The sequence below is a fragment of the Strix uralensis genome, chromosome 4, assembly GCF_047716275.1.
Source record: "Strix uralensis isolate ZFMK-TIS-50842 chromosome 4, bStrUra1, whole genome shotgun sequence".
In the NCBI taxonomy this organism is placed as follows: Eukaryota; Metazoa; Chordata; class Aves; order Strigiformes; family Strigidae; genus Strix; species Strix uralensis.
This window is the reverse complement of record NC_133975.1, coordinates 115,780,841-116,038,352: the sequence shown is the minus strand read 5'-3', so window position 1 is coordinate 116,038,352 and position 257,512 is coordinate 115,780,841. Positions and strand designations below refer to the sequence as shown.

The 257,512-nt window shown below is 40.1% G+C and overlaps 5 protein-coding genes across 20 annotated transcripts; 2 read left to right on the top strand and 3 right to left on the bottom strand.

The window, feature by feature from the left end:
- Positions 1 to 24,870: 24,870 nt before the first annotated feature.
- On the bottom strand, positions 24,871 to 139,513 carry UNC79 (unc-79 homolog, NALCN channel complex subunit). 9 transcript variants are annotated; one of them, XM_074868660.1, is made up of 52 exons: positions 139,382 to 139,513; positions 133,704 to 133,824; positions 127,621 to 127,925; positions 124,044 to 124,214; positions 120,999 to 121,091; positions 119,664 to 119,719; positions 118,891 to 119,020; positions 117,272 to 117,336; positions 115,383 to 115,471; positions 114,186 to 114,226; positions 112,888 to 112,916; positions 111,630 to 111,859; positions 111,136 to 111,307; positions 108,595 to 108,825; positions 106,485 to 106,675; positions 105,454 to 105,577; positions 104,120 to 104,260; positions 102,527 to 102,748; positions 101,707 to 101,934; positions 100,170 to 100,311; positions 99,680 to 99,759; positions 99,443 to 99,591; positions 98,282 to 98,439; positions 97,745 to 97,926; positions 96,251 to 96,452; positions 94,429 to 94,608; positions 93,318 to 93,383; positions 88,113 to 88,399; positions 84,306 to 84,488; positions 83,318 to 83,480; positions 80,280 to 80,432; positions 77,603 to 78,826; positions 75,165 to 75,272; positions 71,437 to 71,553; positions 69,408 to 69,491; positions 66,925 to 67,027; positions 65,000 to 65,140; positions 60,963 to 61,001; positions 59,889 to 60,001; positions 59,717 to 59,802; positions 58,560 to 58,733; positions 56,690 to 56,758; positions 55,991 to 56,101; positions 50,235 to 50,339; positions 45,132 to 45,209; positions 42,467 to 42,556; positions 37,350 to 37,525; positions 35,528 to 35,714; positions 33,917 to 34,114; positions 31,644 to 31,721; positions 27,013 to 27,054; positions 24,871 to 26,300 (listed from the first exon to the last, which is right to left on the bottom strand). In XM_074868660.1, the coding sequence occupies exons 1-52, from the start codon at positions 139,401 to 139,403 to the stop codon at positions 26,100 to 26,102; spliced, it is 8,130 nt and encodes a 2,709-aa protein (XP_074724761.1). In that variant the 5' UTR covers positions 139,404 to 139,513; the 3' UTR covers positions 24,871 to 26,099. The 9 variants fall into 9 exon arrangements, with proteins under 9 accessions (XP_074724761.1, XP_074724764.1, XP_074724762.1 ...); XM_074868663.1 differs by having other exon boundaries at positions 77,603 to 78,670; XM_074868661.1 differs by having other exon boundaries at positions 80,280 to 80,429.
- A 31,033-nt stretch (positions 139,514 to 170,546) lies between these two features.
- Positions 170,547 to 221,975, top strand: BTBD7 (BTB domain containing 7). Of its 5 annotated transcripts, none has more exons than XM_074868650.1 (13): positions 170,547 to 170,589; positions 186,933 to 187,165; positions 189,324 to 189,509; positions 194,605 to 195,684; positions 207,174 to 207,382; positions 208,704 to 208,779; positions 211,372 to 211,532; positions 211,831 to 211,974; positions 212,210 to 212,323; positions 213,844 to 214,033; positions 218,048 to 218,226; positions 218,914 to 219,342; positions 220,798 to 221,975. In XM_074868650.1, the coding sequence occupies exons 3-13, from the start codon at positions 189,428 to 189,430 to the stop codon at positions 221,611 to 221,613; spliced, it is 3,480 nt and encodes a 1,159-aa protein (XP_074724751.1). In that variant the 5' UTR covers positions 170,547 to 170,589; positions 186,933 to 187,165; positions 189,324 to 189,427; the 3' UTR covers positions 221,614 to 221,975. The 5 variants fall into 5 exon arrangements, 4 of the variants coding, with proteins under 4 accessions (XP_074724751.1, XP_074724754.1, XP_074724755.1 ...); XM_074868652.1 differs by lacking the exon at positions 170,547 to 170,589 and adding an exon at positions 182,329 to 182,489; XM_074868653.1 differs by lacking the exon at positions 186,933 to 187,165.
- Positions 221,976 to 227,115: 5,140 nt separating this feature from the next.
- UBR7 (ubiquitin protein ligase E3 component n-recognin 7) lies at positions 227,116 to 238,617 on the bottom strand. The gene is made up of 11 exons (XM_074868648.1): positions 238,374 to 238,617; positions 238,124 to 238,257; positions 237,243 to 237,303; positions 235,582 to 235,677; positions 234,414 to 234,467; positions 233,142 to 233,247; positions 231,509 to 231,693; positions 230,821 to 230,952; positions 230,256 to 230,418; positions 229,318 to 229,379; positions 227,116 to 228,519 (listed from the first exon to the last, which is right to left on the bottom strand). Exons 1-11 carry the CDS (start codon positions 238,539 to 238,541, stop codon positions 228,427 to 228,429), a joined length of 1,254 nt encoding a protein of 417 aa, XP_074724749.1. The 5' UTR covers positions 238,542 to 238,617; the 3' UTR covers positions 227,116 to 228,426.
- Positions 238,618 to 238,654: 37 nt separating this feature from the next.
- Positions 238,655 to 239,567, top strand: GON7 (GON7 subunit of KEOPS complex). Its single transcript, XM_074868649.1, has 2 exons — positions 238,655 to 238,927; positions 239,050 to 239,567. Exons 1-2 carry the CDS (start codon positions 238,729 to 238,731, stop codon positions 239,178 to 239,180), a joined length of 330 nt encoding a protein of 109 aa, XP_074724750.1. The 5' UTR covers positions 238,655 to 238,728; the 3' UTR covers positions 239,181 to 239,567.
- Positions 239,568 to 245,556: 5,989 nt separating this feature from the next.
- Positions 245,557 to 254,068, bottom strand: LYSET (lysosomal enzyme trafficking factor). 4 transcript variants are annotated; one of them, XM_074868647.1, is made up of 2 exons: positions 253,967 to 254,068; positions 245,557 to 247,696 (listed from the first exon to the last, which is right to left on the bottom strand). In XM_074868647.1, exon 2 carries the CDS (start codon positions 247,678 to 247,680, stop codon positions 247,285 to 247,287), a length of 396 nt encoding a protein of 131 aa, XP_074724748.1. In that variant the 5' UTR covers positions 247,681 to 247,696; positions 253,967 to 254,068; the 3' UTR covers positions 245,557 to 247,284. The 4 variants fall into 4 exon arrangements, with proteins under 4 accessions (XP_074724748.1, XP_074724746.1, XP_074724747.1 ...); XM_074868645.1 differs by lacking the exon at positions 253,967 to 254,068 and adding an exon at positions 249,764 to 253,960; XM_074868646.1 differs by lacking the exon at positions 253,967 to 254,068 and adding an exon at positions 248,900 to 249,755.
- Between the last annotated feature and the right edge of the window lie 3,444 nt (positions 254,069 to 257,512).

Below are 257,512 nucleotides of genomic sequence, written 5' to 3'. Positions count from 1 at the left end.
TTCAAGTGTGAACAGTTTGTGCTGCAATTTTCCATGCTGACTGTCTGCTGCAAGCTGACCTTTGTATTTGTCTATGAGTTGCAGAAGAACAATTCCGTTGTTTCCAAGAATGATATTTGGAGAAAAGATATTAAAACCCAACAGTAACTTCTGACTAGTTTATTGAGAAACTCTAATTCCTCAAATCGTTGGAGAAGGGATTGAATTTGACAAGCAGAGCAATGCTTTTATTGCCAGTTACAAGCCTCTGGAAACTCATGGTTTCCCTTCTTTACAGGCCACTTGAACTAGACAAGTAAATCCTCTGAAAAGTCTGTCTGCAGTGAGGTTGCTCCATCTCTGACATTCCTACTAAAATTAAGACACTGAATTCCAGTCAGTTCTTGTCCAAGAATTAATCAATTCAGTATCTGTGAATATAGTCAAGGGTAGAACTGAACAAAAGCATTTCAACTAATTTGTTTTGAAAACTATAGTATTGAAGGATCAAAACTATTTGCAAATTCAGTTCAAAATTAGCAGTGAGTTTTACTCAAAATATTTGCAATAGTTAGAAATCTAGATGCTCTCATCTTTGGATATCTTTTGGTAGAAACAGACCTTAGCAGAATAGAAAAACCACTTAGCAAAAATAGTCTCAACAAAGAAGAATCTTCCTACTCACTGTGTTAGTGGGAATGAAGGATATTTTCAACATCAACTTGAAACAGGTGATGCTTATCATACGTGGAGGTAGAGACCCTCAGTATGAGAAATCCCTCAGACGAATCTGCTCCACCCTCCTCTTCCCTGATACCTTCGGCAGTGCTTAGACAAAGCTACAATTCGAAGCTATTCAGACATGTAGGCACACCAACACACACACACACAGATAATACACAACCTGTCTAGTAAGCAGCAACTATTTGCAATTTTCCCTGACAATACTGCATAAACTGTTTCAGGGCATCTTTTGAAGCAAGCTCTTCTCCCTGCCCCACTCACTAAGGCAAAACTGTTATAATCTTATTCTCCTTTGATAAATGACAGGAGGGAAATCGAGTGGGAGGTATCTCTGTGTTTATACTTTTTCATAACTTTTTTAAGTACTGATGGTGCACATCTGACGTTTCTGATGCTTTATGGGGATGGAGGAATGTACCTGAATGAAAAAGAAATTTACAGATTCAGCAGCTATGCTTGTTTTTTTTCTCATGCCTCATGCAATATGAACCCAGGTCTCCAAATTCAGGTTTTTGGCTGCATTTGAGCAACTCATCATTTTCAGATTATGATCTTTCTGACCCACAGCTGTATTCAAGAAGGTTGTCCAGGAAGAAAAAAATTGCAAAGTTAGCAAGCAGTTCCCAGGCTGAGGCATCCAACTGTATGGTACCCACAAGGTCGCCTGCCAGCTTCACTGGCCCTACTAAAAGCAGTAGAACTACTCTATAGCAATAAGCATGGGAAAAATAATTTTATTTTACTAATTGTAATTTCATGTAGGAATTGTGTTGTTAAGATACCACAGAAGATGGAGCCAAGCCCTTTTAGAATTAAAATTTCCATTTCTGAACCAAAAAAAAAATAGTCTTCTCTGAAATGCTATTTACTGTACAAACAGGAAACTGATTCACCATAAATTTGAGGGATTCTCTAAATTCAGCGTACCCTCTAAAAGCTTTAACTGACCAAGATGAGTCTTGTGATGAAATCCCATTTGGTATTTCTACTGTGCTGGCTGCTCTCTAAACGTGGTGAGAGACATTCTCTGCCCAGCGCTGTGTAATCTGAACAGGCTCAACTTCTGCTGTCAGGATCTTGAGGGATATCAATAATATTGCGGTTTCATTCGTCATATGGGAGAAGAGATTTATTCTCAACACCTATGATTTATGATGCCTGACTTATGGAGCCACTGAATACCTGAGGCAGGATTCCTCTCACCTAGTTTTAATCAAATGAAAAATATGGTGTTTACTATATATAAATTATCCAGAGTTTTGTCGTCAGTGAAGAAAGATGGCACCTCCAGATGGCAACCCATCTTACCCTGAAATAAGTACCTATGCCTGGGGAGCTGAACAGCCCCAGCCTGTTTGGTTGTGCAGGGCCAACTGCTGTAACCTGGGACATGGCTCCCAGGGCCTGAATTTATTGACAGTGAGAGGGCAGATGCTGCTGCATGCAGGAATTTAAGCAGGGGGTTATCATCCAGTCCGATGATGTCAGACACCCATCCTAGTGGGAAATAATGCAAAATTAAGTAATAATAATAATCAATAATCAGAGTAGGAACAGTTCATCCAAAACTGGACATATTCATACAAACTTGCACAATGAACTTGTGCATCCAACCTCATTCTGGAAAACACAGTGGGTTAATTAATACAAAACAGGACTTTAGAAAATTTGAAGAAGAACACTGTGTGTGTGTGTGTATGTGCATGTATGTATGCACATGTATGCAATTTAGTTCAGCCTGAGTAGAAAAATATTATTCTGAAAATAATAATTCTTAGGCAGACAATGCCTTTGAGGTCATTTGCACAATCTGGTCAGGCATCTGCTGAATGGGACAACTGAAAAGCCTGGAGTGCATCCTCCTTTCTCCCGGTTAGCAGCAGCACACACAGCGCAAGGCTTCCACAGCAACTGTGGGGTCATGGCAGCTTGGAGGCTCAGCTTCCCTCTCTGGAGACAGAAACCCAAACTGGGACCTTGTGGACGTCTGGAAAGTACACAGGAGAGGAGCCCAGGGTCCCAGCCCAGCTTTCTGGCAAGGCCATCTCTCCAGCATTCAACTGAACATGGAAATGCAGGCTACAAACATATTAAAACATGAAGCCCCCGCCTCCCCACAACCCATTTTCTTTTTTAGGTTAAGAAAAACTGCAGCAGCCATAGGACAATTCCTTCAAATCTGTTTTTCCTCCTGGTTTTGAGCAGTTTCTTATATCAGGGTAAGTTTCCTCAGGCGTGTAAGTGAGGAAGTAAACGCCCTCTGAACTGGCTCCCCTCTAGGGCAAGAGGCTGCATCATCTGTCCAAGCTGGCTGGTCACACGCTGCTGACAAGCATGACCGGAGGTGCCCGAAAAGCCAACTCATCCCTTCTGATGGCTGCAGTCTGTCACCGTCGCCTGAATTCAGCACGCATTGCACAGACGTGCCCTTTCTCCAAGGGAACCAAGCAGCTGAAAGCAACGTGACACTCCATCAGCTTAGGAAAACTTAAAAACAATCAGCACTGAGTTTGTCTATGGGTTTTCAAGGATTTTCTCACTTGACTTACATTTAATCAGCAGAAATGAGAAAAAAAAGAAAAACTAAAAAAAAAGAGAATAAAAAATATAGCAGCTACCAACCCACCTTTCCCAAATATTTCAAGCTCTCAGGCCCCATTTACTCTAGGAAAATACACCTTTATTCCAGGAATGTACCTGGTGATGTTATTTGTAGCATGAACAGAATTTTTTAAAACAGCCGTTTCACAAATGTTTTTCAAACCTGGCAACTGCTCTCCTGTTTACACAAACAACTTGTCTATTCAGGGCAAGATCTACTTCGGAACAATTTCTCTTGGTCAGATTATGCATCAGTACCTGTAGAGTTTGCCTGGCAAACAATCATAATATAAAATATTGCTTGACCTGTATTAATTTTCAACTGCAGCTAAATTAAGACAATGACCTGTAAATAATATGTATGAATGAGATCACCAGCTGAAGCTGCAAACCCTTGATGATAGATTGGAGAAGGGGATCCCAGCTGCCAAAGTTACAGAAAGTACAATGCCCAGTGGATGATCCTGGCTGCTAACAATTAAGGATCTGCTGATGCTGTCAGATCTGAAGAACTGAGGAGGGGAAGCAGAGTTGTGTGGTTAATGTTTTTTATAGGGCTGTGCGCTAGGTGTACTGATTTCATGGGCTCCCATGGACTTGGCTCTTGTAGAATCTGGCTGCTGGTGGGTTCATGTTCAGGCTTTCAAGACCAAAGAGAGTGTTGCTACATTTTGTGCAGCGTTCTGGGGCTTGAAGTACATAAGAGGATGTTTGTTGAAACTGAAGCATAAAAGATTTGTCTGAAATTTCCTTTTGCATAAAGGAACGCATTTTAAAATGACACTGAAGCAAAAACATTTATTCCATATTATGTTCTGCACATTTTATTCCATACTTAATATGCCAGGACACAGACTAAGGAGATGAACAGGTGATGAGATTCTTATTTGCAGGAGAGGGGAAAAAAACCCTTCAGTAACGAAGACAGAATTCACCCAGATATCATATGATAGTGATAAATAAACTAGTATAAATTACACATGACATTTGTATGCTGAAGAATAACCTACATTCAACATTTGTTGTGATGATTCACACAACTGATGATTGACCCAAAAAATGCTACGTAAGTGCTCAGTGTTATTAATAATAATCATTATTCAGAGAATTCCCAGACGGATTAATTCAACTTCCTTTCTGCAACAGCTCTGGTCTCCTTTTATTCAGCATGCTCATTTTATTCCCTTCTAATTAAATGTGATTTTCTCAGCAGATGTCTTTATTTTTTTATTCAAATATTTGACTCAGCAGAGCTGAGCAATGGGCATCCCATCCTGCTCACTGACTTACCGCTCCAGCTCTGCCTCGCAGCTTCATGCGCTGCGTGCAGCCATCCTCAGAGAAAGTCACAGCTCTGGAAATGCAGTGAAGGGAAAAGCTGTCACATTTTGATGAGGCCCACAGTGCAGATCATGTCATCCTCTCGGGATTGATGTCAAATGATAATCACAAGGCCTGCCTGTGCATTCTTGATACAACTTTTAGGGATTCAATCTTACTGGTACAATAAATGAAACAGGCTACTGGGTCCTTGAAACTATTCTGGAAAAGGAAGGTGTTGGGTTTTTCCTGGTTCTTCATTGCCATGACTCAAAATAACTCAACAAAAAGACAGATTTTTAGCTAAAAGAGCTACATTTTCAGTCCAAATTTAAAACTCCCCCATCTGCTACTATAAATGTAACTGTACCCCGATGGACACCACCTGCATCCACAAACCACTTGTGGAGACCACTCGGTGGCTCAGGAAGCATCACCAGCTGAATGGAAACTCAATTTACAGAATTAGGGACTGTGTCAGGAGCTTTTCCCCATGACCCCTGGCAGGCTAGAAGGACCTGTTTGAGGCTGTGCAGATGCACTCCCCTGTACCTGCCTGGTGGCACAAGATGATGTCAGGCTGATGGGATGCAGGTACCCAGATGCTTATCTCCAGATACAGCACTGCAGCTCATACAAGCATTTGCTGCTTTTTTGCTGGTTGCCTACCTGGATCTCATATAGAGGGCTGCATTTATTTATTTATTTATTTATTTATTTATTTATTTATTTATTTATTTTTAAGGATAAATTCTTTCTGGATTTAGCTTGTATTTTAAAGCTTTGGACAAAGGAAGAATCAATGCCTCGGTTTCTCCCTGGACGATGTGAGTGAAAGAGGCAACAGGCAAATCAATTCATGCTGAGTTTGCATTAGCTTTCACGGCTCACAGAGAGTACGGTTGGTCTCTCTCTTAGCCAGCATCAGTTAATATGGTCTCAAAGTTGAGGTAAACAAAGGCAACTAATTTGGAGACTAATTTTGCAGGGCCTGCAAAGAGAATTTGCTGGAGTAAGGAGAATTTTTTTCCAGTGCCCTGGGGAACCAGAGATAATTATTTCCATATGCACCCATCATCTCCCTGAAGGCAAATGTGACTCCTCAGACAGAGCCCCTTCAACTCCCCAATGGGGACATGTACCCTACATTTACTAGCAGTGGGTGATGTAGGAAAAGATAAACTAAGCAAAAAGGTCATTTGTCTGTTCCCATTTCCCAATCATTAAGTTCAAATGATGGAAGTAATAGAACTGACACCACTCTTCAAAATTTTGTTCTCTTTCATTTTCTCTTTTCTCTCTTTTGTTCAGTATTTTTAATTATTTACTGGTTGATTCTGTTTTCGTAAGTGAGGCTTTTTTTCCCCATTACATTTTTTTTCAAAACCTCCTAGATACTACCATGATTTATAGCAATTTTTTTTTGTTCACAAAAAACAAGGTACTGAAAGAAAGAACTGTCTTATGGGTAACTTACCAATTTTTGATAAAGAGTCACCCAAGAACAGAAATAATGCACAGTCTTGCCCAGCTAATGATTGCATGCTGCAAGCTATCCCTTGCAAAGGATTACACTATTTCATGCAAAATATGGCAGCTGCCATAAATCTGCTCCATTCATACAAATAAGCTGAGATCTTTGCCTGGTAAATAGTCATGTAGTCCCACTAGAGACAAGGAACTTCAGCTTTGTCAAAAACAAATACCCATCCCCTTTGCTCCCTTCACCAAACTGCCAGAAGAAAAAGCACTCCCATTGTGAGACAATATCTGCCTTATTCCCTCTCCCCATCTGTGATGACTGTGGTTGCTCCCGCACAGCACTATGCCCTCCACCAGAAGCTCAAGGATGGCTTCCAGCCTCCCAGAGCTTTTCATTACCTTATCTCCATTATTTAGACAAACACAGAACACTTCTCCAGACAGGTTGCAGGGCGCCAGTTTATCTGCACTATTATAATAATGGGCCTTTATCCACAGTATCCAGCCTCTCCTTAAAAATCAATCACTGCCCAATCAATGTTCTGTAAATAAGGGGATCTCCATGCCCTCCTCTTTGAGCCCTCTCTGCTGTGTTTCACTGCTTGCTTCTTGTTTTGCTTTTCTGACATCACCTGGCCACTTGCCGTCTTAATGTTTATTGTTAAATAACCACTTTGAAGAACATTCACCATCTGTTTAATGAGACCTGTGTCACACATTCAAAGCAGTTTAGCTTTAATGTATTTACCTAGCAGTTCAGGGGCAAAGGGTAGCCGAGGTGTCCTGAAGCTGTGATGTGTTAATGATTACTGTTATCTTTGTCTCTGTACTGCCCATGAAATCTTACTATGGTCAGGATGTCCCAGGGCTAAGCATGATACCATGTAATTACACGGAAAGAGGAAGCCCATAGCATTTATTTTATCCTGGGAATTATATGAAGCTATCTTGTAGCAAGCTAGTCAAGCGATACAGAGCTTTTTGGGTGACATACTTCTTTTACATGTTTTTTTGAGGATCACTTATTTCTTTTAATTTTCCAGAGAAAGACAAAGCTGTATATTTTCCTTATGCTCTGACTTCCTATAATGTTACAAATTATAGGAGGGCTTCTCAGAAACATAATTCCATAAATGCAGTCATATGTGCAAATAGCATTTCAAATGCCTTATTCTAGGGGCTCTACCTGTGGTGCTTAGGACAAGATATGCTTTTACACTATCTAGAAGCCTTGGCAAGAAGAATAGAACAATGTCCTTCAAAAATGTGGCAGGACACCATGTTTCACTTAAAATGGATATGGATGCTAAGATATACAAATCTAATATAGATAGTGAAATAAGATAGAATGTGGCTTCCTTTTGAGCCAAAAGCAGGAAAAAGGACTCACAAGAGTCAGTCCCAATTTTCTGACTTGTCTGTTGGAATAGAAGTTCCATTCATTGCAATAGGATAATTATCTTCTTTTGGCTCCATGTGTGAATTTCCATCCAACTACAGACTCTGCCTCAACACAGATGGGCCTATCAAGAGAGAGGTCCAGTTATGCTGGGCACTGTGCATACACATAACAAGAGATCGTCTCCAAAGAACTGAAGAGATAGCAAAAACTAGGAGAAAGTGAGAAATTTTACTTCGGTCTGAAAATGGGAAAATTGTGGGACACAGTGACCTGCACAAAAAAGAAAGCTCACAAGGAATAGTCCAAAAAGCCCGCACTTCTTGGGATGCCTGTAGCATCCAGTGAATTGGAGAGTCCTCAGCAAGAGTCCATGAAGCTGCTTGTGTGTTCGGAGCCTAACCATGTCATCATGGCCCGAAACCTCCAGTAACCACCTTTGGTGACAGCCTCAGTTTGAGCCACAATGACCCATATTCTGTCACTGTCTGTGGTGGAAATTACTGCCTTTTTATGCTGCTTTTTCCTCAGCATCTTTTCTTTTGGAAGAAAGGCATTTTTCTTTCAATAGAGAAAGCAGTTCAAAGGCAGGATATCTTTCCCTAACTTTCCTAAAAAGAAAAAGGAGGCTATATATACTGGCATTTTCTTGTAACCACTTTAAACATCTGCAGATCCTCACAACTTGCTTCTCCAAACCAGTTAGGACTGGAAGATTTCTATTTTTCTTTTTAGCTAGGGGATAAAGTTCATAAAATAAAAGGAACATGCCTCAGAGCAGCATTTCAAACAGAAAATTATCTACCCTGAAGATGTGAAAACCCACTTTGCTATATTTATCAGTTTTATAGCAGAGAAAGGTCGAAATGTGTATTTATCCAGCAAAATCAGCAAAGCCTCTTAGGCTTCCACTGTCCCAACTGGTATAAAACTAAAATTTAATCATGGTTTATTGTTGGCAGGGCTTAGCTTTTTGCTGTATATGAAAATGTTCTATAGAAGGTTTGGGGTATTAAGACAACACAGTGTCAGAAAAATCAGATTAAAATTAGCAGTCCACAAATGTGGAATTAAAAAACCAAACAACAGCAACAACAACAAAAAAAAAAGGGGGGGGGGGGGGAGGGGAAATTATGCAGAACCACTTCTACTCTAGAGAGAGCCAAATCCATTAAGCTAATTAGTTAAGCAGCTGATGTTCTGCCCTAACATTTTTTCTTCATTTAGGATCTTTCATTCTTCATGCAAGATCCCTCATTATTTCTTATCTAAACAAACCCCAATATACAGGCATTCATCTACAAACAGTTTGCTGATAAGATTTTTCCTCTAAACAGTCACAACATGAAATTTGAAGTGTGACCTATGTGACCTATTATATACATTTTATTTTCTCTTTTCTTGTGAACCAATGACCCGACTTTATAAACAACTTCCTTTATGTTTCCTTTTAAGATTTTTATCTTTAAAAATCAACAGGGAGATGGATGACAGGACACTTTAATGTAAATCCCTGTTCTGTCACATACTTCTTGTAAGACACAGACACGAAAAGCCAGATCCTCAGAAAACACCTGACAGAGCAATCCAAAAGGCAAGGCTTTTGAGTGCCTCTTCAGCTGCTGCCTGGCTGGAGAGGGGCTTAAATTCACAAGCTGCTGGGGTTCCTGCCAGTAGAGTAGCTCTGTTCTGGGCACACACATGATTCCACACATCTAAGCAGCACTGAGTGCTAAAACTCATCAAGAATCACAAGATTCTGGCTCTACAGCCTGGAGTTAGGGCATTGGCCAGAGGCAGGAAGGGGTCGTAATCAGTGCCCTGATCCAGTCAATATTGTGCAAGGTGGGGAGAGAGGAGAGGAAAGAAAAGAAAGAAATCACTGCCCAACAATGCGAGGAAATGCCACAGACTGGAGGTCAGAGCCAGATTCAAAGCTCAGTATAAATCATATCAGCAAAACAGCTGCTTTATCTGCCAGAGATGTGGGAAATGGAAACATTACATCTCCCCATGACCCACCATGGTGGCTGTACTGCATGCAAGTACAACTGAAACGAGGTAGGTGTTTAGCTAAAATGAGCTAGGTGTTTAAATATAGTTTTCACAGATGCTAACTGTGCCCCAAGGAAGGCAGATACCTCCAGTCATTTTCAGTTTGTGGGCTCCTGTGGAAAGCCTCCTCTAAGAACATCAAACACAAAGATTACTGAAGGTATATACAAGCTTGCTTGTCTTCTTCAGCTTCCCAGAAAGTATTCTGTAGGCTCCTAGGGGCCCAGTGAGTTGAAAAGCATTAAGTTAGAGACTGAAGACATGTCTGTGCTCCGAGTGCAGCTCTATACAGAAGTACCTTAGCTAATGCTGAGTATTCACTCACATCACATCAATGAAAGTAAACACCTCCATTTTCATGACAGAATACAAGTGGACATGCAGAGGAGCTTACATGCCTTGACTCTATTCCCTTGCCATAGCTCATTCATGCTTCTGGTTTTTGTATAAATATTCATGTGTTACAATAGTACATCCATTATCCCTCTTCTCTATGCCGTATACAGAGCCACCAGTGAAGCCAATGGATACTGACCCACTTTATACAACACCAAGGAGACAAATAGATGTCCTTTGGGATGGCTCTTCTGCACCACACTTGTAGAGCAGCAAGCAAGCAAGCAAGGCAGACCCACGCTGAGCACCGGACTCACACACCGTCATCCCATGAAGAGGGAGAAGAATGCTGAGGAGTGGGGCAGGACAGCAGACTGCAGCAGGGTGGCACCATCTCCATCCCTGAGACCATCACCGTGCCAGACCTTAAAAGGCTTTGCTGTCTCTTCAATACATTTCTGCTCCTTCCCTCCCCTGGGGAAGTTTCTGAGATTAAAAGCTTAAAAAGTCTTCTAGTCATGGCAGGAAAAGTCGATGCATTTCATAGGGTCCCTTTAGCCTCTCCATCAGGATCATAGGGGAGGATACTGCTGACATCCAGTCCAAAGCTTCCCCTAGGTGAAGTGCAAAGTTTCCCAGCAAAGTTTCTGGGATGGGTAATTAAATTGTTCCAGCATCAGCTCGCATGCCACCTAAGGCTGGCATGGAGGGGATTTAGCAGGAAACCAGGAGGATGACAGGGAGCAGGTCATTCAAGTCCAGAGAGTTTGTTTTCTTATGCTTTAACTGCTCTGTCATGCTCTATACAAAATTAATGACCAAGCTTGACTTTTAACAACTTAATTTTCTGAGTGTGTTTTGGCATTGATCAAGAAGTTGCCTGTTTTGGACTTTAAGTGATTGTCTCTGAATTGTTACTCTATATACATGCCTGCAAGTGAGGCACCCTGTGACATTTTTGCAAAGCTAATAGGTTCCTGCCACTGAAGTTTAATAAATGTTACTCCTCTGCCATGCAAGGCCTGAGCTTGTTCTGCTGAGGAGAAGAAGGGTAGAAGTTGAATTTGAGGAGAAAACATTTTCTGCAGAATCAGAATTTGATATAAACCTTAACTCTTGAATATTTCTTACTAAAACACCACATCAAAACTAAGAAAATGAACACATATTCTACTTTTGTAAGCAGCAATATTTTTTTTAAAAAAAAATTAATTTACTTACATGTCTGCTGGAAAATACAGACTGGATTGCCTTTATGGGCCAGATTCTGCCATTCCTCCTACTGTGAACCCACTCTATTGCCAACCCAAAGTTGAGTTATCATTGCTGATAATTTTAAAAGGATAGCACTGGATTTTGGTCTGGTATTTAGAAAGTTTCCTCTTTTCAGTCTTTTCCAGTGTTTGATGACTAAATTTCAAACCTTTGAAGGAGTGAAGAAGTTTGGATTTTTAGCAGAATTTTGCCCTACCAGCAAATCCTGCCCCACGAGCGGGACTGCACACACTGCTCCCCTAGGGGAAGATGGGTTACAGTTCCCTTGTGCAGAAGCAACAATTTAATGTACCCTTCTTGCATCACAGGTAGATGTCCTACATATACCAAGGAGCTACTTCAGCAATATAAATTCCCCTAAAGAGATCAGAGGTGTACTGTGTCATGTGTGCCCATTGGTAGCTCGGAGTCCAGAACTTTAGTGATACAAAGCACTGAAGGGATCAGACATTCAGAAAATTACAAGCCATCTCGCTAGAGAAAATACAAACTATTCCAACAGTCTGTTATGTTATTGCTCATCTCTTCCTCCTTCTGCCTTTTTATTGCTAAGACTTTCTTTCCCAGTTTTCTGCTTTGTTTAAATTTAAGAACATCTCTTTGCTTCTTAACAAGAAGAAATATTTAATCCCAGAAATGTTTACGGGTCACTGACAATGATGCACAATTTGTGTTTTGCTCATTAAGGACTTCCCACCCAAACTTTGGCTCTTCCCTGTCTATTGCTTCAATTAATCTTCCATTTGGCATTTGGCTGACTATTAACACTAACAAAATGTTGGTATGAAAACATATCAAGTTGCCATTCTTAGGCTCTAGTCAGTCTTTCTGGCACAAAGTACAGTCAGATTCAATCTGCACTTTAAGTTCACTTCTAAATTTCAAAACAATGCAATCTGTAAAAGTTCAATAAATTAAACTCTTTTTGCTTCATCTGGTATGTGAGCTAATCTACTTTTTCATTTAATTTTGATATGCCCTCAAAGCCAGGTATCACATCCAGAAAAAGTTGCATCTGAAATGTTTGTTGAGTGGGTAATTTCTCTTCTACGAGTACTGGAATCCACCAAGAATTGTTAAACAAACTTTTGATTTGGCTTTATTTGTTTTGCTTACATTCCAGATTCCATGTAGAATTTCCTCCACTGGCCCATTGAGACCCCACAGCTACCTCAGATCTCCATCTATTGGGCCCTTCAAATTCCTTTTGAACCTGTTCATCATCTATTGTGCACAGAAGATATTTATGCAGAGACACTGGGGGTGGGCAAGTTCCTTTTACATGTCTCAGAAGGCTTCACAAATATAAACCTCATTTTCATAAAAGTGCTTTGAGGGAGGTCAGTCTTACCTCCCTTGCAGTATGATGAAGGAACAGAGACACAGATGCTTTGTCTAAGACTGGTCCCACTCTGGGACTGAGAGGACAGAAGCCAGACTTCTCTTCTGCACCTCCAGTCCCAGGGCATTCCTGTACAGGCTCATTTGGTTGCTGACAATTATTCAAGTCAATGTAATCACTGTATCTCACTTAATGAATACCACAGAATAAACAAAGTTTTTTTCCTGTATATGTATTACATAGCAGACCTATACAAGTCCCAGATTTAGTTTGCCTCAAAAAGCTCAAAACAGTTGTTTCAATGCTTCAGGGACAACTTAAACGTGTGCATGCTGGAATTGAATTCAGTATCAAAGTATATACATTGGAAAATATAACTCTCTGTGATGGCAAAGGAGATCAAATAATTTGAGGACAAATAAATTTAATTATGTAAATATTATTTCTTTTATTCCAAATGTTTTATTCCTAAGCATTAATTTAGAGGGGATTTTAGCTTGACTAATCCAATAAAGAGCAATGACTTGGAATAAAAACAGCAACAATTACTCCAAGTCCTCTGCTTTCTCTTGTAGCAAGCAGCCTACCACCATTAGCTTTTAAGATTTCAGACCCATCCTTTCCATCTCACCCACTGCTGACATTTCCCAAATGAACTGCCTCCATGGATAGCAGTGTTTCAGCAGTCGTTCTCTCCTGCCACAGGATGTCCTACAGCTGTCTTATCCAGCAAACCTAATCAACCTGCTGGGGAGAGCTGAATTATTACCCGTGTAAAACTGATTGAAATTAGTGATTCCCTCCACTTAATCCCAGTGTGAGAAAATGAGACTTTGCATATATAAATACCAAGTTATCTCAAGCAAGTATGGAACAATAATGACCTGAAATACCTGCGTTGTTCTGTTAGTACTGCAGGAATTACTGGAATACATGGTAAACCAGTTGAATGCTGATTCCAAGTCAGTTTCAGATTGTCATCCTGGGTATAGCTTTGTATATTAATGAGTCATAATGATTACAAGTTATTAAGTTTCTTAGGGAAGATTTCAAGGCTCTACACCAAATCATTTGCTTTTGATAGGAAGAAGTGTTAAATAAGCCTTTGCAGATCTGCCCAAGAGCCTTTTTGTGTCTTTGTGACCACAACTGATGCTGAAAGAAGAACCTCCAGGGATAAAGGCATCACAGATTCCCAGGCTTGGAGACGGCACCCATGATCAAGAATAGAGTAGAATAGAATAGAATAGAATAGAATAGAATAGAATAGAATAGAATAGAATAGAATAGAATAGAATAGAATAGAATAGAATAGAATAGAATAGAATAGAATAGAATAGAATAGAATAATTTCAGTTGGAAGGGACCTATAATGATTATCTAGTCCAACTACCTGACCACTTCAGGGCTGATCACAGTTAAATCATGTTTGCCATGACAAAAGAAAAAGTCCTGTGGAAGCCAAGGAAGACTGCCAGCCTTCAGAACAAGTCCAACACCACCATATCAGTCAGGTAAGGAAACTGCCCAGCCTGTTTGAATGAACAACTCAGATCCGTGGGAGAGAGGGGACTCCACCAAAAGTACCACTTAGACTAAAATTGTTCTGCTGGAGCAGTATTACTGCTGGCCATAGGTGCCTTGATATATAGGTGCCCACTATCAGTAAAGCTTACTTCCCTTCCCACATTATGCAATAAATGAGCCCACACCAGCACAGCTAAGACATGGCTCGCTGTTGCAGACAGGCAAGCCTGCGTGTGGCCCCAGGATGGGAGATCATGGTCCCAGCCAGTGTCCTGATAGCTACAGGGATGCTGCTCTTTACAAGAGCCAAGTCCTCTGAAAGTACTGTGTATGTTCGGTAGGTTTTTTTTTCTTTTTTAAATCATAAAGACCTTGCTTTATCACCATGGGTTCATTCTCAGAGTATACTCCTCCTTATGGTTTCTAGCCCCTGTAGGCCAGATGGTGAAAGTCTGCTCCTGAGAGGGTTTTCTGAACCATGAAACTGGTGGAGGACCATACTCCAATCACCCTATTTGCTCCAAGCAGTGCCTTATATCACAGGAGACTGCAATGAAGCCATTAGGTCTACTGGAGGAGAAAAGAGGTATTTAAAGTAGATCTAGCACCAGAACTGGACTGAAGTGGAATTTTCCATTTTATGCATATGAAAGATTAGGCTGTGACTGCACCACACTGCTACAGAATTAGCCATGTATCCAATTATGACTCTTCTCCCTTCAGCCTTATAAAGCTCCCTTTCTGAATTCGCAGTCAGCAATAGGCAGTCAGTGTTTATCTAAAATGCTTATAATGCTTCCCTCTCCCTTGTGCTCCTTGTCAGTTTGTCCTTAGATTGCAAGAAAATATATTGTTTATCCACTCTGGAAGCATTTCCCAGACGTCTAGGGAAGACCTTCACACATACCAAGTGCTGCTTTTAATGAGTAAGGCTTTTAACTTTCATAACTATGGTGTCACTATCAGAAGTGATATTTGCTGCATGCTGTGGTTTAAAGGTAAAAAAAACCAAACACAACAACAGAAAACACTAACAAGAGTGTCAGCTCAGCACACGGGCTCTCACTTTCCTGGGCTATTGCAGAGCATAAGCCCTCTGAAGGTTACTTCTCTGCCAGTTTCAAATATTGACCTTGATGTCCTGTCCCTTAAAATATTCTTTAAAATCCATCATCTGCAAACTAAGTTTAAGTCAGAAAACCTAATTAGTAACAGAGACAATGAATAACAAGCTTAAGGGGAGGGAGGAGAGAACCTCTTGCAGGTGGCCAGCTCTTAGCTGAATAATTCTCTGTGCAATGGTCATGCTTCAAAAATTTAATTCTCTGTAATTTCATTTAGGATGGGGAAAACAAAACAAAATGAGCAAAGTGATATAGGATTTCATTTATATTCTGACAGGTACATTCATCTAAAGTTTACCTATAATAGCTGCAGTTACTGTACCTTTCTGCCAAAACATTTAATGGTGTGAAACAAGTGGCAATAAAAAAAAAAAAATACAGGACCTACTTGGCATTGCTGTTTGTTATTTTTATTCCAAAAAAAGAAGTCTCCCTACTGTCAGGCTGATTGTATTAATCTGAGATTCCTATGGTCCTCCAGACTTGATTGCTTTTTGATTCTTGCTTAGTAGAAGTGGCGATAAAGAAGCTAAAATCATAATTCTTATTTAGAAGGCAAATAGGAGACCACTTCACTTCTGTGATGAGTGGCACATTTTGTTGCTTTAATTAAAAAGTTGTTCTGAGAAGCTTAACTGCTTCTGCAGTATTCGCAGCACAAAAAGGATGGTATTTACAGAGACACTTTGGGGATCACCCTGGCAATTTTTCTGAGCTATGTTGATGTTGTTGCTTAAGCATACTAAGGCACAGAGGCAGTCATTGAATTTGAAATATTTTTTTTATCTTGAAAAAAAAATCAATCCTCTCAACGACGGAAATATATTTTCCTTTATATAGTTCTTAAAGTGCTATCCATCTCCATTAAGGCTCCTAAAGGGAGATTTTCAGCAACAGAACACCCTCTGTAAACAAAACAGACTTAAGTATCAAACAGTAATTGAAGGCCTTTAGCCCAGAACTGCAATGATTTTCAAGTGCTTGCTCCCTTTGAGATGAATTCCCAGAAGCCTCTAAGGGTCAAGGTTTTTATTCCCTGCACATGAGACAAAAAAAGAGCATCACTGTACAACCATGAGCTACCATTCTTTTCTGGAGACAGCAATGGCTGATGGATTCATCAGTGTATTATGCAATCCTCCAAGCTAGCCAGACTCCCTTGAGACTCAGTTTTCACTTTTAAAAAATCAATACACTTCACTGGTACTTTCAGCTTTTCATATGACAACAGCATTGAGAATTAATGTTTTACTGAGATTAATAACTGGACTAAAGAGGGCATGTAAGATTTGAGTCCACCTCAGAATCATGTGAGAGCTCAAGTAAGACACTGTTGGCTTAGAGATAGTAAGTTAAATCACATCTAGGTTTTTTATTCGATAATGCTGGGATCCTTCATGTTGTCTGTGACTATAAGATCAACTATTCCTTTTGCCTTGGAATCATGACAAAGGTCTCTGCTAGCTTTAGATCTAAGCTCAACCCAAATTACACAGATGTATTTGAGGTGCCTGCTATGTTTCCCTCTGCTCTAGGTACCAGCAGAAATATCTGTCTCATGTCAAACAGTAAAATTAACTGCAAGGGATGTAAATGTCCCAACTTCCAAGGTTCATTTCCTAATCTCTGAAACTATCGTTTACTAGAGAAATGAGTGGTGAGTTAACCTTTTTCTCACCAAATATTTTGCTACAGGTCAGAGTTGTCCAAACCTACAGTTTTCACCTGCTGAGACACTGAAAAGGGAAGGAAAAAGCCCAGCCCCACTCAGCTCTTCCAGTGGGACCCTCAAGTCCATCTCCTTAAAAAAAAATGTCAGTAAAAGGTCTGAGATGGTCAGTAAAAGGTTCTGTCTGCAGATGGCACCTGAGAAGAGGGTACAACTGGAGCAACTTCATTTACTCAAATTACCTAACAAGGGAGATAATTGCTTTGTTAAAGTTATGCCCTTAGGGCTAGCAAAAGTCAATACACAGCATGTACAGGCCTTCCTTGAACAAAGCAGCTCATGCTTTCCAAAAGAGGACTTCAAATTTGAAAGCTTGTTGCATCCTTGTTACCAAACAGGGGCCCAGCTCTCCAACAATCCACCCAGCACCTTCAGAAGGGATCCAGATGCCCCTGTTCTGTCAGGCATGTTCGCTCGTTGGTGTCCAGCAATGCCTCCAGCTCTCCCCCCTATCTTTGCAAGGATATTGGTGGTGACTAATGCTAGGTAAATGGGGTCCTCCTGTGAGGGGTCTGAGCACTGACTGCTACAGAGGTAACAAGGATTGGGTTCGGGCTGCCTAGAAGTACAGTAGAGCCTGTGCCTAAGATATACTTTGGTCTCAGGCCCTGTAGTCAGCTTGGGCACAACTCAGACATGTGCTACTGCTCTGTCCTGCTCAGGATATGCCACCTCCGAGGCCATGCCCCTTGGCCATGGTAAGGATAGGGAGTCAATGCCTGTGATATGAGGCAATGCCCTTCTAGTTATGAACTGAGATCAAACTTGAGGGATTTCCCAGCACCTTCAGATGCTCGCTGCCCCTGTGCTGATTACATTATCTATGTTGCTTATCTCTAGCTTTTGCATTGTAAGTCTCTTGTAACACCTCAACTGAACCCTCGCATGTGTGTGCTTTTAAATATCCCCCACTGCTATCAATTCCCTGAAAACTAACCTCTGGCTAAAATTTAAGACCCAGCTTCCTCAGTAAAATACCAGCTGGAAAAGTTGGTCAAGGGAAGCCTCAGAGTGGCACAGGTCTACTTGCACATCCCAAAGCACGTTAAGTGGCTTCTCCCACTCACACCTGGAACAGGGCAGGAAAAGCTTCTCCTTGGGTCTTCAGGTCTCTAAGGCCATGCTCTGTGCATTCATGAAGAGGTAAGGGAGATCAAACCCCCTTTTGCTTTGCTGAGTGGTGAGGGAGTAGAATTATGTCACAGTTGGGGCTGGTCCATCAATGGAGGCCTTAAGAGGGACTGGTTATTTGCTCCCCTCTGCTTTATACATCCTAGCTAGCACACACTCACTATGAAGCTCAGGAAAGATGCCACAGTACATAAGAAAACACTCCTGAGCTGGGGCCAAGCAGAGCCTTGAAATGCTGCTGTGGATTTAACTTCCTAGCCATGTCAGTCTGCTCCACTTTGTTACACTTGAGGCAACTTTATTAAATTCGCTACTTCTGATACTCTCACTTGAAGCAAAGCATTTTCAGCAGACCTAATGTTTGATCTCAGCCTCACAACTGGGGAAAACTAGGAGCTGGTTTATGATTCAAAAGGACAGAACAATAATCCGCTGAGGCTACTTCTCCTGTATGTGGATGGGTGAGTAGGATGAATAATTGGACAATGCAGATCAGTTAAGTCTAATTCAGTTAATAGAATTAATTTGCAAATTAGTGCACATTAGGTGAATCAGCTACAATTCATTTTGACAGAAATGTTAAAAAATATTAATGTAGTTACAGTGAAACAGAGATAAATATTGCTGCTGAAAAGGTTACAAAGAAGTGAAAGTTTTCATCTGTAAAGTCTAGGGATGCATATGTTTGTATGGATGCATGAGTTTCTTAAAATCAGCAGGATGTATATTTTCTTCCTGGCTTGTACAACTTTTATCACTCTGACAACTCTCAACGGATCTTAAATAATCATTAGAGACAGACTGAGAAAGTTCTGACTGGGATCCAGGCACAGATGTTGTTGGGACCAATATAGGTGTTTGGTGCAAGGAAAAGGAAAGAAATGGTTTTAAATTTGAGACCTGGCCTAAGAAAATCAGTTGGCAAAACAGTCTGGCCCTCTCACACTCTTCCCAGGAAAGCCTGTAACCATGTTGGGGCTATTGTTAACAAGAGACACACACTTAGAGCAGATGAGCATCTGATACTTGAGCCAGCTTGGTGTCTTCAGGGTAGTGATCACAGGAGGAAAATACCAGTAATACTATTTCATATGTTACTGAAAGGCTGAAAAATGCTTTGGTCAGGTACAGTTAATAGGATCTCCTGAGCAAAAGTAGAGCTGCAGCTCCTGAAGCACCAAGATGATTTAGGAAGATGCTGAGCTCTGAGGTATGTGTGATCAGAGCAAATTGACAAGACAAGATGAACACAGGAGAACAAATGTGCCATCCTGCCCATGACAAAGAAGAAAACCTCCATTGTTGGCTTGATTGTGCAATGATGGCAGAACCTGATGTTGAATAACATATCCGGAGGAAGAAGACCAAATCATGGCTGCATCAGTTTAGCAGTTTAAACTGACACCTCCCTGGAAGTGATTAACACCAGAAACACATGTTGCTGTGGTGTTCGGTTGCTTCACAGTATCAATTCTTGTTTCTTCGCAGCTATAAATATGGGGTTTGGTCCTTAACAGGTATAAATCGTGCCTCTCTGTAGATTTCAGTACGTCTCACAGTTTGTACTTTCTTTAGATCTCACTAATGAACACCATGCACACAGGATTTCCTCAGTAGGGCAAAATAGGTTAACAGTTTTAATGAATTAATTATTTCTTTTAATGATGGTCCTTTATATTCTGTTTCACTGACACTTTCCTACATGGCACGGATTCACAGGTTTAGAAAAGCTTTTGTAGAGAACTTCACTGTAATCAATTTAACTTCACATGAAAGCCATGGAGCTGCCAGAAAAGCTAACTTGCCTAAAGAAACTATTACCTATAAAATTTTTATTCTGTGGGTAAAACTTCACAGGCATGCCATCGTACCTTTTTGAAAGGATTTTAAATAGTAAAACAGCCGTAACAGTTATGTTGCCCAGCTAGCATTATGTCATGTCTATCAAGCTTAGAGCCTCCCGGCTCACAGTCATGGCTTGTCAGGTTTGATGGGGAGCTGGCTAAACGCAATGTCAGAGTAGGTGACCTGGGGCAGTGCACAGAAGGCTGCTCACCAGTCTGCCAGCAGCCCTGTGGTATCTTATCAAATCCAGAAAAACACTGGAAAGTAATTCATGATGTAGATTTCCAGTGATTGAGTCATGGGTTCTGCTTTTCCATGTTAATGCTTTGTAACTATGAATGAGAAACCAGACTCCCTTCCCAAGTCCTGCCAGCTGTTCATAACCTCCTGCTCCTTGCACACAAGTTACAGTACACAAACCACACATAGCGATAGCTGCAAGCCCCCCAGTTCCCAGCTGCAGGATTTAGGCACCCCAGCAGCTCACCAGGCTGGCCAGGCCTCATCATCACATGGCCTTCTGTTATCCGAGCCAAGGCATTTCCAGTGGTGGCCCCTGACTCCCCACCAGCAGGCCCTGGGGAGGCCTATGCCAAGGCTCTGCCTGATCCCTTTGCAGCTGGAGAGGCATCAGGACACCTTCCCCTCCAATTGCTATTCGCACTGCCGTCCCTTGATGCTCAGCCTCCAGCTGAAATTGTGCTTAGCAGGGAGAGACAGAAGTGGATGGAGTAATTCAGAGTTATAAATCAACAGACAAATGCAGAGCCCTTCCTTTCAGATTTGCATCAAGCCTAGCAGTGTGTCAATTTTAAGCCAACTATAACGCTGTTGCCTCCGCCTGATTTTAGTCAGACTGCTAAAACAAAGACCCACATTGTTGACTAAACAGCCCTCGTGTGGTCAAGATTCAGATCCTGATGAAAGAACATAGACTTCTGCCCTGCTGAAGAGTCACATTAAGGTGCAACAAGAGAAAGAGTGGATGAAACTGCCCCAGAGCTGTGTGCAGCTGGGGGAACAGCACAGGAACCTTTGCTGCAGAGCTGTTTTCCAGGACACACTAGCAAAGACTAAACAGCCCTGGGCTCTGGTAATCTTCACCCAGTTTGAAAGGAGGCTGTGCAGGCCAGAGGTCAGAGAGATCTTCAGGCTCAGAACGTTTGTCAGTCCTAGAGCACATCAACTCTTGTCGTAGCATGAAAAACAGAGCCAGAAAACCAACTGTGTTTTTAGAGCCTTTGACCTGCCACGGCTCTAACAAGACGTTACAGAAATGTTACATATAAGATAAGGCACGTGTGTAGATAGTAACTGATGTGCTGCAAAAGCCTTTTGTTTGTGTGATCCTGCGTGCAGCTCAGACAGCGGCTTCCTCCGTAGGCAGCAGGAGCGCACTCCGAGGTGCCCAGTGTAGCTGTAACCTCGCTTTCAGGACACCGAGTTATGTAATCCAGCGGTACGACACACGAGCCGGTGTGGGGTTTTCACTGTCACTTCAGCAAAAGTGCCCCGTGATGTTGAAACTTTCACAGTTCAGTGCATAGTAAATTGATTCTTTGACTAGGTCAGGCCTGGTAACAGGCATTGATTTAAGCAGCTTACTACAACAGATGACTAAAAGCTGTTCCTAAACGGCAGCTCTGTATGATCAGACATAGGATGGATTCTGTTCCTGGTGACCCATCGCCAGAGACACAGCCATGCTGGGAGCGTGGCCGAGCAGGAAGATTGGCCACTGCTATTTGGTAGCCTTTTCAGAGAACACCGAACGTTGTTTACTTCCTAATCTTCCTACAAGAATATGAAGAGTTCCTGCTCTGGGCTATTTCAGAGAGATAATGTGAGTGACTCACTTGAGTTGTATATTGACCTCAGGCACTGTAAAGATATATTTTACAGTGCTTTTAAAAACAATTATTGCAGATTTCTGTACTTCTGAAGATGCCTAGAGTGCACTTAGAGATTTTTCATGGGGTGTTAAACCACACACACCTGGCCAAGCCCCATGTTATTTGTTATTATTAGTCAACACATCTGTAATCATCGGTCACACCATCCTCCAGGCTGTATTCTCCACGCTAAAGCAGCTTCTCAATTCATATTTACAGTATTGCCTGTGTATAACAGCTCTGTAAGAATTGTATTAATTATAATCAGTGACAGATCCATACTAAACCCTATGTTCAGACATGGAAGTAGATTCTCTGATGAGCTCATATCTCTAAACCCTGAGCTGAAACCAGATCTAAATTCCCACAAAGTCTTTAAAGTGTTTAGTTATGGACCTGGATTCAGCAGGTCTGGTTTTGGCTTGTGTTTAATAACTACCCACCACTAAATTTGTATTCTTTTTGTGTTTTGCCAGTCTGAATACCAGATGCTTTGAAGCACAGATTTTGCTAGGCAGGGAAAGAGCTGCCTACATTCATTATCTACTGAGTGAGATACCTGATCATGGCTTCTACTTTCTAGAAGTGACTTTTAAAGACAAACTTTCTCAGGCTCCGCTCTTCCCTGTAAATCACCTCTCTTCATCCTTTAAGTTTCCACAATCACCATTATACCCATCTGAGTTCACCCACCTCACACCCAAGGGCCTCATATTTCCGCCCTGTCCTTGCCTTTCAGTTGTCTTTCAGATTCACCAGGTCACAGCAGATCAAAATACAAAAATCTCTCCTACATGTCCCATTTTCAGGGGCCCAACACCACTTCCATATCACTAGGGTGCCCCCATACTCCACAATAAGTGAAACGGGGCCCTATTTCTGTGGTTACCCATCAAAGTTATCATCTGTATTGCAGACACAAGCATGAAGGAGACAGAGTCCAGGAAAAGGAGTCAGTCCCACTGAAAACACAGTCCACTGCTTTTTTTTGCCTGAAGGCCAAAGTTCCAACTGCCTACTGCTTAGTTTTGAACTGCACCCCGTGAGAGAGTGACGGACAGGTTCAATGAACAAAGGGCCTGAGGTGATGTGAAAGGATCACAAAATCAACAAAATGGAGCTCAACCAGGATCACCACCAGCATTTTGTATGTGAGCAAGGAAGTGCCCTACAGGGCACCATTATGGAAAAATCCCCAAAACCCTTTCCGGGAAATCAACATGCTGGGGGCCTCTCTGAAGTGCCTGTACATTAATGCATACAGTATGGGGAATAAGCATGATGAGTTAGAGATCTGCGTGCAGCTGCAGGGCTACAGTCTCACTGGGATCAGTGAGATGGTGCCCACGACTGCAGTGTTGCAACAGAGGGATACAGGCTCTTTAGCAAGGATAGGCTGGGAAGAGAAGGAGAGGGAATGCACGGAGATCTTCCTGGGGATAGATGAGGAGTCAAGTGAGAGCACATGGGTAAGGATTAGAGACAAGACAGGTAGGGGTGACATTGTAGTGGGTGTCTTCTATAGGCCACTTTACCAGAAAGATGAAGCAGATGAGGCCCTCTACAGCCAGATAGGAGCATCCTCACATTCACAGGTCCTTGTCCTCATGGAGGACTTCAACCACCTCATTATCTACAGGGGGGAGAGCACCACAGTGCATAAGCAATCCAGGAGGTTCCTGGAGTGCATTGATGACAATTTCCTCACCTAAGTGATAGAAGAGCCAATGAGGAGAGGTGCTCTGCTGGACCTCATATTCACTAACAATGAGGGCCTTGTTGGGGATGTGAAGATCAAAGGCAGCCCTGGCTGCAGTGACCATGAGATGGTGGAGTTCAGGATCCTGAGAAGAAGGAGGGTAAAAAGCAGCCTCACAACCCTAGACCTCACAAGAGCAGACTTTGGCATCTTCAAATATCTGCTCAGAAGAGTCCCATGGGATAAGGCCCTGGAGGAAAGAAGGACCCAAGAAAGCTGGTTCAAGGATCACCTCCTCCAAGCTCAAGAGCAGTCCATCCCAATGAGTTGAAAATCAGGCAGAAAAGCCAGGAGACCTGTGTGGATGAACAAGGAGTTCCTGGCCAAGCTCAAACACAAAAAGGAAGCATACAGAGAGTAGAATCAAGGATGGGTATCTTGGGAGGAATACAGAGACATTTTCCAATCATCCAGGGATGATGTTAGGAAAGCTAAAGCCCAGGAGGATTTGAACCTGACAAGGAATGTCAAAGACAAGAAGGGCTTCTGTAAGTATATAGGTGCTTGAGCAGGGGCCTTGGATCAGATGACCTCCAGAGGTCTTTCCAACCTCAATCATTCTGTGATTCTATAATGACTATTAGCTGATTAGTAAGTGACAAGAGAGGGGAAAAAAGAAGGGATGGGAACATGTATAATCATTTCTGTATCACTTTGTCCTTTCTTCCCTATAGCCAGTCAAAAGCTGGATAAAGAAAATGCAGTTTCCCTCTCTTACGACTATGGAAATTTGGGAAGCCCTCCCTTATCAATGCATGTAAGTCTGTGCAATCTCCATTCAACATGACAAAAATCAGTGCCTGAAACACTGAGAAATTATCATCTTGTGCTTCTCTTAATAATTTTCACATCAAGACACAGTCATCTTCCAGAAACTCCAAAACTCTGCTTAGTCAGATGCAAGTCACTCACCTCAAACAAACACAAGGAAAACTAGTTACAATTAAATAGCTTATGATGAATCCTAGATTTTCTTTTGGATAGACCGGTCCATTTTAAGCTTAGACTCTATTAATGTGTGAATCTGAGAAAGAAGGAAAGTCAAATCAGTTTCTCTCCACTGAAAACACAGAGAGGTGCATCTTTTAAGCAAGCTAGCAAATGCTTTACTGGATTTTGGTTGGTTGGTTAGTTAGTTTTTTGGGTTTGGGGTTGTTTTGTTAAAGCATAATGGTACTTTAATGGCGTATCTGCAAACAATTTCAACTTCCTCTTTGGTAAATGCACTGAGGAAAGACTGACCCTCCACAACAACTGAAATGTACTCAGGCAGTTCTTTATGCCTTTCCACTTCCATGCAATCAGTGAAGAAAAATGTTGATTCTGGGAGTGGTAATAAAGACTAGGAATTTAATAGCTTTCTAATACAGAACTGAAAGTCTGTTTGCTATTCTTCTAATCAGTGCATTACAGGAATAAATACAGAAAATACAATTGTGACTGCACAGATTTAAGTACTAATTACAAGAGGTGGTAAACCATGGTGCTCTCAAGATTTTATGTAAAATCCACTGAATTAATTTAGTCTCCTTAGATTGCAATGGGCTTTGGCTGAGTCCCTTAATTATATTAAAATCCATCTGTTATTAAACATCATGTTTAATACAACAGTATGCAAATGCTGTGATTTGTAAATATCATTATGCAAAAGTTCAGGTCCTCTTGAAGTCTGCAACATAATTTCTGTAGACATCAAGAAGAATAGGTCTGGGATATCCATTTTTAATTGCATTGTATACAAGTAGTGGCAGAAGAATACAATACAGTAGTCACAAAATTAAAGAGGCTTCTATGAAACCTACAAAGAAGAGCAGCACAGAATCAATGAAGTAAAAGCAGTATTTCAAAAAATAATAAATCAGACTTGGCAGTTTTGGAAAACAGTACTGAAGAAAAAGACAAATTAATTGGCACAGTTTAACAACCTAATTTCTAAGTGCACTTTATAATAACGCTCCTTACAAGCTGCTGTTTTCCCAGAAGATGATGACAAAAAGCCTCATTAGAACATCACTGTTTTATAGTGACAGGTTTTATTGCATTGCCAGCTGTGAATTTAAAAAAAAAAAAAAAGGACACCCCCCCCAAACTCCTATAAAGGTTCCTAAAAACCCTGTTTTCTTTTGTTATCATCAAAAAATAGCAACATAGCACTTCCATATGTTTGTGAATATCCAGAATTCTATTTTTAAAAAAAATAGAAGTTAAAGAAAAGTGCTTTTTGTCTTAGCTTCAAAAATAATGTAAAGAAACATTTAAGAACAAGATATTTCAGTGGTCAGAGAGATATGTACAATGTTATAGATTTAAATCCAATCCTGCAAATACATGTTCATGGATGCAGACTTGAGAACCTGTTGATCCTGAGTAAGTCTAATTAAAGACTGGCAGGAGCAGGTTCTTATCGTCACCCATTATAAGCTTTTCCAGAATCTGTCCTAGGCTAGAAAGTATAGATACAGTATATACTCTGTATACTGATTTATACAAAAGGTCTTTTACAGCTCTAACCCTGTTATTGCTAGGCTAAAAATGAACATTTCAAACAAATTACATGAATCATAAAGGATAAAATTGAGATGCAGCTTCTGACGACTGAATTTCCACTTGAGCCATTTTAAATTGGGTACACTGTAGCCACTTGCGAAGCACAGATGAGCTATTGTTCATTTGTCCTGACCCCTGTAACATCCTTAGGCTGTGATGGTTGACATTGCTCTGGATGGCTTGGAGGCGTAGCTGGAGTCCAGCAGATAAGTGCTGTTGAAATAATGGAAAACTTTCAATTTCTTTCCTTTAATACATACATTAATACAACACTGTGAAAGGTCCCAGTTGTTGGCCAGGGAAAGTTCCTCCACTGCCCCAATGTCACCTTTCTTCCACATCCTGCACTGTATTGCCATGAAAGGCAAATGTGCTTATAGAGACAACTCCATACTGAGACCAACTCCAACACTTCTATTCTCATCACCAAAATTCTCTTGACTGGCAAACCACATTGATCCATTTTGGTCTCTCCTACAAACAGGACCAGCTGGAACAGTTTTACCAAAGCAAGCAGGCCCACAGTATCTGCTATAGAACCCAAATCCACCTCCTGAGTCAAGAATTCCAATCCTGATTTATCAGGGGACTCTCAAGCCAAAAACACCAAGAAAATCACAGCTCAGGGAACAACCAATCTCAGTAAACATGGAACAAAGGCCCTGCTGCAGAACCTGGTTAGAGGAAAGCATTTCAGAAGAGAAAGGGAGTGCAGTGCTGATTACAGGACAAGTATCTTAGCTGATGATGCTCTGTGTATGCTCACACTTGAGACCTTCAGTGCTGAGCCACCCAGTGCACCTGGATATGCCACAATGATCTGTTTTCAGAGAGTTTAGAGACCACACCTAGTGATCTTATTTCCAGAGTTCATAGAAATGTATATCACTAAGAATAAAAGGATAATGTACTAGAAACAACTTACCTTTAGATTTGACTGTATCATTGGCAACCACATTGGGATGAGCTGTAAGAGAGGTGTATCTTGTTATTACACAAGTGACTGTAAATATGTTCCAGTTACAGTGCGGCAGAGAAGGGTATATCTAACGTATTTAGCTGTCTGAATGGACATAGCCTGAACCACAAATCTGAAAATGTGGCTATTTTTAAATGATGCATGTGTTTTGGGGCAGGTAACTCCCAGAGGTAAAAACAACAGCTTCCCTTGTTTGTAGCTTGATGAACCACCAGTAGCAATTACTGATGTCCTGTTTAAGGCAATGATGACAGTACAGAATAAAAACTTGTTAAAGGAAATCACTTCTTTTTTCCTTGTGAGGGTGTTTCTGAATGTGCAGGTGAGCAATACTGGAATAAATACAGTAAACATTCTGCATGGCAAGGTATACATCAAGAACTGAAAAAAACATGCAGCAGAAGTTCCTAATAATAGGCAGATATTTAAATGTTAACCAGCATTTTATAAGCCACTAGTCACATTAGTGTTTCACTGCAGAATGTGACCTGCAGGCCTGGAAGCACAGGTGAAAACTATCCAGACCAACAAGGCAAGGAGGTCTGCAAATCTGTCACCCATGATTGAATTGATATGTATTTCAGTCTCCTGCTCTTCAGAGGACTTTTATTTCTGAGTAAGTATAACATGACAAGCTTACGGAAGACAGAGAGGCACTTCTAGCAAAAGTATTCATGTTCTCCAATACTAATTTAACCACTGAGGTTATTGTTCTAAAATGTTCCTCCAAATGGCATTAAAATTTGCAATTTGCCAATTATGCTACCGGGAGCTGCAAGTTAAAACTAATCACTATTGACAACATTAGATAAACTGCTGTTTCCCTTGTGCAAGGTACCGTAATTGTTTCAATTTCAGTGCTGTTTTGCTGGAGAATCATGTGCAGCTCTGTCAGGACTGATTACTTAAGTCTACCACATGAAGAACCATATTCAAACCTCAGCATTTACAGATAGATGAATGCCAAAACAGCTGGAATGAAGCCAGATACGGCAGATGTGCGAATTCTGTACATCCTTCTATGGGCTCTCACACTTGCTTAATAAGATCTAATGACCACAAGTGTTTTTTGGAGAGAAGGGAACAGGTAAGCATACTGAGAAGCCATGCTCCATGCCCCACTGCCATCAACAAACTGTCTCTGAGAATTTCATCCAGCATTAATGAAGTTCCTATGGAGATAGCCAGTGATGACAGGACTGGTGTCAGAAGTATGGCAAGCAAGGAGGGAAGCTAGGCAGAAAACTCAGGGTACCCTTCTCACTGGACAGCTTTTACAGTCAGCTGAGAGAATCAAGCACTTTCCACATCCAGTTCATCTTGTCCCAAAGCAGGTATCTAAAATAGATCAAGATGAATCATGTCCAAAAATACCTGTTTATCCCAACTGACTATAAAGGGCACTCACAGAAACTAGCTCATATTTATATCTACTCTGTAGAGGTCTAAGGCTAGATACAGATCATTGTCCTCCAGCACCACTTCTGTCTTCCAGGGTCTGGACACATTTAGGGAAATGAAACATTCTGCTGCAGGCACAAGCATGTAAACCCTCTACTTCTACAGTTGCCAGTTAGATAAATGAGACAAGAATACATTTTTATTGAAGCACTTGAGTTTTATTACCTAATCCCCAATGAGCCTTTTCTTCACAAAGAAAGAATACATAAAGCTAGTTAGAAAGAACAGCTGGAAGAACAGACTGCTGTCAGACACTCTCAATTTTTTGGAGTTTATATTTTCAACAAAATTATGTTGATTCCAGTGTAAGTTTTGATGGAAGCCAGGCTGGAGAACAGGTTGATCACTGTGCTTTTCTGGCTCTCCAACTCTACCGCATGCCCAGTTCTCTAGAAGTCTACCCAGCAGCTGTTGGAGCTGCCTAAAATACCTGGGTCTCTGGGAAAGATGTTGTGGTTTGCTAAGCTGCTCCCTTCTCTACTGTAGGCTCCCAGATTCCTCAGACATACATCTGATGGTCAGACAGAGAGCTGTGATCAGCAAGGAGCTGGTCTCCATCATCAGTGGCTGCCCTGGGATGGCTAGTTTCCCAGTTCCTTTGACACAGAAAGACAAGACGAAAGCTGAACACTTTCATTTCAGTCCTCCTAAAGCAGAATGCTTCCCCTCAGAGGAAGATATAATGAATTAAATATATATGTAGGTATTTGTGCATCTGACTTACAAAGAAAAATAAATATGTAATGGTTGAAACGTTTTCACAGGAAAGAAACTTTGTTTGCCTCACCAGATTGGTAAAGATAGTCTAACATCAGATCCAAAAAATATCTTCTGAGAATACAGGGAATAGCTCAAAGACTATAGGAAGCAATCAAGACATGTCTCAGTGCTATCAGTGTGAGTTTAATTTAATAGCAAAGGCCAACACAGTACCAGAAGGAGGAAATCTCACAGCACCAACACAAGGAGGAGATGAAGGAGTGCTTATCTCAGGCATAAAGGAAGCTTTTCCTTCAATGAAGGAGAGCTGAATTGTTTATGTCTTTTCTTTCTCTCTTGTTTTAGGACATTTTTGCTCTCACTTGTTATACAGAAAATGGCCATCGAAGATAGCTATCCCATAAACTGCCTGGCATCGTGTGACATGCACCACCTTCTCACTGTGGTGCATTAAAAATATGTGTGTGTTGAACTGTGCAATGACTTCACTAAAAAATGAAGTTTTTGGAGCACCTGATTCCTTTGGTGCAATAAAAGACACTGCAGTAAATACAATTATATGAATGATAAATGCTCAGGATTTATCAGTGCTACTGTGCTCAGTTTCAAGAGGAAGTAATTGGGAATTATTAATTCTGCTGAACGAATCTCTATCAGAGTGTTAAGAATGTTCTGTTTTAAAAAAACCTCTCTCACTACACTATATGTCCTTTCCTTCAGTAAAAATTAAACCTTGTTTGAAAGCCTTATATTTAAAATAAAATTTAAAAAAAGCTAGATAAAATTATTTCATCATCAAAGGCAGGGCAATAAAAGATTGTCTAGAATAAAACAAGCTACCCAAAAACTGCCCAGTCAACTAATATTCAAAGAATTTTCATCCTGGCAGAGTTCTGAAGTAGCAGTAACAAAGTTCAAATCTTCTTCACAGCCAAGGAAGAAGAGACAGTCTCAAAGTTGGTCTTTTTTTTAAATTATAGAGATGCCACTCATTCAATTGGTTCCTGTGTGAATAAGTTTTAGTTCTGCTTCTCTGAAAGACTTCAAACTTACAGTAAGTCTCTCCTCACATCATGACACTTACTTTTCAGATCTACAATATAATATATAAATAAATATTTTGACAATTAGTTATTATTAGTTAGTGTATTTTGACAATTAGTTTTGAAAATAATTAGGAACATGGGACTAAGAATCCTATAATCTATTATGTACGTATATTGTTCCTGCAGAATTTCACTAAGGTGGGGCTAAGTAAAGAGGATTTGGTCACCCAGATTCTTCTCTTCCATCTCCAATCCACTGAACATGAAATAAACCTTAGCTCTGAATTTCACAGGTTTATGAGTTGATTTTACAGTAACAATGTCCTTACAGCTTTAAAGACATTCTTCATCCTTGTCAAAATTCTGGACATCCTGGACTGACTGAAAGAGAAGCCCCTATGTCTCAGGGGGACAGCCATGATCACTTTAACATCCCATAGTGACAGAGTTCCTGTAGTGAATCAAGTCATTACTGACTATAAATCTGTATTTTCACAATGAGTGTGAATACTTTCATGCCAACTGACATCAAGACCTTAAATTTTAGCTACTTTATTTTCAATTCCTGCTTGACCATAAAAGACTGGAGTAAAACAGAAGTCAGAAGTTTACTTTATGGCAACAGAAGAATTCTGCAGAATAATGCAATGGGAAGTATGTAAAGAAGGCTAGTAAAATTGGTTTATGCTTGTGAGACTACCCCAATCCTTTGAAAACCTGTTCTGAAAATGCTGTGGTGACCCATAGGACCCCGATTTCCAAAAAAATAATTTTACATGAATGAAGCATGCAGAATTTGATTCTCTAACCAAAGAATGCCCTACACATCCTAGGGGAACAAGATTCACTATCAAATAATATTTGACTAAGTTAGACATGTAGGCATATAATAACAAGAAAACCACTGTGGCACAGTTTTTGTAATCAACCTAAAAGAATGTGAGGTTCAGAACAGTGAGGTGATCTGCAAAGCACCTATGATGATTAAAAGATACAGAATGGCTGAAAATTCAGATGGTACCTAGAGGTTCTCCAAGTCAGTGACACCAGTTGAGTCTATTAGAGGAATAACACCATTGCAACAATGGAAGGGGAAAGTAGATCAGAAGTTAATTTAAAAAAAAAAAATCAGGAGAAATTTCATTTGAGATTATGTTCTGGTCTTACTTCTTATCAGAGATTTTATTTTTTGTTATGCTCTACTAGGTTTTACTTCTGCATTAGCATCTAAACCTCAGCTTCTTCCACTTTCTTATGTTGAGTGGGAAGGAAAGCAGAAAACAGTGAGTGTAGAACTCACAATAGACAGTCAACATCATTAACTAAATATTCATGGTATGGTATGCCTACCTTTACAAAGATAGTAGAGTTGCATTCCTGTAAAGCCTCCATTAAACTAATCACATGCAGGCACACCATTTCCACCATCTTGAAAAAAAATAAAAGCATAAAACCAAATTAGTGTCCAGCATAACAGTGTTGTAAACTAAGCCAACAGTGTCTAAAAAGAATCTTCCTATATTTGCTTGGCAGTTACACTGAATCACTAGATGTGCATTTATTAATCGCTGACATATAAGATTAAATATTACACAAGCACATAAGGGACATTTTCTTTATTTAGTTTTCCCCGATGAGGCAACACCTGTCTGTTAAATATTTCAAAGCGCTTGATGTATTTTAATTCATACCACACATCAAAACAAGTCGCCTTCAGCTTTGTTCTCTTCAGACATCATAAATCCTTTTACATGACTTTGCTGTGTAGTTCTCATCAATCAGTGTGCCAGAAATTGATATTTTTATTTACTGAATCTTTGAAAATTAACATACTCACAAAAACCATCTTTTTTTCCCCCATCAAAAGACAATTTATTGTTCTGAACTGGCAGCTAGCCCATAATTCTTCCATTTTGTACCATGAATTATGACAGATGCAAATATCAGTTATTTGGTAGTAGACAACACTTTATGGTTTATATTGTGTAAATTCATAGGTACAAGACAAATACCCTGAGCCAGCAGTATTTACAGTGCCTGTCTGAACTATGTGTAAATTCCCCTCGATAATAATAAACTTAGCTTTTATGTGGTGCTTTTCATCTTCAAAGCGCTTTACAAACACTAACTAATTAACCTCACAACAACCCTGTGAGACAGACAAGTATTATTATCTACATTTCACAGAGCAAGAGCTGAGGCTGAGAGTTTAATAACTTGCACTAAAGCCACATAATGAGATACTTTCAGAATAAGGATTGGAACTTGGGTCTTCCAGGTCATATTCTTGTCCTAAGGCTTGACAAGAGCCTTTGTGTCTGACTAAACAACTGGCTTTAGAAGCGTTATGCACATTTCCGGTTTATTCAAATGGAACTTCAGAACTACTGTTCCCAACAGTGGCTTGTCAGCCACAGAGACCTCAATAGATGTCAGAGGCTAAAATATCATTTGAAGACAGCTTTAGCTGGTCCTTGCCTGATATGGACAAGACACAAGGGAATAGTAACTGGTTCAAAGGCACTCAAGTGCAGCCCATGCAATTGCAATTGAAAGGGCGAGTGTCGATACCTGCCTGGGGTGGAAGATGTTTCACACAGAGAAATGGGAATGACATAAAATAATTTCCATATGGATATCAGGTCTTCATTTGAAAAAGAAAAAACCCCAAACAAACAAAGAATGAAAAATCCCAAACCTTAAGAGCACCTGACTTAGAAGACTGGGCCATGTATAAAGAAATCTTTCTCATTCAAAGCTAATACCAGGTTCTCCAGAGCAGGGCTACTAGTTACCATCTCAGTTAAAGTTAAAAAGTTTTGACAAGTCATGACAGACTTGTCATGACTTTCTGGAAAGTGGGAAACACAATACATCTTGCCCATCAGAAACAAGCTCTCAACCCTAAGCCTGCAGGCCCAGAGAACCATTAGTCAATGGGAAGCAAAGGTAGCACCTATGAAAAGGCTGCTGGAACCCCTCTCCGTTCTTACTGTACAAAACTGCCCCAACAGCAGTGAGTAGTTGAAGTAAATAAATGCTTAGAAGTTATTTCCAAAAAATGGTCTGGACAATTTCTGGAAAAGTAAACATTTCCCTTTCAAACCTTATCTCTAGATATACCTCCTTCAAGTCAGTCATTACTCAAAAATGTTTCCAGAGATATTTATGTAGCTTATTTCTGATGAGTAACCAATGGGTTATGAGTCAAGTGTCAGCATTTGTGTAGTTTTTTGCCATCACATGGTAAAAACTATTCAGGTAGATATTCACAAAATTATCCTAAAACATTTAGTTGCTCCAGTAAGGCAGAATCAGATGAAACAACAGGATCACTGTGAAGAGCAGGAAGATATATAACATGAGACCTGATGCAGAGAGCCCTTAATCCAACAAACAGCAGCTCTAGCTCTTCATTCTGTTTCAGGCAGATCCTCCTACATCCTGTTTCAAGCCCACTGAGAGGTTAAACCACTACTGATTAGCTTTCCCTTTAATTTCTCAAAAGCATCAAAGTTGCTTTATGATGTTATTCATAGTCCGATGTATTCCACTGAAACTAAAACAAAGCCAAGCTCTCTGAGTTTAATCTGTACTAAATCTGTACACAGCACTTGACTCACCACTTTGTTATGTGCCATTAGCTGTAGGATGCTAGGTGTCACTCGGCTCCAGAACTCCAGGGCTGTAAGGATTGCTGTAAAGCTAAATTCATTTTGATTCTGGACTGTCGGAGCTACTGCTGTTTGTTCACAATACACTGTCCAGAGCTGAGCAAATATAAATGCATGGAAGAGGGAACACATGTGCAGAACAGATGTCTGTAGAAACAGAAAATAGAGGAAAATATTTATTTAAGTAAGTGTAATGGATACAGTGCAGAGGCTTTCAAAGCACTCTTCTGTCATGCATCCTACTGTGCAGTCTTGCCCCTCACTTTCCATGTTTCTCTCCCATTAGGAACCAGTAAGTCAAGTACGCTTCATAACATCTTCACCATGTTTAAAAACTAGTTTTGTATTTACAGACTAAAAACTGCATTTACAAACACACACTCCCATGCAATCTTAGTGTATGTCATGAAGGTCAGTCCCTTTAAAGAGAAGATTAGTTTTGCAGAACAGCTACTTGAGACTAGTTCTGAGATGTCCTTGATGGAAAAACTCCACTGCAATCTGTAGAAGGCCTGGAGGCTCTGGCACATATGACTCCATTTCAAAAATGCTGCTGGGGTAGGTTATTCAGATTCTGATCACCTGAAAGGAAGGCTACCATAGAAAATACATCATCTTACATCTGTTCTGTGAATCTGTCAACCACTTCTACCTTGCTGGGACAGAACTGCTCACAGTCAAAGAAAGTAAGTTTTGAAAAGCTATCAGAGAATTCATTTTGCATACTCAAGCATGGCTCTGTGCTAATACGTGTTATATATCACAGTGTCTGAGCCTCCAGGAGTGCTGGACATTAACTACTTCATTACAAGAAAGATGCTTCTGGTCAGAGACATTTTCTCAGTTTGCAAGTGCAACAGTGATTCATTCTCTGTGACAGTGTGACTACACCAAACATTGCAATGGTTGCTTGGTAACTGAAAGAGGTATTTGAAAGAGCAAAGAAAGGCCAAAGAAATGAATGGGAAGCACCTGTGTCTTGGCCGGGTGAGGGGAAAGAAAGGGGGATTTTACGTACAAGATAAATGTGTGATCATTCTGCTTCTGTTGCTAATAAAATCGTGGTTGGTGTCAAAGACTGCTGCTATATCTGTGTTAAACTACTATCACAAATGGCTTATGATTTGCAATAACTCTACTTGTCCAGAGCACCTTGAGAAAAAAAGTTGTGCTTGAATCATCGCTGTTTGTAATTAACTTTTGATCATAACGTTATTTATAGGTTATCCAATTCTACTACACAACTAGAATAAGTAATTTTGAGAGATTTGCTACAGAGATGGCCATTGCTAAAGCTTCAATTTGGAATTCAGTTTTTCCTTCCTCACTCCTGTGCTGAGATATTTTGAAATAGTTGAATCTCAAAGTTAATTGTGATTTCATCACCAGTTTTCTATGCATTAAGAGGCACCTACACAAGAAAAACTACAGAGATTATTTTCCCCAGCTCCCAGATTTTAATAAGGTTTTACCCCTCCTTTTTTCTTACAAAGAAATAAATGTTCGCAATAATAAGGCCAATATATAACACACCTCCACTTAAAGCACAGAATCCCTTACCTTTGATTGCTCTGGAAACCCAATCAGAATAACAATAAGATGGTCAGCAATTTGTGAACCCGCATCCAGTGGAATAGGCATGCAAGATGATGAAGAATTTGGACAGACAACATTGTGTGTCAGAGACCCCAGAAGTAGCCAGGACAGCAAACGAATGTGTGAGACACATTCTATGAACTCTTTGGGCCTGTCAAGAAAGAGCGGATTTTACAATGATGCTAAATTTTCTGGTTTTCCCCAAAATATGGAGTCTCCTTATGCACACTAGGCAGATGCAGTCTCAATGTGCTGGAGGCACAGATCATTGGTACAGCTTATGGGAAGACTAGAACCACACAGAACTTAGTGGACTTGATGTACTGTTAACAAGTCCAACAGAACATATTTGGTGGGTCCGAGAAACAGTCTCCATAAAAGGCTGAAACATTCACAGGTTCACTGGTTGCATACACAGTGATTTTTTTTACATGGAAATCATCAGATGGGAAGGGTTGCCCAAGTGGAAATGATCCTCTCAGCTCCCCTGGACAGCCCATGGGTAACAGGGTGATGACAGGAAATTCTTCACTCCACAGCAAGCTCCAAGGCAGGCACCATGCCTTACTTCCACTTCTCCAATGGTAAAGTGGAGTTAATTTCTCTTTTCCTTAGCCCCTCCCTGGACATTTGAACTGCATATTTCTGAGGGCACTTTTTTGTGACAGTTAAGTATTCATCTACCATCTAGTGTAATGTCTAATTGTAAAGTAATGTGCTTATATAATTTAAAAAGCAGTAACACTTTTCTGGTGTCATTTTGTCTGTCCCCTTGCTGCTACCAAAATCAGATTATATACTCATTTGAATTCCTAGGCACAGGAAAAAAATAATTGTTTATTTGATCAATAAATCAGTACTTACTAGGCCACTCTCACTACTGTTTTTAATTTCTGATTTGATGTCATTGTCAAGAACTCCTAGCAGCAAAGGGGCATTCCATCAATTTTTTTTTTTAATAGACTGATATGATGCTCTTCCTAAGGAATTCACTACCTTCAACTCAGAACACATAGTCCTTTTTTCACATGTAAGAAATTGAAGTGCAAGGAGGTAACAACTCCATTTCCAAAATAAGATATGCTCTCCATTAAAGTACATGCAGATGTATCTACAGGACTAGAGCCTAAGCAGCTTAGTCCCCAGAATCCTGGGGCACATAGTCTGGGACAAAGCTGGGACAAGAATACAGGCTTGTTGAAACACAGTCTACACTCAAAACATCTCATTTGTTGTCACTGTAAGACAAGGGACAGCATCTCCTTGTTGAAGACAGAACTCTGCAGATTAGGATTTCTCACAGTGAAAACGGATAAAAAAACATGTCTTGAAGGTCAGGACTTCCCTCATCTAATTAACCAGATGTAGTCAGTATTTTTATTATCAATACATTTACAGTTCTCGCTCATTTCTATACCATAATTTCAAAGGACATTTCTCATTGTATTCTCTATAACTCCCAACATATTTTCTATAATTCTAGGACTGATCAAGTACCTGTGTGCTTTTCACTGTCTGTATCTAGATTGAGAATCAAGTTAATTTCCAGGGTAACTCCAGTCAAGCAAATGGAGTTAACTCCACTGTTCCTTTGGCACGTACTTTAAATATTGCATTGATGAACTCCTCAGTTAAGGATCAGGGAGCTACTGACCAGCTGTCTCAATGACCCACAGCCACCATTCCCTACTGTAGGTCTTATCTATAGAATCCGGCAATAAACACAGAATTCCATGAATATTTCTAACTCATTTTAGGATTCCTTTTTGTGCAAAAGCATTCTCACCCTTGTTGCATCGCAGAAGGAGGATGGTAAAGCCAAGGCAAATACCGGATCACAGCTTTGTTGTCTCTGTGGTTTCCCCGTGTGATTTCCATAGCAGCAATCTGAGCTAAACCAACTTTCAGATGTCCACCAAATGTGTCTTCATGCAGTGGCTGAGAACAAGTCTTCATGTGACTCTGCAAGGCAAAGATCTGATTTCCTACCCAAAAAGAATATGTCACTTGAATTAAGTTCTTCCAAGCAATAGCGTATTCTATTTCATTTCCCTTCAATTCCTTTCTCAGGGTCTCTAACAGTGTCTACAAAACTACAGAACAAAACTCAGAAATAGATTTTTAAAAATTCTCCAGTCCCTATATTAATAACAGCTTTATGATGCAGATCTTTCCACAGAGGGCCACACTGTCAAGAGCCCCCTCAAAATATGAATTGTGCAAAATGTACAGGCACCTTTTGTATCAGCAAACTCAACAGTCGATGAATACAAACTAATGGTTGCATGTCCAGACAGCTTCAGTGAAGATGAAAGAATCTAACCATTTAAAAAGATAGCATCTGGGCAGGAAATGCCTTCCCTATGCAATATTCCATTTATATGTACAGAAATAAGCTGTCATTCATTCACCAGCAATATGACTATGTTGCACTACTCAGCTGCTACAAATGGCTTCAAGCCCTGGAAATAAAATGGCTAGACGTTTTACCAACAAACATGCAAATATTTCTGCCTGAAAAGATAATTTATTATCCTGCTTTGTCAGCTCTCAGGAATGTTTCATTGGTGCTTCCTGAGATACTTCCATATTTCTAATTAACCTAACCTAGCATTACCTTCTGTTACTAGACTAACAGAACACATGCTGAGTGCATTTGCTTGCTTAAAGGAGAGCCATATGCTTTGCACAAGAAAATCCAGGTCATCAGTTATTAAATTATTATAACAGGATAAAAATCAGTGGACCAGTAATATTTTATAACAGATAAGTATCTGACCCCAGCAACTTAACACTCTCCAAAATCACTTTTTGAAGTCTCTTTCAAGGAAAAAAAAAAAAATACCAGCATGAATATTTAATGACGTTGTTATAGAACCAGGTAAAAAGGATAGAGAGGTGTGCAGCCAGATACATTATGCTTCTTCAAAAATGGTGGAATTTTCTACATAAAATCTTGCTGAGCTTTACTGATTAAAATGTTATCCCAAAGAGAAAAATATTAAACTGAACAAAAACAACAAACTGGGATGTGATTATCATGAGAATTAACATTTATACCTTTTTTATAATGCAGTAGTTGCTAATATGCAGGACTGAAAATAATTAACCTCTTTCAAAGAAACTATTCTCAGACATGCAAAATAAGACATTGGAAATGAATAAACAACTTTAACTATCTCTGTTCACTGAATTTCTACAGAGAGTAGAAATTTCAAAATCTGAAAACCAAGATTAAACTTTTGCTGTTGGGATTGTTACTGGCCATTTAAATCATATAGTATTCTTTGTGTTAGTTTGGTAGCCCAGATGCTGTTGATACTCATAGTAAGAAATTGTACAACTGGATAATTTTAGGACTTACTTCCTAGGAACACCTCTGTTCATAAAACCCAAGCAGCATAAGTAAATGTATTAAATGAGCTTACAAGAATTTCAGTCTAGATGTTGTGAATTTGTTTAAAGTTCTTTCTATTTATAAACAGAAATGTTTACAAATATTTTCCCAACTATGTTGGAACCACAGAATAAGTTTATCTGGTCTGGTTAAATAAGAACTGGCTTTTCATTTTCCAAAGACAGCCAGAGCTTATTCTTTACAACACATAAAACTATGGTCATATTTGACTCTCCTATTACATTAATCTTGTTCTCAGATTCCTGTATTACATGGCTAAATCAAAGCAGCATGAAATTTTAGCCCATTTGGTTCTGATTTAGTTTTAAACAGTCAGACTACACATTTGGGAAGCTTCTTGTCTAATTTCAAAACATAAAAGTGAAGAACTGTGTAAAGTTTTAGTTCATGTCCTATCTATATCCATGTAGGAAAAAAAAATAGTCCTACTGAGCATAAGAAATTATCATCTTATCAGACTTAAACATTGTAAGAGCATTTCTAAAAATCAGACTACAAGGGAGAAGGAGTAGAAGAAAAGAATGCAAATGGCAGAGCTTTCTACAGAAACATTTTACATGGGAGGGAGGATACCTGCAATTATTTATATATACATTTTCCCCGTTCCTGTTTCAGATAAGTTTATGTTTTTCTGTGGAACTGGCAAACCAGATGCATCTCACCCTCATTTATGATTCATTTGCCTACCTATTCTGAAAGTAGTTCTGAACTGTAAGAGAAACGGGTGAATAACATTAAAGAATCGAGTGGGAAGACAATCCAATTCAGCTGAAAATTGTTAATTAATTTACGCTTCGAAGTAAATTTCTACTCCAGCACAAAAGGCTGCTTCCTTTATTAGAGTATTTTTTTAAAACTCAATGGGATTCAAGACATATGGCCAACAGGGTAAGACCTTAACAAAAGCGGTATTTTGTCCAGTTGTCCCAGTTTCGGCTGGGATAGAGTTAATTTTCTTCCTAGTAGCAGGTATGGTGCTGTGTTTTGGATTTAGTTGAGAATAATGTTGATAACACACTGATGTTTTAGTTGTTGCTAAGTAGTGCTTACCCAAAGTTCAGGATTTTTCAGTTTCCCGTGCTCTGCCAGTGAGGAGGTACACAAGAAGCCGGGAGGGAGCGTGGCCAGGACAGCTGATCTGAACTAGCCAAAGGGATTTTCTCTACCATAGAATGTCATGCTCAGTATATAAACCAGGGGGAGTGGGCTGGGAGGGGCAGATCACTGCTCAGGCATCTGTCAGCAGGTGTTGAGCATTGTGTATCACTTCTCTTGTTTTATTTCTCACTCTTTTTGTTGTATTCCTTTTCATTATTATTATTGTTGTTGTTATTAAATTTTATTTTATTTTCATTCTCAAACTGTTCTTATCTCAACCCCCAAGTTTTACTTTTTTTTCAATTCTCTGCCCCATCCTACTGGGAGGGGGGAGGAGTGAGCAAGCAGCTGTGTGGTGCTTTGTTGCTGGCTGGGGTTAAATCACAACACCAGTAAAACAAGGTCACTGCAAGTTTCAAAAGATGTGAGTTTCAGCTTAGCTGAGATTCTTCTTCCTTTGTGGTAAGTATTATTAACTTGCAATAACATGTTCCCTCTGAGGCATGAGGTGGAATGGAGGGGGCAGGGGGACAGTGAGCAAGTGAATGTGCGAGAAACTAGTAGAGTAAAAGTTCTCACTTCATTGCTTCATAAACAAACTCCAGTATCGGAATCCACTACAGGTTATCATTTATTCTGTCTTGCCTGCCACAGAATGCTTGCATGAACTTGTAGCATGAAACACTCCAGTGCATTTCCAGTAACTTTCAGCAGGGACTGGTACAGTAGTAGAGAGGCCCTTTCAGGGAAACATTGTACTGATTTATCAGGAAAACAGACCATCAACACCCTTTATTAGCAGATGCACTCTGTGTTATAGAAGCACAGTGGCTCTTGAGGTTAGATGCAAGACCTTGGTCAAAGAACTTCCCTAGAAGACCACATGCACCAAAGCGCAGGCATGTAAACAATGGAAATATGATTCATACCAGTCAGAACAGGACAGCACTGTATCTGTCAACTGAGCTTTAGATCACATAAAAGCAGATTGGCAGCCACTTGACTGTGACCCATGATGAAATGACCTCTTTCAGTTGATGAACTTCCCTTTGGATCACCAAGTCGTTGGTGTACAAGGACTAAAATTCTACTGTCAGATTTCAGAATTGGCTGTATCTTTGACGGCACAGACTCTCCTCCATACCTGTAACAGTCCCTCTGCTGCACTCCCACACCATTCATTTGTCTTGCCAGCTTTGCAGAAGTTAGAAGCATCAAAGCCTAGTCACACCTCTGCCTCCATTTTATGTGCTGAAGGAAATCCACCCTTGTGCCGGGTACCAGTATATAGCTCAAAAGACTACGCTCTAACTTTGCTTCACACTGAGAAGTGACAGATGGTTCCACTATAACACAGGTATTTTCCCTCCACAAAAAGGAGGATTTTAATAACCAAAGTTTCACCTCCAGCTCAGTGCTCACTTAGTACTCAGCTACAATAAAACTACCTAAAGGGACAGTGTTATGCTAAATAGAATAAATATTGCCCCCTCCACAGCATTACAACTGGCTATTAGTGATATATTAGCTGAAATATTACATTCTTTATTTAAGCTATTAACAATAAATGCTACTTTGCTAGCAAATGAAACAGCTACACTTCTATTATTTCCTATTAAACAGCAGCAATGTTACTTAACCTAGTTCTTTTCTAAAACATCTTAAAGAATTTTCATTTTGTAGGAAATTTAATAGATACTGGCTTCCCCCATGAAACAGAAATTCCAGGTTTTGACCAGCTAATTATTGCTAGGATGTTTTCATGAAATTAATTCCTAAATAAAATATTTAATGTTGACAGAGTATTTTCCTATGACTCCTACAGAAACCAAAAAGCAGTTTGGACTGCAGAGGTAACAACTACTTAGTTTTCCCCACCTCAACAGAATATAATCTGACAATAAAAACAACAGTATCCATAAGAAAAAAGACCCTTTTTTTTTTTTTTTAGGTCAATTAACTGCATTTTAATAACCTCTGAACTTCCAATTAACTTAAGTGTCTGTTTGCATATATGAGAGACACAGGATTCCTCCAGAAGAGTGTAATGAGTTATACAGGCAAGGAGTTTTGTGCTTCCATGGGTTATATTGAACATGACTACTTCTCACAGTGATTTTGGTATGATGTTAGCTTATCATCAACATTTCAGAAAAATCAAACCTGCATTTTTATTGTGTGCACACGATATTTGAATCTGCCTCCACTTCAATACTGCACAAGCTACCAATCCCCCAGAAGCATCTAATCTATAACACTACTAACATTTTTTAAAAAGAAAGAAATAAACCTGTCAGTCATCCTCCAAGACTTCCAACCATTTCTTCCAGGCAGGTTCATTACAAAAAACCACATATACATTAGATCAATGTATACCCAGAACCAACCTTTAATTTGGTTAAGGTATGCATATCTGCAATGAAATCCAGCACTTCCCCAACATACTGCCTCATGCATTCCATTGCTGCTGTTCCACACTAGAACATAAAAGAAATAAGTTTAAGTACCAGGTTTTGAATACGTTCATGTTTTTGTCTTTGTTTCTTGTTCACCAGAACACAATTTGTCTATCTCAAAATCTTTATTTTACTTTTGAGTTAGATTACTTTAATTAGGAATGGGTATTCTTTGATGGTTTTCTTCTCACTGTAATATGCCCTCTTATCTGATGATAGTATAAAAAGATAGCCCAGTCACTGTAGTTTCTTCATGTATCATAAAATACTCTTATCTGTGACAGCAATAAAAGATTAACTGATGAAACTTTCCCTGTCATGTCATCCTGAAATTTACAGTGGTCCAGAAGCAAAGTCTTAAAAAGTCAATGAGAGTTTAACAACTCAGTTCTTCAAGCAGCTGAGCATTTCTGCAAGTGGAACCAATCAGCTACAGTCCCAGAAAACAAAATTCAGTCACAAGCACAGATGCTCTTATATGCACATTAATCATAATGGAAAAACAGTTTAAATGACTGGCTTTGGGTTTTTTATATGTAAACATCACTAAAATGGACACCACTGAAATTTAACTGTTAGGGTTTTTTTCTTTTTTTTAAACTAACAAATGTTTTTGGGATATTAGTGAAGCAAAATCATTCAAAATACAGCATTCTAATGGCACTTAAGCTAACTGCAATTTTCAAAAGGGGAGGCAAGGCTAAGTGAATATAAAGGCGAAGTGAAATCCTTCACAAACTGCTCCAGTTTGACCATAAAGGTGTAAGCATTGAGAAGCAACCTGTGCCAGAGCAAGAATGACCTCAAAGGCAAAACAAAAGGACTCAGTGTGGTGCTTGCTGTATTCTCACAGTACAAATTTTCATAATCCTTTTCCCAGAACACAATGAGAAATGCGAATCTGGCCTTCGGCTACTACAAGATGTGCCCAAGGTGCGCAAAGCAGTCAATGGAACAAAGCTGTCAGGTTAAATAAAGGCTTCAAACAGACCAAAGAACCCGGGAGAGAAGCTTTCAGAAGGCAGTAGAACTGACCCACTAGGTATCATATAAACTTCCATTTACATGTTAATAGTCTGAGGTGAAGATAATGCTAGCTGAGTTCAAGGGGAACTATGCCTCATCCTTCGGGGCCAAGTAAAAGCAATGCTTAACTTTTGAGGCTAAATGATGAAATTATCAAATTAGGTATCTTTCTGAAGTAGCCAGAAACTACTGTCTCTAAAGTCATAGGCTCAGGGCAAAACATTGCAGTAAAATTTACAGTGGAAAACTACTCTTCTTTGAGCTCTATTTAATTACCTACACTTGGAAGGTATCTATTTAAATACCTACACTTGGAAGCTGATTACCCTATCTGAGTATACAAATGAACCAGATTTAGTTTTGATCACAGAATTATTAAGCCATAATTGAGTTTTAGTGGCTGAAATTTGAGAAACTGCTAGCATTCTATATTTAAAGAACTGACCTGGGCACTTCTTATTTTTGTGTGTTAATATCAATCTGCACAGTGTTGAACTATGCCACCTTCTGGCTTTTCAAATGCTATGCCTGTCAGTTCCCTTGACAGAACAACGAACAGTAAAACAAGGTCAGCGGCAGCCCTGCCAGCATATTCTCCATCCAGTTTATGTGGACTAAGGATTCCACATGGGTTCTAAAATACTGAGTAATAGAATTATAAAAGAAACTATACTCAGACCTCTGAAAATAATGCTCGGTTACAAAAGACTTCTCTCCAACCATCTATTCTGTTTCATTCAAGCAGCAGGCAGCCTGACTCTATGATTTCTTCTCAAATGATCACTTTCCATCATACCTCGCAACACCAACATTAGTCTATCTATTTAAAACAAGTAAAAAATTAAAATATTCTGTTGGGAGGAAAGGTTTTACTGAAGATTTGCTTTTTAAAAAAGTCACTCACTTCAGAAGATATACAGAAAAGATCCTATTAGGTCACCCCTAAAGCTGACAGAGACACACATACAGGGAAACAATTTTTCCTCAGCTTGTGAAGCAGACCTGGGCTAACACTCACCCATCTGTTTGGGTACTCAGTCACATGTGCTATGGAACAAGCCAAGACCTCCAGTTGTGTTACTTCCTCGCATGTTCATCAGGTGCATATTCAGCACCCAGGCAGTTATGAGTACTGCTAAATTAGCTACACTCAACAGCAGGATATAGATGAATGTCTCCTACGTTACCAGAAAAATACCATTAACTCCCTTCTTTAACCGGATAATCTTTTGTGAGAATGGAGGCAATGGCTTGTAGCTTTCCTCCCTGCTACCGTTTTTTGAGACATTCAGCTGGTCTGTTCCCCACATGTTGTCATCTTGAGCGCAGGCTCCAGCTAAAGTCAGTTACATGACATGATTATCAGTGAAAGTAAGGGAAACAACATCAAGTTCAGAACTTTTCCAACATTAATAAAAAGGAAACAGCATCTCAATCTCTGCCTGCAATACACCTTACCAACCAGAAGAGAAATGAAAAGGAAAGAACATTAAAATGAAGTAAAACGAGCTGAATAAGATACATTTTTTAAAAACCAAAACTAAGAGATTGAGTTTGATTCAGTACTTACTCCAGGCATAGAGGCAATCATCTGTTTATGCAAGATTGTTGACTCAGCTAGTTTTGTTCCAGCATCTGCACAAACAAACTAAGAAGAAATTAAAGTTATTTTTTAATTATTTTTGGAGAAACCTGAAGACACTAATATGTTATTCATGACTTTATTAAAATCAGTTCAGATCTCTTCTTGCTTTTATTCAAGATAATTTGCCTTTAGAGCTCTCTCTCTTTATAAACAATCTAGTTAACTCACCATTATAAATGAGCTAATTTTAGTGAAAAAAAATCTGACTTTAGTGTGCTTAATTAACACATATATGCTGTGTAGAAGTAATTTGAAGAATATTATATAATAAATCAGACCTCCTTCATGAGCAAAAATATGTATCTTTGCTATTCCTATATCACATGTTCCTCTTTCATTATAGAGTAAAACATGATAGAGAATGATAAGGCAACATGCCATGTCCTTCACTGTGATACTACAATACTTTCACTGAAATTCTACAATGATTAATTATATGAACAATTTTGAAGTTGAGAACATATTGGTATGGTGTGGTATAACTTCTGCATAATACAGGCCACGGCACTACAAAAATACAAGCTGTTTCTGAGAGAAGGTCACTATAATTCTGTTATAGTAGAATATCTCTAAATGCTTTTGTTATGCTTTTATTTTCCTTGTCTTTTTTTTTGCTTCTTTTTATTTTCAAATCTCTTGACCCAAAATCTCTGATGTCCACATCATTCATACAGTAAACCTGCTAATACTGTTATTTAATCATTATAAGCTTCAATAAGGCATTGGACACCCTGCAGATGATTTGCTTATTCCTAAAACTTGTCCTAATACTGTATTTGCACTTGAGCAATTTCTGTCCATAGTGATGCAATGTAACTTTCTAAGAAAGAACAAACAGAAAAGAATTGTCAAACTAAGGTCTAAGCCTTAATTTTCTTTCTTGAAAATTAATACTGTGGTACCTTCACAAACTGAGACAGATATTGACTACACAATTACAGTGTCTGATGCATGTGTGGTAGTAGTACTCTCAATGAACGGTCACTCTTCTTGAAAATATTTCCAAATAACCTTTACAGACTTAGAATTTACTCTTACATTTTCACAAGCTTTACCTTTCAATGACAGATTTAATCTAAACTCAGAGTGACTACCAAGACTTGGAAACTATGTAATCTATGTCTTGACAAAGAGTCTGTTCTTCGAGATAAATACCAGAAAAACATACCTAAGTTTAGAATAATAATCTAATCAGGTATCCTCAGACATAGGCCTGGCTCCAGTTGATGACTCTCCTAGTTAGAATTTATTTTACACCAGAATAAGCCAAATGGAAATAAAACAGGAATCTAACTCATATTTCAGTTGAGAGATGGCCTGGTGCTCTAATGGCCACAGCTCTAATAATTACATGAGAAGCAAAAGAAAGCCTTAGGGTTATAGGCTGTATCAATTCCGTAAAGACAGTTGAGTCTTAGTTCATGCAATCATGACACTCCACTTCTCTTTTAAAAGAAGGACCATTAATGGACTTAGGCAAACAGATGACAGATTTTCTCTTAAGGCACCCTATATCAGAAAGAGCAATGCTGACACTGGGTTCTCTGGACAACAGACACATTGTTGTCCTGTGTGAAGGATTTCTCGGTGAGCCATTTGTGTGTAGATTAGGGTTCCCCTGTACTACATCAGCTGCAAAAAAGGACCATAATTCTCTGAAGAATCTGGCTGAGTATATTTAGCATCCAACAGTGAGGTTCAGTGCACTGCTACAGACATTGTACAGTACTCAGCATATAAGTCAACAAAAAACCCTTGCCAAAGACAAATGCCATTTCTTTTAGACAGTATTTTAAGAACAGTAAGAAGCAGCAGCCAAAGCAATCTCTACTGGCCTCCTGTAAGCTTTCTATACCTTTTGCACAGAGGAGTTTGTATTAAGTAACAGATATTAACTTATATGTGAAAAACTGCTGACAAACTCCATTCCATTTCTAATGAATAATTAGGCCTTGTTTAGCTTATCTTTCTCATCATCACTGCCAGCTCCAAGGATCCTTCCTAAAGTTGCAATGCAGTCAAAAGAGGATGGGGAAACCAAACTCAAAATGAAAAACTTCTTACACTTCCAGTCCAATTCACTGTCATTTATGTTGTCTTCCTCTACAAATACTGTAATACATTAAGATGTCACTGGCAAGAGATTTAATGCCAGCCATATGCAAAGCAAAAAGGAAAGAAAAATACCCCCCCACTACAAATATATGAGAAATGGGCAAATAATTGCCATGCCTCTTACTGGCATTGTCTGCTGAGATACAGCTGCAGAATGTCTAAATGGGAATGTCTGCTGACTATAGTGAATTATCTATATACCATAATCTATCTATATTATACCTCCATTCATAATCAGTGTTTTTAAATATATATTCTTCTAAACATATTATATGTAACTTTAAATCCTTCCATTCAGTAATTAGTAGATCAGATCTTCACAGAAACATAAAGTGGAACCAGTAGATATACAGTGATTTACATTAGCTGAAGGTCCAGCCCAAAATAAGAGTCACCTAAACAAAACAGATCAGATACACTGAACCTTAGAGCCTGACTCAACAAGCAAATCCTAATGAGACACTAATATAATTTAAAGTCAATGGAAATCCTGAATATGTGTGCTGGTGAGATGTGAGAGGGAGAAAAGTACTGGGAAACAAAATGCTGGGTGAAGAAGCAGTTCCTATGGAAACCCATGGAACAGCAGCATGTACATGATGGCTTTCATTTGCTAGGACAAATCAAGGAGACAGACTTTATGTACCCTTTATCATGCAGGACACCTATCCAATGATTGGGGTGATCTGGTTAAAATTCTCATTCTTTGTAAAGTGGGATAAAGTTAACTCTCATTTTAGCACTGATGTCACCAGTGACACTGATGGCACCATGTAATTTGGACAAATGTGGGTGTCAAGTGTACATTTCTCGGAATTCCTTTGTTAGTCAGCCCACGACTGATCTATCATTAAAGTGCTCCTAGCTCCTTTGTTATCTTGAACATTTTGATTGAATCTCCGTATTCTGTGTGCACTGTCTGTATAGAATCTTGAATACAGGCTAACATGTCCATGGGGACATGACTGTCTTGGAAATTAAAACCACTTACATTTGGTGCTGTGTTAACCCTGCTACAGCTTTATGGATTCAAAACCATACAATCTGAATTAATATTGTAGTGGCTTTGTGTGGTGAAGAGGTGAACCAATCCCTTCATTCTATTAACGGTACCAAAGAAAATTAAAATAATCAATCAGATACATATGTGGGTTTATTAGTAGGTTTCTTAAATTACAAAAGTGCTTAAGATGGGCTTAGTGGTTACTATGGTATTTAAATTCAAGAGGCTGTTGAATGATTCAGACCACATACTACCAAGGGCTGCCAATTTGCACAGTCAATGGGAGAAGTAGTCATCATGCCTCCAGTAGGCATCTATGGCAGATGGTCTGAATACAACTCCTATTCTTTACCACTGACTGCATAAAAACAGAAGCTGGCTGCTTTGGATAGCAGGAAATATGAATCACTTCATCAGCCTCTGAAAGAGAGACATCATAAAAGACATTTATATCCACATTAGGTGCTGTTGTGTAAGGTATGAATACATCCCAAAGTGAATACAGCATATGGGAACTGTGCTGGGAGGAAAACCCAGGCAATTATCATTTTATCTTCATGAGATAAAGATAATATAAGAGAGAGTTTTGCTTACTGTGTCTATCAGGCGATTGACTCAATCTGAGAGACAAGTGTTTACCAGTTAAATCCCACTTAAATCCCACTGGCAAAACTGATGTGTCATGTTTGCATTCTCAAATGAGGAATCCAGATTGACTAGACTGTGGGACAGTCACCTATGGGGTAGCCATAGGGCTGAGCTATACAATGGAGCAATGCAGAAAAATTGCTTTATTCTGTAATAGAGGAAAAGTCAGTTCAAGTCAACAAACACCGTGCGGTATCAAGCTACATCACTGCACCCGTAAGATAGAGAGAGGTTGGTGGTTATTTGATTGTCCTGGCTGGGACTGAAAAAAGAAGCTTGAGCTTTAAAAAAAAAAAAAAAAAAAGGCACATTTCTGCTTTTTAAATCAAAATGGATTAAAAAAAATAACCTTTACCATTAAAAGAAAAAAAACCCAAGTGTCATTCTTCCCTGCACCAAATTCTTCCCCTAACACTGATGGCATAATAATTGTTTTCAGAGTTATCCTAACTGCTATATAATTTCACTTGTCAGTATTATTTCTCTGTCAACTGGCAACCACTTATTTACCATGAGTAATGTACCAGTACTCAAAAGGAAGTGAGCCCATAGTAAGCTGTATGAAGCTTTGACCCCATAATGGGAGGGGAAAGAGTGAATGGAGCTGTGATGCTGGGAGCATTATGAATGATCTACGTAGCAAACATCTTGCTTGAACCTTACAAAGTGGTGTTGTGGTTGTCCCCTATCATTTAAAGTTACTGAATGCATATAACGGTTAGCTCATTGTAAACAATGAGAGCCCACTACCTGTGATTAAAATTGATGGACTTCAGTAAATTGTTTTTGCAGGACAGGCTTGTGGTGCCAAACAGTGCCACTTGGCATTTTGCAGGCAGAAAGATTTTTCACAAGTTTGCATCCTACTTCCTCAGATTTTTCTATGAAAAAGATAGCTTGACTCCTACCTCAGCAATTCACAGAATGAAAGGAACAGAAATATTGTCTATGTATTCTTTGCTGGAAAAATCCATGTTAAAAGAGAATGGCCTTCAGGGACTGGAGACAGCTTACTGCCTGCCTGAACAGACAGAAACTGAGTTTTGGTCCTCATCAACTAGCACCCCTGCCTACACAAACCGCTCACTGGTTTTGGGGCTATGATATGACAAGGCAACAATTGGGTCAGCTGCCCCACTGGGACACGGTATGAAGCTCAATGAACTCGATCCTTATGGGTTCCTTCCAACTCAAGATACATTCTATGATCCTCAATACATCAGCAATGATCAGTATGAGAATTACATGAGAATCTCCTGTACCTGCACCAACAGCAGCAGATTCATGTCTGGTAAGGGTGACTTTAACTTGAGTGCCTGCAGTAACTCCAATATGACACTGCGCGTCAAGTAGAATTTGTCTCTTTCCTACAACAGAAAAACATAGAATTATGAATGTCCTGAAATTCACTGATATCCACTAGTAAACCATAAAGATACTTTTTATCTATGTTTGAGAATAAAAAAGTTACAAAAGTGGACTGGTTTCTTCTGTCTTACAAAAAAGCAGACATCATTCATCATTTACGTAATTCTACAGACTCCTTTGACGTTGTATCAGGCACTATATCCAAGATTTTAATATTTCACATGTGAAATACAGATATATTTTATAAACCATTTTTAAGGCCCAGGCATGCAGCGTAGTTTTCACTAAGCAGTACCATATAAAGAGAAAAGCAATAAGGATTGACACAGGAGGACAAAACTGGCAATAGTATTTAGCATTATTCTTTCACTGAACCTGCCAGAAATGGTCTACATTTTTACCACACATTTTTTCTGTTGTCATTCTCCTTAAAATAAGGATGCCTGCGCTAAGGCAGCTTGAACATCTATTTTCATTCATTAGACTAGCAGTACTTTTCCACTTATACAATAAAAACCATCTTGGCTACAGCTGCTACAACAGAAACATTTTAAAACATAGGGGAAAAATCAGCCAATGGAGATTGGAACACTAAGAACAGAGTTGTAATGCTGAGACAGCAAGGAGGTACAAGAGATAAGATGAGCCTGTTATACATCTCACTTTGACATTCTCTGACTTTAGACAATAAGATAAAAATGTGAAACAAGTCTATAACCTGCTACTGACCAGAGCAACTCAAGAATTTTGATCAGCGGGAAGACTTAAACTGAGCTCTCTTTCAAATGACCATTAGAGATGAAATAATGTTGTCTAATAAAGAGAACATATCCTAAGTGTGCTTAAGATTTAAAGCCTAGTATCTTCCATCTTGTAAATCTCATGCTCTTGCCTGCTTACTTAAGTTAAATGTGTGGAAATTTTTACACAATCAGGGCTTCAGTTCCTCTGTGACATCTGTAAAATGGGATAATGTTTGCCTCTTCCTAAGAGAGGTCTTGTGAGGTTTAGTTAGTAAGGGTCAGTTTGAAGGCCACCTTCAGCTGCACACAGTAGCAAGTGCTGCTTAAAGGGAAGGAGTTGGAGGAGATGAATAGCTGAAAGTGAGAGGAGCTTTGGTTGCAGCAGACCAAGAAGCCAGTCACCGGCGTTCCTCTTCAAAGAGCTGATGTCACCACATTGTACCTACGTAGCATACTGCCAAACAGAGCTTACAGCAACAGTGCGTGTCTCCCACAGTACCCACATACCTTTAAATGAAAACAGATTTTAAATATCAGCCCCTGATTTGGGAGAAGGTGCCAAAACAACAGAATGGTATGTCTTTCATGGACATTATGATGCCAGACTGTGAATCAAGAGACCTTACTTCAAGCTCCTGGTTTGATCTTCAGTTACATGGAGTGTGCAGACAGATAACACATTTAGCTGATGGAACGGGCCCCAGACTGCAGTCGTTCTTGTCTGACTACATTGCTGCAGTCTAGGCAGCTAAACTCACAGGAAGTTAACACTCAAAAATTAAAAAAGAAAAAAATTTCTAAAAATTTTTTAAAAAATCATTTCCTTACGGGAACAGCAAACACTGGACCAGTTCAGCTGTATTATGAAACCATTACTTGAGGGGACAAGTACTCAGAAGTCACACATCCCACATATATGAATGGTGCCCTGGTAAGAATAATATACGAATATCCAAGAGAGGTCAGACCAGAACAAATGTCCTCGGTAACTTTCCTCCAACAAGGCCATAAGCAGATACAAAAGGAAGAATAAAAACAAGGCAAATGCCACTACTACCCTCCTAGTCATCAACTGTTTTCAGCTCAGGGAACTTCCGAGCTCAGTGCAGTTTCTATATAACTCATAACTCTCAGTGGATTTACACTGACTTCTTGGACTCATGTCTACTTTTAGCATACCCAGTACTTGGCAAGAAGTCACACACTGTTCAAGAACCACTTCCCTTTACTTGCTTTGACACTAGTTACTACAAACTTAGTATGTTCTTGTTTTTGTACTGGAAAGGCATGAAATTACCCATCCCTGTCTGGGTCACTTGTGACCTTACAGACCTCTTTCACATTCCCATCTGTTGTTGCTTTTTCAGATTGAAGAGCCCTAACTCAGTTGCTCTATATGTGGAACTCATCCTACTGTTTGATCATTCTTGTTACCATTATTTGAACTTTCTCCAATTCTACTATATTCTGACTGGGAATGGGGAACCAAAATGGTGCACAATAGTCAAGGTGCAAATAGACTCTGATTACTCACTAGAATTCACCATCAAAAGTGACCCTTCCCACCATCATACGCCTTCACAGTCTCTTGAGACACATACATAATGCAGTGCCATGCTCAGAGAGCTGACAATTACATCCCCCGAAACACTGGAAAGAAGTTCCTCTCACTAACCCAGTACAGTAGCTGGCACATACCATAAAACAAGAGAGGTAAAATTCTTTCAAAAGCATTCAGCTATTTTATAAACACCTATGCTACACAGGATATAACTGGGCCATAATAAATTGCTTTGTCAGAACACTGGGAGGATGCATAGGCTTCATGAATCTCAGCCTTCCTTGGCTCTAAGGATAATACAACACTGAGCTACCTCTTTCTCAAAGAAGTCTCCTATTTCAGCCTAAATGCTTAATGTTTGTTAAGCACATGCAACGCAGAGAGATGAAGCAAAATCAAACAAATGTTTTTTGACATGTGACCTCTTGCTTCCTGCACTGTAAATCGGGAGTGATGACACTGAAGTCAATAGCCCAGAACACCCTTCTTATCAAAGTCTACTTATTCCTATCATTCTGCTGGTGACAAATATGTATAAACACAGTTTATACATACTTTAAAAACTTTATATTCTGCCACAGAGCCATAAATGGGTATTAGTTCCATGAGAATAACGTCCCAGGAGTCACATGTGTAAATCTGCTACCAAAGAGTCAAGAATACAACCCCTTTAGCCTTTGTTCAGCCAAATTAACCCTCCCAAATGTCTATGTGTCCATATAAAAAACAACTCTTGCAGCCTTCAAACTGTGACTTTCCAGAAGTCTATGCGTAGAATGGGAAACCACTGAAGTTTGTTTCTAGCACTATCTCAGAGCCCAAACTTAGTAATAAGAATAGTAAATTTGGTTCTTTAATGGAGTGGCATGCTATCCTCCAAGTAAGCCAGTATAAAGCAAAATTCTTTACTTTATCTCTGTTGCTACTACAGTGATTACAAATACTAAAGATTGGCCACTTCAATATTCTTTTAAAAAATTCAATAGCAAAATCATGTCATGTCCAATTCAGTGGCATTCTGCATTTACTTAATAAGGGTCAACAGAATGCTAGCAAAAGGCTAACTTTAGGTTCAATCTTCAGCAGCTGTAAGACATAGGAAAGCCAAAAAGTGTTCATTTAGGACCTTGAGATACTTGAAAGGAAAACTAAAGAAGATTACAATCCACAGAAGGGATGCTACTCTCAACTGAGAGTTCCAAAGGCACTGAAAAAAATCAAATTGCTGACCCGCAACAGAAACTCAAGAGAAGGAAATATCAAATTAGCGTGAGTCTTCAGGCTCCAAGACAAAAGAAACCGAGATATTCCTGCCACAGGGCATTAGGAAAATGTTGGGAGATAAAAAAAGATTCAGAGTGGTCGTACAGCACTGACCTCTACAAAGCACATGTCAGAGTGGCTTGGTCTTTGAAAAGACAAGAATCCTACACAGCTTAGCTGAAAGTTAGCGTTTTGTTCCAGCCAGCACATTCAAAGTTGCAAAACAAGTAATTAAATCTGAATAGCTTCAATGTTCACAAATTATATTCCTTCTGGAATTCACTTCTACGTGGTATTCTATGACAAACACTCTTACTTGGCTAAAGTGACTTCCACTGTAGAGAAACACAGACATCACAGCTGATTCGTTTTCTTTTCTAACAGCAATCATTAATTTGATATTTATAATGCAAAACCATGGTAAATTTTCAGAAATAACAAAGATAATGTAGCATGGAGTTCCACTAAATTAAGCATTTTGTGGCTGTAAATTGCAGGAGACCATTCATTAACGATTCCATTTCTGGGTCACCAGGTTGCATTAAACTAAATCAAGGAGGAGATTTTATCAAGCACTATAATCCAGCTTCCTGTGTGCAATTAAGTATTCAATATATTAATAGAACATCGAACCAGGAAGCATGCAAGAAACACATAGGGTTTTTTAATACCATGGTTTTAATAAAATTTTTGTGAAATAACCGAAACTGTGGAGCATGAGGAGTGAAACATTTCCTGTATTTCATAATTTGCTTTAGCAGGCATACATGAAATAGACCACAAACGCAAGAGGATTGTCTTTTCTTCAGTTTTAAATGGGGCTTTTTTTGGTTCAGTGAAAAAAACCCACTGTTGGACTTTAACTTAACATTTTTCTCATTTTGCCTTGCCCAAAGCCTTAACTATAGATCTAACTCAAGTTACTTCCAAAAGGGGGACAGTCTCTTCTGTATTCAGGATTTTTTCTTTTATAAACGCTTTTCTTTCAAATGAGACAAAAAGTAAGTATTTGCTTGTTGTAATTAAATATACTGTTAGTTTCTTTTAATGCTTCAAACCATTACATCTGGTAAAAGTTTTCTTATTTTCTTGTGGTGCAGTTTTCCCGTGAAACTGTCACTGCTTTTATCATTTCTTTTTCACTGTTTGTCCAGTGATATTTTAAGTCTTACCAAGACTGAAGAAATGCATGTCCAGTTGTACATTATCAATATAAAAAATCATGTAGCTACTTATGAGAGAATGTTTCCTGAGGATTAATTACTGTTTTGACAAACATCGGGGATGGAAAACTTGGTGGCTGAAGCAACATTTTTGCTCAGCACCTTAATAATCTACATAATGGAGCATATAGGGCCTTAGTAAAAGGTTTGATTGTTTTTTGTAGATTTTGTTGGTGTTCAACTTCTCACCAATAGCTACAAAAATGAACTTGAGTAATAACTGAGTGTTATTTGTACATCATAGCTTTCATCCGGGAATCTTAAAAACTTTTTAAAGGTGCAAACATACCGCTCTCTTTTCTGCACAGCTTATAGCCATGCACACCAAAGTGAGATACCTGATACAGAATGAAACAGGATTTAAGGTGGGAAGCTCCTAACCTGGGATTTAAGCCGGGAAGAATCCACCACTTTACTTAGCTATCTGTTGCCTCCCCTCACAGCTGTGTTCTCAAAAGGCACTACCAGGAATATTTAAGTTTTTACTGCACAAATTGGCTGAACTTGTGCACTAGGAAAAATATGACTGTACAGACATTTGAAGTCATGCATGAATACCAGGTATCATCTCTACAACAGAAAAAAATTTCCAAGTCATGAAATCACACCAAAATACTTTTCATAGCAATATTTTCAACAGGTTCCCCTTATCTGTGTCTATACTGTGAATGTGAAACTCATTATTATTAAAAGGCACTGAATCATGATCGCTACTTGATTAGCCAAACTACATTCAAACTGTTGTCATGTCTGAAACTTGACACTGATTTCATCTTTACTTACAAATGTACTACTTGAGGGAAGTAAGATTTTGTCCTATTTTCACTGGTCCCTAAAGGAAGATATAGTCTCATTATTACCTTAGTGAAGGCTCGGTAGCACAAACCACACAATTCCACCAGGTAGGCCAGAGTGAAGACAGCATTCTGAATTACAAAGCTTAGTAATTTTGAAAAAGGCTCCAGAAGACTCTGCAATGACATGATTTAGAGAAATCAGTAACTTGTTGCCCAGCAAAACAAAATGCATTTCAACTCTGAAACACCTGAATCGAATAGCATTACCTTTGGCTCAGAGGCCATCTTGCTGGGATTTACACTGTTTCAGCCAAATGGCTATTCTGTCTACCATTTGTCTTCATGTTTGTATGAGACATTAGAAGCAAAAAATTAGAAAATAATTTCACCTCTGACACAGTACTTTTAAGAGATTCTGTAGTGTTTATGCTGAAAACCTCACTGACCTCAGTGGAATTGCACTGCAGAACTTCCAAGGAAGTTCATTATTATCTTTTTTTTTATTTTTAAAGAAAAAAAAGAGGAGTGGGATGGGGGAAGAGAACATCAGATCTATGTTCACATCCACACAAGAATGTAATCCCACCCACACTTTACTGTAACCTAGATTCCAAAGCTCTTCTCATTCTCCAAAGAGTATTGGACTGCACAATTTTATGCTTATATATAATACTTTCCTAGCTAGAGGCTAAGAACACATTCATAGAATAGAGCAGGCTGGTTAAACCTGAGGCAACAGAGTTTTATCTTCTTGGAACTTACCCTGGTGGCACTAGTGGTAGGTATCTTCAACAAGCAAATCATGATTCTTAAACTAGAATCTAAAGAACACTGTGAACACATTTGAAGGCAGGAAATGAAAAAAAAAAAACAGGAAAAAAAAAACAAACAGAGTTAGTACCTTTCTGTGCACATGTCTTGCTTTTAGTGGTAGCAGCTATGAACAAGTTATAGGTGAAAATGATTCCTAATGATTAATATTTACTTACCTTGCCTAAACTGGCTTATTCCCAAACACAAAATTATACCCCTTCAATGGTAACATACCACAGCATGGGCCTTGAGACGGTAAAATTTCACTAAAGGGCTAGTTTAGAAAAGTTAACTATGTTGCTTTTAAGACAAAAATTTCCTAGAAATATATTTGCACTGTAATAAAAATGGATTGGGGATAAAAAAAATAAAAGAGTGGAGTAGCAGGAGATACACACCATCTACCTCATTTTATATTTCTGTGGTTGCCCTGGGCTATGACATTCTCGCCCACACTCCAAGACAGGGCTGTAACTCACACCCCATAACATCAGAATGCACCCTGGCAAAAGCTGTTCCAGGTGCCTCCTGGTGTTTTTCCATATGGTGTGATCGATTTTTCTTCTGAGTAAATCACACAGGTTGCAGCACTGAATGGAACTTTTCAGGGTCTATACATTGTCTTGCCTCGTCCCTGCTGCAAACATCTATAACAGAAAAGAGTCATTTATGACCCTAAAGGAAGGAACAGGAAATGGAAAGTTCAGGAGCAAGCAATTATTTTACTTGCATCACTAATGATACCTCCCATGAATAAAAGGAAAATCAGAGTAAACACTCCATCTAACTGTTTTGTGAATAGCAGATATGCAGTTGGAACTATTGAGATCCAGTTCATTTCTTTTTATGTATTTCAGATAGACAAGATGCAACAGATTGCAGTGGCTAGTACACGAAGGGAATGGTTACTGCCTTGTTTGGCTTAGTAAGTGCTGCAGGATAGTGCCTCAATTTACCAAAATCTAAAGAGGTTTCAAGATCTGACTATTGCATAATAGTGTCAAGGAATTTAATATCATTCATGTAATTTGGTGGTGACACCCTATTTAAAAGACAATGTTATAAGTCACAGAGTTAGATTTTGGATCCCTCAGCTCATACTGAGCAACACTGCTTTGCACAGAAGAAATTACCACTGGGCTCATTCATGCCATAGGAAATGAAGTCAGAATAAGGGCATCAGAATTCCATGCTTACTAGAAAGACTCAGAAAAGTTTTTATTGTGTTTACTGAGAAGATCTCTAGAAATATACACTCTAGGAGATAAGATCGCTCTGTACATCTTCTGAGCACTCAGAAATCAGAGCCCAAAGCTTCTACATTCAGTTTCTGCGACTATATTCTGATTACAGCCAGAACTACAACCTGGTCAGCCAAACAGGCTGGCTTTACTTCCCAGTAGTCTCAGTTCTCTCTGCCTGTCTGACTATTATGTACTTTCAGCAAATTAATTAGGTACTGCTGGTCTTCTTGAAAGTTTTTGGGCTTTTTAACAGTTAAAACCAGATGGATTTTTATTGCCAAAATGCTGATTCTCTCAAATGCAGTATTCTAATCTGACAAAGACAGGGCATGGAAAATGTAAAGGAAAAACGCCAACAGAGTGAAGAGTACTCTGGTCAGAGTTGTTATTGTTACCCACAGAAAATATAATTAAAGGGGTGGATCAGACATACAATAAATCCAGTCCTCAGGAAACATTAATTGAATCATTAGAAAATATTCACAACAACCCGCTCTGATTTCTCATCCACAACTTTCCTACTGTTATGGTACACCCTGAGCAATGGCAGTATAGCTCGTTTCAGATGTCCATACCTTGAGTGGCAAAACACAAGGGAGTTTAGTAAGGAAGGTCTGAAACTGATTACTAATTGTGGTCCAGAGGTTGCTGGGTGAATCCATCGGCAAGGCTTCCATAAAGGTAGCAATATTTTCCAAACAGCGTAGCATTGCACCCCCTGCTGGTAAATTCTTTTTGTTGTTTAAACCCTGGGAAACAAAACGAGAACTGTAAATAAATGTACACATGCAGAAATGGTCCCTTAAACAGTATTTGGAAATGCTGAGGTTAATTTGTTCAGACCAAATACTACTTACCTCTTCTCTAATTCTAATGATAAAATGTTGTGCAGGGAATTTGAACCGTGTACGCGACAGTTAAGTCTCGTTCAGTTCTAAAGTAATGACCCAAAGATTTTGAGCCAAACTGTTATAAGCAGGGTCCTAACTCATAACCTGCTTAGACTAGCATGGCAGGAAAAAAAAGCAGATCTCAGTGGATTGTCCATGTTTTCCTCTGGGCAGCTTTAAACAAGATAGGTTCATTAATGTCCAGTAGACCATGTATGCTTTTTTGGCTTGTGTACTAGGGTTGGGTCTAGAAAGACATAAGCAGTTTTAAAGTGATGTCAAAATCTTTGTATGAAGCAACCACCATGTTCTTGGAAGAGCAGGATACATGCAGGTGACCAGTGCCAGTGGGAGGACAAAAGTTATGGTAGAAACAAGCCAAGTGCATAGGAGGCAGTCAGTGAAAGGCAGGCAGTAAATCTTTGGACTAATTAGAGAAACTGCCATCAGATACAGGGGAGAGGGAGAAATGAGATGTATGAACAGAAATGTTCCTGAAAATGAGAAACAGTGCTGGGGGAAGGGATGGCCCACACTACCAGTGTGTAGGACAGCTCCAGGAGCTGCTCTGAGAAAAAAAAACAAACAAACAACAAAACAACAACAACAAAAAACCCAAAACAAAAACAAACAAACCAAAAACCCCACCTATCAGTGAGAGCAAGACCCAGAAGGAAAATGGTGAGGACAGGCTAATCCTGCTTCCAAGGACTACAAAAGGAAAATTCACATTGCTTTTGGTGATGCAAGTCTGAACTTTTAATGAATGAGGAGAAATGATCCAATATGCCTGACAATGTTAATAAAACTAGCACCTTTAACAGAGCCAATTGCCAACATACCTCTAACAGCTGGCTCAGAGCAGCGATGGAACTCAGCTCACTGAAGTCCATAAGAGATGTGGCCAAGGTCCGTAAAAAACTTCCATCTGAAATTTGAATGACATTTTTGCACTGGCTGTCCATACAGAGGTAACTGAGAGGGTCAGAAATGCACTCAGGTACCACACATTACCTTTAATATTGCTCTGGAAGAGCTGGGGAAAAATGCCATTGGGAGCCAGCTGATGGAACACACAACGGAGGAACTGCTTGGCCACACCTGCAGCATTTCCAGGGATCATCATGCTGAAATGAAGGGAAGAAAAAGGAAGAAGAAAGAAATTGCATTGCAGATGAAACCATTCTCAAAGGTGACTACATGGAGAAAATAAAGATGATCCTATTCTTTTTCATTTTGGAAGTGTTCATTTATGAGTGAGACAGTCAAAACCAGAACTGTCTTGATCCCAAAAAACAGTTCAGCATGTTGATTTTATTATTTCAGCTCGACTATGTAGGTATGTGTACTTAACTTTTTCAGCTCTAAAGTATTTAAGTCTCAAAAAATAGTTGCATTTTTCCTGATTCTCCAACATAGTTTTACTTGTGAGTCATCTGATTTTGAAGTATAATCCCTCTCTCACCTATTGTATTTCAGTGATACAGGATGAGGTTCTTTTTACCATAAAACACATGAACAACAGGTAAACACACACATTATAATACTGATTTGCCTCTTGTAGTTTCCTTCAAGAGATTAATTACTTCTTAATCACTCATAAAATTAATGGTTTCATTTAAAAAGCTGAAGTATTTACTCATAAACTGCATCTTAACATGTTTTACAGCTTCTCAAAATAAATTTATCCTATTCAGCATCTGATTTACATAATGAGACATCACTACCAGGGGTTCTCCATGGCCAAGGATGATTCACTCAATTGAATGTATGAAGATAGTTTATCAAGACAAATACTGAGCACAAAACAAGCTCGATAAAGCTGCAGTGAAATTGCAGAAACAGAAGGCATCTTTAAATTATGTCTGAATCTGAGTTTTTTCAAGTTCAATACATATGAATATGGGTTCCTGTTCATCTTCAGAACACGAGATATTTGAAACAAGTGGGAAAGGACCGGTTTTTCCTCTTACTCACAAACCTTACAGAAATTTTTAAAAAGTTAAATTTAGTTGATTTTCAGGCCAGGGAGGATGATGTTTTAGATTAATTGTTTCATTTTGGCCAAGGTATCCTTTGCTACCATACCTTTCTGCTTGATTAGAAAAACTGGTACTTGATGCCAACCTAGAATAAAAATTTAAAAAAAAAAAGTGAAGCTCATATGCTTTTTTTATGTTTCATTTTTAAGTAAGCCAATAAAGTATCATTTTGTTTTAAAAAATAAACAAGAATTTTAAAGAACATTTAAAATGTCATCAGAAAGGTCTTCTGAGGAGCACATAAATTCAGTCAAATCATGTTTGCACAACATATACACTCTATTCAGTCTTGCAGTCTCACAAATACTTAAGAGCTCTAAAGACAAATATACTTGCCTCCCTGTACTAGCATGAAGATAATGAAATAGAGCTATTGCCTTACATGCACATCATGGATAATTACTAACCTAGAGGGATTTGGAGAAAAAAAAGATTGCCAGAAGCTGCCTACTGACTGAATTGTTTCTGATTAACACGGCAACATAGACTAAGCCAAAATTCTCTACTTGGCAGCCTGAAGTGAGGCTTCTAGTTCCAGATTTTGGCACCTAAATAACTGGCTTAATTTCAGAAAGACTAAGTACCTATGAGCTCTTAAAAAGTCAGATGAGAACCCATGGGAAATGGGATCTCAAAAATCAGGTCATTTATTTTAGTTCCTAAATATAGACTTTAAAGCCAAATACGGGCATTCAGTGATGAAAATACTGAACACAATTTTAAAGCAAAATCATGCACTTCAATTTCCAGGACATGTATACACACAGAATCAGGGCATATAATATCAAAGCAACACACCTTTAATACAAAAAGTCACTAAAAAGCAGTTATAAAGATGGACACTGGAAGCATCTCTTACATGCGAAATACCATGCAATTTTTACTTTCATCTGCTGCACATTAGTATTTCAGTTGGTGTAAATTGATAGGTATAAACAGAAAGTTCACAGAGCTATGTTAATTTACATCTGCTGATGATCTGGCCTTCAGTGTTTATCTTTGATTCACAATCCTTTTAGGCTGGATTTAGCTGTTGCTCAATCCTCTGTCAGACTCTGTTCTGAAGGCAGTTTCTTCTCTAGTCACCACTGCAAAACCCAAAAAGGACCCTACGGCAGCTCAGTTGAATGTATCAGTGTAAACCAAAATGGATAGTGATTTTCATTAACGAAGCATGACAAACTGGGGATGCAGCATACTTTCAACAGTGCAATAATCTCAGGATGCATGATGCAGGGGACTGAAGATTATATTCTCTTCAACTGTCCCAGCATAAATCAGAAAGACTCATTAGAGTCCCTGACTCCACTGTTGTTAAGAGGAGTCCACACTAAATTACAACACATTAATTCTGGTCTGCAAAGGTAATTCTGGGTGAAAACAGGTCTGAAGCTACCTTCAAGCAATACAGACCTTGATTCTGGAATAACTGTAGCACCAGCTTACATTAAAGCACACGAGGATTTCTGGAGAACGCAGTGAGACTAATCACATGCCCAATGGACATTACACTTATTTTCAAACATCTACTAAAGCATAGAAATACAAAAGCATAAAATATTTATTCTAAAACAAATCAAAGTTCTATGCAAAGTTTTCCTCTCCTTTTGAATGCAATAATGCAAGTGTGGTTTTTATGATAAACAAAACATTCGGTTTCTAACTTTGGAAAAACTTCCTGAGACATGAACTACACTAAATACTTGGGAACATCTGAAAAACTTTTTAAAATTTACAGCTTGCATGCATTTATCATTACTACTCTAAATATTTTGTTGCACAAAGGCCATGAACCCCCATCTTTACCTCCACTTTGCAGACCACAAAGCAGAACAGTAAATGGCCAGTAGACAGTAAATGGATGTGTTCAAATTTGTACATGTTAAGAACATAAGTTAAGCTTTTCAAAGCTCCTCACTAACTCAAGAGCCTAAATGCCACTTTCAAACAGGGCTTTGATGCTTGGAAAGCTAAACCTCACTGGAAATCAATTAAATAAGAACCAACAAGTCAAAAATCTGATTCGAGAACTAGAGCAAAATTTAAGTGCATGCCATAGTCTTAGAAACATACCAATCTCTAACTGTCAGTAATTTGAATGCAGAACTTTTTATCTTCTGAAATTCCCAATAAATGCCTATCTGTATCTGTGGGTACCCAAATAACTTTTGAAAATCTTTCTGTGTATTGTTTAAGTATTCTGAAAGAACCTAGATTTCCTAAATCCTTGTTTCCTCTTCTAAGCATGAAAGTCATAGTTCTTTTTCTAAGAATAGAGTAAGTCTAATTCATTCTCACTTCTGCTGTCAGATGAGTATTTGGAGGTAATGATACAGCACTGCCTGATGAAAGACAGTGACTTAGGTTATACATGAGGCACCTGAATGCCCCTCTGCTTGTATATGCTACTTACTTTGCATCTATTCAAAATAATTCCCTTGTGGGAAGCCTCTTACTGGACTTAGGATTTGTCAGAAATGTCAGCCAGTAGGAATAACACAGGACATTTCACAGGAATATCCCATGCTGCATGTCATCTGTTGCTCTAAAACAATCAGCTGTCTCACTCCAAAGACTCAGCATTTCTTCTTCAAAGCACAGAAAAAGGTAGCCCACTCGGCCCTCATCCCTTGATAATTTATCTTCCAAATGATTCACTCTCTGTGGCTGTAGTACTGCTGTATTTACAAGAATCACAAAGAATGGATGGCATCTGTCTAAATTAGAAACTTTGCCTCCATCAGAGTTCATGAACAGTGACAGCAGGGAACTGCAGCCTTGCAATTAATGGAAATGGAGGACTTGAATAGCTTCTGTGTTTAAATGGAATTGGGAGGTAGTGGAGAGAAAGGGCTGTGAAGACCTGTGCCCCTGAAGAAGTCACAGTCAAGCAATTTTTACTTCAGTCACAGAAAAGAACATAGAAATGTAGAGCTGTGCATCATTTCTGCACTTCTAGTGCTGCTCAGAAGTTTATTCTGAAACACCCCCTACGCATCCCTCCCACCTGTTAGGCAGGAAGTTGTGGAAGTGGCCGAGGCAGGAACAACAAGTAATACAATAGTAATGGTGCACTTCAATTATCCCATGCACACTGGGTAAAAGTCACAACAGAAAAATAATAGACAGCAAATGTTTAAGACCTTACCAGAGACAATCTCATACAGCAGCTGGTTAGGAAGCCTTCATAAGGAGATGCAACTCTTTAGTCTTAATTAGCATACAAAATATGGCTGAAGAGCCTGAAGAGATTCAGGTATGCTAATGAATGATCATACCTAGGAGTCAACAGTCCTCCAGGAGCGACAATATGCAGAAAAGCTGACCACATTTGTGCACTGCTTCTAAAGCAGGAACTACATAGAAGTGAAAAATTCTGTCAAAGCAGCAAGAGGGGTAGCCAAGCACAGAAGCTGTTTAAGAACATTACATTGGAAGCACAAGGGCCAAGGTACCCCATCTGTTAAGAAAGACTTCAAGAGAGCAGAAGAAAGGAAAGGGGAGGGAGGTTATTAGAAAGAAGAAAGCTTCTTTCAAAAAGCTGAAGTCACATCTCAAATTACAGCAGAAAAGAGCATAAATTCTGACAAATCCAATGTAAAAACTACAAGAAGGCAGGCCAAAAAATAGTTCAAGGAGCAACTAGTAGAAGAAATAAAAACTAACAATAAATTTTTCTTCAAGTAGAACAGGATCAAGAAGCACAACAATTGCTGCATCAATTGCTGTTCAGGTAATAAACAGGGCACTCAAGGAAGATAACAGTACTGCAGAAAAACTGAATTAATTCTTTACATCACTGCTTACAGTGGGACAAGCTGGGGAGATTCCCAAGCTGGAATCTCCTTTTGGAAGGTAAAAGGGGAGGACATCAAAGTTGCTGCCCAAAATTGAAGTGACAGTGTGGAAGAAGTTACATAAGAAATTGATAAAATGATGAGTAACAAAGAAGCAGACAGAACCAGATGTTATCCACCTAAGAGTTCTAAAATATATAACTTCATATAGTGAAGTTTATGTAAATCCAATTCCAGGCACAAAATTCTTTCAATCATATGAGAGAGAAGAAAGTCCTGAATTTACCTTCCTACAGACTGCATGATGTCCAACAGCAGAGGAGCAGCCAAGTCTGGACTAAGGTGAATGAAGGTTGAGAGCACAACTATGGCCAAGCCTAGGGTTTCTTCATCATATTCTTCAAGAATAGCCCCACAGTCATGGCACCTGCAAACAGTTTTAAAAAATGATATTAACAAATTTAAAACAAAGTATTACTACATATACATACATGTGTAATTACATCTTTTTAAAGTACTATTATTTAGTACACACTATTCAAAATTTATGTAGAAAGATAACATAATTGTGATCTTTCTATAATTAATAACAGTCCATGGCTTTCAAAAATTAATAAAGCTTCTCACGGGTTGCACTGACTGTTTCTTCACTGACAAATGAAAGAGGGCCACAGGGCAGGCCTTGCTTTGGGTTCTTCATTGCTAATTGTTAGCCATTCCCCTCAATGGATTGGACTGCTTCAGTTTGCACTATTCAAGAGAAATCTGCAGCAGTGAAGACTAGTCCTCAGCAATGTGAACACCAGCCAGTTCATGCAACTTGGGCTCAGGCAAGGGCTCAAGTCCCTGGCACTCTTCTATTTAGCAGCACAGACACAAACAATGACACTCATAGATGATCTTAAAGAGATGGAACAATTTCACATTGTCCTTCTTGTCAGCCATGAATTATGAATAACAAATTAGACAGTTAGGAAACAATGATCTGATTGGTTCCCACCGCAGTTATAGCTGTTAAGAAAGAAATGAAAGGACCTCTCAGGGGCACAGAACCTTAGATTTCAGAAAAGTCTCCTTTCCCAGGGCAGATTTGCTGCTGAGTCACTTATGCTTCCTGAAATGCTCAAAGACAACTGATGAAGTTCTGAAAGGGCTCCGTAAGGTCTAATTATAAAGGGGATGTCAGATTTAGGAGAGATGAGACAGGCTTTCACAACCTACAAAAAAGGCAAACCAATGTGGGAAACTGGCTTATCTCAGCCCAGTAGGAAGGCTTGCTTAATTTGATTGATCAGTTGCTAATGACTCCAACAGATTATGATATTTTAATTTAATGGAATTGTATGGGCAATTTTCTTGTCTTTGTTACTGAACAGAAATAAAATGTGCCAACAAAGTCATGGAAGTCAAGCTCACCTGGTCTGTATGTTTACAGGTGGTGCTAGAGGCTTGGTGAAATGGCCAAAGGACGTCCAAGAGATAAGCCTAACTTTTGGGATGCTTCACTTTGTCACACAATAAGGTCCACTTCCAGTCACAGCCTGCCAATGACACTATCTTTCTCCGGTGATCATGACGGCTTGTCTGTCTACTGGACTGAGCGCAGGAGCATAGGCAAGAACTTCTGGTTTCTCTTTCCCAATTTTTGACTAAATCAATGCATGGCTCCCTGCTAACTGCTTTACTTCTCCATTAAATGAGTACACTTAAGTTTAACACTTCCTTCAGAGGCATTTTAACCAACCAATTAAGGTTTGCAAAAGCTTTTGGGATCAGTGACTATCAGTATTAAAAATGCTATATTGATTACACATGATTACACATCAACAGTTACCTATTTCAACAGAAACCCAAAGCTCTTGTAAAAACAGCTTTTTGTTTTTTCCAAAGGCAAAAGTGATTTCTGATACATCATGAGGAACCCTTGATTTAAAACAGGATGGAAAGTGCTTCCCCCACCCTCCATGCACACACAATAGCCTGAGTCATCACTTCACCTGTGCAAACTCACACAGGTCCTACTTAATTAAAAGCACATCTTGCTGGCAGTGTTTAGAAAATGTTTACCTTGAAGTAAAAAAAATAATTAAAAAGCTTAGCACAGAGATAAATGATAGAATGGACTTTATATTTCCATAAAGTATATCTATACTTCACTTGACCTATTTGAAGTTCAACTAGTTCTTTGAAAGGAATGGAAAAAGAACTTACTTGTCAGTCATCACAATGGGCTGGTCATCAGCAAATTCTTCTGGTGCAGGTACAAACATACTGACTATACTGGGTGCTGACAGCAAGCTAGATTTTGTGGCACCTTAAGACAATTAGGGGAAAAAAAAAAAAAGGAAAGAAACTCAGTAAACAGAAATGCAAACTGCTTGAAGAGCAGACTTCTAAAGAAGAGCCATAATGGTTTTACTGTACATGGAAGCAAGAAATAAAGTGTGTCTACAAAAGGATATATAGCACATTCCTTGCTTCTGCCAGATTATGACAATTACCTAGAACTATCAATGTAAAAAAAAAAAAACACCCAAAACTTAAAAAAATCTTTGGTAAAAAGATAACAAAGAACAAAAATTCCAGGAAGGCAGATGTAATTGTGTCTACTCAGTTTTCACGGAGAGAGGATGATTCTACAGTTGCTATGAGACTGGACACCAGAATACTTGCAGTTTTCCCCCATATTTCTTGGGAATTACCTTCCCATAGTTCTTGGTGACATGAAGAACAAAGTAAGTTCTTATGTCTCAACACCAGGTCATCAAACTATTCATATCATCCGTAACAAGAGGCATAGGAGAGAAATCAGGAAAGGACAGCTAGAAGAAAGAATTCATAAGGAGTTGAGAAACACTAAGAACATTAGAGGGCTGATGATTAGAAATGCTTTCTGTTGAAAGCCTTCACAAGCATCTTTATTGTCCAAAGCTGAGGTGTTCAGCTGGAGGCACAGCCACTGTGATCATGACAACATATGGAGTTCCCTTTGCCTTTGGTACTTTTTGTGCACCTAATTTCTGACAGATGCTTGTTTCAATAGGAAAGGTTATGTATAATGGAAGATTCAAACTCTTGGCTTCTCTGAGTTCTGTTTTCCCAAATTACAGCAATACAGGGCAGTCTGACAGTCTAACGTCTCTCCAGGATGGTGGTTTTCCTAGCTTAGTCACTTTGTTTTCATTAAGCAGACAACAGCAAATGCAGAAAAAAAAAAAACCATACAGGAGAGCAACTCTCCAGCTAGTCTGGTTAAAAAAACCTCAAGAAGAATAATAACTCATTCATGAGCCATCAGAAAATTGGATCAAAGCTACTGTGATGTACGAGCTATGTCATTCATCTGAGATGTCTTGTGATGATCATTCAAATAGCTGTTTTGTTCTCCAGGTTACTAAGACAGAGAGAGATATTCGATTCTTAAAGAAAACTATCTCTTTTGGTTGCCACATGTAGCTGACAGGATAGAGACAGCATTGCTCCTGTTGCCATACAGTTCAGCTCCAATAACGACTCCAGGGACCTCAGCAGGTAGACACCATCGTTACGTATACAAGCTGTCCCCAAGGGCATGTCATTCTAAAGACCAATTTATGAGAAGGTCATTTTGTGAATCAATTTTCATAAGAGTACCAATGCCCTTTTGCTGCCAATTCAACCACAGATTAAGTAATCCACTATTGACTTTCCTGCTGGTTGCTTCAATCTTCAGATTTAATGTTAACATTAGCCTGTTCTGATAATATTCAACTATGGAAACAGGGGGAAGCTTCTCCATCTGAGCTAGGTTCAGATGGAATTTCTGATGAGATAATCCCAGTTACTGCAGGAAAAGCAAATTTAATATCAGCTCTCAGGCAAAATAATCTAAGAAGCTCCCCCAGTTTCTGAACTCAAAATATGTGGAGTGATGAGGGCTTGTTTCACAAGAATAAGACAGGTTTTAAACAATCATTTTACTAAGTATGGAAGGAAATATTTCTTTTATATACAGAGTTCCGTACTTCATAATTGTCCCCTGAGATCTTGTTTTATATGAGCAAACACTCCAAAAGTCCAGAATACTCTTCAGTAATGTAGGACACCATCCAGAATGCAAGAAATAGGAGTAGATTTTCACATATTTCTAGCCAGTTTTTTCTCCCCCTCACAAATGAATAAAGGTTCCTCTACCATGACTTTGGAAGTTTCACTGTCATGTTCTCTAGACGCAAGTCCCATTGCAGCACACAAATGCTAAAAGCTGTCATAATGCAGGTTACAGTGTTAGAATAAGACTTAACTACTCAAAATAAAAATGTCCTCTCTTGTGCACAGAACAGTACGAAAAAAACTCATGATTTAGGCAGAGAAGTAGGTCACTGCCCCACTGCAAGGCTGTAAGAAAGTCTGGATGTATTTCAGCTGTGAGGGAGGAGAGTTCATAAAGAAATGAGATTCAACCACACTCTGCATACTTCCAGGTTGACAGCCAAAACACGTACTAGCAGAAAGCAAGTACTTTCTTATCAGTTGTCCCTGTCTTGAATGAAATGTCTTGTCTAATGGCTTTCCAATAACCTATATTCTGCAGGACAGCTGAGGGCTTTAATGTAGCTGAACAGGACAAAAAAATCAGCACCATTTGGTACTAACCAAAAAACCTTCCTGGCAGACTTAGCAGAGAGATCAGGTCAAATGGACACTGAACTAACCTCTGATTCTTAGTGGTGGTCCCTCCAAGTCGGGGTTTAGGCAAACAGGGACATTGCACAGCCGCTTTCCATGCTGTATCTGCTCTGTGAATAAATACAGAACTTCAGTCTCCAGAACTATGAATCCAGCACCACAAGTCTTAAACAGTTAAAACAAGAGAAAGACAAATACAACAGCCTCTGAAAAAACAAAGAAAAGACTTAATTTTTTAAGGGGGGGGAAGATTTTAAAAGTCCACAAAGGAAAAAGAACACAGATAACCTAATACCAAAGGAGACATTATAGAAAAGTAAGTGGTCATTAAACAAGAAAGGAAATGCTAGTCATATAGATTCAAGAGGATATGGAATATATGAGTCACAAAAAGAGAAAGACAGTGTTCAGAAATACCAGAAATTTGTGCTGACAGAAGCTAGACAAAATTATTTTATTTTGTAGATAGCAAGCTTGGGAAAAGAGTGGTTTGAAATAAGAAATGAAAGAGACACGTGCTACCTACCAATGTTAAAAAAAAAAAAAAAAAAAATTAAGCATGCATGAACCAAGCCCGCATCATATACTTATGTGAGATAAGACTATTTCCTAATTGTTATAGCTGAGTATAATAAGTCTTAAAATTGTGGTGTGACATTGAAACAACAGTCACCCTAAGCATTTGTCCTAAAAAGAAAACCAACCTGTTTTCTGTCCAAATAATAGCTTGACTTTCAAGCTAGTGGTCGAAAAAGAGACTGAGAGATGCAAAGCTTTCTGGAAAATAACATTTTACTTTGTAGCACATGCTTGGAGGGCTTTAGCTGGAATGAATGTTGTAGGGAAAAGTTATAGGTGTTCTGAAGAAAGCTAGTGGACTTGGAACAAGATTAACAAGACAGAATTCCTAAGTGGTTTTGAGTACTGACTTGTTCCTCCTTGAATACAGGCTAACCACTTCTTGCAGAATGAAAGCAATAACTTTTGAATCTCTAACCCCCTGCCTGAGAAACTAGGTGATACCAGCTAAGCCAGTTCAATAAACAAACTAACTTAACTGCTGATAGGACAAATACATCCCCATTGTTATCACTGACAAATTCTGACATTTATGATTTAAGGATCTCATGCTGAGCATGCTACTCAGCAGACTGGAGTAGGAAGGATAATCCTGAACTATATACCATACCTTTAGCCATTCTTCAGCTACAAGATTTAGTATGATGGAACCTGACACTGAAGACTGAATTAAGCAAAAATTTTAACTCAGCTGACCAGAACTGGTGGCAAGACAATCATTCAGCATGCTAAGTTCCATGTAACATTTTAAGCATTCCTTTCTCTGGAAGCATCTGGATCTGCTGATAAATTCCTAAGAAGCACAATTCCGTGATGTCAGTAACATCAATATAGGCAATAAAATACCTAGCATTTATGATAAGCCAGAATGAATTCATTGATTAGTGATGCCTGCTCTGAATTTGGTCATAACAGAAAATCTTTTATAAAAGAAAAAAAATAAATAAAACACTTGAGTAATGAGGAAATTATGTGCTTAATTCAGTTTTCATCACTTCGCATTCATAGAGAAATAACAGGTCAGTAAGTGAACAGAAACCAGGTGTTCAGCATGAGCTGGCAGAAACTTCTCTAAAGAAAAATCAAACTAGTTGTTATAAGGCACAACTCCTTGGTGTACCAACACCATTGTAAACATACATGCAAATAAATTATTCCATGCACCAGGGATGAAAGTCCTATACCTAACGAAACCAACAGCGGTACTTCCAGTTCATTCAATGAGGCCAGGAAATAATCCAAGTAATATGCAAAATTGTAGGGACATCACTGTACCAGAAGGACTACCTCCCAAATATGTAACTATTCCAATTCATACCAGGTACGAATCTGGTAGTCAGTACAAAGTTTCACTTTAGACTTGAGATTGATTACTTATGTGCAATGGTAGAATAGAAATACTCACTTTTTTAACGGATTGATACAGAAAGTAATTGGTTTAGGAAATAGAAATAAAGAACAATAAATGCAGCTCACCAGTATCCCAAGTGCTGATATTGTGGGGAGCACTAGACTGGTGTTCCAGCTGCCTCTTCATTAGCTGGTTCATTGTCAGAGCTCCCAAAGAGCCTCTTTTCATTTGTCTGAACTGAGCTGCAAGTCAGAAATGCAAAAGGATTTTAGGGGCTCAGACAACATGTAGAACTACTCTTATTTACTGATCTTACAAGCCAGCATGAGATAAATACTGAAAGGAAAATGACTGTTTGCTCTAAGCATCTTGATCAAATCAATATGCACTTTTCACACAACTACACAGGGTACAATTCTGGCCCCAGTGACATCAGTCATAAGTGACTTGGATTCAGGATCTCATCCACTATGTCAGCTGTCAGTGTCTTTTTGTCTCTAAATATCATGGAAGTTTTTCAAAACACTTGGTATCTGTGAAGTGTAAGGTACTACCCCAAAATTCCCATGCTGACAGGTGATAAATGTATACTTGAATCTCACTCATATACAATGTACCAAGGAAAGAAACTCTGTCTCCTCCCAGCAAAGTATAGAGGACTGCTCTGTTCACGCTCACCACAAGAAAACAAATTTATTGACTGTGTACCATCAGCACCCTTCATGGATGACACAACCTGAACAGGGCTCCTAAATACCCACCACTCAGGCATAACACCTGCACATTCTTCTGAAGTGTGAAGCCAGCATGCCTTTTGTAACTTCACTGCCATTCTTCTTACAAGGAGCTATCAAGCAACAAGCATTTGATTTCTCCTCATCCGACTATTTACAATACTTCTTTAAATGCATATTACTGTTTGCTCTAAGAGATGTGTCTCACTGGATAATGCTCCCACACAAAAAAAACCACCAAACAAAACCAAAAACCAATTGTAGATTTAAAATTTAAGACTTTTTTGGTCATGTATTTTCTCACTGCTTAAATGGAGGAAGAAACAGATCACATACAACTCCCAATTTTCTTACTTTTTCCTCCATTGATAAGAAAATTCAAACTGAACAAGTATAATACATTCGCTTTGACAGTTGAGTCTGAGCAATATATTTCCATCACTGAAACCAAAATTACTCAGTGTGAAGACAGAGTTTTAAGACCCTGCCTTAAAGACATGTGAGACTGCTGACATGAATCTCCATGCAGAAAAGCTTTTAAAATGTTGCCTTAAGTATAAAAACAAGTGCTTTCCTCAACAGGGCCTTAAGCAAGGGGAACAAAGCAAAATCTCCTCCTAATGATTATTTTAATCTGCAACCTCATTCAACATCATTAAAAAGATTATTAACATAAATACCAGGTAGTTCCATTCTAAAATTACAAACAGTACCCAGCTAAGCTCTGAAAATAAACCCGGCATTTCACATTATTAATGGTGATGAAGAAGTACAGACAAGGGATAAACTACAACTATCAGAAAGCTCTGAGGGTTTGAGTGCCTTCTCCTAAACTTGCTCTACTCAGTTTCTACCTGAGAGTTTCAAATTCAGAGCAAGCAGAGTACTCCTTAAGAAAACAAATACAGGCCCTGAGAAATAATAAACACAATGATAACTTCAGTGGGAATCTGCACACAAATTATTTTATTAGGTGAAGTACTTTAAGTTTTCCCTCATTATATCCTTTCAGTGTATCAGAGTGCATTTAAACTCTATTTCTGGTCCAAGTACAAACCTCTCCAGCATTGCTGGCAAAGCAGTCCTTGTATAACGGAACTTCTGGAACTGAACCAGACCAAGAGACCATTCCATGTTTCACTTCTAAAAGTTATTTTGCAGCTGCCTTTCACAGCAGATTAGGAGAAAAATAGAATTTCCATCCTTTCCAGGGCAAGGATTTTAAATAGATGCTTTATCACTTTATCAAGCATAGAATTTCCTGATGAAAGAACAGCAATTAATGTTAGAACTGACAAGACTGCTTGGAGTGCAGATGACTGTCAAAATATAGAAAATTATCTCTTTGAATTTTCTTCACAGCTTTAATTAAAAAAATTTCATGCATATTTCACATTATCAGGCTATTGTTGAGCAGGTTTGGATTTCCAGGGTTATTTACCTGATTTCTCAAGGACAGTCATGATTTCAGATATTGATAAGTTAAGAAAAAAAAGTCAAAAAAAACAACCCAGAGAGCTGCCAGTCTTTGAACAGTGCTGGAGCCAGGCTGATTGCTGTTGACCAGCACATGACTTTTCATGTCATGACTGACTAGTGGCATAGGGAGGGAAGTTTTCCTTGATCAGGTTTTCTACAAGAAACCTAACAATCATGAGATGATTAGTAACCTTCATACAGTGGCTGGTGAGCCTTTCATACGTTAGCTAGCAACCTGGTCAATCGTCTCCCCGTTGCTGTGGAATTCTCTGCTCAAGAAGAGAAGTCCAAAGGCAAAATCTGCCTATCAAGTTAATGATGTATGCTTTCTGCAGCCTGGCACTGGCTGTACAAGTAATGTAATCTATTTGTGTTACAGAAGTGCCTTGTGCTCAGAGTTCTGATCAGGGCTTATTACGCAAAGCACTGAAAAGACTCATAGTAGAAGGTTAAAAATATTTCAGTCTAAGTGGACAAGAGACAATGGAAGCATTCGTGTCCCTTTTTGCAGTTGGAAACTGAGACACACAGAAACAGGAAATAAATATTTACAAAGGAACGTAGGCTCAATATCATACAGATACTATTCCCAATTTCATATATTGGAATTTACAGGAATACCTAGGACTCAGTGAAACCAGAGAGATAGTTCTTAACTAGCACCTCTTTAGCTGCTCTAGTAAATAACATTTGTATCATTAGGTGGCCAACAAATGTACTCTGACTACAAGATGCACATGACATGAGATGCTTGTGGTAAAACCGGAGAGGAAACCTCTAATTTGGAGTACTCATCTAGCATGTCTAAAATAACATTTTCCTTTAATAGGCCAGACACCCCTTCCAATCAAATCAGCAGATGCTGAATTTCAGAAATTAAAGCTTTTCTGCAGCAAACTGAAATTGCAGTTCAGCAAGACAGTTGAGCTGATCTATCAGCTCACTGGTATCAGCACAGGTCATCATTTCCCCTCTCTTTTCTACTAGTCAGAGTCTTGCCCCATCAACCTTTGGATGTGTTACTTAACATTACCTAGATGGACGAGCCATTTTGGATGTTGTCAGTGCTCTACGATGCTTCCATCTTTCAATGTTACCTACATCTGCTCTGTTAAGCCATGTGTCCAAGTCTACTTAAACCAATCCAGTTCACTTTCCATTGAAATGGGTATGGGGGTCTCTGATAAACAGTTACTGCATTTCAGCAAGCAGCTGAGGAAGTGGCACTTCAAGAAATTTTACAAAAACTGCAAGATATTTTTTTCCTAAGGTACAGCAAGAAATGTACTAAAGACCCTAGTAACAGCCCTGTGGAGCTCTCACTCTGTGCACTGGCAGCTGACAATGCTTTCTCTCACTGGAAAATAAACATTCAGCTCTCGTGAAATACTGTCTTTAGCTGCTACCTAGTCTAATTCAAGAAAACCACATTTGTCAAATTTGCCATGTCACAACAGAAAATCTTGCTAAAATCCTGCTGACCATCAGAGATTTAACAGATCTAATGATATCCAACATTTCCTGTGTTGTACTTTCAAGAATCAATGAAACTCAGAGGAAGGCATTTACCATACACAATATGCATCTGACACACAAATACTGCAACTCAGATTTAATCCTCAAACCAGAGCTAAACTCACTTGATATGGAAGAGTGACTACTTGTCTCCGGGACACCTGCTTCAAGGGTTGGTGCAGATGATGACTCTCTTGGCATTTCCAGTGTTGAAAGTCCTTTGGCAGCAGGATCTGCATGTGAAAATTGTGCTTAAACTCTCAGTATTTAGAATCAATTAATATTTTCCATCCACTTTCTCCCTGGATGCCTTTTTCACATCTTTTCAGTCATCCATTCACCCACCATGTGGCATTCCCAGCAGTTTTAAAAGGACTCTCTGTATGTGTCATAAGAATTTTTAAGGCACGGGGATCTACTGCTTAATATCACTTTTTAACAGAGATTTCTACCTATGCTTTTTAGAGCTCAGAACTGATAACCGCACATAGAGTTTGATTTTGATCCCACTCAGAGTGATTATCAGAATCACCAACATGGAAATAAGAGAGGTACCACTGATGTAAAGCTACTTTAAGTGACAGCTTAGCATCTTTTAAAAACCTTATCTCCAACATGTTATCACAGTTTTCATTCAAAAGGCTGCTGATCTAGCAGTTGATCCTAAAGATTCAAAGAGTTTAAGATTCTATCATTAAAAGAAAAATAAGCCATTAAAAGTAATGTTTTTATTTTATGATAACTGATACTGTCAGAATAAAGCAAAGTTGATGGCTGCTTTCAACACATCCTATAAATATTAATAGGTATCTGTGCTGTAAAAAGTCTCAGGCAGGAAACTGTAGCCCAGCATCGTGCACTTGAAGAAACAACCCTTTTGGATATTTAATTCAGAAATCAGTTATATCAGAAGCCCTTCTAAAACATATAGAAGCATAATAGGCTGAAAAAGCTTGAATAAGACTTATTCAATTATAATCAGCCCATTGGTAATATTAAGCCTACTTAAATGAATTATAAGACATATGTTCTTAAATAAACTAATCAATAAGGCTAAACAAAGCAAAACAAAAGAGATACATAAAACTACCCAAGTCACTAAAATACTTGTTATCTGAATTGCCTGTATCAACCTGTAATGCAAGTGAGCACTTAATGAGTCATTGTGAATGTTTTATGCTCCCCTTCGATGACGTACTTATATGCACACAAATGACTATCATACCCAAATGCTATAAGCCTAGGTTCCACGTGGTGTTTCAGAACTGGGACAGCCTTTTCAAGCAGTTTCAAGGATGATAGTGTTAGTTACTGCATGAAAACTAGCCCTTACTAATGGTCAAAAAACCATTTGAGTCTAATTGCACAATTCTTTCATGGCCATTCTTCTCTAAGAACCTATGTGAAAGGTTCAAAAGCACTCAGCTCTCCTTTGCTTTTACAAAGGTCCAGTGGTTCTTCAGCTTACTGGAACCATAAATGGGACGATGGGCCTGAAACATAAAGGGAACAGCATAACTATGATCACACCAAATTATTTCTCCTTGTAAAAGCAGAGTATCATAATAGGAAATTATACTATGGTTCCCTCTGAAACAATTAAGAAAGAAGTGAGGTCAGGAATGCATAAATACTCCCCCTCACTTCACTGGCAACAAAGAACCGAGGCCTGAAGGATTCTTTCCTATTTTAATTAATATGTTAGAAAAAGAGTGGTAAAATTCTAATAACCGAAAAATCCTGAAAAAAACCCAGGCACAAAATGAAAGAGGCAGCAGCATACAGTTTTTAAACCTGTTTGACACATCCAATTGGAAACTGAGGAAACAGCTAAAACACACTTTCTCTCCACCTGAAAAACTTAGTAACAAAACCCTGTATTGAAATGATCTGAAAAAAACTGGGATACAGAGAAATACTGTACAGCTTTCCCCATGCTTGAACTTTAAATCTTTAACAAACACAAGCCATGTAAACTTTGTGGATACTCAATATAAAAAAGGCTACAAAAAGTTTTTAGTGTATGAAAACAAAATATGTGTGTTATGTAAATACAAACTGTGGTTAATGCCAAGTGCTCTTCGTTCTGAAGCCTACAGTCTGCTCAGCTTTATACTCCACGATCCAGTCTGCTTTCCACTGCCTTATGCTTGCAGAAGAAAAAAAGGCCAAAAACCACTACACACAGAAGAGAATCAGTGTAGCATGGACTAGATTAGCAGGATAAAAGGCACAGAAGTATGTGTTTTTCTGTTTTTCTGACTCCCTGCATAAAGAGGCCATGGAGTTTCACTCCCTAACTTGGGTATCAGAACCAGTATTTTTGCCACTGAGCTCCACTTCCTTTTCAAATGGGCCCTCACACATGCACGACACCTGTATGGTTAGTACATTCCTTGTGAAAAACAAACACCTGAACGCATTCAGCTAGCTCAGACCACATCAGATGCTATATATACACACATCTTTCCCTATACATATACACATCTCTCCTTACACTGGTCTGTTATTAAAACCTTCGCTCAGTAATAAGCCTTTTGATTGTGTCAGTGATTGAGCTCACCTGCCTCCTTCTGCTCTCCCAGCTTGTCAAGGATGTTAAAGGAAATGTCCAGGTATTCTCTCTGAATAGCACTCACAGCAATCTTCCTCTGCTTCCTCTGGCGAGGCACAATCTGAATCTTAAATTCTGACTCCTCTGTCTCCTCTTCTTGTTTCTGCTCCATGTTTTGTTCAGCGTCAGACTCTGTGTTGGTATCAAGTTTATCACTTTCTGTTTGGTTTTCAGAATCTTCGGGGACTTTAATAAGGACTGTCTTTACATTTGGGCTTGGAATTGCTCCACTAGGTCTAATTTCCTCCACGCTGAGCTCGGAGTTATCATCGAGGGACATTTCTGGAAGGGCAAATGACTTCTGCAGCAGGTCCCTTTTCTGTTTCAGTGTTAGTGCGTTCCCACAGGACACGTCCTGAAGTTCTTCTGGCTTAACTAACTCTGAAGAGTCATTTTGATCTTTGGGAGAAGTGGAAAGGATCTCCTCTATTCCTGCTGAAGCATTGTTGCTTGTATCCTTAGAACTAAAGTCTTTGGAGCAATCTTCAATGCTGAACTGGACCAGTGGAGTTGTGCTGAGGCTGAGTGCAGAGACATTGATAGGAGTTGAGGGAGATGACGCAGCAGTTTTGCCAGAGACCTCATCATTCAGCTGGTTTGTTGCTTCTTCTTCTTCATCGCTCTCCACTATTCTAAGGGGAGGAAGTGGTTCAAAGACTAAAGAGTCACTGTCTGAAGTGGAGCGTACTGAATGCTTTTCAGGACCTGATGTTGAGTCAGAGGACAAATCTATCAGATCTAAATCCTCCTTGGGACCAGCAGGTTTAACTGGAGAGTCCACTTTCACTTCATAGGTTTCCATGCAGTTTAGCCTAACTTCTGGTATGACAGGTCTTCTTGTTTCCTGGAAGCTCTCTGTACGAGGAAGATTTTCTTGTGGTTCTATATTTTCAGCTTTAGTAGAAGAATTCTGCCGAGATCGTCCATAATCACTCTGCCTGTGTATGGCGTAAGCAGCAGGGACAGGTGGTTTTTCTAAGTCACACCGGTCTATGCAGGACTTCCTGCGATGTTCATCTAATGAAAACAACAGGGAGTCTGCATTCCCTATATCAAGAGATTTTTGTTTTAGAGAGCGCAGTTTTTTTTTCTGAATGCTTTCTTCTCTCACACAGCGTAGAATACTGTCTTGTAAGGCCCCCGTCTCTCTATATTCAGCCAGCTCTATTTCACCTGATTAAAACAGAAAGAGCTAATACTACCTCAGTTGGAGACTTCTGGCAGATATCTTCATCTTTATCTCACCATTCAACACGACTGGCATTTCAAATACAAACCCAGTATTAGTCAAAATTGTCTAGGTTTTGTTTTTACCTCAGAGCCACATTACATAGATTTTTACAGTGAACAACAAAAAACTATACTATTTGGATAATAAGGTTTATCTAAATTCTATCCAAATTCTATTCATCCTGGACAGATGTGCCCTGAAGATAGACTGTTTAACACCTTATGTATTGAAAAGAAAATGGCCCAGGCGAGTAATTTCTATAGACACTTGGGATGGCTGCTTTAGGCATGAGAGATGAAAGAAGTAGTGAGCTACACAGACCACTCTGAAGAGGTTTCAAAATAATTTTGGACCACAGCACTGTGGACATCATTTGGACATCAGCATATATTAGAGTAAACCTACATGTTATTTGCTACAGCAAAGTGGGCTTAAAATGGATGCTTCTAATTCAAAAAGCAAGGGTAGCAATAGCAGTGAGGATGTGGTAGCACAAGCCTGAGATCAGACAGGTGTTCAGAGAATCACCCCCCCAGTGATCCTAGACCCCAGCTGAGTTTAGCAACTACCACACCACATAGTTGTACCTCTCCATCCTCAGCAGGAGTCAAGGCAGCACAATTATACTGCACTGGTATTTTGCTATGTGAACACATTCATTGAGAATATTTTAAAAGGTTATCAATGTTGTTATTATGAATGACATATTTTCACATAAAACAGAATATTCCTGAGCATTATTGTCCCCATATTTCAAAATGCTCCACATATGAATCACCATGTAAAAAAAAAAAACAGTGAGAAAAGTTAAAGTAGATGTTTGCTCTAGTCAGAATCATTCCCCCGCCGTGCAAACACCTGAAAGAAAAAAAGGCAGGTGGGTGGTGGTGGAAATATCTTAAACTTTTTTAGGGTATTCATTTCAAAAACCTAAATTTGACAACAAAATCCTTCTATTTTTTGAAACCATGAAATGACCCTTTTTACCAATAGAAAACCATAATATTTGCAGCAGCAACAACAAATTTACTTACCCCAGAATCCCACCTTACCAAAAAAAAAAATTCCTGGGAAAAAATAAATTTGAGTAACAAGCTCCAGTCCAATGGTGGAAGAAAATTGCAACAAATCCTCTTAAACATTTTTACACTCAAAAGAGCTTAAACTTTCAGAAAACTGCTGATTTTAGATATTTTTATTCTGGAGTGCCTACTTTGAGATACTTGTAAGAGAATTCATTCAGGGAAATGTGGAGTACCTGCTCTCAAAAGCCAGACAGAGTACCTGTATTCAATCAGGCAGTGCAACAAACTCTACAAAGAAAGGTGGTAGCTTGAAAATAAGAGTAGGAAATTGTATTTCTGCATGAGTTTATACTGACAAAACAATTCATACTTCTCTGAGCATTCATCTCAACTGGTTGATATTTCACCATTTTGCTGCCACCAATTCTTTTCAGTCTTGCAAAGAAAGTTTGAGATTCTTTATTGCAAGGTCCAGTTGGTGTATCATGAATATCAGACTCATCAAAAACACTGTCTTCCTCTGCTGGAGAAAGAAAAAAACTTTATTAGTCTTAAGAAAGTGCAAATCCTTGAATGAAAAGCTGTCTATGTAATATAACCTCAGCTAGTTTCAATTAAACTTGAATTGGAAAATGAAAAATCATCTAAAGTTTGCAAGAAAATTTATATCCCAGGTATAACTTTGATATTCTTGTTACATCTTGAATTAAGGTCAGAAAGGGCAGAGATAAATGAAAAATGGGTTACAATGCAACAAAAGCATACCAAAGCTTTTACCATTTTAAGCTGATCTTTTCTACTGACAATAATACAGATTCTTTAGATGGAAGAAATACAATATATCTGAACACTGACTTGAGTAAATAACTTCCATAGTGCTCTGTGAGAAATGGTAAATTGAAGGAGATCAAAATTAGTACAAGAATTGCAAGGTCAGTAATAAACTAGCACAATAGAAAAGTGAAAAAGGAAGAAACGGATAATCTTGGGAAGCTGGTAATAGTAACAGAATAAGACCTAAGAGTATGAATTATGAAATTATTGATCTAAGTAGTAAGAGTAAAACATTATGCTCTAATTTGAGAGCTGCCGGTTGAAAATGGCAGAAAGATACAAACCTATTTATCCATCAAAAAACAACCACATCTCCTGTATGAAATGATTATAAAAAACAGAAAAATCTATATCTATCATGTCTAATAATTCATCTCCAAGGAAATACGAAATGCTACTGGGACAATAAAGAAAACAGAGCACTTAAAAGAAGGAACAAAAAAGTTTGCCTTGTTTATTCTAGTAAGTAAACATGGAGAGGAAATGCATTTGGTGTTTAGGAGTGAAGAGGCAAGTAAACCAAGGAGTTAGAATGGCCAAAAACTGAAGATTTAAACTGGACATTAGTATCTTTAGCTCAGAAATTGCTGGAAAGTTTCTACTACATGTGAAGCTATGGAACTGCCACCTAAAAGCATCAGGGATAAGATACCTAATTGATATGATGAATCCAGAAAAATCAATCAAAGCTGATAGTAAGAATTTCTGCAGAGGCTGGGTTTAATAAGTTAGGACATCACTTTTAACACCATGTCCTAGGCGTCTAACTTTTTGGCAACAAATGCTTCTTCTCACAAGATTTATCATCAGCTCTACAACAGTTTTACACTTACCATGATTCCCACAACAAAGTTTGGCAGAAAAATTAGGAAGAAGTTTCAAAAGTGAGAAAATCCATCTTTAGCATAGGGATTCTTGCTGCCTGAGAATGAAATCCTCACCTGTTGATCATCAAACCACCACCTTTGACGATGACAGCAGCACACTACCTGACCACAGACTAAATAAGCCTCCTTAGAAAAGGTAGGAAAGGCTTCAGCTTTCCAAGTCCCTAAGGAATTATATTGGCTGCTTCTTTCAGGTGAAAGAAAACTTTTCTACATCCTTCTTTTTCTGCAGCACTTCAGCAAAGGAAGAGAATCAGCCCTGCGATTAAGTCAGCACTTACTGAGGAAAATTTGCCCATTTATGGTCCTTTACCGCTGAGCAGCCCAGAGCCCTTCACAAAGCTTTGGAAAGCAAGTAAGTATTATTCTCCTTACTTTAAACATAGGGAAACAATGATGAAGCGAGACACAAGGTCACCCAGGGAATCAACACTGGACATGGGACTGGAACTTCGAGTTTTCTAAACCTAACTTGGCACTGTGAACAGGAAGCTGGGTACTTAGGCACCTTGCTTTGTCTCAGAAACATCTCAGAATCAATTCAGAAACTGAATGTATTTTATAAATTTATTATTACTACCCTCAGTGTTATTAAGTCATTATGAATCAAGTCATTAACTCAGCTCAAAACAAGGACAAATTCATAGTAAGTCCACAGTTATCTGAACCCTCTTAGCCCTCCTCCAGCAATACAAAATGTCCAAGGGGGTGAGAATATGTAATACATCCATTTTAAGGTTGCTTTAATTTTCCAGAGCTGAGTGATAGGGTGTTCAGGTAAACAAAATTTTGTGTTCTTGTTTTGCTGGCTATCTTTTTATGAGCAACAAGCAGCAAAAGAGGAAAAGGTGCTGACATGCATAAAAAGAGTGTTTCTTATATTCTTCTTCAGAAGAAGAATTTGCTGCACACTAGGAAGTCTGAGAAGGAGGATGTAAATGGTAAATAAGCAGCTAAAAGGCAAAACAGCTGAAAGACAGCTACAGATTAACATCAGAAGAACCTGTTAAACTTTGATCATACTTATCACATAATAAACTTCACAACTGTAAGGAACTACACTAAGTGACACCATGTTACTTCAAACCCCAACCTTACACCAGTCCACACCATCACAGTACCTCTGCTATGGCTAGCAAGCACATACAGAGTTAACAATCAGACACAGACTCTAAGGGTTGAACCATTCTCTTCTGCCTTTAGACATCCACATCATATACATCTGCATGTAAGCTATTCAGCTTCAGCTCCTTTTACAGAGAAAAGAAAACTGTAGACTGAATTCATCATTTTCTCTTTTCAACATCATATATTTGCTACTATGCCATGTTATTATAAAGTATAATCAGAATGCAGGTCAGGATGGTTGCACACCTTGTGTGTGGTCATGATCAGTTAATATTGTCATAGAAAAGGCCACAGACTATCCAGGCATGGTGACTGAACTATTAAGTCTAAGGTATACCCCCCCTGAGAAATGTTAGACTGCTGTCCTATGCTTAGCCCACAGAGAAATTATGAATTTCTTTTACTATAGGTGGCTATAGCTGGTCAGGTAAGTCACACCTTGGACTTAATTCTGAGTATTATGTTCTAAAACTCAGTCCATGTTTACCTGTTTCTACAACATCTGCAAGACTTAATAAATTAAATCAATGACTATCATAAGTGAGAATGTTAAAAGTACCTTTTTCCTTTTCACTGTATCGGCTTATGTTACTGTTGTCACTATACAAAGGACCAGCAGTTGCATGGGGCTTGCAGCTGTGATATTGAGCATTGAGGGTATTGACTGTGATGTGGATTAGGTGAAGCACAATCTTGCTGATTTCACAGTCTCTGTAGGGGTACTGTTCAGTGAAAGAGAAAAACTTTGGCTTAAAAACTAACTTTCCTTGGATAAACATTTAGGCAGTAAAATAGAAAAATGATAATATTGTCAGCTGGATGCTCTTTGCCTTCCTTTGATCATACATTATTAAATACATCATGAGAAGCAGGACTGTTTTCACAGAATTATTTTTAAAAATTTTTAAAAATCCCTATTAGTAACATTTAATAGATTGTTTTCTTGACTTTTATGTGGCAAAACCAACTATTAATAATAATAATAGAGGTCTCTCATCAGAACTGATCTTCAAATAATCTATTTCAATCAGCATGTTATCATTCATTTCTAGTGTCTTCACTTCCTTGTATGCCCTATAGACCTGCTAGAAATTTGTTAAGCATATCGAAAGTATTCACAGCTCCATTTTAGTGCATAAACCCATCACATTTTGACAACACTTCCTAAAAAGCATCACTCAACTAAAGAATACAAACTGTTAAGCTGACCACCCCCCCCATTTAAAGTTACTATTTTTTTAAAAAAACTCATTTTAAGTTATCAAAATACTCTTCACTGGAACTTTATATAGCATTTTCCTATTTACCAATCCGTATTTTTCTTTCTCAGGTAACCATGTGAAAGACAGTATAGACAGCAGAAGTAACAGGTCAGTAGCACAGGTGAAAACCTATTTCAGACATTGAAATTAAATTTATCAAATAAGCAAATCAAAGTGTCCTTTACATTTCCTTTCACCTGCAGTACAGTTAGAGTGTTCCCTATAATAAATTTCAAATTGAAGTGTAAATTTTAATGTGGACAGCGTCTTTTTAAGCCCACTCACCTTATAGAGAATGACAAGCAAAGCTTTTAACCACATCTGCCGAATGTGAGGTTTGAGGGACCAGAGGGAGCAGCGAGGAGGCTGCTGAAAGTAATGCCTTAGCTGAGGACAAGTGCAGTATTTCAACACCTGCACCACCAAGGGAAGAAGGTGTTTTCCCAAATTGATGTTATAATCCATCACCTGAAAATAATATTAGCACAGGAGTTAGCTCACCAAAATCAAATCCACTGATGTTGAAAAGCAAAATAACTAATACAGTTGAGGTATTAGTCAAATGAAAAGAAACAGATGTTTTTAAGTAAGTCTCACTATCAGTTAGAAAATTTCTGCCAGCTTGCCACATTCTCATTTTAGCTAGATAGGTAAAACAAAACAAAAGATGTGTTCTGAAAGCCTTTCATCCTGCACAGTCTAAATTTTAACATACATTGGCAAGTTCATAAAATACATTATGCTGTGATAGCCTTGTATTACAGCACAAGTTGATCATGGTTCAACAGAGAAAACCATATTAGGTATATCTCATGTTTAATAGGATGCAATTGTAGGTTTTGGGAAGGGAGTTGCGTATTTGGGTTTTTTTGTATTAACACTGCATTGCTGGTTTTCATTTTCTCATCAGGCTTGCAACATTAGCTGTTGGGTTTTTTAAGCCCCATGTTCTAGTATTAGGTAATGAGACAAGAATCCCTCTCTTTACTATAGCAAAGTTAAGATTGTGTCTGCAATGTTATACAGAAAGTTTAAGCATGCAAATCCTAAAGGATCCAAGAGTAAAACTAATGAAAAATATCTTGCTCTAAATAAAATGCTCATCAATTTTCAGTAGTGGTGTTACTGTAGACAAGTTGCTGTTGTTACTGCTAGTCATAAGCTTTGCCTGTATCACTGAAGAGCATCATGCTATTTGGTGCCTACCCTAGAGGTTTGAGTCCTGATGGTTAAGTGCAGTGTGGCCATATATTCCCACTACCCTGACACAACTGTGTTTTCGATTGAAACTGCATTGCTATTTTTCCATTATCCTCCCATCAGTCTTGCAACATAAACTATTTTTATTTAAAGCCGTATGTTCTGAAATCAGTAGCTAAACTAGATCATAACAAGGATCCATAAAGCCCTTGTCTCTGACGCTGACCTATACTGGTTGACACCCAGGAAGGTATAACAGCAGGCCAAGCTAACTCCAGCACAAGCCCCAAGGTCTAACACGTCCCTGCAGTTTCAGTGGACTTAGTGCACTTTACCAGGAGCCCTGTACATCTAAACAGACACAAACAACAGTTTCATCCGCATCATCCATTTCCTTCAGGTCTGTATTTCTTTTTTTGGTTTTGTTTTTATTAGAACAAGTGGATGAGCCTAATTTACAAACATAGAACTCATCTCTCAAGTTCCCACCTGAACAAGCTGACTAGAAGTTTTTCCCTGTACAATTCTCTAGTTCGATGTGCAGCTGTCTCAAATTTTTGTGCTGCATGCACAGAGCTACATAGATGGATCCCCTGTCTACCCGTGAAGGGTTAGCCTGCCAAACAGATGATATAGAATCACCAAATATGGTTCTACCCTGCAATGCCTTGTCCCCTCAGGGTGTGACACAGTTATATAGCATGGTTAGGAAAAACTCATCCATACAAGGAAGACAGAACCCTGCCTTAACACAGCACATACTGTAATGCAGACACGTGTTAAGATGAGCAGACCCATTTTTTAAGTTGTCACAGGAAGATCTGGAATCAATGATGTTGCAAATGCTGAGCAGAGCCCGGCCCTGCTGCTTCCCCACTCCGACAGGCTTGTACAACATTGCCACCATGTGGGGCAATACCGCAGTGACTGCAAACACCAAAACTTGGCTACTTCTGCTGCTAGGAAGAGAAAGTGGCATTTTATGCTTTCAAGAACTCCAAATACTCAGATTTCATGATGCAAAATACTAAGAGACATTTGTTTTTTTTTTTTGTTCTTGAACTGACCATTCCAACCAAGCTTGGAATCAAAATCAACGCACCAGCAAGGCAGACTAATCCCAATCTTTCTGAAGCTGATTGGGGAAAGCAAATATTTATGACTAGGGCAGGGAGTATAACTGAAATAGATCTCTTAAGAGCTCTATACAGAGTTTTCACTCTGCAAATGCACCTTCAGACTTCAAATAGCATTTCCCTTGCAGCAAAGGCGATTCCCCACACAAAGCAGCCCTACAGCTAAGAAAAATTGCCCCCATAATATAAACTAAAGTTTTGAAGTCTGCTACATGGAGAAAAATCTTGGCCTACTTAAGTTCTCAAACTCATGGGATATCAGGGGAGCCAGGATTCAACTATGAAGCTTTTCAAACAGAAATGGTGAATTTGGCTATGATGACACATTGTAAAGGCAAAGAGGAAAGGCAGGAACTGATATTTAGAGCTGCAGTAAGTAGTACTTCTGAAAATCAGGTGAATTATGATCACTGAAGCTGGGGAATCCAAACTTGGAAAACACACAGAAAAAAGTGGAAGATACTGCCCTGTGATCTTAACGGCCACTTCCAGACTCTCAATACAATGGTAACAGGCCTGAATCTCCTTTTACATGCTTCAGCTTAAAATTGTACAAATAAAAGATGATTAACAACACATGGCAATGGTGCTCTGAAACAATGGATCAGGATGCATTTGCAGCTACTCAGTTTGAATTAACACCTTCTATTTTGCCCGCTGAAACACAGATACCTGACTTCTCCGTGACTGAAAATTTATCCAAGTACCTACATTACAACTGTCTTCGAAAAAAATCACTGATTCCAACGTATGATCCAGAAAATCTTGATAAGAATTGCAGATATGGTAGAGGCCAAGATAGCTCTGAGCAATGTTTGAAGGTTACAGTTGGCATTTTAAGAGCTGGGGGAGGGGGAGATCTGAAATCACAGACCTCTCTCTCCCCTGAGGTAATCCTTTATGTCAGACTATGATATGGAAAAAGCGTGGAAGTGATGATGATGCTTCACTGCAAATAATAAAGGTTCTGCAAGTGTGAAATGTTTTTCAGCCTAGCATTGCCAACTGCTCTATCAGTAAAAGTTAACTGAGCTTTAGAAGACCCTTGTGAGGTAGGAAATTACGGTCCTCCTTACAAGATGGAGAAAGAAGGCACAAGGTAAGGATGTGCCCAGTCATCTACCATAGCAATATAGGCAGAAGTTCATCATGGTGGCACCACTCTCTAGGAAAAGGAGAACAGAAAGTCCTGGTGCACTCTAAGGAAGAAGGAGAATCAGTCTCCTACAAAGTGAAGAATGTCAATGAGCAGACCACTGATGCAGGGAAACAAGCAAGAGCACATGAATCCCAGGTCTTCCTGAATGGGAAAGGAAGAAATGACACATGAGAAAAGCAAGGCATTCAAAGGCTAGGGAAAGAGGGCAAGGAGGTTTGGAGCAGTCTCTAATTTTTCATCACGTAGTATTTGCATGCCCCCATGCACAGAAAACCATTATCTCTATGCCAATGATGCAGCAAGTTTAGAGTACTAGAAAAAGTTACAAATTAGCACACTTCTATTTATTTACTTTTTAACTGCAAAGCAAAAACCTACAGAAAGCACTTGATTAGGCTACATGGAGCCTTCTGAGAATAAAGAACAAGCAGCCATCCTTGTTCCCAAATTCTTTCGCCAACTGAAGAGTCATTAAGAAGTTTTAAGTAGGATTACTGCACTCGGCCGTTATTTTGGTACAAAGAAGGCTGTGCTACCACCATTTCAACAACAGGCACTGAGAAACAGCTGCAAAAAGGAGTAAGCGCTTTCACCTACTTGTGCTATTCCAGCAATAAAAGCATTAAAGCAGGTTGAAACACGCATTTTTTGTGGTGCAATCATGAAGCATCCTTCCTGCTGATCATAACCAAGCAGGACGTACAGATGGCGCTTGACTGTGTTGAAAGCTTTAGCGCTGCTGATGTCCGACTCAGCGCTGCTCTCATCCTTTGCCATGAATTTCATTAGCACAGTAATGAGCTGGTGGACAGTCTGGTGATCAATCCCAGCATCCTCTGGAAGCAGGTCTTTTATTGTATTATCATTCTCTGGGGAGGGTTGTCCTATTGGCACAAGAGAGATTTTGGTATCAGACACTGGGTAAGACTGTAAACAGTGTACAGAATATACCAGATTTTTTTTCCAGAGTTCATTGCTCCATTTCTGCCCAAATACACATGGCGAAGTCACAGGAGATAGGCATGCATTTCTGAGGGCAGTGTTCCTCCATTGCCTCAGGCTCAATAGCACAGTAGCACCTACTCTGTACACTGAACTCCATTTCTCAGCTTTCCCATGTTTAACAGAGCTGCTTATCTTCCCATCCCAGTGCACTTCTGTCAAATGAAGTGTTATTATTCCTTCACATCTACGCACCAAAGGAGAATCAAACCCCACTGCCACCAAATTCTCATCTGGCATGGTTTTCAGTCTTTCCTCAGCAAACATTAGTGGACATTAGTCCAGGGGAGAATGTACAAAACAGCAAAGGTAGGAGATGGAGAAAATTCTACCAAATAATGATTAAACAAAGAATGAAGACTTCCCCTTTTAGCACTGAATCCGTATTTCTCTCAAATAACTTGAGTCAAAATGTACGCACTACAATATATTATGTTTTGGGACACTATGTATTATGTCAAAACTTTTGACGACTTTTTCCCAGAGAGGAAGCCTAAGATTTGGTTTATAAACCATGTGATATATGGATTATATGGATAAGGAAATAATCAATCAGTCATGCTTTGCATGGGAATATGATGAGGTGAAAGACAAGAGGCTACTTACAAAGCACAAGGAAGCCTGGGTGCTGGCTATCACTATCCAAGCAAAACAGACACACTGCAAATAACAGTTGCCAACTGGACAAGTATTTTCATACTTAAATATTTTTTTAAAATACAATATTTCCAGTTACTTTTAAGACCATTTATCATTACTAGAATTCTTTAATAACTGCCTTTAGAGTTACCCTCTTCTAATTCACCCTATGTGTAAGGCCTTTTTTAGTGTTTAGTTCCTAAAGATTTACGTTATACTAACACTAGGAATTGAATTCATAAAAAGCAGAAGCTATTTCACATATCAGTGTATCAGATTCTTTTTATTAAATAATTCTGAATAAATGCATAGCTAAAGCACAGTATATTATCCCAACATGTTCTATTTTAAAACAGTAATTTTAATTGAATGTTTCTGTATAAATAAAATGCATTATATATGCATTATATGCAAAATAAATAAAAATTATTTCCACTAGGATAATCAAAGGGAACAGAAAATATTACTTTCACAGCACCAAAACAGGGCGACATGTGAAAATTAAGTTTTTATTATACCTATAATTTTAGTTTGCTCATTAAACACTAACTGTTAACAATTAAAATTAATTGTTACTAAAACGTAATCTGATGCATTTTCTGATCCATGGATAAAAATCTGTCTAACAGTGAATAACTGAGATAAAGCAAGCTGGTATGAAACAAGAATTACAAAATGACCTACTTGTTTTCATTTCAAGGATAAATCCTTTCAACTATTGGACATAGTCCTTACTTTTGCAAGAACAGTTTAAGTTGAAGTTTACAGGACAGACCCTACAAACAAGAGTAGCTCAAAGTATAATCTTAAAATTTCTCCTGCATGTCTGCATTAGGGTTACTAGCCAGCAACTAATATCCACTTAGTCTGTTAGAGTTACTTACATGCCTTAGGGTTTATATAAACTCATAGCTATATATTTATAGAAAATGCTAGAAATTATTTTAATATTCTAATTTACCCATATTCTCAATGTAATACGCTATTCTGACAAGGGACTCCTTTGCTGGTACAACTGCACGTCTTAGGTTCTTCACCAGCAAAACTGTAATTTTTTTTTCTATAATTTTTTAATATTTTACTTTTTTTTGGTGGGTGAGCAAAGGGGTTTGTTTGATTGGCTGTTTTGCTGAGCATGGGAGAAGGTTGCTATTTCTGTGATATGTGAAAATGAAAACTTGGGGAGAAATTTTCAGAATCACTTCCATTAAGAATAACCTTCCTTTACTGGTCTCACTTTGGTAAAAAGAAATCATGAACTCCGTATTATATAATATCTTCTATTCCAAACAGTTTTCACTGGGATTTTTATTTACAGAAACCTCCTTTCAAAATTAAAATTATCCAAACTTTTACTGGACCAAGATTTACAAATGCAAAAAGAGAACAATAAATTCTGAAATATTTAGAATCAGAAATACAGCAAGTACCATTTTCAGAAGCACATTAAAAATGTATATAGAAAATAACTTCAGCTTTGTAGACATCAGCTGAGAAATAATCTTTCCACATATTATATCCAGGTTAAAATTTTTCACAAAATTGTATCAAAAGGACACCGTTTTCATAAAGATGATATTGAACTGTTTTCTTCAGCCCTACTTATTTTCATCTCTATTACATGTTGTGAGACTTTCAATAAAACAAGGGAGGAGATAAAATGAAATGAGTTAAAGGATCATGGGGCTCTAAATCCTGGTTCTCCAAATAGAACTCAATTAATTAGTAATTAATCTGAAAAGATTAACCTATTTTACTTTCACTTGCTGAACAATGTAATTTAGAAGCTCAGTGATAAAACGCTCCATTTTGCAATACTAACACTAGTTAACAGATACTTCCTAGGACTTTTCCTGACATTTTACTTTCCAGAAATATTACTACACTTTCTGAAGTACTTTACCCTCACTGAAAACTATACAGCAGGACACAGTGAACAGAGCTTCACCCTGAGTAGTTTGTCATTGCTCCTCTAACGATCCAGTCTAGGGAATGTCAGTCACCTCCTGTTTTTACTTCTAATGTGGAAACTTGCAAGGAACCAGCAACAGAGAACCTACAAAAACTCTACAATCCAGTTTAGTTAACAGATCTTCAGAGTCCAGAAAACCTTCTTCTGCTATCTAAAATGGATCTTAAGTTATATCATGCTTGAACTAAACTTTCACTTCATTAACACATGATGTAGGGCATCCCGTACCAAATCACAATGTTTAGATTCGAACTAAGAATGCAAAACAAGAGGGCTCTGTCTTTACAGTGGCTATGGCAGCTTTTACCCCTCAAAATGTGTGCGCATACATATGCACTTTGTGTGTGTGTGTGTGCCTACATACAAGATATGTACACACACATCCCGCTCCCCCCTAGGAAAACCTTCTCACATGACCAAGCACACAGCCTCCTAGTTAATATACAGCCACCATTCCTGAATTTAATCTAGCCTTATGCCCACAGATCCATCTCTTCGTTCATGTGTCCCTTATATCAGGCTCCTTTACCTTCAAATTACTTTAAGGTATATCACAACAGAACATAAAACATCAGACCAAAATTATATCATGCTTCATCCCAGTTGTGATCCCCATGCCTATCAGTGAAACTCTCTAAGTGACTCTCCAGGATACTGTAGAGGATACATGAACAAATACATGATCCTGGTGTTTAATCCATACAGAACACACACTGAATTCAGTTTCCATTTGGACTGTGCAAGGATTACAGTTTTAGAACTAGAAAGAATGGACGACCATGAGGACTTGCTCATTCAAGTGGTATGTATAAATTTTTTTCTACAACAGATGCACAGCCTATGTTTAGGAGTCTGTTGCTTAGACAAATCAGATATGCTCAGTACTGTCAATGCAAAGTGTTAAAAACTATGAGTCAAACCTTAAAAAAAATTTTACAAAAAATTAAGATTTTAAAAAGAAATAATAAATACTGGGCAGGAGGAGAGGGACAGTCATTTGTCTCCTCGTTTCCAAAGCATCTGTGATAATTTTGAACTGTATTATCAGACTTTTCTTCATATCAGTGGTTCCGAGCTACATGCAAATTTTTATACATACTTTTTTAGTGGAAACTTAATTCGAAGTGATTAATTACCTGAGCCTAAAAACTGAAGCTCTGAAATACCAAAATACATCTAATAAAAATCACAATGGCTAACTATGCCTACTGTGAGATTGACACTTCTTATGTGACAAGCCCAGTATATAGCAGGCTAGTGGTGCCATTAAATGAAGAACAACCATTCACTGATACATCTGTTCATCACACCATTATTTCACTTGTTTCTTCTATGAGCCTGTGACAACCTGCACATATGTCCTGTAAGGAACTGGCTGATTTCCAGCTCTCACTGGGCTAGTATGACAGGGCTATATACCGCTAATTCAGAAGCTCTCCTGGTCCATTGCACAGCTTAGTCAGCGCCCACACTGGCAAGGTATCTTCCTTTCACCTGATCACCCAGTAAGCTGATCTGTTCTGATTCTGAATTTCTGCCTGTTGGAAATACTGCAAATCTTGAAGAAGGAATGTGAAAAGATCTGAATCTGAGATTTTTCACTTCCAAATGGTCAGTCTACACAGGACTCAGAGCAAGAACTGTCAGTAGTCACAATTATTTAGACATTACTTGGACTCTGCTGAGATAACTATTCCTCAAAAGCCTAACAGAGGGGTGACATCTTCACAACATGTCAATAAAGTAAGGGACTCGAGATGTCTATAAGCATACGGAGGAGACAAGTGTAATTTACAGTACAACAATCAGAAGCATTCTGTCTGCTGCCTCTAAAACCTGAAGGTCAAATACCAGGCTAAACACAGGTGACCCATGGGGCCAGCCTACTAAAGATTTACCTGTTCCTGTGGCAATGAAACACAGGAGGGTGAAGCACTGCTGGCATAACTGACTGCCTCTGAATAACCTCCTAGCAGCCCCAAAGTACTATTTACAACTGGGGGCAGTTTTCAGTACAGATCCAGAGCACAACTTCAATTTAAACCTTTTGGAACCATGCTGAGACATGATTCACTGTGCCTTTTAGACCACTTCCATCTTGCATAAGTTGATCTCATGAGTCAGCAAGACAGCCAGTGCTAGTGCCTTCTTTTTCCTGTATCATCAAAACACCCCCTTGTAAAACCCACCTGGTGTTTGCTCTGGTGTTCCTCCAAGAGCTGGAGCAGACTGCTCGTGTCTGGTCAAGCTCACAGCTTAAAAAAAACAAAACAAAACAACACAAACAAAAAAAACAAGAGCAACTCTGTTTAAAAAGGCAGTACTGACATCTTATACTTCAGCATATATTGAGTGCTACCATATTTATGTTCATTTACTCATGCACTGTTGTCAGGCAGTGAGTGTAACCGTTTGAATCATGTCACTTCTGTGCCCTATAGATTCTGTGCACTATATTCTATAACTAGTTTTCTCCATTGTTCAGTTTTGCTGGTACAAGAGTCACCATGCAGGAGCCCCTATGCAGGATCAGAAATTGATCAAGAAGGATTACCTAAGAGTTCCAAAGGTGGTGTTCATTTTAGAGAAAAGAAATCACCTTTTAACTTAACAGTTCAGCAGCACCTGTGTTTGAACATTTTATTAGGTCCTATTATATGGGCAGGAGCAATGTGAGAGGTCCAATTTGAATATCAAGACTGATCTATGTTTGTAAAATTCTCTAAATGCTTTATTTCTGCTTGGAAAGGTATCTGTACAGCGGTCCATACAGGCCTATGGTTTTCCAGCACCTAGGTCCTCCTATACAAGCTGGCAGGAAGGATGCGTTGTGTGGATATTGTTTTCTTAACAAAAGAATTCCGAAGATATCCAAAAGTTCATTTGAGACACTAACAGTTGTTTTTAAGATCTCTAGTATATGCTGCATACACTGATTAATAAGTACAATTAATAAATAAACTAGTAACAGAGGAATTCTTCTGTAAACACTGTATCTATTTTAGACAAAACTACTGTGTATTAGCCACAAATAAAAATTAAGATCTATCCGCAAACTAGTCTTGAAGCATTCTGTTCTGGCATTTTAAACAAACACAGCATAGACACAATGTTTGTCTATGTTCTTTGTCAAACTCACTAACTTGTCATTATCTGAATAATGCCCAAATGAGTCAGAAACCTATTATTTGCTATCCCAATTGAAAAAATACTGACAATTCCGATGTGTACCCAGCAATAGGATACGATCGTAAGGGAGAAGATACAGGTGTGTCACAAAAATATAAATAGATACTCAACGAATTTTGGTGGTTAAGGTTTCTGGAAGGGAGAGCGCTCTCTTTGACTCCACTGGTCCCTTCACACTGTCCCTCAGGGAACGCACACTCTTCTGACGATTACGTGCGAAACGAGCCCTCTTGATCTTCCACATTGCTGCATCACTGAGGTTGGCGACATTTGTCCGGACAGCAGTGATAGCTTTGCAAATGCAATTGACCAAGTTAGGATTCATTCCACAGCATGGTGAGGCCCTAATGCTGCCGAGTACCAAATGCAACTGGGCCCCAGGTCCCACTCAAGTCAAGAAAGCTTCATATGGGCTCAAGGGGTCCATGTGCAAGGCACTCATTTGCATGCTCTTGTTCTGAAATCCATAAAACCCCAAATGGCATAACTGTGTTTAAAAAATTATGCTGTTACTTCTTTCTTTAGAGATTGGACAGAAACAGGTTCTTGAAACCAAAACCTGAATTTCAGGCTAAGGGAATATGAGGTGCCCTCTATTTAAAATGGCAGAAATCTCACGAGTATGGATTACGTTTAGGGCACTCATACCCAAATGTGGCCTCTAGTTTTGCCTCACTGACCTCCTGTCCTGCCTACACCTATCACCCTGGATTTGAACAGCGCCTCCAAAAATCTGTGAGTGTGATTATGCGATTACAGTGGTGTTACCAGAGGTATCACTGCATGTCTTAATGGGGTCACCAATACTTTTCTATAGTGATGTCTACAGTGCATTCAAACCCTTTGAGTTTAATTATCTGAGCAACTAAAGCCAGTGAGCCCATCCTTTGCGCCACTTATGTCTTTGAAAAGGCAAAGAGAAAGGTTAAAAAAAACTTGAAAAATATATTTTGCATATTTTAAATCACTCCCAAATATTCATATTTAAAGATATGACCATACATTTGCAGCCAGAGGTGCTAGAAACTAGTGCCAAGATTCCCTCCTCAGGCCACAGCAGCAGTTCCCAGCTTTTGGTCAAGCTACTTACATATGGAGAAGAAAATACATCTGCAGTTCCACCCATCTCCTGTATGGATGCAGCAGCACCACCTGGGCTTTTTTAGGCACTGGGCTCCATGCAAATGTAGGAGGCGGCATTAGGCTGCTGAGGGAGCATGTGCTGTCCAAACAGCTGTCCCCACCTCCTCCAAGCAAATCAGATGGAAATAGATATGCCTCATGGGCCACCACTAGGAAGTTTTGAATTACTCAGCATGTTAAACTATCATGCACAAATTATTTTTAGCGCCCCACCCCCCAGTGAATGGAAGGAGACATGGTATCTCATCAAGAAACCACCTATGAACAAGACAAACATTTACAAACATTTGCCACTGCAGAAAGAGTTAACTGAGCACTGGCTCTAAGAGTCCATGTACCTCTTGTGCTGTGCCCCATACATTTGTTTGGTTTTTGAGGGTCATACAGCTCCTAGGGCTGTCTTTGTACAGACCACTACAGAACAGGCTCAGGCATGACTGAGACCTTTGCAAACAGCAGTGCTGATAGCATAAGAACATCTACAAAAGAAGAAGTGGATTAATACAGATTGCAGCTGATCATAGAACCAGACTGCATTTCAACCAAGGCTCGCAATCACATCCTAGTGAGAGCAAAACATGACACCCAAAGGTGTGACAGAATGTAGACTAATCTGTATTTGGGTAGTCAAAACACGCCCACTTTGAATTACTCTCTTTTGACCTGAAAGATTACTTGGTTTCGGAGAATTTATACAGGCGAGACCTACATCTCTCTCTCAGACCCTTGCAGGCAGCTGAAATTCCAGAAGCTGATAAAAAGTCATCAGATTGATTTGGACTCTGCTTACTTGTTGGGAAAGGGAATTCTTTGTTGCAGTCCAGATGAAGCTGTGCTTCCAGAGACAGGGTCTCAAAGCGATTCACAAAGAACTCCCAGCTCAAAGCTGGAATATCCGCTTTTAGAAAATGAAGTAGTAAAAGCTTACTAAGAATTGTGGGCCTGTCCTTGACAACTGTGTCAAACTGGAAATCAAGGCAGAGGCAGAGACCCTACAGAAAAACAAACAACAACAACAACACAAACAAAACAACACAGAACCAAGATGTGAAAACTTTTAAGCATTTTTTAAAGCAAAGGGAGGTCAAAGCTCACAACTTCTATTAATTAGTACAGGATAAAGGTTTAGCTCCTTTTTCCAACCAAGTCCTAAAGGACTAATCAGAACTAATACTACTGATATCAATGGAAAAGTAAGGTAAGGAGATAAATGAACATCATATTTATAATGTAGAATTTGCTAAGATTTTGAGGAATACAAAGGTATAGGCAAAGTTCTGTCCTACTGCACATTTGGTACACAATATCAAAGTATTCTCTTCACACACCCCTGCCTGAGAAAAAGCTTCTATTTAGGCAACTGAATCAAGCCCTCAATTACAAAAAGAATAAATCACCAAGCCCAAACAGAGGAATAAAGATAATGTGGTAAAGTGTATCGGAAGCACTTTGCCTCAAAATGCCTCTGTATTTTATTTGCACTAGAATTTTGGGTGTAGTGTCAAGACTTATGTTTGAGATGAAAACCCACACATTACATAGGAAAGTGCAGTATACTGGTAACAGTCTCAGTGAATTCAAGTTCTCTGGAAACTACTTTGAAAAGGCACTATATGGAATAAAACTAGCAAGTATTAACAGCTTTTTATAGGCATTAACACTAAACTTTTTAAAATACATATTCATACTATTCTCTATAGAACTGAATTGTGTACTATGAGATTTTTCAGGGTTTTTTTATCTTGCTTGTATACATAGATTCTGATCCACTTTCATATCTGCTTACTTTTAATCATGAGAATTCTGATTGGCAGGCTCTGGCAGGCTCTCACACATGCTTAAAGTTACATGCCTAAGTAAATCTTGAAAAGATTAAGACCATGTTTGGTTATGCTTGAAGGCATTTTCTCACTGTCAGCTCAGCAGGGTGTCATAAGACTTAGAAATTCTTTTTTTTTAAATATAAAAATGTCAATACATTTTAAAAAACATTTACAGCTTTCTATGGTAGCAGTTCAAATGCAATAGTAATCCTTTGCAATCAAAGTTTTTATGGTTGGACTTGAAGATATTAAAGGTCTTTCCAACCTAAATGATTCTAAGTTGGAGCTAGGACAGTATCATTTCCCTTGGCTATTCTGTGCCCGTGTCAACTGCAAGACCCATAAGGCTTGTCTGAAGAGGAGTTAGTTGTGACTGTGATGCTGTACACCTGAACCGCTTTGAACTTCAGTGAGAACTCGGATTCCTGTTTGAATGTATTTTTCCCATATAATGAACCTACCTGTAAAGCTGGCCTCTTTATGGTGTCAAGTAACAGCCCAGCTCTTGTAGCTACTGCTGGGTTGACATCTTCCACAGCAGTCAGGAAACAGCAGAATGCATGAGCCAAAGAGTACTTCAGTAGGTGGTTTTTTGTCACAGAGTGAATATCCAAAAATCTGCACAACACAGCCACTTTCTCCACTGTAGCAGCCGTGCCCCCAGACAAAGAAAACATGCGTATTAATTTAGGCAATAGCTTCTTTATGTCCTGATTAATATACCTCTCCTAGAAATACACACATCTGAGAAAGTAACAACAAAAAAATAGCTGGCAAGTGTTGCAACTTTAATTTTACTTTGATTATCGAAAATGTCTCCTGTTCTCCTCTATTTTACTGCATTGTTGCGCCATAGTTTTGCACCAGATGATCTCCAAAACTCCCCAAAGCAGCAAAAAGATAATTATGTATTACAGGTCTCCTCAGTTACAGCAAAGAACACTCTGCCTCTTCAGTGAAGCAACAAAGAGCAAACAGTGTATATTTCTCAGGCCTACCTGCTTCAAATCTCATCTTCCAATCTTTGCTGTTGAAATTGCTGTTTATGATTGTCCAGAAAATGTCAGCTCCATGGGGAAGTGAAAGTGCATGAAGAAGAAGTGGGACTGCCAGGGAAGAAAGCTGAGAGAACTCAGACTTCACAACTCCCCATAAGCTGGAAAGACCAAAAAGATGAAGCCTGCTTATAAAAACACTCTCTTGACATCCTTTCTTCTACATGTCTACACTGTATTGGTGGGAAGCACTTTCCACGAAAATCTGTATGAGCCATCCTGGGCATTTATGTGAATACTACAGAGTTGCTGGTAGGAAAACAGAGCTACTTGGAAATCTTCAACTAAAGCAGTTTTTCTTGAAAATCGAGGTTCAAATATTCTTCTACATTAAAACACTTCAGATTTGACCAGTTGGTCTAACTCAAGGCACAACTGCCATGGAACATAATCTGTGCTACAAATTAGCAGTCTCAGCACGATCAGCTTCAGCACACAAGCCACATGAACTCTCTTGGCACCACAAATGACTAAGATGTTGGGTGTTCACAATTTGCATATTTAGATTCAGGACAGATTCTCTGCTAAAACCTTACAGTCTCATCAGTGAAACCGATACAGAGCAGCTATAAACGCTGATGAACACACTCTATTTCAGCACATCACATGTTGATGTTTATTCAGTTTTTTGCAGAAATACCTTCTCCAAAGAGAATCTTAAAATGCACAGATTTCACTCTGATTCTAAATGAAAAAATTCCTCTACCTCTTAAAAATAAGGTGCAATACTGTTGTTCTCTCAGCTTTAATGCCCTATAAACTGTGTGTCTCTCCCTGCATCATCTTTCATTTTATTTTGTAGAGTCAGGGAAGATACCTCAGTCTCAGACAATGCTTTTATTCAATATGAGAAACTCTGACTCACTGCAAGACAAGTGGTGCATGAGTAGCCAAGATGGACAATGCAGAGTACCTTGGTTTCATTTGCAACTTCTTAGTTAGCCTGTGCAATGTGCCCTTATACAGTGCCTTAACCTTTCCACACTTCCCTACCACCCTTCGTTAATTTTCCATACTAAACCTACAAATTCTTTGATGCCAACAACAAACATATAGTTGGAGAACCGCCGAAGTATGAAGACAAAATATGCAATAAAAACCTACCTTGCAATCAGCATGTGATCTTGAATATAGGCAAGAAATTGTGGATGGTCCTTCCTTGCTATATACAGGCATTCTCCATGAAGACACAGGATCTTCAGACAGTTCAGCATGTTAAAAAGAATGTCTGGTTCTTCAAACCTTGACATTTCCTGTGTAAGCAGACATACGTACTACTCTCAACACAATGGCACCACTTAACCAAAAATTCAAACTAAACAAACAAGTAATCAGTGTTACCTGCAATATAGTGTATATGAGCTTCAAGGTAACTGGAAGTTGCTGATAACAAAATTTTCTTTCTGTGTCATTCTTTATCGCTGTTAAAAATGTAAGTTACATAAAATGTTGTTAAAGTTCTCCCATCTGTGGATTCAAAATGAAACTAACGAATGTCAAAGTGATGAGAGATAAATTAATTCTAGCCACAGTAACCCTGCAGTCAGTAAAGATACAACAGCATGGAATCTGGCATGTAATCTTTTTGCTTCTTTATATGTTCAAAGAGCCAAGATTTCTTCTAACACTTTTTTGAGAGCGCCACACTTTCTATCAGCATAAATACACACTTCCTATTTAATTAATATGTTGAAAGAATTAAACGCATGAGAAAAAAGTGACTGTCCATTGTTGGACCTGAAAGACTACTTCATGAAGTTGTATTCTGTATGAGTAGAAGTGTTTCATTTAAAGCCTTACTGAAATACTCAACCTTCTCACCCTCACTTACCAGCATTTTCTGTGGTCTCTGTGTGATTTCCTGGGTTTTCTCCATGTTTTGGTGCCAATTTGTCTTCCTCTTCTCCTTCAGTTCCTATAATAAACTCAGGTCTAGTATACAGAAGACTATCCTCGAGGTTATCTGTGGGCTCCTTTAAGAATACAATAAGTTAAATTTGTTTCTTGATGTTATCTAAATACATAAGGCTGTATCCTACTGTTTAAGTTATATTTGGTGTGATAAGCTGAGCTCAAACGAGGCAGACACTGTCTCGTTCCGCATACACTTGTGCATTCAAATCACCTGCATATCTAAAATGCTGCATCGGCAAATGCATACTAACAAGGAGACTGTTTCAAACATGGATTTAAGTGATACCACTTAACAGAAACTGTATTGGTGGATCCAATCACAGGGACATGGTTTCACCAAACTTGTCATCCTTGTCTCAGAGGAGTAACAGACAGGAGCAGGGCACGTTTCCTACGCTACTGTGGAGTTACAGGCTTAGAGGCAGGAGCTACCTCAATCACTGTTACATTAAGAAAAGGACCAGCTGGAGTTACTTCTACCTGTGGCCAGGAGCTCAGGATTACAGATTGCCATTGTGACCTTTAAGTTATAAATCACACAGTGGATCCTAGAAATAGTACCAATCCCCAGTACGCAAGACTTCACCACTTGCTACTTTTTGGCTGAGGTGAGAATCTGAACTGCAAGGGCACGAGATGACTTTTATAACACAAGTTACTGAATGCCACATGCACAATACCTACAATTAGCATACACATCCAAATGGAATTCCGAAACTTTTACACATCAAAAGGCATCACTACGTCCACCACTGAAAAAAAATTACTAATAAACATCCTGCCACTACCATGCCACAGTAAATAAGCACTCAGACTAAGGGGAACGATGCTGTCTTCTGAACTATCAGATGGAACAGTTATGTATAATAGACATACAGCTGAAAATAAATTCATCACATCACAGGTAATGCTTCAGTTCTTCTGCAAAGCTACAGAGGACTGTAACGATGACTAGTGATCGGGGACTACATAACTGTGTCTGACAAAGTTGAACACTCAACCTGAAGTATATTCTGTTTTTCAAGAGTGCGCAGCATCTTCAACAATCAAGCACCAACTAAGGCTTGCTCACTTGACAACTGATTCACTCAAAATCATTAATTTTTTCAAAATATTGACTCTTAGCTTTTAAAAGATGAAAAGCACTCAATATTAACATTTCACATTTTATTTAAGACCCAGTATCATAGGAGTGTCCTTCCAAAGTGAGACAGCACTTCAATGTTGATGGGAGAAGAGTTCATCCCAGATGAATATTGTCATCTTCCCTGGCTTCTTTTCATCAAATCAAACTTATGAAATTTTACAGTTTAATGGCATTTTGCTTTAACCTCCCAAATCCTCCATGCCAAAGGTCAGTGTAGCTTTGCTCCCTTGTGCACAATGTAATGAGAAAAATGAGGAAGAGGAGTTTCAGCACACCAATAACATAGGCCCTTTGCTTCTCTACTTACCACAAGCCTGATTTCTTCTTTTGGAGCAAGCTGTTCCAGCAGCTCAAAACCCAGCTGGTAACACAGAATGCTGGACTGACACAGACCACATTCAACTGCTTTTTCATCTTTCTGACAGGTGTGAGAACCACCCCAGGGTGCCTGGAACACATTGTTTATGATGGATATTATATCTTTAGAAATGCTGTTCTCTAAGCCCAAAGTGACACCATCATCCTGGAGTTCCATCTGAAAGAGAGTGAAAAGAGTAAGGATTTATTATTTATTTTTAAAAGCCAGAGCATTAACTGTTCTGCCTCTTCCCACATTTCTGCTAGTGTTATATTACAGTACTGGGAAGAGTTTGAGATAAACCTGGAACTCACAATTTTAAACTGCCACTGGTGTTGAGGCCCAAGGTCGAGCAGCTAGAGTAAACAGACAATTTCAAGCACCAGATCCATTAATTTTACCTGCAGACAGTTATGCAAAACATTCAGCCTCGGATTCACAATGTACAAATTTAGCTATCCAAAAAATATGCATCTAATCTAAGTCTATCAACAAGCCTCTGCTTCTAGTCTGTAGAAATAAACATATCTCCAAGGAGAAGTTCCTTTCACTCACATGAGCTACCTAAGATGAGTGTGGAGGTATCTAACTTCTCTTCATTGAACATGAGCCTATAACTCCTATACGGGTAAAGGCAGTTGTAGAGAGATTTAAATGTCATATACTTCATGCTTAGCAGAAAGGGACTCAATACAGGATTAAAGGAGAGCCAAAAGTGATTGCAGAACTTCAGTGTCCCCTCAATGTGAGTGTTCTTCTCTGCGAGTACCTGCTTCAAGATGAGATCAAACATCAGAATGAAGCAATTAAGATTCATTTCATCATCTTCACAGTCAAAATCAATTGTCTTTCCACTGGGGTGTCCAAAGTTCTTGAAAGGGCTGTGAAAAGGACTACGTATTGGACTCCGAAATGGGCTCTGGAAGGGGCTTGGGAAAGGACTCAGCATGTTGTGCTGAACTCTGCGCCCAGGGTCAGAAGCAACGCTTACCTGAAGACATAAAGAATCAACATGTCCAAATGACTGCTACACATTTAAGCAATCTCATTCTATACAAAACTGCAGAAAATGGCAAGAACTTTGACAGCCTTACTATTCCCTTCTGTAGTTCTTTTTCAAAATGTACACGTCCCTTAAATACCATTAAATGATAAAATATGATAGAAGTACAGGAATTATATTCTGCACAGATGTATACATTCTCTCAAGCTAAGTGGCTGACATCCATTACCTTATTCCTAGTGAGGAATTTTAACATCATAAAGCAAACAGAAACTTGGTGCAGGCAGTAAAGCGGCCATCAGGTTACAATGATCTGCTCCATGATCCAGGGACATGAACTTCAATAGTAGGAGGCTAATAAAGGAGGCTATCTCAAGAGAACAGTGTAACTAAGACTATACCAAGGATACAGGTAGCTGGAAATTAACTAGACACGACGGTAACAAGATGTGCATGTCTGCACTGATTTATATCCACACCACAGTAAGCAAGCTGGAACACCCTGAGAACCTCTAAGTGTTGCAGGGAGATACACAGTTAGATGACATGAGGTCTATTTTTAGGCCAGCTACGGTCTGAAAGACCAGACAGTAAGTCTGACCGTTTTTTCTGCTTAGTTTTTAAGTGATCACAGGCTAGGTGTGGGAGTGCTCTCTGCCAAGCTACATCAGAAGACAGGCAGACCACCTGTCAGGAATCAACAGCCTAGATGCTGTAGTTCCTTAAATCTAAAGATCTGATCTTTCAAACACTCTTATTCCTGCTGTCCTTGAAGCACTTCATCCAAGACTACTTGGAAGTTAGTTACATCAGTCCAAGTATGTGTAGTACCTACAGATTTGTACATGTTTTCTTGAAGAGCATAAGCCTTTGACAGACTTTAGATCAATCTTTGCAACTCTTTGACAGGGAAAAAAAATGCAGGGATACAGAAATAAATTCTGCTGACACCCTTCCAAAACATACCTAGGCCTACCAAATCTGTACTATTATACAAAAGCTCACTCTGGGTTACCAGTTGTCCGTAAGAACTTGTTGATGGTTATTAACAGAAGGTGCAGAGAATGAAAATGGTCGGAAAGGATATCAAAAACACTCCAAACATATCCCAGACAAAACAGTTCACTAAGGAAGAACTACACAGCTTTTCTGCAGTTCCTATCTGCATTATCTTTACACTGACCATGTGACAGAGTTGTATTAACTGAAGAAGTCATATCAATTTTCTTCCACTTTCAAAATTTATAGTGTTTCCAATCAAATGCTGCCATATTGAAAGACAACTTTTTAATTCTTCACATGCGCTCTATTAGGAAAACTGTTCTAAGCAAAAAAATAAGCAGGAGAAATAAGAGTTACCCTCCGAGCTGCAAGATTTCCTGCCAGTTCACTGACTCTCGATTTTCTTTGATTTGCTAACTCTTTTACAGAATTAACTCCATCAGAAAACATGCTGATTAGTAACTGAAGAGGAACAACAATGTCTAGTTCAGATAACACCTGAGGAAAGACAAACAAAAAAGCATGAGTTTCAAGTTTGATCAAAAATGCCAGCTACTTTCTAAGCACCTTTATCATATGATCCTCAGTTCAGCAAGTTCCACATATTTCACTTTGGTATTCAATGAGGTCAGCTGCAAGCTTAGAGAACTGGCAATAAAAGGGTATTTTCAAAATATTTGTTGGCATCTGCTTGGTGCACCTTGAGATCAGTTTTATGCACAAACACACAGGGATGTGGGGTTGTTCCAAAAAAATATTTCTGTAAACCAAAAGTATTACCAATACTTGGATGAATAACTATTACTATACCTATGATTACTTAAAACTGAATTCCTGTATTTATACTAAGAATCCAGTCAGAATAGTAGCCTACAGGTGTCAACATAGTGACAGGATGGTTATCTGCAAATCACTGAGGGAATATTCATCGTCCATTTTGTCACTAACACTCAGACAAATACAAGCTCATTTGTACTTTCATTAACTATTATTAGGTGAATTAAAATCTAAAAAAATCATACTTGAAAACTCTGCATACCTGAAAATTGCTAGTGATCAGGTAAACTGGTCTTTGCAGAGGCTTAACCAAAATTACCCTCAGCAGAAAAGAAGTGGTAATGAAGAACACAGATATTATTCTCAGGTGCTGTGGAAAATTTTATATCCTTTTGAATTCACTGCCCACAGCTGACATGACTGTCCCTGTAGCTTTTGAATATGAACACTGGGCGAATGCCAGCTTTGTGGGCAAATAGAGCATAAAAGGGCCAGAGCAGCAGCAAGCCTGATGAGTACAGCCCTAATCTAATTCAGTTCTTCACACACGGGAACAACTACAGCTGCTTCTGGAGTCTGGAATTAATTTTGGAATCTACAGACCAAATTCTGTGGAAACTAAAAACTACTGCTGGCAAAAAGTCAGACAGCTGAATGGCCCTAAAGACACAACTGACATTCAAAGGTAAAAACGAATTTCCAGGCTTCCATTATATTGCCCATGATGGGCTAGTAACAAAGTTTCCTGTGATCTGTCTACCAACCATCCTTACTCTGGGGCTAAGCAAAGGGCAGAAAGGTTCCATGATCCTTGGAAAGGTGGCTTCTTTTCCCCTCTCCCCTCTTTTTTTTTTTTTTTCCTTTTCCAAAATCATAAGCTGCTTCAGCATGACTTGTCAAGAGAAGACACTTACATGCAGCCAAAGCAATGCTTGCTCTTGCACAGAGGATGGATACCCTGTGAATCGACAGCTAATGAAACCAAACATCTCCTCCATTGAGAAAGGGAGAGGGCAAAGTTCAGTGTCAAACATTTTGCTGAAAAGTAGAACAAAAACATAGCTCACTGAGTCACCATGGTATACACTGTGTGAGACATAACAGAAAAATGGTAGAAAGGCAATCTCAGTACCAGCACTGATGATGCTTCTGTAATCCTACTTGCACCCTCACCCTCCACGGGAGTTGAGCTACATTGCTGATACCACCTGTCCTGACTACACAAGGTCATCTCTGAATTTGGAGATGCACCTTAAGAACTTACATCACATCTCATATCATGCCCAGTTTCATTTGACACCAATACCTTTTTTTAACATCCAATGTAAAAATTGGAAAATTTCTCATCTCACCACTCCACCACTATTCGATGTCTACACTAAAAAAAGTTTACATCAATACCTACAAATACAAATTTACAGTCAGTTTCAGAGCCTCTTCATCAGTTTAAGGGCAATGTGAAGTTTTATTGTCAAAGGCATAGACCAGACATGAAATTATGACTTGGACAGCCACCATTCTTATGCTGGTATTTTCTTTGCTCAACAGGGGAAGATATTAGCTAAATCAATACAAATCATCACTCTTTCAGTGCCAGCTCTACTAATCCTCACCATTTCTTATCAACAGTTGGCCAGGAGGAGAAAAATGTGTCTTCCACCATACTGCAGGAAACCACTGAAAATGTGCCCTGCTCACAGCAAAGAAGCATCCATGTAGTTGGCTATTGATTCAGATTTGAGGATATCAGGAGCAATAAAAGGAAACTTTCCCAAAGCTTAAGTGCTTTAGCCTACATATAAGTTATAAAAAAATTCAGAAGCATTCGCTCACTGCTGCCTGTTGTACACAGGCATTTTTACTTGTTGTCACCATCTTATTGTGCTAAAACCCTCAACAATCAACATATGCTACGACAGAATGGTTCCTACATATGTCTACATACCTCAACACTTCCCGGAACTCTTTCAGTTGATTATCAGGCACTTCCGTCCTTATAGCTTCCAACCACTCTGGCATGATACATTCCCACACCGGCTGGTTTATCACATTGTATGGAATCAAGCAAAGGATTCGATTCAGCCCTTCTTTTAATTGGGTCACAGCACTACACGATTTGTCCCAGTATCCACCAACCTGTGGGTATTTCCAGGAATCATACTGATGAGCAATACTTCCTAGTCCCTGTAACTTGCTCAGCACCATAAATTTGCTCAGTGTGTTGCAGCCAGGAAATTGTGGGGGGTGATCATCAGTACCTTCCAGCCTGAATTCAGATTTCAGCCATGGGGATTGCATCAGTTTTTTCCTCTCTTATTTGACCCATAGTACACAAAAGCACTGTCCAAGATTTAGATGAAGTTTGCTCACCTCCAGGCCATGACGCAGAGTAACCTCTCATTGTTTACAGTTCTCAGCAAGGGACAGATTTGTTTGGTCAAACTTGCACCTTCAATTATTTGCTCTGGACAACTTGTTACAGTGCTGGGTCTTTATTTTGAAAAACTTGGTCTGTACCAGGTGTTCTTTTGTGGTTGTTTGTTTTGGGGTTTTTTGAGGGAAGGTTCTAAGTGATGGAAGACAAAAAATATACTTCTAAGTAAAAAAGTAACTGGCCTACAGAGATTAATTATTCTAACTGACCTTGGCTCACATCTGCTGTTCCTGACTAATGGCTCTAGAGATGCCTGCTGTTTTGGCAGCAACTACTGGTAATCTCAGCCAACAAACTATTTTTTCTCCATTCATCACAGCTAATTTCATGGCTGTTTGTCTTCATGTTCTTTCTAGTGAATCCTTGCAAATCTGGCAAGTTGTCAGTCTAGTCTTTAAGTATTGCAGTGGTGGTAATAAAACTCAAAAAAGGGGCTGGATCCAAGACAAGAAAAAGATCCATAACAGATTACACCATGAGGTTCAGTCCTTCCTTCCCCCTACAGTCTCAAAGCCCTGATCTTTTTTCTTCAATTCTAACATTCAAAGCATCCATCCACCTCTCAAATTCCCTCAGCTGCCCTCCGATTGTCCCATAGTCAGGTGTATCTTCAGAGCAATGGTTCAGAGTAAGACATCTACACATGCGGTCTGCACATGTACACCAAATCCATGGATGCACACTTCATCCCTGATGATGTAATAGATCACATCAAGTCTTTATGGCCCTTCCTAGTCTAGCCACTTCATTTCAGGAAACAAAATCAGCATGTCCTCTGGACATTTGACATGAGAGGGTCACAAAATGAAAGTCTTACAAAAGCACATGTGGTATAATTGGCAGTGATAAATGAGGAAAAAGTCTTAAATCTCTCACAAATATAAAGTTTCTATTTTCATGATGATGTTTCATTTTCTATAGAGGAATATTCACATGCCTGACCTTGTTTCCTGTCTTTACTATCCAGGTTAAGTGGCAAATTCTGCTTCGTAATTAATGGACAGAAAGAAAGACTCTAGAATCGATTCCAGCAACAGTCTCACATAGGCACCCTGAATGACTTTACAGATAAGTCTCTTTCTCTCATCAGCAGTAAGGCAAACCATGGCAAACTAGTCTCTTAACTGAGTCACTTAAATTAGGTATCTGAAGCTACATGGCATCAGTATGCCCAGAGTTCCTTCCAGCTACAACACGTGTGATTTCATGAACCTTAATTCACAGCTGCAGAGATGAAGAATGCAAAGAACAGAGAAAAATTAGTAAAGCAGACTAGTAAAGGACAGGCTTGTATCTGGGAGCAGACAAACGATAGCTTTTACTAAAGACAAGCTTGAGTGCTTCAGCAGCTTAATGGAAATGTGCAGCTATCCAAAATGTACAGTATCTTTCAATACCTGTAATATTCTTCCGACCTGTCTTCATATTGCTGTAAATAATCCCTGGACTCTAACACAGTAAAACAAAAAATGCTAAGAAAATGAAGAATTCCTGAACTCCACTGCTCCCTCAACCACTAAGATTTCTTTTGCCTTGACACAGCTGAGGGAGAAATGGTCTTTATACTTAAGACTTTAATCTCTGTGGCAAATAAAGGAACCTTCAGATAAATTATTCTTACCCTGGCAAACTCCATTGGTTTAGGAAGGAGGCACATAACCATGACATCAAACCGGACATCGCAAACAGTCTTCAACCACTTAGTAACAAACTGGGGTTTGAGCTTTTCAACCAGGCTACCAACTTCATCATCCATCATGTAAGCTGTAGAGTGAAACCACTGGAATACCATGCTAACCAGCCTTGCTAAACTCTCTGTGGGTGTATTCTCACTGGGAGTGCAAAGGCTCACCTGGAAGACAGAAACACAAATCAAGTTTCATTTCTAGAATTAAAGGTGGCAAACTGTCTACTATATTTTGCATATTCTCAGAGAAACAAGGATGCAGATTACACAGAAGGCAAATGAGCTGATCAGTTTTAAGTCGAGTTTGGTACAGAACAATTAACAAAACATTTCCAAACCAAAAAATAACAGTAAGAGGGAAAAAAACCAAGCACTGAATTTTTTGTTTCTTAGTTTCAACAGTGAAAATATCAATACAGAATGCTTTGACAAACTGAATGACTGGTAAGATGCATGATACACATACACACTTATACATAAAATGTACAAGATAAAAAGACAAACCAAATGAAGAGTTTCAAAAAGTCTTAAAGAAGATGTCTACTTAATATAATAAGTGATTTTTCTGTTGCAAAAAGATTTCAATTTTGATTTTTTGTCCTCATTTGGGGTGGAAATATAAGTTTTAAGTCCTAAAAAATTCTCATAATAATTAATATTCTTCTCCTCTTCTCCAGACTCTTTCTAAAATGATATCTGCACTGTAAAACTGTCCCAAATCTGAGACCAAGTCTGCACACCGGTTCACAAACCAGGCACACTGCTAAGCCCTTAATTACCCGCTATTTGAGCTCTTGATATCTTCTGGAGACAGGAGACAAAGTTTCAATTCAGGTTGCTGCACTGAATCCAAAGAATGGAAAATAACAGATGACAGGAGATTTAGGAAGCTCCTTTAACCACCTATCTGCTGTTTGTTGCCAATTCCTAGTGAAACCTGTACTCTCAGCACTTGGCAACCTGAAACCAGCGATTGCTGCCTTGTAGCAAGTGAACAAAGGAGAAACATTCATGTCATTTCTGGGGAAACAGCTGGTGACAGCACCAGAAAAGACCAGAACCCATCTTACAAGTGCTTTTCTTCCATGTTTTTTCTTGGAATGAGGCAGCTAACAACACCCTTGCCAATTCAAAGTACAGCCTTCATTGTTCTACTTCATTGCAGGTTGAAGTTAAGATGTTCACTTCTGGTGCTTGTCTCAGATGAGTGTTAACTCAAAGGCAGTATCAGCTGGCAGCCTTTTTAAATAGGAACTCTTGAGCTCTGTCCAGTTTCTAGATAAAAGGTGTTCATTTCATGAAAGAAAAGAGCAACCGACTATTTCTCACAATCTGTGCTGTCATCTCTACCAATACTCACTACAGAGGGATCAAGAGATTTTATAAGAATAGAATGAAGTCAGTGAGTTCACCCTCCCTACCATATAAAGACAGATTCTCAATGTCAAGGGTGAGGCATGTACAGTGTAACAAAACCTGTACTGTTTTCACTTCAGTTCTACTTCTGGAAACACAGGCCTTCAGTCTTTACAAAACATCATTTGAAACAGAAAAGATGAATATGGCACAATAAAAAAAAAAAAAATAAAAAGGCTTTAAGTCTAAAACAATGTTAAACAACAAAACCCACAAGGTATCAGCAGAATATAAAGTTTACTCAGGTAGCCTCTTGAAAGAGCAGAGCAGTTTTGTTTGCATTATGGGATTCTAGACCTACCACCCTGCTGTCCCTATCTCTGTTTAGATGATGGATGAGAAGTCCTACTGCTCCCCAGTTGTCACTGGATGACTGAGGAGGAGAGAGTGTGAGAGCTCAAGGTGAACAGGAAAGAGCCTGACAAGGAAAATTCTCCTTAAGGAGAATTGCAGAATCCAATTTTGGAGGATCTATCAGGCTCCAGCCTGGCCTGTTCATGAACTAGCCAGCAGCAGTCCTGCTATTTTCTCTGCTAGCTACTGTAAGGGGTAGAACAAGCAGGGCTTCATTCTGTCATCCCATACCAAGTGAATTAGCTTGAGTACAATGACTGGGACTGGTCCAGCTAGACCAATCTGAAGGCAGGAAGGAAAAGCAGTCCAGTGAGACTCCTCCAGCCTATTCAGAGGTAACAGAGAAAGCTGAGCTTCCAGAGAGTGATGTTGAAAGATGAAAGATCTTTATTTTTAACCTTAAAAGGCAATCCCATAATGGCACTCAGCAGGGGGCATTTGTGAGCAGAAGATGACAGAACATAGGAAATCAACAAAAACGAGTAATTCTGTTATACTCTATACAGGACTCAGAGGCAGTCAGCAGCTCCACCCAAACTACTTCTGTAATCTCCAAGTCTGACAGCTTCACAGAACACCTTTTTGCTTACAAATCAGAAAAGTATCCAACTAAAGCCAAGAAGTAGAAAAAGAGAAAATTGAGGCTTCAGAAAGAAAAGGAGAGGGAAGCAAGAGGAGTGAGAGAAGAGAGCAAGAATTTCTCACCAAGAACCAGATTCCAAACTGGCTCAGGAGGCGTTGGTCATGCTTGTCATCATCTTTATTATCAAAGTCTGTGTTGTCCAGGGAGTGATGGGAAGAGGAGAGGCCCATCTGTCTCCTGCGGTTGAGTTCATACTCCCTCTGCTCAGCATGAAACTCTGCTTCCTTCAGCAAGCTATAAAACAAGCTTGTGGTCAGTGAAAGTAGCTTTCCTGCACTGGATACAAGTATCTGATCAAGAATAACTAGAGGTTAAGGCATGTGATGTCATCATTTTCCTGAGGACAGTAATAAAATAACATTAATTTCTAGGATTCAAGGCTGACTTCTTCCATGAGGACAACACTCACATCTGATCAAGGAGCAGTAGTTCAGCTCTCCTACTTTGTACTTATCCTGGTGAAACTAAAAGCAACTTGCACAAGATTTGCAGGAAATATCTACATGAAAGCCTGATGCTGCTTTACATATTGACGCTTCATAAGCTGCCATGTTACCTGATCACAGCTTCCACGGTACACACAAGTTCCTCTGCCCCACACTCCCGGGTATTGATAGGGGGTGGCGAGGTCTGATAAAGATGGGTTTCTGCAGCTGCCCCAACTTCGCTGCTGTGATGATTCGAATGGCATCTCTTGCAATAGCGCACTGGCCTGTTGCCATGGCGGCCACAGCAGCCCGCTGAGAAGCACGTGACAACAGCTCTTCTGACATGTGAACTACAGTTCTGGAAAATAAAAATATATTTTATCAGGCCACAAGTATCAGGAAGTAGAACTGAAAACTGGGATAAGAGTCAGCACTGGGCAATTGGTGTTTTCCAAAATCACTATATATAAGCACAACTGTGTGCAAACTCCTGATGCCAAGTGGCACTGAACTTCCAGAAAGATGAGTTCAGGCCTAAATGCTGGGCCTGGAATTAAATGGCACAGCTGCTCTTCTTTTAGAGCAGACCAAACAAACATTTAAGTCATCAACCTTAACTTTATGGCTTGAAGCAATCTCTAATATTTACAGTAGTTCTCTTATCCCCTGCTTATACTTCAGAATGTCTTTTTAAGTTACGTGTAGCAACAGGCAGATCCTTAGGAGTGTAATCAATGGTGCCACACCAGTTTATGCTATGTAAGGATCTGCCTTATAGGTAACCATCCAAGCCTCCAAAATATGCGCTACCTTTATTTTTGCCACCTGGTAATCCAGCCCAACATAAAAGCTTTCTTTACCACGTAAGAACTAGAATATATTATACATTGTATTCGTCATTATTAAAACACACTATCTGGTATGTATTGCAAGCAGATTCTTTTTGTCAGCAATCTTTTTAGAGCCAAGCACTGAAGACTTTCAATCCATATATTTTTAAAAATATACAGTTTACAGTAGGATTTTTGTCCAATTTAGGATTAATCCAAGACCTCAAGGAGAAGATATAAACACTCAGATTTAAAATTAATCTCTTGCTCTATCCTCTTCATAAGCAGAATTATAGAATAAAAACTGAGCTCAACTGCATAATTGATTTGCTTTACTAATTGCCTCTTCAACAAAAACCTACAACTCAAATCAAACATCAGCAGTTTTAACAAAAAGAAACCTTGCTGCTGAATCATTCCCATCCACCAACAAATGCATTCATGGATAAAGTGTGAAAATTTGGAATGGTACAAGAAAGAACACACCACATAGTAATGGAATGACACTACACACAACAACAAATCATGCCCCATCACACAAATGACTGTATCTTACCTTCTTCTGACATATAGCAGAAATTTCAGCTGTAAGGGGAAGGCATACAAAACATCAACACAGAATGACGATCCTTCTGTTTTACTATGGCAGCCATGGGAAAATGGACTTGCTGCAAGGAAGTCTCTGAGGCTAAACTTGTGTTTCCAGATATTACTAAAACTGCTAAGCCTATTGGACTGCATGAGGTACGACACTGCATATTTAGGCCTACTGGATCTTTCACTTCAGTGTAGAAATAACAGCCTTGGTGCATTAAGTGTAGTGTGCTCTGCATCCCATCCACCTTCTGCCTATGCTTCTGCCTCATGGACAGACTTGTACAAGTACACCTGTAAGCACACTACTGTGGCATGCTGTAGGAGACATGGCTCCAATGTGCCTACACTGCCTGTGAAAGCACGCAGGATGAAAGATTAGTGAATATGGATGAACAACGTAGAAGCAGCCACTATGTCTGGCCCATAACTCCACAGCGAAATTTTTGCAGATTCAACTTGTAAGCAGCAGCTATTCAGTCTGTTGCCCTGGCAACATCTGATTCAGTAAATACAGGTGGCTGAGTGAAAAGAAGTACTTCCCTGAAGTAAATAGAAAATTCTTAATCTGGATTAGGTTTCCACTAAAAGGAGACAGCAAAAAAGTCTCCACTGACTAAGCATTTTAAGTTTGCAGAACGAAGAGAGGGGGAGTGCCTTTGTTCTGTTCTTGAAAGGGTTATTTTACAGAGTATGTGACTGTCCTTGTAAACCTAGGAAGTTCTGATTAGTCAGTCAACAAGCTTTGTCTGCATTCTGATAGATAATAAAATATCAGGCTCCCTCACTGGCCAAAGGACAATGATCGGATCAATGACTAGATCATTGAAAAATATTTTGGGTCCTCTTCTGATATCCTTTACAGCCTTCTCTTCATAGAACAGATTTTCAGAAGCTTTAAGATCTTTCAGATCAGACCCAGGTTACCAGAAGAACTAGCCCCTTTTTTGGACACTGGTGTGGGACACAAATACTTTTAAAAAACTTGGCCCTAACTGTGGATGCTTTGAGATTTGAAGATCTGTTCAATTGTGTTTCCTCACACATAAAAAGTTGCATACTATTTCAGATAGAAGATGAGTCAATTTTTCGTAGTACTTTAAGGGCATTAAGCAGTATTAAGTACAAGCTACTTCAAAATTTAAAAAAAATCCTTTAGAATAGAATGCAGCATTTCAAGTAATACAATATGCAGAAATATCAGTAAGCAATGTTGTACAATTATGATTAGTTTGTACCTACCCTTAAAATACCTCTTACCTTGTGGCAGAAGAACATCAATCAACCATTCACTGTGATCCCTATAAAAATGTTATATCTAATTAGCTTTCCATTTTTGATTTATATACTCATTTATTTTTGCACAGAGGAAATTCATCTAAATTAACATGGTAGGACTGACATTATTCTGAAGCTGCTTTTTTACAAATGTAGTTTTTTAAATTGCAGACTGCTTTACATTACCTCTCTTTGTTGTGCCTGTCTTATCACAAATTACCACTTTGCTGATGTTGGTCCACTATGTTCCAGGCTTTCAAAAAATTACTTTTAAGGCATACATTTATCAAATTAAAATAGTGTGTGCTCTGAAAGTCTGATGGCTAAGAACTGATAGAAGAATAACAGACAAACATAGAAAAAAAAAAAGGTACCAGTACCATTTTCTGTGAGTCTCCTTAGAAGCTATGCTCTACCAAATTACGTTTTCCTGCAGCTTTAAATCAATGATGCCTTAAAAATTCTAAGGTGAGATGTAACAGCTTTTCCTACAGCTGTTATAAGTGTCTTAAACCGGGGACAAAAAAATCCCACATAGCTTCTGAACCACATCATCCATTTGAACTAATGACTGGCCCCGTAAGTATTAGCAGATCTTATAAAGTAATGCAAACCAAATTAGCAATTTTAAAAAAACTAAAATTAAAAAGAAGGAGTAAGTGAGTTTTAGTCATCTCAGGCTATATTCCCTCCAGGTACTGAACAAGCCTGGACCAATTTCAATTCTTTATTCTGCTGCTTCGCAGTATACCCTAGAGAATAATCTGAAACACATGCTACAAAAAAGTAACAAAGTCTCTGTGAAAGAGCTTTCATTGTAATGTCCTGCTTTTAATGACAACTAAAGGATGAGGACAAAAAATGTTTCATAAGCAAAAGCTTGTATATTAACGAGGCTCCCCTATCACAGTCAATGCATCCCACAGTATCTATTCATTCAGAGATCTTAACTTTAAAACTCACTAGATGAGTTTTTCAGAAACTAGATGCAAATGCTGATCAAGTGAGGTAAATTTCTGCAATCCTTATTCATACTGTGTGGCAGTGTACTCCATATATTTCAACAGGGTTATCTATATAAACTATATGCTAATCAAACCAAAATAAAATGTAACTCCACAATTCTGAACAATTGAGTCTGACTATACGTGATCATTTTCCAGCTCTTAGTTTACTTACCCTGCAATTCTCTGGCTGCATTCTTCACAAAGATATAGGGGTGGTGGCTTATCACCCAAAGCCACAGACAAGGATGGGTCAATGCACATCTGAAACACAGAGAACGAAAAGACTTAACACATCTTTTCATTGAAGCTCACTGAAAAAGTTCAACACATTAATGCTAGGACATACAATATAACACAGCTTTGAGATGTGTTGAGAGCATTTAGTATTCTGAAAGACAGTACTCAGCATCTGACAGTACAGGATCTCAAATTATTTCTAACAAAGATATGGATGTAACTGAAAATGAGAGCCTATGGGAAGCGAACAGGACATATTTCAATATCAGTATTATCACTCTGAAAAATAAGCATATTTTGTGTTACACATTTACATTGCACAGTCATGACAGACCCACTTTTTATTTCTTTCCAAAGAGATAGTCACTTAGAGAATCTATTGCTTAGAACAATGTAACATAAAGTCTAGATTTTTCTCTCTCAGTAACACCTTCCAGCAAAATCAAATTTTCAGTCATCATAGTTGCTAACTACACAGCACAATTTCAGTGACAGAATGGAGACTATGGACCCACAGTTCTCTTGGCAGCATAGATCCAAACTTTGTCTTGCATTAGCTTTTATCCTTCCATGTCAGCCAGTTACAGAAAACAGTTACAGTTAACAGCCAGTTAAGTACACATTTGTTTAAGTCTTTTGTACTATTTAAGGAAAAGCTGAACAGTAGTATGCCTACACAGTATCTTAACCACTTAAATCAAAATGTTTCTTACTCCATTCAAGTGCAACACTTTATAAATAAAGACAAATGCCTCTTCAAATGTTTCTCATCTTTGTTAACGAAATCTATATTCATCCATCCAAGAGACAACAGACTGCATTTTTCTGAGTGATGACTGATCAAGACTGGTTCTGTCAAAGTTAAGCTAAGAGATCATTCAAAAATATTCAGGTATTTCACCCGCAAATCTTGGAACTGTAAATTTCATTGATATTTTGCTCTACTCAAGTGATTAATCCAAATCTAGCAATCACTACAATGTGAAGCAACACCTTCCAGCTTTTTCTCCTATGAAAAGGGATCATGGAGAATGACTAGAGCGGTCAGAAAAGTGGTCCCTTGCAGGACTTGTGAGGTAGGTGTCACCATTATGCCCTATCAGTATCATAGCCTGTGAAAAAGGCTCACTGAAGAACTGTTTGACTAATGTAATTATGTTAGTATATGAACCAATGCCAGGAAAATTGGTTGTATCTACGTATTTAACTAGATACAAATCTAATTAATTAGTACACCTAACTGTAGCATGCTCTGGACTTGGGATGCTGTTCTTGACTCTGCCATCAAATTGCGCTACAATCTTGGTCAAGCCATTTAACTTTGTTACCCTGAGTGTAAACAGGAAAGACATGATTTACCTCTCTCAAAGAAGGCTGTATCAGAGGTAAGTAAAGCTTTGTTGCTATTTGCTTTAGAAGACATTCCAAGCAAAGGATTACAGAGTAGGTGCCGTTGTATGACCTTAATCAAGATACCAAGGTGAACACGTACCTATGTAATAATTGATGTGTTTCCTGTATATAGTAATATTTGTGCACATATTTACACACATATATGTGTTCAAGAAAATATTTACATGGATTAGCCAGGAACCAGCTTAGAATTTTATGAAGTGCTCTGCAACCATCCCCATGTTTAATATCAAGACTTGCTTTAGGCAACCAAGGAACAAAATTCTGGCCCCCTTGGTCTCAACAGGCTTTGCTGTTCCCTTAGCTCCTGCTCTTGGTCACCTGCACACAACCAGAGCATATGGCTGGGGTCAAAGTGTAACCTCCCATCCCCCAGACAGTTGGGTTTGACCCCTGAAGAAACAGCAGTACCTTCACAGCTGGTTTGTTAATCGCATTATGGCATTCAATGTGCTGGCAATGAATAGGATTCCAGGCTGCAAAACCAAAACACAGCTGATTAATAAATGGATAAAATATATTTGTATTCTTTGTGTCTAGGAGTATCAACTGAGAACAAGATCCTCTTGTACTAAGTACTATATAAATATGAGAGAAGACCTAGCCATTCCTCTGGAAGCCTAATAATTACAATGAACAACTTAGAATATACATGCCTACTGACTTATTTGGGATATAATTACAAAACAAACCATGAACTCAGCGAAGAAATGGAAAAAGTAAGATTCAGACATCCCTGCTGAAGACCCTTCCCTCACCAACACTCTGAATTAATTAATTATCCTTCCACTCCAGGAGCAGGATGGTAGGAGTAACTGAGTAAACTCAGTAACATTCCCAGCAAAAATGAAAACAAAACTATGATAAAGGAAAACTAGTCCAGCCACAGAAGGAGCCTTAGCTTTGTAATGACAAGAAGTAAACAACAAAGGTATGTTCAAGTGGCATCGCTTGGATGCTGTAAGGGATGTCCCCAGGTGAAAATGTCATGCAACTGCAGAAAATACTCCTCCCATTCTGAAATACATTAACGGAAAATTTATAAATAGAAAAATTATTCCAGTTTACCTAGTGCTAATAACAGTTCAGATGGAATATCATGCTTAGTTCACAGACCTGTTTGCAGGACAAGTAATGCAGAGCAGTACAAGAATGATTTTTTTTAAAAAGTCAAGAAAAATCTGTGAACCCTTCAAGGGAAGACAGCTTTAGCACAGATCAGACAAACATGTCTCAGGAACATTCAGGATGTGCTTTAATTGGTCTAGGGGTTCTTCTAAGGTCTCTTCTATTCCTTCATTTTTATTAGTTAAAATGTCTCATTCTGGTCCAGAAATTTTAAAAGTGAACAAAACATATCCTATATGACAGAGATTATTTGAAACAGGTTGAGACAGGCAAGCAGTAAAATCAAGTCATGAATTGCTGCTGGACAGTCTCCACTGTAGCAGCACAATCTCATCAGTATCACTGGGGAGTCTGGGGGACAGAGGACTTTGTACCATCTGCCTACTCAGCCCCAGCTGCATTGCTGACTTTGTCTCTCATTTTCACCCTATAGTCAACCTTGAGACTGTATAATCCATTATACTGACTGCACCTGACATCACCTGACTTTTTTGACAGTAACAGCCAGATAAGGAATCTTAGCAAAAGCAGCAGTGACAGCAGCTGGCACAACAAAGGTAACCAAAGCAACAATTGAAAGGAACATAAGCCAGAACCCTTGTGAGGCCCAGAAGGCAGTTTCACAGACCATTTGGTATACTGTATTTATTTCTTCTCCTGTTCTGGTTTAGTCAGTATTGGGAGTAACACATATATTTACTAGCTACAATCACGAGTTTTTAATTTTCATAACATCTTTTGAAAATATAGAGAAATGGATATTGTATATACTTATGAAAGTACCAACTTATCGAACAAAAGATTTCAAAATACGTCACAGAACTGTAAACACATGATATTAACACACTTCTAATTATTTCTTTTGTATTTATTTTGGCCTATACAAAACCAGCTGCACTGACCTGTGTACTGCAGTCCTCTGTACTCACTGATTGCCCCAGGGGGTTTCAAATTGGGCCAATAGTGAAATAACATTTGTACTGCTGGAGGTTTAACTTGAGATGGTCCATAAGCTATCACATATAGCAAATCCTAAGGAAAGACACATACAAAGTGTTTATTTTGCACAGTAACAAAACACATTTCAATACACATCACTTGTGTTCAGAGATACCTGAACACATAAAATATATACATTTCATGCCCTACCAAACATCCTTTGTACACTCTTACAAGTAGATTAGATGACTAACTTCAACATGTTCCCAACTGGCTTCTGAGTTTGGATCAGAGCTTCCCACAGCTACCACCCACCCCGTGTAGTGTACTACCATATAGCAAATGAAGCCTCTGTCTAGCCATGGAGCAAAGAGGTGCGATATAGATAAATAGCTGGATCCAGATCAGATTCAGGCTAAGACAATACTCACAAATAGTCCTTGTAAAAGTTCAGTCCCACATGAACTGAGAAGATTGGTCATTATTAAAATTTCTGCTAACTGGAGCCACAACCACATGGTATTTAGGAAACAGAACTCTATTCTACAAAACATGGAGCTGCTTCTGTAAACTAAAAATCAGAGGGACCTTCCTCTCCATAATCCAGAAGGAGGACTGGATACAAAGATCACTTATAACTCCTTGGCACACAGTCAGTTCAATTTTCAAGCCATCTGGTTTTCATTACTATCCAATTACAGTGATTTCCACAAAGTATATATGATCATAAACTTACTTTCCATACTTCTTGCTTATATTTCATAAGGCATTCCAATAATTGGCAGTGATACACTGAGAGAGAAAAGACAGTATAGACATAATACTGAAATGGAAACTCAAGTTACAGAAGTGATGTAATTAGCTGATTGTCTTTGCTTTGTCCATTCAAAACTCTATACCTCATTTAATTACTTTTTATTTTAAAGGGTTTGCGGAAGAATCATTGCCCTGAGAGTCATCACAGAAGATTAAAAATTATATAGTAGTAACTTGTTTCTGTCAAGGAACGCAGTAAAATAATGAGTATTATGAGTGTACAACTTTTTGCACAGCAATGGAGATCTTTTTCAAACACTTCTAGTTTAAGAATACCTGCTAATTCCCTTAAACTTTGTCCCTCTGGCACAACATAAAGCTGTAAGTGGGCATCCTGACATTCATCTTGAGGCAGTAATGGAAGTCACATGTAACAATGCATTATTTTCATGTATACCAAAGGCTATAGGAGTCGCTCTACATCAAACAAACATGAGAGCCAAATGAACTACTTCACAAGTTTGACTTCCCAAAAAACGCAGGGCAACATTTTCCTCAGATGGCTGGAACATGGAATTCACAAACAAAAGAACATTTCATGAAAAAAAACCTAACTTGTGTGAGTAGCTTTTAAAAATGGTGTGCTGCTTTTATTTACTGCTGTGAACTACGTTACCATGATGTGACAGTTCTCATGTCCATACTCCAGTGTGGAGTTCCTACACACACACCACCCACCCATCTACATAAAACAGGAGATAGTTGACTATCGTGCAATGTAACAGCTCCCTCAGGTTAAATTTTGTTTCAATTTGGTTATATGATCCCACTGATTTAACTGGGACTGTGCCACAGTGAGCGAGAATAGCCTTATTTAAATTCATTATAGTTCTACTGAGCCTGCAGCCAGCATTACCTATCTTCTTTAAAAAATAGTATCAGTTGTGAATTTGGTGGGATATGAATCATAGTGTAAGACAAACTGTTACTATGAATTTCTATAGTCAAAGTTTCTTTCCAACAGTGATGTTATATATCAACACTATTTTCTGATGTCAAGCAAGAGCAGATCATTCTCCAATCCTGGGTCAAATCCTACTTCTTCATCACAATGAGATCTCTTATCTACATAATGACTACTTGAAGCATGATGCTCAGAAATTCCAGTTTTGACTAAAATCACTTATTTTTCATCCTGTGTTGGATGGTGAGACTGATTTTTCCCATCTGGAAAATTATTTTTGTGATTGCATTTGACAGTACTTCATGACTCAGTTTTAGAGAGAATGTTACCGTGTTGCATGTTTACACATACCTGGGTTTGATGTGTACTGCATTGCAATCATTAGCATTGATGATGCAGATAGATTGACATGTGCTGGAACACCTTCTCTTTTTGAGGATCCCACTTAAAAGAAAGGGAAAAAAAAACCACACCAACATTTTCTATTGTATAACAAGGAAAATTAGGCGAGAATAGCATCTGATTCCAACTGATGAAAAAAAATTCCTAAGGTACCATGTCATTAAAAAAAAAAAAAAAAACCAAGCCAAAAAACCCCAAAAGACTAGAAACATTCTGTATTGGAGGGTTTTTTCTGCTGGAAAGAGAAAGATGACTAAGAATATGGTATTGCTTCACAGAACGCACACCTGATTTTCCAGATCAGTAAGATTTCATTCTCAGAGCTGCATTAACCAAAGACAAGGATCTTCTCAGGCACTGACCTTCAGAACCCACAGACTGGTCAAAGTAATATCATTTGTATAGTCATGTGCTTGGGTTGTAGGAAAGGTAAAGAGGAAGTGGAGGGTAAAGAAACAAGAAAAAAAATAAGAGTCTGCTGTTGAGGTACACTGATGGAAGGGTTGGGCCAGTGGTAGCTGCTGGCTGTTGGTGTATGGCACAGATTACTTCTCAGGGAGCACATGGTATGATTTCAAGTTCAGCTACATACCAGTAAAATTAGTCCTCCTTGTTACGTGAGCTGTGCTAGGATAATGATAAACAGTAGCACAGAAGTGTAGCTAGGCTGTTGTAACTTTGATCTCACACACGGTGGCTAGAGTTCTTTCTGGTCTCCTACAAAGCGGTAACTATTAAAATGTATCCTTGGAAAAACCCTGCAAAGAGTAGGTGTTTATTTGCTGAACTGTAACATGGCAATATGGCTTTGAGGGCAACCTCCTACACTGAGATATGCCATGTATCTTCCCATCCTCACTCACAGCAGTTTTCCAAGCCTGGCTGCTTGGGAACCAAGCATTTGGGATAGAAGCACAGAACTGTAGCTACTAGTTCAGTGAGATGCTTTCATCCCTCCCATCTGGCTCACCAGCTGCTTACACAATCTCTTGCACCCTCCCTTTTGGTTTGGTTTAGAGCTGAACACTAGGGGAAGGAAAGGTTCTGCACTCACCTTGTAAAAGGGCATATCATTCCTGGTGGGGAAAGACTAGGACACTAATTAAAAGAGCACTCAACTGCAAAAGAAGAAGGGAAGGGAAAATGGAGAATTCCTCTCTTCTATCCAGTACTTCTCCACATGACCCAACGTTACTATGGGTCTCTTCATTGCACTTTGTTCATTCTTTTTTGAATCTCATCCACACATGTAAGAGCCTCCAAATTAATACACCAAGGTCTATTTGTATGGATTTAAATTGAAAAATATTCAGCAGCTCTAACCTGGCAATTAAAACGTGGCCATCAGCAGAAAAGTAGGACACAGTACTAGAAGCCAAATTTAAAGAGCAGCAGACTGGTTTCATACAGAGATCTAACCAAAACTGAGGAAAAAGGCAGCATGACGAAGGTTGCTCCCATGTTCTACATGACTGCAATCTCTGCCAAGGGCAGTTGGGAAATAGTATCTAAGTAAACCAAGAATTTGGCTCAAGCAATTGTTTTGGAGAATAGTTTTACAGATCTGAAGATAGACAGGACAGGATAAGTCACCTACGTCAGCTATTCTTTAACAGGTAACAGTAATGGAAGGAAAAGGCGTTTAATGCAACATTCTGGTCTTAACCCAAAGAGGGCCCATTGCACATATGTAAGAAATATATCTTAGTAATTTTCATTTGCATTAGACCTGTCAAAAGTAACAGAGAAAACATCATTGCAATGTCTTACAAGGGACTATTTTACATAGGGAAACTGAGGTACAGAAGGGTTAAGGGATTTCTCCAAGATCACTGACTGGTAGAGCCAGCAAATGTGCATAGTAAATCTCCATGAAATCTTAATCTCAAAACACTGGACAATGCTTCTTTCCATGTTCTAACAGCATCTTTTACATGCTTAAATAACATGACTGTTGATCTCTGTAAAAAAGTTGTTCATGTTTTTCCATAAAGGTCTGGAATACAGATAAGAAAGAGACATTCTCACAGAACAACAGGATGGTTGATGTTAGAAGAGACATTTGGAGATCATCTTGTCCAACCCCTCTGGTCAAAGAAAGGTCAGCTAGAGAAGGTATCAGGACCAATTGCATTTTGAGCATGTGCTAGGATGAAGAATCTACAGTCTCTCTGGCAAACTGTTCCAGCATTTGATCACCCACACAATAAAAGGCTTGCTGGTTAAAACTGACTTTTGATATTGATCCTAATGCTTCCATCTGCAGAACATGGTTAAATTTCTCACTACTACTGAAATCCCATCAAGCTTTTAATCAGGTACATAGACGAGCATTCAGAACACACCTGAGGATTCACATTGTGCAGTGATTATGAAATTATGTAATCATGTGACAACCTCAGGGATAGGAATAAAAAAAGAGAAAAAAAGGCAGGCAGGCACTGTCAGATTCAGTCTTAACACTTACTGATAGGAGACATTACAGGCACAGCTATTTAGTACAGAACTTAAAGAGAATATGCCAAGAAGAGAGGGAGGGAGAAAAATCGGAAATTCATCAGAACATCATTACATTGATAAGAGTCATTCTTGTACATCCAGATATAGTCCAGATGCAAAAATTATGCATGGTGTTATTGCATCTATTGTTTCAGGCGCAGTTTCCCCACTGATTTTGTATTCAAAACTCCCATTGTTGGCACTGAAAGTTCTATGAGTCTGAAAACAATGTGTTTCTTAAATAAACTAAACTTCACCCTTTAAATGAAGGAAGAATTCACACAGTAACACAGCATAATAAATAAATAAAAATTATAGACTTATTTCCCTTTGAAAAATAGTCACATAGAATTATTTTACATATATACATACAACAGATTGATATACCATTACAATTCTATGACAGATCAAACTTTGACTCCTACAGGCTGATACTATTATAGCAGTGCATCATGTTTTCTGAGACATAATAATACTACAATGAGTTCTACTTACATATAGCCATAGGCAGAAAAGATGTGCTGAGATACTCTATAATATCCTTGTGCAGAAATGGAGGAAAGGTAGCTAGTGTTGAAATCATTGTATAGGGTAAAGTACTCAAAATATCATCATTGAGAAAAGGAAGTAAGCATGTAGTAGTGTAAAAAATTGATTGCCCAAGATCTGTTGAATAAAATAAAAAAATACAGAATCATTACAATGGAAAAATAATTATGACTATGTACTTTTTAGTTTACAAAACTATTTTAAAAAATTACATTTAAATTCAAGTTTTCCCTTCAAAGTAATTTGGGAAGTTAATCACTATAGACAAGATACTTCACCCATCATTTTTAAGCCCCTCCTAAAATAGAGGGAAACAGCTGTTCACCAGTACTCAGAAGAGTTTGAAGGGAATATGAACACTACAGCCAGTAAAATAATTGATGAAAATCAATGCTGATTTTAATCATACAGTGATTAACATACAATGGCCTGCATTTAAGCAGAGATATTGTTAGAATCAGAATTTGATATGCACTTTTGTATTGAAAAGCCTGCTTTTGCAAAAAGCACTCTAGTCTTTATCAGTTAGAGAAAAATAAGATTCTGATCTTAATTACCCTCAAGAGAGCTGCAAAGTACCCCCCACAGAGAGACTACAGGAAGCAACACTGTATTTTTCAAATAACATGTGATTAAACTACGGATCGTGTTATCCTGGGAAGCCATTGAGGCCAAAAATGGCCAAGGCTTAAAAAAAGAGAAGTATTTATTAAGGATTTCCATATTTATTCTAATTAATTATTTATTTTATATATTAATATTAATATATATTAATTTGGAAGGGATACTTAAGAAATGTGCAATATTTCAAGATCCAAAGGGAGGGGATAGGTTATTGTGGAATCTTTATACCCTCTTCCAAATAAGGAACTGAGCTGGGGCAAACAATTCTGAGAAAGGTTACAGTACTCAATGAACCCCAAGTTTGAACCTATATGATGATCCCAATACATCAGAAAGCCTTTCCCCTGCATGAGAGGGATTCCTTTCGTTACTCTGTTTGTAATCTTAAGTATGCTACACAGGCCTTCAGTCTCATCTGTACAACTAGTATGATTTAAAACTGCCTCTGTAGAGTGCTCAGAGATGTGTAGCTGTAAACATCATGAGTCATAGTAAGAATTAAAATTAGCACTCCATTTCAGTGGTTCTGGCAAGTCTTCTATGCAAGGGTCTAACCAGACCCTTAATGCTAGAGAGTGTGTATCTCTTGCAACACATATTCACCAGCGAAGCATCGAGAGTTTTGTATAATCTGATTGCACCAAAGCTCAGGACCACTTAGTGCACCAGCTGTACTTACCCAAACAACATTGATTGTTCCAATAAAAAAAAATATATTTAGTCAAATGCTAAATTGAGGGAGAAATAAATAACACGTTGTATTGCAACATTTAATTCTCTGTACACAGAACCATAAAAAAATAGCAAAAGTGACCTCCCCTTGCCCCAAGCATGAGTCAACCAAATTATTCCTGGCAGATATTTATCTAAACTGTTCTTAAAAATCTGCAAGACAGTCCACTCCTCCTGGCAATTCATCCTAGTTATTAACCATCTTTATCATAAAAAGGCCTTTTTTTTTTTTCTTTTTCTGAAATTTCCATTGCTGCAGTTTAATAGCTCGGTTTACCTTATTTCTCCTCGCAGCAACCTTTACATATTTGTATATGATAATCATGTCTCCCATTTTTCTAAGCTAAACTGAGTTCTTTCTGGTTTTCCTCGCTGTTCACATTTTCTAGACCTCAAATCATTCTTGTTTCCTTTTCCTGGACTCCTCCCAAATGGCCCATGTCTTTCTTCATGCCAGATGGACAAATCTGAGAATTTTACTCCACCTGAGGCCTTGCTAGGGCTGTTAGAATGATAAACAAAATGCTCTGGGTGTCTCATACACAAAACACCTGTTTACATATCATTAGAGAAATATTAATATATTACTGACTTATGGTCTGCCTCTGACCTACCGTAACAGCCAGATCTCTCTGCAGTACAGCTTCAAGCTAGTATTTCCCCCATTTCATTTCTGCCTTTGATTTCTCCCGCTTCAACATAGTATTTTAAATTTCTCATTTGAATATGTTTTAAAACAGAATGCAATTTGCCAACATTGTTTTGAATCAGATATCTTTCACACAAAGAACATGCTATTTGCCATCTTGATAACCCCTGTAAACCAAAGTGCTCTCTCAATTCTATCAGCCAAGTAAAAAAAAGTATTTCATGACACTAGACCCAGCACAGACTCCTGTACAATTCCCACTTGTATACCCCTCCAGCTGACAAGAGTCACTGGTGATTACTCCTGGAGTGTTTTCCTCACTCAAGTAGGGACCATATGTCCCAGACTGCCTGTTAGGATGTCAAGCCACACAACAACAAAAGCCTGACTAAAGAGAGGAAAATCCCACCAGGAGAGCCATTGTGCTGCCATAAAAAGAAACTATGTTTGCTCAGTGTTATTTGTTCTTTACAAGTCTCCATTGGTTGTTAATTACCACCATGTTACCTATTTAGAAAAAGATTGTTTTGATAATTAACTCCACCAGTTCTAGAAACTGAAATTAACAAGTCTATAATTTGCTAGGAGGCCCCCTTTTACAAAATCGTATCATTTCCTAGTGCAGTAGCCTTTGATTCAAAACATGATGCTGCCAACTCAAAAGGAATTCAGCATTTAACAGAAACAACCTCCCTCCAAAAGAATTTCAGCAGTGTATCAGATTGCTGACAATCTTCCTATACTGAACTATGTAAGTAATACACCCTGATAACATGGTGAAAATTAATATTTGGCTTATGTAACATAAGGAGAACATGGGGCTCCTGAATATCAGTATGGAAAGCCACAGGCTAACAAGACAAACACATGCAGAGCTTGAGGGAAAACAATTAAATACAACTCAGTCACAAAAAAAAAAAATCTTGTGATTAACTAATTCGAAACATAAGAAAACACGGCTTTTCTGTAAATCAGAGATATTGCTATCTTTTTACCCAGGAATATTTTAGAGCCATCTCAAATCACCATTACCATGGTTTTCCTTCAATTAAATGCATGCTATGTTCTATTTAGAGATGGACCTTCACCAGAACACTCACTCTGCATATTCGTTATAGGCCAGATACACACTTGCAAGCAATTTGTGCCTTTTTAAGAGAGCTACCCCAAAAAGACCAGTCTGAAGATATCCCAGCAGATTCAAACGCAAAATCCAGATTTATTTTTAGACCCATCTATATTATTTTTGTTATATACCATCGTATTTTAGTTACATACCACCAGCATATCACTAAAAATCAGACAACCTCAGAGTTCAAACCCAAATCCACAGTAAGCAAAAAAACATCTTTTATTTAAGAAAGTCAAACCAAACACTTGGATATAAACACATCCCAGAAGATTTGAATTCCAGATCCAGGTCAGTTTAGGCCCATCTCTTCTACTGCATTTATGCATCATTCATGGATTCACAGCACTGAAGTTAAGCGTACTGGAAGGGTTCAAGGGCCTGCTTACCATGTTGACCATGTTGTAGCAAGGGAACTAGATCCAGCAGTGTCACCAGTGTCACGTAAAGTCCTTGATAGTCCAAAGATGGGTAGTCTGATAACTGAGCATCACGACTTTGCTGGCCACGTTCAGATGGAGCATCTCGCAGGACGCTGTAAAGGAGGGAGCGAGTAACAGTAGGGTTGATGGAACTGACCTGTGGTCTTAGAGATGGGGTGAGTGGGAATGGCACAGGAAAAAGACACATGGTCATGGGCACTGTCAAATTGGAGGCATCTTGATTCTCCTTCTTCCCTGTGCGGGACAAAATGCTGTTGGGGGGACAAAGAAAAAAAAGAGACAACAAAGACACAAAGAACAGCACATTACATTGAAATGACACTATAAAACAAATAATAAAAGACCAGATACATCCCACATAAGATGCAATTGCTACCAAAACCAGCAAGTCTAAAAGTCTAGCAACCATTCACTTTCATGCTTCAAGATAAGAGAATTAAAAATTGACATCTAGGAAATTTCATTGCATCTCATGTGTTATCTGGTTCATAAGGAGCAAAAATATAAAAATGCATGTTTCAGTGCCCTACCCATGTTTCACAGTTAAGAAAAATTCTGAGAATTAGAAGTGTTTGCTATGGAAAAATAGCTGTGTCACAATAGGCTGGTATCTTACTCTGAGATTTTGAGAGATTTTTTTTTATTCCCCCTACAATCTTTTGAACCAACTGACTGAAAACATGCAAAATATAGGTGTGGCACTTGCAGAAACATGTTTTAGCAAAGAATAAACATGTGTGTTTGTTAAGATAGTCTTAAAAATCACATGTTTATTGCATTAAAATAATGTCTGTATGTATTTTATGATACTGTTTCATGACCACTCACTCAGTATCATTTGAGATAATGAAGTTTAAACAGGCACATGGATTTAGAAATAATATAATATTTCTAAAATGTTAACTAAACTACATTTGGAAAAGTTGTAAAATAATATATAGTAGATGGTCTTTAGCATATGTTTGTGAGCTAATGATAATGGTTGTTTATGTGTGTTTTTAATTTTGCCCATGTTTAGGGAGGAAACATTTTACTTTATGAATACAAACACTCCTTGGGTAAATAGTTACCTTCAAAAATCTAAGGGCTAAGCAAGCAAGACCAATTACGTAACTGCAGATCAGACAGTATGTTACCATACATTCCTGCTGTTACTTACGTTATTATTCAACAAAAATCACTATAAACTAAAGGAGAGATAATTTCAAAAAATAAAAAGGATTTAGTGGGAATCAAAATAGAGGCTATACGTCAACCAGCTTGTTATGTTGTTTTAAGAATGTTGTAAACATGTTAATCTAATTTATTAAAAAAAAAACCCACTATTTTAAATAGAAATAAATTGTCACTTAAGCAGTGTTATATTTTAGTTATCAGGCAATTATAGGGTTACTTCATAATCTTCATATGTGCCTATAAAATATAATACACCTTTTAAATATATTAAACCACACACAATGCCTTTTTTTTTTTTAAAAAAAAGCACGTTTTGCACCTCTCAGTGACTGGGGTTTCCAAAAGCAGTTGCTGTTGGTTTAACTCTGTTCCCAAAGTCAGTGTTAAAACTTATAAAAGACAAAAGTCAGTGGCATTAAAATTTCCACTGACTAATGAAGAGCAGAGTTATGTCAAGAGGGAGCACTTCTGGAAACCTCTGTCCTCTTTTAACAGTACAGAAATCCCTATCATATAATCACCTTAGCAAAGATATATCTTACCTCACAAGGCAATTCACCAATTTACATGAGTAAGCTAAACTCTTGCTAAGGTGCTTATAAGAGAAGGTGTCATTCATTTGCCATATATATAAAACACACTTACAACCACAGTTCTATGCCAAGGGGCTACTATCACATCACACTTGCAGTCAGAGATAGCAGACATAGTCTGTTTTAAGAAACTACATACTTTTTTTCCCCTTTTTTATTGTGCCTTACATATTTGGCAGATTATTTTGGTTTCTGTTACCCAATGTCCAGTACAAGAAATGTGGTGACTGTCATGACAGCGTTTATGAAATCGTATCAGAAAATCACCTAAGATCTAGTATGACTTTAAAAACAAATGATCGGAGTGCTGATTCCTTTTAATTTGCTTGATGTTCATTTGCCATACTCTGCAGCTCATGTTTAGAGATATGAAGGTACTAAATTATATCGCCTCCCTGTCTACCAACAGATGATACCAATTACCCATCCCTTTACTTGCCAACACATCTCTTCAAGCACACTTACTTCCATAAAGGATATTACTGTATTAATTATTCCTTGCTTTGGAAAGTATAAAGCAGTGATGGAGAGCTTACTCTACAGGCTTCCCTTCCTTTTAACAGGGAGCTATGGCCCATCTATGGATTAGAGGCCAAAGCACACCATCTTGTATCTTGATCAGGGCATCCTTCTGTTCACTTCAGGAACAGCAATGAGACCACATCTAAATTCCAGCTGCAATCATGCCAAATTTAGGAAAAAAAACCCAAAACAAAACCAAACTTTCAGACCAAGGCTTTTTCCTGAACCATATGTTTTAAAACCAATAAACAGAAGAGTCAACACTGAAAATCTAAGAAGTCCCCTAAGACCAAGATACAATGATTGCAGTTTGCTCCTGCTTCTGTTCAAACCAAGTACTGAGAACTTGGAGTGTCTGCTGATCATAACTCCATACTGAACATGTTCCATGACAAGTGACAAAGCTACCAGGGCTTTTTTCAAGATCTGTACATCTTTGCCGCAGATCTATCCCAAAATTACTGCCTTCCAGGAAAGGTTTCCTAAAATGCCTGCAAGAGAACTGCATCTCACCCAGGCAGCAAAACAAGCTTGGCCATTAATTAGCCACTGGGCAATTATAGCTATTCCTTATGAAAAACATTTCACTTGGAGAAAATTCTCCATATGTATTTCTAAGAAAATGTGAAAGAATGAGCTGTTCTGCAGGATGTTTATTACGTCTTAGATCATTCCTCAAATGAGGGAGAAAACACTGAAAATGAGCAGGGCATGAAACAAATTCATGCTGTAATGTAAAGAAATGCTTTTGCCCAAAGAGAAAATTAAAGAACTAAATGAATCAATGTGCTATGCATTGTGTATGGTGATTTTATGTGATGTTTGTTCATAGAAATAAGGAATTTAATTTTTTCATCCATTCCACATCTGTTCCCCCCACCCCTGAACTTGTGATTTTTTTGAGGCTATGTACAGAGCAAAGGAGCAAATTAATCCCTTGTGCAATCCAACTATAGCTAGAGAATGACACCACGTATGAATGTGATCCAAAACAGTGGGCATGCCCCACTGAAAAGAACACAGTCAATGTGTCCATAACATGGAAAGGTAAAAAGTATAATAAACAGTAAAAGCTACATCTGTAAAACCCAATCATCATATGGAATTGCTCCAACTGATCACTATTCTTCCATTACTCCTATGACTACATATGTTCATCAAGAAATGTTTGTCCTAAAAAAATTCAGCTGCAAGGAGAGTACACATCAAACTGGGAAACATTTTTTAAAGTTATTTTAAAACAGCAGATGATCACAAGCAACCTATTCTGAAGACCACACCTAAAATCTCCAGAAATCAATGGGAATTTTTGCCACTGTTTGATGAGTATTCTCTTAGCAGCCCAGTTTCACTGCATATACTGTGTCTCAAGCTAGAAAGATTATTCTCCACCATGTACTTCTATCATTGATGTTAAACCTTGCACAATGGAGTCTCAGTGTAGGAGGCAGAAAGAAGACTCAGCATGCAGAATATTCAAAGAAATTTCTGAACACGCTCTTCAGAAGGGTTCTTAACTAGTCAGTTTAGTTTTAGGGTAAATCTTGCAGAGATCTGCACACAGTGGGTGGGAGTTTCCTTCTTTCCATCTGCCACACTAAATACAGGGTGTGTTTTGTTTTGCTTTTTTATCCAGCTTCTTTCTTAGCATCAGAAAGTGTATAAACTTATACAGGTTCAACCATAGCATTCAGGCTTTGACCCATAGTTAAAATTATCCAGTTATGGGGATTTAGAATGTGGATTTGACCTTGCTGAATATCAGAACTCAGTCCACTTAAATTTAGATCCAAGTCCAGGCTTCAATTTCTGGTGCCCTTTTAGCTCTGAGGCTGCTCAGATCCCAGATCATGAAGGACAAAGCCGTTTGTGTAGACCTGCGTATCAGATATGAGTATCACTTCTGTCCCATGAGGTTCAGCATTATCAACAACAGGATTTTGGTTCAGTCCCATTCTGAACATGAAATAAAGAAATGGAGTTGCTCAATCGTGCAATTGCTGCCCTGATTTGTGATCTGTTCTCATAGTTGCTAAGTATAAAGCTTTTTCAGTAAGTCCAGAAACATCACTGCTCATGGACCGTGAAGAATTTGTCCCACGGGACATGTCAGCTGTACTGCTTAGAAAGATGGAGACAACAGAGTGGTATAAAGACACTTCCTTTAAGCAGTAGACTCTAAATCCATCCTGTCCCAATGAACTTCTGCCCAAAAAGAAACAAATCTCATTATAGCACTTGGTAGTTACAGCTAAGAAAGAAAATGCTCAGAACCAACTCCAACTTTCTTGCTTTAACAGCTTAAAGGCCCATAGCATTTAATCAAAGGCTGTTTCATCACACAGAACCTTACTTAAATGTGATTTAAGTCTGTGTGTTGTGCAAATAATCCATCAAAACAGCCTGTGGGAATAGAGCCACATTTCAGAGGTATCTTTAGTGACTCTTTGAACACTTTTTTTCCCCACTGCTGCAATATAATTAGACAAAATTTTTAATTTACTAATCTTAAAAAAAGCCCTACTGGTTGCCATAAGTTTCTTCAACACTCCAAATGATGAGGGAAACAAATTTCACAGTGGTTAAACAATTCTACTCCTGAAATTTTCAAAAGTAAACAGGAGGTTTTTAAGTTTGCAGTGAACAGGTTTTCCACTGATAGCAATTTCTGTCTACCCATCTTTCCTTCTTATAAACAAGGTCAAGAACTTTGATACATCCCATGCGCTTTAAATTAACATTAGAATGAACTATTGTCATTCTTTCGAGTTTAATTTCTTGCAACATCATATGGGTATGTGTACAAATATATTGCTTAATTGTATTTTGTTAATGTTTCCTCATCAAATAAGGCAAATAGCTGTATTTTCAAAGTAGCTTCTGACAGCAGGGACAATCTTTCTAGGTATAAATCAGGAAACTATGCATAGGAATGCAGCTTTAACTGCATTTTTCTGGATGTGAAAACTAGTGCCAGCCAAAACCTGGGCAGACAAAAATAATCTCTGCACTGTCAAAGGCCATTTTAAAAACAATTTGAAAATACGAATCCACTAGGTAGCACCATGGAACATATGTCATTCCTAATTAAGTCTCACAATTTTTCATATCTTTTTAACAAGACAAGAGGTAGTATTTCCTATTCAAAATGTATTCCGTAATCATATGGTATTTAGTACTATATATTATTACTAAATATTGCACTAAATCAACATCCCGGATCAGAATAATCCTGACCTGTTGTTGCCATCCAAAGCCAGATGTGTATACAAACTTTGTGTCTACTCGTATTGTTATAAGGGACTGAACCAGAACCTGAACCTGACAGCCAGCTGAACTATGGCACAGTAAGAACCTAGTTCTGCTCGTCTAGCTTACTGCTCTAGGATCCTGAGGCACCATGTCAAGGAGGTCACGAGTACACACATCTATAACTCTATAGAGAGATCACAAACTCCTTTCTTCACAAGTTCAGCATGTTTGTGCATTCAGCTAAGTCTTAGGAGGGCCAAGCAAATGTGTAATCAACCAAGTTTATTTTAGAATCAGCCACTCAATAAGCAGCTCAACTGGGCAAATTGGGCAACAGCCACTGAAGAAATTAATTCATACCATTCTTTTCTTAAATTATGCTCTGACTCTTTTTGGCTGAGCATTGACCCATTAAATCTTGCAACCAATTCAAAGTCAATCAATTCTTTAGCTCTTTTTTCTTCAAGAGCATTAGTTAAAACTTACCTCAATAACGTCTGAGAAAAGTATTTCAGAGTATTTGCAATGTCAGTTCCAGAGGGCACAGGGTAAATGTTGTGGAGAACCCGATTGTGATATTCCTGAAGGTAACGGATTTTGGAAGCAACTACATAAAAGACAAAAAACAAACACAGAAACTTTCATTTAGGTATTTTGCAGACTTTGACAGAATCACATCTGTTCCTACCATTTCTGTTTTTTTTTTTTTTTTTAATTTAAGAATTTAACTGTAAAAAAACAGAAAAGTCCCTCCATTCCTTCTATTTTTGCTGAACAAATTGAACACTCCAGTGCGAGTGCCAAGGGGAAAGCATGGAAGTGAATGCCTGCATCTGTTAGACAAACCTAGTGCTAGCAAATTTAAAAAAAAAAAACAACCACCCACCAGTAAAACAACAACAATAAAAAACCCTCTGCACTTCTTCCATGTCTCCAAGCATCTCAATATTGATTTATAATGAATGAGTCACTGGATCACAGGAGGTTCGTGTGAGATGGTTAAATATTTCTACAGCCAAAGCAGAGATATAAACTAAGACAGGGAAAGCTTATATGATTTACTTTAGGCCATACATTTAGTTTATGCAATGAAAAGATATGAAAAGATCTGTGCTGCTTAAGTGTCTTAGGAAGTCTCATCAAGCAGTTGATGGGATTTCAAAGAGCAGCAGGAGCTCTACACCTTTACTGAAACCATTTTTTAATTGTTTTAGAAATAATAGTGGATTTCTTTTCTAATAGAGATCCTTGTTCAGTATTGGAAATAAGTGATTACACGCCATAGCTGCAATGCTTTACATTGCCTATATGGCACAAGACAGTCTAATCAGAGACACCTAAGCACACTGAACTCCTGTTTGCTCTGCTCAGGCTAGTCGACTCTGCTGAGAAACAGAGTGCACTGGTTGTGGCAGAGAGCTAAACCAGCTCAACTGTGCTTCCAGCTAGACTGCTCAGCACTTGTTCACAGCATCACTCTGTGCAGGCACGGCCTCAATGAAAGCAGAGCTGGCTGGGAACTCTTAATCATGTTAGAAGTGCACCAAGACTGTGTAATAGGCAGTTAAAAGGGGAGATGCTTCTGAATGACTTCAGCCCTTGAGCATAAGGATTACGACAGTCTTTCACTGCCAAGATATACCTTGTTCCCCTACAGGACTCCTTCAGTGTGGAAGATAGAACATGCTTCCTAAATGAGCAATTAATCAATATTTTGCTTTATTCCCATTGTCAAATAGCATTTATTAAAGAATGAATACTGTTAAGTCCTCCAATGAACAGAAGAGCATTAACTTCATGCCTCTCACTGCTGCTATATCTGAACATTTCATGAGCATTCTGATTTTTTTCTGTATCATTGACAAGTTGAAAGAGAAGAGGTGACACTATATCCAAGACCGAGGGACAGACACTAAAAGCAAAGTGTCTGCAACTGCTATTGGAGGCTCATCTTGAGATACTGAGAGCCATTTTGTGAGTATAGATAGCAGTATGTATTGGACTTTCACATCTAGCAAACAAAAGCATCTGTGAGTGCTCAGTCACACAGTGAATGAGGTTTGACAATTTCAAGCCACTTATTCACAAAATCAGGAACACTCAAATAAACATCAAGCAAAGAATACTGTTTGCTTGTATTGTATGACAAACAATGCAGTCTTCCAGCACCCAGCTGCCCTCATGATCATCATCCTTTCTCCATTTCCGCCTCTACTGACCATACCCTCCCAATTTCAGCAGCAAGCAAAGCTTCTACAGACAAAAGTCTCCCTCACAATATTATCCTGCTTCATCACATGGAGAAAGCCCCTCGTGTGACTGAATAGGGCTGGAGTCTATGGGAAAGCATCAAGTAAAGATGCTATTAGCGACACTGTCATAATGCATATGTAAAAGTAATAAACTAAGGATGCATAAGCAACTTTAATTATATTTCTTCACTTTTAAGTGTTTTACTTCACAAATTTATTTTAAGGTGACATTAATGGATAATTAAAATCAATCACTACTTTTTCCCCCCCTAAAAAACTGAAAACAGAAGTTGGGTCACATGGACTCGGACTGCCTCAGTATATCTAGAAGTTGAGAGCCTTTCAGGCCACCACTTAGGCCTGTGGCACGTGAACTGTGCTTTGCAGGAGGTTATCCCTGCCTCTGTGAGACCAGCCATAACTAGCCTCCTACACACACCCAAAACGCCTGGGGGTTTCACTCCAAATTATAGAAGTTTATTGTAGCAGTCCAAGACATGTTTTCCCCTCCTCATCCCACATCTCATTCCTTCTTCCCACTATCTCAGTTTTAGTTCCAGATTTGCAGGTCAATTTGCCAGATTATTTAAGGATAGACACTTTCTTTTTTTAGCTGTTGTGAAGATCCCTATAAAAACTATTCTAGATTAGGTTAGATTAGGAAAGAAATCACTTCATAAACATATTTTGTGATGCTGCTTTCTCTTGCCAAGGAAAAAAAGAGTATGAAGCCAGGCATATCTGCAAAGAAAACAGACCACATTTCACAGTACCCCACAAAGAACAATTCACAGCAAGATGCACAGTTTACTGTGTCTGCCATGGTTTGCTGTCAGATATCTGTAAGTGAATTGGATAAACAAAATGCCAAAGATGATGTCAGAATTCAGGTCTAGATTTATTCTGAAGAACTGCCTGCCTCTACAGCTACTTATTTTCAATAAAGGGTATGGGGTATCTAGAATCACTTTTTTTTTTTTAATGAAGAAGGAAATCTATTTATTCCTATTAATCAGCACAGTCACACAACTGTATCAGGCAAAACACCAAAACAGAAAATTTATTTATAAAGCCTAAATATTAACATTAGCTTTAGGCTAAATGTTTTAACCTCACCTCTCAGTTCTGTTTCCCAAAGCACTGACAATTGGTTCCCAGACCACAGCCCCCAGAACACAAAGAATCTTCTGAAGGGGTGCTCCAGAGCAAAACTTTGCCAGCTTTCAGGATACAAAAGTGTGTGAATGACCCAATTTTCTGAGTTTCTGAGCACCCAGAGATACACTTCAAAAAGTAGTATCACTCTGTGGAAGTACTTAGCCATTGTCACAGGGTCATGACATAAACGAAATTTTTTAAAAGAAATAGAAAGTTATGGCAGGATACTTTGCTGGGTATCTCTCTAGGATCTACGCAGACCTAACGAAATTCCCTAGTCCTCTTGCATTGGGAGTCAAGTAAACATTGACTGAATCAAGACTGAAACCATTAGGACCCTTTACAGATGGTCTTGGTTGCTCCACTGTCCTGGAGAAGAACAGAGTGGGCATCAAGCATTTCCAGGACATTACTTACCACAACTAAACACCAGTTACTGCTATTTAAGGTGAAAAAGAACTAATTTTCTTTGAATACAATAGAACACTTCAGGCATGCCATGATGAGTCAAATGATGAAAGTCACCATCAATACCGCTGGTATGAGATACGAGATGCAAGTGGTCACAAAAAAGGGAGGCTTCTCGAGACAATTTCCCAGATTGCCACCGTTTTACCTGTTGTTCATACAACCTGTCAAAGAGCTGTGGCATGGCCACAGATTCATGTTTAGACCAGCGCCGCTTCTGTTCTGATCAGTCTGTTTCATCATTCATAATGTTTCGCTGCTGTTCTTGGTAAATTGAGATTCATTATGACTTGTGACTTGACTCCTTCCTGAGACATTCTGGTTCTTGCCTGTCAGTCAACGAGGGCAGAAGCAACAACAGCAACAGCTGGGGTTTGAAGGTTTGCCTGGTAGTGATGTATGCACATCAATATTATTCTTGTTGGAGTCCATCAACATTTGTCAAAAATTGCAGGAGAGAGAATCGAAGTTATGTAGAGAAACATACATTTTGTAATGTCATAATAACTAGTCAGGGGAAACGGCCTTGGTAAACAAAATGCATTCAGTAGGTTAGAACGCACAGGTTATGTCCATTAACCCAGTACTCTACACGGAGCATCACGAAAAGGAATGTCATGAGGTGGAAAGATCTGAAATCTGGGGCCCAAGTAAATCTTAAAATAGAGAGCAACAGGGACATGACAGGCCAAGATGCAGAGTCTTGAACAGTACAAGGGGATAAAAAGAAAAAACAGCCAAGGATAAAATATGAAAGAGAAGCTCAAACAGAGCAGACCAAAAGCATTAGGAATGGAAGAACAGAGAAGGCAGAATAGAAAAGGAAGAAAATGCCAAAGGCAATGTTGGGACAAAAGGCAGCAGAAATTCTTACACATGCCAGCATGAAAGAAGCATAATTAATGTATAAGTACCACAAGAAAGAAGAAACAATTACAGAACTCAAGCAGGGGGTGGGGAAGGCAGAAAGAACAGAACAGTACAGATCCAAACATGGCACACTTCAGGGCTGCTGCATGGTCAGAACATTGCGTCTCTATTTATGAGGCCAGAAGTGCATCCCTACAGCAATAAATTAGCATCCACAGAATATTTTAATAGCAACACTATTCATCACTCTTAATAAGCAGTAAACCCTAAAGGAAAAAAAAATACAAGTATTCTTTTCCTTAGATCTGTTCAGCACAGGCATATATAAATAAAAGGATCCTTCCCAGTGACCTGAAGGAAGGAGACAGCAAGTCTCAGCGTGTGAGGTGCCCGATCACATCATGTCATCATGACAAACATCAATCCAAACTCACAACCGTGACACTGTATCAGGAGAGAAAGTAGATTTAATATGGGCAACAAGCTCAACTACCCTGGCATTTTTCTTTAAGCCTCCCACCAGGGCTCTTGCAGATGTACCAGCTGGTAGCAGCAGTAACAGCAGCAGGGAACACCAGCATGGCCCAGCTGCTGATGCTCCAACGGCCGTGTCATCCGATCTTGCTCCGACGGGATCTAACCAACGTGGTGGTTGAAACATCCATGGCTGTGAGGAGGCACGCTAGGCGCCGGGCAGGGGGATGTCGGCACCTGGGGGGCTCCTGCTGGGAGACTGGGGGCTGTGGCAGGCAGCGTGTAGGCAAGACAGTAACACCCTGTCTACATTCACCCAGAAGGTGAACAGCATGGGCAAGAATGACAACACACCTCCCTCCTCACTCCATCTCACAGCAAGACCACCCTCAAGATGGCAACACATGGGCCACCTCCAGTCTCTCCAGCCAGATCTCCAGTCCCTCCGGCAGCTACATCCTTCAGGACAGGGAACAGCACCGGCAGACGAGGGAGGCTGGACCCTTCCCACCGTGGGTCCAAGGGCCAAGACGTCGGTCTCAGTCTTAACTCTCATCCCTGATCCCTCCTTTCTTCCCCTCGGGCCCCCGGCGCTGCCCTTGCACAAACACGCCGCCTCCCCAGAAGGGCCGCCCCGCCGGCGAGGCGAGGCGAGGCGCGGGGCGGGCGGCGATATGCGCCGAGGGCCGCCGCCGCCGAGCACCCGGCGGCGGCGGGGACAGAAAGAGCCAGAAGGAAGGCAGCCCCCCCCCGCCCCTTGCACTAGCTGCTACGCGGACGCCGCATAAGGCGGGGGGAGGCCGAGCAGCGCTACCCCGCCGGGGCGACTGGCAGCCGGCAGCAAGGCAGCGCCAGAAGGAAGGCGCCCCCGGCCCCCGCCCGCCCCCCGCTCCCCTCGGACAGGCCCCGGCCCGCGCCGCGCCGCCCGGCCCCGCCACTCACACTGCTCCGCCTTAGTGGACATGCTGCCGCCCCGCTCGGCCCCTCAGCCGCCGAGGAGCGCCTGGCCCCGGCCGCGGTGAAGGCGGCGGCGACCGCCTCCCCTCAGCAGCGCTGCCGCTGCCGCAGGGCTGCGGGCCGGGGAGCGGCGGGCGGGCGGGGCGGGGCGGGAGCGCACTCTTAAAGGGAAAGCGCGTCTGGGCACCGGGGGCGGCCTCGCGAGGGATGGGCTGGGGAGGCCTGGCCGCCCCGGGGCAGCCTGAGATACCCGAGCCAGGGTGGGGGTTACCCCGCCGGAGCGCCGAGCTCGGGGCCGGGAGCTGCCGGGCTGGAAGATCTTGATGTGCCCCTCCGGGCCTCGGCGGTGCGCCCCGGGGCTTCGAGGGTGTTTGGGACCGCTGAGGGGGCCGGTGGGAGCGCACCTCCCGGCCCGACCCTCTTCTGCAGGGAGTGGCAAGAGGGGGAGCCCTGAGCTGGGCCAGGGATGGCGGAATTATTGTCAGGGGCTGTTCATGGGGCTGTGTCTGTGTACTCCATTTAATTCTTTGCTTGAAACAGGAATGTTGTTCCCTTGAGTACTTATCCTCCCTCGACCCCCTGGGTTCCAGCAGTGTACCTCAGGAGGACACGCTGTCAGGTGCCTCTGGCCGGGTTTCCCCAGTTATTCCGCAGTGTACCAGGTATCTCGGTACCAGCATGGCTTCCCCGAGGAGGCAAGGGCTGAGCTCAGCCCCAACTGCCTCCCCTCTCCGTCACCAGTTCCGTGGGGTTACTGCCCCAGGTTCTGTCAGTGCAGGGTAAAGGTGGGATGGAAAGACCAGGGAGTACAGTAATAATATAATTTGTTTGCTCCAAGAGAAATTATTTATCAGTAGGTATCATGTCAGCTTCCCCAGTGCCCTGACTTGGTCTCAGAAATGAGCTACGAGTTTCTCTTCTGAAACTTTCCAAAACAGTTTTTGAGATCCTCACACCTCTGAGAAAGGTATGTGGAAGCAGTAGTATTTCATCAGCCACGGCATGGCAGCCTTGATGTTTATAGATGAAAAGGCAGCTGCAGCACACTCTCCTCAAGACACTGGGCTGCGTAATATGAGTAGGCCTGCGGCAGCCAAAGAGAACTGTGCTGTGGAGGTGGAGGAAAATAGGTATGTTTTATTATTCATCATGCAAGACAACGGCTTCAAATTAACTGCTGTTCTGATTTGGGAACAGTGCATGTTCTGTGCTGGGAACTGTGGTGAAGGGGCATCTAACAGGCTGGCTCTTTTTTCTCAAAACAATCTTCTAAAAATACTGCATGTACAATGTTTTTTCAACACCACTTAATTAGGTCCAAAATAGAGCTCTTACTGCATTTCCTTGAGACCGTAGTTCTTTCCGCACTCCCTGCTGCTTGCAAGCCCCAAAGAGGGAGCGGAGCCAACTTAAACTACTACCACTGGCTAGTATGAACAAGCTGCCATGACTACAGTGGGACTGACCAGCAACTGAAAGGCGCAAGTTAACAGGGAGAGGAGTCACCTCCACTTCCCTGAGCAATACTTCACAAAAGCAAAGAGCACTGGTCGATTCCCATATGTGGTTTGCTCCTTCTTCCTGTTGAGCTCACTGCAAGATCATGTAGGTTGCTACCTGAACATTTAAGTTTTCTCTGTACATTTAAACATTTAAGAGTAAACCTTTAAGTTTATTCTTTTATTAGAAACTTATGTGGAAACCTGCTGAAGTCAATGAGAGTTTTTCTATTTATTTTTATTTAATGAAGTACCCAGGGAGGTCACATGGTGCTACAAACCCCGCTTCCCTCAACCCTAGGTTTCAAAACATAGGACATAAGAGATGAAAATATAGACAAATGGCTTTCAGACTTCATTGAAATAGGCTGTTGAAGGCAGGTTTCATCTTTAGCTTGAATTTCCATCTGTTGATACAACAAATCAATCTGAACTGCTTTATTGCTCATTACAGAACAATAGGGAACTCTCTGCACTGAGAGGAACTGAGTTCCCATAGGTATCCTTTAAAATATATTGCGTGTTCATACCACAGTGGTGAGCCTACTAAAAACACTCAGGTTGATAAAGTAGGAATAAACTGAGAAAATATGAATTCCATTTCTCATGTAAAATTTCTTCTTGGTTTAAGTGCCTGAAAATTGCAGCTATGCCTTCATATACTGAACAGGATCCTATACAGTTCAGCATGTAATTCAGGTGTATGGAAAGCAATTTATTGCTTATGACTTCTCCTGCATGCCTAAACAATGCCTAAGCCCCAAATAAATCCTGATACAAGTAATATGTTATTTGGTCAAACAATTTGATAGATTTGCCTAGTTTGTTAATACAAATATAAAGACTGCTTTAAATTGTGAGCAAATACAAGAACAGGGCACTCTGGGAACTAATTTCCGAGGTCTCTGTGCTGAATAGAAGTCACCATTTCTCAGCAATGAATTTGGTTAATAAAATGGGTACAGTGCTTCACTGGAAACATTTTTAAGCAGCTAAAGTTTATGTCCATATGCTTTTTACCTCTGCATGCACTCAGTTTGGAGAACACATAAATGCTGCAGGCATCGGAAAGTCCATAAGTCATTAATGCAAGAACATACTTTTAACAATAAATGATTGGGGAATGGAAAACTTACATACCAACTGATGAAAACCAAAGAGAACAAATGGTACTTTTCTGAGTTCATGAGGTGAAATTTCACAGAATCATAGAATCACTGAGGTTGGAAGGAAGGTCTGGAGCTTGTCTACTTCCCTACTTAAAGCAAGGTCAACTAGAGCAGTTTGCCTGGGGCCATGTCCAGTCAGGTTGCAAATATCTGCAAGGATACACAACCTCTCTTAAGCAACCTGTTCCAAGGTTTGACTACCCTCACAGTAGAAAGGTGGAATTTCCTGTATTCCAGTTTTTGCCCATTGCTTCTGGTCCTATCATTGAGCACCAGTAAGGAAAGTCTGGCTCCATCTTCTTACTCCCTCCCCTCAGATATTTATACATATCGACAAGATCTCCCCCAAGCCTTTTCTCGTTGAGACTTAACAATCCCAGCTCTCCCAGCCTCTCCTCATATGACAGGTGCTCCAGTCTCTTCATCATCTAGCCCTTCTCTTTACTCCAGTATGTCTGTGTCTTTCTTGTACTGGTGAGCCCAGAACAAGACATAACACTCCAGATGGGGTGTCACCAGTGCTGGGGAAAGGCAAATAATCACCTCTCTTGACCAGCTGGCCATGCTCTTCCTAATGCATCTCAGGATCCTGTTGGTTTTCTTGCTACAAAGACAAGACTCATGGTCAATTTGGTGCCTACCAGAACCCTCAGGTCCTCTGCAGAGGTGCTTTCCAGCTGGTCATCCTTCAGCCTGTACTGGTGCTTAGGTTATTCCTCCTGAAGCGCAGGACTAGAATTTTCATCTGTTGAACTTCATGAGACTCCTGTTGGCCCATTTCTCCAACCTCTAAAGATCCATCTGAATGGCAGTACAACCATCTGGTGTATTGACTGCTCCTACCAGTTTTGTATCATGTGCATATTTGTGGATGGCGTCCCATCATCTGGGTCACTGACAAAGAATTGAAACAGTACTGGCCCAGTATTGACCCCTGCAGTACAGCACTAGTGACTGGTTTCCATCTGGACTTTGTACCACTGAGCACAACCCATTGAGCCTGGCAGTTTGTTTGGCCACTTGTCAATTCACACCATTGTCAACTTATCTAGACCATACTTCATCACTTTGTCAATGCCAATGTTATGGGAGACAGTGAAAAAAGTCTTGCTAAAGTAAAGATAAACATCCACTGCTCTCCCCTCATCCACCAAGCTAGTCATTTTGTTGTAGAAGGCTATCAGGTTGGTCGGTGTGGGAATACAATGGAAAATTGGCAAGGAGGATTGTAAACACACTCAAGTGACTTGCAGCTGGGGTGCCGAAAAACGCATATATCACACTAATTGTTGCTTAGCCCTGTGTGCTTGATGGGTAGAATGTCTGAATTTAGATAACACAGGCCTGTGAGAGACTCAAGGCACCTTATCAAACATCCTTGAGATTCCTGCCCTGCTGTGGGAAAGATCAAAGCACAGTGGAAAAGTACACTTGCAAAAATCCCTGATACATACAGGCAAAAGCAGCACGTTCAAGATGTTTTTCTCTCTTCAGCTTTTTCTGGCTAACAAGGACCGAGCTCTGCTATGCCTGCATCCCCACTTGTGTGCCTCTGCCTGGGTGCTGCTGTGGAGATTCCCCGGGTTGCGAGGTAACGAGAATAAATTTACTCTTTTCACTTCACCTGTGATTTTGTTGTTGTTTCTGCATCCTGCCTGTGCCGGCTCACACAGTCAGGCATGATTTTCCTTTTGTAAATCCACACTGACTACTCCCAATCACCTTCTTGTCCTCAATGTGTTTGGGATCAGTTTCCAGGGTTATTTGCTCCATCATCTTCCCAGGAATCAAGGTGAGGCTAAATGGCCTATAGTTTCCTGGATCTTCTTGCTTGTCCTCAAAAATAGGAGTGACATTTGCTTTCTTCTGTTTCTCAGGACTCTCTCCCAGTTGCCTTGGCCTTTTAAAGATAATCAAAAGCAGCCTTACAATGACATTGGCCAACTCAACACTTGTGTGTGCATGCTATCATGTCGCATGGACTTGTGTATGTCTGGGTTTTTCAAATGTTCCGTTACCTGATCATCCTCTACTGATGGGTAAGTCTTTCAGAATGTCCCACTGGCCTCAGGGGCCTGGGATTCCTGAAGGCAGGTCCTACCAGAGAACACCAAAATAAAGAAGACATTGAGTACTTCAGCCTTTGTAATTTCATTCATCAGCAGGTCCCCTGCCCCCTTCAGCAGTGGACCCACATTTTCCCTAGCCTTCTTTTTGCTGCTGATGTCCTCATAGAAGCCCTTCTCATTGCTCTTCATGTTCCTTCAACAGATTCAATTCCTGATAGGCCTTGCTTTTCCTAACCCCATCCCTGCACGCTCAGTCAGTGTTTCTGTGTTCCTTATAGGTCATCTGCTCCTGCTTTCACCTCTTGTATGCATCATTTTTATGTTTGACTTTTGTCGGGAACACCTTGTTCATCCATGCAAGCCTCCTGTGACCTGTGCTTAACTTCCTCCATGTTAGGAGGGACCATTCTGGCACTTGAAGGAGGTGATCCTTGAAAATCAGTCAGCTGGATGTCTGGCTATTAAAGTGAAAAACTATATTCAAGAGAGGTACAAAATATACTGGCCTCTTACAGAGGAATTAGACAGTGAAACACTCCCTGTTTCACTGACTGGAGACTTAATTCTCATATTTCCTTCTACTATGACTTTTGCAGGATAAAGTAGATAAGGTTTGGAAAGGTTGGGGAGCATACTGTTTATGTGCTTTGTGCTGGTTTTTAACTAAACTTTGTCTACCATAACAGTGTGCATTGGAGTTCCAACATAATTCAAGAATAAATTAATGAATTATACTGTAAGAAGAAAAGAAGTCGTCCAGAGATGAACTCACTATTTATGTGACTGTTGTCACTTTGAATTACATTTTCAGCTCTGAACAGAGACAGAAAATCTAATATTGTTCATTTGTTTCTAATCTCTAAACATTAACCAGTCTACTTTTAGAAAGGTAATCCTGTCTGAAAAATACAAAATCCTAAGGTCTCCTACCTTAAATCATGTACATAAAATTTCTTGAAATTGTTCATAAACTGAAGTGAATGTATGAATAGATGTCTATATATCTGTTTACAGTTATATATGTATGCATTTGTATACAGAAGTGTTCACTGTTACCAACTCTTGATACATTCTCACGGTGTTTTCCTTAAAGGCTCAGCTTCCAGAGTCAGGTAATTACATGAATCTGTATTTGAATTTTAAATAAAAGTTAGTTCTTACCTAACACATTCAGAGACTTAAATGCAATATAAACAATGTTTGAAACATGAGGATTTCAATGCCTAAGTGAGAGGCAAGGACCTAAATACTTTTAAAGTTGTATCAAACAACACAAAACAAAGACAGCTGACTTCCAATTTAATTTATTTTAAACCAATGTCTTGATTTTTTGAAACTTGCTTACAGCTTCTGGCAGGAAGTTATCATTAACTGTATTGTGATAGGGATATTAAAACCTGCAGTAGAGGTGGGGAAATGTTTGGAATGTCTCAAATTCTTGCTTTAATCACTATAGGCCTACCTGAATTGAAGGCTCTGCCATGAAAAGGAGGCAAGGAAGAGAAGACTCTGCCTGATGAGCCAGTGGTAATCCCAATAAGAAAAGTCAACTGGAGCAGGAGAGGGCGAGCTCCTCTGGCACTTGTGACTTTTCAACCCGCATGGTGGTCTCTGGGTAACCTAACTGAGATGCAAGGTTCTTGGTATGGGACTGAAGCCCCTGAACAGCTCCTGCATAGGGACTGACCTCTCTGTCAGATTCAAGCAGCAGATGGAGTCCCTCAGGCTCAGACATGTGCATTTGACAGCAATTAGTTAGACCCTGTTAAATTTAATTTGTCCCTAAATCTTTGCTCTCTGTAAGCATTAATCCTCATGAATGGTGGTAAAATAGATAATCGCTTGAGGAAAAAGTCTGTCTGGGATTAAGCTGAACCATTAGTCTCAACTCAGGCTACAGTATGCATCCTGGTCGACACAGGATGATTTCTGGAGCTGTTCCTCAGGGCTCAGACACCTGGATTAACTGGCATTAGCCAAGAGACAGTGAACAGGAAGGGCGCCTCTTGCTCTCATAAAATCATGTTTATGCACAAAAGTAACACAGTATTACTGACAGCTTGTATAGTCTTGTGCAGGAAAATAATTTCTTCTTCTGAGGGGATATCCAGTCGTAGCCTCTGTGCCGAGACTTAAAAATGCAAGAAAAACTTCCTACCTTGTCTTTGGTGTTACTATCACACAGCAGTATGTACAGAAAAAAAATCAACCAGACCTCCTGCTGTGGGAGGACAGGGACATAGTTATTCTGAGGAGTAAGTTGTAGAGTAGGGTAGAAATTGGGAGAGGAGAGGAGAGGAGAGGAGAGGAGAGGAGAGGAGAGGAGAGGAGAGGAGAGGAGAGGAGAGGAGAGGAGAGGAGAGGAGAGGAGAGGAGAGGAGAGGAGAGGAGAGGAGAGGAGAGGAGAGGAGAGGAGAGGAGAGGAGAGGAGAGGAGAGGAGAGGAGAGGAGAGGAGAGGAGAGGAGAGGAGAGGAGAGGAGAGGAGAGGAGAGGAGAGGAGAGGAGAGGAGAGGAGAGGAGAGGAGAGGAGAGGAGAGGAGAGGAGAGGAGAGGAGAGGAGAGGAGAGGAGAGGAGAGGAGAGGAGAGTTGGCAGTTATAGTAGAAGTGATCGCAATGTGATCAGAACCTTGGCTGGAGCCACGAGCCCGTGTCAGTTATGCCATCTGACACGTGACAAATGCATTTCAGTCATCACTGGCTTCGGTTGTTTTAAAGTGAGAGACTGAGCAGTAAAGAGCTCTGGGTCTCATTGCTAATACCAACAGAGGAGCCAGCTTGTGATGTTAATAACTGTCCTTTCTCTCCCCAGTTTAGAATAACTGAAACTTCAGGAAAGAGAAATTAAGAACAGAAAAACATCATTAGGAAATACAGTGGTTATTTTGTTGTATTTACAAATCCGTAATTTTCTTCTTATTCTGACAATTACTTCAACTAATTCTGTGGATGTTACCTTTATTATTACATTTGTCAGTATCTGTCACTGTAAAAAAAAATCTCCAATAAATGCCCTCAATTTCTCTTCTAGAGTAATCTCATCAGCTCTAAGTGAACAAAATACTTAATTTGTTGCCATAGCAGTGGAGTTTTGAGAAATAAATGGTGACCTGCACAGAGAACTAGCACAAACCTGATGAGCATGTACTAGGGCTATTATAAAATCAGAGACTGGCTTTACTAGCTCTAAGAAACAGTATTTGTGACAGCTACCATGCCGTGTTTGTGAAAATTAGCATGACCCTTGCTGAATTAGATCTCCTGACAGTAAGTTTATTTTTTTCATACCTTTAATCTCAAACTTGTGCAGAATTGACTATACCACCCACCTACATGCCTAAAGTAAAAGCATATTGCAGTGTTAATAATGCTTTAGGAATTAGAGTTACAAGTGTTAAAAAACTGCCTTCTTAAACCTATCACAGCATCATGGCCCAAAGGATAAGATATGAACATGGGAGACAAGAAACCCAGAACATAATTTTTATTTTGCTTTAGTATTTCTACACTGAAGTAAAAAATGTTTGGGAAAGGCCTCTGCTGGGCAAAACCAGTGACAGAGAGCAAAAGAAGGTGTGAGATTTTCCGTGAAAGAGGTGAAGAGAAAGCATGCAACATTCAACACTGCTAAGGTCCTCGGTGTTTTATTGCTTGTGTACCATGTTTGTGACCCATGCCAGGGTGCAGACCCTGGCTCAGTAACAACTAAAGTGGACTGATGTTGCTTATGTGCTTGAAGGCTCCCTTCCAAGCAGCCAGTGAGCTCCTCCAAATTGGTTTGCTCCACACAGGAGTCCAGGATCTACGTAAGATGAACTGAAGGATAGACTGTCAGAGACTAGAGCCTTGGTGTGAAACACAAAGTGAATTAAATTGACAGAATTGGGGCACTCTTAGAGCAGCCTGTAGGAAAGCTGCTGCACTTTACATAGGAATGTGGATATTTTTCTCATCTGCAGACCCTTACAAATTGTCAAGTAAATTTAAGCCTACTCACAATCGGTTAGTGTTCCCCAGCTACATTTTGCAGACCCACTGTGTGCATGGACCATAAGCTGAATACTACTGAGTCTCGTAAATTAAGTGTGAGCTCATCCAGAGCATCCATTCTAACAGGCAATATAGTGGCTGAAAGGCACCATGGCTACTTCTCCTTCTACTTACTCAGAGCTATAATGAGTATTTTAGCATAAATATGTACTGCAGCATGTAACTAGAATCACAAACTGTGTAAATATTCCAAAGTTTAATTCAATACAAGATTGGTTGGGGAAACACACCAGAAGAACACATATAAAGGTTAAAGATAAACTTTCAAGAAAATCATCTTAAACTCTCAGAGTTGTTGTCTGAGATTAGTGTAAATGAAAGTACTGTAAAAAGAATTTCTCTGTATGTTCTCCCATTTGTTTAGTTTAAGGTTTGATGGTACCTGATGACAGATTCAGACTGGTCCATGCAAACTGGTCCAGCTGCAGCAGAAGATGGAAGAGTAGACCTACCACTATTTTACATCATTACACCATTTTATATCTGGGTCTAGTTCTACAATATCAGCAAAAGCTTTCTGACCTGGCACCTGTCCCACAGAACTGATGACAGTGTGTGAACTAGGACTTTAGTTAGCCATATTCTCTATCTGGACTTTTTTTTTTTTTTTTAATATAGAAGCAATATGACATACACAAAACCTGAACTCATATTTCAATCATTTTGTATTAAACTGGTCCTCAAGCCCCTGTGTTCTCACTTTCAGGAGGGTCCAAGTTAGCAGTATTACAGCTTACTGCAGCCTCCAGATCTTAATTTTGAAGAGATGTTTTTCTATTTATTTTTATAGCTTGGAAGGTGGCACAGGAACCATCCAGCCGGTCCAAGAATTGCCAGTGAAAATGCTGAGAATCCAATGATTGTCTCCTAAATTTAAGGAAATAAGGTTAAATAAAGTTAAACAAACTGGAATGCTCCCAGGGTAGACAGTCTATTGCCAACCAAATTATTGAACTTCTGCAGCTATAATCCCAGAAACGTGACAAATTCTAAAGGAAAAATAATCCAAAGAGGATTATTTTACATGTTTGGACTAGAAGCACTAGTAATCCGTGGCAGTTGGAAAAAAAATTATCTTACTCCATGTCATGCACAGACACACTTAATAGCATAAAAGACACATTTAAATAGATGGCAAATTTCTTATTTTCCTATAGTCAGTACATTTTGTGACCATTTCTTGAGCTTTCTATGAATAAAATATTTATAGAAACAGGATTATTTGCTTAATAGTTACAGTAGTACAGCTCACCACTAATCTTATACAAGAACTTCGGGTTTCTAACACTGGGAGCTGATATAATAGGGGACAGAGTTGATGCTAAAAATTTAGTTATGTGTCTTCTATAATCACAGAGCAGTTGTGTTGGTGAGTATAATCAAAGCTCATTAAAAGGGTACTCCACAGAAATGGGAATTTGTGACGCATGTCTCTACAGGATGCCATGAGAGCATTCCCTTCCTCTGGAGAACAAATCTGCTGTCTAGGAGGTGGGAGAAGAAGAACTTCTGTGAGGAGTAGAGGGGAGTTCGTGGGGAGAGCTGTCTTCTAGCTAGGGTGAAAAAAATCCATATTGTCTATACAGGAAAGAATAGCAAGAGAAAGCTCTTCCTGGGGAGACTGGGCTCTACACTCAAGCTGTCGGTAAGGAGTTGAAAAGTGAGGGCACAAAGATACAACTCACCACCAGTCCCACTTTTTCCTTGGGTGGGGATCTGTGGATGCAGTGGCTGCTCCAACCAGCAGACCTGAAGCGGAAGAGTAGGGATCCGTGATGCATTACAGGGCTCATCGTTTTATCCCAGTGAGGGGACAGCACAGCTCAGGTATCCTGACCAGACAGTAACTACTGCTGCCAGGAGTCTCCCAGTCCTTTGCTATTTTCTACTGCTCAGAGCCTGTAGGATGCTGAATTCTTTTCAGTGAAGACAAGGAGTCCTTCTTGCCAGTCAAGTCACTTCATTTTTATGTTGGGTGCAAGAAGCACCAACACAAACCAAAATACACTGGGTAGCTGCTGTCCTTCGGTGAGCACCAGCAGGAGTGTGTGTATGTGCCTGCTCTCTGGGAAAGGACCACCTTGGGATGATGCATCACTGAGTGAGGCTGCTGAGCCCAGCAGATGGGAGGAGTCTGTGTCTGCTGCTGATGATGTGAGGCAAAATGGAGAAAACTCTGTCCTCCCATCTACTAGAGCCTTAACAGTTTTCTTTTCACTATATTCATATGCACATGCCCTCCACATAAATGATTTGCACTCCCAATTACATGCTTTCTGAAATTCCCATTTGTCCACGCTTGCAGTTCACTTACCACCTTCATCCACAAAATGATCTGACCAGTAAATGAACAGTACCTCAAATAAAATACTTCCCTACCCCCCACTGTGGAGGATATCTCCTTCCTCCACATCCTACAAAAGACATTGCTAATCCAGGTATACAAAGAAGCTGTGAAGCAGCCTGCTAGGAGAGCAGCCATCCACAGCAGGGACAGATGATCTGGTAAGGTCAAGCCACCTGCCTGGGTCCAGCATCAAAGCAGAATGTGTGACAGGATAACAGACAAAGGCAGAAAAATGTTACCAGCATTACTGGTAAGAGATTATTTAAGAACAGTAGTAGCTGGGTGGGCACAGAATATGTCCACTCCTCCACACGCAGAGCTGGATGAATGCTGGAGAGTTACAGTGCTGTGGCACTAAGCACAAGCTTAGGAGCCATTAGCCCAGGACTAGCACCATACTAACTTGGTGACTCAACTTGCAAACTGGGGCTGGTTTATAGCCAGTCAGCTTTCACCAATAGCAATCAAACATCTGGCAGTCATTTTATTCATTTCTTCTGTGCTTTCTCCTGCCTTCAATTACCAAAAGCTGGAAGCAGACAACTATGGCATCGTTCTCTAGGCTTCTCATCAGAGTACATCCTCCAAGCTCACTTCCATGACAGCCTGCAACACAGTCGTGGTGGTGAGACCCGCAGCTTGAGGGTTTTTTGACAATGTGCAGAATTTGTTAGCAAGGTATGAAGAGCAAAGAGTTAGCAGTCTACACAAACAGTAGTGGATCAGTGATTAAACAGACACATCTGGCATGTATTTTACCTGTTCTGTGGTTTTGTTTTCTTGGTAAATTTACTTGCTCAATTTTATGGAGGAAGAGACAACAAGGTTTTTTTCCTGTAAATCCTCCCAGAACACTAAATAGCCCACCTCGCTGTAACAAGTACAGAATTTGTCCAGAAATAAATATGTCTGAGAGGTGTGTCTAAAGTAACTAGAAAGCAAAAGATTGATTTGCATTCATCAGCTGTGGCAATAGCAGCTAAACATGCCATAGATAACCCTAAGCAACCAAACTTCCTGAGACAGATCCTCTAACACCAGGACATTGTCCTATATATATGACATATGATATTTTAAAATAACAGTTTTCAGGTTCTACTGCTTGTTTTCAGGTACTTAGCTTTTGGGTTTCATGCTTTCTACATGAACTTTATTTTTCTCTACAGCTGTGAGGATTGGAAACTTCATAAAGTTATAGAGATTCTCCTTTCAACTTCCACTTATCTCCTGCACAGACCTGACTAGCATTCATTCCTGTGTTAAAATGAAAACAAACACTGTCCTACAATAGCAACAGTGGCTCTAATTAATCTTACCAGGGTTGGCAATTATTTTCCAGCTTTCTGCACATTCACTAGAAAATGAGACATAATCTTATCTTTCTAGCAAACCTTCCAACTACTCAGCTATAAAGTTCAAACTAATCTTCCTCATTGCCATAGCCCTCTGCTCATAGTAGTGCAGCACCCTGGCATTTACAGCCAGCCTATGTATTTATACATAGCAGTGAACAGTATTTGTCAAAGTCCCCCCCACAGCTCAGCTGTTCTTGGATCCACACCGGCCCTTTTGCTCCTCACTCAGTCTGTGTCTCATTTAGTGCCTGAGCATGCTCAGCCTGTTCCAGCCTCACCTATACTTGCATTGCCGGCCCTCCAGTACACCACTTGTACACCACTTGTGAACCCTAGGAGTTTTCTCACGTTACATTTAGATTTGAAAAGCCTTTTGCTGTTCCCAGGTTTGTTATTGGTCCCTTCAGGTGGCAGGAGGACTTCAAAGCTCTCCTGGCACAGTTTACCCAGCAGCTTTCTTCTTCTTTGCTACCTTAAAAATACATTCTGCATTTTTCCCTACATACCTGATCCCACAGGATGGTTCCTTGTTTTTAAGCGTATTTGCTCTTTAGACTGCTACCACTGGAATAATTTAATTTTGAGTTGCTGAGGTCCCTTCTTATATGTTCATTAGCTAGTACCATTTTGTTGTCCGAAATCTGGGTTCTTTCACCCAGTGTGCAGTAAGCCAATCAACACACTGAGTCGAGATATTTATTAATAGACTGCAGAGTAGGGTGCTAGGCATCTAACACAGCCAGCACTCTGAACAATTACAAAACAAGGTTTATATACTTTCTCAGAGTTAGTCAAGACCCCCAGATTTGTTGACTAGAAAATGCAGCATATTCAAAGATAAGGTATATAATTACAGTGCATACATTACTTCATCATCATATTGTTTACATATTAAAAAGGTAGGATTTTCACATTTAAATGAAGGTTAGTTTGTATAAAGTCTTGTTTATGGATCAAATATCTAACTTTTAAGCCTTGTCCTTGTTTTAATTGCCACCACATAGCTGAGTGTGATAGTATCCTGCCATATATTTGTCTCTCAAGGCTAAGCGTGACAGCATCCTGCAATATATCCTTGTGTTCCTGATTAGATGTTCCTCCTAGTTGTAATGCTTCACTTGACCTAATGCCCTCCCGTAGTAATTCTCAGAGAAGTCACATAACAATTTCCTCATGTCTTAGCTGAGAGGGCAGATTCTCTAGCCACTGCTACAGTGATACAGGTTATAACATCCCCATCAGAGCAAAGCACTTTCAATTAACGTACACAGAGACAGCACCGACCCTCTGATGTTGTAGTTCACTTTCTCCCTCATCTGCTCCTGGGGGAAGATTGCAGATAACAGTGTAAGGCTGTTTCAGCAGTTTTAGTTCAGCATGAGGCCACTTACTTATTTTATTTAAAAAGTTGAAATGAGTGTGCAGGAAGTTAATGCTGGGCCATATTGTCTATGGTACTCAGTTTCAGAATATCACCTGAGAAAACCAAGCCTGCTTCACAGAGAATCATTAACCCTCCCTAGACATAGACATTTAAATCCTTATTTTAAAGAGAATGGAACATACAGAACCATGGCACGTGTTGAAACTTCTCTGAAAATTATCACTCATTATCACTAATCTACAAATCTGCATTTTTTTCAGTCCTGATAAAATGACTCCAAAGATATCATTGGAGAGAGAATTTTCAATGACTTTTTTATTCCCACAAATAAAACCCTTGATATTATCTTTGAAAGACTATTTCTGATTGTCTTTTTTTTTTCCACATAGGAAAACATTTCAGTCAGAGTGAACTAGTTTCTGAACTATCATTGTCATAAAAGATTAAAGATGCATAAAGATACAAAGGAATTCAAAACTGTAGTCTTACAGTAATGTAAGTTTAGGCCAGTTGTACTGATGGTAGTATTTAACCAGTAGAACTGTGGTGAAATTTAGTTATCTAATTTGAAAAAGAAGTAACCACAATTACCTTGGGGTTTTTTGGAATGTGGATTGTTGGTTTTTTATATTTGGAAGAAAATAAATTCTATTTCTACTGCTTGGTCACATTAAAAAAACTGCCTTCAATAAAATTAAATACACTTGATATTTATAAATGCTGATTCCTGATATCAGGAATAGTCTATTTTTCCATACTTTACAGATCAATAATAAGTATAGTAGAATATAGAGGATTTGGTGGTTCTCCCATTAGCTGCTTCTTCAGATAGAGAACAACACACTTTCTAGTTTGCAAAAGGAAACTATTCTAACATCTGTTTCCAGGATAGACACAATCTAGATGTCTTTTAACATAAATTCATGACCTTTTCATTCTGAACCTTACTGGAATGCTTATTTAAGCTGCACAGGCTCTTAGAAGCAGTTTTGGGAAAAAAGGCTGGAAGTGGTTTTTCTGACTGTAGCAATGGGACTTGGCCAAACTGACTCCCAGCATAACCCTAAACATGAGCACAGTACCCTACACACAGAGAAACCCGCCTCTCTTCGAGGCACGACCTGGGCTTTTTGTGTCTTTCCAGTGCAAACACTGCCACCTGGGGACTGCAGAGCTGAGCCTCACTCCGATTTTAAAGTGGAAAAGCTCACTAACTTCAGCGAAGTTGCTCCTGAATTACTAGAGTATATGAGAGGAAGGAACCAAATGCTGGAATTGGATGCTGCTTGTTTATAATCCAGAATACATGTTGCTCAAGAGCATTGCCAAAGCAGGCTTGATAACACAAGTCATCATTACATTTTGAATAAACAAACCATTTACAAGTTAACTATAGATATTCTTTTGCCTTGAGCATTTGCCCAGTATTTGATATTCTACAGGTTATTCCTGTGCAGAAGAAAAATTGAAGGTAGGTACTTCTTTAACAATCCTTTTTTTAAGAAAAGCAGCTAAATAATTGTTGTGTCCTTGAACACAGACATAACAAATTTCACGTTCAAAATTCTACAACTGGTTTTATTCTGAAAAAAAAAAAAAACCAAACTATCCTTCCTCTCAACTCCAATCTCCAGTGAATTCATCCCCCAGACTTTATTGAGGTATCTAAGTTAGGAGCGTGGACACCATAGGTTCCTTCTATCATTTTTTTTGATTTTTTCATTGTATAGATCTTCCCTTCCCTTCATTGTACTCCTACAATCTGAATCTACCATTCAGATGCCTTTCTTCCTCTACTGACTTTAAGAGTGACTGTGCTCCTAACAAAGATACCTTGGTTAAGTACTGATGTTTGATGGGATGGATCTATGCCTGACTGCTGCCAGGCTTAGAAAATCAATGAGGCTTTCACGATTGGTGTGGGATCTCTGCATGGACCTAGGAACGTCCTTACTAATACTGAAAATGAAATAATGAAAATTGGTATTTCTGATTATTTATTAGTCTACCAGAAAGAAAGGCTGGTGCATTATATTACTGCAAGTATTGCTTCAACATTTAATAAGTCTGCTCTGCATAGTGTGTATACACAAGGAAAAAATACATTCTTGATTTTGTCAGTGTATTGCCCTCAGAACAGTAAATATAATATCACTGACGTAAGAAAACAATGGCTCTAATTGCAAAGACTTACAAATACTGAGGAGGAATACAAGCAAAGAAGAAAGGAAAGAGAGGAGAGGAGTGAGGAACGTTGTGAGGGATTTTGAGAGCAGAGCCTGCTGCTTCAGTTCATATTCTCAAATCCATTTAATTTTAGAAATACTATTAATGGCAAATGGAGAAGTCCTTCTCTATCACTGTGTCTCAGAGATCACTGTTAGAGCTTCCACTTGAGCACTCTGGTACTCCAGAAACTGGGAAGCTGCCCTTTCAATGATTCAGAGCCTGACTGCCAATTTGTATAAGAGTTTAGGATGATTCCACACCCAATTGTCAGAAACTCATTCTCCATCCCAAATTGTATTTATGGCACATAAAGGCTGAAGAGCAACTAGGCTCAGCCCTCTCACTGTGAGACTGTACAAGTGGAGAAAGAAGTGAATGATTCAGTTTATCATCATGTAGAAAAAAAAAAAACAACTCTTTTGATTTACTGCCTGAACAGAGCACATAAGAGAAGAGATAATGGAGAGAGCTTCCTAGGTGGACAAGTTAATGGCAATAAAGTGTTCATGTGCTTTGGTCAAGAACACAGCACTTTAAAAGGGGCAACATGCTCCTAGGTTTTGAATTACTGCACTAACAAGGAAAACTCCACAAAATGGAATTTATTTAACAGACGCCTGATTGTCTCCTCCTGAAGTCTAGGTAAGTCGTACCAATGACACAAGAAGACCCAGAGAAGGTTTGGTATGCTGTTGCATAAACCTTATTAAGAAGGGCAGCAGGTGACTTTTTAATTTGTCATTTACTTCAAGCTCAGTTTGATCAACAATAGCAAAAATAAACAAGCTGAGAAAAAAAAAAATCCCATAATGTATGAATACATCGATCTATGTTGGAATCAAACATATTCTAAAGCACAAATCTTATTAAACAACATTTAATCTTCTGTTGCTATTTTAATATATACCAAGCTTTTAATTTAATTTCTTCTGGATTTTTATCATGTCATTATTTGTTTTAAAATCATATGGTAATTTTTTGTACATGCTGTTTTGCTTTGCATGTAATTTAGACCTCTGGTAGCTTTTGGTCTTCGAGACCCATTTGACGCTGTAGATGGCACTAAATCATTGTGCAATACAAAGCAGACTCAGTTACCTACATCTGCATGGGTGTACAGTGACTTTACTCTGGTTTTGTTCTCCTGAAGGACAAGATTTTTATCCACCTAAGTAAGTAGCATGAAAAACAACTTAAAACTTGCTTGCAACCTGGGACAAAAGATATTCTCTGCTATGCTTTTGACTGATGTATACAGAATACAGCATTTTTGTTCTGTAAGCTCAAACGATACAGCCAACTGGTGGAAGAGCTGGAATACAGATTACGTTATGTTACGCAAGACTAGAATTCCTCCAGCTGTCCTGGTACAGTTCAAAGTCTGAGCTTCTGAATGGTACAGTGCTGTAAGACTGCTCTTGGATGTGCTGGGGGACCTGGCAGGCAGTCTAACTGACTGAAGAGTGAATGTGGCTCCCTGGGCAGTAGAGGTGTAATAGTAGAGGACACTGCTTTCTGTTTCTGGCCACAGCCGTTTCAGTACAGTGCAACTGTTTTTGAGAAAGGCTGAGAATTTTGCAAGTTCTTTCAATCAATATTTCTGTATATAGTAAGGACCCAAACTGGCTGTTGCCTTTATTTACAATCACAAAAATAATTAATGTATTGCTAACGCTGGTAGAAGCAATGAGATGCTGAATTCCTCTGAAAACTACTCTACTTTTATCAAGGGCCTTTATTTCAATTTGAGGATTCATCCTACATCCACCAGCCAGTAATAATGTTCCTATCAGTTTTAGTGGGACAAGATGAGCTTTTTGCCACTTTCCTTGAGAGACCAAAGTTTCAGAACTTTAACAATACTTGACTTTTCTCTGCTGTTTAACTGATGACACTCCTCCATTTTTCTGTAGGGAGCAGTAAGAGAGCTAAGTACTATTTATATTTTTCCCTTGGAATCTGATGAATAAGCAAATGATAGTCTAGAGTCCCAGCTGGTATGAGCTGGCACTGTACAACTGAAGACAGTGGCACTGGGCCAACCCAGACAGAGGGAGGAGACGCCTGTGGTATGATTGTTCAATACATTGTATTTTGTACAAGACACAGAACTGATCTCAGTGGCTGGTAGTCATTAGCTGGAGGCGTTCTTGCAAAAGCAAGCAAGTCTTAGTACCCTGATTCGTCCAATTTGGATAAATGCACTGTTCCTGCTTTTAAAATCGCTGCACTTATTTTATCTTCTATTATCTTTTTCCATCAGATTCCAAGAACAGATAATCTTTTGGCTTTTTCTTCTATTGTGGGTAGGCATCACAAAGTAATTGCCATGTTCAGCTCTGGAGGACGATGTAATCCTGGGGCTCAGTCCAGAGACAGGTCATTTGTTTCAGTGGGTGGTCTTTGGCATCTTTATCTTCTGTCTGCAGTGCTCATTTTTATGTCCAGTGTTTGCTCACAGAGAGTTACAGACTGAAAGTGAATTCTGCCCATAGGAATCTAAAGGCATGTCCGTGGAGTGCAGCAAAGAAATGCAGACATTCTTGAGCTGGTAGAGATGATGTTAGCTCTGGAAATGCCCAACACCTTGCTGAATATCTGTACTACTCTTGGAGTCAGGTAAATATCCCCAAGAAGTGATGTGTGGATGTAATAGCTCAGCTGCACTAGCTCCATTGTTCTGAGAAAAGACTTTTGCTCAGTGTGTAATCCTGGATTGGTCTCTCCAGAGCACAGGTTTAATTCAGCAGGGTAGGGATCGCCAATAGATGTTATGCCACAAGACTATTGCTATCCATATATCTATATACAAACCACTGCATGAGCTACACTATAGTCTAAATGGGCCATATAAAAAAACTCTTTAGAAAATGAAGTACAGAGACAATCAGACACCAAGGGAGAAAATTATCAGGATCTGGCATCAATTCATTTTTATTCCCCAGTATCATAAAAGGAATTGGTGGAGTCACTGTCCCAGCAAAGCCTGAGGCTTATCTTCACCTTGAGACACCACTTTCACAAGCAGTTTCTGCTTTCACATCCTCAGGCAGCTGCAAAGGTCTACAGAAGCAAAGTTGGTCTTACCAAGATAACACCTTCTGGCACATCAGGCTCCTTTATTTTTAAAGGGCAGAGCTTGCACCAGAAATAAACGTACATGTGGTGGGAAAAGTGAGGAGTAACAAGGCAAATGCCATATGCAGCACAGCAAGCGGTAGCAGCATACCATTGCTCACAAGATTCATAGCAGAAGTTAATTTTAAGGAGGGATTTGAAAAAAGCTTTTTGCACAGATCTCCTCCCATGTACTTGGGATGGCCTAAGGCAGAGGATGAAAGTGCTTGGGAGAAAACAAAGATCAGTGTACAATGAATGTTAACTTCAAAGGCAAAAAGGGAGGCAGAGTGAAAAGCTTGAAACATAAGCAAAACCAGACTTTCAACAAATTATTAATTTAAACAACTGTGATGTTCTATCCATTTCAGTTTACTGCATTCAGGGTTGACTTTTATCTGTTAAGATCTGCACCTATGCTCTGCATCCAAAGACCCTTGAATCATCAGTCAATGTAGAACTACATCTGACAGCTTAAACCTACTTCTATTTAAAAGGGGCTCCCAAGGCAACCATCTCATTCAGGTAACTGCTGATGCTTTGCATGGGATATATGCATACTACACATTCTATATGTATGATGGACCAACGCAGCAAATTCTAATCCTCAGTTGTGATGGCCTGGGGATGGTCCCTCATCCCCAGCAGTTATCCTGTGAAAATAATAGGACCCCACTACAGTGTATACAAGTTCATATATGACCTCCTCAGATCTTACCTTCATATTTAAAAGACTCATCAGAATCTGAGTGTCAATATATGTGTGATTTTCCATCCACTTTTTCTCCTTTTTCTCTCCTAAGAAGAATCTGCTACCACTCTCAATGTCATCTCCAATCTCACAGTAGGAGTCATAGATTTTCATTAACTGTTTCTTATTAACAAAAACCTGTTAATAACATTTCATTTATCCCTGAAATATTTTGTGGCTCGGTGTAGAATTGCAGATCTCCCTGACATGATCGGCACCATTACTATCAGGAAGTAAAACATCAGTCAGTCTCAGCTGTGATACAGCCAACGCTGGTCTCTCACGCATTTCTCAGTCAGAGGCCTTCTAAGGCAAAAAACCCTCAGTCAATGCTTCATAGCTTTCTCCTTTCCAGGACTTGGGTCTTCATGCGTAGTCTGAGAGTACCTCAGGACAGGAGCTTCTAATTAACTTATTTTGCTTCTCAAACCCTTTATTAAGGTCAGCATGCACAGAAGGAAAGCTGGCCAGCCAGAGTACTCTACAGAGGCAAGCGCCACTAGGGGTGAATAAGCTGCTCTTCCAAGAAGTCAGCTGCTTTTGAAGTCAAAGAACCAGGGTCCAGGCAGCAAGCAAGGATCTAGCACTGAGGGTAAAGGGAGGAAAGCAACATGCTCCAAAAGACCTAAGACACATAACCTCCATGGAGGAAACAAAAAGTGACATCAACTTCTCCTGAACTGGGAAGGCCTCTACAATAATCTGTCCTGCTGTTCCAAGAAAAGTGCAAACTCCTGGAAAGAGATGAGGAAGCCCCGCCAGTTCACTGATTATTTCCTCATGCTCTTCATGCGTGTAAGTGCCAAGAATACTCCTAGGAGAGAGCCTGAAGGGATCAGAAGCAACTGCAAGGTGCAAAGAGCAAGGGTGAGGCAGCAGGGGATTCAGTTTGTACTCTTTTTTCTTCTTCCAGTTATGAATTAAGGGCAAGAAAGTGAGAGACACATCTTGGAAATGAGCATTTGTCTGCATAAATGGTAGCAGCAGAAGGACCTGGGTTCTCTGACACACTGTTCAACAAATTATTGGGTAGGTGTTCAGTCCACCTTGTCAAGAAGAGGGGATGGTATTGAAACAAAGAAATTCACTCAACAGTCAGAATCCAATATAACTGTTAAGCAGGTATTCTTTATTAGCAGCGCTGCGGTCACCCTGGGGATTCTCCACCATAAGGGCTCCCAAGAACTAGCAAGGGACAGCAGTTTACATACACACAAATCATACATATTCATTAGATTTCCTGGAAAGGGGTGTCTTATGATAATGAGTTCCCAGAATTCACTTACATAGTCTGAGCACGCATAGTAGAAATAGGGTGAGGGTCTTCGGTGGTCGAGGGAAGAAACACATGGTCTTCTTCACAGTGTTCGCTCTTTCCAGGGCATGCGCTGTGAAGTAAAGTCCAGGTGTCTTCTTCCTAAACCGGCAAGATCATCCTCCCTAGATTGTATGTCTGTGACCTTTTGTTCGAGTCCACTGAGGGCTTTGAGTCTTCTATCAGTGAGTTATATAGGGAGCATTTTACTTTTGTCTAGACAGACAAAGAGGCCTAGGGAAAACAGCTGAGGAGTCATTGGGAAACAAACACAAGCAAAACTTTCATGCATAACAGTTTAGCCTTAATCAGAAACTCATTGGTTTGAGCCCTTTCAGTATCTTTGCTTTGTGTTCATAAGGGTCGTCGTGAAGGACAGTGAGTCCATTCCCTGAACATCTATATATTAATGCAAGAAACACAGGAAATAAACAAGAAATGGTGGGAAACTGAAATACAGTAACCAGTTACAACTGTATTTGCACAACCGAGAATGGGATAATCCCTGTTACCATAATATTAACATATGGATAATGATAAAGAAGGAAATGCACAAGGGTGATGTCACAGGGACACTAAACAGTGCAGATCATGCAGCCCAGGCTTTTGGAGAGCTGCTAGCAGAACCAGCCAAAGCTCCGGATTTGGAAATAATGGAGACTTCGCTATCTGCACATATATTAGGCAAAAAAAGATCCAGAACAGATTGTCCAGCAAACTCTTGGAAGGCGTTGGTGATGTGTTTATTCAGAATAGAGGTAGAAAGGAGTTCACTTTTCATTTGATTGCAAGCAGTAGAGAGGAACTGGTTGAGACTGTAAAGAGGAAAGGTAGCTTAAACTATGAAATAATAGTGTTGTTCATTTTCGTGAAGGGAGTGAGGAAGAACAGTAAACTAAAGATCATGAACTCTGTTTTCTATGAAATTCAGTAAACTCACAGATCCTAAGGAAAATAGGCCCAAGGGGAAAAGGAGTCTCAGAAAATTGGTACTTCTATAGAAAAACATGAATGGCACAGCTGCAGGGCAACCCAAAGTGAAGAAAGAACAGGAGATGTGTGCAACAAGAAGCCAGTTTGTCTCAGTCACAGGCAATTCTGCATAAATGAGGAGAAATTTAGACAAATAACAAAGGACGGAATATTCTGCACCCAGGATAACCAATAGCACAGAAGACAAGAAGATAAAAAATTGGCTTACTCAATCACTTTGCAGAATGTATGCCAGAGGTGCACTAAATGATAAACTAAACCTGGGTCAGCATTAGACTGCTGAAGAAGAAGGTGCTTGTATCGGGGGATACACATAAAAGTATTTGAAGCAGTCCCCTACAGCACATGCTATTGGTAAAACCTGTGCTGCAGTTTGGCTTCCAGTTTGGGACCTGTACTTCAAGAAAGATGTGAACTAATCACAAAGACAACAAAGAAGTGTGAGGAGAATGATCAAGAACTACAAAACACATCCACAAGGAAACACTGAAGAAATCGGAATTGTTTCATCTAAAAAGAGAAGTGGAGGAGGTGACTGTCTTCCAGACTTGTTCTATAAAAGTAGTTGCAAACACCAAGAGAATAATCTCTTCCCTGTGTCTGCTGTTGACAGGACAAAAAATAGTGAAATTTGCAGTAAGGGAAATTTAGATTTGAGAGTAGGAAAATTTTGCTGATTGAGAGCAGTGCTCAACTCTCTTTAGGGAGGTTAGGAGATCTCCATCACATTGACTGCTTCTTTCCAGGTTGCCTCTCCCTCTGACCGCTGGCTACTCTGCCTGTTGGACTCACTTGGCAGTCCAAAATTTTCCAGCATCTGAAGGTGTTGTTAGCATTGTTCTTTCACTGACAAGGATTGATTGCCTCAATTTGTTTCTAATCCTACCTCTTTCAGAAACCAGACTCTCAGTCTTGTCCAGATACTACTCACCTTGACAACAGCTTCATCATCCAGGTTTCTTTACTAAGGCAGTAGAGCAAGTACCAGTAATAACTTTGCAAGATTCATCCACCATTGATCAAGTAACATCTCAGGAGGATTACCAGTTCAGCAACTTGAATACAAAGAACAGGCTTTATATGCCCATATGTTCTTGTATCATGTATTCTCCCACTGATCATCTACTATCATCTTTCCAGCATGAACTTCCTAATCAGTTAGTTAGTTTATCAATACATTAAGCAAATAGACAAATTCCAGTCAGTGCTAAAAATTCAGCTGATGCTATGTAACTCCAAAAGCTGTATCTAGGTTCCAATGGATAACTATTTTTAACATCAATAACTGGACTTTACGACATCCAGATCCAATTGGGTCATAGCAGGGTCAAACCAGGCAGATGACTTATAGGATAGACCTTTTCTGGGTATAAATCTGGGATGTACGTTAAAAAAAAAAAGATGTTGTCCATATGTTGACCTTTGCTCAGCATGCTGCAGAACTTGGAAGGTGCAGATGGCATGAGGCAAGAAATTCCAGGAAGAGAAAGGACTGTCTCATAGCTAAGTGCTGTCCTGGGAATTAAACCCTGCCTCTGCCAAAGAATTACAATGTAATAATCAGCTGATCACTTAAACTTTTCCTAAGTTGTGGCTAGCTGTTTGCTCTTCATGTTCTGACTGCCTGACTTGAAATCTTGGTGCCAGATTTGCAAAAGGGCAGACTCGCAGCTGCAACTGAACTGAATGGTAAACATGCACTGAACGCAGCAAGTGCTGGTAAGTACAGTACTGGTAAGTACCCATAAGAGCCCGTGTACCTTAACTGAGCCTCCACAACAAGCCGATTCTCCACCTGAATAATTCTGTGCCTCACATTGGAATCTACAAGGTGGATTTAACAACAGGATTTTGAAAATTCATTAGTGTTTGTGAAGCATTCAGATGCCACAGAAAGGGCATTAGGAAGTTAATAACTCTTCATTTAAAGCAGAGGTTGAAGTCTGCAGCAAAGTGGTCATAATGTAATCCTGAACTGTGAGGAGAGATCAATATATTGAGTAACTGCTCATTCGGCAACCATCTTACATTGTGCACATTTCTCACAGAAATGGGACAAAAAGGACCATTTCATAAAGTTCTAAGTGGTAGGAAAAGACCAGCAGTGCACGTATCCACAGCCAAAGCAAGCAATCCATCATCAGCAGTGGTTTGGTTTTGGCATCTTTCTCTACACTGACAAATTACAAAGAGCAGTTACCAAGGAATGCAGCCACAGGGTGGGTGATTATACCCTCACCAAAAGCATCACTGACACAGTTTCATCAGTAACAACAAACAAACTGTACACATAACAAAATCCTTTTAAGAACCCAACTAAAGATTAATCCAAGTGACATGTGATTTACACAGAGGTAATACTTCTTTTAGGATATGCCTTGGTGATCAGAGTGAGAGATTTCCCTGTGCACAGGCATAAGTTAGCTACCTAGAGGTCCCACAGGCGAAACAATTAATTTTCTGTGCTTAAATTTGAGATCTCAATTGTGTGTCCCAATGTAAGTTTGTCTAAATGTAGTGGCCATGGGCTGCCCAGAGCTGTCAGCCTTCACAGACAGTTCATTTCATAAGGTTTAACCTCCTGGCAAGATCACAACCAATTTTGTCTTGATTTCTTGAGGTGCCAGGCTGTCCCACAAACAGATGTTTGTCCCCAGGCATCCCCACCTTAAACACAGGAGTCTACTGTCACTTCTTTTCCTTGGGCTTCTTCAAAGGCCCCTGATGTATGTGTATTTTCTGCTACCTGCCCTGGGCAGGCCATATTTAACACCTCCAAGGTAATACTTTGCACTTTGTTTCTGCCGGATGCAACTATTTCACAGAATCACAGAATCAATCATCTAGGTTGGTAAAGACCTTGAAGATCATCTAGTCCAACCATTAACCTCACACTGACTGTTCTCATTCATCAAACTCACCAGGCCTCCCAGAAGTGCAGAGTGTGACCCTTAGCTTTCTCCCACACATGCTGATGGGAAATTTGTTTCATCACAGAACGGGCAGAGATCCCATAGCAGCTAGTTACATGGCAGTCCCCATCACAGCTGCCCCAGGGCAGCCTCCTTCTGTCCTGCTAGCAGCAAACAAAATCCTCTACCCTCACCTTCTTTTCTCTGCTCTCTTGCCAGAACACAGGGCTTCCCTCGTCTCTGTGTGAAGATCTGGTGACTCAAGGAGTGAGCAAAACCAGGGTAGAAAGAGCATGTTGCTGTCATTGCTGTGCTTCCATGCCACATATTTCACACAAGGAAGCACATCTCTTGCTCAGCCATCACTGATTATAGAAATCCAATTATTGTGGCTTGCATATCAACTTCAGTCTATTCTTTGAGGGACTGTCAGATGGTATATAACAAGCAATGTGTATATGAGTATGGCAAATACCTTTCTTCTATGAAATTTTAAAGTAGATTTAGGTAACAAGAAAGCTCAGATAGTAAGAAAGGCAACAGACAAGGAATAAAATTAAAGAGCTAGTAGTGGTCCAGATCTATATATTTGCAGAATCTCATAATTATCACTGATAAAAATGAAGTCTGTTTAGCATAATAAGTGTCTCAATTCAGCCCTTGAGGATTCAGTTATTGTGGATTATTTACCAATAAACAGTTAATACTTTAAAGTACTGTAGGCTTTTTTTAAGTCATGATTTACTGCCCTGAGTGTCATCAAATTCAACTGACATACACACATTAAAAAAAGTCAGGATAAATTGGATTTTAAGGATTTCATCTGTAATGCTGGAAAGTCACACTTCAGATGGTCATGAATAAAAAGGTGTTGCTTACAGCAAAACAGAATCACATTGTCTAAGACAGACAGCTGACATTATTTCTGTAGTAGGCACTCAGATGTACCTTCTGCAACATGTGGTGTGACCCCCGCTCTCACTGAAAATTATGCACATCCAGTTTTCTCACTGGTTTGCAGGAGGCTTTCTGTACGCTGCATGATCACACCTTCCAGTTAATCTGTAAATTCTCTAGAGCATGTATTGTAGCCTGAGTTTGGTATACCATCCAGCACGGCGGGACCCTAGTTTTGATTAGGGCCTCCACACAACACAGCAATACAAATACATGATTAATAATAATAATAACCAGCACACGTTTGGAATGAAACATCCAAAAGTCTAAGAAATGAATCATGGACAAAAAATGAATCAATGGAAGTGAACTGTGGGGTTTTTTTCCCAAGTGTATTTTCTCTTCAATAAACTCTGATAAATATCTAGAGGGCAATTCAAAGTTTGAGCTTCCTAGTGCAGATGAAGGGTAAACGACCTACAACAGACATTTATATCGGTTTTATTTTTAATAAGTGGTGGTACATAATCAGTTTTTCCTACTAACACTCTTGAATTTGGAGATAAAATGCAATGTGTATGTATGGTGATTATCATCAGTAAGTATTTCACGGAAGTCCCTGCAAAAACAATAAAGCATTATATCATTCTGTATGAGCAGAGGTACTGAGAACCATTGGGTGGCTCAGACAGTATCTCATTCTGCGCATTGTTTGTTCTAAAGAGGAGATGACACTTTACAATATTTAAGGCATATGTAAGATTTTGCTCATTAGGACTTCAACAGATTTTTTTAAAATCAATCAAACCAAACATATCTCAATCCTGCTAAAAATGGAAGATCAATTTATTTCTGAGAGAGTGGTGTGAGGATTATAATTAGGTGATCGGAGAAGTAATGTGTGTGCACATGCTCTGGGGGTGTTTGGCAGATGGTGTGAACCTCCTATCCTCTCATCTCAGAAAACATATTCACCTGCATGTAAATGCAATTAGCTTCTATTTCCCTCTCCTCCACAGCAAGGTTTGTAACTCAGTGTTTCATAACCTGTCTCCTGCACCAGGGTCCCATGTGGCAGAAGGTGCTGGTCAGCTTACTTTTGGTGCACTTCCCCGCTATCTAGCCCATGAGACTGCATAGTCCTCAGGGATAATGACACTGCACTGCAGTCAGGGGGTGATATCTATGCTTTAAAAAGTCTGAAGCAAAAGCACATGGTAGCCTTCCTCACTTCCAATGTGCCAGATGTCTCCCCAAGTTGTTACCCAACACACCGTTTGTCTCTGAGTCATAAGAAAGGTTTATTTTAGCTACTAAAAGGATGATTATTGTAGAGCAAGATCTTAGCACTTCGATCTAACCATCCATTTTGACTACATTCCAGTTTATGATATTAGAATATAAAAATACCACTAATGAAGCAAACATTCAGCCTGCAAGACTTCTTTCCCTTCCCTTCTTGTTTTCAGTACCTGTAAGATTAGGAGCCAGGCTTCCTGGAGGGAAGAATGGATTTTTTTCACCTACTTACAGAATTTTGGCAACAAATTTGTAACTAGTTCCTGTCACCTGAAAACCAAGCTGGCATACTATTTCCCCTCATTCTAAACACTCTGTGACCTGAATCTTAGTTATTTAACTTCAACTGGTTCTTATTTCTAAGCTGGTCTCAGCAAGCCACTGCTAAAACTGTAACAATAATATTATAAATCATGAATGACATATGAAGGCAGGGGTTGTCTCACATTGTTGATATTTAAGCACATCGGCTGCAACAGTTTCTCCTAACATATATATCAAAATTAACAATTCCATGTGCATTAAAACTACTGCAGTTTAGTTTCCTATAGGTTTGTGTCTGTTGTTTGCTTGACTTTGATGGCTAAGACAAATGAAGCCTTTCTTGTAGTTGCAGTGTCTATAAGGACCCAAATGAGAAATGGATCAATGAGTTAAAAAATTTTTAGCACAGAAGTCATAGACCTAAAACCATGTATGCACAGGCAGGCAACATGATCATATATACCACATTTCTACAGAAAACCAGGGTAAACTAGAACTAAGCTGAACACTGTGTATGTAGTGTTCCATGATCATGTTTCCTAATAGCAGGGAATGGAAAGCGGGTTAGGGCAGGCGGAAGAGACAGAAATAGAAGATGGGAAGGCTCTAGCAGGCAATAACTCAAAGAGGCTGAGCTCTGCCTGCCAGTCAGTTTTATTAGCTCTCCTGACAACAGCAACAACAGCTTGCAAAGACATAATATTTACAGAGCGTAGTCTCTCTTGAACAGATACAAGCAGAACTCTGACAGTGTGAACTTTATCTATTAAACTACAATTATAAAAATTCCCTCATCTCACTCTGGTACTGTGCAGATATGGAAGTCAAAGACTGTGGGTCTCTTGGATACTACAATATTGGAGACCATATAAATAACTAAGATGGTTAAACCCCCAAGGAGTACAAGATACCATCCATCAGCCTAACTAAGTCTGTTTCTCCTCCATTTTTAGGCTGAAACCAGTAAAAAAACAGTCTACAGCATGGACAAATATGTAAGAGGTGTTTTTTTCCTAGCTTCTTGGTAAACTGCTCAGCATTATGGGAGGTTACAGCAAGTGGTAGTTAGGGAGGTCTGCTGCATTCAGGCAAGTTAATTACAGAGATGGTTGGAGGACAGGGCGATGCCAGGTGGGAGGAAGGTTTCCCTCCAGAAATGGACTGTCAGCAAAGTCAGGAGGGGATATAATCAGTCATAGTTTGCCTTTATCAACTAAGAATGATCACAGATGTGGGTTTCAGCTTGCTGAATATTTTCTGCCATGTGAATTCATCAGATTTTTGGCCTGTGAATGAAACTCTTTTCTCAGATCTTCTCATATATAGACACATCATGCTTAGTTCTTTTAGAGAGCACAAGTAGTTTGGTTGACTTAAGTGGTTTTACTGTTCTAATAAAACTCTGACATGTATTTTTGGTCACTTTCTCTGATTTAGAAAACAATGATCTTACAGACATGGTGGCCGATACGTTCTGATTCTGGCTCTGTCTACATGCATCTTTCTTTGAAGAAAATGTAGTAGGAGTGGTACCGGCAATGGCAGGAAAAGCTACGAGCATTTTTACTGCTGGCACTTACTTTCACCTAAATGTGTGAAATACTAATTTCTGATGCTGAGAGTGGTTATCAGAAATGGGGAAGGTGGTGGGAGTTTATTTCCAGGTGAATAGTATATATTCCTAGCCTGAACAATAAAACTGTAATCTGATTGTGGCAACTGTAACAAGCTCACAGCAGTTTGGCAAAGCAAGGAGCTAAACATATACTTAATATAAGCAGCTTAAGGAACTCTCAAGGACAAAGAACATGTGCTGACACACCACTTATATTGCAGACACTGCTGTACCTGGGTATAACAAGCTTGTGAGCTCTGTCACACAAAGCAGGCAAAACACGCAGGTGTGGGAAGGGGGCTGGTGGCAGGGGCACACCTGGCCTGCTGTCTCTCCAAGGCCCGGCCTCAGCTCTCCCTCACCACACCAGGCCTGCGGGCCAGCGCCTCTCCAGGCTGGGGCAGCCCCATAGCGCCCTGCCCGCCCATTCATGCCCACCCTCCAATGTGCTGGTTGGCAGGCGAGGCTCCCGATGCCCAGGCTGACCGAACCCAGGGCTCAGTTTTGGGACCACTCCTGTTTAACATCTTTATTGATGACCTAGACGAGGGGATCGAGTGCACCCTCAGTAAATTTGCAGATGACACCAAGTTGAGTGGGAGTGTTGATCAGCTCGAGGGTAGGGAGGCTCTGCAGAGAGACCTGGACAGGCTGGAGCAATGGACTAAGGCCAACTGTAGGAGTTTCAATAAGGCCAAATGCCGGGTGCTGCACTTGGGCCACAACCACCCCCAGCAGCGCTACAGGCTTGAGGAGGAGTGGCTGGAGAGCTGCCAGTCAGAGAGGGACCTGGGGGTGTTGATTGACAGCCGGCTGAACATGAGCCAGCAGTGTGCCCAGGTGGCCAAGAAGGCCAATGGCATCCTGGCTTGTATCAGAAATAGCGTGGCCAGCAGGGACAGGGAAATGATCCTGCCCCTGTACTCGGCACTGGTGAGGCCGCACCTCGATTACTGTGTTCAGTTTTGGGCCCCTCACTACAAAAAGGACATTGAATGACTCGAGCGTGTCCAGAGAAGGGCAACGAAGCTGGTGAAGGGTCTGGAGCACATGTCGTACGAGGAGCGGCTGAGGGAACTGGGGTTGTTTAGTCTGGAGAAGAGGAGGCTGAGGGGAGACCTCATTGCCCTCTACAACTACCTGAAAGGAGGTTGCAGAGAGCTGGGGATGAGTCTCTTTAACCAAGTAATAAGTGATACAACAAGAGGGAATGGCCTCAAGCTGTGCCAGGGAAGGTTTAGACTGGATATTAGGAAGCATTTCTTTACAGAACGGGTTGTTAGGTGTTGGAATGGGCTGCCCAGGGAGGTGGTGGAGCCCCCATCCCTGGAGGTGTTTAAGAGTAGGGTTGACATAGTGTTGAGAGATATGGTGTAGTTGGGAACTGTCAGTCCTAGGTTACTGGTTGGACTAGATGATCTTCAAGGTCCTTTCCAACCTTGATGATTCTGTGATTCTGTGATTCTGTGAAACCGGGAAGGCTAAGTAACGCCTTCTGGTCGCTCTGCCGAGGGCCCCCCACCCCGAGTCGTGGGCTCCTCTTTGGCACGGGTGCCATCACACGCCGCCGCCCCTCTTCCCTCCTCCCACGCCACGGCTGTGACAGAGGAAGGTACCGAAGGGCGGCGGGGCCACCCAGACCCACCACCCGCCACAGGGGACCCCACGCCCACCCCCCATGTCGGCCGCCCCCTCGGGCGCAGCCCGCCCCGCCCCGCCCCCTGGGGGCGGGACCCCCGCGCCCCGCCCCGCCCCTCCCCGCGGACCACGTGGCCCGGGCGCCGCAGCGCCTCTGCGCAGGCGCGTGCCCGCTCCCCCTGCCCGGCCGAGGCTGGGGCTCTGGATCAAAATGGCGGCGGCCGGAGCGGGGCCGGGAGGGAGGGGGTTGTGCTGAGCGGGGAGGATGGCGGCGGCGAGCGGCTGCCGGAGGTGAGGCCTCGCGGGGAGACGCGCGGGGAGCGCGGGCTGGGGGAGGGGGGCCGGGTTCGGTGTTACGGCGGCGAGTGGGAGTGGGAGGGGGCGAGACCGCCGACGCCCCCGCGGCGGGTTTCCCTGAGCTGGGGCCGGGTGTGCGCCCCGCCGGGCCGGCAGTGCCCCGCGCCGGCTGCGGGCAGGCTCCTCCCGCGCCCGCCTCGTCGCTCCCAGCCCGCGGCTCCGCTGCTGGCTCCGCTGCTCCGGCGGGGCTGGGGTGCAGGCCCCCGCCGCCCCACAAGGCCTCCCGCCGCGGGGAGCGGCCCTTCTCCTCGGGCCGCTCCCGGGGGCGGCCGGGCCCAGCCCGCAGGAGTTCCCGGTCCGGAGCACCGGCAGCGGCCTCGCCTCTGCCTCTTCTCGCCGTTGGGTCCTGCCTTGACGCCCCCTCCCCGGGGCGGTGTGGCCCTCCGGCGTCGCTCCCCGCGGAGCCCTCCGGGGCTTGTTGGAGTCGCCTCACGCAGGAGCCGGTGCGGGGCTTGTGTTCCCGCTGCTGCGGTGCATCCCTTGGGTCTGGCCGGTGCGGGAGCGACTGGGCTGGGCTGCGGGGCTCCCGCTTGAGCGCTCGGCCGTTCAGCCCGTCCCTGGGGCCGTGAGTTTGCTGCCGCCCTGGGATGCGGGGTTTCGGCTTGCAGCTCTCCATATAGGTGTTACTGTGGTGTTCCTGGAGAAACTTGGAGAGCTTTGTAGATGATGTGTGTGCTTGTGCCTCTGGAATATTCCTGCTGCTGGTGGGATAGTGCTTTGCTGTTGGTTTGTGCTTCTACTTGCTCTCCCCTGCCATCCCATTTGAGGCCGTTGGTTGAAAGATGTCACACATGTCAAGTGCTAGCATAAAATATGATAGTAAGATAATAAAATACGTGTTGATACAATGATACTTTTTTCTGCTGAGAATTTAGCTTAGGGAATGTAGCATCGCTTGAGGCTTTGCTCCAAACCAGTGTAACATAATACACAAATTTACAGTGTTTGGCAGATACACCACTGGGATGTGGTCACCTCAGGTTTTGCCACATATTGCATGCTCTGTTTTCATTTAGAAATGGAGGAGATGAAAATAGAAACTCAGATGCAAAATTTTTAGTACTCATAGCTTTTTTTTTTAGGCACTGAGAAGCCCTCTTTGTCTACAAGATGTTAAAGAGGTTTAGTCTTCTAATTCTCCTTTATTGTATCAAATGTAAACTGTGGACCACTTTCATCCTAGTTGTATTAGTATGCTTCTTTACACAGGGAGGTGCAGGAAAGGGAATACCTTTTTAGATCCAATGAGTTTAGATCCCTCTCTATTTGAACCTTTTGCTTAAGAAATCAAGGAAAATATTTCTTCCTTCTTTCTCCCCTCCTCCCGTTGTCAACTAAGAGTCTGCTGCCAGCATAACAAAATTAATTCTGTAGAGATTATTTTTGAGGATGTGGAACAAGTGTGCTTTAGTAATGTACAGACTCTGTGGACTGTGGTGTTTAAAAGGCAAGGTCTGAGTGCTTATTTTGTAGAATATCTCGATGAAGATAGTGTATTGGAAAGGTATGGCTTGTGATGTTTTCTCCCTTGTTGGAGTAATTTAATTCTAACTACTCTTAGTTGATGAACCAAAGCATAATTGAGCCATTGGAGTACTTGCTACTTGGCTGTGTCAAATAATGTTGTGTAAACATTACTATCTGTTCATGCTTGTATGTAAACCTCTGATGACTCTCTTAGTGAATAAAGCTTGTATCTTAAGTTACAACATAAAGCTGCAGATTGCTCTCTGTTTTTTGTTCAGATTTGAAGTTAGACTTGCGTAGTTGGACTACATACAGGTAATCTTGTAAACTGAATTCAGTGTTTTGTGTAGAATACACAGCCAGTGTTTGTTTCTTCTTTGGAGATAAAAAAGGTATTGAATCCTTTGTATTTTGGCTCAGCTGCACTAAGCATTGTTTTACTTGCTTTCAAACTTTAGCCAATATATAAGTTGGTTTGACATTCTAATTTAATTTTGTATGTTTAAACATACAAGGAGCACAGGTGTGAGTCGTCTTGGATCATTTTCTGTGGCATTGTTGTAATTGCTGGCTTTTTTTTAAAACCTTGCCTCTTACGAATGTAAGTGAGTTTTCTTCATATGTCCAGATTCCCTTGCTGAGTCATAGATACAGTAGTGGTGTAATGCTTATAGCTGGCATTGACTGATTTGCAAAGAGTCATACATGAAAGAACAGAATTATTTTTATAAGCTTTCTCGGAAGACTTGCATGGACTTGTCATAGTGATTTTTTTTTTTAAAGATTTTCTTCTCCCCTCTTGGTTTTCAAGCTTGTCTAAGTTGTGAAGGTATGTTGCTCATTCTTAAATTATAGTAGAATATGCTGTCTTTGCAGCCAGCTATTTGAATTTAGTTCAGAGAGGCTAACAGAGCTTGATGAATAGACTAACAAAATATTGAGTCTTCATTTTGAAAGTAGCCTTTCAAATTACTGCATACATGATGTCAAGTTTACAACTGTCACTGGTGACAATTAATTTAGAGGCTTGTAGAGGATGAATTCTAGGCTTTGACGATGCCTTCTTCTGTCCCGCTTTGCAGGCTGCAGTGGCGTTGTGGTATCTTGTGGTCCTGCACCTGACCATAGGAGGAGGTGTGACACTAGCCCTGCCCCTCCTCTGACCCTGATGCTAGTTTGGTTTTGATATACCAGAGCATGTACAAGGAAAGGGAAGTGTATTCCAATGTCTTGGCTGCACAGTGATGACCAAGATAGTTGTGGCTGGCTGCCTTTCAGAGACAAAAAACAGGATGAATCAAAACATCCTGTGGACATCTGGCATGGACTTCATGTAGCTAAATTGTGAGATTGCTCTTAAGAAGAAATAACTATGTTCTTAATAACACTAATAAGAATCTGACTGCTCCTACAGCAAATTTTTATATAAAACTGCGAGTTTCAGTCTTAATGCTAAATGTTTTGGGTTTTTCTGAACTTATTTACGTGAGTTTTGATTTCTGTCAACAGATCAATGGCTTGTACTGTTTTTTCATGCAAGTCTGGGAAACTGATGCACAAACTTTATGGTGCATATAGTGGAGACTGGGAATCCTAGTTCATGTGTGTGTTAGATGAGCTTCCAGTGAGTCGTGTAGTTACTGATCTGTCTCATTACCCAGGTTCTTTGAAGAATAAGGCTTGTCAGTGTATCTTTAAATCTTTGGACAGAAGCTATTGTGGATTTTTAGAATGCTCTTTCGTATGTTGGCTTACTGGTATGCCTGAGCTATAACAAGAAGGGACTGTAGATGTAAAGTTTGATGCTAGTCTTGCGTTTTGTGCCTATCCAGTCTTTCCTGCATGTCTCCCGAGAAGGATGCCAATTGTAATGATACCTTCTGTATAATGAATGGATGCTAGGAGATCTGAAATCCTTGTGTGTTTTAGGTAGAAACAGTGAAAATTGTGTGTTGGGAAGAGAAGAAATGGCCAAGAGGAAAAATTGTTAGGAAGGAGTTGAATATCAGTGATGGTGTATGCACCACTTATTTCATACCTTGCTGCCTCAAGTTCTGTAAAGTTTTAGCATTTTGTTCTCATCTTACTCTGTCTGTGGTGCTTTAGTTTCCAGTGTTCAAGCAAAGACATCAGATGATGTCAGATGTTCACCTGAAACTAAAGGAGATCTGAAGTCTCATTTCTCTGTCCTTGGGACTATAGCAGATAGCTTTCTTGCTCTGTAACGATGCCCATGAGGTTCTTGATAGATGCTTAGTGACAAAATTGCCTTGAACACTTGGGAGTCCACAGCTGCTTTTTCCTGCTTCCTGCACAGTCTCTTCAGCTGCATTGGTAGAGCTGTTTACATGGTTTCACTCTGAAACATTGCAGGAAACTGATCTGTCTGAAAAATAAACTACTAAAACACAAAATAACTTCAGATCAGGTCCCTGATCTGGGTCATCACATTGCTGTGGAAAGTTTGTTTGCTGGCACAGTATAGGGGCAAGGTCAGGTAGGTAATGAGGATTTGGAGGTGGGACTGTGTTGCTCAAAGGGTGGGGTTGAAGTGCATACATAACTATATACTTCGTTAAATTTAAATCTGATTTGATTGCTCTACTGGGTGTAAGTGTTGTGCAAGGTTACACCAAACACTACTGAATGTGTACTTTAACAACTGATGGGCTTGCAGACACATGTTCAGCCTGTTGGGGATTTTCTGTCATCAGTGGGTTAAATTATTTCTCTAAATGTAAAATAGGAATTACCGTGTTATATCAGAGTGATAAGACACGCAAAAAAAATTAACAGCAGTCAAAACTGATTAAGAAACAACTTGCAGTAAGGTGTGAGGTGTAACATTTGAGGGTAACACCTTCCTGAATCAGGTTCTAAGTTTCAGAAGTATCTTCTAGAGAAGTTGCTTTATTTTTCAAACTTGACATTCTAACATTAGCTGTTCTCTGTATAAATGTCCGATAATTTTGTAAATCCTATTTGTTCTTTGTCCTCAAATCTTGTCTGAATTCAGTGGTTATACTGTGTGTTCTGTATGACACTCAAACTTTGTTATATGATCAGTTCTTCCTGTATTGGAAAGACTGAATTTATTTTCTGTCCATCTTTGCTTCTCTTAGCTATCATATCCTGTTTTTAGTGCACTATAATAAATTGTAAAGGGTAGAATTTATTTTTTTAGAAACTCTTTTTAGTGCTGCTGTTACTACCATTCCCCATCTTCTTAAAGAACCTTTTTATTTCTACTCTGCTCTCTTTGATACAGGATTATTTCAGTATGCTAACTTGCAGCTTTTAAGATGAATCTCTTCTTCCTGGTATTCTTCATCACTTCAAATCTTCAGTGTTACCTAGTGGGAAGTGCTTTAGAGATAGATGAAGCTAGCTAATGGTGTGCAAGGTCCCTCTCTAATTTGGAAGCCTTGTCCAAGATCTATTAAAACTCTTGTTTCAGGATAACTGTCAAGCCATTCTACACTTCTACTGATGGTAACAATGGCTAAACTCAAAGGAGCTTATTGAAACAGCGATTTAATAAATGGCTGCTGCTTAGTGTTCTAGTTGGGCATGTTATTTTGTGACCCAGTACTTGCAGAAGCTCTGTGTGATCAGTAGAACTATAAAATGTATCTGTGTGTGTTTTACACTTTAGCTTGGGTCAGAGAATACTGTTCATTCTTATGAGATTTGAATCAAGGTTTAGAATACAAAGAGCAAGAATACCAAAGTCCTGTGAAGTCATCAAACCTTAGTAAAATTATACCTGCTTATAGGCAGATTAAAGTATTTTTTGAGTGACCAGGTAGATCACATTGCGTTAGTGAGAAACTGGAATGCTGCTTTGCTTATCGTCTGCTACCCCAGATCTCTGTACTGCAGTGAAGTATGTAAAACACCTCTGTGATGGGTAGGTTATTCTAATTACTTTAAAAATAATCAGTATGAGTGACAAAAGCTCCTTTTCATAATCTCTCTCCTGATCGTGGTGCTGGAAATACTGCTTAAGAGCTGACTAAAAAGCCTTCTAAAATAACAAATCCAATCAGAATGCAATGAGACAATATTTTTCTGGACTGATGCTGCCATACACTTTCAGCATATTTGATTTTCTCTCGCTTTAGCTTTGTTCTCATTATAACTCTTAAAGGTTGGGGGGAGGTGGTTTCTTGAGTACTGGAACTGGGTTTGCTATGCATTTGGTGATCTTTGACTTCATCTAGGAAGATGCAAGTCCTGTTTAAAGCCTTTCTGCTTCTGTGATAATTATAGTGCTCATCCATGTAAATTCTGTAGTGTTTAATATGAGGTTGTGCTGAAGTACTTTGTACAAGGGGAATCATTTAGAGGTTTTCTGTCATGTACCCAGATGTCTGCTTCTTAAAATACATACGCAAAATGCATATCTAAAGTAATTTTGTTACTGAGTAGTTCCTCAGTTGATTATTGGCTCAAAATTGGGCAGTTTGGATTAACAGATTTGTGCTGATCTAGATATTTCCCCACCATCGTCTTAGGGATCTACTTTCCTTTCTCCTTCTTCCCTTCTCCCCTCATTCTGTTTTTAGCTACCAACTTGTTTTTCTGGAGAATTAAATTAGAAAATGTAATTTTTTGTGACTGGGTTTTACCTGCATCAAGGCTAAATAGCATTAAATGCTATCGATCTTCAACAGTAACGAGAGTGCTTATTTAAACATCTTGTGAATCTGAGTTTCGTCATTGTTTTAAATTTGGAAGGAAATGGAACTTGCCTTCTTTTTTTTTTTTTTCCACATATACAAGATTAACTTGTTTCCTTTAAAATAAACTTTTAATTTTTGATAATTTGAAAACTGATCCAGTTAAAAACTCTTCTTGTTTGTTGAATATGAATGTGAAAGTAGAGAAAGGACAGTTGAGTGGGAATGATCAACTGGGTAGAGAGAAGTGGTGCCAGTGTTGACTTTCTACCAAATATTGATGAACCTCAAATAATGGAGGAATGAAAGAAGGTTTGGTAAATATAGCACGCACTGGCAAAGGCTTCCCTTTCTGCATTTTGCCCTTGCTTTGAATGTGAAAGAGTAGTAGTATCAAGGACAGTTGTGGCTAAGAGAGAAAGCAGAACAAAACTTGGTCTAAAATGAGATTAGGAGCAATGGGTTGCTTTAATGGATTATCTTCTCTAATTAGTACAATCCCACAGACATTTGCTTTCCTTCTAACAATTGTATTTGAATTCTTCAAAAAATATTTTTTCGGATGTTCTGGGGTAGCTAAAAAGCTTCAAATCTTGTAGGGAAGGAAGAGTTAAGGCGTATCATCAGTCTGCTCAAAGGGCGGATTTGCTTTAGCAAATAGTTAAACAAAAAAACACCCCACAAGCTCTCATAACTCTGCAATTTTAAACAGTCTGCGTACATGAGGTATGTGTAGATATTGCTGAATTAAATTGAATGTGTAAATGACTGCCTCCATTTTTAGGAAGAACATGTTATGTCAACATGTGTGATGCTGCTTTGACTGTTCTGTAAAACTTGTGTGTTCATGTTACAGGACAAAAAATAAATGCTTTAGAAATGCGAAGAGAGCTTGTTGCAGGAAATCTGGAAGACATAACTTCCTTCTCTTGCCAAGGGGAAAAATGTAAACAAAGCTCTAACTTAATTGTAGACTAACTACTAGACTGGTTTTCTGACTAAGCCTTTCCTTCCTTAATTGATTGCTTTTATCATTGAGAAAGTGTATTTTTTTGTATCATTTTAAATTGATTTCTGTATTTTTGGGGAGGACACACCTCAAAGTTTGTGAGCATTTAGTTCTCACTACACTTGCATGGAATCTAAATGTAGGTATTACTGAAGGTAACTGCTGAAGCCAAAGTTCCTGGTGTAACTTTTGAGGGTTCTGATAGTTTGTGGAAGTATCTGAAATTTGCTTGTGAGGGGAAGCATTGCAATACTAGTGTATTTTGCTACTCAACATGCTCTCATGTGCATGTACTAAAATATCTATCTTCAAAATGGCTGAAATCTTTGAAGTGTATGGTATAGAAAGATTTCTTGGCATCAGGTGTTATGATATAAATGTGACTTGTTGAAGTCAGTATGGCTCTTAAAATTTTCTGCTGAAGTTAATAATTCAAACTGACTGTACAGAAGAGCCCAACCAAAGAAGAAATCTTTTAAATGTGCAAGCTTTTAAATAACTGTTAAAAATCTTGGTATATATGGAGATAACTGATTTATACAAACAGGTGTAAGATCACCATGTTAGTTGTGTTTTTGTACATTAAAAGCATCTGAATAAAAGGAAGACAGCCTGTGGCATTGACCAGGAATTTCAGACTTGCTCAGGGTGGCAGCAGTCCATAACCAGTTTACAAGGTCTGGAATGAGTCAGTTGTTGTATAAATACCACGCACGATGAATTTCCCAGTTTGTTTTTTATTTTGCTGCCTGCTTCAGTGAGCAGAGTAGACCTGGGAGTGACTGTGGATATTAGGAGGCAAGGGGAATAGGTAGTGTCAACGCTGAAACCTGAGCCTCAGAAACAGCAGCTCCAGAGGAGGACTCTGCCTCTGTGTGTGTCTGGGCCCAGGCTAGAGTGATTTGTTGAGGCTGAGTCTGAGTTCAGAGAACAAAAAAGATGACTATGAGGGTATAGTTTTGTGGAGTCGTGAGGCAGTTTAATAGCAATAGTCTGCTCCCTTCATATCAACAGCTGTGGGTTCCTGTTCCAGTTGTAGCTGACTGTCAGACCAACCTCCAAGAATTCCCTTTTTCCTGTCTGTCACCTGTCACCACCTCCAGCAGTGGGGTGATGGATCAGCCATCTGAAATTACCTGTTCTGTGATAATATCATCTCTGTATGTAGTTTGAGGGGAAACAGGAAAACCCCGTGGCTGGAGCAGCAGAGTGAGGGGAGGGTACAGCTCCCTGTTTGGTTGACTTCAGTGATAGTGTCAGATCACCCTGATGGACCTGTGAAGAGCTGACAGGCAAGGAGTCCTGCATACACAGATAGCTTCCCCCCATCGGTGGAGGAATTTGCTGGATTGAGGGGAACATATTAAAATAAACATAGGCTTGGCTTTGTATTTTTTTCCCCATATAACTAATACCTAGATGCATATATTCTGTCACTGCAAATTTAAAATCTTCCAAGCCTTCAAAAAAGCAACAACCACCATGAACCTCTTTAGTAGTAATGGCTCTATCCGAAGGCCTGGTTGAAGGGAGGAACAAACTGTGCAAATACAGAGCAAAAGAAGTACAGGCCAAAGAAGAAACAGCAGTTCAGCTAGCTAGGTACAGTGAGCACTGCTGTGGTGAATCCTAGCGGTAGTTACTGCTGTATAAATTGCCTGTTTCTGCTATGACTGCCCTTGCTTTGCAGACAATTTGAACGTTTCATACTGGTAACTTTTAAGAGCTCTGCAGGAAAAATAGCATATTGCAAGAGGGGTCTTCTAGCTACCCACTTACATTAAGATGTTTATGTTGAAAGTGGTAGTTGACTGAATGAAGATAGAGGCGATGCTGTACTTAAGGGCAGTGGCTCTTGCAGCCACACCAGGTGATCAGCTGAAAACAAACATGGTCCAGTCGGGTCCCTGATAGGACTTGGGTGGCTTCCCATATGTCTGCTAGAATGAAAGGGGACAGCTCTGCTGTAGGAATGAGTGCATGGGACTGGGAATATTTATGCTGTGTCAACTGAATATTAGACTGCATGTCGTGTTTGACTGTGGGGAGCAAGCAGCCTTTTCTTGCTGTTCTTCCCTTCTCTGTTGACATTCCTTGGGTCATTTGGTAAACTGGTGCAGGGAGTTAATTACAGTGGCAAGGAAAATCGTGCAGAAAAGAATACCCTCATTTGGTTGCTGACACGATGGAGGGGCTTTGGAAAGATGGTAGCAGTAGCTGCGGTGAGCACTGCTGATGAAATGTGTGTGGAACCACAGTGTTGGTGAACAGCTTGTTTTTGCATATACCAAATAATGCACTTTGAATCCGTATTGAAACTGTGTTTTGATTGGATCCAAGACTTGTCATGGCTTGTGACTATTATTTTTATTAGCTATTTAAACTGCAGCTGAAATGTGTCCGTTTTATGGCTGTGACTTAATGCTTTCTTGAATGAGGAAAATCAGTGTTTCTTTTATAAAGTTCCTGATATGTCTCATGAAACGGACTGGAGTCCATTTACCATCGACTACTTGTTGAGTTCTTTACCACGCCTTTCTGTGTTCTACCTTTCAGTTTTTCTGTTGTAAATAGATTAATCCATTATTCTTAAACATGTAAGAGATGATGCTAGCAATTGATACTTCAAACTTTTGTTATATCGAAGAGAAAAGGCTGCATGGGTGAAATGTGCTGTTGTGTGATGACAGACGTATCCATGGAGAGGATGGTACGTGGAACAAAAAGAATGGTGGTATATTAAGGAGGGGGATGTAGAGAAAATTGTTTTGAATATATGGCAATATTGGTAATAACTTTTTTTCGCTACAGGCAGAGGTTTTCATTGGAAGTAGATGAGATGTGTATTGTTCTGTCACCAAACACTTCAGAAGCTCGTGCAGAAAGGAAGAGGATTTTGCAGAAACATTGTAGCCATGAGGAATGATGTCGGTAATGATTCCAAGCAACAGAAATACCACAAGATGATACTGTTATTGATACAATGTCTGGCTGGCGGGATGAGGAATTGACTGCAGCCAAAATAAGATGATAGACGTAAATAATGAACTGAACAGAGTTCACCCGGATGGGAAGGCCGATCAGTACAGGGGTCCAAGATTTTTAGTCTGCTTCAACATTGGGATACTGGAGCTATTGTTGGGAAAACCCTAAGCAGTGTCATCACCAGAGACTACTTATGGCTGTGGAAGTTAATAAGGGAACTAAAACTGTGTGAGCAAAAGGATGCTTTTTTGAAGGTGAATTGAAAATAGCAAGTCATGAGAGAGGATGGGTGCTGCTTGCTTAGTGTAGGTACAGAGCATAGTGTCTGGGTTTGCCTTTTCAGTTTAATATACTCTCAGAGGAAACATGTTCTGAGAGGAAGTGTGGTGAATGTAGTTGTGCAGTAAATTTAGAAGCACTATTGTGTACAGAAAGCTCCCAGATCCTCATTCAGAGTAAATGGCTTTCTGTGAAATAATTGAGCCTGGAGAAAAGGGAAAATGTCTCCAATACAAGGAGACTGTAGGGTATACCCCTCTGACATGGTACTTGATGTGAGAAGGCAGCAGCACTAAAATCCAGAGACAGATCTTCCATATGGTTGGGGTTTGAGCCAAGATTTCCCTGTCATAGTAGACTTGCTAATTGAAAACAGCATCTTGTGTTGTGGTTGGGTCACAGCTCGAGCAAGAGGAGGAGTTCCCTTTCTTAATGAAACGGGGATCTTTGGGGGGCACTCTCAAAGAAAATAGAATAAAATCATATGAATTATGAAAACTACAGAGAGGAAAGACTACCTGCCCTGCTCCACAAAAAGCAACAATCCTGTTGACATATAAGGGGTACCTGAATAGGAAGCCTATTAAGTACACTGTATAAAGGTAGGACACCTTCATGTGGAGAATTCTTACTTTTGCTCTACTCCTGCCTTTTCCATGGAGGAAGAAAGGAGCAGATCACTGAGGATACTGCTGCAATAAAGGACAGGCAGCATCTGGAGACAGAGGAGCACAGTGGTCTTACCAGACTGGTATTTGCTCCCAGTATCTGAAGCTGAATTTAGCTGAAATTTGACTGAGTTAAGTCACTGCCTGACAAGACAACTGCATGTTGGCCAGAACTTTGGTAGGAAAAAAAGCAGATTGCCTTAAAAAAAACTTCTGGTCCTTTTTTGGAGGTACTTCACATGTAATTTGGAAGTTCATTTTTCTGTCTTACTCAACTGATGTGTTCACATACTTATTATACCAAAGAGGATTTGTCTTTTTTAAAAAACAAAAGCATGCTTTTGTTTGCTTGGAAGAGGCCTTCTGAAAAACATTTAGACTCCTCAAAATGTATCACAATATCTCAGAATATCTTGCAGTTATTCTAGATTGGCTAAAATGAATTATCCTTATTTTCCCTGTAAATGGATATGTTCATACCTAATCACTCTGTTCAGTGGTATTGTTAAAGATTTGGTGGTAGGATTTCTCTGATTTTCTTACAGAATAGATTTAATGATGTTTTGTGTCTGAATCAGATAATGTTCCTTTCAAGTGAACTTCTAAAAAATGGAAAGTCATTGAAGAATACAGGCTGTCATTTCACTTCAGGAGAGTCCTAGAGGGCAACAAATTAGTTCTTGCTGATTTTGCTAGAAGAAATGTTTTGAATTCAACTTCAGGAACATTAGTTAAGTCTTTCATGTGAGTATCATCAATCAGAATAGACTTTTAGTAAGTTAGTGGGTGCTTGTAACCAGTTGGAGGGATCAGTGATGTACAGAGATCAAGATTCAATTGCTAGTATATGAAAACACTTCAGTTGCTTGGGAGGAACTTTGTATTCTGTGTAGGATTGTACTGATGTAATTCATTAGTCTGCATGTGCTTTGTGTGTTTGGTTTTTTTAGGTGCTGGAACTTTTTTGTATTTAGGGGAATATAAATATGTTGATGTCCATGCCTCCACAGTGTTGTCAGTGACTTGACCTGTTGCTCCCTGCTGATGACATCACTTAATTGCTTCTGGGATGTGACACATTCATATCATACTCTGAATTGCTTTGCTGATCATCAAAAAGCCTACTTCGAACACTATTTGCAAAGACAGCATTGAAAAGAGGGGGTTTTCCTATACGTTCTGTGTCTTTGCAACTGCCAGAATGCTTCTCAGTGTTTTCACTTTCTGAAGTGTACATATCTTCAAGACTATACACCTTTGTATTCTATTTGAATACAGAGGACATGTTGAAAACTGGTACAAGATTTTTTAAATTATTTTAAATTTTAAATTATCCTAAAACTCAATCCTATGATTCTCAACAGATGTAGAAATAAAAAGCCAGGACTACTGTGGTGGTTTTGCCACCTCAGTTTTAAAAACTTCTTAATGGAGAAGTGTACTACTTCATGAAAAAGAAAATGCTGTAAAATTCGTGCTTAACTTTCAGAAAGGGTTCTTTGTGATAGCTGGAACACATGATTCTCAGCAAAGCACTAAGCAATGCAGTCACTTTCGTAATCTAGTTATATCTGATTTTTCTTGCCCTCTTGTGCCTGTAACTGCTCATGTGGCTTAAGTTCTGGTATTTTGCTTATTGGATTTTCTTTTTCCAATGCAGTAAATTGTGAAATAACACAGATTCATAAACCCAAATCATGAAGAACGTTATCTGTTCCTCATTTTTGTAGCTGATACAGCTGAAAGATTCTGGTTTGGATTAGTACTGTACATCTTACTATTGTATCATCCAGGTAATTTTGAATAATGATAAAGTCTGGTTGCTTGACTGGATTTTAAAAAAGAGTGAAAATAGGCTTTGTGTGCATTTGCATGTATGTCAGGCTATATAATCAGCTGGTCCTTCAAAATTTCATTTGTTTCCTTTGAACAGATAATTACTTACCAATTACACAATTTCTTCAAGATATGCTGTCCCATAGGTATTGAGTCTTTTAGAAGTCTCCATCAGAGATTGGAGATTTATAGCCTCAGCAAAATCTGTGTGTGTGCCAGTACCTCTCTTGAGTGCCTCATCCATGGAGTAAGAGGAGGGTCAGGACAGGTAATACCCAGTTCCTGTCAGCTCCTCTTCCTTGGAGAATCCCCCTCAGTATGATAGTAAGAAGATGAGATAGATGGTGAATGCACATCTGAACAAACAGTTGGAACTCCAACTGCAAGCAACTTTCTCTTAATTTTTAAGTGTTTGTTCCTTTGGATGTCACTAGCTGGTAATTCCAGTAGTGATGCTGCGTAACAACTGGTATGGCCAGGGCTGACTTTGGAGAGACTCCCCAGTGGATGGGAGCTGTAGAATCATTCTGCTGAATACGGGATTGTTCCTGAATACCTTTGTGATGGCTCAGAGCTCTGTTTTGGTCACCAGACCACTGCTCTGCTGGAGGCAGGTTCAGATTGTTAGGGCAAGCTGGGGACAATGGCAGGGGCCCGTTCTCACAAGTTCTTTTCTTTTTTATGTATTTAGCTACCTAATCTCTATGAAAACAGGTTTGTCCTTGCTAAAATTTAGTTAGAGTATTTCCTTACTGGTGTTATTAAAGCTGATTTTATTCCCTGCCCCCCTGCTTCCCCTCCACAAGTGTACCAGTTTACTGCTGGATGTTGTCATCTCATCTTGCATTACAGTTCCACTTCCTTGTTACTTGAAAGGAACTGTTGGGGCAAAATAGCATAGCACTTTGGGTCTAGATAAAAATCTAAGCAAATATGAATAAGGTATGCTTGTGATACTTGTGTTGTCATTTACTCATGGTAAATTTAAAATGTGTTGAGTAAAATGTAAAACATGAAAGATCATGTCGGTACAAGTATGTGCATGTACTTGATATGATTTCCTACTTTGATCTTAGTATTATGTTATTTAATAATCCTATGGCAGCAACTCCAGAAGAAATACAAAAAGCTCTTCAAATTTTAGAGGGGAAAAAGTCAAATGTTTTTGCTTGTAAAACATGATGTAACACTCCCCACCTTGCCCTTTCTATTAATTGGATCCTAGTGGACTACAAAAAATTTTATGAAACCTTTGTATTGAGTAATGACTACAAACAAAGTGTCACTGTTACCCAAAGTCCATTCTGTACACAGACTTTTTGTTAAACCGAAATTCCCAATCCAGGGATTTCTGGCTGTCAGCCCAGACACCTCAGATGCAAGTTGTCTTAGGTTCTTAAGATTTTTAGGTTCAGTGTGACAAGTATTGAGAAGACTGAGAAACTTATTTCAGGTACTGAAACTTTTAACTAGATTTGTGTTTATTTTAAATTTTATTCTGCTCTGAGTATCGGTATCATCTGAAAGTCACTTCTGTGCTTTTTTGTAGCGTTTGGGATGGTAATTTTGGCTTCTAAAGCTTCCTGGTTTCATATAACACACTTCACATACTATTTCTGCAGTGCAGGCTTTTTTTAAACAAGCTTTGACATAGTTTAACTTTTTTTCTGTGTACATGTATACATACATAATGCACATCTCTGTGTGTGTCACTGTTCTCAACAAGAGATCCTGTTTCAGTAGGTCAGCAGATGGTTGAATTTAGTTTCCTTTTGATAATGCTTACGTGAATGCATATAAAGTCTTAACAGGAAGGCAAGAAAAAGTTCACCTGATGGTAGTTTTTTAAAACAAAAAAATTCCATGACTGCATTCTGAGGCTAAAATTAGATTAAAAAAAACCTCTTCAGCTAAGCCAAAATAGGGAAGCTTTTGGTATGCAGGATAACTTCTGCAAGGAAAGATGAAATCTTTCCTTTTGCAGATAAAGATCTGATTGCTTGTGGTTTGGAGTTGGTTCTTCATTTTATGTTCATCTCCTTCTACAGCTGTCTTTCACCATGGGAAACAGCATTCTTGATTTGTCATTTTATGTGGTAACTGAGACATAAATACATTTGTACTAGACTCAGCAGGTTACGAGCAAGACTGATTTCTATGCAGGTAGGCTAGGTTTAGTGTAGATGCTGAAGTGGACACTAGCAAAACAAAGCAAAGCACTTAAATCCATGAGTGGTTCAAGTACACCTTGCTGTCAAAAGATGCAATCCTGGCTCTAGCAGTTTGTTTCCACATTCCTCTTTCTTCTTCCGCCTGTGCTGGCGTGAGTATTCATGTGATGCCATAACAAACCATTTGGATAACTGATACTGTTTAAACTTTTTATCTAGGTTGGTTTTAATGTGGGTCAGTTTATCCGGTTCATGGAATATCTGGGCCAGAACAAACGAGGTAGGGAAAGTGGATGTAAGAATGACAAGAGAAAGGCAGGGCTTCCTCCAGGGCAGAGTTCATCACTGCTGCCAGCTTAAATTGTTTGGGAAATACAAGATGGGTTATACAAAATTATTTTGTAAAACTTAGTGATGTAATAAAAAAATACAAAGACTGTACTTTCAGTCCATAAGGTTAAGGACAGTAGTGGGACTAAAGCTATGATCAGTTTTGAGCTGTGGGGCACAATACACTTTGTTATGAACTACGTGTTTGAATTCAAGCTGCAAAATTCTCTCAAGAAGTCAGCCAGCATACAGATGACCAAGCAGTGCATGGTTAAATTTGAAAGGAGGCACAGGAAGTTTTGGCATTTGTAAAATGGCTGACCACAGTGCCTACTCTGCCCTGAATTCTTCCTTCGCTGAAACCTGGCATGTTTGAGTTTGCTTATGTACATTTTTATAACGTATAGTTTATATACATTAATGTATGTATGTATACAGCTTTATTATGACACTGTTCTTACACTGTCCTATATTACTTAAGTTACATATTTTAAATTCAGTGAGTGAATTCATTCTGCATGATACTCACTTGGGCTTAATGTATAACAGTGTTCTTGTGGTAAGCCTCTGAATAAAATTACTTTAGATATTGGATATTTTAGGAACTTTTTATTGTGTTTACATTTTTCGGTTAATTTAAATCCTGTTTTGCAAATTCAAGCATTGAATGCTAATGGTATTGAACAGTTGTATATATTCCTTGATCACATTCCTTCCATCTTCTGGGGCATGCTTGAGGCCAAGTGGAAGGAGGTGGAAGGTATTAACTTCAAACCTGAGACTCGGTTATGTATATTTAGTGCTTCCTAGCAAAAAAACCTACCCACTTTTTTTTTCCTCTTTTACTTAGCTCCTGGACTCTTTCCCGTGTCAGGATGAACTGAAAAGTGTTAGTAGACATCTAATAGACAAGTTATCGCACCACCGCTGAATGCAGAAGAGGAAAGTGGAATACCAGTGGCATTCTTCCAGCACTGTCCAAATGAACCAAGTCCACTTTTAGCTGAGAAAAGGGAAGTTGTTGGGATATGTACTCAGGATGCTGGCCTTTATTTGTGAGAGAGTTGGCATTCAAACTGAAAGGTGATTCTTACCTCTGCAAAGCTTGTACTGAATGTAACTAATTCCATCTGGAAATGGATGGCACATTTAAGCAACACATTCTGTGTGGGTACACAAATCACTTGGCGTGTCACTGTTTTAATGAAATTATTTTCTAAGTGTTTTCTCTTAAATCAGTGGAGCTTTTCGTGTATGGAGAAGAGATCTGCATCCATATGAATTTGGTTATCTTACAATAGCTAGCTTATTTGTGCACAAGGAAGAAAATGAGCACATGCATTGGCTAAGACTGAACTGATCCAACAGCTTGTGTTTGCTGAGGTGGTTTACTGGTGTGGTGTTGCCTGTTTTCCGTGTGCTCTGTTTCTAACTTCATCCAGAGCAGGCTCACTATTCATGTGGGAAGGCATTTTGTTTTTCTGCTTCCTGATGTGTAGCAAGCTGAATCTGTGTAGAGACAAGTTCAAGAAAAGCATCAGGTTATATGCTAGGTTATACCTAGCTAGGGAAGGCAGGCATGGGAGCTTCCTCTTTCTGCATTTGTAAGCCTGTAGATTGGCTCAAGTTGGCTTGTATAATACCAGGAAAGCTGCTGTGTTGTTCTGGCTGTGTCTCCTGTGTTAAGCAGAATTCAACTAGTGATCAGCAGTCTGCAGCTGTGTGAGGCAGACCTGGGCTATGTGCTCTCTAGGGCAGCAATTCCACCTGTACGTCATACCTAGTGTGGGTGTTGTGGTTCCTTTTTGAAAAAAAACCTGATGTCATAGACCACAAATGTCAAAAGGCCTGATTTTTAGAAACCTTGTTCTAAGGCATCAGATGGTTGGAAATCATGCGCTCTGTCATGCTTCCACAATGTTTCAGTCCCATGCCTGTGTCTCACCTTTTCGCATACCCACATCTATAAGCCAGGTTTCCAAACCCTCCCAACTTTTCCTTCTCATGCAGCCAGCGCTTGAATCTTGAGGCACTTGTTACCCCTCACCCCTGTGCCTACAGCAGTTTGCAGCCTTCTCCTTCTGGGCCTGTCCCTCGCTTTCTGCTCCCCAGGATTTGCTTTGCATACTGCATTTATGACTAAAAGGCCAGGTGTGCCTCTCCACTTAGAATCATATCTCACCTCCCCAGTGTCACAGTAACTCCCTCTTCTGCACTCCTCATGCCGGAAATAAACAGGTTGTCAAAGGAGGAGAGAAGAGACTGGAACAGTGCTGCAGCTTCCTTGAAGCACACGCTCTTGCATGGCGCTTACTTGTCCAATTTAACATGCCAGAAGTGTGCTGAGAAAGAAGATAAAAGTTGGGAGCATATAGCAAATATGGGTACACCTGTGACAACACAGAAGAATTTAGCTACGTTTTCACAATATTGAATGGAGTCTAAAAAACTCTAGTATAGACTTTACCTTTGACTCTTTTACCTGTGCATTTGTTTTGGATGGGGGAACACATGTTCAGTTGACAATAGGCAGTTCTTTGTTGTGGTAACTTTCATTTTGTAGTATTAATATTTTAACACTGCTAATATAGGAATAAATTACAATGTTCTTGTTGTACACTTAGCAATGGATCCTTGTTCAAATTTGCTCAGATCTGACTTCCTGAAACATTTTCAAATGCTTAATAAAACAGTAGATGAATGCTAAAACACCTTTTACTACTTCTAGGTACTAGTTTAAACTTGAAAAGTAGGATTGAATGAGAACTACGTAAATTGTATGAAATCAAAATGCAGTTGAAAGCGGTGATGATGGTATAACCTCCAATGGGACTGGCTTATTCTGCCTTCTCAGCCAGTATAATTCAATTTGGGATTTTTACAACAATGCGTAAACAAATCAGCAGGTATGAGAAGTCTTTCTTGGTGTAGTTAAAGGAGCAGATCTAGTCTAGACCAACTCCTACTTGGAAGTTTTCTTAGCTAAAAGTTTGATAGCCATCCTGTTCCTTGTTGCAATTTATCATACTGATTTGTGAATGATTTGGAAAATTACAAATTATTTTGGAAAAAGAAACGTATTTTTGATCTTGATTTAATCCTTCAAATAAAAAGCTATCTTGGAAATGTTTGAGGTTTCAATTTATGAAAATACTATGTGCTGGAGTTTGAGTTTATTTTATCTAAATCACATAATACCTACTGAAAAATCAAGTAACATATTGCTGTTTTTGTTCTTCAGAAATGGAGGAACAGAATGCTGGACCTGGGATTGAAGATTTATAAGAGATTATGGGATTATACATTGAAGAGCCAGCAGGCGGAATGCCTGAGTGACTGAAGAAAATGGGTGCTAATGCATCTAACTACCCTCACTCGTGTTCCCCAAGGGTAGGGGGAAATTCACAGGCACAACAGACATTCATAGGTAACTCTTCGATTACGTTGTCACTTCCATAAACGACTTGCTGGGTTGTGTATGCGCTGGATTTGGTTTGCTTGCAGTAATGTTATGCAGAGCTTTTATTTTCTAGGTCACCAGTTTGAATCCATTCAAGCTCAGTCGTGCATGAAATTTGGTACTGTCCAGTATCTGTTTGGCCTACGTATGCAATGAGTTGATCTGCCATTTGCTAGTAAACAGATGCCAGGTTATTTAAATAAAGTGGAGGTTTTTTTATAATTAAACTGTGCATGCTAGTTTTACCAGTTCAAAAGCAGTTGCTATCTGTTAATACTATCTATCATTTTCTACTCTTCTTCCTCAGATTTTCTCTGAAACTATTAGGGCATATAAAATTCTTGATCATCAGTATTCATTGTGGTGTTTGCATTGTGTCTAATATAAGTGAATTACTTCCTTATTGCTGGAAGGGATATCTCTGATAATAAGCCTGTTAAAGTAACATACAGTCTTGAAGACAACTTTTTCTCCTCTCCTTTTCCTGTTCTTGTAAATGGGGAATGGGGGTACTTGCCCGAACAGTATTATTTACAAGCAAGGACCTTGATTAACTGGAAACGTGAGTTGAAGTGCCCTTATGAAATTATTTTCTTATCCCAGTCATAACTGGGGTATTACCTGTATGTGCTTTTCAGTCTCGTGCAAAAAGACCTCAGTGTAGATCTAAGCGGTGTCACACTATAAATAATAAATAGTTATGTGATGAATCTAAAAGAAGGCAGTTTTTGAAAAGGTAAGTCTTGCTTAAAAAAAAAACCCTAATCCTGACAGTCTGAAGAACAATCTTAGCAGTAAACAACATAAATACTTTATAAACACTTTTCTCCTTCATGCATTGGCTTGCAACACTGAATAAGTAGTTACTGATATTCAGTGTTACTTCTTTTCTTAATCACTACTGAAAGCACAGTGATATCCTTAGCAGAGGATTTGTAGTTTTTCTTTTGTCTCAGCTTTTGTGATACTCCTGACTTTTGGGGATCTGAGTAGAGGACAGCCTGCAAACTCTTACATGTAAAGACCTATGCTCTGGGCTAAAAATTCTGCATGTGCTGCCATAGCATGTCAAGGAAGAACTTTTACAGCATGGATATCCAAGATGTTAGTACTAAAAGTCCCCATTGAGGTTTTATATATTTTTCAGTGCTTTATAACTAACAGTAGTAAAAGGTTTCTAAAAATCGCAGCCAAAATGTTATTACGTGTCTTGGTTTTTATCTGCCTCTATATTGAATGAAGGGAAACCCTTACAGACCTGAAAACAGGCAGATTTGAAGAGGGGAGAGTTCCAGAGTCTTCATTAAATTTCCCAGAAACTTTCTACTTGGTATGTGGAAGGTTTTGTTGATGCTCTTCATTATTAAGTTCAAAATAGAAACCCGTTATGTAGTATGTCATGATAAATTTACTGATCCTTGTTATCTATTGAAAATTGTGGTTGAGACTTTTTGAGGAATGTCTAAAAGTGTGTGGCTGTCTCATCTTAGGCAAGGCAAATAAGTCTTCTGGTTAAAATTCTTGCTGAAATCTTCTGATACTATGGTGGCATTACATGAGCATGTGCTATCTACATTGCAGGCATACATCTCTTCTTTCTGCTTTGTGGAGCTTGGCGTGCTCTCATCTTGATTCTTGTTTGGATGATTGGTTTGTGTAGCTGTCTCAGTAGAAAACAGATGTATCCTAAAATCATCATTTGTCAGAATAATGATGTTTTAATGTTAAATCAACTTTTACAGGTGTGTTTGGTTTTTGGTTTTGATTTTACTGTAGAAGGCATTAGATCTATTCACTGCCCTAAAGTAGAACTGGAAATATAGCAACTAGAGTTATAATAGCTGCATAATATATATTAGTTGCCTTATTCCTGGAAACCGGATTCAGGCCTATGGGTTTGTTTTAGACATGCTGCTTTACCACTAAAGTGCTGCACCATATTACACTGTAAATGTCTGATGAATATTAAAAGCTGAGAACTCGTCTGGCAAAGCACAGTAGTTTTCATAGAATGAGCTCCCATTGTTGGTTGACTTAATGCTGAGTTTGGGTACAGTTTATGAAGAGGAGATAAATCAGTAAAGATAATGCAGTGCTCTTACTGTAAAAAATACTTTTGTTTTAGCAAAGGCGTAACTAGTCATCTCCTTGCTGTTTTGTCTACAGCATTCAAGAGGAGGATTTCACACCATTTTCTAGGGTGGTACATCTGTTCAAGATGTTTATTTTTAAATAGAGCTCTATAATTAGATTTCAAAATGTGTGGGCATGCAGAGGACTAGACAAGATCCCATCACTGTCAAGTGCCCAAGTAGTTTCTCTTGGCAGTCATCTGTTTCCTGTAAATATTTTATCTGTTCATAGATATGGTCTAGGGGCATGAAGTAACTATTGCTTTTTGACAGCATTTAGTAGATCGGTGCCTTTTAGTATAGAAGTGGGGAATAAATTTCTGTTTCCTACTTCTAATGCTGCTGCCTTATGAAGGCATACAGGCAGGTCAAAAAGGAGCTCTTCAAAATTCTTTCTTTGAGGGATATGGAGCCACCAGCTGTTGTGAACATAATGGAGCTATGCTGGTGCATCTCTGCTTCTGCCTCTGTCAAAAAGCAGTTGTGTGGTGGCACTTCTATAGCAATGTTTTATCTATTTGTAAGGGTTAATAGCACTGTTTGCAGTACTTCTGAAGTTAAATCTTGTAAGTAGCTCAGGGTACCCAAAGGTTTGAATGCTGTTTCAGTATCTCGTGGTGATTCAGTGCACGTAATACCTCATGGCAGCCTTCAGGGAAGAAAGAAATTGAGACTTGTGGTGTCCTAGTTTTTCTTGAGCAGAATGTAAGAGGGTATTCTGCATACTCAAATCTGCCATTAGAATCCAAAATCCTTCAAATAGAAATTAGCTGGCATATTCTCTTGGAGCAGAATCTATCATTATAGAGTGACCAAAGTGTAGTTATACTTTTATTGTGAAATGTGATCGATACTCTTTAAATGGAGCAGGAATTCTAGGCTTGCCTCTATCAGCAGGAGACTGAATCTCTACTTTTCCATTGTAATGCCTAGTATTGTATGTGGAAGGAATTTTTATGGTGAATTTTACAGCACAACCTCTTTGTTGAAGTTGTCTTGAGTTGCTGCTGTTCTCTTAATTTAAATTGATATTTTTTTACTGCCTTAAAATTTCAATATGATTAATAACATGTTGCCTGATTAATGTAGCATGGATGAAATGGCTAGAGGGCTTTCGTCAAAGCAGAGTTCCTTCCCAAAGTTTTTACTAATAGAGGGATCATAAAACCATTGTATTGCATGATTTGGGGGAGTTTTAATTAGCTTGGCATAAAAGCCAGCATATAAGTTTACTTAGAATTATTGAGATTTAAATAATAAAGCAATTTACAGAAATCTGATTGCTACAGTTGCTGTGCTCTCAAATACAACTTTGAATTGCTCTTACGTCTTTCAAAGTTCAAGAAACACTTACCTGAAATAACGTGGTAACTAAAAGCACTGTGTGTTGACAGACTGGCCCATAACTTCACTGTCAAAATAGTATCACATCAAATCTACCTGAAACAAATGGAACTGTGAGAGACCAATGATAGAACAAGTTATAAAAGGCCCCAAAAACTCTGGTGGTTGGATGTGCTTTGATCTTAAAGATCAAAAAACCACAACAAGCAGTGAAGCTACACAAGTGTACTAATGGAAACATGTTAACTATTCCTAACAGAAAATGGACAAATACTATTTCAGATGAAGCTGTGATTGTTATTAATTTGTATACCATTTGCAAGTGTGTTTTTCTGGTTTATTCTTTTGTCTGGAAGCACTAGTTGGGTTTGTGTACCTCTTTTTTCCTTTTTTCCTGTCATGTCTGAGGTTTTTCATCTGGCTTAGAGTGGAAATTCTGTAAGTAAACTTAAATTAGAAAATAACCCTTTAACATGATAATCATGCTTCTGTTTAAACTATAGTTTTTAGCTACTTCTTTATTAAAAACATTACTTCAGTTTTCCATTCCTTCTAGAAATGTAGACTCTAATTCTTCTTTTTCTTACTAAATTGCTATCAGTGTTACTGTATATGCACCTAGATTCAAACTGACAGTCAGCAAAGGTTCACTTAGAACAGGTCAGGTAATGTTGACAGACACTGTCACAACAGTGACAGATAATGTTGAGGGGAATCCATTTTTCATTTTGTGACATGTTTGGTTCATAACATAACTTCCTTATAAATGACTTTTGAGGGGAAAAATGATTATATGTGTATTTTAGTTGTATAATGCCCTGTTCAAAGGACATCTTTAATAATACAGTAAAACTTACATTCCCCATAATCTTTTAAATGGGGTGTACATACGAATTAGCATCTATAGTTCTGTGGAAAAGAGATCATTTTATGTGTTTTGCTTTTGGCATTACTTGGTTATCACACAGAGGATTTTTACTTTATTGTTAAATTTGCATTGAAAATTAATTCATCGTCCTCAATTTCCTTGAATGTTTTGGTACTGTGTTCTCTTTTTTCCTTTTTTTTTTCCTTGTGACTATGATAACTGTCTGATGACAGGTGTGCTTTTCTTGTTGAAATGACACTTAATGCTAGAAGAATAGAATTTGAAAAACACTTGAAGGGGGAGGGGGAAGGTGCTACTATTTCACTGAGGTCATAGAAATTTTTTAAAAAGCTGTATTTTTCGCTTCCTATAGTTAATACAATGACACTTGTAATGTTATGACCACAGTGTTTTCTTCCTGCTTAGATAAGTTTGCAATGTGCTACATTAACGGGCACGACTTGGTTCTTAAAATTGAATACATTTTATAGTTTTTTCTTCCCCCCCCCCCCAACTTTGTAGATGGAAAAAAAAAAAAAAAATTTTGTTGTTAATGGCCAGAAAGGACTTCAGTCAGGTGTCTAACTTGCTGAATTATCTCATCTAAGGAGAAGGAAAAACTGTGTAACTTAAAGACACTGATGGAATGTTTAGGTGTTATGGACCTTCCTTTTAAATTTAAAGAATAAATGTGTTCTTTTTTTTTTTTTGCCTTCAGGGACATCATCCTATTCTCATCAAGGTTATGGCTGTGAATCAAAGCTGTATAGCCTTGACCATGGCCATGAGAAACCTCAAGACAAGAAAAAGAAAACCTCTGGCCTTGCCACCCTCAAAAAGAAATTCATTAAGCGTCGGAAATCTAGCCGATCTGCTGATCATGCCAAGCAGATGCGCGAACTTCTCTCAGGCTGGGATGTCAGAGATGTTAATGCATTAGTAGAAGAATATGAAGGGACATCAGCCTTAAAGGAACTTTATCTACAAGCTAACTTGGCAAGACCAGAAGCAAGGACACTACAAAAAGACATGGCTGAACTTTATCAGTACAAATATTGTACTGATGTAGACTTAATATTTCAGGAAACTTGTTTTCCTGTGCATCGTGCGATATTGGCAGCAAGATGTCCATTTTTTAAGACGCTGCTTTCTTCCTCACCAGAGTACGGTGCAGAAATAATAATGGATATTAACACAGCTGGCATAGATATGCCTATGTTTTCTGCTTTGTTACACTACCTTTATACGGGCGAGTTTGGGATGGAGGATTCAAGATTCCAAAATGTTGATATCCTTGTGCAGCTTAGTGAAGAATTTGGAACACCAAATTCCTTAGATGTTGACATGCGCGCCCTGTTTGATTACATGTGCTACTACGATGTGGTTCTTAGCTTTTCATCCAACTCTGAATTAGTTGAAACTTTTGGTGGAAGTCAGAACTGTCTAGATGAAGAGCTCAGAGCTCACAAAGCTGTTATTTCGTCACGATCTCCATTTTTTCGTCACTTGCTGCAGAGGAGGATACGAACTGGTGAAGAAATCACAGACCGAACTCTACGAACTCCAACTCGAATTATATTGGATGAATCTATCATACCAAAAAAATATGCTAAGGTCATTTTGAACTGTATGTATACAGATGTGGTGGACCTCTCAGTTTTGCACTCTAGCCCTTCAGTGGGCAGTTTAAGTGAAGTTCAGGCTCTCGTAGCAGGAAAACTAAACATGACTAGGGCTGAAGAAGCTATGGAGCTTTATCACATAGCACTGTTTTTGGAGTTTAACATGCTTGCACAAGGTATGTAATACTGTCCTTGCTGTAGAATATATGACCTTATTAGAACTTTTTTTAGCTGTTTTGCAGTGTAAGTATGCCTATTGAGTCTTGCTATCAGTGGCTGACAACTCCTTTAAGAAAGGGAATTTATTTTCCATCTATAAGTTGATATATAATGCATCTGTGTTTTCTAGGGGCAGAAGAAAAGCCATATGAGAGCTTTTAACTGTATTGACCATCATTATTGAAGCATGCTGTTTATGTCAAATATGTATAACTGGTCTTGATATTTCTAATCTTTATCTACTTTTATCTATAATCCATTTTTTGGGTGTGACGGGGAGGATACAAGAGATCCTTGTTGAGAGGTGGAAATATTTAGACTTATTCTGAAGTATCCCTGTATGTTGACAAGGCTGTAAACTTGAATGATTATTTCTGTAGTTTATGTCAAAGGGAGTACACCAAGCCTGCAATCTTGCTGTTTGAAGGTAAATTTAATGGCTTAATTGCACCAGTCCTAGGTCTTTAATATCTACTTCTTGATGTACAGAACTGAAGGCAGAGGCAGGCAGTATTTTCAGACTTAGTATAGAAAGTTTCACTTCTGTCCATTATTCCTGAAGATCACTCAAATCTTGTTAACATACTTCCTTCACATGGAGGCTGACCAGAGTTATTGCAGTCTCTGGCGAGGTGTCGCAGCACTGATCAGTGAACTAATAATACCTCTTGTGGTGGCAGGAGCTTGTTTGCTGTTTCATCTGTTGGTGTTTGAACTATTTAGTGGCCATATTACACATAATAGGATATGATAATTGCCATAATTACCTTGCTGGTGAGTGATGAGAATTTTACTTTTGAGCTAAGGAATGGAGAATGGAATTCATTGAGAACACCAACATAATTTGTTTAAGCTAGTTTAATTTTTTTAAGAAAATAACTTTTTACAGTAGATCTGTACATCCATAACTTCTGGCTATCAAATGAAATTGACAAGATTGAAATCTTTTATATTATAAACTATCAAGTAGACTTCAGTAAAATAGGAAACTTAAGGAGTGGGCAGGAAAAAGCAGGTATAAGCACTGCAGGAAGAGATCATACTTATAATGGGTTCTCCTAATAGTTATATCAAACTGAGTGATGAAGATATGGGAAACTAATCAGAACTATTGTATCTTCTGTAGAGGTTGGTATTAGGAAACTAATTTTCAGATGATGCTGAAAGTTGAAATAATCCTACTGCAATAAAACTGGCAGAAAACAAAGATGATGAGTTTTTTGAGATATGCCACTACAGGAATGTGAATGAGATGTTCATAGCCTCAGGATTACTGAATTGTAGAGCAGCCCAGGTTGGAAGGGGCCTTGAGAGATCATCTGGCCCAAGCTTTTGTTGGAAAGGGAGCCTAGATGAGATTATCTAGTGCCCTGTCCAATCACATCTTGAAAACCTCGAGTGATGGGGACTATACCATGTTCCTGGGGAGGTTGTTCCAGTGATTGTTGTCACTGTAAAAGATGTCTTACATCGAGATGTCTTCTGGTGCAATTTGTACCTGTTGCCCCTTGTTCTCTCCATGTGGCTCCCTGTGAAGAGGGAGCCTCCATCCTCTTTGTAGCTGCCCTTTAGCTACTGAAATACTGTGATGAGTCCCCCCAAGCCTTCGCTTCTGAAGGAGTTAGATCTTTTCTCCCTGGCTAGCTTCTTCAGCCCTTTGATCATCTTCGTGGCACTCCTTTGGACCCTCTTCAGTTTGTCTGCATCTTTCTTGATTTTGTTGCTGTTCCCCTCTAAGTACACCTAAGAACTTAATGTTGAATGGAATGCAGAAGTGGCAAAATTTTTACTGTAGTTAACTACATTGTTACATTCATTCCTATACAATATTTGCAAGTTTCAGTACTTGAGAACGGGACAGCTTGGTAAATCACCTGAAAGCAAGAAAGGAAAATAAATTGAAATTAAAACCAGTGATATAAGTATATAGTTTCTCACTTTTGGTGCATGTACATATACAAGTGCTAAAAGGATTTAGTGTGCTCAGGGAATACTAGTGAGGGAATTAAACTGTGGATGAAGCCCTCAGTAAGACACTGAATAATTATGTCTTTTTTTCATAAATGAACAGGGTGTAATTCTTTCCCTCAGATTGGAAACCTAGACTGGAACAACTATGATCTGGAGGTGCTCTGATGAAGCAGTGTAAGTTGTATCAAAGCAGATAAGGAAGGATAGAAGACTTCAAAGGGAAACTTAAGCAGACTTATAGATAGGAAAATGGCTTTTTTTTTATGTGTTAGTAAATGCTGAAAACCAGAACTGTTTTATTTGATGCTGAATTTCATTATTTCTGCTCACTCTAAGTTGAGCATGCTTGGATCAGTGTGTCCTAAACCAGCAGTCTTTTCAGTAATGCACTACAGACCAGTTCTGCAGATATTCTTTGAGTCAGTGGTAACAAGATCTTAACTTTTCCCAACAGTACCTCTAGGGGAGGGAAAAGAAAGGCAGCAGCAGGAGCTGCACTGGGCTTGCAGCACCTTGGCAGCATGGGGTGGCTGGAACCAGTGAGTGCAGCAGTGTGGGCTCGGTCTTGATGGCCCTCTGGGTGAACCAGAGCTGTAGTGTTTTGAGGGGTGGTCTTTGGGAGGAGGTAGAGGGATGCAGTGGCCTTCAGAGGTCTTTTCTTTCCCTGGTAAATCTGTGTCTGACCACGAAAGTGGTGAGCTGTGGGGTGGGGAGGTTGTTCTACACAGGGGAGAAATACAGTAAAATCAGGCAAGGGTTGAAATTTATTATATTAACCAATACTAGCAAATGTAGATTTGGCATCCCTTCAGATACTGAAATTCTAGATGTTAACTTGAACTAATTAGGATTTTATAAATCGGTTCTGTGTTCCCTAGCTACAGGAGAGAGCAGTAAGCAGTCTGTAGAAAATCTGTATATGCCAGTGAAGTCAATATCTAATAGCTTCATGCTCAATTTGCTGAGTTCATGTTTAGGTCATTGGTACTGTGCTGACACTGAAGAATTGTTCTGGTATAATCTTATAATCAAAATTGAAAGGAAGCTTATTTGATCAGGGAAAACTATATGCCTGCACTTGACTAACAGATCACTTAACGATGTATGTGTTTTAGTAGTGACGACTGTTCTTGTTTCGGCACTTAACAGTAACACCATGTCCTCCCTTATTGTAATACTTAACATGAGGTAGATGAGAGATCTTCGTTTCAGCAGTGTCCCTCCCATTCCCTGATTCATAGCTAGCATGCTTCTGTGCTGGACACTGTCACTCAAATATCTGACTTCTAGATGTTATGCAGAGCAATGCTAGAAGAGACAGGATTGCATAGGTTGGTGACCACTGAGCAAGCAGTTCTCATGAAATCTTTTAGCTTGGTCCTCTGATAGCACTTTTCTACCCTGTTGTGCTGCAGGTGTCCAGTTTTGCCCAAGTTCTGACCAATCCTGTCAGTTGGCTTTCACAGTAGCTAATGTTTCAAGTTTCTTCTCTAGATTTCCACACCCCCTGGCTCAAGTTTTTTGATTCAGTTCACTCATGCTAGCCAATTGCAAACTTACTAAAGCTTGTCTCCGTGGTTTCCTGGAAAATATTTTGGGCTCATTATATGTAAGTCTGGATACTCTTTCCAACTCATTTTGCTCATTTTTACTCAGTTCTGGCTGGGTATTTGTAACGAAGTGTCAAGTGAAATTGATGTATTTTAAAGCCTTCTGATCAACTGTTTTTATTTTCAACAGATTTTAGTTTGATTTGTCTTCAGGGACCTTTCTAAGTATCCAGATGTTGTAATTTTTCTTCAGTTTCAGCAGATGATTCAGCTTTGACTCTTTCCATGGAAATCTTTCCATTCCTAACACAGCGATACTCCTTTTTCTGACTGTTGTATTTTAATAGATGGTTTCCCTATGATGAAGTCAGTGATAGTATGGGTATATGCTATGAATCTTTACTGTCCAAGACTACTTTACTAACCAAGACTACTTTATTTAGAATTTACTCTGCCTTTAACTTGATTTGTTTCAGCTGGTGGATGTCACTTACCTTCTGAGAGAAACTGAATTGGATCTTTGAATGAACTAATTTGAATAATGAACTAATCAGCAAGCATCTCATCTATAGAGCTGATCTTACTGAAACCTGTTTGTACCCAACAGGACGAAGGCTACTATTAGGGCTGCTGCAGTATTTGTTAACTATCAAAAAGTGAAGTGCTTTCACAGAGGCTGTGAGGATTAGAGCCCTCTCCAGGAGGTTCAAGCACATCCCTTAGTGGCACGTTTCTATGCTCTGCCTGCTTATTTCTACACTCTGCCCCTGCTTTTGTGTCTTCATGCTACCTTGCAGCTCTCTGTCAGCGTTACTGATGCGATTGTTTTAACACATTAACTCACAAGGATGAGATTTAAAATCACTTATCCCTTCCTCTTCTGTAACACAGTTATTAAAACCAGATCAGTTCCCTAGTCCTGTTCATCACGTGTTGTTAAAATAATCCTCCCTTCTGGTCTTACTGTGCTGCCACATCCACTGCTGTTGCAGTGTGACTTCAGGTATCTTAATTTTATTAGATAGCTATATTAAATATATGAATCCTCCTGTGCATCTTGGCCCGTTGCTTACTGTCATGAATAGTTTCACTGAGGTGGTGGTACAATATGTTTTTCTGTTACAGGTTTTTGGATACTGGGACCCTATTAAATAGTTTTGCCTGGGAATCTTTTCTGCCTGCTGATTCCAAAAAGTTTTCTGAAGTAAAATTGACAAAAACCCCTTAATTTCAGACTTTTTGCTTTCCTTTTATTTTTAGGTGTTGACTTTACCCTTGACAAGAATAAGAACTGAGAAACTGTATTTCAAAGCCATATTCAGTAGTGCAGCCTTTGATCTAAAGGCAGATATTGCCTGACATCAAAAGTACCCTTGATCTCAGCAGGACTGAAATGCCAGGAAGCCCACAGTAGCAGTATTAAATACACACAAATGTATTGTGGGAAGATTAGAGCAAGTGTGTCAGTTATAAATTGGTGCAGTAGGAATGCTCAAAGGAGCTAGTCTGGCACTTATAACTCTAAAATAAATGATTAAGTAAATATTAACATAAATCTGACCTATTATCTCCTTATAATCCTTCTCACTTGTACTCAAACCTGAAATTACTGCTTAGGTTTTATATTAGGAAGATGAAGACTGGAGAAAAAAGGAAGTGGAAAAAGATCCTCCTTAGAGCAGTTGCATTCCATGGTTATATGCAAGGATAAAGAATTTGACTGAGTTGTGCAACTGGGCACATAAAATTTGTTTGCACTGTCATAGTTTGCGGAGAAACAGATCTGATTAGTGTTTTCAGGTTTTTCTTTCAGCCACCTGTGTTCTAGGAAGTATACAGCTTAAATACTGAACAGCGATGGCTGGTGACAGTCCCTGTAAACATCAGCTCTTCCTCCCTCAGCCCTTCATTGTTCTCATGTTAAGTTCTTCCCTCTGGTTTGTTATGGTTGAGTTGGCAGCTTTTTGTTTCTGACCATGATTGTGTTCTGTTTAAGCTGGATTAGCTATGCTGCCTGCTGCCGCTGAACGTACTTGGTAAGGCATGCTGAAGCCCAGGCAAGGGCCATTATCAACTGATGGCTGCAGGAAGCCAAAGACGTAGGTGCAGATTTCAGACTTCCTAAATGAATGCATTTTGCATGTGGCAGGAACAGAAGAGTAAATTAATTTTCATTGTTTGGGAGAGAAAAAATTAAAGAGCTTTTGCCACAAATACCGAATGCTTTAAACATGTAACAATTAGCTTATGTTTCTGGCTAAACTTACAACTTCAGAAATCCAGCTGTTAATATCTTAGAATGTTTAACAGCTTTATAACTGCCATACTGTAAATTAAAATATTTTTAAATAACTCAAGTTGCATTGTTTTTGTCTGCTCCCTAATTTAATATTTCAAATGGCTGGCTAATATGCTGTATTGGATTCGATGTAACTTACGAGTTTTCACTGTGGAAGGATGGTTAGCATAACACAAAATGCTGCCTGACCTAACCTTCAGATCATATTTTATTTTTGCTTTAACAGTTAATCTGAAGTGCTATAAAGTCATCAGCTTTGTATTTGAATAAAACAAAAACCACTACATACTTTAACAGTGCCATAATATGCATACTCTGAATTCAGCCTTTCAAGGATGGGAGTACATGAATGTTTTAAATTTTTGTGCTTAGAACAATCAGGAAGGGATTAAAAATAGCTCAAAAGAGGTACTGAGCTTAGCAATAGACTTCAGCAGTGTTGACCGCTAATGCCTGTTGAGCCCTTTATCTCCAGTGCTATGTAGATCTTTTCTGCAAAACGTTCTCATAGTTTTGTACCTTCACATAACCAAAACTTGTGTGCTTCAGTGTTCTAAAATGTGGAAAATAATGCACCTGCAAGTTACAGGCTTGGCATCAGTTAATAGTTAACTTAATCTCCTTTTAAAGACTTTTTTTTTTTAAACAATTCAGGGAGGAGATGGAGAAGAAAAGCACTTCAAGACAGTAGAAATCTGTAGCAATCCTTTAAGACAGAGAATACGGTGCTTCCAGGAGGCAATAAATGTTAATAAACTTGGAAAGACAGCCTACATCCAGAAGATGGATGTTGAGTGAGATCACTTGTTCACAATACAGTTATAGGAAAGTAGGGGATGTTGCAGTTACTGCTTATGTGATAACCAGTTAGAAAGATGTAGTCTGGTTTGTGTGATGTAAGTCTTCAGACTTGCTCTTACTGTATTTGTAACTGATATTTTGCCTACAGCTGTGGAGAACCTAAATTTCTATTGCCATGTCTCAAGTTGTATGAGAAACTTGAATCTGACACAGATATTTGACTGTCAGAAGTGTAGTGCTGCCCTGCCTCTTGCATTAGTCTCCTTTGTTTCTGTTCTCTATGCTAGCAGTAGGGTTTGTGCTATTGGGGATCTAATGTTGCTGGAAGCAGGATTGACAGAAATTAGTTGACTAAGTCATTGGAGGGCTACGCAAGCACCAGTGTGACAGAAGATCAGGAGATGTTTAGTGTAGGAAGGTAACAATCTGGTTTAACACCACTATACAAGGGGGTTAGCTTCCTTGACTGCTCCCACAGCCTGTGAGTGTGGGCTGCCTCCTAAAGAATCCTTAGCAAGTACAGGACATGTTTGCAGCTTTGGGTCTCTAAGACGTGGGAAAGAGGCTGAACAAATGTTGTCTTCCTTTCTTCCTTTCTCTTCCTGTCAGAAGCTTGGTTAGAGCAGCAAGGGTGCTCATGGATGGGTGAGACAAGTATCTTTGGAACTTCCAAACATGTTGCAGTCCAGACTAGCTACAGGTCATGCCTCTGAACTGTCCTCTACATGCCACTACATTCAAAAAGTATGGTTCCTGATTGCCAGCATGGTCTCCCCTAACGTGACAAATTTAAGAAAACACAGCTTCTAGACTCCAGTTCAGTGTCAAGATGAATTCTTGCTCTTTTTTTCTTGGTTCCACTGGTTTGCATAAGTTTAAGGGAAAGGTTTCTACCACAGAATGGGTTAAATCAAACTAACAATTTTGTAGTAAAAACTCTGATTAATTCCACTTTTGCTAACTGTTGAAGGCGCTTAATTTGTCTTTAGTAGGTCTGTCAACTGTCTTGATAAGATCCCAAGCTACTAGCTAGCATGCCAAACATGGCCTTAAGCTATTTCTGTTTGGAAGGACTGTGAAACTGCGTTTGAGAGAGAACTGGGGAAGCAGAAAGGACATGTTTGTAGGCAGGACCTATTGGTATCCAGCAAAAGGAGTGCATGGAATAGCCTCATTTGTCCAAAATGTGATAGTCATCTCACTTCTTTAGACTCTTAAGTTGAATCTCTGAAAGATACCAGTGGTCACAGAAGCTTGTGGTAGAGCACTTTGGGGCACTGCAAATGGATCTAGGAAAGGCAGTTGCTGCCTGAATATTGTAAAATAGTATTTGTAGGAGAAAAATGCTCTATTTCACTGTGAAGAACAATATTGTGGCTATTAGGTGACTGCATTTTTTTTTTTTTTGTCAAGTGGCTGATTGTTAAAGCAAAAAAAAGACTTGTGCCAAAGAAGAAAAGAAATAGGATTCCTTCCACAGCTAGAATTGGGTTGCCCCAATTTATTTAGATGCTCAGAAAACACTTTAATTATTACCTTATGCTTACTTTGGAAGAAATACGTTTAATAATCCTGCAGTTCTGACACATTGCTAAAACTAGTTGGGAAAAGTACTGTTTCATTTGCTAGGCATCCTAAATGAGTAGTTGTGCAATATTTGGACTTGACAAAAGAATTGGGTCTGAGCTGATGCTCTCTTTCTATAAATCAGTGTTGCTTGGATCTTTGGAACTGCATTTCCTACAGAAATGTAGTTTTCTGTCTTTGTAGGGGTCAGGTATCTTTATTGTTTAAAAAATAAATGTTAGATGAAATACCGTGAACGTCATTCACTTTGCAATAAGTCTCTGCTCCTACAGTTTGAGTTTCCTTGTGACTGATTTCAGTGAGTGGGTTTACATACTGCCTTTGAAATGGAGCAGTCCTTATGTGTAATCTTGAGACTTCAGGGGGATGTAATCATCTGCTGAAGTCAGCTTGCATGCAAACAGAATAATTGCATGTACAAAGTTGTGTTGGGATTTAGCAGGGCAAGACTTAGTGCAACACAACAGATGACCCTAAAGAACTGTTTGGAACAACGGTGTTTCTTACCCAGGGAAGCAAACTCCTCTTTTAAGCATACTGCAGCTAGTCATGGTTAGCTTTCATTTGCCGTACCAGGTTTGCTGCTAACTTAACATTCTCCTTTTTTGAGCCCCAAAAGGGAAGATAAGGGGGATTCATACAGCAAAGTTAAATACAGTGTCAGTTGTTAACTATGTCGGTAAAAATGGATCCTGAAGTGGAAAGCTTCAGACTTAATTTACTCATATTTCTAAGATCCGGTGAAGTATTTTGAGCTTTTTTTAAGGTAGGGTTTGAGTTTTTTAAACACTTTTTCAGATTCTTAACTAGAATTCTTTTAAGACTTTAGAGTGAGGTTTATCCTTCAGGCTTCTGGGAATTCCTCCATCTAGAGGGGGCAGTTTCTCTAACCTGTACCAAAAGCCAAGGAGTGTGTTTCAGAGCAGTTCTCATCCTCTGCTCTGATCTGTACCAGCAGTGATCAGGCTGATGTTCCAAGAGCCTCCAACCAATCTTTGCTGCATGTTCGCTGCTCACTTTAGTCCTCACCATGCAGTTTAGAGGTCAGTATCTATAGTAAGGCATCTGTTCTTACTTGTAGTAGTAGTAACAATATGTAACCTAATGGTAATAGGTAGCTCTAAGAAGTGTCATATTACTTCAGTAGTGGTAAAGGACAAAGCAGGTGCGTTGAAACATGAATCAAGACTTACCTGCTTGTCATAAGCAAATGGAGAGTCTAACTTGAGATAAACAGCGTAATGCTGCCTTTAACGCATCGTTTAAAAACCTGTATGCTTTTGCTAGCCCTTCTGTCAGTGGCTGCACTGATATAGTCTTTCTTCTCTCAGGTGAATCAAGCATGTGAAAAACAAATCATCCAAGTGCTTGCTGAAAGTTTAAGTATGAACTGGTATAAAATTTAAAGCTGTTGGGGGGACAACCATTCCCATAAATTCCTATAGAAAATAAATAAAAATTGTTTCTAAACCTACGTATACATTCAGACATACTCCTGGAGATTGCTGCAAATGTTCTCACTGAGCACTGACTGTATTTTTTTTTAATACTTAAGTTTAGAAAATTTTTATGGCGGAATATTGTTCTCATAATTAACATGCTGGCTTTTTTATAGTATTAAGTAGAAATGTGTGTGTTTAATAAGACATGTAAATTTATAACCTGTGTTGTGTTTAAACTGTTGCTTTCTAGTACCTTCTTCTTTACCTTACTGTTTTAAGTTTCCCTTTTCAGTGACTTTGCTCCTAAGTAGTAGTTCCTTTGACAGATACCCTTCTACCTGAAGTAGCATGTTCACTTGTTACTGTGTACTCCTTAATAACTTACCCTTCACATTATTAGTTGCAACAGAAATGGAATCAATGCTTATATTCTGTATGTTGGCCTATGTAGAAAAGTAAGATTTTCTTTTAATTCTATTAATTGCTGCTAGTGTCTTACATGTATGCAACCAGTTCAAAAACATGTAGCATCAGGACAGCCTCTTTGATCTTTGTCTTGACAAATGTTAAGATTACTGTGCTAAACGCTTTCTTACTCAGCTTAGTCCAAGAGTTCAGTAACAAGATAAAGTTCTCTAAACAACTGGCAAAATTAGTTTTTAAATATCCTTGAAACTGAGAGAAAAATGATGATGTATAAAAAGTAAAATAATTGCAGTGTAAGCATTCTGCTCTGAACTGTCCGGGGACCCCTCATTGGCATAAGCACAGCTGTAATTTTGTGGCTGTAGTGGGTTGAGACTGGAATGTATAATTCTAGAATAGGATTTTTTTTCTTTAAATTACTATCTTGTAGTACAAATAGAAATAGTATTCTATATATGTAAACCAGATGTACAAATGAAAGCAAAGTGCTGTTGGAGACTTCAAGTTATCAACATCGTGGTACCATCAGTCTTAACTTGATAACCCCAAGTGCCCATGTCTTCAGCCCTCTCACAGTTTGTCTCCCCTCATTTATTTGAAATCTGCTCCATCTCCCTTCAGGAGACTTAAATATCCCATCTCTTCCTCAGAAGACATGTACTCTGTGAAAGAGTAAATCCTAATGCAGCAGTGGGTACGAAGAAACTGTAGCAGACTCACCACGAGTCAGAAAACCTGCCTCTTGGATGCTTCACTTTCTGCTTCCCTATCAGAGGTGTTCCCTGTCCTGGCACCCTCTGTGAGGCCAGGATGGTGGCCTAGAGCAAGTAACCGCTGCTTCCTGCCTTCTCTGTGAGTCAGAAAATGAGGCTTTGCTGCCCTCATTCTGTGCTGAGCAGCTGAGTACCAACAATATGTCACAGCTTTTGCGCTCCTCTGCATGCTCTGTCTCAGGAGGGTCCATGTACGAAGTGATACAGACAAAAATCGCACCTCTGTTGCGGTTTATAGGCTTCTATTAATCTGCTGCAAACAATAGTGACTCAGATTCAAATCTGCAACTTTAAAATGTGTTAAACAGTCAGATAATGTATATTAACCGAAGGAGGATCTAGTAGGGCTGAACTAGCTTTCCAGTTGTTCATCCAGGCACGCCAGCAGACATGATGTTTCACGTGCCTTTAAAACGTAAGTGTCTGTATAGTTGGAATCCTAAACCACAATTAAAATTACTATAGTTTCAGTCAGCATTTAACCCCATTTGCAACCTTGGTCTATAGGGCACTTCTGGTTTTACTGTCATTGGGCGTCATATAACTCTGTATACGACATCTGTAACGACATCACTGATTTTTGCTTTTATTTCCTAGGCTGTGAAGATATTATTGCTGAGAGCATCTCACTAGACACCTTAATTGCCATTCTGAAGTGGAGCTCTCAGCCGTACGGTTCCAAGTGGGTACATCGTCAAGCGCTACATTTCCTCTGTGAGGAGTTTACCCAGGTCATGACTTCAGATGTCTTCTATGAACTCAGCAAGGACCACCTGCTCACAGCTATTCAGTCTGACTATTTGCAGGTAACCTGCAATGCAGAATACAGCTGGTCCTGCTTGAAGCAGGATACATTATACCATTGCTAGGAGTAGCTCATTTTGAATTGTAGGCAAGATTGGGTCTGTAAGCACACCAAGCATTCCTTTCATGAAATGTAAAAAGTGAAACTGAAGTAGTGATTAAAAAACCTATTTTGTTCTTGGCTTGTAACACAACCCAAACTGGTATGCTAGAAGCCTAATAATAGTTTAGAAATGGCTGCAAATTATTTTAAACAAAGCATTTCTGAACCTAACGTTTGCCTTGCATATTTAAGTGTTTTATAAAATGATGTGGTGGTGGTAGTAGTTTTGCTGTAACAATGTACATCCTAGTTGGGGGCAGTGGGAGCTAATAAACTCGTAATTGTTCAGAATGTTTCATTTATTTTTTGGGGGGAGACATAAAAATACCTTTGCTGACAAGTATTGCAGAATTTCTTTTTTTTTTTGTGACTTCAGTGACTGTGATTTTTAGGGAGAGGAAACCATACTGACTAAGAGGAAGCCTGTGGATTTTTGCTGCCATTTCTCTTCAGGGGAGATACCTGTATAATGATCACCAGCCTTTTTGTAGCTTAAAGATGACTGGATTATTATTTTTAATTGTATTCGTCCCAGTCTTATGTTCTTTAAAGCATAAAGTGTTAGAGATTAAAGTGATTTTTTTAAAAAAAGTTTTGTTTATTTCAAACACTTCAGTAATTATAGTAACAATGCTGTTGATCTTCCACGAGAGTGTGTATGACTAAGTTTGCTACTTCAATTTTTCAGTCCATGATTTCTTCCTCTGAAAATACTGAGTGGTTAGCACGTGTATATAAGTATGAACAAAGAAAAGTTGTTTTGTTTATGGTATTACTGAAAATCTTTCTCTTCACCGAGATTATAATTTAGTTGATCACTTTTCATAGCTGTCCAGGCTGTGCAGATGCTGAACTTGTAATGTTGAACAACAGATCAAAACACCCAGTGTTAGAACTGCCCCTTTTAATTAACTTTCATCATTCAAATTTAATACCTGTAAGTTTTTATGCTAGACAAATTTTTTCCTTCTGTAGAAAACTTCTTCCTTTTCTGAGGCATTCAGTAAGTGACATGAATCTAGAAATCATGGTGGTGATGTACCAGTAGTACTACCTTAAAATATTTGGAGGAAGTGGTATAGCAGATCATAAAGTATAAATACCTTGTTCTTGGTATAGTTGTGTTTCTTTATAGCTGTAAAAGCCCTCTGTATGTAATTTTTTGTGTGTGTGACATTAAACTAAGCATATACAGATTGCTGACCTTCTCTTTCTACCAGGCAAGTGAACAAGATATTCTTAAATATCTGATTAAATGGGGAGAACACCAGTTGATGAAGAGAATAGCAGATCGAGGTAAAGATCCTTTAAACCACACAGTATTAAACCGAATAAACCAAAATGCATGGAAGTTCTTTTTTGTGGGTAATCTGTAACTTAAGGAAAACTAATCTACTTTGTTCATAGTATGGTCAAAACTAAACAAATGCAGCTTTTGTTCTCTAAAAAATGAGAATGTGGGCATTCTGAGGGAGCTTGGGTTTTTTAGCCTCAAGAAGAAAAGGCTTAGGGGGGATCTTAGCAGATACTATAAATATCTAATGGCAGGAAGCAGAGAAAATAGAGCCACACTCTTCTCTTTGCATCCAGGATAGGATGAAAGGCCATGAGGCATTAACTGAAATACAGGAAATTCTGTTTAAACACAAGAAACTGAATATGATCAGACGCTGGAACAGGTTGCCCAGAATAGCCATGAGGCCTCCATCCTTGGAGGTATTCAAAGCCCAACTGGATGTAGTCATGGGCAACCTGCTCTGCACTGCCTGGGGAGGTGTGGGGAGAGGGCGGTGGTTGTGGCTGGATGAAACTTCTAGAGGTCTTTTCAATCTATCGAAAATTCAAATTTTTAAGTCTAGTTGATTTCCTGTTGTCTCAGAATTATTTTTCTCGCTACTAATTCATCAAATAAAAAACCCCTGCAGTATCTGTTACTTTTCTGTGCTCGTGAAGGCTTCTCACAGTAGTCTTATTCTTAGTTTACTGTGTCAACCTTTCACTTCAGTTTGAGTATGTTTCTCCCACACAAATCTGTGGTAGTGAGGAACAAGCCATCAAGTGGCATCAGTGTTTTTCCTAAAGTATATGTAAATGTGTTTTTATTAGCTCAGATGCATATTATTGCTACAGTGGTAACTTCAAGGGCAATCTCACATGTATTGGCTGTGGGAAGTAGTTTAAATATATATTTCCCAAATAAATGTAAGTAGCTTCTAGTTCATCCCCACCACAAAGTGTCAATCATAGTACAACAAGAAGAACAGAAAGGGAAGAGAACCTGCCTGTGTGAAAACAGCAGTGCTAGTGTGGCTACTGTCCTTGGAGGGCTGGCCATGTTTTTGAAATCCACTGTTATGGCTTGCGGTACAACTGCTTTGTCATGAACATGTTGTATGAAATGCAACAAAAAGTCAGTTAAAGTATATTCTTTTAGTGACCCAAGTATTAACCTTCTGTCTTCAAAACAAGGTTTTCTAAGTGTTTGTCTTAAGGCACATTGGAATGTAACGGAGCCAGAAAAACAGTAACAGCCCTGAACTGGGGGAGAAACTGCTCATTAGAAGTAATTTTGTGGCTTCCTGGTCTGTGGTGTTCATTAAGTAAACAGCTCAGTTCTCTTTTTTGGGGTCATCAGATAACATAAGCAAAAGCAGAAATAAGAGCTACGGCAAATTCTGTCAGATTAGGGCCAAATTTAGTCTAGTAATTTGGTCTAAATTCCTCAGTGATGTTCCTGATTTTTGCAGCTCTGAATATGTGACAGTGTCAATCAAATACCAGAAAGCATTAGAAATTTTAATGGGCTGTGGCCTAAACTTGAGCTGCCTGATCTGAAGGGAGGATGGCTCTGTTTGACAGGTTTCCTCAGAGTGAAGCTAGTCAAATTCAGGTTGGGCACAATACCTAAAATGCAGGTGCAGGTGGTTAACTGGGGAGGGAGAATGACCTGAGTGTCATACGTTGTCATCTTGCAATCTCTAGGAAGATACGCACTCCTGGCATGAATAGGTATTTTGTGACCATGAGAGGAATTTGAATGGGTCTGACACAGTTGTCAGTAAGGTGGGTTACACAAGGAGGCTAGAATAATTTATCCCAGTGGACTCTTAAGCCTTAATTTGAAGAAGAAAAGTCTGATAACTGCTGGGGAAAGGGAGAGGACCTGCAGGAGAGAGTCCTTGGGGAAACTGCTAGCAGGGAGACACAGATGTTTTCATAGCATAGCTCTTGGTAGAGCCTTATAAACATCTACCCCAAACACTATTTTTGTATTTTCTCCCTGGCTTACAGTTTGAAACTGACAGCTGTGCAAATGACCCATGCTTGTATAAACGGAACATGTCTGTATGGGTGCTTCTGGTGGTTTAGCCCCTGCCGGGGTCTGAGACCACGCGGCCGCTGCCCCTCCCCCACAAAGGGAGTGAAATACAAAGCCCCAAGACTGAAATAAGGAAAGGTTTAATACAATAATGCAATAGCAACACAACAAACAACAGCAATAACAATAACAGTAATAGTGATAGCAATGAACAGAGCAAAATAGCTACCAAATACAGCAGTTTGAAGCACGATGTACAAAACCACGAGTGCACCGCGCTCCGCGCCAGGAAAATGTGACCTGCCAGGATGTGACATCCGCATGGTATCTGAATAACCCGGCTAGAGCTCCCCCCCACTGCTGGGGAAACTTAACCCTATCCTGGTTAAACCAGGACAGTGCTTCATAGCAGATTATGAAATAGTTTTGTGGAACAATGCTGATAAGCACTGTTGACTTAAAATTAGAATTTTCTTTCCTCTTCTATAACTTCCTATAAGCCTTGTAACTCCCGCTTTCCTATTTAAACTTTTTGATGTAAACTTAGTATTTCTTATTCCTTCCCACAGAGCCTAATTTACTCAGTGGTACTGCTCACAGTGTGAACAAAAGAGGTGTGAAGAGGAGAGATCTTGACATTGAGGAGCTGAGAGAGATCCTGTCTCCACTTTTACCTTTTGTCCGCATTGAGCACATCTTACCCATGAATAGTGAAGTACTGAGTGATGCGGTAAGTCAGTAGTCTCATACAAATACTATCTCTGGGTTCTTTGTACTTCAGATTCTACAATGTTCAGGTTTGGTTTGATTTGTTGGGGGTTTTTTTAAGGATTAGCTCCTAAAATGTTATCGCTCAGAGTAATGCATGTATAACTCTTTTTCTGGTGAATTTTTCTGTTCTTTAGATCTATCAGAAGGCTAAAGAAAAATCAGTGGTGTAAGGATTCAGTGTAAGAAATGCATTTCTTGCAAGGTTTTCCCATATTTATATTTAAAAAAACCATAAAACTCTTTCTTGATTCTTAAAGATGAAGAGGGGCCTGATTAGTACTCCTCCTTCAGACATGCTACCAACATCAGAAGGTGGAAAGTCAAATGCCTGGCTGCGACAAAAAAATGCTGGAATATATGTGCGGCCAAGACTGTTCTCACCATATGTGGAGGAGGCTAAGGTAATAATCATTAACAACACTTGACTATTGTTAAATTGGAGTCATCAGGGGGTTCTGTAAACAGGGAAAGATTTTTGGTATGTTTTGTCTCTCTTTGCATGTACTGGCCTAAAATACTAACATTTTCAATTTAACAAGACTTACAAGATTGATCATCAGGCTCAAGTCTCTAGAACTGGTCAGAAAAATTTCAACAAAATTTTTTTTTGTCGAAATTGAAATGTTTGCGAGACAGATCTTGATGAAATTCCACCGGAAACAAAGCAGCGTTCTGAGGGAAACCTCCCTGGTTTCCAGCCAGTTTGCCGGCCCAGCTCCTCGGCAGCCCTCCTGGCAGGCGGATGGCAAGGTGAGAGCCTGAGAGTCCCAGTTTGCAGCTAGTCAGCAACCTTTGTGCCAGGTCTTTCAGGCTCCCCAGCTCCCACTAGAGCTGGGTGGAGAACTACTATTCCACTCGGCAGAGGACTCTGATATTTCATCTTCTTGTTTGAATCAGAACACATACAAAACTCTTTTGATCCTCCGCAAAATGGAATATCTTGTGTCCAATTTGACTGAAGTCCTTTGTGTCCCACTCAGGCAGCAGCTTCCCTATTTAATATCTTGCATGAGGACTGTCAAACTGAAGATCTTGTAGCATCTCTGATGGTGATGTTTGGTGGCAGGGTGGAGATGGCTCTGTGGGGCAGGAACGTGCCATCTTCTGTTTAACAGAATGGGAGCCTTGTAGGTCGCTTACTAATGCTACCACTTAAGACAGCTCTGACTTAAGTCTAGAGCTTGTGAGTCCCAGCAGTGCAGCTGACTGCAGAACAAGAGGATTAAGTGAAGCTGTGCACATCCGCATCGCCTACAAACTCTGACTGCTACTCTGGTGAATTCAGAGCTTTGCCCTGTGCCTAAGAAAGAAAATATTTTCTAAGGGTATAAGTTGTTGACATCCTCTTTGAGGGGAGGGGAGAAATAAAACTACTTTGCATTTTGGGCACAAAGGTTAGAGAGCACCAGGTGGCACTGAAGCAGCAAAGCGAGACTAGCCAGTTAAAATTTTGTCTTTGTATCTTGGATTGTTAAAACTTAACAAAAATGTGTTAAAGAACGTGATAAAAACTTTGACTCTCTTAGTTTTCAGGTACTTGATGTGGGAGTGCTTTAGTAGTAATCTTACAGTAAAAAGTGCATTCTAAATTTTTTTCCTCCCTGTCAGGATTCCTATTTGTTTCTATTAGTTTCATATTATGCTGTTAATATTTTTAAAAGCATCGTTAGCTGTTTAACCTTAGAGGGAGGACTCTCATTATCTGCTAACTATACTCCTATTCATTGTTTAATTATTGTGAAATGCAAAACTTGAGGATGAGTGATTTCTGATTATTTTTTTTACTCCCCTGTTAGCCTCCCATTTTTTTTAAATAAATCCATTTAACATTAAATGAGAATCTTAAAAGGGTATGCATAAATCCCTTTCTATTCTTTAAGACATCTGAAAGGAAACATGTTTCATTTTCAGACTAGTGCCTTCTACTCAGCAGCACAGAGAGTTGAGACCTGTAGGCAGTAATTGTCTGAGGCAGAGCCCAGAAGGTCTGGCCTCGAGAAGGTTAATTCTAATCTGACAGGTATAAAATAAACAAAGCAACCTTCCCAAACTTTATTCACCTGCCTGCTCTTAGATCTGAAACTCAGCTCTGATCATGACTGAAAAATGGAATAGAGAATGCTGTGGAAAAGCCAAATACTATTTGGGACCTGGAAAAGTTATGGTTTAGGCATTGCTAGACTTGTGTCCTCGAGACTGCGTTTGCAGCAGGTCCTGGTGGGTATGTGTATGCAGTGCCTTCACGAGGGCTCTAATGGCTGTCGTTGCAGTCAGTACTGGATGAGATGATGGTGGAACAAACCGATCTCGTTCGTTTGCGGATGGTCCGAATGTCCAATGTGCCCGACACCCTTTACATGGTGAACAACGCGGTCCCGCAGTGCTGTCATATGATTACCCACCAGCAAGTTAGCACTAACCAGTCCAGTCCTCCTTCAGTTATAGCCAATGAGATCCCAGGTAAGGCTGCGAGATCACTTGCAATGCCGATTACTCTCGTGTGAGTGGATAGGGGGGCTTGGGGCTGGGGAGAGTGAATGTGAATGACTGAATATTATCATTTCCTTGGATACTCTCCAAGGTACTGCACCATTTGGGCTTCTTCCCACCCAGCAGTAGTCCCTTTTGCTTTAGTCTACTCTGAAGACATTAACTATTTTTGGATGCCATAGTAAATAGTTAGAAAATAAGCTACTGGTATTTTAACCTGCTTCAGCTGAGCATTTTGAAAAACCTTGGACTGGTTAAAATTAACTGTAGAACACTTGTTGAAGCCTGGCTCTCTGTTCTCAGAGTGGTTCTCTGTTTTCTATGAACAGTTGTCCAAGATGGGTGAGATCCAGAAGGCTGTAAAATGGCAAAATACTGATTTCTTTTAAAAACAAAATCAGGGGAGCATAACTTGTAGGGCAGTCAGCCTAACTCAGTTTGCCAGAAAAATATTGGAAGTAGGCAGTCAACTCACACTTTTCTTCAGTTTATGAAATCCACTTCAGCTTTTGAACACAAACCAGCTTTCATTCCTTGTGTGGCAGAGTAAGTTTTCATAGGTGGGAGTAGATACGGTCTGTCTTGACTTCAGGATACTTGGTGTGACATTCCCCATAGGCAAGCCAGGGAAATATAGTCATAAAACTCCTGTAACATATTTTGTCATTTATGCATTTGATCTTTTGGTGTCAAACTGGAAGAACGTATCTGGTGGGATTCCCAAAGCATCTAGTTCTTCCCACCTTTCCCCTGTCCCATTTAACACTCAGTGTGCATATAGAATACACTGGCAAAACTTATAGCTGATGACAAGTTGGGAGGGTCAGTGGATGTTTTGGAGGGCAGGATTAGATAGCGAAATGGCCAAGATTAAATTTAAATTCAGTGAAGAAAGTGGGAAACGTGCTTATGTAGGTGTAGCCAGCTGTGAGCATACAGGATGGCTGAAGAAAGCTCTGTGGAGAAAAACTTGAAAGTCAACATTATAGAATTCCATAATGAGCAACTGTCATGCTAAAATACAAAACCAAATGTGCCACAAGCCATGTGAAGTAATTTGGTCTCAGGTGGAGCATTGTGTTTAGCCCTTTAAACAGCCATACTGGGTCAGGTCAAGGATTTGTCTGTCTAGTCTGGTATCCTTATTCCAGCAGTTGCCAGAAGTGAGTGCATAAGGAAAGTGTAGCAGTAAAAGCACATAAAATAATTGCCTGTAAAATTATGTGTGCTCTTCTACCATTTGCAGGTCAGAGATGTCCTGTGGTGCATAGTGTTTCTGTGCAGTTAGTAATTTTAAATGCACTTTTAATCCATGAGCTTATGCAGTCCTTCATTAAACTTGCATAAACTTTTGGCATCCATTTTTAGATCAAAGTACCATATTTCAGTAGATATGGATCAGTTTGGGAGTCTGTAGAAAAGCAATAAAGAAGACATGCCACCAAGGAAAGTCATCTTCCCTCCACCGCTCCCTGCTTACCATTTTATAAGCTCTTCGTATATCAGTTACGTTTCCCTTCAGTCAACTATGTTGAAAGGAAATAGATAAACTATGCTTACAGATGCTAGAGCCAGGACAAAAACAGTAAGTTTAAATTGCTGCAAGAGAATTTAAGTTGAGGTGTTAGGAAGATTTGAAACACTGTTTAGTTAAACACTGCAGTAAGTTTTCTAGAAAGGTTTGTGGAATAGTTTTGATGTATTTGTTTCTTGTGATTTGGGAAGAGACTTGATAAAGCCTAAAAGGAGCTTCTGAAAACTTCTGTAATTTGATGGAAGTATTAATTGTTTGGTTAGAAATTCACAGCTGTGGCATCTCAGCAGTACATTACAGTACTCGAACTTTTTCCCCCCTCTACAGAAAAGCATTAATATACTCACCATGAATTGAATGTAAAGTATTTCATCATAAGGTGTGACTTTGATAACACCTTGCTCGATCTTCATTTCCAAAGAAATTGAGAAATTAAATGGGTTCTCAAAGGTCTCCAATGTTTTGCAAAAGTTCTCGTGTTCTGAAAAAAAATCTGGCTCTGTTGGCAAGCATGAGACATCTTACCCAGTCTGAAACTCCACTACAGCTTGGTTCTCTACAGTGTAGGAATTACTGCCAGCCCTTTGATTTGAGCTTGGATATGAACTCGGAGCCTGGCCGCTAGTTGGAGGACAGGTATTGTGTCCTGGTAACTGCCTGCTTTGCTTAGTTCTGTAATTAGGCAAAAGAATTGATTGTTTTGCCCAGTGCCTTGTGCTCAGAAGGGTAGATGGAGCCCAGTTAATTTGAGCAGGTTCAGGCATGTACCAAACCCATAACTTCTACAGGAATCCATCCCAAAGCACAGATGGAGCAGAGTAACTGCCAGAGGGAGAGCTAGGCAACATCGCCTCCATGCCCCTTAGGCAGGGCTCTTAGAACAGGGTTTACTTTATGGCTTAGGTGTTCTCCATCTGTCACTTGCATTTTCCTTGTACCCACTGCCCGTGGACTGTATTTGCATAAATGCTATTGGCAGCATGTCTTAGTGCTCTTCTTGCAGGGCTGTTGTAAAATGAGTTCAACCTCTGCTGAGGTCTGTTCTACTTTGAGGCTAGAGTCTGCAGGTAACTGGGTTTCCTTGGGTATTTTCCAGTTTCAGTTTGAATTAAAAATCCTGCAACTGACTTGACAGAACTGTATTTTTTTATATACGTAATCTCTCTTCCATGTGTTTTACATGAATAATAGTAAAAAAACAAAAAACCTGAGTTTGAGAAGATAGCTTCTTAATGAAAAACTTAGATTATTTTTATGCCTCCTACTTCGGAGAACTTCTCTAAAATCCTTTTTTTCAGTGTTAGCAAAATGTGGGTTGTAGCTAAACATCTGGCTGCTAAACCAGGATTTTTCAGAACAGTTGAACTGTGTGGAGGGTAGCATGGAGGACTTACTTCCAGGCCTTGTGGATAAAATTGATTTTTTTTTTTTTTTTTTTTTAAATTTTCCTAGTACAGGAACTTAGTGGGCAGGGGGGAATATTTTGCACTACTTACACTTACCCTTCATGTACCAATGTAAACTTTGTGAAATTGGGACCAGTTGTAATTGCATGGTGTTGGGTTTTCTTCTCTGTAATGCAAATGCCTTTTCACACTGTTCTTGCTGTCTGATCCATTTAATTTTTATGAGCTTTCATTATGGACATCTGGTCATGGTAATATATAACACTTGTGAAGCTGATAAAGGATCAGATGCCAGGACTTAACGTATTCAGAGATCTGGATTTGTCTTCTCTTATGCACATTTTCCTGAGGACAGAAAGACCACAGAGAAATACCGTTCACTGTCAAACAGCATCAAGAAGTGGCATGAGAAAGTTCTGCAACAGGATAAATACCCCAAATTATACATGATTTCCTTTTGGAAAGGTTTTTTTAAAATTATTTCAATATGACTGCATAAAACAACATAATTTTAACAGGTTTATGTTGGCTTACAGTTTGTGTAATTTTTTTAGAATGCTCTTTCTGTAGTTACATACTCGTATTATGGTCTTGTGATTATAGAATTCCACTAGAATTATGAAGTGCATGCCAGAAAAAATCAATGAGTTCTTGGCCTGTAGAATTCATGAGGGAACATTTAGTTGTTATTTAAGATATCCTGCCCCCACCTCAAATCATGAAATTCCTGCATCATAAGGGATTTACAAAGAAGGCTGTATTTGTGGCTCATTCTAGCAGAAGCTGGAAAAATGGCATATGTCTTTACCATTTGTATGATATGTGTGTTATTCCATGTGGCTTAATGATGCTCCAAGGAACATGTGTAAGTCGAACTGTTCTTGGCAGAATGCTGCTTAAAAAAAAAAAAAAAGTCAAGTCAGCCTGGTGTTAGATTTTTTTTTTTCCCTTCAGGATTAAATCTAACTATTGCAATCCAACTTACTGTCTCACAGTTCAAAGAGTAATGTCTATTATCCCCATTCCGTTCTGTTACCCCTCCAGTTCCCAATCTCCTCGTTGTAAAAGAGATGATCAAACGGCTGCAGGAGCTGCGTCATACTGAGCAGGTGCAAAGAGCATATGCTCTTAATTGTGGAGAAGGTGCCACAGTCAGTTATGAGATTCAGATTCGTGTGCTGCGGGAATTCGGACTTTCTGATGCTGCTGCTGAGCTTTTGCAGGTATGAAAAAATGTTGTATAAGACCACAGATGCTTTGATTCTGTTCTGCTTGTGAATCGACTTGAATGTGTAATCTGCAATAAGAGACCTACTTTGTGTGTGCACATGCAGGTGCAAAAATGCTTTGAAATGTCTGCATAACGTCAGAACTGTCTAGGTGCAAATGACAGTGAGACTGTTGCATTTGATGTATGTGATTTTTATAAATGTGTAAGTGCAATGTGTAAATATTTTTCTCAAGAGCTGTTGCCATTCAGGGTGCTCTTACTGCCACAGATTTTGGGGACAAAAAAAATCTGCCAAAGAGGCAGGTGATGAGAATAGTCAAACCATAACTAGAAATCTAGATTATGATTTATTCTTGAATCAGGGAGAAAAGTCCGGAGTAATACAGTAGAGCTGCACAGTACGTATCAGGTCTGGGAAACTGGAAATCCCACTTACGCTTGTATACTGCTGTTAAAGCAAAAATGCATTTATTGGTCAACTTAATCACACAGTGAATATGATGCTTCTTGTCTTGTTTTTAAAAGAAAGCTTTATTCTCTGGTAGCTGTAATCACCTCAGGTGTTAGTGTGGATTTAGGTGGCACAGCAGATTTCTAGTTCCAATGCGTGTTAGCCTATGAGATTTTTCTAGATGACTTCCTACTGTGTCTTGCTACATGCTGGCTTTTTCCTTTGCAGAATCCTCACAAATTCTTTCCTGATGAGCGATTTGGGGACGAAAGCCCACTCCTGACAATGAGACAGTCTGGACGATGTCGTGTTAACAGCACTCCCACTGCAGAAACCATGTTTACAGAACTGGACTCTTTTGTGGCCTTCCATCCACCATTGCCCCCTCCTCCACCCCCATACCACCCACCAGCAACTCCTATTCATAACCAGTTCAAAGTGGGCTGGAAACAAAGGGTGCCAAGTCAACATCCCTCGCGTTCCTTTTCTTACCCATGTAATCACTCGCTGTTCCACTCCCGAACCGCTCCCAAAGCTGCACCGCCTGTCTACTTGCCCAGTGTTAAAGCAGCACCCCCTGATTGCACTAACACTACAGGTCTGGGGAGACAGACCGTGGCTGCAGCAGCAGCAGTCATGGCAGCTGAGAAACAAGTAGTAAGTATTATGATTTCTCCTCTTCTCCCTGTCTCTGGCCACTCAAAGTAGCTTATAGAGGGGGGCTGGAGAGAATTCTTATGATGAAGTAACTTGGCTTTGTTAAATAAAAGAGCATCTTCATTGGTTAGGGGAAGAATTTTCTATCAAACTGGCTGTCAGTATTGTGCATCCCAAAGGTGTTTCCTAATCCCTTGGAGAATGAATGTTCCAGGGGCAGGAGCATTTTGGAGGGGCAAGTGGGACTCATAAATCTTCTGAAATAATAGTTTGCTCTATATCAAAACAAAGCAGAAGTCAACTTCAGTAGTGGACTGCATGCTATAATTCATGGATAGAAATAGTGATGCTATTTTGGCTATTCACAAGTAAGTAGTCCTGAAGTAAACAGACAGATGTGTATAAAGGAACCTGTGGAGAAAGTGAAGGCCTTACAGCTGTGAACAAGATTGTAAAATGAATAGGCAAGCAGAAATTGGTAATTCAAATATCAAGGGATTTGTTACAGCATTTAAAGACAATTATTATAGTTGCTGAACTACAATATGATGCAATGAAAGCAATGAACTATAACATACTGGACAAAGACGTAGCTTTCTGAAGTTGGTGAAATGATGAACAAAGAATTTTTTAATTTATTTCTGCAGTGAAAAAAACTGTTTCAGTGCACAGTTGTCATACTGGAAACCTGCTCTTTAGGTGCAGATTTGCTCTGGAGTTCTGAATAGAAGCATGGATTTTTATTTTTAAATTTTTTTTTTTCCTTTAGCAGTTGGCCTACATATATTGCACTCCTTTTTATATTTTAGGTTAAAATAGCTTCAAATCAGAGTTGTTTGCCATTGTTTGTTCAAGGGTGGGTTTTGTAGCATGTCTCTCTCTTGATCAGTACTAACTTCATTAAGAAAACCAAATAGTGATCTTTTTCACAGTTGAAATATTTCTGCTAGAATTTGCAGGATTGCTTATAGGTGTACCTGCAATAAACTTTAAAATATGAATTGCAAGCAGAAGGGTTGCATCTGTAGTGACGAAATACATGTTTTGTGGCTTCCCTGCACTGGAAGCCTGCACTGTAACAAACCATTTGTTAAGTTCTGCACTGAGTACCTCGACTTGTCTGACAATTGCAAGTGGCTTAAAGCAGACTTACCTTTTGAGACTTAACAGTACATTTTCATTTACTGCATATTCAAGACAAGATGTGTTTAAGAAGGAACTATTATTGCGGCACAACAGCTTCCTGAGGGAAAGAAGTTGTCTTAAGCTAACAGGAACGTGAAGGTAGGAGGATATATGTGGTTTTTAAACAGTGTAGGAAACTTGCAGGCTGAGGTTGGTCTAGGCAAAGGTAGATTAGGAAAGTGCCATTTTGAATCACAGAAACTGTCCTAAATACAGTTTGTGTTTAGCTTTTGCTTTGTTTCCCTGGACCAATTTCTTTTTCTTTTCCAGTGTACTCAGCCTTTGCTAAATGAACTGATGCCAGATATCGCAATGGGTGTGTCAGCAATGTCTTTAAAAGACAGAAGATTACCAGAGCTCACGGTCGACACGGAGTTAAGCCAGACGGTTGCAGAGGTAGGGCCTGGTCCACCCCAGCACATTTCATGTATTCAGAACAGACACATGCCCACTTCTCGAAAGAAACATGCAATAGAGCAAAAAATAGATGCTCGAGAAAATCAGCAGGAATATCCTGACTTCTATGACTTCTCTAATGCTGCATGCAGACCCTCTACTCCAGCACCCAACAGGCACAGTCCTTCGCCTTCACAAGGCATGTATTTTGGCCCAGATTTGTATAGCCACAATAAGGCATCACCAAGTGGCTTAAAGTCAGCCTATCTACCTTCCCAGATATCTCCTAAAAAACAAGAGGATTCTAGGAGGGAATACCTGCTCTCCCAAGATGGGCATCAACATAGACAAAAGAATGAGCCAATACACCTCGATGTCTTAGAACAACCTCCCCAGCGACTGGACTTGGCGTTGGCTACCCAGGAAAATGCTGGTAATGGCCCCGTTCACATCAGGGGAAGAACAAAAATGGAAACCGATTTAACCTATGGGCTAACCTCCAACAGACCTTCGCTCTCTGCATACACCTCTGAAATGCAAGAAGAGAGACCCAGCAGGAGACTGGCAGATGATGAGCCATTGGAACATGGAGCACAGAGAAATGCAGAGTTGGAAAGGGAAGATGCAGTAAGCAGAGGAAGGAGGTCTCCAAACAAACCAGACTTCCTGTATAAAAAATCTGCCCTATGAAAGCAACCTCCACTATTTCTCTGTGCCTAAGAGTTGTAAACGTCCCCTTCTTTGCAATTTTTGGCCTGACTTCTGTCAGACAAATTCATTCATGCCAGCAGATGAATTCAGCTTCGCTCACTTCTTTTGTACATACATTGCTTTATTAGAGACAGCATGTTACCGGTTTGTTTTTAATGCTGCTTCTGGTTTTATTTTGTGGGATATTTTTTGAGCAAATTTAATTAAGCCTTTTAAAAAAAAAAAAAAAAGCTGGTACCTTTTTTCTGCAACCTGGTAGCCTTTTGCACCTGTATTTTAGTGTATTAGTTTTGTACTAATATGTTAAACTTTATTGTCACATTTAAAGGACTGTATTTTCATACTTTTGCATTTTCCCTTTCACCTGCCAATTCCCAATGTGCATTGGGTTGCACATTATGAAATGTATTTTCTTATGAGATAGTAACAATGCATTTATTTTTTAATTATAGGAATTCCAAAGAACAGCACATGAAAATACTACATTTTCAGTTATATTTTTTTGTTCATTTAGATCTGAAATCTTCCTGATTTTTACAGCTACAGCAAGAATCCAGTCTTAATGTTTTGTTTGAAAAGTTCTGGCAGCTGGTCTTATCCTTATATAGCAAGCCCACTTCAAGAATAATATTGGGTTTTTAAAAGTCCAAGGGGATATTTAGGAGTCCAGATTCCAGTGAAATTCACTGGGATCTGACAGTCTGATTCTGTTTGCTTTTTGGTTCAGCTGTGACCATGGAGAACTCCATGATCACCCGGAAGCATTTATTAGACAGACTAGAATTGTTTGCTTGCCCATGCAGAAATAAATCTAGAAATACTGTAAAAATGATAGTAATAACTTGTTCTTCCAGCTACCCATATGTGGGGGTAAGTGAAGACCGGAGTTGAGGATTCATGCTAAATCCTGGAGTGTCAGGAAGACAAGGCATAGTATCTCCGCTGTTGCCTGAATGGTGACCCTCCACCTGAGAGGGTTCCCGCTCCAACAGAGGTGCCGAGGTGACTGCTCATTGCCTTGCTTTCTCCTGCCTATGATTAAAAAAGGGCTTCAGTCTTAGTGACGTCATTCAGTGTTCCTTACCTGATCTGAAGTGTTGCTGACTTCGTAATTGCAGCTGTTCTGTGAACAAAATCAAAGTGAAGAGTAACTGCTCTAGCATCATGAAATGTGCGAAGCTTTAGCACTCTTAAATTACTCTTCCATTTCCTGACTTTGTTTTTTCAAAGCACAGAAATGAGATTCACCTATTAACATGACACAGAGAGGGAATGATGGTGATCTGGGCTGGCTCCCTGCCACTGCGCTGGGGTTAAGCAATGCACCAGGTGTAACAGTTACCATTATTAAGTGCATCCTTAGTGCAGTTTTTACCGCAGATTCATTGCATTTAGGGTAGGGATGTGATGCCACTGCAGTGTACTGACTACTGGTAGAGGCCTGTTTGGGTTTTTTTTAAATGCAGTTTCTATAACGAAGAATTTCCCTGTAGTAGAAAACTTTAATCCCAAGTGTGACCTAAGGACTATTTTAAGGTTCGGTTGAGTTGTTTCCTGCGGTTCAAAATGCTTAATACTATTTAAACAGAAATCTTGCTGCAACTTTACTTTTAGTTTTAGTTGATGGCAGATTCTTACCTAACCTGTTTCATTAAAGTATGCAAGGCCTGGTTACAACAACATGTTGTTGACATATACCGAATACTGCATTTCCAAACTATCAAATAGCTTCTAGATAAATGAAGATATGGGTGTTTGAACCAGTAATCATGATGTCCCCTGCATAGGCATCTGTAGGCCTCCTGCTTCTGTGAAAGCTCTGCAGGTACTCCTTTTGTGGCCATGGACGGCGCGGTGTAGGATTGGAGGAGAAATCTAGCTAAACTGCACAGGTGATGTCTTGTGGGTGAGAAGAGATGGTTTTGTGTTGGGTTTTTTTTTTTCTTTCCTCTGTCAGCCTTTTAAATCTGTTTTTTTGACCACAGTCAAGATACTTGGTGGTCCTGGCCTCATCACCAATATGTTAGTATTTCCATGGGACTGCAGCATAGAACATTGTTAAATGTAAGAAGGGGTCAGTGGGGGGACGGTGCTGCTGCAGGTTAGGGACTGAGGTTCATTGGGTTTCCTCTGGAGATTTGAGCACGGTGCTGTCCGACTGCATAGTTCTAGCTGGACATTTGGGTCTCATGCTCACCAGCACTAGAAGCATTAACTTTCATCACACACAAAACCCCTGAAACTCCCTGCACTTGGGTCATATGTGTGTTGGTAGCTTAATTACTAAAAAGTCATAGCTGTCCTCAGAAGACTTACTATTCTGAATAATTTATTTTTACCTAAAATCAATAGATGTAGTTTGAGAAAACTATTTTAGATACCATAGTTTGATGTGGCACTGTGTGCCTGGACAGAAATGGGGCTGAAATCTACAGATGTAATGTTTAAGCTTGAAATTTGTCGGGATGTGGCTGATGAAAACTGAGAAGTTTTGAGGTTATGGCTTGAGGGAATGCTTTGGCTTTGGAATAAGCTGGTGAGAAATGCCTCTGGGGGGGAACATGTCTGCATTTTAGAATACAAAACTGCTTCTGAAGTCTCAGAAACTGAACAGTATTAAAAAAGAGGATAAAGTGTTTAAAAGTAGGTGCAAAATAAAAGGCAAGTCCTTCTGAGGCCACAAAGACAATCAGGCCATGTAGACAATCTGCGTTTTCACTTGAATATTTTGAGTTGGGAAGAAGACGGCAGCTAACAGCAGCTTATTTGAAGTGGAAAAGAAGGATTTGTCAAATTACTGGAACTGGATTTTTGTACTCCAGCGTAGGACTTCCTACTTAGTTGGATGTGCACAGGGAGGGGAGAGAGACCATCTTTATTCTTCATGGAGCTTTGTTCAGAAGCTAGTGTTCATACTGCATCCTGCTCACAGAACAGACGTACCTGTGCTACCTGCTACTTCTTGTTGGTCTCTGTCTACTGAACTTTGGTGCAGAAGCTCCTTGTTTACATGAAGCACTTTCTGATTAGGCTGGAAATTGACATCTTTTTCTCCTGTATCTTTGATGGAGATAACAGATTAGTGACTGTATTTTGCTTGAGGATAGAGGTATGAACATTAAGTTTTCTTGAATGAGGAAGACTTGTGCTCCTTGTTCTTTTAAAGAGAGAGCTCAGACTTTCATTTAGTGAGCAACATGCACAAACAACTTACTCTCCTTTCCCTGACCCCCTCCTCTTTTCCTTAACATATGGATGAATAACTTAATTCCTGAAACAGATTCTTCCTTTGAAGTCTTTTGTTGTTCTACGGAGTTACTGTAGTTGTGTATTAATAACTGCTGTGTTGAGTGGCAGTTTCTTGTTGCATTTTTCCTGTTCTTGAGGAGTTTGATTTCTGAAAGTTAAGACTGTTGCCACCCGTACTTGTAAGCCTTGGGTTTTGGTCCTGGAACATCCCGGATGTTTGTCTTATGGATTTCTTTGGTTTGGGTTTGGTGGGGGTTTTGGGGGGTTTGGGTTTGTGGTTTGGGGGGGGGGTGGGGGTGGTGTTCTGTTTTTTGGGGTTTTTTTTTAAATTACTCGTGCTGTTTGAGGCACTGTTCTTTCTTCTAATAATTATACGCTTCTATGGTAGAGGTGGTGCTGAGCTCTGCTGAGTGCAGGGAACAGCTGAGAGATAAAACTGTAAAACCGTATTTGGGGTTTCTGTAATTACCTGTACTGCCGGAAGGTAGCCCTGCCTTCAGCAATGTTATGGTTTTGTTTCTTGTCCTCGTGTTGTTACTGGTATAAAGTCAAGTGCCTTCAATGCTAAAGGCTCAGAAAACTTTCTTAAACTGACTTCATGTCCTATGCAAGTGTTTTTTCTACAACCTGCATAACCAGTACTTTGTAAAACTTGTTTACGCTTCAATTGTACATAGTGTTTTTTAAAAAAAAAATAGTATTTTTATTTAGGTACCTACAAACTTGAATTCTAGTCTTGTGTGATGCATTGTAAAACAATACATTTCTCTTTTGAGTACCATTACAGTTGTAAAAAGGTTTTCACTGGTTCTATTTTTCTACTGTTGCTGAGAAGCATGTAACACTGACTTTATCCTACGTATAGTTGGCATTTCAAATAAATGGCTTGTATAGAACGTGCTTGTGCGACTTCTTCCAGTTGACTGTTAGCAGTGGGCTGCCGCAGCGCTGCCGGCCGCCCTCCTGGCTCAACCAGCCCTGACCGATGGCCGGGGGAAAGGAGTGCTTGATGCAAACCTAACAGTAAAAGCTCTTAACCTGGCAGGGTTTGTTGTTCCTTCTGGAAAAAAAGGTGCACAATAATGGTTTGAACATCAAGGATATGGTACAAACCAGTATAAAAGGAGGAATTCAAAATTAGTGGCGCTGTTCAAGCAGCTTGTTAAAAAGGAAAAGCACTTTGGTGAAATAGTTCAGTGAGTTCTTCTGGCTAGAGCTTAGTTGACTTGAGACTGTTCAGTATTAAAGGCGATAGGATTACTCTTAGGTGAGGCAGGGGGACTTAGCCCCTGGTATGGGAAGTGTTTGTTTTCTCGGCAGAGCAGCTAGACAAAGGCACTTGGGAAGTACCCAGCATTCGCTTCTCCTTGCTGTTACCCTGCATCAGCTGAGTCTTTGTTCCGTCTCCTGCACAGAAACAAGCGCTTCCTTCCCTACTTCAAAGAGATGACTCAAGTTTAGAAGTGTGTCATGCAGCAAGCAGAAAATCTTGACTATTCTCACTTTGATGTACAACAGTAAAATACTGTGGGGTGGGGTGCACAGTGAGTGCTGTATGGTCTTAAACGTTAATTATTGACACCTTCATTCCTGCATCCAGGAAGATGAGGTTTAGGAGCAACTTCCTCAACTAGACAAATTTATTGTTACAGACTTTCTGTTCCCTTTTTAACAGTGTTCTTCTACATCTGCTAACTTATAGAAGGCAGGGCGCCTCCTTGCCGGGGCAGCCTTTGGGCAGGAAGCACCAGGGCTGTCAGGTGGAAGGGGGGTTGTACCTGTGCTCCCCTCGGGTAAGGCCGCTCGGTGTTGTGGTGCGGGCTCAGGCCCGGCGCTTGCCTGTCCTTGGCTGCACAGCGGGGGCTGGGAGCACCCCCCCTCCAGCTGGGACCTGGGCAGTGCAGGGCAGTGCCCAGCCCAAGGCCTGGGCTCAGAGCTGGGCCCAGCACAGTGGTTGCCTCTGGGCACCTTCTCCTCCATTTCAGGGAATTACAGGCCACAACTGCAACGCAGAGGAAACGCCATCCCCTGATGCCCAAAGCAGTACAGGCAGGGGCTGCCAGCCCTCAGCCTGGGAATACCAGGCTGGGCTTAGCCCAGCACCCAACTGGGCCCCCAAGATGGGTGTTGGCCACAGGGTGAACAGGTCACAGCTGCCCTGCCCTGTGTCTGGCCAGAGTGCGGATGAAAACAAACTGCTACAGCAGCACTTCAAAAAACCCAGACAGCACAGATCGAACAGTTCTTTAATTTTTAGATATTTGAGTTAGGTAGGCAGTTACAACTCCCATAACAGTTGCTGCAAAAAAAGCACATACACTACCCAGGGTTAAATTTAAATGCAACTAGTCATTTTGCATGAAACAAACCCCTGAAGTCAGCCTCTACGCTAAAACTAGCTTTTGTAAATAAAGTGGTCAGAAACCAATAATAGGGAGAATGATACATAAAGGTCTCATTTCCTTCTCAAAAGTCATGAACATGAGTCCCCATGGTAAAGAAATCATCCTACTACATAAAGGAGTTAAAAATTAGAACTTTCTTCAAGTAGGTTCTGGGGTTTGTGGGTAAAGGCAAACTAAAAACTACACTAGGCTCCAAATTTAGGAAAAGTCAATATTGAATTGTAGCTAAGTGCAGATTCTTAAAAGTCAGTGACCCACTGTGGTAATCTTGTTCCATGATTATCACAGTGATTATAAAAAGATCACATGTTTTATACTGTAGCAAAATGCCAGGATGCTGCAGTGTTTTCAGGACTATTTACGAAGTAGAGTAGTTTGCAGGAGGCTAGTCCTTAAAATCAAAGCATGTTAGTAAGTCCTATAACAAACCTCCCTGCTGCCTAACCTGTACTTTCACACCTCTTCCTAGATACTGTTTATATACTAGCAAGTGGATAAAGTTCATGTGCCAAATTTTTGCATGTAAAACATCACTGTACAATATTAGAAAGAAAGCTTTTGAATTTATAAAAACAGATAGCACGCTCCGTTGCATCAAGCCTACCCTCTGATTTCTCATTTTTCACCTGCCTTGGGAGCGCTTCCTCCGTGGAGAGCGAGCGCACAGCGCTGGGCCCTTCGCCGGGACGCAATTCCACCCAGGAGCCGTGGCCCAGGCGCCTGCCCGCGGGACCCCCGGGAGCCGGCGCCGCAAAGGCGCAGGGAGCCCTTGCTAGAATGGCTCCACCCGAGGGGAGGGCGCGGAGCCCCTTTGAGCAGGAACTGGGCACCGTGCACAGCCCTGCGCTGAGGCCGGGGGTCCGGGCTGAAGGGAAGGCGTGGCAGCACGCCAGCCGCCCCCCGCAGCCAAGGCCCGCTGCCGCGGGAGCGCGGAGCCCATCACCACTGAAATCCCTCTAACTGCAGTGTACCTGTTAAGAACACGTTTTAGTCGCTACAAATAAAGGAACAAGTATGAGACAAAATGAAGACGTTTCTTGGACAGCTGGATGAGAAGCCAAACTACTGAAGATGCCTCTTTTATTTGCCAATGAATATTGTTCTCCCAGTTGTCCTTTCAGACCCAAGCCCTCTCAGTCTAACTACAGTAGTACTGCATCCGGTTAGTCCGTCGTCTTTTCCGTGACTGAAATTCTTCAAAGAAGTGCTGAATGTCTTCTCTTTTAACCACCTGGGGGAAGCAATATGAAACCCAGGTTGTGCTACAGGAATTCAATTAAACCATCCTTTCCTTTTCCTCGCATGCATCCCCCACGTAAGCGTACAAAGGCACATGCACCGGAACCTCTGCCACACAGCCGGCACTACAGCTTTCCTCTCGGACCCAAGGGAGATGATTAACACCCAAGTTGTATTACAAGAGTACAGAGAAACGAGCTCCCCAAAGGCAGGACAAGCACGCAGAGCAAAGCTCCTGAGGGTATTTTTAATGGGTTTCACCACTTGCTTTTATCAGCAGAAAAACCAACACAGAGCAAGATCTTCACTAGCTCACTTCCGCTTCTTTGCAATGTCACTAAGAATGGCAATTCAGCAAATAAACCAACACAATGCATGTGTTGATTAATAACAGCATGCAAATGCCTCCAGGAAAACACCTGACAAGACTGCCAATATTTACTCATCCTTACTCTTCTAAGGGTTTAAAGTCAGTCTAAGAAAAAGCATAAAGGTTAAGAGCTTTGTTTCCTGAATACTTTTCCTAGAGCAAAAGTAGCTTCATTTAAGAACTGCTCTCAGTACTACATAGACAGATTTCTGTAAGGTCCCTGTTATCTCTCAACAATGTCATTAAGGAAATAAAACTTTTAAATTCCAGTGAAATCAGGGGTTTCTAATTTCTACTGCAGTACCTTCAAGAGACAGGGAAAAAACACTGTAACATAGCATCATAGTAGTCAACACCCAGCCCTCAACAATACTTTAAAACACATTTTCTGGCAAACAAATTCTGTGAGTTGCACCTTACCGTTCCCTCATCTGCAAATCTCCTGAGATAGTCAGTCAGTTCTGTCTTTAAATCATTGTATTCTGGATGGAGAAATGAAGGCAAGAGAAAGAAAATAAAAAAAACAGAAGACACCCAGCTTTAGTTTAACACTGGCTCAAGAAGACAACTTGTTCTACTTCCTCTTGTCGTTTGTTAGATTTACTTGAAACAAATCTAGGCTTGAACAACATTACAAATAATAGTAATAAAAAGAAAGGCAAGTCCAGGTAAACATGAGAAGCCTAATACCTTACCAGAGTAGCCTACGCAGTGTGAGTGTCTGTTCAGGTGATCTTCAGAGATACATACAGAAGTTCAGTGAGTGAATTAGTACAATTAGTTAAAAGACCACCCCTGCTCCCAGCTCCCCACTGCAACAGCACACGTGGGTCACCTGTAACTCAGGATTGGGCAAGTGTCCTCGCCAGAGTGCAAACCCCCCACGTGGAAGAGGGAAACACGGCTCCAGTTATAAAATACCTCAACACTGCCTTGTCAACAGAGCCTGCAGCAGAGCTGCCGGGGGGCACCCTGCCCCCAGCTTCACAGCGCTGGCACTCCCCCAGACAACAGAACAGGGTAAGAGAAATACGCCAGACAGCAGAAGTGTAAATTAATGTTTAAATATTCACGTTACAAGAAACTACTATCAATACAGTACCGAAGGTATTAAATAGAGGAAAAGCTCCACACCATGTAGTTCCTCCATGTAAATTAAGGCTGTAACAACAGGCCAGAGAGGACAAACTTCTCTAGAGTAATCCTGACTGAGGTGTGCAGTGCGCCATACAGTCTTCTGCATGTTACTTCAAAAACAGTTTGACACCACACTGCAAGACCTGATACCAATCTCTTATGGGAAACTGTTCAGTTAAATAAAGTGTTAAGGCAGATTCTGAAAATGAAGTTGTAATTACCACAGATGAGTTCTACTTGCTGGACTCTGTTCATGCTGTTAAGGGTGTCCATTAAAGGATCTCTCCTCTCTGTTTCTTGGTCACTGGTACCTTTATTTTCATAAGCCAAGACAGTGTCACATTCATCTGTCAGGAACTGGACTTCAAGCTCTGAATACATTTTCTGGAGAATAAAGTAAAATTTACTTTTACGTTGCAAAACTTCTCAGATGGAGATGCTGTCCCCCAGTCCTTGTTGTGTTCAGTATCACAAATAATAACAATAAAAATAATAACGTAAATTTTGGATCCAGCATTTCAGACATCTTCCCATAAGGACTTCCAAAGCAATACTGCGTTTAAGCAGCAAAGAAAATACAAACATTTAGAAGCTCCTTTGTGCTCTATTAATTCCAAAGGATTCGGTGTGTTTCTCTGGGGGGTGGAGGGGTTTTTTAGGTGTTTATAGGCAGAGTAAGAACATTTACACAGATTTTATCTACAAGCTTCTCTTCAAAGATTCTCTAGGAGCTCCTCCCTGCCTCCCCCACATCAGTGAAGGTGATAATGAAGAGAGAATACCTACCAAACAGTCTTCACAGGTGCATAATTTGCTTCTCCAGTTCGATGGCCAAAAGGTAGCAGTATCTTTTTTTAAAAATTGCTTGCTTTGGAGTTCTTTCAGCTTGCAGACTGTCTCCTCACTCTTGGTAACTACCTGAATTAAAATGAGTGTTCAGTGCTCTATAATGTCACTTCAAATACACTCTGTCCTTTCCAGCATGTCATTTTCCTTCTGCAAGATTTTTCTTTTGTCTCAGACACGTTTATTTTTATATTACCATTTCATCCACATGAGGTTTTAGCAGTTTCCACTGGAAATTTCTGTAGAAATTTACTGCAATGGCCATAAATGCTTAAGAAATGAGAGCTGGGCTGTCATGCAAATGCAGCTACAATGCAGAATACACCTATATTAGAACAAACTCAGAAGTTACCTCAGTGTAAAGTCCTGGTGGCTGACAAGAAGGGATGGATATAACCTGTCTGCAAACAGATGTTACACCCTTGTCACCCACTTCTACAATCATGTTCTACAGCCTACGCCACGCTGCACAGAGACCACCCGTTTGAACTGGCAGTGACTGAAGAGGAACACGGAAACAGACTGAAAGCATTTACCTCTTCACCGAACCTGTTCAGAAAGAGGCGGGCTTTACTTCACCTACCATCACTACGAAGATGTACAGGACAGCAAAGAAGGTACGTTTTACCTCTGGACAGGCAGACCCAGAGCTAGTGGATGGTTCATTAAACCGTTCCGTTTGCTTTTCCTCCTTCGTTTCTTGGTGTTCCACTCCACTTTCTTTTTTAATTTCTTTTTTTGGCTCTTCACTTTCCTCAGCCTTCAGGACAATCCCCTCATCTTCAAGGGAGTTCACTTTGGTCAAAGCAGGAACTGGAAGATACATACCCATGTAAGTGAAAATACTGTGCCAGACAACGTACAGGCTACCACAGATGTTCTCTCTGCTTTCCAGTGCAGTGTCAAAGAGCACCCAGGTACACCTCATACACTGCAGGGTCCTGGACACACTCTACAGCTGTCCAAAGACACAGTGACCTAGGTGCACAAAGAAACCGGTCTCTCTTTCACCACAGTCTTCTTCACCTTTCATACGCCTATTCTAAAATACCCTGCTTCCCAAAATCTAAGCTCTAGGAGAGGGAAAAGGGCATCACAGTTTAACATAGTTCTGTACTAAGATGCCTGTCCTTCCTGACACCCCTTGATAGCTATTGCAGGTTCAGTAGATGTTGTGTACCTTTTTGTTGACTTTGTGTCAGAGTCCTTTTTCTCCAGATGCACACACCAAAAACTCCATGACAGATTAACTACACTAACCACTTCCTTATTTAAAACAAGCTTTTCTTTTGATGTCAATTCAAACGTGTGCCCTGTGACATAGTGGGTTAGAAGGAGGAAAACCAAAACAAAAAACCCCCCACCCCTTCTGTACTGTAGATACATTAGAAGGAAGAGGACTCCAGGTGGGCCAGCTTGGAATCCTTAAAATTACCAATAAAATTTCTGGCAAATAAGAGATCAATCACCAGTTGATATAAGCGACATTTAGGAGACTATGTGAAACCAGCTCTTTCCACAGAACACAAGTCATCTACACTTCTGATCCTGCAGAGACGGAAGCAGAGGCTTGGTGTGACCACAGGGATCACATGTCCTGAGCACAGTCCCAGCTCTACACAGATGTGCTGCGTTTGAGTGGCGGGGTTTTGGTAGTGGGGGAGGGGGCTACAGTGGTGGCTCCTCTGAGAAGCTTCTTGAAGCTTCCCCAGCTCCAAGTCAGACCCACCTCTGGCAAAGGCCGGCCAGTTAGCGACAGTGGGTGCACCTCTGCCACAATGTATTTAAGAAGGGGAACCTGGGAGGGAGTTGGGACTTTGAGGAGGAGTTACGAGAAGGACACCTATGTGAACACTGAGGTGAGTGGAAGGAAGGAGGAGGAAGCAGGGGAGGTGCTCAGAGCCTCTTATACTCAGCTGTTTGCCTCACTGCTTCCCCTAGGATGGCTCTTCAGTTCTCTGATCCAGTTTAGAAATTAAGTTTGAGACAAGTATTAAGTCTTCATCTATCTATGTGCTAGCACATCTTTGAGAAAATAAAAGAGTGAGCACCACAGAATTAAGATTTAGGAATGAGAACTTCTTTTTTTTTTTTTTACAGAACCGTTACTGCAGCCCTGCATGTTCCACTGCTGAAGGTGATTGTCCAATATAACGAGTGTCATTTCTCCAACCACTTAAACAGTATTATGTTATTAATCGACCATGTCTGAGAAATACATGATAATGAAATATTGGCTCAGATATCTTAATTTTCTTTACCTGCTAATTGCGATGCATAAGCCCACAGGAAATGGCAGTGCTTCATGCAGGCTTGGCACACCATTTCGTGAAAGTCTCCACTTTCAGGGGGAACTGCACCAAGATGCTATCAAAAAGAAACAAGCACACAGCAGTGAAGCACTCGCTGCTAGCTGACAGACTCAAGTCTAGGTTTAGAGGAAGTAAAACATCAAACATTTTCAGTATAAGCATACACTCCTGCTAACTTTCTACAATAGTCATCTGTATAACTTAAAGACTGGAAAGAGCTGATAAAAATTCCAGGGAAAAGATGAAATAATTCTCTCTTTGTCTACAGCCTTTTATGCCTTCTACATACCCAGAAATCTCAGTCCTATCTTCATCTCATTTCTAAGTGATATTCTTCTAAACTCTCCTAAGCATACCTCTTGCACATTGCACATTTAAACTCTCAAATAACTTTTTATGATTGCTTTCTTACATGGAAAAGATTTTAAATCTTCATATTGATCACATACTGAACTTGAGAAGAATTAGGCCCCAAAGCTCTCCAGAAAATGGTGAGGACTATTTAGGCAATTAAAAGCACTTAGCAGCTTTCTTTTGAAAAGCATTCTTGCAAAGCTCACAGTATGCAGCATAACATTCTTCATACATACATTTATAAAAAAGAATCCTATAGTTTATCTACGGAACCTATAATTGAAGCCAATGATATTTCTTTTTATTCTTTGATCCTGCAACTTCAAACATGGAATTTCACTCACGCCCTTCAAGGCACAAGAGGCTGAATCTTTAATGCTTACCCGTTAAGTAGGCCACACACTGAAGTGCTGAGCTGCTTTTAAAAGATTTCCCCAACGTTTGTAATCAGGAACCAAGAGCACAGTTTGTTCCTTGCCACTTAAAGGAATTACAGTTTTAAAAGCATTCTTCTGAATGAAGAACTATTCAGGTAGTTGATAATGATGTGCCTCATTAAGAATCTTTTTCTCACCAACTACTTGATTAGAATTTTCCAATTAAAGAGACAGTATAAAGTTATCTTTTTATTCTGCAGTGGTAGCCTTCAGAAATGTAGAACTCTTCCTAGGTTTTCTGTGGACAGCAGCACAAGATTAAACTTTCAACATTCCTTTGCCCAGAATGAAAAGAAATACCTCAGAACTCATGTAATAATCTTTTGAGAACTACAGCAAACCTTCCCAAGTAAGAATAACCATACAAACTTAACCGACACTGACTTCTTCCTGTGCAAATGGAAATGCGGCTACTGAAGAGCTTCCTTACCCTTCCATGGAACCAGTCTTCACAAACTATGCACTGGATCATCTCATCTGGAACCTAGATGAACGGTTGGATTATTAGCATTAAGAGTAACCTCCTGAATCTTTCCCAAGTCTCAAACGGCAGTATTACGCAAAGCCCGCTCAAGTGAATCGCACTTCCCTCTTCACCCACCCACAGGGAGCTGCCATTAATAAGTAGTTAACTGCTTCATTAGTCAGTTTGTGTCCCTGAAGTTCAACAGCATATGTAATTTGTCATATTAACAAGACTGTGGAAATTCCCATTTATTATTACAAAACTAGTTTTCCCAGTAGAGCAAGACATTCTCACACAAAAGGCCAAAAAAAGTTAATACACTGTTGGTATCTTTCTTCCTGTAAACGGAAATGCATGATCAGGCAGCTTAGCAAAAGAAAGATACTGATATTATGTCATCAGGTTTATGAAGGAATGCCAGAATCCTAACTGTCCATAATGCAGTATGGTACAAACTGCTTTGTTATGAAAAATTATTAATGATTTCTTTAGAAATACTTAGCTTTCTCTGAACTTCAGAGAGTAAGTTTATAAAACACTTTTTTGTATTTGAAAGACTTGTGCCTTCCTTGTTCTTTAAACCACCTAACTTCTATGACTGCAAACAAAAGTGTGTGTGTGCAAACTAAGTGGTATATTTTAATACTTCAGACAGACAAAAAGTGTCCTGACCTCTGTAAAGGAAAGCTAAAGCCAGTGCTACAGGACAGACTCTCCCCATCCCAGAAGGCTTGTCAGAGCACTGCTGCAGGCACCAAGATGCAGATTCTGGTCTCTCCTAACATGTACAATGTGTTTATTCTGCGCTTGCCACATTTCTCAAGATGATGAGAAACCCACCCCCTAAGGGATCTCTGAAACTTTAGAGAAGAAAGCAGGGAGGACTGCATCTGCATTTTGTCCAAATGATGGTTTGTCCTCCTTATGTCTTTAAGGCATAAACATATTCTACCATTTAAAAAAAAAATGATAAAGTAATTACTTTATACAGCACGTGACAGCCAGAAGCAATATGGAACTTAAGATTTCTTGAAGTGGGATCTTCCCTGCAAAGTAGCTCAGCAACTACCCTTTGGACAATATTTTGCATAAACACTATCTATGTATGATTACTACTGGGTTTTGTATTTACCTCATCTTCAGGATCAGGATAAGGTCTTTTACAAGTACAGTATAATCCATAGAAATTGTCATTATACTTATTTCCTGAATTCACCTTGCCCTTTTCCTAGGAGAAAAGGAAAAAAGTCTCAATAGACAATGCAGTGAAAAACAAAAGACAGAAAAGATGTATAATCTAGAAAAACCCAATTCCTGTTCCACTTTAATTCCTAAAAGCAATCACTATACTCACCAGCTTGAAGATCCCAAAAGATATTATCCAGACACCTATGCTATACCATGAGCAGCAGACAGGGCATGCGAGGAACACTGAAGTTCAAATGGAAAGAGGAAAAACAGTCTTTCCACCTTTGTAACAAATGACAACTGTGGCGTTTGTCCAGCAACTACTAATCTAAAACCATTTAAGAGTTTTGATCACCAACCACACCTGCTTGCTGACATTATAGCAACGTCTGTAGATTTACTGGGCACCTTCCCCTCCATTCTTTTTTTAAACATCCAGACTGTGTTCCAAACCCAACTTGGTTTAATCTTCCCGCTGAGCTTCCACTAAATTCATGTCATATAAGCCTCACACTACAGGAGAGGATCATCTAAATTACAAAACATGCCGAGTGAAATTCAATTACAGGTAATCCCACTAAAAAACAAACAGCTAATACAGCTGCAGCCAGGGGGCTTCAGAACTGCACATAGTGGCAGCCCAAGGCCACCCATCATCGGCTCCTGCAGAAGCAGCTGTGACCTTTTATGATATTACTACAAAGAGCTCTCTACCACTGTTCTGACAAAGGAAGAACAGACGAGGCGAGCACCCGGCATCCCTGAAGTCGGACAGATTAATGGACAGATGCTGAAGGTCACTTAAACAATACAATTGATTTTGCACTGAACTGAAGGAGGAGGAACAACCACGTGATCCATTCCACTGACCCAAATAAGAAACAGTAACATCTTAAAATTGTCATAGGTGTCTCCGTAGGGATCACCGGACTGTAGCCTGAGGCTGACTAGCTCTGAATCCGTCCCAGTTCTGCCAGAACAAAACGGGCATACACAAAACCACATGCTGTTTCTACATTTGGACTGTTATTACCCTGGGAGCTGCACTGCAGGCAAGCCAGCTTCCTGTCACTGCTTCCCAGACAATTACCAACTACTTGACAAGCCCAAAATGCCCACCAAGTATAAAAGCACAGGGGGCTTAATATAAAAAAACAATCCATCAGTAGGCTCTGGTGACAACCTATCAAAAAAGATTAGGGCACTAATGCCACCACAAAGGAGGGAACTGTCTCTTTGACAGCAGCACAACCTTAAATTTCCTTAATGCAATTACAAAATTGCAGTCCAAAAGGTCTTCCTGAAGCCAGCTTAAAGCTAATGAGATGTATTAGTGCAGACACCAGGACACATTTCTGGCACTGTGCTGACCATGGACGCCAAACTACTGCATTCATGGATGACAAGGATCAAATGTTCTCTCTGCTTACAACATTTCCCTTTGGTTCCTTAACAGTTTTATCTCCTGCTGTAATACTCCCACCTTCTTTAACGTGCTGGGAAAAGCAGAGGCATCACATGAGTCAGCACTGGCTGAGGCAAGGCATCAACCTCCCAAGGCTGATGTTTTGATTCTGTATGCATGAAATCTATGTCTGAACTTACTGGGAGTAACTTGCACTGCAGATTTTTGAACTTGCTATTTCCACAGTCACAGCGGAAGTTCCTGGAAAGAAAAACACAGCATTTCATGTTTTTTTATTAACTGAAAACACATTCATTTTTGCATTCATAACAATTCCCAGCAGTTTATTAGGAGCCACAAAAATACTCTTGCAGCTATTTAAACAATAGCATCAGTCAGAACGGGCCAAAGGGGCCCTGCAGCCTTACCCTCCCACACGCTATTCTCGGCAGATCTCAGCTAACACCACCATTTGCAACAGCACTCGGCTGGGAGACCACAGCGGCACAGCTGACCCCGGGTGCTGTAACTACCACACTCAGGGAACACGAGTGCATGTGTTGGCATGAGAGGAGCATGAATTGGTTCATTTCTGAAGGCTGGATCCACAGAGGTGATTAAGCTCTTGTCTCCCCCTCAGACACCTAAACTCTCACATAAATAGGGTCGCTATGCCAAGCAAATGGGGGCACACGGGTACCTCAGTGACCTGACCTCACCTGCCTGTACAGTTTTGCTGGAAGCGGTGTATTTTGCGAGTTTCACACTGTCCTACCTCACACAGAGGAGGATGCTCCGGGGAATCTCCCCTGCCCGGCTCACCTCACACTCACACCTCCCCCGGGCGTCCCAGCGCTCGGGTCCGGGAGGTGACGGTCAGCGTACACCGCCTGGCCTTCCCAGCCCGCCGGAGGGGCCCGCGTTTCGCCCCGGGGAGGCTGTGAGGGACCGGCAGGGCCGCGGGCCCCGAGCGCCGCAGGCTGAGGGGAGCCTCGAGCCGCCCCCGCCCGCTACGAGCGCACGCGCGTTTCCCGCCGCCGGCACGCGCCCGCGCCCCGCCCCGCCCGCCGCGCCGCGGTACCTCTTGGTGTAGAGCTCGAAGAGGCGGTGGGTGCCGTGGCACTCGTAGCTGCAGGCCAGGCAGATTCCCGCCGGCTCCCCCCCGGGCGGCGTGCAGGTGCTGCAGGCGTACAGCGCCTGCCTCTTCACCGCGCCCTGCGGAGCGACATCGGCGCAGGCTACAGAGGGCGTCGGGGGGCGGGGGGGTCCCGGCCCCGGGCGGCCCCGCCCCCAGCCCCCCACCCCCCCACGGCGCCCGGCCCCGCCCCCACCTGGGAGTAGCTGCAGCGCTCGTGGTCGCTGGCCCCCAGCACGGCCCGCGCCTCCTTCTCGAGCTCCTCGTTCTCCGCCAGCACCTCGGCCAAGGAGACCACGGGCTCCTCCGCGCCGCCGCCGCAGCCGCTCTCCGGCTCGGCGGCCTCCGCCGCCGCCGCCTCCATCGCCGGGACGCGCGGCCGAGAGCGAGCCGAGGCAGGAAACGCGCGACCGAGCCGCCAGGGGGCGCCGCAGCGGAAGCGGAACCGCGCGTCCACGTGACCGGGGCCGCGCGTCAGCGGGGAGCGGCCGGGCAGCCCCGCGGCAGGCGGCGGGGGGGCGCGCGACCGCCGGGCGGGGCGGGGCACGGCGATGGAGCTGGTGGCGGAGCTGCGGGGCCGCGACGGGCAGACGCGCTCGGTGCGGGTGCCGTGCCCGGCGGAGGAGGGCGAGGGCGGGCAGCTGCGCGGGCTGCGGCGGGCCCTGGCCGAGATGCAGGAGCGGGTGGTGGAGCTGCTGGCGCCCCTGGTGCAGGAGGAGAGAGAGGCGGAGGGCGGCGGCGGGCCGCGCGGTGAGTGGCGGGGGGGGACGCGGGGAGCGGCCGGGTGGGAGCGTGGGGAGGGGGCTCGGCCGCCCCTGGGGCGCCGCCTGCGCCCCCCGCCGCTCATCGGCGCCGCGCTTAAACACTGACAGGTAATGTCGAGGATGACGACGACGACGACGACGACGACGAGGAGGAGGATGAAGACGAAGACGAAAACAACATCGACACGAAAGCGAGCGCCGATGACCCACCCCCGAAGCGGACGAAAGTTCAGCCCTGATGATGGCGTTAGAGACCGAGCTTAGGCCTAGAAAGGGACACTCCGGGTGTCAGGGCCCCCGGGCACGGTGCCCCGGGCGGGGGTAGGCCGCTCGGCCCGGCAGGCGCCTGCGTCTCTTCTACTCGTGTTTTTACAAGTGAAATGTCGATCCCGGCGCTATTTTAATACGGAGCCTTAACGAAAGGATGCGCCTTGGTGTTAGCAGCGTATCGCTTACAGCATACCAATGTTACACTGAGAAGAATTCTTAGTAAACTAGTTGACAAATATAAAGCAGCGCTCACAAGTCTTCTGACTGGTACATTTTTAATGACTTTTTACAAGTCATAGTATTTCTTCATGTGACTTAAACTTTCAAAATAAAGTAATAAAATCTGGAAAGAGTTATTTTGGCAGATATGATCTTAAAATGGTACCAGACAACTTTATTTGTATGGAGAGATGCCAATATAAGACCACTATAGTATTCAAAATTAAAAAAACATCTGTAGGACCGTGTCTACTGCTGAACGGTCCTGTTAGAGTCATGTACAGTGCTGCAACGGAAGGTCATTTTTGCCTATCATCTAAAAGGTTTATTTTAGTCACTCATCAATTATTTTCCTGGAAAAGGTCATAGACAAAGTAGATTGAAAGAGCTGGGAATCTTGGTTTCAAAAAATCCTGGTTTTGTGACAGTCAGGAAAGTGACATGTCAGTGTGACTTCAATAATTATCTTCAATATTCCACAATTCAAAAACTTGTCTGTCCTAAGCCTGTTTTCTCCAAATGGGGGAGGGGTTTCCCTTTTTTAGTTTCATGCAGCAGTCAATCTTTATATACTTTCTTCCATCACTGAGTTTCACCCAGGTTGATTTTTAGGCTCATTTGGTAGCTAAGTCTAATAAAGTGAACATCACTGCTTAATATTCTGCCTACACAGAACCCTCAACATTACCTAAAAATAAGAAAAAAGAAGAGCAGAGTGATTTTTTGAGATGCTTTCTATAAACAAAAGATTGTGCAGACACTAGGGGAAATGTAGTAGGGTCCTACACTGGTGTTGCAGAGGCTCTAACAGGATAAATACTTAAAATTTTAGTACAAGCAATTGGCCCTCCAGCAGTCGTTAGTAAATGACAGATTCAGATGTCTGTGAGAGGAAAACTATTACCGCACAGTCAATTCAAAGAATTCCTAGGATTTAATGACAATCCAAAATGAGGGCTCTCAGCCTCAAGGAGTTTTCTTGGGCAGTGCCCTGACCCAAGGGGAGAGTCCTCGACTCTGCTGCCCCAAAGAGGACTGGCTCGAAATGGCTCCCCCAGGGGACTCCATTTATACCCCAGCCGAATCTGACCTGTGGTCAGTCTCGCTCTTACCGGCCGAGGGCTCCAGTTACCATAAAGTCCTGAGAACAAGGGCATGAAGAAGGAATCAGCAGCCGCTATATCTCAACAGCCAGGAAGCCCCATCTTCATCAGGGTGGGTGCACCTGCCACAGCTGGTTGCTGTAGTTTATTTTAGAAGGGGAGAAAGTATAAATATTTGAGTAACGTCTATGAGTACATTATGTATAACAGTTCTTGGCTGTAAATCAGCATAACCCAATCTCTCTGCTAAGGTAGCTTGTTCATTCTTTTGATGATAATGCAACATGTGGAATGGCATTAAGTAACAGATGCTTCTCATATGTTACTTGAATTCCCAGTTTTTTGGTGCATGCTTCTGTGAACAGGCATAAAACATTGACAGCCAGTCGATAGAGCTTATTGTACAGCCTGAGAGTCTTCTCTAGCAGAAATTAACAGATTTAATAGTGTGTAAACCTTTTTTTTTTTTTCTTTTTCATGTGTTCCGCTGGCATAGTTTATGTATTATGGAAACTAAGCAAATCTTGAGACTTGTGTATGGAGGACAAAGTATTGGAATAAATGATGAACTTTTATGACCACAAAATTACCTGCATTTGTTTGAAATGGGAGGGGGAGTTGGAAAAGACATCCAGCAAACATAGTTCTGACATCTTTATCTACTCTTATTCTAAGAAATTCACACACTCACTATTCTGTTAGCAGATATTACAGAGGCATAACTGAGGAGAAAAGTCCAACTCTGAACATTAGGGAGCTTTAGTTGCTGAGGCCCTAGGGTTGAGAAAATTACACAAATTAACTCTGATCTCTTGTCAGCCTGCAAAATCTTAAAGTGATAAAATGGTGTTTTAGGGTAGATAATTTATTGAAGGAAGTGGCACTGAAGGAAGTGGCTTATCAAAATGGCAAAGGCAAGACTTAGTACAAAAATCCGAGCCTGATAAATGTATCAGAAGGGCTCCTTCATATGACCCGTGCTAAAGTGATGACATCTTTTATGAGCTCTGTTCTGCAGCTCTGAAAGCTTGCTGTAGAGCTACATCTGAGGAGCAGCATTTTTTTTTCTTTGCTCCCACCCTCTCCTCCAGACTACAGTCCTCCAACACTCCACAATGGTATGAACTGTGGAATGGCTAAAAAGCAACATTTAACATTAGGCATGGATTTGTAGCCTTTATATACAAATTTTGTATATATAGTCCACTGGCACATCATGGGCTGTAAACCTCTGGTCTAAAGCAACAAACCCTAACTTTATTAGTGTGGGAGTAAATGCAGGTAATACTCCAGTAATGGGATACTTACCTTTAGTCAACCTGGACACAGTAACCACTGTACCTGAGCTCCAGAAGGTATCAATGAGCACTGGGTCAAGAATCACCACTCAAATTTTTGCCTTTAAAGAACCATTTCTAGTCCTTATTGTGTCCACAAAAGCTTTTGAACAACGAAAAGTGTACTGGAGTTTCATGGGGCCTTATATAATTCTAAAACAGTTTGCTTGTGACAGAAGTGCCCTAACTCAACAGAGAACTTTATTTTTCTGAGAATTGCTACAAGGTAACTAGGCCCTGAAAACTTAACTATGTGTAGATAAGTATTCCCCCCCCCCCCAAATCTGTTTTAGGACCTACCCTACAGCTGTGTTCTGGAATCCTTCTAGGGACCCCCTTCCTCCCCCAGAAGGACTGCAGTCTCCTGCTTCCTGTACTGTCCTCCTAGCCAAACAACCAGGGAAAGGTACAGGGGGCAACAGAGAGAACCAGCTGGTGTTGCTCACTGGTCATGGCACCCTTTTTCCAAGCAAACAAGTCAGAAAAGCATACAAGTTCTTCCATGCCTGCGAGAGAGCCTCCAAAATTTTGTGAAGACAGAAAAACCTAAAGTTTATGTGTGTGGAGAATATAGCAAAAGTCTGCGATGACTTTTACAAAGCTGTCCTAAGGGATGAAGCTTTATGCATGCCATATATCAGCTGTGGCCCCTGCATTTGAGATAGAGTAGATAAGCCTTGACGGAAGACGGCATACTCTTCATCTTGGAGATATGCTAGTGCTTTTGTACCTTAACCAGACTTCAGCCTGGCACAGAACAAGCCCAGTTCACCACATCTGCACCGTTTAGCATAGTTTTTCTTACTAATAGAACTTAGTTTTAGTAGCCAGAGGGGGCTAGATGGATTTCCTTACCAATCAAGGGGGAAGAATGCTCGTATGTTTCTACTGAATTAAGAGAGCTGAAGTGATACTGAATTATGTTCTTGGTAGTATTTAGATGAGAATCAACTACTTTTACTAGTTGCAAAACAGAACAGCAAAAATGTCAAAGCAAGTCTCCTTCACATAGACTGAGATTATATGACATACTCTATTGTTACTGCTTTAAAATACTGAATTTGCTGGTTCAAACAATTTTGAGGCTAAAGTCACAAAGGAATTTAACAGGTTGCAGTGCTCTGTTTTAAAAAAAAAAAGTTTAAAATCACAAGTATGATATTAAACACTCAGATGGTTCTGTGAGGGAAAGGGGATGATCCCATTATGCCCGATAATCATGGCATTGTCTAAAAGTGCAAGACCTTTCCTAGCTCCTAGGAGAGAGATTCACTCTCATCATTTTCATTAAAAGGGTTTGAATGTGATTCACCAATTGCAGCCCCTGTGTAATTCCCACTCATTCTAGCTTCAAAGTTAATTTATAAACAAGCTACTACACATACTAGATTCTCTCTAAAATACACAGTAATCTGGCAGTTCGGACATAATAACGTATCATGGGGCTTAATATATGGTAACGAGGTTAACACTCAGCAGTGTAAACAACCGAGCAGTGGTTCTGGGCACATCCACTAGCCAAAATTTACTGGGCTACTCATGGGCTTTGAGGACTGAGAGTTGAGCAGAAGTACCTTGTTGTGGCTGTAGCATGTTCTTTCTTTCCAGAAGAAACCTGTACCATAGGGCTAGCTTTAAGGAGAGCTAAGATGAGTCAGTTCTTACAAATTAACTACCTGATAAAGTTATTAAACTGCTTTCATGCATTAGGTCATATGTAGAAAAGAGGGCCTCATCCAAGACTGGCACACAAAAAGCAGCATTTTTTAGAAACAAATAGATTTATAAACTAGAGAGCATCCTTTTAAGACAATGGACCAGGCAAAAGAAAATAGGGGGAGTTAATAGGTATCCTGCATAAACTGGAAAGTTTTGTTCTAAGGATAAGTCAATCCTCATGTTTTTAATTAAAAAAGAAACAAAGGTTGCAGTTCTACTTCATTGCTGGAAGAAACATGCATCAGAAGGAACACATTTTATTGCACCTTACTTCTGTCCAAATTTGAAGGGCTGCAGCCTGAAGTTATGCTCTTCATTGGACCTGCTCTCCCACAGGAGGAAGTGAAGAACAGGCTCAGCAGCACTTCAAAAAATGTGGCAGACATTTTCCTAAAACAGGAAGGGACTGCCAGGTGAAGGTCAAGCAGCTAATGAAACTAACACTCAAACTGCCCAAGAGTGATGCTCAAGCAGCCTGACAAAGCTTTATCTTGTGACACAAACATAATAAAAAGAAATCCAGGGTAGGTGACACAGCCGTGAAAATAATCATCCTCATGTTACAACTACTCTCTTTCTTGGCAGAAAATTAAAGCTCTGAATGATCGCTAAGCTGGCAGAGGTTAGCAATCTTCCAAGGACTTCATTACTGCCTCTATTATTATAGCTTTGGCTTTAGAAAGCTCTTCAAGATCAGGTCTGAGCTAACTCATTTTAAGTTAAAAGAGCCTGAGTAAAAGCAGCTTTCCCAGCCCTAAGTGGAAGTTGTAGCAATTCATCTTTTCTGTCCACTCAGTGAAAAGAACTAACCAGATCTGTATGAGCAAGTTCTAATATAAGCTAGTCTCACATCATTTATCAGTGCCCTTTCTGTAGAAACTGATTTGGGCTATTATCTGCCATTTACTATCAAGAACTAATTGAGAAGTACTGTAGTCTTTAAAGAGGTTGTAAAACTTCTTTAAGCTTGATTATCCCATAAGCTTGCAGATGATGTCAATTTGTGTTATAGGCAGTTATCTTCTGTGACTGAAAACTCATTAGCCCTGACACTATCTACAGATCTCCAGGATAACCAAGCTTAAAAGTTATTTCACTACTTCTTTTAAAAGACTACAGTGAAAAACAATGTAATCATTAATTTTTATAGTCTTTCCTTTACTTACTCTGTGGGTAAGACTTCACCTGTTGATGTTACAGTGGTGTCAAAAATGCTGGAAGCACCAGTGGAGCTAGCTTTCCTCTTCGCCTACTCCTGTTGCTCAGTATTCCTATGTGCTACATTAGTAGTTTATATTAATTCTCTCCATTGCTGCTTTCCACCTCAAGTGCAAATCCTCACAGAAATAGAATTTGCTTGAATTAGATAGTGTGTCTTTCGGTAGTTAGGTGTAAAGCTCACACTTGTCAACAGCTTTAATCCAAGAACAGGCTTCTGATGGAAAAGTCTACAAACACAAACCTCTGTTCTGTAAGTCACCACTGCGCCCAGCACGTGCTCCACATCCAGACAGCTTGGCTCATCACATCAGGCACGCTGATGAATTTGCTAATGGCCACATGCTTGCACAACAGAAACTTAGGCAGTTCTCCCTATAATTTTCTATTTTTGATGCTTCCTCTTATGTTGTTGTTCTTTAAATAACTCCATCTAGACACAACATAACTACTCATTTTAAAAAGTACAGTATCGAGTTAACAACATAGTCCAGCCAGAGGTATCTCCCTGTTACACAAAGGTAGAGAAATGACAAAGGGATTAAGTTTCATCCATCCAGCCCCAAAACTTCAGGCTACAGACATGTAATTGGGGTACAGAACATAAAAGGACAACAAAAAGATCAACCAAACATACACACTGAAGAAAGGACAGGATAGTAAACTGCAGCAGCTGACTGCAAGGACTGCTACCTAGCAACAAACATATGTAAAAAAAAAGGCATTGATATGCATCTGCATTAACAGACTTCTGTTTACAAACATTGAAAAGTTTTTATTTTATAGATAAATAGGATGGTGATTTTTAAAGTTAGGAAACAACACAACTTAAAAGATCTGACTCCCCAAGATACTACAACTCAAGAGTTTATACTTTATTCTTACTCCAGCATACTAAGATGGCAGCTCCCTCCTTTTCATATTGCACTTAGAACTTAAAACTTTCTTGTAAAGGCTACATTGTTTTCAGGTCCTAGCACCAATGCTGGCATTTGAAACCAGTGTCTCAAAACATCTCCAAATGCAAACAGAAAGTTTAAGGTGTTGTAACTGCCATGCTTAAACACAGCAACACTGAAAATAGTGTTCTCTTTCTAAAGCAAGAGAAAGCTGATATTCTCCAGGATTCCCTTAAAGTAGTCAGAAATGGATTAACATTTGTGATGATTAGGTACTGACAATCACATACAATTGAAATTATCATCGAGGACTTTAGTTCATGATTGTTTTGGGCCTACTGATTTTGAAGAGTGTATTTTGCACTGTTTTCACATTTGGAAGGTTACTTCCATCATGGCTGGCTCAAAAATTTAGTTATTCTAAAAAGAAAAGAGGACAAGAAGAAAGAACAGGTTCGATATTATTCAAAACACACAATCCAGTAGTTAGAATTAAATGCTATGCCAAAATAGAAGTTGAAACTATGGTAAGAAATCTCAGTGGAATTTCAGTATGACTGAAGAAATTTGCATTCATTGCAAGAATAAAAAGGTCTATTACTTCTAATTTCTGGAAGAAACATGGTTATCTGTCTTACAACTTGTCTGTAGCACCCCCCCAGCCTAATACCAGTTAACTTTCCCAAATTCAAAGTTTACCTAATACCCAATTCCGTGCTTCCAGAACATGGTTTTGCATCATGTTCAGAGTGAAATTAGAATGGTAGTAAATTCCAATCACTTGTAATTTTATCAAAGGACATTTCTACAGATAGAAGGAAATGCAAATAAAGTTTTGTGCAGACTACAATGACAGCATAAGCTGCTTTCGACATCATAGGAAAAGAGTTTAAAGCACAACCTCCAGGCCCATGCCACTCCTCACTACTACAACATGGTACTTTTGTGGTCAATGAAAAACAGTATGCTACCACAGAAAAAAAAAAAGTACCTTTGCCCCTTTAAAGGTTTGCACAAACTTTATTCTTTGCTTCCTATATTTATATCTAAATTTATTTTAAAAAAAACTTCATTAGAAACAAACACTGATGTAGATATTAATTACTTAAAAAAGAAAAAGCAAAGAATTGTGTTAAGTGCAGCTTTTATAATCATGTTCTGATTTTTCTTCCTTTTACATTTACCACAAAAGAGGTACCTTTTAATTGATTTTTACTTCAAGGGAAAACATAGGAAATCACTTTTTTGCACAGAGGAGTAAAGTCATGGACCAGAAACTTATTTCCCCACAGGATGTTTCAGATGGAGTGTTGCAATTTTGCATCATTAAGGCAAAATGAGGAATACTTCCATCAAGTGTCACATAGGGCTCTCCCACTCTGGCCATTCTGATAGACCCATATTTAAAAACCTTTGTAGTTACTTTTTTTTTTTTTTAAATAGAAAACAGTCACTCTCTTCATTGCTTAACAGTTTGAAAGAAAAGGCTCTTTCCAGCCTTCACTCAGAACTTCAGTCTTGTGATTAGATCAGGCATATGCAATTGCTCCAAAACAGCTACAGAAACTAGAAATTGAGTTAAGTGTCAATCAGTTGTAATCTACTGATCTGATTAGAGGCCTTCACAAATGTTTGATGACGATTGCAAATAACAGCCAAGCAGATAGGAATGATGCAATACCCAACAGTTTTGGGGTCAGCTCTTGTACAGGAATAGAGGAACAAGAACATCTGTAAATATGGTATTAAAAATATTATAGTCCACAGCCAAAAAGGCAAGGATAGCAGTCGTACTTTTAAGGAGTGCGTCCATGTGGTTCCTTCCTGTGGTTCCTTGGGGTGTTGCTGAATGTGCTCCAGTGCTAGTTTGTTGTAAGTCTCATTGATTTCAAAGACGTAATAAAAAGCTGCAGCACTTGCTAACAAGTACAACCCCACACCAATCCATCCCATCCTCTGGCGGAAGTTCATCATTCTCCATGCTCTGCACCTGGAACAAAAGGCAACATACACCTTCAGTACAGCTTGGAGAAAGTGGGGACACAGATGAATCTTGGTTTTCCTAAGTTAACTTTTTATAACTTTTCATTACGCATTAGTAAAAACAGCACACGTAGCCATTTCTGAAGACCTGAGTTCTCTCTACATCAGAGAAAATCATACTACTATGCCAGCAACAGGCTAATGGCTAATGTAATGGCTCTGGCTAGTTTAGGGTCTGCTAGCTATCAAAGTTATAGTAGGCTAAAGTCAAGTACTGAGTAAATAAAACAGAAGTCATGAATTGGGTAAGTTACTTACCCCATTTGTCAGAAGTGCCTCTAGCCGCAGGGTGGGGATAATATAAGACTTTCTATAAATACAGAAAGTTTGTAAAGGTCTTTGATGTCTGCAAGACAAACACGCTGCTAGCCAGCCAGTAACAGGAGCATCACTGCTTGTTTGCAGTGTAGCAACATTCAGTTTTATTAAGCTACAGATGAGTGCCCATCTACGAACCATATAAAAGGATGTTTTCAATTTGAACATGAGAAGACACATACTAATGGTATGTATTTGTACCCATTTGCACACATGAGGATACTATAAGCATATTACTTGCACCTAACAGTATTTCTGCTCTACCTGTGTGAACAGTTGCAGTATGCCTTCTGGAGGAAAGAAATTGAACACCCGTACTAGTAACTGACTCTGTGCAGAACAAACCAGACACCAGTCAACTGGCATTTTCAGAAGCAGCACAAATTATTGAAGCACCACAGACACTACTGGGCTTGACTTTAGCTGCTTTAAGATCTCTGGCTGGCTGTATGGGCCTACGTGACTTGAAACACTCTACAAACCAGTCACAAACCCTCTAGCTGAAGTACCTCCACTCAAACCAAGAAGTCGTCACCACCTTCCCTGAAAAGGGCCCTTGCGCAGGGCAGGGAGAATCACTGCTTCACTGCAGCTGGTTAGAGTTCTCCCAACAAATATGCTTTTTCAGACTGCTGGGGTTTTACATTTTCTATCTTTTTTTAAGAGTGGAGTGAAATCAATTTATGCAGTACTGTTTTAAGAAAATACATCAGGCTTTTAAAATACTAGGCAGAAATGCTTATTTAAGGATGATATCTGCATACAGAACTACAATTATTACTGGAAGCATGAGAGAGTTTACCATAATGATAAAAAAAAAAAATCACTACACCTTTCTAAATGCCCCTTCCTAAAGGCAGACTAATCTGTCTGGTGAGCGATCTTGAAAGACTTCCTGGTTTTCCATAGCTGAAGGATATCCTCAATCCTGACATGACAGAATCTGATCAGGGTAGCCCTGGAGCTGTTCTGGCCCTCACACTACTGCATTTATGGTGGCTAAAAGAGTCAAACACATAGTGACAGTAAATACCCGAGAATGCCATTACTTACATCTGTGACAGCAATTTGTTGTTTACCTTATTCTTCTACATAACAGTATGTGTCCCTTTAATACACCAAGTTAATACTTGTAGGAGGGCAACTGAAAAATTTATGTAAGAAGTTGTTAGTCTACTGGATAAAAACTTAAGTTCCAGAGTCCAAGTTTACCCAATAGCTAAGTCACTGCCCGTTTTTTTCTGGTAGTTAGGCATTTTAGAGATGGCTAACAAGTCGCCTTCCGAGAAAATAAATCTTCAGAAGTAATGCACATATTGAAAACACAAACACTATTAAAATTGCAGAAAATTTAAGAAAGTAAACATTAGCTGGTTTTAATCCTGCCCTTGTTAGGCAACAGTAACCAGAAGAGAAGCCTTAGCTCTAGGTTACACCGAAAGAGGCAGAAATAACGCTTAGAGTTTTCTCATTGTTATTTTCCGTTTCGAGACACTATTTTTACTTGCAGCTTTCGGAGACACCCGCGATGGTTACCGCAGACGCCCACCCCCACTCCGCGGGTGCTCCGGGGCTCTCCTCCCGCAACAGGCCGCGCAAACCGGCCGCTGGCGACGCCCGCAGCGCTCAGACCCCCGCTCCGGGCGAGAAGCGCTCCGCCGCAACAGCTCCTTCACCGACGCCGGCAGCCCCTTACCTTCCTCCAGCGGAGAAGGAGGGAGCGGGAGGGCGGCGGCAGGCGGCCCGCTCCCCTCAGCCCGCGTCGCCGCGCCGGGAGGCGGAGGGTGCCTCCGGCCCGCCACGCCGCTGCCGGCCCGCTGCCATCGCCGCCCGGCCACCGCTCCGGAACCGCGGCACTTCCGGCATGGGGAGAACCACTTCCGGTGCGCGCCCGTCTGCATCCGAGCCGAGGCGGGGGCGGGGCCGGCCCGGGCGGGGCGGGGCGGGTTGGCCGGCGGCCATCTTGGCTCGGGCGGGCGCCCCTCTGTGGCGTGCTTGGCCTCGCCCAAAATGGCCGCGTTCCCGTGGCGCTGCTCGTCTCCCTTGAATAAGGGAAAACCGTTAATAAAACCGTTCTCCGGCTGCAGCGGCTGTGGTTGCTGGCCCCGAGCCGCCGTCGTTTCAGTGCCAGTGCTGCTTCCTGGGGTGGTAGAGGAGAGGCCGAGTTCAGGCAGTCCAGCCGCAGCGCGGAGCGTCGGCCTCCAGCGCGCCCTGGTGGGTGGGCCCGTGCCCCAGTGGCCTGAGGCAGCGCTCACCTTTTCCCGCGCTACCCGTTCGAGTGGGTTTGTTATAATTGCGCAGGCACTTGAAAGAGCTCAAACAAATGAATTCATGACAGTCCTTGATTAGGACTAAACTGTGATATATGAAAGCTTTGCTTGTGTTTTGCTTCATTTGTATCTTTGTTTCCCCAAGACTCCCTAACTTTCCCTAGGCTTCGTCTGTTTAGGTAGGAGTAAGATGCTCGTTAGGCTTCCTATGTAAATCATTGATAACTGAGACTCAAGATCTTCAGTGGACACTTGGGACAGTTCCTGGAATGTGTGAACTAAGATAGGAGGGACTCAAAAGGATACAGAGACCCTGTAATGAGAAGGATGATTTTTGCTGATTTAGGAAGAAGACACCTGGACTTTACTTGACAGCACATGCTCTGGAAAGAAGGTCAACTAGCAGACACCGTGAGGATGACTATTTCTTCCCTCAACCACCAAAGGCCCCCAACAGAACTTAGGATGCATGCTCAAAGGGGTGTCAACTTATGTAAATGGCTTCTGAGAACTCATTATCATAAAACAACCCTTCCTAGGAAATCTCATTAATATGTACGATTTTTATGTATGTAAACTGATGTCCCTTACTAACTCGGGGGAGCCCTTATGGTGGAGAATCCCCAGGGTGACCCCAGCGCTGCTAATAAAGAATACCTGCTTAACAGTAAAAAACTTTACTGTTGAGTCAATTTCTTTGTTTCACACTCCAGAGGGGAAACTCAAAACAGTTGTGTTTTGGCAGTTGGCTGTGTTCTGGGTGAAATGCATTGAGGGAAATACCAATGGAGACTATTATGTGTGCAACAGTCTTCAACAACTGATGTATATGTACTTAAAAAGTAGTACATCTTTATACATAAATATGTCTTACTGACATGGTTCCATTGAATTAAATTATTAGGGAATGTGTTGCAGGGAAAAATCCTCAATGAAGCCAAAAGATCATCTAAATTGACAAAATCTGATTTGGTCAGATGTGTACAGTTCACTGATGTGCACCACAATGACGTTTGGAAAGTTTGCTTGTGCAGAAGGTATTTCAATATTTGTCCAAATTCAGTAACTGTTTAACACATACTTCCTGTGTTAGTTAAAAGAATTCAGTAACTGCATAGCATTACATCTAAAATGAATTGCTATATATTGTTATATTCTGGAATTATGAGAAAACAGTAGTTTTCTCATACTGCTGCTGGGAGCTCTTGTAAAATTCTTTCTGAACTGCTTCACAACTTGAATCAACTATGAGCAAAGTGGATTTCAAATCTGTGTGATTTGTCAAAACCTTGACTATTAACTGTTAGTGTGGGGAATGACTTACTCATTGTCAGTCAACACTGAATTATGTCCTCAAAAATTATATAGAGAAGCAGTGGTGACCACAGTTGACACACATCCATCTGTAGTTAAAAAGAAGGCTAAAAGAGAATTTAAAAGGGGATGTCAAATAAAAATGAAAGATGCTAAAGCAATGACATTTTTTGTTTGGGTGTAAATAAATATATACATGTAGGATTTTCTGCCATTTTTCTTGGGGGATGTAGTAGATGCTTGTGAGGCAGTATATAAAAGCTGCTGCAAAATTAAATTTACGATGGCTTATCCTGCTACGTTTGGTGTTTCAATGAAAAATGTTAGAAGCTAGTGGTTTGGATTATATTCAGGACAGCAAATGACTAAATGCACGGTGCAGCAGATGTCATTGGAGAAAAATGACACTGTTGAGAGCCCACGAAAGTCAGAAATAAGTTCCCTGGCACAGAGCAACTTCACCTTAAGCCATGCTCTTTTTTTTCTTTGCTTTGATGCTCGTTCAACTAAAGGCTCCAAGAAGTGTATCTCCTTGACCACTGTGAGGACACTAGATGGTGCTCAACACCACAGGCAATGCCTATCTTTCGCAGGCTGATGAAACCCCGACTCCCAGTTCAGAAGTTTTGCACTTGATTTCAGTTGGATGAGGATTTCACCATCTTTCATGAAGTTTAAATACATTGTTAGTGTACTTCTGATGAAAGATGTAGGTATGAATAACTACATACAGCTAATTATCACTGGTGCACTGCTCTCAACTAAATGCCATTGTTTTTCTTCTTACAGGTGGTGAGGTCCCAGTTGATCTAGAAGTGAACATAGCTCCTGTATACCCTTCTACTCAAGTATTGCTTTACTGCATTTTCTTATATTGGGGCTAGAGTTAATGATGGGAAATGGAATAGCTACCACATAGAGCCTATTTTCTTTAAAATACCAACCTGGATGTCAAAGAGAAGGGTTTCAGTCAGAATTAATATGTGACTGTGTGAATATATGACTTGGCAGTGGATACACATGCTAAGTGTAAAGCCCACAGTTGCACTTAAGATTCTGAATAAAAAGGAGTGAAACGTGGGGCTTATTCCTACTTAGCAAATCTGTCCTCTGAAAGGATTTGTGTTGGAAAGGAAGGATAGTTCAGGATTTAAACTGCTTGGTTTATGGCTATTCTGTGCTAACCATAGGCCTGAAATTATGGTTATGAAGAGAAAGATCTAAAAAATTTGTGGAGTGTTTATAACAAACACAAGCTGCCTTTGAAAGCTAAGGCATAACACCAGACAGAGTGACTTGTAGTATCTTTGGACTAGATCTCAATTTGCATAAATTCAACATTATACTTAACCTTTGGCACAGTATAGGAAGGGACACAGCAAATAGCTCAGCTAAGGGTTTGTTTGGGGTTTTTTAGCAGCAGCCTTTGAGGGGGGAAAAGTAATATCAAAATTAGTGGAACAAGAAGCATCTGTTCTTAGCTTTAGAGGGGTTTCAAGCTAAATTCCAATCACCAGGGCTCATAATAATAACGGGGAACAACTCATATTCTCCCTATTGAAATGGGGACATACGCCTGGTGAGACTCAAAAGGATAATATTCAGGTTGCAAAGAGGAGAAGATAAAAGTCTGTTGAATCAGAAGGAATTAAGATTTAATGTTCAGGCCTAGAATTAGAGTAAATCATGGGATTGTGTAGTGTTAAAAAAAAGTTTCACTTAGTTTTGACATGTGAGTTACTGTTGGAATTGTGAAACTAAGTATAGAGATACTGGATTTATTGTGAAGGTTAAACAGAAAAGCGTCAGGAGCAGTGAGGGCTGGCTGCTCCATAAAGGGCAGGAGCCAAGCACAGTAACAGTAATAGGGCAGAGCCTCACTGCCAGAACCCAGTTCCACAGCACCTGAGCAAAGTGAGCAAAGCACCCCAGATTCAGCCAAGAGTCCGGATCATCAGGCAAACAATGAGGTAGGTCCAAGGTCAAGCTGGGAAGGCAACTTACAGGTTAGGGTCAGGTCCAGCAAGGATAGCTAGGGTCAAACATAACGTAGTGATTGCCTGGTTGTTTTGCTGATTGAGGATGCCAATTAAACTCAGACACCAGAGTGAAAAGAGTAGGCTTATTTTACCGTTAATAATTAAAGGATATAACCAAGTAATACAGAAAATAAGCAATAAGAAAAATTCGGAATAGTACACTTAATTATTACTACATACAGTTAATTACAGAAAATAAGAACAAGCAAGATAATGCACCTACACGACAGGGAGAATAGCAATTAAGAAAGATACGTCATCACTTGCATATGTTACCATCATCCACATCCGCATACGCTGGGGAGCCCTGGTTACAGTGCGGATTTGGAGAGCCTTTCCCTGCAAGTGGGAAGTCCTACACAGTGCATCCACCTGTAGGTGAGGCATCCAAAGTTGCTGCAAGTGGGTCCAGCCTTATATACCAAAAACCAGCAAGTCAGAATGACTTGCACTTTTCTTTGAGCAGAAACATCTGGTTTCATCCTCCTGTTGGATTCCACCCAAAGCCTGGCCAGGGCTCGGGGAGGGGGGAGAACCAAGGGATTTTCTAACAAGGCTAAACACTTGGGTTCTCAGCCTCGAACACTGCTAAACAAGGAAAGTTGGATGCACATTCGCACAACATTTCATCCTCACTGCTGCTTACATTTTGCCTAAGCTACATCTTTCCCTAGTGAGCACACATATTTCATTATTGATCAGATACTAATTAATAAATGCTAATTTTAATACAGATTTTACTAATTAGCAGATACCAATAACAGATAATGTTTGGCTGTGAGGTTCATCTAGAGGTCAAGTTTGTTTTGGGGCCTATTATTCAGGCCCTAGCACTACACTTGTAGGCACATTCTGATAAGGAAAGATTGAGGTCAAGCTGGGAAATCAGTCTGTAAGTCCAGATCCAGATGAACATAGCTAGACACAGTCATCACTGAGCTGGAGACCCATACTTGCACAGCACAGGTTGGGGCTGAACATCCAGGGTTCAACTTAAATGGGGCTCCTGAGCCCATGGGTGGGGGGCAGGTGGAGCTTGTTGGGACTGTTAAGGTCTATTAGTGCACTCATGATCCTGACAAAGTACATAGGACAAACAAGGGCTGACAATAGGGAACAGAAGGGTTAGTTGTAATCTTTGCCGTAAACAAAGTTTTCATAACTTTGTATTAAGGGAAGGTCTTCAGCTAGGCTTAGATTTTGGCTAAAATAAAAGAGCAAAGGTAGAAGAGCTGAGATAATTATCAAACCAAAATTAGGTGGGCTTCCAAATGGAAGGCAGAAGCTGAAGGACAGAATGCACCATGCGTTCTTTGAGTGGATAAAGATTTAACATAGTTGTATGTAGGTTCTCATTATTGACAAGTAACCAAGAAGTGAGAATCTATGTATAGAAGCATTTCTCTCAAGGCAGCATTGCCTTCTACTTTATAGGACACTGATTTTTGATTCATCAAGAACACCATGTTCCCTGATTTTTTCCTTCTTAATCCTAACTCTAAGCCAAACTCTTGGCTAGAGATCTGGGATCCCTACAGTGTCCATATGTGTTCATATACCAAGGAGAAAACTGGCACAAAGGAAGAGAACAGGGCATGACCCCATGTGCTGGTCCTATGAAGATCACACCTAACCTTAAACTGAGACGGTTAGACTAGATATAGGCTAAGCTGCTGAAGAGTGAGGGATGAAGCATAGAGCTCCTTGAAAATGCTCACTTGCTGGCTTATGGAGGAGGAGGACAACTGACAGAAAGAAAGAGTTTCTTTAGACCCTGATAGGCTCCCATCTCTTCCTTGTACTTAAAAGGTAGGGCACAGAAAAACAAACTGAAGAACCACTGCTTTGATTGGAGAAAGAAAACCCACATGGAAACCCAAGCCTCACGGGGCATCTGCCCTCAGCTCCAGATGGGCAGACTCCCAGAAGGGAAAGGTTTTTCAGTGAATCTTAAGAGGGGCTATATTGGGAAAAGAGAATGCCTTTAGCTTTTTTTTTTCAGAACAATGTTTATAGTGCTCGTGTGAATTTTTATCAGTGAGTGAATGAATGCCCAGTGTTTTTGCAGCTTGTAGTGTGTTCGTTTATTACATGTAGTTGCAGTGAATTTCATAGTATCCTGTTGTGGTGTAGTAACTTGTTTTGATTAGTTTCTTATTATTTGTTGTGAGTCAGAAAGATTAGTTTCCCTCAGCTTCAATTTCATATGCTTTATTTTATGTTTTATGAATCCTTAGTTCATATTTTATAACTTTTGTTTCTTCTGAAAGTAAGGCTACAGTCTGCCAATTCCCTCTATCTTGGGTAGTTATTTTGCCTTCACTGTTGTTTTTCTTTGAAATTTGCTGTTGAAAACATGTTTTCTTATGGGGGGTAGTGCATTCAGTATTTTGGGAGCACATAAGACACTTTTTAATATTTTATTTCTTCTCATTTTCAGTTGAAATATTATGTTTTCTTGTTTTGGCTACCTTGACCACATGAAGCAGAGGTATTCAGTGAGCTGTGTGTAATCCATGGTGATCTTTTCCTCGTTTGATTTGCTTCTTATACTTTGAAATGTTGCGACCTTAAATTACCTTGATCTTTAATTCTCTGTTACTGAAATACTGCTCTAGCCTTTGTTTCTTAGGAGCAGCCACATCTGAGTTAAGCTTCAGGCAATCATGTTATCCAGGTTGTCTGAATACCAACCATACTTTGTTCTTGGTTCTAGAAATATTTACCATCTTTCCAACAGATTATTTGATATTTACAAATGGAATAGCTATCTCATTCTCCCAAACATCCACAGTAAACATCTGCCAAAGGTAGAATTACACACTATTACCCTTTGTCAGAGTGCCTCTAAAAAAACTGAGTCTTTTATGAAGAAGGGCCTTGGCATTTTAGACTGAACTTCAAAACTTCATTACAGTGATGCTCCTTGTTCATTAGTTACTGCTGAATATAAGCTTCATGTGCAAAGCTTTTGACACTGTCCCACATGACATCCTGGTCTCTAAATTGGAGAGACGTGGGTTTGATGGATGGACCGTTGGGTGGATAAGGAGTTGGCTGGATGGTTGCACTCAAAGACTTGTTGTCAACGACTTGATGTTCAAGTGATGTTCCTTAGGGGGTCAGTGTTGGGACTGGCGCTGTTTAACAACTTTGTCAGCAACATGGACAGTGGGATTGAGTGCACCCTCAGCAAATTTGCTGATGACACCCAGCTGTGTGGTGCAGTCAACATGCTGGAGGGAAGGGATATGCCATCTAGAGGGACCTGGACAGGCTGAAGAGGTGGGCCTGTGCAAACCGCATCAAGTTCAACAAGGCCAAAGTGCAAGGTCCTGCACATGGGTCGGCGCAATCCCAAGCACAAATACAGGCTGGGCAATGAGTGGATTGAGAGCAGTCCTGTGGAGAAGGACTTACGGGTATTAGTGGATGGAAAACTGACTGTGAGCCAGCAATGTGTGCTCACAGCCCAGAAAGCCAACCGTATCCTGGGCTGCATCAAGAGAAGTGTGGCCCCTCAAGGGAGGGGATTCTCCTCCTCTACGCCGCTCTCTTGAGACCCCACCTGCAGTGCTGTGTCCAGCTCTGGGGCCCCCAACATAAGGAGGACATGGACCTGTTGGAGCAGGTCCAGAGGAGGCCACAAAGATGATCAGGGGGCTGGAGCACCTCCTTTATGAGGACAGGCTGAGAGAGTTGGGGTTGTTCAGCCTAGAGAAGAAAAGGCTCCAGGGAGACCTTATAGCAGCCTTCCAGTACTTAAAGGGGGCCTACAGGAAAGCTGGGGTGGGACTCTTCATCAAGGAGTGTAGTGGTAGG

Excerpts from the sequence above, each read along its gene's own strand:
- UNC79 (XM_074868660.1), bottom strand. The coding sequence starts at position 139,403 with ATGTCCACTAAGGCGGAGCAGT. Across the intron at positions 94,609-96,250 it reads AGAATTCCCTTTCCCAACAA|CTATCACTGCTGTCCGGACA; the intron begins GTAAGCAGAGTC and ends GCATTTGCAAAG. Across the intron at positions 93,384-94,428 it reads AACCTTAACCACCAAAATTC|CTGTGAGCTTGACCAGACAC; the intron begins GTTGAGTATCTA and ends GTTTTTTTTAAG.
- BTBD7 (XM_074868653.1), top strand. The coding sequence starts at position 189,428 with ATGGGTGCTAATGCATCTAACTACCCTCACTCGTGTTCCCCAAGGGTA. Across the intron at positions 189,510-194,604 it reads GGCACAACAGACATTCATAG|GGACATCATCCTATTCTCAT; the intron begins GTAACTCTTCGA and ends TTTTGCCTTCAG. Across the intron at positions 207,383-208,703 it reads TTCAGTCTGACTATTTGCAG|GCAAGTGAACAAGATATTCT; the intron begins GTAACCTGCAAT and ends TCTTTCTACCAG.
- UBR7 (XM_074868648.1), bottom strand. The coding sequence starts at position 238,541 with ATGGAGGCGGCGGCGGCGGAGGCCGCCGAGCCGGAGAGCGGCTGCGGC. Across the intron at positions 230,953-231,508 it reads CTGGGTCTGCCTGTCCAGAG|GTAGTTACCAAGAGTGAGGA; the intron begins GTAAAACGTACC and ends ATTTTAATTCAG. Across the intron at positions 229,380-230,255 it reads GCAAGTAGAACTCATCTGTG|AATACAATGATTTAAAGACA; the intron begins GTAATTACAACT and ends TTCTCCATCCAG.
- GON7 (XM_074868649.1), top strand. The coding sequence starts at position 238,729 with ATGGAGCTGGTGGCGGAGCTGCGGGGCCGCGACGGGCAGACGCGCTCG. Across the intron at positions 238,928-239,049 it reads GGGCGGCGGCGGGCCGCGCG|GTAATGTCGAGGATGACGAC; the intron begins GTGAGTGGCGGG and ends AAACACTGACAG.